The following is a 288358-nucleotide window of genomic DNA, read 5'->3' on the forward strand; positions in this document are numbered from 1 at the left end:
CTAAGGTGTGGAGGCGGGAGAGGATCTGGTGTTTTCCAGGAACAGCAAGGAGACCCGTGTGGCTTAAGCAGAGTGAGCAAAGGGCAGGACATGAGAGTCCTGCAGGGCACTGTAAGATTGTGCCTTTACTCTGATTTGGGAAGGCACTGGAGAGTGACAGAGGAGTAACATGATCTGGTTTAGGTTTTCAAAGGATCATTCTGCCTACTGTGTTAAGAATTGATAGTCAAGCTGGGTACAATGGCTCACGCCTATAATCCTAGCACTTTGGGAGGCTAAAGCTGGAGGAGCGCTTGAGCTTAGGAACAGCCTGGGCAACATAGTGAAACCCCATCTCTACAAAGAATTTAAAAATTAGCCAGGCATGAGAGGCTGAGGCAGGAGGATTGCTTGAGTGTAGGGGTTCAAGGCTGCAGTGAACTATGAGCATGCCACTGCACTCAGCCTGGGTGACAGAGTGAGACCCCATCTCTTTTAAAAAATGGAAAAAAAAATAATTGATAGTCTCTGATGCACATTAGGTATTTAATAGTTTTGAATAAATGAAGGAATTGCACATAGGAGAGTGAGAGGAAAGAAAGAAAGAAATTGCTATGGAGGAAAGATAAACCCAGAGGACACTTACAACCTTGATGCCCAGTGATCTGAGTCTAGTTATAAGGAGCTGAAAGAGGACAGATTTCTGCTGAGCAGGGTGTGAATCTTCTAGCTGTCTGTGTATCTCAGTAAATGTCCCGGGAGATCTAGACTCCTCGTCATGGGAGATGTACAAGTCAGGACTGGATGGCCTCAGGAAAACCTGTGAGCTATGGCTTTCCACAGCTAGGAACAGCCTGTATCCCTCAACCTCCCCTCCAGTCTTTTAGCTCAGATTTTATAAGTGACAGGACTCAGAGATGTTCCTGTCTCCTCCTAAAGGACCTCCACCTGACCTTCAGAATTGTGAGTCTTCTTGGTACATCATGACAGAGGAGACCCAGGAAGCAGGCCTGCAAGGACACCTTGGCTGTGGAGCATTAGGAACAATATTTGGCTGGGACCAGGAGGCTATCCAGGGTAGCGGGCACTCTGTGGCCAGAGTTCTGGATTCCAGGGAGCCAAGGCCAAGGCAGGCCAGAAATTCCTTGCCTTGATTTTTGCCTCTAATTCCTCCCAGAAATGAGGCGTGTCCATCTTTAAACACTCGGGTTTTTATGAGGTGATTATGGTGATTACCATAAATCTCCTGTGTGTTGTTTCCAAAGGGGTAATTAAGTGGAGGAACCAGGCACCATTTTCATTTCTCATTAAGTGATTAGGGTTTGTTTGGTAAATCCCGGCATCTGTGGCTAGAGGCAGGCTCTGCTGAGCTTGACTTGGACCATTCACCACCTACACACAAGCTAAGCTTCCAGCACCTCCCTTCTGCCCTGGCTTCTCCTAACCTGAAGGAATTAGAAGGAATCCTTTCATTGTGCAGATGAGGAAACTGAGGCACAAAATGGGAAACTGACTCAGCAATATTATACCACGCTAGAGCCAGGTTCTGCCTCCCAGAGCAGAACTCTAGTCAGCACACCATGCTATCTATCTAAAGAAGGAGCTTTCAATAGACTTGTTGCCACTGAGGCTTTGCTTCTGGAAATAGGGAAGGCTCCTTCTTTAGCCTTGGATCATTTTCCCACCTGACTCTTCTTTCTCCTAGAGCCACCACATCAACAAGTATGGCAGACACTGTTGGTTGTCTACCCAACAATCATTTCCCTCTTCCTTTTCCTTTGCCCATTTCTCTCTTGGTTAGGAGAGGGTATAGCCCAATTCTGGCCAATGAGATATGCAGAGATAATACTGGGGGACTTCTGGGTTAAGATTTTCGTCCCTCTTAAAGTCACTCAAGGAGAAAGCCTTTGCTCTGTACTCACTTCTGCTTTTAGATATGGTTGTTTGAAGTGCTGCTTGGAGGCCAGGTGCAGTGGCTCATGCTTGTAATCCCAGCACTTTGGGAGGCCGAGACAGGTGGATCACCTGAGGTCAGGCATTCAAGACCAGCCTGACCAACATGGTGAAACCCCATCTCCACTAAAAATACAAAATTAGCCGGGTGTGGTGGCAGGTGCCTGTAGTCCTAGCTACTTGGGAGGCTGAGATAGGAGAATCACTTGAACTTGGGAGGTGGAGTTTGCGGTGAGCTGAGATGACACCACTGCACTCCAGCCTGGGCAACAGAGTGAGACTCCGTCTCAAAAAACAAAAAAAGAAAAAAAAAAGAAATGATGCTTGGAGCTGAAGCAGTCATCTTATAACTTGAGGCAACAGGCTAGAAGAAAGCCAATTGTTTTAATTATCTATTACTGCTTTACAAATCACCCCCAAAATTTGGTACCTTAAAACAATGTATTATTATCTTTCACTATCCTCTAGGTTGACTGGGCTGAACTGAATGGGTCCTACATGAGGGCTCTCACATTCTTGCAGTCTGACCAAGACTCATTTAAAGACTACTGGACTGAATGTCCAAGATGGCTCACCCACATTGCTGGCAGTTGATGCTGCATATTCCCTGGGAATTCATCCGGAGCTCTTGACCTGGTCACTTTCTTCACCAGGGCACCTCCTTATGGCTCAGGTGTCTCACAGCATGGCAGCTGGTTTTCAAGGGCAAGTGTTTTAAGACTAAGACTTTTAAGAAGCCCAGACAGATGCTGCAAGACTTACGACCTAACCTTGAAAGTTCAAAATGTCATTTCCGGCCGGGCGCGGTGGCTCAAGCCTGTAATCCCAGCACTTTGGGAGGCCGAGACGGGCGGATCACGAGGTCAGGAGATCGAGACCATCCTGGCTAACACGGTGAAACCCCGTCTCTACTAAAAAGTACAAAAAACTAGCCGGGCGAGGTGGCGGGCGCCTGTAGTCCCAGCTACTCGGGAGGCTGAGGCAGGAGAATGGCGTAAACCCAGGAGGCGGAGCTTGCAGTGAGCCGAGATCGCGCCACTGCACTCCAGCCTGGGCGACAGAGCGGGACTCCGTCTCAAAAAAAAAAAAAAAAAAAAAAAACCAAAATGTCATTTCCTCCACATTGTACTGGTTAAGCTAGTCACTAAGGCTAGCCCAGATTCAAAGGGAAGAGAATTAGACTGTACCTGTTGATGGGGGAATGGCAAGGTCACACTGCAGAAGAGCAAGTGGTGTGGGAGATATTGTTGTGTCCAAGTATTATATTGGGTAAGTACAATCTGCCATGCCTATACCCTTGGGATAATGATATAGTAAGATGGAAAGAGTTGTGGTCCTTGTTATATCTAAGTTACTGCACCATCCCTACAAGGACTTCTTGTTAAGTAAACAAATAATGTCCTAAAAGTTTAAGCCAGCCGGGTACGGTGGCTCACGCCTGTAATCCCAGCACTTTGGGAAGCTGAGGCAAGCGGATCACGAGGTCAGGAGATCAAGACTGTCCTGGCTAACACGGTGAAACCCCATCTCTACTAAAAATACAAAAAATTAGCCGGGCGTGGCAGTGGGCACCTGTAGTCCCAGCTACTTGGGAGCCTGAGGCAGGAGAATGGTGTGAACCCGGGAGGCGGAGCTTGCAGTGAGTCGAGATCACGCCACTGCACTCCAGCCTGGGCGACAGAGTGAGACTCCACCTAAAAAAAAAAAAAAAAAAAAGAAAAAGAAAAAAAGAGTTAAGCCATTGGAGTTGGGTTTTCTGTGAAAGTTTGGTGCAGGGGGCAAACATGATTGGAGAAGGCCTTCTGGAGGAGGCGGGACTTAAACTGGACATTTCAAGACCATTTCACATTCTTAGACTTGGGCATCAGATACTCCTAGGTTTGAGCTCTATTTCTGCAATTATGACTATCTGTGTGGCTCTAAGTAAGTTAGCCTCTCTGAGCTTCAGTTTCCTCATTTGTAAAATAAGGATAATAGTACCTGCCTGTGATGTCATTCAGATGATTAAATGAGGTAATATATAGTAAAAGCTTAGCATGAGGTCTGACATATAAGTGATCTGCAAATGTCATTTATCATTATTTTATAGCATTATTAATTGAGATGAGAAAGAGGAGTCCAATGAGGTCATTGTTGGAATATTGAGGGGAGGTGTCAGGAAAGCCCTTTGTGAGGGACACAGCAACCCCAGCTCCCATTTCGGGGGCTACAGGCAGAGCTGGGGGACCGGTGAAGGAGGCTGTAGAAGGGCTTCTGCCCTGGAAGAAGCCAGACTGTCCTTTACAGCTCAGTGATGGGGAAGAGGTGGAAGTGAGCCTATAATTTGGGGGTTGGGCAGAGGGGTCTAGTTGGGACCCTGGCAAGTTAGCTTAGAGCAGCCAGCAAGGCCCCAAACCTTCCTCTATGGAAAGAGCCTGAAGTTGAAGGGAGGGAGAGGCCAGCAGAGAAGCCCTCTGCATGTAGGTTGACCAACTCATCCCCATATGCCTAGAACTTTCTGGGTTTAGCACTGAAGATCTTATGTCCTGGGAAACCCCTCAGTCCTGCACAAACCAGGCTGGTTGGTCAGATCCTGTCTGCTGGAGATCCTCTAGGTAGGGGCCTCTAGGAGGCCTGGTATCCCAGTCTTGGGGATATCACCTAGGCCCATGGGTCTGCCCCATGCAGCTACCACCAGGGCAACCAGGCTTTACATCTCATTGGTCAGGGACCGCAAAAGCCCCTCAGTGATCACAGGCTGCATGTCAGGGTCTGAGGACACAGTGTAGTGCTGAGTAGAACAGCCCCTTTCCAGAAACTGTCTCAGTCCTTTGGGAGAGTCAGTCTTGTGTTATCACCAGCGAGTAACATGATACCAATTTAGGTGCTCAAAACATATAAGGACTGCATTCATGCCTGAGATCTGTCTTCACCAAACCAAGCCTAGTACTGAAATTGCACCATTCACACTTCATTTGTTAGGTTTGAACCAATACAGACTGTGACACCTGTCATGCATCCTCAGGATAAAGGAGTCCACAGTGCTTTCCTGAGGAGGAGAGAACTTTGGGAACCCCCTAATCCTGGGGTTAAGGGAGGAAGGAGCCACAATGGGAGGCTTGAGACACTTTGAGGACCTCACAATTGGGCCGGTGTGGTACTGAGTGGCGGCAAGAGTGAGCTTGAGCTGGCATGTCATGACCGGAGATGATAAACTGATCACTTGTTTTATCCCCTTGTCTCTTAAGGGCCTTCTAAAATGACGGTTAAGGAATAAAAAAATAAATAAATAAACCCACAGCAATAAAGATAATGGGTGAGGTAACCTCAGTTGACAAGATATTTCAACAAATTTCAGGACACTAAAAAGCAAATGGGCCAGGTGTAGTGGCTCACACCTGTAATCCCAACACTTTGGGAGGCTGAGGTGGGAGGATCACTTGTGTCCGCAAGGCAGAGGCTGCAGTGAGCCAAGATTGTGCCACTAAACCCCAGCCAGACCCTATCTCAAAAAAAAAAAAAAAAAAAGCAAATGGAGGTAACAGATGCAGCAGGGCAGAGAAAACCTCAGTAGAGTGTGTGCAGAGACGACGGAGGGAGCACCTGGGCAGAACCAGCAAGACACAGAGCTTAAAGAGGGGATTGATTGGCAGTCTGTACATTGGACAGTCTCTCCCCAGCACTGTGTGCAGAGCACTGGGAAAGTTGGCATCTGTGCTCCAGGTGGGAGATCAGGGGGTTTCTGGAGAAATCGAATGTCCCCAGAAGACATGCTCTGGCACTGGGGTGGGAGTGGAGAGAAGAAGTCCTCTACTCTAGTGACTGACTGACTGGTTGCCACTGGCAACCTAAGGCATACCAGCTAGTCAATGGGCTTTTTAGTTCTTCATTCCTAAATATGAATGGACAATCAAAGATGACCACACATTTGAGGAAAGCCTCCAAACTCCGAGAAAGACAAACAAATAAAATGGGCTCAGAGGAAATAGGAATAACACAAGAAACAAAAAAGAACTAAAAAAGAGTTTTTTCCCTCTATTTACATTTTCCCAGGGATTCAAGGGGGCATTGTATCATCAAATACAACTGGATGGTATGAGGAAAAAAGAAAGAGACCGAGAGACAGCTCTTGAAAATTCAAGAAATATATATGCTTTTAAATGTAATAGAATGCTGGCTGGGCGTGGTGGCTCACGCCTATAATCCTTTGGGAGGCCAAGGCGGGCAGATCACCTGAGGTCAGGAGTTCAAGACCAGCCTGGCCAACATAGTGAAACCCAGTCTCTACTAAAAATACAAAAATTAGCCAGGCGTGGTGGCACATGCCTGTAGTCCCAGCTACTCAGGAGGCTGAGGCAGGAGAATCGCCTGAACCCGGGAGGTGGGGGTGGCGGTGAGCTGAGATCGTGCCACTGCACTCCAGCCTGGGCGACAGAGTGAGACCCTGTCCAAAAAAAAAAAAAAGAGGGAGTCCATATGTGTCACCATTGTGCAAAAAGCAAAGGAGCAATGCTCCTCTGTCTATGGAGTAGCCAAGGAGCTATGCTGCTCTGTCTATGGAGTAGCCTTTCTTTTCTCTACTTTCTTAATAAACTTGCTTTCACTTCACTCTATGGATTCATCCCAAATTCTTGCTTGTGCAAGATCCGAGAACCCTCTCTGGGGGTCTGGATTGGGACTCCTTTCCGGTAACATCTTCCTGGCAAACCATGAAGGGACTATACTGAAGAGACCCCCAATTCAAAGGAAAATTGCACGGCACCAATTGCCTGACTTTGGGACGCAGTTGGAGATTCTGGTTATTTTGTCCAGGCTTTGACTGGAATGGCATGCTTTCAAATACAAACAGACTGCTTTAAGGAATCAAAGTTGAGTTACAGAGCAATTAAAGCCCCTCAGGAGAGCTGGCCTCATACCTTGTCTACACAGTCACAGTACAGGGTTCCTAACATATCAGATTGCCACTGCCTTCCTCTTCTGTAACTAAAGACGCCGTACTCGACAGATCAGCTGGCACTACCCAGACTGATAAACTAGCTCATCTGGTCTTGTGGCTCCTGCCCAGAAACTGACTCAGGGCAAGAGGACAGCTTTGACTCCCTATGATTTTATCTCCAACTGGATCAATCAGCACTCCCCACTTTCCGACCACCTACCCATCATTTTATCCTTAAAAACTGCAGTCCCCAAGTTTTGGGGGAGACTGGTTTGAGTAATAATAAAACTCTGGTCTCCTGTAAAAAAAAAAAAAAAAAGAAAGAAAGGAAGGAAGCAGAGAGAGAGAGAGACAGAAAGAGAAAAAGAAAAGAAATAAAAAGAAAGAAGAAAGAGAAAGAAGCTATGTATATATGTATAGAATATGCTTATTTATGCATTGAGTACCTAGGGGAAAAATATACAGGAAACCTGGCATTGCTTTTTTGAGGGGGGCTTTTGAACAGAGAGAATGGGGGTCGGATGAAGACCTAATTTTCACTGTTTGAAATCTTTACCATTTATTCTGCCTACATTAAGAAAAAAAAGGCAGGAGAAGCATAATAAATATATAAAGGCAAGTCTTAGAAGAAACGGCTGAGTCTGAACTCTTTGACATCATAGAAGGTGTCAGGCAGATGGAGGCTGTTGCTTTTTAACCATGATATGCATTACTTTGATGAGACTATTTTAAAAATTGTTTTTATTGTGGTAAAATAAGCATAACACAAAATTCACCATTTAACTTTTCTTTTTTGGAGGTTTTTTTTTTTTTTTTTTTTGAGACAAAGTCTTGCTCTGTTGCCCAGGCTGGAGTGCAATGGCACCATCTCGGCTCACTGCAACCTCTGCCTCCGAGGTTCAAGTGATCCGCCTGCCTCACCCTCCTAAGTAGCTGGGATTACAAACATGTGCCACGACACCTGGATAATTTTTGTATTTAGTAGAGATGGGGTTTCACCATGTTGACCACATTGGTCTTGAGCTCCTGACATCAAGTGATCCACCTGCTTTGGCCTCTCAAAGTGTTGGGATTACAGGCGTGAGCCACCACACCCAGTCCATTTAACCATTTTTAATTGTACAATTCAATGGCATTAAGTACATTCATGTTGTTACGCAAGCATTACCACCATTCATCTCCAGAACCTTTTACATCTTCCCAAACTGAAACTCCAAACCCATTAAGCAATCCTCCCATTCCCCAATCCTCCCAGTCCCTGGCAACCACCATTCTGCTTTCTGTCTCTATGAATCTGATTACTTATATATTTGGAATCATACAGTATTTTTATTTTTGTGACTGGCTTATTTTATATAGCATAATGTCTTCAAGGTTCATCCGTGTTGTAGCATGTGTCAGAATCAGCCTTTTTATGGATGAGTAATATTCAGATGAAACTATTTTTTATTTTTTATTTCTTTTTGAGATAGAGTCTCGCTCTGTCACCCAGGCTGGAGTGCAGTGGCCGGATCTCAGCTCACTGCAAACTCCGCCTCCCGGGTTTACGCCATTCTCCTGCCTCAGCCTCCCGAGTAGCTGGGACTACAGGCGCCCGCCACCTCGCCCTTCTAGTTTTTTGCATTTTTTAGTAGAGACGGCGTTTCACCGTGTTAGCCAGGATGGTCTCGATCTCCTGACCTCGTGATCCGCCCGTCTCGGCCTCCCAAAGTGCTGAGATTATAGGCTTGAGCCAGCGCGCCCGGCCGAAATTATTTTTTAAATAGAGGAATAGGAGGAGGAGGAAAAAAGGAGGATGTAGGTAGATAATAAGAGATGTCCTTGGTCGGGCAATGATGTGCTGTTTGCCCGGCATATTAGTTTTCTATTGCTGCATAACAAATTACCACAAACAGCAGCTTAGAGCAGTCCTGTTTATTACCTCATAGTTCTGTAGCTCATATAGCTGGGTGGGTGCCACTGACTGGGATCTCTGCTCACAGTATTACAACATCTGAATCAAGATGTCAGTGGGGGCCGGGCGCAGTGGCTCACATCTGTAATCCCAGGACTTTGGGAGGCCGAGAGTGGCGTATCACTTGAGGTCAGGAGTTCAAGACCAGCCTGGCCAACATGGTGAAACCCTGTCTCTACTAAAAGTACTAAAATTAGTCAAGCCTGGTGGCATGCGCCTGTAGTCCCAGCTACTCAGGAGGCTGAGGCAGGAGAATCGCTTGAACCTGGGAGGTGGAGGTTGCAGTGAGCCAAGATTGTGCCATTGCACTCCAGCCTGGGTGACAGAGCGAGACTCCACCAAAAAAAAAAAAAAAAAAAAGATGTCAGCAGGGCTGGGCTGTCATCTATGTCATCTAGAAGCTCTTCCAGCCTCTTTCATACTGTTGGCAGAATGTTCCTTCCAGCTGTGGAACTGAGGTCCTCATTTCCTTGCTGTCGGCCGGGGGTGAGTGGAGCTCCTAGAAGCCATTCTCCCTTCCTTGCACATGCCCCCACTCCCTTCAAAGCAAGTAAAGGCAGGTCAAGTACTTCTCATGACTTGATTTTGACTTCCTTCTCTCTTACCAGCCAGAGAAAACTCACTTTTAATGAACCCATGGGATTTGATTGGGCCCACCCAGTTAATCTATCTTTTGCCACATACCATAACATAACCACAGGTTCAACACACACTCAAAGGGGAGGGCAGTTTACAAGGGTGAGGGTCACTGGTGACATCATAGAACTCGGCCTGCCCCAATGACCTTCACCCTTGGATACTTAGCTCTTCTGTGGAATATGTTATATTACATGGCAAGAATTTTGCAGATGCAATTAAGGTTACTAACCAGTTGACTTAAGATAGGGAGATTAACCAGGTAGGCCTAAGGTAATCATGTGAGCCCTTTAAAAGCAGAGTTTTGTCCAGCTGGTGACAGAAAAGAAAGTCAGAAATTCAAAGCATGAGGACTCTATCTTGAAAGTGGAAAGTGCATGTGGAACCTAGAGCAGCCTCTAGTGCCAAGGCCACCCCATGGCCAGCAGTGACCAAGGTAATGGGGACTCGCTAGGAACTGGATTCTGCCAACAATGTGAATGAGCTTGGAAGTGATTCTTTCCCAGGGCCTCTGAATGAGAGCCAGGCCCAGCTGAAGCCTTGATTTCAGACTTGCCATACTGTGGGCAGAGAACACAGTCAAGCCTGCGCAGACTTCTGACCTACAGAACTGTGAGGTAATAAATGATGGTTTTTTTGTTTTTGTTTTTTGAGATAGACTCTTGCTCTGTTGCCCAGGCTGGAGTGCAGGGTCACGATCTCGGCTCACTGCAACCTCTACCTCCTGGGTTCAAGCGATTCTCCTGCCTCAGCCTCCCAAGTAGCTGAGACTACAGGCAGGTGCCACCACGTGCTACTTTTTTTTGTATTTTCAGCAGAGACGGGGTTTCACCATGTTAGCCAGGATGGTCTTGATCTCCTGACCTTGTGATTTGCCCACCTCAGCCTCCCAACGTGCTGGGATTACAGGTGTGAGCCACCACACCTGGTGATGGATGTTGTTTTAAGTCACTAAATTTATGGTGATTTATTATGTAGCAAAAGAAAATTTATACACCTGGCTGTCCCTCTACTGGTCTGCTCCCAAAACGCTTTATTTTGTTTGTGTCCCAAGAGGTGTTTTAGACTAGACTGCAGACAGGCAGACCTGGGTTAGAACTTTTCCTCTATAAAGATTGCAGTCATGAGCACAGTAAACATTCACTAAACAGCAGGTGGAATGATTGTTTTTATACTCGTACTCCCTCTGTAATTGATCCCAATTCCCTGCCCCCACTTCTCTGGAAAGTTTACACACTCTCCCCTGCACTTTGCACTTATTCTACTACTGCATTATCAGAAGTTGCCACAGCCCCTGTCATGATGAAAGAGCTCTGAGAATGTGGAAGAACAAAGTGGAACTTTCTGGAAGTCTGAGCTATCCAGTGAAGAGGGCTGCTCAGGGAGGGGTGAGTTATCTGTTGCTAGAGTAGCTACTTGTCAGGGATGCTGGAAGGGGTTGACTTCATGACATCTTGAGTCTGCCTCTAGCTTGTGTTTTGAAGCTGGCATTTTGTGTTGGAGGGGGACATGGGGTGGGGGGGATTTTCTTTTTCTTTTTTTTTAGATAGAGTCTCTCTCTGTTACCCAGGCTGGAGTGCAGTGGCATGATCTCAGATCACTGCAACCTCCACCTCCCAGGTTCAAGAGATTATCCTTTCTCAGCCTCCCAAGTAACTGGGATTACAGCCGTGAGCCACTGCATCGAGCCTGGCATTTGTTTTTATTGAAATATACACACACACACACACACACGCCAGGAGGCAGGTGCTAGAAGGTGAGAGACCTCTCCAGCTGGGGTTAGCAGGGAAGGCAGAGTCAGGTATTCGAGTGGGACATTAATTCATTCACTGAATTACTTGAACATGTATTCTTGACTCTGGCAGCCTTGCACTGGGAGATTCTGAAATAGACTGTAATACAGGTGAGATTTTGACAGCTGCTCCTGTGGGAGAAGTTCCAGGTAGAAGTCACATCATGATCAAGACCTGACAGATCCAGTTCTCCATGGAGCAGCCACAGGACAAGCAGGGAGTTCTGAAGCATGTGTTCCGCTAGGAGGGAGGAGGGATGGGACTTGTGGTTGTTTCGGTGGTGTGGGACAGGGAAAAGATGAGAGTGAGCACAGTGGATCCTGGAAGGTTGGGGCTGGGATCAAGGAGTCTCCTAGTTCTGTGCAGGGATCCAGAACAGGGAGATGCAGGCTTGTGGGTACAGAAAAAATTGACCAGCTGGCAGAAGCCATGAAAAGTGGATGCAGGATGGATCCTGGGCGCCTCTTGGTGGCCGTACTGATAACTACACCTGGTAACACCCGGACAGCCAGTGCCCAGCTGATGGACTGCTTCATTTAACTCTGCACTGGGAGGACACACACACCTACCCAGGTCTATCTCTCACTGCAGTAAGAATGATTTGTGTAAATGCATCTGTGCCTGAGACTGTGTGTCTGTGATGTTCAAATGCGTTGGTATATACTAGTGTGTGAGTGTATGTATATTTGTGTGTCTGAGAATATGTCTATCGGTGCTGGTGACTGGGCACATGTGCAAGTTGTGCATGCTTGTATGTACTAGGTGCTAGTGTGTAAGTATGCATTTTGGCATGCACTAGTGCCAAAACATGCATCTGTATGTGTGTATGTTTGTGTATCTGTTGATATGATCTCTTGTGTGCTTGTGTCTGAGTGCATGTGTGCTAATTTAAGTGTATGGGGCTTGGCTTTCTGTTACACATTGAAATAGTTAAGCTCGATAATCTTATTGTTTGTTTAAAGTTTGCTCTTGGATGCAGGCCTGTACCAGAATAACTAGCAGATGCGAAAAGCATCCATTATGTATTTTTGCAATTAGCCGAAAACCAGAAACTTTTCTTAAATAACAGACACAATTCTGTGGGTTGCTTATTGCTGGGAGCCACCTCCTCTTGTGCCCAGCCCCAACCCTGGCCAAGCCAGAGAGGGTTTGCAAACTGTCCCTAGTGAGATGGAAAAACCATTAAGGGTTTCAGAATACAGCTCAAGGGATAGCTTACAGTGAAGAGGAGGAAGAGAAAAACGGAACAGGCTCCTAAATCTAAAAAGGCCTTGTCAAACTGACTCATCCAGCCCAGCTTTCTAGTCTGAACTCAGCTAAACACGACACTGGATAAAATTCACCTTCCTTTACCTGTTATGAAAGGTTTATCGCTTTCTTTGCATACTCCTATTTGGTGCATGGACCCTCACCCCCTCCAGCTAAGTGGGTCTCTCCTGTCCCTCATTGCCATCTTTTTGCTACTGCTGTTTCTCTCTTTTCCAATGCAAATTGGGCACCTCCTGCCCACCAACAGCATTAATGCCAGTAAACTTTGTTAAGCACCTATCCCAGGCACTGGGGAGGACACCCAGGGAGGGGGTGGGAGGCAGAAACAGAGGCTTAGGGAAACTTCTCAGCATTTGGGTTCTTATGGTAAGGCACAGATCCTCATGATGCCCCTTAGCCTTTCCTCCCCACTTGTATATACAGGGAACTCTTATGTGTCAGAGAGTATGTCGGGAATTCCAGGTGGACTTCAGACTTCGATACCTACTTGAAGATGATCCCCAAACCACAGAATCTCCAGAGTGAAAGAGTAAAGCATCCTGCCAAATAAGCATCCAGGATCTGCGTGCACACTTCCAGCGACAGTCATCATGTCCTCAGGCACTCCAATTCATTGTTGGGCAGCTCTAACCTTAGACGGTCTTCCTTATGTCGTTTCCACTGCCCTAGCTCTGCCCTCAAGCCCACGTTGAATACATCTACTCCACCTCCCTTCAGAGGATTGCAGACAGTGGTGGTAGTCCCCTGGCTTCTCCTCACCATTTTGTTTTTGTTTTTGATACGGAGTCTCACTCTGTCACCAGCCTGGAGTACAGTGGTGCAATTTTGGCTCACTGCAGCTTCCACCTCTTGGGTTCAAGCAATTCTCCGCCTCAGCCTCCTAAGTAGCTGGGACTACAGGCACGAGCCACCACGCCTGGTTAATGTTTTGTATTTTTAGTGGAGAAAGGGTTTCACCATGTTGGTCAGGTTGGTCTCGAACTCCTGACCTCAAGTGATCCACCTGCCTCGGCCTCCCAAAGTGCTGGGATTACAGACATGAGCCACCGTGCCTGGCCTCTCACCTTTAAAGACAGTGGCAGCTGCTAAGTAAGTTAATAGGAAGCCCCCTATGCCAAGCTGCCATCCATATGACAACTCCCTTAGTGGGAGAACATCTGTGATACTGTTGCAGTGCTTCCCTCTCACTCTGTGAGCTCAAGAATGGCAGCAGACTAAGGAGCAGTTTAATTTGTGACCTTTCACTATGGTTTGTCACCAACTGTCAATTCAGCAAACACTAAGTACCTCCTCTGTACTAGACACTGTGGATAAAAAGACCAAGACTTTTTTTTTTCAACTTTTATTTTAGATTCAGGGAGTACATGTGCAGGTCTGTTAATGGTTATATTGCATGATGCTGAGGTTTGGGGTACAACTGATCCTGTCACCCAGGTAGTGAGCATCATTCCCAATAGGTAGTTTTTCCTTTGCCTCTCACTCTTTTGCAGCCCCCAGTGTCTACTGTTCCCATCTTTGTGTCCATGTGTACCCAATGCTTAGCTCCCACTTTTAAGTGAGAACATGTACTTACTTTTCTGTTCCTGTATTAATTCGCTTAGGATAATGGCCTCCAGCTGTATTCATGTTGCTGCAAAGGGCATACTTTTGGGATTTTTTATGGCTGCACAGTATTCCGGGGTGTGTATGTACCACATTTTCTTTATGCAGTCAACTGCTGAAGGGCACCTGACTTGATTCCATGTCTTTGCTATTGTGTATAGTGCTGTGATGAACTTATGAGTGAATGTGTCGAAAAGACCAAGACTTGATCCCTTGCCCACAAAGATACAAGGCTGTGAGTTTTCATTATCTGCTCTGATCACTTTGTTTACTACGGTGGTTCTCAACGTATCAATATCAGTATCACTTCACACATAAAAGAAATGCAGGGCCGGAGCGTGGCTCACGCCTATAATCTCAGCACTTTAGGAGACAGAGGCAGGTGGATCACGAGGTCAAGAGATCAAGACCAACCTGGCTAACATGGTGAAACCCCATCTCTACTAAAAATACAAAAATTAGTTGGGTGTGGTGCTGCATGCCTGTAGTCCCAGCTACTCAGAAGGCCGAGGCAGGAGAATCACTTGAACCCAGGAGGCAGACGGCAGTGAGCCAAGATCGTGCCACTGCACTCCAGCCTGGCAACAGAGCGAGACCCCGTTTCAAATAAATAAATAAATAAGAGGCCAGGCGCGGTGGTTCATGCCTCCAGTCCCAGCACTTTGGGAGGCCAAGGCGGGGGGATCACTTGAAGTCAGGAGTTTGAGACCAGCCTGGCCAACATGGTGAAGCCCCATCTCTACTGAAAATACAAAATTTATCTGGGTGTGGTGGCATGTGCCTGTAGAGCCAGCTACTGGGGAGGCTGAGGCAGAATCACTTGAACCCGGGAGGCAGAGGTAGCAGTGAACCAAGACTGCACCACTGCACTCCAGCCTGAGTGACAGAGTGACTCTGTCTCAAAACTAAACTAAAATAAAATAAAATAAGGGCCGGGCGCGGTGGCTCACGCCTGTAATCCCAACACTTTGGGAGGCCGAGACGGGCGGATCACGAGGTCAGGAGATCGAGACCATCCTGGCTAACACGGTGAAACCCCGTCTCTACTAAAAATACAAAAAATTAGCCGGGCGTGTTGGTGGACGCCTGTAGTCCCAGCTACTCGGGAGGCTGAGACAGGAGAATGGCGTGAACCCGGGAGGCGGAGCTTGCAGTGAGCCGAGATCGCGCCACTGCATTCCAGCCTGGGCGACAGAGCGAGACTCTCAAAAAAATAAATAAATAAAATAAAATAAAATAAAATAAATTAGAGTTTCTGGGGGTAGGGCCTGAGGCATTGATTCTTGTTTTAAATATAGTTTAAAAGACCTTCAACAAATGCTCAGCACACTGAATGAAATCCTGTTACATAGTAACATAGTGGTTCTGGAGTATCACAGGATACTATTTTGCTTTTCCAAGTGTTTGTTAGGAATGACTGAGGTAAAAGCATGTTGGTTGCCAGGCACGGTGGCTCAGTGGCTCACACTTGTAATCCCAACATTTTGGGAGGCCAAGGCAGGCAGATCACTTGAGTTCAGGAGTTTAAGACCAGCCCGGGCAACATGTCTCTATAATTTTTTTTTAATTAGCTGGGTGTGGTGGTACATGCATGTGGTCCCACCTACTCAGAAAGCTGAGGTGGGAGGGTCGCTTGAGTCTGATCAAGGGCAGAGGTTGCAGTTGGGCAACAGAGCCACACCCTGTCCTTTTTTTTTTTTAAGGAAAAAACAAAACAAAACAAAACATGTTGGCTTTCAGGAGTAAGAGCTGGGAGAAAGGAGAATTGGGTTCTAGGCCTAGTTCTGCTCCTAACTGTCTGGAGGGCTTTGAAGCAGACACTTTCCTTCTTTCAATATACAAACATTTATTTATCTACTTTGTGCCAGGTTAGTAAGACAATAGAGAAATCCTACTAAGACTTCTGAAATCTCTTTCCCATTTTTGAATGGACTCCATTGATTAAGAACCACAACACACAGCTATAGAGGAGAAGGCAGGCTAAAAACATCTAACTTTATTCTTTTCGAATTTAATAAGCAGGTGTTAAAGTGCTTAGGATGTACCATAATCTTAAAAGACTTCAAGTAGAAATTTATATTAAGTCATTTCAAATCTGTGGCGTGAACAAAAACTGTCTAAAGCCTTCATAAAGTAGAGATTTTCCATGTCCTGACATAGTAATAGTGAAACAGGGTACAATAGATAAAAAAATCTATCAACATAGATTGAACTATGGATGGGTGGGTGAGATTTTTCGCCCATTGTTTTCTTATCCCTTTCTTTTTCCCTCTGAGATAGTCACACTTTAAGTCTTTTCATGAGTTCTGTACTGAAAAAAGAGGGAAGCTGATGGGGTCCCAGTACTTTATGATTATCAGCGCCCAATCTTCGGGGGAACGAAAATAGAATCCTAAGGAGATCAGAAGCAGACTCTACTGGGATCCAAAGTTCAGTGATATAACTTGTAGCTACAGCTACTGCCAAAATTATCTTTCCTTTTCAGTTTATTTTTTCAACAAATATTTATTGAGTGCCTACTATGTGCAGGCACTGGTCTAGGTATTGGAAAACAGGAATAAACAAGGTAAGTGCTCTTCTAGCACTTAAAATCTAGAGGGGAAATCAACAATAAGTAAAAGTAACTTCACATGGTGATATATGCAACGAGAAAATAAACAATGGTAATAGACTAGTGATGGGAAGCATGGCGGGGTATTAGAGGTCACGTTGCCTTATTACAGATAGGTAGCAGGGGCTACTAGAGAGACAGGAGGCAGATCTTTTTTTTTTTCTTTCTTTTTTTGAGACAGAGTCTCGCTCTCAGGCAGCAGTGCAGGACTACAGGCGTGAGATACCGTGCCCGGCCTGGGAGGCAGATCTTTCAGGCCCAGAGGTCTGGGTTCTAGTCCCAAACCCACCACTCTCTAGCACAAAGATTGTGTCAACTGACTTGAACTCTTTGGGCCTCAGTTTAATCATCCTTGAAACCGGAAAATCACCATTCCAACCTGCCTCAGAATTGCTGGGAAAAGAAAACAAAATCACAGAGGTAAAAAAGTTTGCCAGCATTAAAAGCACTATACAGGAACACAATCAGCTAAGAAACCACTGTATTTGAGCTTATCTAGTAAGCCTGTTGAGGGCAGTGGGTGTGTATTAACTGACTATTGTATCCCCAATGTCTCAAACATATTTTGAATGAATGGCCAGCCAATTTTTGTAATGTGATTATTTTGGTGCTATTGTCATCCCTTGGTCCGGTGACAGACGCATGGCCTAAGGAAGATGTGGACTACCTGCAACAAATCTGATTCCAGTCACAGGGGTCAGCATCTCTGAAAATTATCTTGCTAACGACCAGTTAGCTAAATTAAAATAACAGACCCTTGCATGAATGTGATTACAGACTGTGGTAATACCTTCTATGTGTACCTAGCTATTATTTCACCAACTAGCCATAATCTGTGTCGTATAAAACAATGATTTAGCTGCTGACAATAAACAGCTACTTTCTTAAGTCAAATACATAAACAAAACTCAGAAATAGCCACAAAATTACTGAAACCACAAGTTAAAGATAAATGAAGATAGTTTGTGTTAAGGAAATCACATTCCTGAACCCCATTTTCATCAACAAAATACTCATGGAGAGAAGTGCGAGTGCGGTCTGTGAACATGAAGACTTTTGAACAGATTAAGACAGTGTTTTGGGAGTGATTATTGATAGAATAAGAAAGTTCCAGCAAGAACCATCATGTTCTCTCTGGCTGGTGGCTGAGCTGTGTGTCTCCTCCGCTGCCACCATTTAAAAAAAAAAAAAAAAAAAAGAAAATAAAATAAAAAAGAAGCATCGTGTATGAAGTAGAACTGGAGCATCATGTATAAAGTAAAACTAGATGGAACAAAACCTGCTTCTCTATACAAATGGTTTTACTCTCATCCCATCACATCCCCTGCGTTTCAGAATTTCCATTTGCACACAGTAGCAGCAGCTGCCAAGTCCAGGAGTTATCCTTTCCCCAGACATCACTTATCCAGACCTAAGTAAAGGCCTTAAACAGAGAAAGGAAGGAATATAGATACAGTCACTGCTCAATCGTCTTTGATACTGAATATGACATGGGCATTCTGAGTTATTTTGGAACCAGGGGGATTTTGATGTAGCTGTTTCAACTTGTTCATTTTAATGTGGGAATATTTTGACCCAATCAAAAATTATTTATTTATTTATTTATTTATTTTGAGACAGAGTCTCAATCTGTTGCCCAAGCTGCAGCGCGGTGCATGATCTCAGCTCACTGCAACCTCCACCTCCCAGGCTCAAGTGATTCTCCTACCTCAGCCTCCTGAGTAGCTGGGACTACAGGTGCACACTACAACGCCTGGCTAATTTTATATATTTTTAGTAGAGACAGGGTTTCACCATGTTGGCCAGGCTGGTCTCAAACTCCTGACCTCAAGTGATCTGCGGGCCTCAGTGTGCTGGGATTACAGGCATGAGCCACCACACCCAGCCCCTAAAAAATGAGTCTTTAAACTTCAGCATTTTCCCCCTCCAAATCATGTAAATAATGTATCATTTGACTGTTATCCCAGTTGAGGACAGAACAATGGTAGTGCTTATTGTGCACCTGGTAATTAAAAAGAAAATTGTGACATTTTGACAAGGACATTTTGATGCAGTCTCTTCACAATCATACCTACAAGACTGGCCAAGTGTTGGCAGCTATTTTGGAGCCATTTGTGAAAATCCTTTTTGATAAAACTAACAAACAACTTAGGGTGAGCCATGCACACACTTTGTCCTTTTAAGTACCAACTAATGAACCTATTCATTTTCTTTCCCTTCTGGAAGTTCTTGGAGCCAAGCAGCTATAAGAAAGACAGTTCAACTCACAGTCCTCAAAGGGCTGCAAAGGCTTAGACACTAGCAAGGAAACTTACTCAGTTCAGGTTTTTTTTTGGAAGCTCATCTTGAGACCACATACTTTTTTTTTTTTTTTTTTTTTTTTTTAATGTCATAGAAGTAGCTACTGAGAGTACATTTCTTCCAGAAAGCCTTCAAAACAGTAGTGTAAGAACATTCCCAAAGCTCACATTCATGGCTTTTTAAAAATTTTGCTTTTTCTTTTAATATGTGGTTCTTCAATTAAATGAGGATGCATATGTGGTATGCTGCTTAACTGCTTGATTTCATTGTGTGGAAGACAATTGTTAGAGTGTATCTGTGCTTATCTAACATTAGGGCTGGGATGTGGGAAAGTGTCTGGTAACTTGTCTCTGCAGATGCTTTTACTCTGGATGGTGTCAAAGGCTAGTGTTCACAAGTTGCATACAGGTTACTTCGAAATGTATCATAAATAAAAATTATATTCTGTAGCTGAAAGAACCTCACCTACAGAAATGTTCTGATGTATTACCCTTGTCTCCCTAAATAAGACAAAATAATTAAAATCTCTTCTCTTACCCTCTTTGTTTCAGGAGGACAAAGCCTCATTGAAGAAGAGGAACCTAAGAGAAGCAGGTTCTGCTCTAAAGAACTACCATAGGCCGGGCACGGTGGCTCACGCCTGTAATCCCAGCACTTTGGGAGGCTGAGGCGGGTGGATCACAAGGTCAGGAGATTGAGACCATCCTGGCGAACACAGTGAAACCCCGTCTCTACTAAAAATACAAAAAAAATTAGCCGGGTGTGGTGGCGGGCACCTGTAGTCCCAGCTTCTAGGGAGGCTGAGGCAGGAGAATGGCGTGAACCCGGGAGGCGGAGCTTGCAGTGAGCGGAGATCGTGCCACTGCACTCCAACCTGGCGACAGAGCGAGACTCCGTCTCAAAAAACAAACAAACAAAAAAACTCCCATAAAGGCATTCCCATAAAGGTGTGAACCTGAGTGATAATCTAGATATGGTACAGTTGACATCAGGTATATGGCAGCAGCCAGAAATTCAACTTCGTCCTTCAGCTCTCTCACAACAGGAAAGATAGTGACCTTCCAGGCTTATCTGAGGTCCAAGAGTAACATCACAAACACAGTCACTACACCCAGCCAAAGAAAAGCATACCTGAATCCAAGTGAGTATTTACATTGGCCTCAGGGATGAGGAAATAAAGGAGTAAGTGATTAGGACCATTGTTTTCCTTTCTCTTTGGTACAAAATTAATGAGCTTCCTTTCTTTCATTAAAAATAAATGTTTACAATTAAGGAACACTTAATTTAGCAGAAGTATGCAGGTGGGCTAGGGAGAACTGAAATAGAATACCTAAGAATGATTAAAGTTAACCAACAGAAGACATTGGAAGGTCTATCTATATCAAATGTTTTAGAAAACAAACAAACAAACAAAAAACAAAAACAAAACCTCCTGGAAGGCAGAAAATATTTTTTGTTTGTTTGTTTATTTGAGACGGAGTCTCATTCTGTCACCCATGCTGGCGTGCAGTGGCGCAATCTTGGCTCACTGCAAGCTCCGCCTCCCGGGTTCACGCCATTCTCCTGCCTCAGCCTCCCGAGTAGCTGGGACTACAAGTGCCCGCCACCATGCCTGGCTAATTTTTTTTATTTTTAATAGAGACAAAGTTTCACCATGTTGGTCAGGCTGGTCTCAAACTCCTGACCTTGTGATCCACCTGCCTCGGCCTCCCAAAGTGCTGGGATTACAGGCGTGAGCCACCACGCCCGGCCAGAAAAAGTGTTTTTAGCACTATTTGCTTGTGCAATTAGTAGTTGTTTGAAGATGACAACCAAACCTCCAGGGAGAAGATGCTAACCTCATCTGCCCAGTACTTACAGCCACTATTATCTCCAGGGACCACTGGAATGTTTGTGAACCACTTAAATTACAAGAGTAAAGCCGAAAGTCCACAAAAAGCCCACATCCTGATATACATTGTTTACTGTCATCTTCCCCCAAAAGAGATAAGTGATTGATGCTGCTGGTAGGTAATGAAATAGGCTGCTTGTGTCTCAGTGGAGATTACTTCTTGAAGGAATGGGATAAAATCATGCTTTCTGCTTAAGCCAAAACACAAAAACAGGATGAAAACTTTTCCTGGATCCTGTAAAGCAAAAATAAAATTCTAAGCGCCCCTACAACCATCTGAATGGACCCTTCCTCTAGGCCAAGGGCATTCCAGAGTTCATCCGAAAAACTAGTTTCAGGCCATGATGGGAAGGGAGAGCCAGACATGCCTCATTATACCTCACCTCCCTTTTGAAATTACTGATAGAACAGACTCTTTTTTTTTTTTTTTTTTTTTTTTTTGAGATGGAGTCTCGCTCTGTCGCCCAGGCTGGAGTGCAGTGGCTCGATCTCGGCTCACTGCAAGCTCTGCCTCCAGGGTTTACGCCATTCTCCTGCCTCAGCCTCCCAAGTAGCTGGGACTACAGGCGCCTGCCACCTCGCCCGGCTAGTTTTTTGTATTTTTTTAGTAGAGACAGGGTTTCACCGGGTTAGCCAGGATGGTCTTGATCTCCTGACTTCGTGATCTGCCCGTCTCGGCCTCCCAAAGTGCTGGGATTACAGGCTTGAGCCACCGTGCCCGGCCTAGAACAGACTCTTAATAAGAAGCATTTACAATCTATTTTCTCTGAAGCCTGCTACCTGAAGTCTTCATTTGCATGATAAAACCTTGGTCTCCAACAAACCCTGTATCAACCTAGACATGCCTATTTACAGAAACTCTTTCAACCAATTGCCAATCAGAAAATCTTTGAATCTGCCTAAGGCTTGGAAGCTTTCCCCACTCCTGCTTCCAGTTGTCCCACCTTTCTGGACTGAACCATGTATACATCTTACCTGTATTGACTGATGTCTCATGTCTCTCTAAAATGTATAAAAACAAGCTGCACACCGACCACCATATGCACATGTTCTCAGGATCTCCTGCGGACTGTGTCACAAGCCACTCATCACTCATATTTGGCTTAGAATAAATATCTTCAAATATTTTACAGAATTTGACTCTTTGCATCGACAGTCCTGAACTCTGCTTTTGTAGTGTGAGAACCCACATATTAAATAGGATACTTCTTGATCTTCAATATGCTTAGAGAACAGAAATCTGAACCAACAAATAGCAAAGGCCACAGCACAAAATTTATTGAGATTATTTACTAAATAATTCATATACATCCAACATCACTGAATGGAAATAATTTTTAAAAATAAGCAAGGCTTAAATTGGGGTCTTTCAAAAAACTCAAAAAATTATTGGTGACTGTATCTTTAACAAATGGAATGACAAAACTAGTTAAGTCTGATTACCTCAATCAACTCCAAAACTCAATGTTGCCAACATGTTTTTCTACTTAAAAGCAAACAAAAAGCAAAGCCTCATAATTTAGTAATTACCGTGTTTCTTGGTTTCTGTTCTCAAATGCCACAGAAAGATATCTGAGGAAAGGAAGCAAAGCACCTAGTCTCAACAGTCCTTCAAAACATTAAGGTTGCTTTCACAATCTCGCTATAAATACTTAGATTCCTATCTGACAGATTTCTTGACTTATGTGAGTAGGAATGCTCTCAAAACCTTAGTCTTTACTCTTGCTTCACACTAGAGTTGTTTGATTAAACCACCTCTGTATTTGCTAGACTGCAACACTAGGTAAGAACTCATTCCTATCTCTTACAAGAAACCAAGATAATCTCAATACGAATTTTGGTGGCCAGTATGTTACAGTACTTAGCAATACTTTGTTTTCTAATGGCAAGTATGTTGAAAAATTTATCATTAATCAGTGAATTTCATAACACATAGAAATGATTCTATTAAAATATAAAAACATCCATTAACTTGTCCTATTTCCAGTGACTTTAAATATCAAATCTAATTATACAAAGACAAAATTATTTGCCCTATTTGACCCTGTGTACCAAATGACCTAAGTGCTGAAAATAAGAAACATTTTAAGATTTTAAATCTCATATTAAGAATCTTGGATACCACTTAGCATTGGTGACAGAGGAAAAAAAAAGTAAGGCGAAAACAAATTTCTCAGAGATTTTTAAAGGAAGAATTGATGTAAAAGAATATTCCTTTGGGCTCTATAGCCTTTTAAAAATCATTTATCTTTTGGTGCTTCAACATGATGCCAAACAAGAATCTACTGAATAAAAATAGCAAGGAAGGGAATCAAACATTTATAAGATATATTTATTAATTTTCTGACCAAAGTGCAATGATTTTTATATCTTTTTAAACAAATAACTATGAAAAAAGTATTCAAGAAAATAAAACACAAATGGGAAATTTAACTAGATTGCTTCTTCTAATTAATTCTAACCTTTTATTAAGTCTAGAGAACAAAGAAAAAAAACTTTTGAAGTGTTACTAAAATGCTAACTGAATCATTTTAGCATAAATCTAGCCACATGCATTTCAAGGTTCCACTGCTAGGAATTTTGTTAAGATCAGCTGAATCATGAATAATACTATATAACAGAGTATAAGGAACACAAGCATTAGATGTGATCCTTGCCCCATACCCTTAGATTATGTCAGAATAAAGCTGACAATTCTGTCAGGCTCTGAACCCCTAGTGCCCCCAGCCCAAATCTTGGAAGCAAAGAATATTCCCTGTCATACAACTTTGTACAAGTTGTAGTAAAACAAAGCTTAAGTTTTTTCACCTTTCTATAGTAAATGGTCAGTTATTTGATAAATACTAAAACGCTGCTAAGAATCCATTTTGAGCTTGTTTACCAAACACATTGTGCAAGAACTGACTACATAAAAAGTTCCTTTGAAATTTGGTCCACAAATTCACTTAAGGTTGGAAATTTAAAACTTGCAAGAAAAAGAGGAAGCGGGTATCCCTAAATCCTAACATGTTGTGATTACTAAAGGGATATATATGCGTACTAAAAAGTTTTGCTCACAGAAGGCACAAACTATAAAAGGGATATTCTTTTTGAATTAAAAAAAAACTAGCTGATACCCTTCTTTGTTTAGTGAGCACCATAACTAAGATGAAGTTAAACCTGAATTCACTGTCTACTCCTGTGACCAAAAAAAAGAACATAAAAAATTAACTTTGTTTTACCATGTACTTTCCAGCCACTAATTGAGATGTAGTTATGAAAGATTAAAATTGCCTTAAAAAGGGGTCATGATAGCAGCTATCAAAGCAATATTCAAGCATGATTTCAAGGATGCTTTCAGGTTTAGAATTAGCCTTCCTTGTCAAAAATCTGCACAACTTCATCAAAAACCTGTAAAGGAAAAAGATGATAATAATTTTAAAAGCAGGCACTGTTAAAATACCATACAGTTAAGTTCTTATTAAAAATAATCAAATTTGGCTGGGTGTGGTGGCTCACATCTGTAATCCCAGCACTTTGGGAGGTCGAGGCGGGCAGATCACTTGAGGTCAGGAGTTCAAGACAAGCCTGGCCAACATGGCGAAACCCCTCTTTACTAAAAATACAAAAATCAGCCGGGTGTGGTGGCAGGCGCCCAGCTACCCAGGGGGCTGAGGCAGGAGAACTACTTGAACCCAGGAGATGGAGGTTGCAGTGAGCCGAGATCACACCACTGCACTCCAGCCTGGGCAACAGAGCGAGACACTGTCTCAAAAATATATATATAAATAAAATAAAATAAAAAATAAAGACTCCATCTCCAAACAAGTTCACATAAAAAAAATCAAATTTACATTAATTTTCAAAATGATTCATTTTTTAAAATCACATACTTAGTTTCATCTATTTTACTTTAGACAGTAATATTATATAAATAATACATATAAAATTATGACTATATTACATTCAATTAGTGCTTTTAGGACAAAATATTCTTGATAGGCTACCAATAATTTGATAAAATATAAACTGAAGTGGCTTCTTAGTTCTGATTCTAAAGCACAGTTTTCTCATGTATTACATCACCTCTATACAAAGTGTGAATGGATTAAAAAAAGATTCCCTGAATCTTCTTCCCCTGGGCCATTCTTTTTTATCTTATGACTATAAGAGGATGAAGATCCAGGGAATCGAGGAAAGGGAGGTTAGGTTCATTAAGAGACACTAGAGCCTGTAATCCCAGCACTTTGGGAGGCCGAGACGGGCGGATCACGAGGTCAGGAGATCGAGACCATTCTGGCTAATATGGTGAAACCCCGTCTCCACTAAAAAATACAAAAAATTAGCCGGGAGCGGTGGCGGGCGCCTGTAGTCCCAGCTACTGGGGAGGCTGAGCCAGGAGAATGGCGGGAACCTGGGAGGCGGAGCTTGCAGTGAGCTGAGATCCGGCCACTGCACTCCAACCTGGGCGACAGAGCGAGACTCCGTCTCAAAAAAAAAAAAAAAAAAAAAAGAGACACTAGAAATTTTGTTGGGCTTGCAAACCACAATTCAGAGATCACTATTTATGAAAAAAGAGAGAAGTGGTAAGTCATGGAAACCTTCCACCTGTGGTGCTATTTGTTCTGTGGCAGAAGAAAGAAGCCTGGAGCTCTTGAGCTAGATGACTTGCCATTCATGTGATCCAACTCACATTTCTTAAAATACCAGTTTTCTAGTGCTTGGGAGCAAGTTCAGAATTCATAAACCACCCATTTCTCATGAAGAACAAGTTTGAAGTTGTAAACCTCATTTTAGGTTTTACTCAGATAGGAAAAAAACCCTAATTTTTCATTTAGTCCCCAGTGTCTTCTTTTCATTTTTTTTTTTTTTTAAGAGACAGAGTCCCAGTATGTTGCCCAGGCTGGTCTCGAACTCCTGTGCTGGGATTACAGGCATGAGCCACCATGCCTGGCTTCCAGTGTCTTGAAAAACTAACTAATCTGTGATAGTATTTCTTTTTCTCCTGCCTACCCCAAAACAAATAATCACGTTTTTATTTGACATATTTTTTTAAAGACAGGCTAGGAACACTTACTTCATCAACAGATTTAGAAGCATCTATTTTCTTGACTTTCCCCATTTCTTCATATAAGTCAATAATTGGCTTTGTTGACTGAAGGTATGTCTGAATTCTGCAAAAGTAAATATTGCAAGGTTCTAGGTATCTATCCTTTCTTCTATATGTCATAGAAGAGCTCACAGAACACTGGATCTGCCCCGACCGATTGACTTAACATCTTAAACAAGCCATTTTACATGTTTAAATGTGACTCTTTTTTTCCTATACCAAATAGGGCAGGTCTGGGATTGAAGTGGTTGTATGTAAAAACTGCAAAGTACCTCTTTTCCAAGCTCTCTCTGTTGTCATCACTCCTACCACTACTCTTTCCCCTCTCAAGACATCGTTCAATACAGATCTAAAAAGAGATATAAAGTTATCAAAAACATAAACATATGAATTTGCCATTCTTTTAACCTGAAAAGAAAACAAGAGTTTAAAGAGATGACCAAAAAAACCCCTGCAATAAACCCAGTGTGTCTAATTCATTAATCAACATGCAAAGTCCTTTTAAAATTAAACATGTGGTTCAATTTATATAAACTAGGTTAAATAAGTACAGAGCATAATAAGAATTCATTCATGACTCAGTTTTTCCTGTGTATTTTTTTTCAAACTGCAATAAAAAGATCTGTATGTGTATGGTCCCATCTCAGATCTATTATTAACTTATTAGGTATGAATTACATGCCTCAAATTTTGTTTCATTTTTGCCTGCTTTTTGATAATTCCATAAATTTCCAAATATTTGAGTCAACATATTTGCATTTGAATAAAGCATCCCTTGTTAATTGTGAATAAACATTCCTTAGTTATAAAGCTGTGGTAACATTCTAAAGTTAACTTTGAAGGGTAAATGAAAACATATTTTTGGGGGTTGGAAGACGAGAGTTGCGTTTTAAAACAATGCAAAAGGCCAGGCATGGTAGCTCATGCCTACAATCCCTGGGAGGCTCTGCACTCTGGGAGGCTAAGGCAGGTGGATCACCTGAGGTCAGGAGTTCGAGACAAGCCCGGCCAACATTGCAAAACGCTGTCTCTACTAAAAATACAAATATTAACTAGGCGTGGTGTGCACGCCTGTAATTCCAGCTACTTGGGAGGCTGAGGCAGGAGAACTGCTTGAACCTGGGAGGTTGCAGTGAGCCGAGATCATGCCACTGCACTCCAGCCTGGGCAAGAAAGTGAGACTCCATCTCAAATAAAATAAAATAGAAAAGAAAAGAAATAAAATAAAATAAAATAAAAATAAAATAAAATAAAATAAAATAAAATAACGCAAAGGCCGCAGCAAGTCTCTCCACCAGAGGCACATTTACAGTTCAACCTAAGAACAATCAACTTCCTTCAAGGTACTAACTACTTCAGGCTTCTTAATTAAATGATTCTGAGAAATGTATTTAGTTATTCAAAAGTATGTCTGACTTTGTTATTAGAACTACCAGAAAGAAAAGTACATTTTTTTGCTTTTTTCAAGATCATTTCACTCTTAAGACAAATCAGGCTATCCTGTACATTTCTTTTTTTTTTTTTTCTTTTTTTGAGACAGTCTTGCTCTGTTGCCCAGGCTGGAGTGCAGTGGCGCAATCTTGGCTCACTGCAACCTCTGCCTCCCAAGTTCAAGCAATTCTCCTGCCTCAGCCTCCCAAGTAGCTGGGATTATAGGCGTGTGCCACCACACCAGGCTAATTTTTGTATTTTTAGTAGAGACGGGGTTCCACCATGTTGGCCAGGCTGGTCTTAAACTCCTGACCTAAGGTGATCACCTGCCTTGGCTTCCCAAAGTGCTAGGATTACAGGCGTGAGCCACCACACCCGGCCCTGTATGTTTCTTTAAAACAGAAAGTTTTCCCAACTTCTCAGAAACGTGTTTCTCTTCCAGTAAACAACACCCTAAGGCAAGATACTCTTTGATAATAATGTCTACCTAAGAAAGTAGTTCAGCTTCTTACCTAATATTATTATGTATGTCAGTTCTTATTTTTTAAAAATCAAAACTGATTCTTGTTATTTTGAAAATAAAGGAAAATTTAGCTCCCCAAGGCTGCCAATGCCAAATAGTTTTTAATACTCCAACAGCAAGACAGTGCTATTCTGTCCATCCAATCCACCAATTCAAAAAACACTGCTGCCAATATAAAATGTAACTAAAAAATTCCTTTGTTTTTTTCCAATAGTTGACTAACAGTTGCTTAAAGCCTATGTGGGCAGATGAAGATTTTCATTACCTCATTATTACAGTCAAAAAACAGAACGAAAGATACATCTGCCTTCCCATCCATGGTCTTGTTCCAACCTTGAAGGTTGTCTTGATTTCTTGGAAACCCATCAATCAAGAATTTATTCTTCTGAGCATTGGCAGCCATTGTCTGATCCATTTCCTAAAGGAAAAAGAAGATTTAGGTTCAATACTACATTAACAAAATGAAATTTCTCAAGCATGGTAGTGTATACATGGGTGTTTGTTTTATTATTATTATTTAAACCCTAAGTAAAGGGTGGAGGGTACATAGCAAAAAAAGACTAGAAGGAAATCTATCAATGTATTAACATGGTTGCCTCAAGCTGGTGTGGTTATGGGTATGTGCTCCTCTCACAACCATCTCATTTTTACACACAATTTTTTTCTATGGTTTCCAAATTTTCTACAGTTAAGTGTATGTTACTTTCACATACACATTCACAAAGTTATAAATAAGCAATAAAAGCAGCAATAAGAGGAAAATAACCATTAACCATTATCTTTGCTTCAGCAACTAGAGACCCTGTCTTGTGTTCCCTTTGCTCTTCCCAAGTCGTTTTGCTGTAGTGGAAAGTATATTACTTCTACAGGTGCTCAACTCTGCTATTCATGTAATTCAAGTCCAACAACACAAAGCTTTGGACAAATATAAAAGACTATTAGCATTAATTATTAATGTACGATAAAATACTTTTTAATGGAAGCTAATTAAACCCAAATGTCACTGGCTGCCCCAAAACAAAGGGAACAAAAGAACACATTCAGAAAGATAGCAAGAACAACCCATTTCACCATCCTCTTCCAAAGCGTGAATTTAGGTAGAATGTGGGAATATGTAAATATGAGACAGAAATCTCTAATCTCCAAATCCTTGCCACTTCAATCACCACAGGATAAGCGCAAGTACACGACTGTAATAAACCTTAGAGGAGCCTCTATTCCAAAACGAACTGACATTCAGTACTCTCCATGTTCAAACTTCTCTGGTTCCTCAAGAACAATGGCTGTCAGGACCCATGATCCCTTTATCTGAGAATTGCTTTTAACCTATCATCTAGCTTCTTTGATATTTGCAAAACTTCAGCAGAATGCTTTTGGGCCTCTGCTATAGCCTTTCTACCACAACTATGGTAGTGGAAGATATCTGAAGAACGCACATCAATATCATACTCATTCAGCATACACTCATTCGAGGTCTACCATCAGGGAACATGAAGAGCAAGGTCATGACTCTTGTCCCTGGGGGGAGTCACAGTTGAGTGCATGACAAATATGTATACACACATGTGCTAAGTTCTATAATCAAGTATGCAAAGGATGCTATAGTAAAACAAAGAAGTCAGCACAAACTGCAAGGAAACTGCCAAAGAAAGCTTTTCCAAAGAAGTGGCAGTGGAACTGAATCCTGAATAATGAAATGGCACGTGTAGGCAGATAGGGATCAGCGTCCTCCAGATAGTGGAAACTGGAAATATAAATGAGAAAGCAAAACCGCTTAAATGAATCTATTAGCCGGCACAACTGACTCTTAGGATATGTGTGGAGGGAGAGTGGTGGGAGATATGACTGGAAAGTAAGCAAGGAGTAAGACTCATGAAGAACTTTGTATGGGACACCAAGGAGTCTGAGTGTTATTCTGGAAGCAATAGAGGAACATTTAAGAATTTTAGGCAGTAAAATAACAGGCTCATATTGCCTTTTAGAAAAAAAATCACTTTGACTGCACTGAAGAGGATTAATCAGAAGGGGACAAAGATGGATTAAAAGCAAAAAGACTAACTAGGAGTCAGTATAAAGATGGATTAAAAGCAAAAAGACTAACTAGGAGTCTCTACTGATAGTCCAGGTAAGAAAAAAAGAGGATGTGGCCGGGTGCAGTGGCTCACACCTGTAATCCCAGTACTTTGAGAGGCCAAGGTGGGTGGATCATGAGGTCAGGAGTCCAAGACCAGCCTGGCCAAGACGGTGAAACCCCATCTCTACTAAAAATACAAAAATTAGCTGGGCATGGTGGCTGGTACCTGTAATCCCAGCTACTCAAAAGGCTGAGGCAGAGAATTACTTGAACCCAGAAGGTGCAGGTTGCAGTGAGCCGAGATTGTGCCACTGCACTCCAGCCTGGGTGACAGAGCGAGACTCTGCCTCAAAAAAACAAAACAAAACAAAAAACAAAAAACAAAAGAAAAAAAGAGGATGTGAACTAAGGTGATAGTAACGATAGAGAAGAGACTAACAGAAGAGGAAAGATAATTGGAAAGATACGCTCACTGAATGGATTTGGGAAAGTAAGGAAAAGGCAGGAGATATAGATTGATTCCCAGATTTCTGCCTTGAATAGCTAGGCAGATGGTAGAATCATTAAGCAAGACAGGAAGCAAAGGAAGATCACATTTTAGACAATACACTCAGCCTCTGACATGCTGATTTTGAGACACTTGTGAGACATTCAGATAGAGGCCTAGTAGTTAGGTAATTAAAAATATATGTCTAGAATTCAAAACAAACATTTTGTTTTAGAGCTATAGACTTTAGCAACATTAGCATAGTGAAAGCTTTGGGTATGGCTAAAACCATCCAGAAAGAAACACATAAAATGAGAGCCAAAGAAGACCAAGTATAAAACCCTGAGAAGCATCATGGTTTTGGAAACTTGCAAAAGAATAACTATTAAAGAGGATTGAGAAATAGCAGTCACTCAGTAGGGAGAAGAAAAAGAGATGCTGTCATAAAGAACAAAAGAGGAATGATTTTCAAACAGACTGATCAGAGTTAAATACTACAAGAAAAATAATGACTAAAAGTATTATTTGATAGAGATCATCATTGGTAACACGCAAGAGCAGCTGCAATGGAGATGGAAACAGAATCTGACTGCAAAGGGTTAAAAAGTAGAGTGAAAAAGTAAAACCATATAGTCTGCTCTTTCACAATGCTTTCTCTGCTTTATAGAGCAGAGAAAGGACATTAGAGAGAGGGAATGGGGAGAGAGGATTTGTTTATTTTGCAACGGAAGCAGGTTACTTCAACCTCTGAGACAAGATGTAAGAAAGTGTTTATGAGCCACTTTTCATCCCCAATGTCTTTAGTTCCAACCAGATGCTTATATAGCTCTTTTCCATCAGGCTTCAGCTATTTCTTGTTGTTCCCAATATTGCACTTCTTTTTCTTCCTCACTGTTCTTATATGTGAAAATACCTGTTAATGATTATAGTTTTAGGAATCTAGAATGAAAAGTTACCTAGTAAATACAAGGTGTCTGTTTTTCAGATGTGACATACATTCATTCATTCATTCATTCATTCATTCATTCATTCATTCATTCGAGACGGAATCTCGCCCTGTTGCCCAGGCTGGAGTACAGTGGCTTGATCCCGGCTCACTGCAACCTCCACTCCTGGGTTCAAGTGATTCTCCTGCCTCAGCCTCCTGAGTAGCTGGGATTACAGATGCCTGCCACCACTCCTGGCTAAATTTTTTTTTTTTTTTTTTTTTTTTTGTATTTTTAGTAGAGATGGGGTATCACCATGTTGGCCAGGTTGGTCTTGAACTCCTGACCTCGTGATTCACCCACCTTGGCTTCCTAAAGTGCTGGGATTACAGGTGTGAGCCACCATGCCCGGACTTTTTTTTTTTTTTTTTAAGAGATGGAGTTTCACTCTGTCACCCAGCTTGGCGTGCAGTAGCATGATCTCAGCTCACCAAAACCTCTGCCTCCCAGGTTCACGCCATTCTTCTGCCTCAGCCCCCCGAGTAACTGGGATTACAGGTGTATGCCACCACACTTGGCTAATTTTTTATATTTTTTGGTAGAGACGGGGTTTCACCATGTTGGCCAGACTGGTCTCGAACTCCTGACCTCAAGTGATCCCCCTGCCTCGGCCTCCCAAAGTGCTAGGATTACAGGCATCAGCCACTGCACCAAGCCTCAGATGTGACATATTTTAGTTTTGAAAGCTATTAAGTCTTAGCATTTCACATTGAAGCTGGTGATGCACCAGAAAAGTAGACACCATGGCTGAGCGAACATCAATGATGAGAAGGACGTGGGTTAAAAAAGAGGAAGGGCCATGCGCTGTGGCTCACGCTGTAATCCCAGCACTTTGGGAGGCCGAGGAGGGTGGATCATGAGGTCAGGAGAGCGAGACCATCCTGGCTAACACAGTGAAACCTCGTCTCTACTAAAAAATTTTTAAAAAAAATTCACCAGGCATGTTGGTGGGCACCTGTAGTCCCAGCTACTCGGAAGGCTGAGGCAGGAGAATGGCGTGAACCCAGGAGACGGAGCTTGCAGTGACTCGAGTTGGTGCCACTGCACTCCAGCCTGGGCGACAGAGCGAAACTCCATCTCCAAAATACAAAAAACAAAAAACAAAAACACGAGAAAGAAGAAAGAAAGAGGTTTAGGGGCCAGGCACGGTGGCTCACGCCTGTAATCCCAGCACTTTGGGAGGCTGAGGTGGGCAGATTACCAGGTCAAGAGATCGAGATCATCCTGGCCAACATGGTGAAACCCCGTCTCTACTAAAAATACAAAAATTAGCTGGGCGTGGTAGTGCACACCTGTAATCCCAGCTACTCTGGAGGCTGAGACAGGAGAATCTCCTGAACCCGGGAGACGAAGGTTGCAGTGAGCCAAGATTGCGCCACTGTACTCCAGCCTGGCAACAGAGTGAGACTCTAACTCAAAACAAAACAAAAAAAAGAACAAAAGAAAGCAAAAAAGAAAAGGGAGCAGGGGAGGGAGGATAAAAGAAGAAACAGAAATGGAAGAGAGTAACTGTCTGAATGTTGGGAAGAAAGGACCAAGTGCACATAAATGGATGTTAAGTTGAGCTACAGGTGATCCTAAATCAAAGTAGAGAATCCTTGCCACGGTCCGATTTCTTCCCAGGTGAAAGCAAAGTTTCTAGTTCTGCCATTCTCAAGCATAACCACCTTCCACAAGCAAGAAATTCAATACTCGGAGCCACATGTGGTGGCTCTCTCCTGTAATCCCAGCACTTTGGGAGGCCGAGGTGAGAGGATCACTTGAGCCCAGGAGTTCCAGCCTAGCCTAGGCAACATAGTGAGACCCTGTCTCCACAAAAAATAGAAAAAAATTAGTTGGGTGTGGTGGCATGTACCTGTAGTCCCAGCTATTCAGGTGGCTGAGGTGGGAAGATGGCTTAAGCCTGGAGGGTTGAGGCTGCAGTGAGCTATGATCAGGACACTACACACCAGCCTGGGTGACAAAGACACTGTCTCAAAACAAAACAAAACTTTTGATATTTTTCATTACACACATGAAAGGTGGATTTATTTTTATTATTAATGTTGTTTGTTTATTTATTTTTGAGAGGAGGTCTCACTATGTTTCCCAGGCTGGACTTGAACTTCTGGGGTCAAGCAATCCTTCTGCCTCAGTCTCACAAGCAGCTGGGACTACAGGCATATGCCACCACTCCTGGCTTTTAAAAAAATTTTTTTGTAGAGATGGGGTTTCACTAGGTTGTCCAGGCTGGTCTTGAATTCCCAGCCTCAAGTGATCCTCTTGCCTTGGCTTCCCAAAGTGCTGGGATTACAAGTATGAGCAACTGCCTGGCCAAAAGGTAAATTTAATTTCTTGTTTCCTCGCTGGTTTGAACTGGTTGGCATTCATTCACACCCCTTACCCTCTTTAATAAACTGATGGTTATCTCAACTGGTACAATCTTTCCTTCTTTAATGTACTTTTCAATAAGTTCACCATACTGTGAATCTGGGTTCTTCCTTTCATCACGAAGCAGCTCTCCTGCAGAAAGGTGTGTGTAGCCATATTTCTGGAAGAAGCACACATAAGAAAAATATCAGAATTCATTCAACCCAGTGGTGGGATTATACTTTTTTCCTTTGTATCAATTTCTATATTCTAATTTTTCTATAATAAAGAAGTTTTGCTTGTATGTTAAATAATAAAGAAAAATTTAAGATATTTCACATAATCCAGTTTCTTAATGGGTATCTTTATTCTTCATAGCTATAATGTTCATGTAAATATATCCTGGCTGGGCACAGTGGCTCATACCTGTAATCCCAACATTTTGGGAGGACGAGGTGGGTGGATCATGAGGTCAGGAGTTCGAGACCAGCCTGAACAACATGGTGAAACCCTGTCTCTGTTAAAAATACAAAAAATTAGCCAAGTGTGGTTGCGGGTGCCTGTAATCCCAGCTACTCGGGAGGCTGAGGCAGAAGAATGGCTTGAATCTGGGAGGCGGAGCTTGCAGTGAGCCGAGATCGCACCACTGCACTCCAGCCTGGGTGACAGAGCAAGACCCCGTCTCAAAAAAAAAAAAAAACAGAAGAAGAAATGATCAAAAGTGTATTTTATTAAAGGTTTTTTAAAAAAACTCCCATCATTTACAGAAAATAGAAATAAGTACGAAACTGTTTAACTCCTTAAACTCAATTTAAAATTATTCCCACACCATTTATAAATGCCTACTTTAATCACTGAGTATACACAAACTTCTGAGAGTTGGGTGCAGAAAGAACTTTATAAAAAATGAGGTGTGACCTACCTTCCCACTTACTATAGACCCTTTTTGAAAAGCATTTTTCAACTACTATCCACAAAATTTTATGGCAATTTTATTTCCCAGTTTATTTTGACTCCTACTTGGAACTCTTTGCTTGCCGAATGCTCTACTCTGGTCTAGTGATTATAGCATATGGTAATATTGAATAAATGGAAAGACAAACAGTACTAAACAATGGCAAACACTCAGTGAAACACCAACAATATACAGAGCACTCTGTAATGCTCTACTGTATGAACAGATACATTTAGAAGCCCAGTTAGTAATTTAGAAATTAGAACACAGTTTGCTTCCTGACATGGGAGAGTTCAATTTTGCAAGCTTTATATTGCATTAAAATGGGTGTTGGGTCTGGTATCACTTTAGGTGATGGCTCACGCCTATAATCCCAACAGCTGGTGAGGCCAAGGAGTGAGGATCACGTGAAGCAAAGGAAGGAGGATTGCTTGAGACCAGGAGTTCAAGTCCGGCCTGGGCAACACAGGGAGACTCCATCTCTATGAATAATTTTTTTAAAATTAGCTGGGCGTGGTAGTGCATGCCTATGGTTCCAGCTACTCAGAAGGCTGAGGCAGGAGGATTGCCTGAGCCTGGGAGATTCAGGCTGCAGTGAGCCGTGATCATACCACTGCACTCCAGCCCAGGCAACAGAGTGAGACTGTGTCTCAAAAAAATAAATAAATAAATGAGAAACTAGTTGGAAATTGTAGATATATACAAATAATCTTTTAAAAAATAATTTAGCTGGCATGGTGGCTCATGCCTATAATCCTAGTGCTTTGGAAGGCCAAGGCAGAAGGACTGCTTGAGGCCAGGAGTTCAAGACCAGCCTGGGCAACACAGCAAGACCTCGTCTCTACAAAAAATTTTATTTTTTGTTGTATTTTATTACTTATTGATTGACTGAGATGGGGTCTTGCTCTTTCACTCAGAGTGGAGTGCAGCAGCACAATCACCATTCACTGCAATCTCAACCTCCTGGGCTCAAGCGATCCTCCCACTTCAGCCTCCTGAGTAGCTGGGACTACAGGAATGTGCCACCACACCCGGCTAATTTTTATTTTAATTTTTTTATAGAGATGGGGTCTCACTATGTTGCCCAGAATGGTCTCAAACTCCTGGTCTCAAGCAATCCCTTAACCTCTGCCTCCCAAAGTGCTGGAATTATAGGCAAGAGCCACAGCACACGGCCTCTACAAAAAAATTTGTTTAATTTACAAACAATAATTAGGGGCCAGGCGTGGTGGCTCATGCCTGTAATCCCAGCTACTCAGGAGGCTGAGGCAGAAGAATCACTTGAACCCAGGCAGCAGAAGTTGCAGTGAGCCAAGATCACGCCACTGTACTCCAGCCTGGGCTAAAGAATGAGACTCCATCTCAAATAATAATAATAATTATTACTATACGGTTTGTCAAAAAGAAAAAACCACCTTACTTGCAAAATCCAAGGAAACAAAGAATTCAAATGAATATAAAGATGTCAAACCTATACACAGGTGTCTCATGTTCTCAGTCACATTCCATTTTTGTAAATTATCTATTTAGCAGCTTTTTATACTATATTTTTCTTAAGGATTTTGCTAATAATGCTTTCCTCTTACCACAGTTACAGCAACAACAAAAAAGCAACTATCACTTACATATAAATTATTATGGCATTTTAATAATAGCTAGACTTTAAAGAGCATATTTTCAAAGCATTCTGCTGTCATTAAGTAATCACTGAAGCCAATTTTGAGGAAAGCAAGAATAGATATTTTCCAGCCTTAACCAAAACTTTTTCACATTCTCTGAAATTTCCTTGCAATTAAAACTTAGTGGGTAACTAACAACAGTCTTAAGAGCAACATTCAAAGCCACAGCAACTTACAAATACTGTAGCTACAATTATAAGCTACTATTGAACTAAAAATAGTAACTATTTTTGTTGTTGTTCAGACAGGGTCTTGCTCTGTCGCCTAGGCTGGAGCACCATCTCTGCTGACTGCAACCTCTGCTTCCCGGGTTCAAGCAATTCTCGTACCTCAGCCTCCCGAGTAGCTGGGATTACAGGCGCCACCATGCCTGGCTAATTTTTGTATTTTCAGTAGAGACGGGTTTTACCATGTTGGCCAGGCTGGTTTCCATCTCCTAACCTCAGGTGATCTGCCCACCTCGGCCTCCCAAAGCGCTGGGATTACAGGCATGAGCCACCATGCCCGGCCTAAAGATAGTAATTTTCTAGTGACAAATATATACACTCAATTCACTTAGAATAAGTGCCTAAAATTTTAACTGAAATTTCTCCTTTAAGAAGTTGAAAAACAATTCAATAACCTTTACGGATCATGCACTAAGATTTGGAGGGAGAAAAAAGCACCATGTTCACAACGAGTACAAAATGGCATTCTATTTTACTCCAACTAGGCAAATGTTGACAACTTTATGGGGTCAAATCTCAAACTATATCTTGTTCAATTTCTCTCACTTTTTTTTTGTTTTGTTTTTGGAGACAGGGTCTCACTCTGTTACCCAGGTTGGCGTGCAGTGGCACGATTTCAGCTCCCTATAACCTCCACATATATACATATGTGTGTGTATAGTTTGTTTGAGACTGTCGCCCAGGCTAGCGTGCAGTGTCGGCTCACTGCAAGCTCCGCCTCCCGGGTTCACGCCATTCTCCTGCCTCAGCCTCCCAAGTAGCTGGGACTACAGGTGCCCGCCACCACACCCGGCTAATTTTTTTATTTTTAGTAGAGACAGGGTTTCACTATGTTAGCCAGGATGGTCTTGATCTCCTGACCTGGTAATTCGCCCACCTCAGCCTCCCAAAGTGCTGGTATTACAGGCGTAAGCCACCACACCCAGCCATATATTTATATTTTTAATATATGATATTATAAATTTTATACTATATTACATATATTATAAATTATATACTATATTACACACACATTTTATATATTATATATCATAAGTTATATGATATAAATTGTATAATATATGAAAATGTAATTTATATATTACACATTATATTAACTTCTATGTTTTTTAGTCTTGCTGTCTCTAAATATATATAAATATATGAATATATAAAACTATATATAGGCCGGGTGCAGTGGCTCACGCCTGTAATCCCAGCACTTTGGGAGGCTGAGGCGGGAGGATCACGAGGTCAGGAGATCGAGACCACCCTGGCTAACACGGTGAAACCCCGTCTCTACTAAAAATACAAAAAATTAGCCGGGTGTGCTGGCGGGCGCCAGTAGTCCCAGCTACTCAGGAGGCTGTGGCAGGAGAATGGTGTGAACCCAGGAGGTGGAGCTTGCAGTGAGCCGAGATTGCGCCTCTGCACTCCAGTCTGGGTGACAGAGCGAGACTCCGTCCCCCCTCCCAAAAAAAAAAAAAAAAAAAAAACTATACATATACACATACATCTATAGTTTTTTATATATATTTATATAAATATATATTTTATATATATATATTTTTATATTTATTTTATATATATATATAAAACTATTAGGTGTCCTTCAGATTTACATCTGTGAAGCACTGAAGACTAAGGTTATGTTGCATTCTCCATAAGACTACTAAACCTTAAAATCTTTTTTTTTTTTTTTTTTGCCATGAACCCATATCTAAAGAGAGAGCCTTAAAATCTAAATGCTGGTTACATGCTGTCAACAATCTACCTTCACCCAAACACCCCCAAATGCTGCAGGTACTATGGCACGGCAGGGAGGCAGTCATCCAGATGCACCAGTCTGGTGCCTGCTGCAAACAACAGCTTTAGAGCCCACAATATCCCAGCAACACTTTATGTAAGTCTATTATCTGTTTCAAAACATTTCTTTTTTTTTAGACGGGATCTTGGTCCATCACCTACGCTGGAGTGCAGTGGTGCAATCTCGGCTCACTGCAACCTCTGTCTCCTGGGTTCAAGCGATTCTCCTGCCTCAGCCTCCCAAGTAGCTGGGACTATAGGCACCCGCCACCATGCCCAGCTAATATTTGTATTTTTAGTAGAGACGGGGCTTCATCAAGTTGTCCAGGCTGGTCTTGAACTCCTGACCTCATGATCTGCCAGCCTCGGCCTCCCAAAGTGTTGGGATTACAGGTGTGAGCCACCGTGCCTGACTGGTTTTTTGTTTGTTTTTCAGGTGGAGTCTCACTCTGTTGCCCAAGCTGGAGTGCAGTGGCGCAATCTCGGCTCACTGCAACCTCCGCCTCCAGGGTTCAAGCGATTCTCCTGCCTCAGCCTCCCAAGTAGCTGGTACTACAGGTGCCCACTACTGCACCCGCCACCGTGCCCAGCAAATTTTTTAATATGTTTAGTAGAGACAGAGTTTCACCATGTTGGTCAGGCTGGTCTTGAACTCCTGACCTCAAATGATCCGCCCGCCTTGGCCTCCCAAAGTGCTGGCATTACAGGCCTGAGGCACCACACCCGACCTCAAAACAGCTCTAATAGTACTTTTACCAATTACAGACAATCTCTGACTGAAGATGGTTCAATTTACAATTTTTCGACTTTACAATGGTGTGAAAGCATACACATTCAGTATGCTCCTCATTTATGATGGGGGTTACCTCCAAATCCATCGTAAACTGAAAATACTGTACTGTAAGTTTAAAACACACTTTGACTTACTACACAACCACATTTTAAGTTGAGGAACATCTGTAATGTAAATAAGACATCTGATAAGGATTTTCCAGAAAAAAATACCTGCCATCCCTGAGGAATTTACTTTCCTTTGACTATAAGAATACACTGCCCAGATATTTACTGGCCAACGTTTTAGAATTTCTTCCAGTCGCACCTATAGAGGTTAGAAAAAAGGGTTTTTCCTGTAATCACTCTTAAAGGAAGCTTATCATTAAGAAAAAAATTATGTCTAGCGGGAGAAAGCTGAGTATAACATCTGACTTAAATTGCTAGTGGATTCCTAATCTCATTTTTAGTTTGCACTCACAGTATCTGTAAATGTGTGCATTGCATTTGACCATGCATATTTCATCGCAAATCCACATATTAAAGTATGGAAGTTCTCAATGAAGCTAAATATTTTCTTAAGTAGAAAGCTTTTGCAGAAAACCTCCAAATTAGCGTGAAGCATGTTTCTTTTTCTAATTAAAGAGTTATATTTTAAATTAGCCAGGCGTGGTTGCACGCGCCTGTAATCTCAGCTACTAGGGAGGCTGAGGCAGGAGAATGGCTTGAACCCGGGAGATGGAGCTTGCAGTGAGCCGAGATCGCGCCACTGCACTCCAGCTTGAGCAACAAGAGTGAAACTCTTATCTCCAGGCCAGATGCGGTGGTTCACACCTGTAATCCCAACACTCTGGGAGGCCAAGGCGGGCGAATCACCTAAGATCAGGAGTTCAAGACCAGCCTGGACATGGTCAAACCTTGTCTCTACTAAAAATACAAAAAATTAGCCGGGCGTGGTGGTGTGTGCCTGCAATCCCAGCTACTCTGAAGGCTAAGGCGGGAGAATCGCTTGAACTGGGATGCAGAGGTTACAGTGAGCCAAGACTGAGCCACTGCACTCTAGCCTGGGCAACAAGAGAGAAACTCTGTCTCCAAAAAAAAAAAAAAAAAAAAAAAGGCGAGGTGCTGTGTCTCACACCTGTAATCCCAGCACCTTGGGAGGCCAAGGCAGGTGAATCACCTGAGGTCAGGAGTTTAAGATCAGCCTGACCAACATGGAGAAACCCTGTTTCTACTAAAAATACAAAATTAGCCGGGCATGGTGGCGCATGCCTGTAATCTCAGCCACTCAGGAGGCTGAGGCAGGAGAATGGCTTGAACCTGGGAGGCGGAGGTTGCGGTGAGCCAAGATTGCGCCATTGCACTCCAGCCTGGGCAACAAGAGCAAAATTCGGTCAAAAAAAAAAAAAAAAAAAAGTAATATTTTAAAAGCTTATATCCTGGAAAGGAGAAAAGGAAGGATATAATCCATTGAACTGCAGACAATTACAACATTTCCCTCATTTCATTTTCCTCAATGTTTTTTCCCTTGTAATCTGAAAGACCAAAATAGACATCCCTTTATCAACTAAGATGGACCCTAAGGTTAAGGAAACAAAAGTTGTTTACAGGTCCGGGATTCAGGGCCTGGCTGGCAAGGCAAATTTCTAAATGCCTACAGCTACAAGAAAAAAATCACACTCTTGCAAATTATCAGACCCCTCCTAACTCTGATTTACAACCCAGACCACTATAACTGTGACTGCACAGAGGACCAGCCTTAGAAACATTCTTTTCTGATATGCAGTTGCAGATCTTAAGCCAGTTTCAGCCACTTTACAGAGGTTGCACACAAACTTCTCTTTGTGTCCTATAGTTTGCCCTTTGACATAAAGAGCCAAATTCCACCTTATTTTATTTACGTATTTATTTATTTATTTTTTATTTTATTTTATTTTTTTTTGAGACGGAGTCTCGCTCTGTCGCCCAGGCTGGAGTGCAGTGGCCGCATCTCAGCTCACTGCAAGCTCCGCCTCCGGGTCTACGCCATTCTCCTGCCTCAGCCTCCCGAGTAGCTGGGACTACAGGCGCCCGCCACTTCGCTCGGCTAGTTTTTTGTATTTTTTAGTAGAGACGGGGTTTCACCGTATTAGCCAGGCTGGTCTCGATCTCCTGACCTTGTGATCCGCCCGTCTCGGCCTCCCAAAGTGCTGGGATTACAGGCTTGAGCCACCGCGCCCGGCCTACGTATTTATTTTTGAGACGGAGTCTCGCTCTGTCGCCCAGGCTGGAGTGCAGTGGCGCAATCTCGGCTCACTGAAACCTCCACCTCCTGGGTTCAAGCGATTCTCCTGCCTCAGCCTCCAGAGTAGCTGGGATTACAGGCATGTGCCACCATGCCCAGCTAAGTTTTGTATTTTTAGTAGAGACAGGGTCTCACCATATTGGCCTGGATGGTCTCGATCACTTGACCTCATGATCAGCCGGCCTTGGCCCCCCAAAGTGCTGGGATTACAGGTGTGAACCACCGCACCCAGCAATTCCACCTTATTTTAACGCTAAAAGCCCACCCCAAAGTAAACATGGGATGAATGCTACATATATGTTTATCCATTGCACATGTGCCCAATTCCCCTCGTAAATATGTATAGCCTTTCTCCCAAACCGGCTTCATATTTAAGACTACTATATATTAGACCACATGAAGCGTAAAACCCAACCTGCCCGTCTCCTCCTCAAAGATGGAGCACAATCTATGCCAGAGACTCTCTACCCAGTATGCAAACTGATATCACCAATAAAGCTCCTCTTTCTACTATGTAGCCATCCTGGTGGTCTTTTGGATGACAACATCCATGTAAGAAAACCTTAATTCAGGAAACACTTCAACTTACCGTAAATCCATAAGTATTTGCTGTCTACAAAGTGCCAAGCAATGTGCTGATACAGAGGATGTAAAATGGTTATATTAACAAAGAATGCAATAGTGACTTGCATCTATAAAATGACTTGAGCCTCACTACTAATTAATAAATGCAATTCTTTATATTTGCATAACTTAAAGTCTTTAATGACTTGATGACTGTCTGCTTGGGGAAGTTGCTTCTTCAGAAGCAATGGCAAGAAAATAGAATAAATAAAACTTAAGAGTGAGTTAGAAGTCACTAAAGAGATTGTTTCCTCATCTGTGTAAGGCCTGGATGTCCCTCTAACATTTTACGGATGGTTTCTCAGATAATAGAGGATTATAGTATCTGACTTACATGCCAAATGGACCCTACAGAAAAAGTACACTGGAATTTTCACCGTCTACTTTTATTCTGTAATTGGTCAATTCCAGTATTTTTATTTATTTTAATTCATCTCAGCCATTTTGAATCAATTTGCATTCCCTACAATAGAAGGAATGGAAAATGATCAAAGATGAAGACCAGGCTTAGAAACCTTCAGGAAGGGCCGGGCGCGGTGGCTCAAGCCTGTAATCCCAGCACTTTGGGAGGCCGAGACGGGCGGATCACGAGGTCAGGAGATCGAGACCATCCTGGCTGACACAGTGAAACCCCGTCTCTACTAAAAAATACAAAAAAACTAGCCGGGCGAGGTGGCGGGCGCCTGTAGTCCCAGCTACTCGGGAGGCTGAGGCAGGAGAATGGCGTGAACCCGGGAGGCGGAGCTTGCAGTGAGCCAAGATCACGCCACTGCACTCCAGCCTGGGCGGCAGAGCGAGACTCTGTCTCAAAAAAAAAAAAAAAAAAAAAGAAACCTTCAGGAAGTCCAGGAGCTCAGACACAATAATTGGAAACTTCCAGATTTAATGGATAGGCACAGAGCTCTTGTTACTCTTAGGAAATGCTCACTTAGTCTTGTTAATTAAATGATAAATTCTTAATGTCACTGTAGAACATACAAGTTACATACTCATCTTATTTCTAGGAAGAAGCAATATCTTAAGTCTCTCATGTATCACTACAACCCAGATATTGTTCCAGGTGGTCTAAAAGCCTAGGAATCAGTTAATTCAGTTCTTAAGAGAATACTTGGAGAAAGGCACACAGCAAAGGTAACATGAATCTTTGTATACATCAAATCACTCAGATGAAGCCCTAACCTCTTCTATTTCTCCTTATAAAAGAAAGGTTTCAGGCTGGGTGCGGTGGCTCATGCCTGTAATCCCAGCACTTTGGGAGGCTGAGGCGGGTGGATCACTTTAGGTCAGGAGTTCAAGACCAACCTCTCCTATTTCTCCTTCTAAAAGAAAGGTTTCAGGCTGGGTGCAGTGGCTCATGCCTATAATCCCAGCACTTTGGGAGGCTGAGGCGGGTGGATCACTTGAGGTCAGGAGTTCGAGACCAGGCTGGTCAACATGGTGAAACCCCATCCATACAAAAATACAAAAAAAATTAGCTGGGCATGGTGGCAGGCGCCTGTAATCCCAGCTACTCAGGAGGCTGAGATAGGAGAATCGCTTGAACCCAGGAGGCAGAGGTTGCAGTGAGCTGAGATCATGCCTTTGCACTCCAGCCTGGGTGATAGAGCAAGACTTCATCTCAAAAAAAAAAAAAAAAAAAAAAGGAAGAAAGGTTTCTTAACAACCACTAAACAGGCCAAACTGTACTTCTTTCTTATTTTTTATTTTTATTATTTAGAGACAGAGTCTCACTCTGTCGCCCAGGCTGGAGTGCGGTGGCGCAATCTCAGCTCACTGCAAGCTCTGCCTCCTGGGTTCACGCCATTCTCCTGCCTCAGTCTCCCAAGTAGCTGGGACTACAGGTGTCCACTACCACGCCCGGCTAATTTCTGTATTTTTAGTGGAGGCGGGGTTTCACTGTGTTAGCCAGTATGGTCTCGATCTCCTGACCTTGTGATCTGCCCACCTCAGCCTCCCAAAGTGCTGGGATTACAGGCGTGAGCCACAGCACCCAGCCTGTACTTCTTTCTTATTATAAAAAGGTAAATAACATTAAAATGAGGATATCATTCACCTAGGGAATTTCAAAAGCAAGAAAGTTGGCCAAAAAGATTCAACTGCTTGAAAATGCAACATGTAAAGAACCTCATCATGAAGTAATCACATTTTAGTATCTCAGGTGCTCTTTAGGAACTAGAATTTATTTGAATTTAAGAATCAACACCAGAAAAATGTACAAAGGAGACGAAATTCCAAATAATAGTATTAAGCAAACATAACATTTGAGCATTTGCAAAACTATCAACCAAATGGGGAAATACATTTAGGGAAACACAAAGAACTCAGCAAAGATCACAAGAACCTGAACCTTACAGGAAATCACACACTCAGAACACTGAACTAGAGTGCTTAAGACTTTATAACTAAAACTAAAGTTTTATAACTCTGTCACAACCCAGTGTGACAGTGGGTAATTTAATCTTTCTTAGATCTGTTTGTTTATAAAACAGAAATATGTATGCTACCAAAAATGACATCTACACATACTATACTATACTATACTATACCATACCATACCATACTATACTATACTAACAGCCACAGCAAAATATCATTATTAGATGTCACAACTAGAAGCATCTCTTGAAGAACACACTCCTAAAAACAGGGACTACACTACTAGATTTAAGACCTCCTAAGAGTGACTGGGCACCGTGGCTCACGCCTGTAATCTCAGCGCTTTGGAAGGTCAAGACGAGAGGGTTGCTCGAGGCCAGGAGTTTGAGATCAGCCTGGGCTAAATAGCAAGATGTCATCTCTACAAAAAATGAAAAAATTAGCCTGGCATGGTGACACGCACCTGTAGTCCTAGCTATTCGGAAGGCTCAGCCAGGTGGGTAGCTTGAGCCCCAGGAGTTTGAGGTGGCAGTAAGCTATAACTGTGCCACTGCACTCTAGCCTGGGAAACAGAATGAGACTCTGTCCCTTAAAAAAAAAAAAAAAAAGGAAACCTACTATGACAGCACTCAAGGTAGGTCAGAGAAGAGATAGACAAACTCATACAGGTTACTCCTAGACCAAAGTCCAAAATAATCAGTGGTTTAACTACAAATCACACACCAATAAAGGAACAGAAATACCAAACTGGCTCAATATCAATATTATGTGCTATGGTTTGAATGTGCCCCAAGTTCCTCCCTAATGTGGCAGTGTTGGGACGTGGGGCTTAATGAGAGGTGTTTGGATCACGGAAGCTCCACCCTCAAGAATGGATTGGCTGGCACGGTGGCTCATGCCTTTAATCCCAGCACTTTGGGAAGCTGAGGCAGGTGGATCACCTGAGGTCAGGAGTTGAAGATCAGCCTGATGAACATGGCGAAACCCTGTCTCTAATAAAAATACAAAAATCAGCCAGGCATGGCGGCAGGTGCCTGTAGTCCTAGCTATTCAGGAGACTGAGGCAGAAGAATCACTTGAACCTGGGAGGTGGAGGTTGCAGTGAGCTGAGATCACACCACTGCACTTCAGTCTCCGCGACAGAGCGAAACTCAGTCTCAAAAGAAAAACAAAGAATGCATTAATGCCATTATCATGGAGTGAGTTCCCTGTAAAAGGATGAGTTTGGCTCGGCTCCCATCACGGGATGACACAGTGAGAAGGCCCTCACCAGATGCTGGTGGTGTTTAGGAATAAATGTAAAACTAAATGTGTAAGAATTATATGAAGAAACTAAAAACACTTTAGTGTAGGACAAATAAAATCAATATTATAAAAAGAAGGCAGACCAGGCACGGTGGCTCATGCCTGTAATCCCAGCACTTTTGGAGGTGAAGGCATGCGGATCACTTGAGGCCAGGAGTTAGAGAACAGCCTGGCCAACATGGTGAAACCCCATCTCTATTAAAAATACAAGAATTAACCTGACATGGTGGCACACACCTCTAATCCCAGCTAATTAGGAGGCTGAGGCACAAGAATTGCTTGAACCTGGGAGGTGGAGGCCGCTGGGGTCCTTGATTGCACCACTGCACTTCAGTCCGGGTGACCTGTCTCAAATAAATAAATAAATAGAAGGCATTCTGTATTACTAGATAGAAAAATTCGTACTGTAATTACTCAGTTCTCCACAAATTAATCGATAAACTTATGGCAACTTCAAGCAAACTTTGATTGGGATTTGTCTTTTTGTATTAAATGAAACTTGGTAAGTTGATTCTCAAACTTTTCAGAAAGAGTAAATGTGAGTGAATGGCCAAAACTGAAATAATATTAACAACTACAAATGAGGACTTGTCCCACCAGGTGACATAAGATTATATAAAACTACAGCAAGTAGAACAGGGTGGTACTGGTATAAAAATAGACAAATAGAACAATGAAACTCAAGAGAGTCCAGAAATAGACCCAAGTATAAATAAGAATTCAACAAGTAATAAAAGCACCTAAAATAGGTGGAGAAAAATGAACTATTTAATAAATGATACTTGTGCAACTGGCTATCCATCTGGGAAAAAATAAAATTAGATCTCTGCATTACACCATAACAAAACTAAACTCCAGGTGAATTAAAGTTCTAAAACACACAGCAAGTAAAAACCCTATGACAGTACTAGAGGAAAATAAACTGAGACAGGAAAAGACATCTTGCTTGGCACTAAAAGAGAACCAAAACAGCTAGGATTTATGTTTGAACACATTAATGATAAAAACTTTTGAACAAAGAAAGGCATCACAAGTATAATCAGATAATAAGTAACAGCCTGGAGGAAAATATTTTCACTAGACAAAGGTGATGGGATACTATATATCGCATATAAACAGATTCTGGCTGGGCGCCGTGGCTCATGTCTGTAATCCCAGCACTTTAAAAGGCTGGGATTACCACTGCACTCCAGCCTGGGCAACAGAGCGAGATTCTGTCACAAAAAAAAAAAAAAAAAAAAAAGGCCGGGCACAGTGGCTCACACCTGTAATCCCAGCACTTTGGGAGGCCAAAGTGGGTGGATTACGAGGTCAGGAGTTTGAGACCAGCCTGGCCAATATGCTAAAACCCCGTCTCCACTAAAAATACAAAAATTAGCTGGGCATAGTAGCACATGCCTGTAGTCCCAGCTACTCGGGAGGCTGAGGCAGAAGAATCGCTTGAACCCGGGAGGCAGAAGTTGCGGTGAGCCGAGATCGCACCACTGACTCCAGCCTGGGTGACAGAGCGAGACTCCCTCTCAAAAAAAAAAAAATAATAATAATAATAAATTAATTAATTTTTAAAAAGGCCGGCCATGGTGGCTCATGCTCCCAACACTTTGAGCCACCGGGCATGGTGGCTCATGCTTCCAACACTTTGGGAGGCCAAGGTGGGCGGATCACCTGAGGTCAGGAGTTCAAGACCAGCCTGGCCAACATAGCAAAAACCCATCTCCACAAAAATACAAACATTAGCTGGGCATGATGGTGTGTGCCTGTAATCTCAGCTACTTGGGAGGCTGAGGCGGCAGAATCACTTGAATCTGGCAGGCGGAGGTTGCAGTGAGCCGAGATCATGCCATTGCACTCCAGCCTGGGCGACAAAGACTCCATCTCGGAAAAAAAAAAAAAGACGATGTGATTCCATTTTCCACTGGATTAAAAGTAAAAATTTTCTACAACTAATTGTTCATAAAATTAATATAAAATAAAATGTTATATTCAGCAATGGTAAGAATACGGAGAAACCAGTATCTTCATACTTCATAGAAGTAGAAATCAATCTTTCAGAGGGCAATTTATTTAAGTTCATTCAATCAAAGTTTAAGTTTGCTCAAACTCTGACTCAGTAATTCCATTTCTAGGAGTTATGCTACTGTTGCACATGTGCACAAAGACATACGTACATGAATGTTTACAGCAGTGTCATTTGCAAACAAATGTCTATGTCCACCAAAACAAATCTAAACTTCCACCAATATGGGAATGGCTAAATAAACTATTGTGTACATTATGAAGTAGAACAATCTGTATGTTCCGATATGGAATGCTCTCCAAGATATACTGTTAAGCAAAAAAAAAAAAAAAAAAAAAAAAGCAAGTCACAAAACAATAAGCAATGTGTATGTGCATACACGTGTACATTATATCTGAGTATAAACACATCCAAAAAGGACCAGAAAGGCACGCACACAAAAACCTGACAAGTGACTACAGAAGGAGAGTAGGATGAGATTAAAGAGAACTTTCATGTTTTACTTTGTGTACTTTAAAAATTGTTTGAATTTTTTTACAATATACACATATACATATAAACTTCTAACATTTTAGTTTTAAAACAGCATGCACTATCCATACATCTTTATTTATTTATTGAGGCAGGGTCTTGCTCTGCTGCCCAGGCTGGAATGCAGTGGCACAATCACAGCTCACTGCAGCTTTTACCTCCTGGGCTCAAGTGATCCTCCCGCCTCAGCCTCCCACGTAGCTGGGACTACGGGCATGCCATCATGCCTGGCTAATTTTTTTACTTTTTTATTTTTTGTAGAGATGGGGTTCACTATGTTGTCCAGGCTGGTCTCAAACTCTGGGCTCAAGCAATCCTTCCACCTTAGTCTTCCAAAGTGCTGGGACTACAAGACTGAGCCACCACGCCCAACCTATACCTCTTTAAAAGGTAAATATCAGGCCAGGCGCAGTGGCTCATGTCTGTAATCCCAGCACTTTGGGAGGCGAAGGCGAGCGAATCACTTGAGGTCAGGAATTTGAGACCAGCCTGGACAACACGGTGAAACCCCATCTCTACTAAAAATACAAAAATTAGACAGGCATGGGGGCGGGTACCTGTAATCCCAGCTACTTGGAAGGCTGAGGCAGGAGAATTGCTTGATCCTAGAGGCCGAGGTTGAAGTGAGCCAAGATCGTGCCACAGCACTCCAGCCTGGGTGACAAAGTGAGACTCCATCTCACACAAAAAAAGGTAAATATCACAAGGAGGAAAGATTGATAATTTAAATGTTTTATTAACATCAAATCCTAAGAGCACAGCAAAATAAAATTCAGTCGTCTCACATTAGGTAAGGATAAGAATCCCAATATAAAAACCACCATTTGATATTAAGAAAAAAGGGGAACAGGACCTGCATAATCAAAAACTTATTTAAAATTTAAAACTAAGTCATGATAGAGAATAGCAGCTCTGGAGACATATTGGTGAACTGCTCTAAATCCAAAAATCAATTCAAGTGTTTAGATAAAAATTTTTCTGGAAAGTGATCCACTCCTTAAACAAAGGAGAAACAAAAGTATAATACAGTAACACAGAAACACACTGCATGGGCATGAAATCAAGAGTTACAGAAGGAGACAGAAAACAGTCCAGTTTTATAGCCTAGAAACAGATGGAAATTTAGAGACATACTCAGTTGAGAGGATCCATAAGGTATAGCAGCAAAAGTTTAAAAGGAAACATATTTCAATGAAGCTCTCCTCCAGACATTAGAGTTCAAAATTATAAGCAAGATATTCTGGAAATGCCACTTCTATGGCATAGACAATATAAGCATACTACCCTTAGTCTCCAAAATAACCCATTGGAGCACTTTCAGAACTTTATTGTGCCAAGTAACCTCTCTTAATTGACTTTTTAGAAAAAAATCAGCCACTGCTTAGATAACAAAGAATCACCTTCATTGTTACTTCAATAATCTGTGCTAATAGAAGTGTGAAAAAAATCATTATTTGGCTTTAAAAAGTAGTATTTTTTTTTAATTCTGGTATAAAATTTACCTTCATAAGTATATTTTGCTCAATCTAAAATTAAAGTCAGTTTAGTGATATACATTTTTAAACAATATTGCAATCAAACCACAGCCCAGCATGGGATTTAATGATGACCATAAATAACTACCCATTTCTATAATGTAGAGCAGACTACATGAGCCTCTTGGTTCTTGATTAGGGCCTAACTTCATCAAGGAAAATGACCTAAGAAGTGATAATCTTATGGAAAAATTTTCCATATTTTCTTTTCTGTCACGACTATAGAATAGAAAAAGCACTGAAAACCATTTACAAAATAGGTGACTTTTTGCTTAATGGGCATCCTACTAATCTGATTTAATTAACTTGAACTCAATTATGCCCTGGAGCTGGTCAAAGAAGTAATGAGAACCTGTGACCCCCCCATCCCTCCCCACCTTCCTTTCCATTTACCACTACCCCCTCTTTTCCACTCCCAACTCGTGGCACTATATAGATACCAGTTACATCTTTATTTTTGTAGTTTTGGACTAGCTTATCAGCCTTTTTAATCTCTACACCATAGGCAACAGAAAGCATACTATCTGTTCTATTGTACAAGATGTAAGATCTCCTCAAAATTTAAAACATTTTAAAGGACACTACCAAGAAAATAAAAGACAACCCACAGGATGGGAGAAAATATTTGTAAATCATATATCTGGATAAGGGACTTTAAATCTTTAAAATATATAAACTCTTACAGCTTGATAAGATATATAACCCCAATTAAAAGACGATTTTTTATTTTTATTTACTTACTTTTTTGAGATGAAATATCATTCTGTTGCCCAGGCTGGAGTGCAGTGGTACAATCTCAGTTCACTGCAACCTCCACCTCCCGGGTTCAAGCGATTCTCCTGCCTCAGCCTCCCTAGTAGCTGGGATTACAGGCATGCAACACCATGCCCAGCTAATTTTTTGTATTTTTAGTAAAGAGGGGGTTTCACCACATTGGTCAGACTGGTCATCAACTCCTGACCTCAAATGATCCACCTGCCTAGGCCTTCCAAAGTGCTGGGATTACAGGTGTAAGCCACCATGCCTGGCCAAAGACAATTTTTTAAATGCACTATTCTGAGGGGAAAAAAAAAGTCCTTCACACCTACTAGAATGGCTATAATTTAAAAAACAACAACCAAAACAAAAAAATGAGCATTGACGAAGATGTGGAGAAACTGAAACCTTTGTACACTGCTGGTGGGTATGTAAAATGGTGCAGCTGTGGAAAATAATTTAGTGGTTCCTTAACAAGTTAAGCACAGAATTACCATGTGACTCAGCAATTCCATTTCTATGTACATCCCAAAGAACTGAAAACAGACTCAACCAGATACTTGTACACCAATGTTCACTGCAGCATTATTCACAGTAACCAAAGGTGGAAACAACCTAAGTGTCCGTCAGCAGTTGAATGGTTAAGCACAATGTGCTGCATACATATCATGGAACATTATTCAGCCATAAAAAGGAAGGACGTCCTGATACATGCTAACATGGAGGAAGCTTAAAAACATTATGGGCTGGGTGCAGTGGCTCACGCCTGTAATCCCAGCAGTTTGGGAGGTCGAGGCAGGTGGATCATAAGGTCAGGAGATCGAGACCACCCTGGCTAACACAGTGAAACCCCTTATCTACTAAAAATACAAAAATTTAGCCAGGCGTGGTGGCATGTGCCTGTAGTCCCAGCTACTTGGGAGGCTGAGGCAGAATCACTTGAACCTGGGAGGCGGAGGTTGCAGTGAGCTGAGACCTGTGCCACTGAACTCCAGCCTGGGCAACAAAGCGAGACTCTGTCTCAAACAAACAAACGAAAATTCATGTTATTACCTACCTAAATCATACATAATTATACAGGTAAAGCTTGTGTGTTAAATTAAACATGTAACATTTTCCAATACCAATCAATGACTAACACATTCTGGAAGCTCCAAACAGAAAATGGATACAGAAACAGACTTTTGTGTAGTCCCAAATTAGGCATATTCAATTGCTTGTTGATATAGGATACATTCCAAAGGAGAATGGAACCAGCTTATAGGTCTTCTGGAGAAGACTGATGGAAACCAGGCATGGAAGAACATGTTTCACGGGACCCAGTCCCTCAAAGTGAAGGCCTCTGAGACTAGTAAGTAACAACTGCTGCTTTTTCCTTTACCAAAGTGATGGTTTGTTAACTTTACACACCAGGCAGCATAAAACTGTCAACTAACAGTATGTCTGTCACACCTGTTCCCTATTAAAGTTCTAAATGCTCTTATCACATGTTTAGTCTGTAAAAATGTTCTTAATTTGTCAGGTTAAAGCAACTAAAATGTAAGAGCAAACACATTTTCATATAGCAATTGGGCTAAAAGTATTAGCTTTAAGGTAGTAAGAATCAGTGTGACTAGGCCAACATGACACAAAAAATAAGACATCAAAATATATGTGCTGCCTCCATACTCCCAGCAGAGTCCCCACCCTTTCTCTCTGTAACCTGGACAAAAAGTCCCACTACTAGATTGATTTCTCTAATCCTCTGAATTTCAATTCAGAAAGCTACCCGTTAAAATACTGCACTCCTATGTGACTTTTGGAGGTCTTCAGTGATTACAATCCTTTTGCATTAGCATCTAAACTGGAATGTGGTACAGCAGATTCACAATAGTGCCCTGGGTTTAATTTTTTAAGGGAAACACAGCAATAGTCAAAGTGACACTATGTGAACTACCAGCTCAAGATAGTTAATTTTCAACTTAAGATCACAGACTGGGCACGATGGCTCACACCTGTAATCCCAGCACTGTGGGAGGCTGAGACAGCCAGATCACTTGAGGTCAGGTGCTAGAGATCACCCTGGCCAACATGGTGAAACGCCGTCTCTACTAATAATCCAAAAATTAGCCAGGAATGGTGATGGCGCATGCCTGTAGTCCTAGCTACTCGGGAGGCTGAGGCAGGAGAATTGCTTGAACCTGGGAGATGGAGGTTGCAGTGAGCTGAGATTGCACCACTGCACTCCAGCCTGGATGACAGAGTAAGACTCTGTTTCAACAACAACAAAAACCAAAAACAACAACAACAACAAAAAGATCATAGTACATTCCTTTCAAAGACATCATATCTTTGTGAGGCTGATTCTTTTATGGGTTGTTGCTGTGATAAAAACAAGTACCACATGAAAATTAATGTAGGACAGGCACAGCAGCTCATGCCTGTAATCTCAGCATTTGGGGAGGCCAAGACAGGAGGACTGCTTGAGGCCAGGAGTTCAAGACCAGCCTGGGCAACATAATGAGATATCTACAGAAATTTTAAACACTCAAGAGGTATGGTGCGATGTGCCTGTAGTCCCAGCTACTCATGAGGCTGAGGTGGGAGGATTGCCTGACTCCAGGAGTTGGAGGCTGCAATGAGCTATGATTGTGCCATTGCACTCCAGCCTGGGCAATAGAGCAAATGAATGAGAGAATGAATGAATGGAACGAAGGAAAAAAGGAAAGAAGGAAGGAAGGGAGGAAGGGAAGGAGGGAGGGAAGGAAGGAAGGAGGGAGGGAAGGAGGGAGGGAGGGAGGGAAGGAGGGAGGGAGGGAGGGAAGGAGGGAGGGAGGAAGGGAGGGAGGAAGGGAAGGAGGAAAGGAAAGAAAGAAAATATAAAAATAAAATAGGCTGGGCATAGTGGCTCATGCCTATAATTCCAAGACTTTGGGAGGCTGAGGCAGGTGGATCATCTGAGGTCAGGAGTTCAAGACCAGCCTGGCCAACGTGGTGAAATCTGTCTCTACTAAAAATACAAATATTAACCGGGTATGGTGGCAGGCGCCTGTAATCCCAGTTATTTGGGAGGCTGAGGCACGAGAATCGCTTGGGGAGGGAAGGTGAAGTGAAGGGAAGGGGAGGGGAGGGGAGGGGAGGGGAAGGGAGGGGGAGGCAAACAAACAGGGGCCGGGCACGGTGGCTCAAACCTGTAATCCCAGCATTTTGAGAGACCAAGGCAGGTGGATCACCTGAGGTCTGAGGTTCGAGAGCAGCCTGGCCAACATGGTGAAACTCTGTCTCTACTAAAAATATAAAAAGTAGCTGGGCATGGTGGTGCGCACCTGTAGCACCAGTTACTTGGGAGAATGAGGCAGGAGAATCACTTGAACTCAGGAGACGGAGGTTGCAGTGAGCTGAGATAGTGCCACTGCACTCAAGCCTGGGTGCCAGAGTGAGACTCCAACTCAAAAAAAAAAAAAAAAAAAGAGAAAGAAAAGAGACAGGGAGAGAGAAAGAAAGAAAATTAGTAAGAAATGCGGGTGGAAGTGAGCAATCTGATTCCAATGTATGAGAAGCAGTGCCCAACAGGCATATACATTTCATTAGTAAGTGTGGTTACTTAAGAATGAAATTAGGCCGGACGCAGTGGCTCATACCTGTAATCCCAGCACTTTGGGAGGCCGAGGCTGGCAGATCACGAGGTCAGGAATTCCAGACCAGCCTGGCCAACATGGTGAAACCCTATCTCTACTAATAATACAAAAATTAGCCGGGCGTGGTGGTAGGCACCTGTAGTCCCAGCTACTCCGGAGGCTGAGGCACGAGAATTGCTTGAACCCAGGAAGCGGAGGTTGCAGTGAGCCAAGATGGCGCCACTGCATTCCAGCCTGGGCGACACAGTGAGACTCTGTCTCAAAAAAAAAAAAAGGCCGGGTGTGGTGGCTCACACCTCCACACCTCTAATCCCCGCACTTTGGTAGGCCAAGGTGGGCAGATCGCCTGAGGTCAGGAATTTGAGACCAGCCTGACCAACATGGTGAATCCCCATTTCTACTAAAAATACAAAATAAGCCGGCATGGTGGCACATGCCTATAAGCCCAGCTACTCAGGAGGCTGAGGCAGGAGAATTGGTTGAACCCGGGAGGTGGAGGTTGCAGTGAGCCAAGATCACGCCATTGCACTCTAGCCTGGGCAACAAGAGCAAAACTCCACCTCAAAAGAAAAAAAAAAAAAAAGAAATTAAATTGCTACTTTTTTTCTCCTAATTTCTATGTATCATTTCTTCAAACAGCTACTAACTTGTTATAAAATACTTATTAAGAATTGTTTGGGGCCGGGCGCGGTGGCTCACGCCTGTAATCCCAGCACTTTGGGAGGCCGAGACGGGTGGATCACGAGGTCAGGAGATCGAGACCATCCTGGCTAACACGGTGAAACCCCGTCTCTACTAAAAAATACAAAAAACTAGCCGAGCGAGGTGGCGGGCGCCTATAGTCCCAGCTACTCGGGAGGCTGAGGCAGGAGAATGGCGTGAACCCGGGAGGCGGAGCTTGCAGTGAGCTGAGATCCGGCCACTGCACTCCAGCCTGGGTGACAGAGCGAGACTCCGTCTCAAAAAAAAAAAAAAAAAAAAAAAAAAAAAAAAGAAAAAGAATTGTTTGGAACTCATTACTTACTTAATATAGCTGTTAGGTATTTCTTTGTGCACTAGGGTTTTCATGGAAAAAAAAAAAAACTGAGACACTAAGGGCATCATAAACTGAGAACATTTGGGAGTCTTTAAGCTAAAATCTGAAGGATGACTAGGCATTTCAAAAACCATGTAGTAGAATGAAGGCCAGGTGTGGTTGCTCACGCCTGTAATCCTAGCACTTTGGGAGGCCGAGGCGGGCAGATCACCTGAGGTCGGAGTTCAAGACCAGCCTGGGCAACACGGTGAAACCCCATCTCTGCTAAAAATACAAAAAATTAGCTGGGCATGGTGGTACACGCTTGTAATCCCAGCTACTTGGGAGGCTGAGGCAGAAGAATCGCTTGAACCCGGGAGGCAAAGGTTGCAATAAGCCGGTATCATACCACTGCACTCCAGCCTGAGCAACAGAGCCAGAGTCTGTGTAAAAAAAAAACAAATAAATAAATGAAAAACATGTAGTGAAATGAGAGGGAAAAGACAGGGTCCCCACCCTTAAAGACATTACACTCTAGTTAGGGAGGCAAAACTGAAAGATAAACAGTTTCAAAATAATTTACAGTTAGGCCGGGCATGGTGGTTCACACCTGTAATCCCAGCACTTTGGAAGGCTGAGGCGGGTAGATCACCTGAGGTCAGGAGTTTGAGACCAGACTCGCCAACATGGTAAAACCCCATCTCTACTAAAAATACAAAAATTAGCCAGGTGTGGTGGTGGGCTGTAATCTCAGCTACTTGGGAGGCTGAGGCAGGAGAATCGCTTGAACCCGGGAAGTGGAGGTTGCAGTGAGCCGTGACTGTGCCACTGCACTCCAGCCTAGATGACAGAGTGAGACTCCATCTCAAAAAAAAAGAAAAGAAAAGAAAAGAAAAAAAATAATTTACAGTTAAACTTTAATATCTGCAAAGTTCTTTCATATCTGTTTGCATTCAAGGGAGTGTTTTTTGTGTCAGCCTCACTTATGTCAGTTTACTCTCTCACACTTTACTCAGAATTAAATCCTCCAATAACCCTATACAAGGATAACTGCTTTGAGCGTTTTCCATCTCCCAGCTGCTTCTTTCCCATTGTCCTTCAAAATTGAGCTCATACACATCACCTCCTCTGGGAAGCCCTCCCTGACTCATTAAACTGAAATTTAGATGTCCCCTCCCTTACCTAAACGGTATATTTGGTATATTTATATCATAGGATTTATCATTCTATCCTGTAGTCATCACCAATTAATTTCCTTGTTTCCTCACTACATTGTAAACTTTTGGCAGCAGGGTCTTTTTTTTTTTTTTTTAAGACATGGTCATGCCCAGGCTGAAGCACAGTGGCATGATCATGACTTATTGCAGCCTTCACTTCTCATGCTCAGGTGATTCTCCCACCTAAGCCTCCCAAGTAACTGGGACCATAGGCACGCACCACCAGGACTGTTAATTTTTTGTAGAGATGGGCTGTTCATATGTTTCCCAGGCTGGTCTTGAACTCCTTGGCTCAAGTGATTCTTGCACCTTGGCTTCCCAAAGTGCTGGGATTACAGGCGTGAGCCACTGCACCTGGTCAGTCTGTGTCTTCTTACTCAGTTCAACAACCAATATCACAGTGCCTGGCTCTCAAAAAATGTTTTCTGAATAAATGACAAGTACAGAGAAGTTACATATATATATGTAACTTCTTTTTTTTTTGAGACGGAGTCTCACTGTTGCCCAGGCTGGAGTGCAATGGCGTGGCCTCAGCTCACTACAACATCCTCCTCCCAGGTTCAAGTGATTCTCCTGCCTCAGCCTCCAGAGTAGCTGGGATTACAGCCTCCTGATCCACCCTCCTTGGCCTCCCAAAGTGCTGGGATTACAGGCGTGAGCCACCATGCCAAGTCAGGAAAATATTTTTTTTAAATATACACAGGGTCGGGCATGGTGGCTCACACCTGTAATCCCGGCACTTTGGAAGGCCGAGGCAGGCGGATCACTTGAGGTCTGGAGTTCAAGACTAGCCTGGCCAACATGGTGAAACCCCATCTCTACTAAAAATACAAAAATTAACTGGCTGTGGTGGCATGCGCCTGTAATCTCAGCTACTTGGGAAGTGGAGGCACAGGAATCTTCTGAATCTGGGAGGCAGAGGTTGTAGTGGGCCGAGATCATGACATTGCACTCCAGCCTGGGTGACAGAACGAGACTCTGTCTCAAAAAAAAAAAAAAAAAAAATACACACAGCTAATTATGCCATTTCACTTTAAAAAAAAGAATTGCCAGGCACAGTGGCTCATGCCTGTAATCCTAGCACTTTGAGAGGCTCAGGCGGGTGAATCACAAAGCCAGGAGTTCGAGACCAACCTGACCAACATGGTGAACCCCTGTCTCTACTAAAAATACAAAAATTAGCTGGGCATGGTGGTGAGTGCCAGTAATCCCAGCTACTTGGGAGGCTGAGGCAGGAGAATTTCTTGAACCTGGGAGGCGGAGGCTGCAGTGAGCCGAGATGGTACCACTGCACTCCAGCCTGGGCAACACAGTGAGATCCTGTCTCGAAAAAAAAAAAAGAAAAAAAAAAAAGAAAAACAGGAAAAAAGAATTTATTCTCAAAAACCTTAGAAAACAGATTAACAAATTTGTAAAAATTAAAATAATCATCCAAGCTGATATTCATATACTTCTGATAGAAATATAGTAAGTATAATGTTTGTGATGGTTAATTTTTGGTGCCCACTGGACTGGATTAAGGGATACCCAGATAGCTGGTAAACATTATCATCTGTGAGGGTGTTTCTGGAAGAGATTAGCATTTGAAGCAGTTGAGTGAGTACCAGCCTGGGCAACACAGTGAGACCTTGTCTTTACAAAAAATAATTAGCTAGGCCAGGCTAATTGGGAGGTCGAGGCGGACAGATCACCTGAGGTCAAGAGTTCAAGACCAGCCTGGCCAACATGGTGAAACCCTGTCTCTACTAAAAATACAAAAATTAGCCAGGTGTGGTGGTGGGTGCCTATAATCCCAGCTACTTGGGAGGCTGAGACAGGAGAATCGCTTAAACCTGGGAGGCGGAGGTTGCAGTGAGCCAAGATCACACCACTGTGCTCTAGCCTGGGTGGCAGAGCAAGACTCCATCTCAAAAAAATAAAATAAAAAATAATTAGCCAGATCTGGTGGTGTCAGCCTGTAATCCCAGCTACTCTGAAGGATAAAGCAGGAAGATTGCTTGAGCCAAGTGGCTGCAGTAAGCGGTGATGGAGCCACTATACTCCAGCCTGGGGGACTGTCCCAAAAAAATAAAAATTGGCCAGGATCAGTTGTTCACGCCTGTAATCCCAGCACTTTGGGAGACTGAGGTGGGTGGATCACGAGGTCAGGAGATCGAGACCATCCTGGCTAACACGGTGAAACCCTGTCTCTACTAAAAATACAAAAAAATTAGCTGGGCATAATCCCAGCTACTCGGGAAGCTGAGGCATGAGAATCGCTTGAACCTGGGAGGCAAAGGTTGCAGTGAGCTAAGATCACACCAGTGCACTCCAACCCGGGCGACACAGCAAGGCTCTAGCCAAATAAATAAATAAATAATAATAAATAAAAATAAAAATCTTAACTGTATTGGTCCATCCTCACACTGCTATAAAGAAATACCTAATAAAACACTGTCTCTACTAAAAACACAAAAATTAGCCAGGTGTGGTAGCACACACCTGTAATCTCAGCTACTTAGGAAGCTGAGGCAGGAGAATCTCTTGAACCTGGAAGACAGAGGTTGCAGTGAGACAAGATCGTGCCAAGGTTCTCTAGCCTGGGTGACAGACTGAGTGAGCCTCCGTCTCAAAAAAACAAACAAACAAAAACACAAAGGAATTAAATCTATAGGTAAAGAACTGAAAGGATATCCATGATACAGTCGGCAAAAAATACAATAATCTCACTTGAAGGTAAAAAATATAAATATTTGCATTTTGTTCACAAGAACATTGAGAAAGAGATGGGGAAGCAGTTCATAACAAGCAGTTACTGCTGGTGACCTCGGGATTAGAAAAGATGTAACTTTTCCCAATGGGCATGTATTACTCTTATAACTTAAAATGGAAAGGCAAAAAACAAAAGTTTTCAAAATTAAGGGCAGTAAATAATCTGAAGATTTTCTCCCCTCCTCCAAGTTGTTAACAAAAATCCCATGTCACAAGCACCCTTGATGAAACAGTGGTGCTTCTGAAGAGTCAAGTATCCCGTGGACCACCTCTTTTACAGATAAACTTTCTTAAAAAAGAAAAAATTTGCTGGGCACGGTGGCTCACGCCTGTAATCCCAACACTTTGGGAGGCTGAGGAAGGCGGATCATCTGAGGTCAGGAGTTCGAGACCAGCCTGACCAACATGGAGAACCCTCGTCTCTACTAAAAATAAAAAATTAGCCAGGCATGGTGGCACATGCCTGTAACCCAAACTACTCGGGAGGCTGAGGCAGGAGAACCGCTTGAACCCAGGAGGTGGAGGTTGAGGTGAGCCAAGATCATGCCACTGCACTCTAGCCCGGGCAACAAGAGTGAGTGAAACGCCGCCTCAAAAGAAAAAAAATTATTATTCCACCAAAAGGAAAGAAGCCTATTCTTAAACACTGGACCTTAATATCCAGTGGATTTTCCTATCTACTAGTTTCTTCTAAATGCTGCTCTGTTTGAGAATTTGTAATGAGGAGCTTGGAAATCTCAGCAGATTTTCACAACCATATCATTTATTCATTCATTGAGAGTAAACAGAAGTGATACATGAGAACTACGAGGAAAACAGGCTGGGTACGGTGGCTCACGCCTGCAATCCCAGTACTTTGCAGACTGAGGTGGGAGGATCGTTTGAACCCAGGAGTTTGAGACTAGCCTGTGCAACACAGGGAGACCCCATCTCTACAAAATAAAAAAAAAAAAATTAGCTAGGCATGGTGGCATGCACCTGTAGACCTAGTAACTTGGGAGGCTGAGGTGGAAAGATCAGTTGAGCCTGGGAGGTGGAGGCTGCAGTGAGAATGAGCCGCGATTGTGCCACTGCACTGCAGCCTGGGCAACAGAGGGAGAGCTAGTCGCAAACAAGAAAGAAAGAAGGAAAGAAGGAAGGAAGGAAGGAAGGAAGGAAGGAAGGAAGGAAGGAAGGAAGGAAGGAAGGAAGGAAGGAAGGAGGGAGGGAGGGAGGGAGGGAGGGAGGGAGGGAAGGAGGGAGAGGGAGGGAGGGAAGAAGGAAGGAAGGAAGGAAGGGAGGAAGGAAGGGAGGAAGGAAGGGAGGGAGGGAGGGAGGGAGGGAGGAAGGAAGGAAGGAAGGAAGGGAGGAAGGAAGGAAATCAGCCAGGTGCGGTGGCTCACACTTGTAATCCCAGCACTTTGGGAGGCCAAGGCAGGCGGATTACCTGAGGTCAGGAGTTTGAGACCAGCCTGGCCATTATGGTGAAACCCCATCTCTACTAAAAATACAAAAATTATCCTGGCATTGTGGTGGGCGCCTGTAATTCCAGCTACTCAGGAGGCTGAGGCAGGAGAATCGCTTGAACCGGGGAGGCGGAGGTTGCAGTGAGCCAAGATCACGCCACTGCACTCCAGTCTAGGCGACAGAGTAATGCTCCGTCTAAAAAAAAAAAAAAGAAAAGAAAAAGAAAAAGGAAAGGAAGAAAGAAAAATCAGAGGAAGACATTCAAACACTTCTGGTCCTGAAAATGGGAGAGCCAACTGCCACTGGAGCGCCCTCTGGGGATCGAATTTTTAAAAATTTTACATCTTCTGGACAAAAAATACACTCTATGAATTCAACCTATTCAACTTATAATTCAATAAGTGCTTGATAGGCAGTTACTATGTGTCAGGCACAATGTTCAACACTGGGGACACAAAGATAAATGAAATCAAGTTTCTGATTTATATATGCTTAAAGTCAATTATCATCCAAAACTTTTTCTAAGTGCAGTAAGTAGGATGGCCAGGAAAAGTAAGAGTTACCCACACAGGCCTTGGAGGAAGTTGACACAGATGATAAAATGCTTTCTAGGTGAGGCCAGGCGCAACAGCTCCTGCCCGTAATCTCAGCACTTTAGGAAGCTGAGGCACGTAGATCACCTGAGGTCAGAAGATCGAGGCCAGCCTGGCTAACATGGCGAAACCCTGTCTCTACTAAAAATACAAAAATTAGCCAGGCATAGTGGCATGTGTCTGTAGTCCCAGCTACTCTGGAGGCTGAGGCAGGAGAATCTCTTGAACCTAGGAGGCAGAGGTTACAGTGAGCCGGGGTCACGCCACTGTACTTCAGTCTGGGCAACAGAGTGAGACCCTCTCTCAAAAAAAAAAAATTTTTTTTTCTGGGCGCTACAGAAAGCAATTTGGCATGGTTATAAGCTTTAGTCATAATTTGTTTATGTAAGCAAAATGTTCACAATCTTTAAAAGAGAGGTTTAAATATTTCTTCCAACTAATGCACATAAAATTGTGGTTATTTTCAAATATAAATTTAGGTTACATTGACATAATTTCATTTGGGCCAAAACAACAAATATAAATAAAGCTTAATTTTAAAAATTCAAGAATAACACAGTATTCCCATCATGATTTTATAAATAAACTACTGCACAATAATTCCACTCTGGAAACTTAACTGTAAGTATCACACTGATTTAGAAAATAGCTCATTTTCTTTTTTTTTTTTTTTTTTTTTTTGAGACGGAGTCTCGCTCTGTCGCCTGGGCTGGAGTGCAGTGGCCGGATCTCAGCTCACTGCAAGCTCCGCCTCCCGTGTTTACGCCATTCTCCTGCCTCAGCCTCCCGAGTAGCTGGGACTACAGGAGCCCGCCACCTCGCCCGGCTAGTTTTTTGTAGTTTTTAGTAGAGACGGGGTTTCACCGTGTTAGCCAGGATGGTCTCGATCTCCTGACCTCGTGATCCACCCGTCTCGGCCTCCCAAAGTGCTGGGATTACAGGCTTGAGCCACCGCGCCCGGCCGAAAATAGCTCATTTTCAAAAACAAATTAGGTATTAGAGGATACAGATTTACAAACAATTAGAAAATAAATTCTCCTTCAAATCTGGGTATTTGGTTAAAAAAAAAGAAAAAGAACGGGAGGGAGGGAGGGAGGGAGGGAAGGCAGGCAGGCAGGCAGGCAGGCAGGCAGGCAGGCAGGCAGGCAAACAAAACTGAAAAATATCAGTACAAATTAATGTGCAAAATCAGTCCCAAAACCTCCCTCCAATCTTTCCTTCCCAGTAGATACTGTATCAGACTTGCCTTTACCTTCTCTAGGTCTCCAGGAGCAATCTGCAGAGCAGAATTCACCTCCAGAGAAAAAATACCATATTCCCTCTAACAACACCCACTTCACTAATTTCAGTGCCTTAGAGAGCAAGATATCCTAAGGGTTTTTGGTTTTCTCTTTTTCTTCTCTTTCTGTTAACTGAATATCCTAAGATTCTGTAGCTAGGACTCAAATATGTACTTATGGCAGGCTGAGTTGGAAATCAACATACTAAAGTAACAATTTCAGGTGCCCTGTGAGCTACATTAGCTTCGACCAGATTAATTGGAGAATTTAACGTGGATTTATATAATTTTTTCCCTACAGGAAAAAAGCTCCAAAAATTGCATTATTTTGGAATTTAGTTTATAATTGCCTGTATAATAAAATACTGAGTCAAAACAAAGAGATTCACAAAGGAAAAAAACAACATACCGCTGACTTCACTAACAATAGATATTACAGTGTCTGTCTAGCCAGCTAGAGAATAGCAACTGCTAAATTATAAACTATTTGGAATTAGTTGATTGACAGCTTAATAAAGTTTATGGCAACTAGACTCAAGAGAAGACATTTTCATTAAAGAAGATAACGGTTGAAAACAGTTTAAGGTCATATAATTGTTGAAATCTTAATAATATAACACATTACAGAACATATCTCATCATGGAATCTTGTAACTGATAATTAACAAGTTTAAAATATTATTTGCCATTACCAAACAGAATAAAGAATAATTGTAGAATGTATAGATTATTATTATCATTATTATTATTATTATTTTGAGACAGAGTCTCACTCTTTCCCCTAGGCTGGAATGCAGCGGTGCGATCTCGGCTCACTGCAAGCTCCGCCTCCTGGGTTCAGGTCATTCTTCTGCCTCAGCCTCCTGAGTAGCTGGGACTACAGGTGCCCCCCACCACGCCAGGCTAATTTTTGTATTTTCAGTAGAGACGGGGTTTCACCTTGTTAGCCAGGATGGTCTCGATCTCCTGACCCCGTGATCCGCCTGCCTCAGCCTCCCAAAGTCCTGAGATTACAGGCGTGAGTCACCACGCCTGGCCCAGAATGTGTAGATTATTTTTTAACCGGTGTAGTAGTATGAGTATTACTCATTTAGGTATAGACATTTTAAAGGCATATTATGATTCACAAATAGCATACTGTATTTAAATGCATTCAAATATAACATGCATAAAGTAATTTAAAAGAAAAATACTACTTTGCAATAAAAAATAACCAGTCCAGGCATAGTGGCTCATGCCTATAATGCCAACACTTTGGAAGCCAAAGCAGTAGGATCCCTTGAGTCCGGGAGTTCGAGACCGGCCTGGGCAATATAGTGAGACCTCGTTTCTACAAAACCCTAAAAAAAAAAGTTAGCAGAGAGTGGTGGTGCACACCTGTCATCCCAGCTACTCGGGAGACTGAGGTGAGAGGATGGCTTGAGCCCAGAAGGCAGAGGTTGGAGTGGGTCAAGATGGTGCCACTGCACTCCAGCCTGGGTGACAGAGAGAAACTCGATCTCAAAACAAACAACAACAACAAAACCCACCAATAAAAATAACCAATATAATAAGATCAGGAAGTTTAAAGTGGAGGTAATAAGATCAGAAGTTTAATGGAGAAAAAAAAAATATTTGCATCTGTCTCTGTGTGCCAAATATTTTACCTCATTTAATATTCACAAATACCACACAAAATAGGCATTTCTATTTTTTCCCTTTTCACAGAAGAACTCAAACTAAAGGTAACAACATCTCTGGGCCTAGAGAAACAGTAAATGGCAGACTCAGGGTTTGAATCCATATCTCGTTGATGCTAAAGTCTTTGCCCCTTCCCCTATCATGCTATTTAAGAGAGATCACATATATTAAACAAAAATTTGAAATCACTCCCATTTTTCACTTATTTATTTATTTATTTCTAAGACGGAGTCTCGCTCTGTCGCCCAGGCTGGAGTGCAGTGGCCAGGCTCTTTAATTTTTAAAAGACAACTGAGAAGGCCGGGCATGGTGGCTCAAGCCTGTAATCCCAGCACTTTGGGAGACCGAGGTGGGAGGATCACCTGAGGTCAGGAGTTCGAGACCAGCCTGACCAACATGGTGAAACCTTGTCTCTACTAAAAATGCAAAAAAATATTAGCAGGGCATGGTAGCCTGTGCCTGTAATCCCAGCTACTTAGGAGGCTGAGGCAGGAAAATCGCTTGAACCTGGGAGGCGGAGGTTGCAGTGAGCCGAGATCTCACTACTGCACTCCAGCCTGGTGACAGGGTGAGACTGTCTCAAAAACAAAAACATAACAAAACAGAAAAAACAACAAAAGAAAGTAAAGAGAACCAACAAAAAAAATTTTTTAAAGAGGATGTAAATGTCACGTATTTTTTTAGTTGGACTAGTTCCACTTTGACACCTAAAAATGATCAATTTTTTTTTTTTTTTGAGACGGAGTTTCGCTTTGTCGCCCAGATTGGATTTCAGTGGCGCGATCTCTGCTTACTGCAACCTCCACCTTCCGGTTTCAAGCGATTCTCCTGCCTCAGTCTAAGGAGTAGCTGGGATTACACGCGCCCGCCACCACGCCAGGCTAATTTTTGTATTTTTAGTAGAGATGAGGTTTCGCCATGTTAGCCAGGCTGGTCTCGAACTCCTGACCTCGTGATCTGCCAGCCTCGGCCTCCCAAAGTGCTGGAATTACAGGAGGGAGTCACCGCGCCCGGCAAAATGATCAATATTTATAAATACATCTGTACAACACATAATGACTTGTTGAACTCATCTAACCTTCTCTGCATGCTATTTAGGGAATAAAATACAGGTTGCTTGTTATGAACATATAAGGAGAGAAGCAAAAGCCCAATGTTAATATTGGCCATATCCTAGAAGAGGAGAAAATTAGAAGTTCTAGGTCAAAAAAACTTTTGTTGGTTACAGAGTTTCAGGGCGATTTCACTAGAGGCCACCAATGGTCGCCTCTTCTGTTTCTAGATATCTTGTTTTCCTTCTTTCCCAAGCATTCCCCAGATTGTCCATGAAGCCTTTTTTTTTTTCACAGTGTCAGTGCAGCTAACCAACCATATACATCAGGCCCAAAATTGTTAAAAGAATTGAACTGGTAACCTGTCTTAAAGCAAAAGGAAAAAAAGTAACAGGATTTTACAGTTGGGAGGTGTTTTATATCCTGAGAAAATCTGGGTTCAGAGACTCTTTTTACTGTATTACAAGGGCTAAATGAGGCTGGGAGAGAGGAAGTGACCGAGGGCCGAGCGTGAGCTGGCAGCAGGGCCAAAGGTTTAAGCTTGATCTCAGAACTGCACTCCCGGCTTTCCCCATCCCCGTCCCGGGCCGAGCCTCAGGGCTGGCCCCGCCCTAAAGCTTGCGGGGACTGGGCTCGAGAGCGCCAGCCGCAGCCCACAGCACGCCTAAAATAACACCCCGCCGCACGGGGCTCCTTTCTACGGTAAAGACAGGTTAGGTGACAGTGCAGAGTTTAGAGAACCAGAGGGAAGGCACGGAGAAGAAAAATAGGTCTCCCCTTCCGGCAACTGCGGGCGCACACGGCCTCTAACCCAAATCCGCGCTCCTGGTGCCTTCACCCACCACACGATCAGCTACGTGCTAACCTCTGCGCGCTGGGGGACCCCCAAAGGTTGGCCTCCGGGATCCCTCTCCCAGTCCACTCTAGAGACGAATCTGGTCCCCAAAATGTAAGAAAAGAAGGGGCGCAGGAACAAAGCGACCCCAAACGGTGCCCCCCAAGGCGAGCGGGCGCGGACTACGAGTCCCGGCATGCCGCGCGCTGGCGGCCCTCGGCCACCGCCACGCGGGCGCCGCGGTGGCCGCCGGGACTCGTAGTCTGCGGCCCGGCGACTCCGGGGGGCGGACCAGGGGCGGCGGGACAGGCCGGCCCGCGTCGCGTCAAGCCCCAAGGAGCCAGCCGGCTGCCCGAGCCTCACCTCGACGATGCGGGCGCACTGGGTCCCCTTGCCGGCGCCGGGGCCGCCGAGGACGAACACTACCAGCGGCTTCATGAGACGGGGAGGGCAGAAGAGAATCGGCCGGCGGGTCTGCAGCAGGAAGCTAAGGCCCAGGACGTGGAGCAGTCGGCTGCGGCAGCGGCTCAGCATACACAGCTGCTCGGCCGGACGCTGAGGGAGCTGACAGCGGCCGGCGAGGCGCGGGGCGGGGCAGGGAGGCGGTGGGAGAAAGGGGCGGGCTGAGCCGGCGCCCGCCGCGGCCCCGCCGCCGTGGCTGCCCAGGCGTCCGCGGCGCGGTCGGAAGGGGAGGAGCTTCGCGCAGCGGCTGCGTCTCGGGGACAGTCTTGCAGTCCGCGCCAGGTTTCCTCCACCCGTTAGGTGGTTATTAGCGCTTTCTGACAGCAGATGTTTTATCCTGCGCCCCCAAGTGTCTGGTGCTGACCTGGAGGCTGGGACGTGATCCGCGGGAGAGCAAAACCCATTGTCTCTGCTCGCAAGGAGTTTCCATTCCAGCCAGTGAGGTACGCGGAGGTAGCCGGTGTGAATGAGTAAACACTAGTACATACAAACGGCAGTACGATTTTGAAGAAATAACAAGTAGGACATAAGATGGCCAGTGTCGCCAGAGAAGGCTTCAGAAGAGGTGACATTCAAGCCAAGACAAAAGGATAGAAAAGAGCGAAACCAGGCAAACACCAGGATAGAGTGTCCGACAGAGAAAAGCATGTGCAAAAAATCTAAGTTGGCTTGGCATGTTAGAGCAACTGAAGGAAGGCCTGGCTGGGCGCGGTGGCTCACTCCTGTAATCCCAGCACGTCGGGAGGCTGAGGCAGGAAGGATCGCTTGAGTCCAGGAGTTCAAGACCAGCCTGGACAAAATGACGAGACCCCCGTCTCGACCAAAAATTTAAAAGCCGGGCTCCGTGACCCGTGCCTGTGATCGCACCACTGCACTAGGTGACAGTGAGACTGCTTCAAAAAAAGAAAAAGAAAAAAGGCCAGTGACAGTGAGACCAGGGCTGAGTTAAATGAGGGGAGAATGGAAGGTGAAAAGTTGAGAAAGGTCGGTGGCAGATCAGGACTTTTGGTTATGGAAAGGAATTTGGGCTGTATTCTAACTGCAGTGGAAGCCCTTTAACTCCGTTCGCCTCCTCCCTTCATTAGGGAAAAATCTTAAGGGAGAAGGAAAGGAGAAGTTCAAGAACTGAGCCTTGATGAATACAGGCCTTTAAAAGGCCTTCTGGCCAACGTTAAGAGCTCATTTGATATTTGAGGTAATGGATTTAAAATAATTGAAGATGTTTGGCCATTTCAGGCACAGGCAGAGAAGGCAGCTTGTTGCATTTATTGAGGGTTGGGGTTTTTCCTGGCAAGTACGACAGAGAGAGAGGGCCAAGTGATGAGAGTGTTTGCAAGATAATGTTTATGATGCTGTCTGTAGAATCAAAACCGTACAGGAAAGCAAATAATGGCACATGAAGCCTGGTAGTGGAGGGGTTGGAGGGTGGTGGGGAAAGGGACCAAGGTCTTAGAGCATTGACCCAAGAAAGGTTGCGGTGGGTTATATGAGCAAGTACGCTGGCAGTATAGATGCTGCTGGTCTGAGCGGGATATTTGGAATTGAAATGTCCCAACTTGTGAGTTTCTGATGATGCCAAGGTCCAGGGTGAGACCGTGGGAATGGAAGGCTGAGGCAGAATGCATGCCCTGTTTATAGAACTAAGAGTCCAGGGTATTAGATTTGTCGTACAGGTACAAATTCAAGTCAGATAGTACTGGAGTGAACAGAGACTATGGGAAAGGAACTAAGCTATTGAGAGCAAAGTGACCAGGATGTTAGTAAATGAAAGCAAACAGGAGAGGAAGATGGTGGTATAGCCCTCTGTCTGAGCACCCCCATTCTCCTTTTTCTTTTGGTGCTCCTTTCTTAGCTCACTCAGTGGTTTCTGACTCTTCCCCATCTCCACTGTCTCTCCTTGCTTTCTTTTTGTTGTTGTTGTTTTTACTTATTCCCATCCTTCCTGCCCTTCTTTTCCCATTTATAAGTCCCTCCCTTCTCCCTGTCTCTTTTCCTGTCCTTCTCCTCACCTACTTGCCTTTGTTTGCCCTTCTTTTCCGTTCTCCCTTTAATTTTTACCTGTTTCCTCTCCACAACTTCTACCTTTTCCTTCCTACCATAGAAAGGAAAATGGGATATTTATGGGATATTTTGGATTATCACAGCTGGAAAAAAATATTTTTTTTGGGGGGATGGAGAGTCTCACTCTGTTGCCCAAGCTGGAGTGCAGTACTGTGATCTTGGCTCACTGCAACCTCCACCTCCCAGGTTCAAGTGATTCTTCTGCCTCAGCCTCCCAAGTAGCTAGGATTACAGGCACCTGCCACCACACCTGGTTAATTTTTGTATTTTTAGTAGAGACGGGGTTTTACCATGTTGTCCAGGCTTGTCTTGTACTCCTGGGCTCAAGCGATCCTCCTGCCTCAGCCTCCCTAAGTGCTGGGATTACAGGCATGAGCCACCGTGCCCAACCAGGCCTACACCACACTACAGGTGGTGGTGTGCACCTGTAGTCCCAGCTGCTCGGAAGGCTGAGATGGGAGACTGAGATGGGGGATCCCTTGAGCCCAGGAGGTGGAGGCTGAGGTGGGAGGAGCCCTTGAGCCCAGGAGGTGCAAACTCCAGTGAGCCAAGATCGTGCTACTGCATTCTAGCCTGGGCAACAGAGCCAGACCCTGTCTCAAAACAAAAACATTTTTCTATGGATACTGAAATTTGAATTTATATAATTTGCATGTGTCCCAAAATATTATTTCTTTTATTTTTAAAATCCATTTTAAAATGTGAAAATTATTTTGAGCTTGAAGGCTATACAAAAACAGGGACCCACGTTTAGATATGTGAATTTTCACATTAAAAAAACATGGCCGGGCGCTGTGGCTCATGCCTGTAATTCCAGCACTTTGGGAGGCCGAGGCGGGCAGATCACCTGAGGTTGGAAGTTCGAAACCAGCCTGGTTAACATGGTGAAACCCCGTTTCTACTAAAAATACAAAATTAGCTGGGTGTGGTGGTGTGCGCCTGTAATCCCAGCTACTTGGGGGGCCGAGGCAGGAGAGTCGCTTGAACCCAGCAGGCAGAGGTTGCAGTGAGCCGAGACCGGGAGGCAGAGGTTGCAGTGAGCTGAGATCGCACCACTGCACTCCAGCGTGGTGACAGAGCGAGACGCTGTCTCAAAAAAAAGAAGGCGGCTCCAAACCCTTCAGCTTCTGGAGAGGAGGAGCTAGGACATGGGCAGCCAAGAACAAGGACAACTGGTCATATTGGGAATGAGTAGCAGGAGTGTGAAAAAAGCCATATCAAAACAAATGTGCCTTCTTTTCCTTTGTTCACACAGTTAGAGTTAAAAGATCTTAAGGATATGGTGTCTGTGAGACACCATACTTGGCATACTTTTAGTGAAAGCCTTAGGACAGAAACAAAAGGACAATCTTTGTTGTTTCCATGACGGAACACCAGAACTATGGATTCCACACAGGGGTTTGGGTCTGAAACTTCCTTGTATGCCTACTTAAAGCAATATGTAGTGATTTTTTTTCACAGAGAAAAAAATCTTTCTGGATAATTATGACCACAGGTGGTTGGGTACTTAATGTCCTGTTCCTTGCCTGTCTCCTTCTGCCAGTTATGTTAGGCAACTAAGGAAAATATTAATGTGGAAAGATTTCTCAAAACTGAAACCCAGACACCCATCCCTGCCAAGGGTTTTCCAGGGAATCATTTCCAGGAATGACAAGGTGAGGCAAAAAAAACACTTTATGGGCTGGGCGAGGTGGTTCACACCTGTAATCTCAGCATTTTGGGAGGCTGAGGTGGGTGGATCACGAGGTCCAGAGATAAAGACCATCCTGGCTAACACGGTGAAACCCCATCTCTACTGAAAATACAAAAAAAATTAGCCGGGCGTGGTGGCACATGCCTGTAGTCCCAGCTACTCAGGAGGCTGAGGCAGGAGAATGGTGTGAGCTCGGGAGGCAGAGCTTGCAGTGAGCCAAGATTGCGCCGCTGCACTCTAGTCTGAGCTACAGAGCAAAACTCCATCTAAAAAACCAAAAAAAAAAAAAAAAACAAAAAAAAAAAACCACTTTATGACTAGTTGGCCCTTTGAGTTTGTTCCGGTTATCTGTTGCTACAAAACAGCCATTCCCAAAACAATGGCTTAAAACAAGAAACATTCTTTTGTTTGTTTATTTGTTTGTTTTGAGACAGTTTCACTCTTGTTGCCCAGGCTGGAGTGCAATGGCACAATCTCGGCTTACCACAACCTCTGCCTTCTGGGTTCAAGCAATTCTCTTGCCTTAGCCTCCCAAGTAGCTGGGATTACAGGCATACACCACCACTCCTGGCTAATTTTTTCGTATTTTTAGTAGAGACAGGGTTTCTTCATGTTAATCAGACTGGTCTCAAACTCCCGACCTCAGGTCATCCGCCTGCCTTGGCCTCACAAAGTGCTGCGATTACAGGCATGAGCCACCAAGCCCTGCCTTTTTGTTGTTGTTTTGTTGTTGTTACTGAGACGGAGTCTTGCTCTGTCTCCTGGGCTGGCATTGCAGTGGCACAATCTCAGCTCACTGCAACTTCCACCTCCCAGGTTCAAGCAATTCTCCTGTCTCAGCCTCCTGGGTAGCTGGGATTACAGGCACCTGCCACCATGCCTGTCTTATTTTTGTATTTTTAATAGAGACGGGGTTTCACCATGTTGGCCAGGCTGGTCTCAAACTCCTGACCTCAAGCAATCCGCCTGCCTCAGCCTCCCAAGTGCTGGGATTACAGGCATGAGCCACGGTGCCCGGCCAAAACAAGAAACATTTATTTTCCTTATGACCTGAAAATTGGGCTGGGCCCAGTGGGGACAGCTCATCTTCATCCCACATGGCATCAGCTGGGGCAGCTCAACTGAGGGCTGGAGAATCCATATCCAAGAAGGCTCATTCACATGGCTGACAGAGGATATTTTTTTTTCCTCTTGTGAGTGTCAATACTTAATTTTGGTGTAGAGACGGGAAGCTGGAAAATACACTATTTAAATTTTACTTGGCTCCCCCTAACATTGTGGAAACCCTCTTTCCCTAAAGACCATGGGGTTTACGACTAGTTGTTTAGGTTTCTTTTTACAGCATGATGGCTGAATGTTACTCTTCAAGAGTAAACATTCCAGGAGATGGGGAGGAGAAACTGCCAGTTTTTAAAACCTGGGTTTAGAAACTGCCACAGCACCTCTTCTTTCACCATATTCTTTCAGTCAACCACACACACAGCCCAGATTCAAGGAGAGGGTACACAAGCCCTACTTCTCAATAAGAGGAGTGTCAGAGAATTTTGGTGCCATGTTTTAAAGTTGCTACAGGGTCCAAAAGCCCTCTATGGAACCTTAGATTTAGTAAGCTGAGATGGATTTTACAGAGCTTAGAGAAAACTCTTGTATAATCAAGACAGGCCTAGATGACCTTCCTTCTCTTAGACTCCTCCCTGGCAAGCTAGACCAGATCAACAGGAGCACTCAAAAAGAGAAATAAGCCAAGGAAGTTAGGATCTCCAAGTAGCTTTGGGCCTCTTTTATCACACTGGCAGTCACATGGAGCCAAGCCGAGGACATGGAATTAATAAAAGACACAATACTACACTGATGCTTGAAAATTCAACCCTGCTGCTTGTCCACAGTGAAGGGTCTACCGCTTAGCATCTTGATCCTAATTTGTCTCCAAGGAATCCATTTTGTCTTAGCCATATATTATTGCTCCTTGGAGGTGGCAGAGAAGCACTGAATTCCACCTAGGGGTAAACCACCAGATATGCAATAATAGTATGCCCCAATAAATGTATATAGAAGTGTATGTCACCCAGTAAAGGGGCATTTCCTAACTATACCTATAGACTGAATCTGTAGGCTAAATAAATTTGATTTTATCTATTAAATGTCTACTATGGTGGCTCACACCTGTAATCCCAGCACTTTGGGAAGCCAAGATGGGTGGCTCACCTGACCTCAGGAGTTTGAGACCAGCCTGGCCAACATGATGAAACCCCATCTCTACTAAAATACAAATTAGCTAGGCATAGTGGCGGGTGCCTATAATCGCAGCTGCTTGAGAGGCTGAGGCAGGAGAATCACTTGAACCTGGGAGGTGGAGTTGCAGTGAGCCGAGATCACACCACTGCACTCCAGCCTGGGCGACAGAGCGAGACTCCATCTCAGAAAAGAAAAAAAAGTCTATGTGCCAGGCATTTTTTGGATAATCGACTTTTAAAATAAATCAATCAGAATACCTATGAAGATTTCTGTGCCACTTTTTTTTTTTTTTTTTTTTTGAGACGTACTTTCACTCTTGTTGCCCAGGCTGGAGTGCAATGCGCAATCTTGGCTCACTGCAACCTCCACCTCCTGGGTTCAAGCAATTCTCCTGCCTCAGCCTCCTGAGTAGCTGGGATTACAGGCATGCGCCACCACACCTGGCTAATTTTGCATTTTTAGTAGAGACAGGGTTTTGCCATGTTGGTCAGGCTGGTCTTGAACTCCTGACCTCAAGTGATCTGCCCTCCTTGGCCTCACAAAGTGCTGGGATTACAGGCGTGAGCTATCACACCTGGCCTCAGATATATTCTAATTGCTAGATTGTGAGGAGGTCCAGTGTGTCCCAGGGGAGAGTTAGAGGACACTGGAAGTGCTTAGGGAAGTAGCTATATGCCAACTCGTATGTAAATGTTTCAATATTTTTGTTGTTTGCTTATTTTTGAAACAGGGTCTCTGTTGCCCAGGCTAGAGTGTAGTGGCACATCACAGCTCACTTTAGCCTTGACCTCCTGAGTAGCTGGGACTACAGGTGTGTACCACCATGCCTTCCTTATTTTTCTATTCTTTGTAGAGACAGGATTTTGCCATGTTGCCCAGGCTGGTCTCAAACTCTTGGGCTCAAGTGACCCACCCAGCTCAGCCTCCTAGAGTGCTAGGATTTCAGGCATGAGCCACCGCGCCCAGCCTGTTTCAATATTTTAATCACCAATATAGCCTTTCCAGTTGGGTATTAGCTAAATATCAGCCTTGCCTTGCCTATGAAATTCTTATAATGCTGTGAAGTTAGTACTATCATTTTACAGATGGAGAAATAGAGCCAGGAAGTAGAAGTACTTTGCTCAAGACCACAAGGCAATGCTGGGCATGGTGGCTCACGCCTGTAATCCCAGCACTTTGGGAGGCTGAAGTGGGCGGATCACCTGAGGTCGGGAGTTTGAGACCAGCCTAACCAACTTGGAGAAACCTCGTCTTTACTAAAAATACAAAATTAGCCAGGTGTGGTGCTGGGTGCCTGTAATCCCAGCTACTCGGGAGGCTAAGGCAGGAGAACCACCTGAACCTGGGAGGTGGAGGTTGCGGTGAGCCAAGATCGTGCCATTACACTTCAGCCTGGGCATCAAGAGTGAAACTCTATCTCAAACAAAAACAAAACAAAACAACAACAACAAAAAACCACCAACAAAAAAAAACCCACAAGGCAAATAGATGACAAAGTCAAATTCAAATTCAGCATGTATGACTTTAAAATGTGCATTTCTATACAACACTGACTCCATGAAAAGTTCCATACTCACAAAAATCCCGTCAAAATATGTTGCATTACAGACCAGAAGACTGATCTCAGAAAGATGTATAGCAAGGGCTATCCTTAAAACCCATCCTTACCTGTAGGTGTTTATCATGGAGTACATTAGGTCTTTTCACATACATTCAGTATCTCCATACTATTCCCAGGGTAGATCTATGTTCCTAGTGCCCTTTGTAGGGGATTAGGAAATAGGCTTTGTCACCATTCATCAATCCTATTTATCATAATTGCCTCTTAGAGATAGATATCTGTTCCCATACTTTCATTTTCCCAGCCTTGACTACTCCCCTTGGCTGCCTATGTTATATTCATGTTTCAGAATTCAGCTTGAGCCTGGGCAACCTAGTGAGACCCTGTCTTTACAAAAAATTAGAAAAGTTAGACAGATGTGGTGGCCCGTGCCTGTGATCCCAGCTACTCAGGAAGCTGAAGCGGGAGGATTACTTGAGCCCGGGAGGTTGAGGCTGCAGTGAACTGTGATCATGCTGCTCCAGCATGGTTGACAGAGAGAGACCTTGTCTCAAAAAAAAAAGAAAAAAAGTTGGGCATGTTGGCTCATGTCTGTAATCCCAGCACTTTAGGAGGCCAAGGCAGGAGGATCACTTGAGCCCAGGTGTTCAAGACAAGCCTGGGCAAAATGGTGAGACCCCATCTCTTTTGAAAAATTGATTGATTGATTGATTAAGACAGAATCTGGCTCTGTTGCCCTGACTGGAGTGCAGTGGCATGATCTCGGCTCACTGCAACCTCTGCCTCCCGGGTTCAAGCAATTCTCCTGCCTCAGCCTCCTAAGTAGCTGAGATTACAGGCACATGCCACGATGCCTGGCTAATTTTTTGTATTTTTTTTGTAGAGACAGGGTTTCACCATGCTTGCCAGGCTGGTCTTGAACTCCTGACCTCGTGATCCACCCGCCTCGGCCTGCCAAAGTGCTGGGATTATAGGCGTGAGCCACCGCGCCCCACTCACATCACATCACTTTGGGAGGTGGAGGTGGTTGGATCACCTTAGGTCAGGAGTTCAAGACCAGCCTGGCCAACATGGTGAAACCCCGTCTCTACTAAAAATACAAACATTAACTGGGAGTGGTGGTACACACCTGTAATCTCAGCCACTTGGGAGGCTGAGACAGGAGAATTGCTTGAACCTGGGATGTGGAGGTTGCAGCGAGACGAGACCGTGCCACTGCTCTCCAGCCTGGGTGACAGAGTGAGACTCCATCTCTGAGCCACTGCGCCCGGCCCATCTCAAAAAAAAAAAAAAAGTGATGTGACAGATCTGGTAGCAGACAATATGACTGCTCTCCTGGGAGTGACTTTCTCAGCTGAGCTTAGCTCTATACTGCAGAACTGCAGGCAGACCAGTGAAGGGAGACTGACTGTCTTTAGCTAAATTTGCAACATCTTTGCTAACTTCGCAAGCTTAGGTAGGTTGGTTATACCTGCAATTTCTTTGTCTGCAAAATCAGGATGATGGTACATTAGCTCAGTTTAGTAAATACTTTTAGAGAATTTACCAGTATGTGATATTTGATCATTCCAGTATTCATTCCAAATAATCCAAGCTTTAAAAAATAAGTAAAATAAGTCAATGTGACTTGAGACATAAATTGTAATTGTTGCCTCTCCTAAGATTTTTAAGTGTCTAAAAGGAATTTTGCATAAGTTGACAGATTAGCAATCTTCTTTAAAAATATGTTTCTTAAGGCTGGGCGCAGTGGCTCATGCCTGTAATCCCAGCACTCCTTGGGAGGCCAAGGCAGGTAGATCTCCTGAACTCAGGAGTTTGAGACTAGCTTGGGCAACATGGTGAAACCTCATCTCTACAAAAAACACAAAAATTAGCCTGGTGTGGTGGCGCATGCCTGTAGTCCCAGCTACTTGGGGTGGAGAGGGGGCTGAAGTGAGAGGATCACTTGAGCCCAGGAGGCTGAAGCTGCAGTGAGCTGAGATCTTGCCACTGCACTCCCACCTGGGTGACAGAGACCCCGTCTTTTTAAAACAAGAGACATAAAAATATGTTTCTTAAAAGCAAACCTGTAGTTGTTTTAAAAATCAGTAGTACAATTTAGCTTAAAAGTGTAAGTTGAGAAAGGGAAAGTTGGGTGTTTGGAGAAACTTAGTACAGTAATAAGTAACAGAACCAGGAAGAGAAGAAATAACCGATTCCAACTTCCCTGTTCCTGGTGATAACAATAGTTCTTTAATCCCCACAGCCAGTCTGTTAGCAGGCACCATCAGGGTTTATAGCACTGAAAATTTACTTGGTCTAATCATAAAGACCATGTCATGTGGACAGGGACTGAAAAGGAATAAGGAAAAACAATTGATGTCTTTGGGTTGCTATAACAGAATACCATAAACAGGTAGCTTATAAACAGCAGAAATTTATTTTTCACAGCTCTCGAAGCTAGGAAGTTAGAGATCAAGGACCTGGTATCTAGGGAGGGCCTGCTATCTTGGTTCATAGACAGCCATTTTCTCCATATGACTTCACAGGGCAGAAAGGAGCAAGGGAGCTCTCTGGAGGTTTCTTTTATAAGGTACTAATCCCATTCATGAAGGCTCTGCCATCGTGACTTCATCAACTCCCAAAGGCTCCCCCTACTTACTATCATATTAGGGGTTAGGATTTCAACATATGAATTTTGTGGGGAACACAAATATTGAGTCTACAGCAGTTAGAATATAGAATTCTGGATGAATTTTTCCTTTTATAATTTTTTTCTTATTATAACATTGTTTATGCAACAAATTTATACTTTAAAAAAAAATGACACACTGGAAATGGTTATCTGTAAAGCAAACTAAAGAACTTGGAAATTTAAAAAATAAAACCAGTAGCTTTTCTCTGTAAGGACCAAAAGTAGTAGCAATTCCACAGTGTCTTGAAATGATACATAAATGGCCAGGTGCGGTGTGGCTCACGCCTGTAATCCCAGCACTTTGGGAGGCCAAGGCGGGTGGATCACCTGAGGTCAGGAGTTTGAGACCAGCCTGACCAACATGGTGAAACCCTGTCTCTACTGAAAATACAAAAATTAGCTGGGCATGGTGGTGGGTGCCTATAATCCCAGCTACTCAGGAGGCTGAGGCAGGAGAACTGCTTGAACCCGGGAGGTGAACGTTGCAGTGAGCCAAGATGACGCCAATGCATTGCCTGGGTGACAGAGCAAGACTCCATCTCAAAAAAAAAAAAAAAAAAAAGAAATGATACATAAATATATATAAACAGGGATCAAAGACTAGCATGGTATATCTTCAGTCTATTTAAACAGGCCTGTCATCTAACAATTATTCATATTTGCTTTGGATAATTACCTCTTATTACACAGCCTATAAAATTGTGCCTTCCCTGTTCTATGCTTATCATGTCCTTTCAACTCCCCATACCAGCTAGCACAAAACTTGGTGTATAGTAGGTCCTTGGTATAGCATTTGTAGATTTTATTCCATTAAACTTATTCTCTTTCTTTTTTTTGAGATGGAGTCTCGCTCTGTCGCCAGGCTGGAGTGTAGTGGCACGATCTTGGCTCACCGCAACCGCAGCCTCCTGGGTTCAAGCAATTCTTCTGCCTCAGCCTCCCGAGTAGAAATTACAGGCATGTGCCACCACGCCCAGCTAATTTTTTGTATTTTTAGTAGAAATGGGGGTTCTCCATGTTGGTCAGGCTGATCTCGAACTCCCAACCTCAGGTGATCCGCCCACCTCGGCCTCCCAAAGTGCTGCGATTACAGGCGTGAGCCACTGCGCCCAGCCTAAAGTGCCATTTTAATCACATCATATCAAGTGTACATAGTAGTCTGGGTGCTATGGCTCACGCCTGCAATCCCAGCACTTTGGAAATCCGAGCACTTTGGAGGCCCAGTACTTGAGGCTAGGAGTTCAATACCAGACTGGCCAATATAGAGAGAGTACTTCTCTACTGGAAAAAAAAAAAAAAAAAAGCTGGGCATGGTGGCACCCTCCTGTAGTCCCAGCTACTTGGAGGCTGAGGTGGGTGGATTATTTGAGACCAGGAGGTTGAGGTTGCAGTGAGCTATGATTGTGCCACTGCACTCCAGCCTGGGCAACAGAGCAAGGCACTGTCTCTAAAAAACAAAAAAAGGAAAGAAGGAAGTGTACCTACTGTCACCTTGACTATTGAGGTTGGCTTGATGACCCATCAGAAGTAGTGTTTGTCAGGTTTTCCCGTTGTAAAGTCACTTTCCTCCCTCTGCCTTTCTCCCTCAACCCAATATTATACACTTTGAAGAAATGTCATTACGTGCAGCCCACACCTAAGGAGTGGGGGTTATGTGTTATGCTCACCCCTTCCCTTTTGTCTAACTCATACTACATTTCTCTTTCTAATATCAAAGTACTTTTAAAGAAAATCATAAATCATGAGAAGCTGACACAGAATTCCTTTCTTTTACATGCTAAATTCAATCTGGAATCAAATCATATTGATTATTCCTTCAAAATATATCCAGAATACAATAACCTCTCCCCACCTCCATTGCTACCATTCTGGTCCAAGTCACCATCTATCTCCTAAGTTATTGCAGCAGTTTTTGAACTGGTCTCCTTGCATCTCTGCCCTTGCCCCATACAGTTTATTCTCAATATAGCAATCAATGGTCCTTTTAAAACCTAAAATCATAGCCTCAGCCAGGTGCAGTGGCTCACGCCTGTAATTCCAGCACTTTGGGAGGCCGCGGCAGGCGGGTTGCCTGAGGTCAGGAGTTTGAGACCAGCCAGGCCTATATGGTGAAAATCCCTCCCTACCAAAAATACAAAAATTAGCTGGGCGTGGTGGCGGGGACCTGTATTCCCAGCTGCGGGAGGCTGAGGCACAAGAAATGCTTGAACCTGGGAGGTGGAGGTTGCAGTGAGCCTAGATGGTGCCACTGCACTCCAGCCTGGGCAACAGAGCAAGACTCCATCTCAAAAAACAAAACAGGCCGGGCGCGGTGGCTCAAGCCTGTAATCCCAGCACTTTGGGAGGCCGAGACGGGCGGATCACGAGGTCAGGAGATCGAGACCATCCTGGCTAACACGGTGAAACCCCGTCTCTACTAAAAAATACAAAAAACTAGCCGGGAGAGGTGGTGGGCGCCTGTAGTCCCAGCTACTCGGGAGGCTGAGGCAGGAGAATGGCGTAAACCCGGGAGGCGGAGCTTGCAGTGAGCTGAGATCCGGCCACTGCACTCCAGCCCGGGCAACAGAGCCAGACTCCGTCTCAAAAAAAAAAAAAAAAAAAAAAACCAAACCAAACAAAAAAAAACCTAAAATTAGATTATGTCAGTCCTGTATATAAAATCTTCCAGGCCGGGGGTGGTGGCTCACGCCTGTAATCCCAGCACTTTGGGAGGCTGAGGCAGACAAATCACGAGGTCAGAAGTTCAAGACGAGCCTGGCCAACATGGTGAAACCCTGTCTCTACTAAAAATAAAAAAAATTAGCTGGGCATAGTGGCGGGCGCCTGTAATCCCAGCTACTCGGGAGGCTGAGGCAGGGTTCATCGCTTGAACCTGCTAGTCGTAGGTTGCAGTGAGCTGAGATCACACCACTGTACTCCAGGCCTGGCGCCAGAGTGAGACTCCGTCTCAAAAAAAATCATCCAAAGGCGTCCCATGTAACTCAGGGCCTTTGCACTTCATGTGCCTAATGGCAATCATTGAGATGTGTAACTTTTCTTTCCAGAAATAACTTTTCAGTCAGCTGCAAAGACTGCAGTTGCCTGACAGCCTCTCGCTGTGGCCTTTGGAATCTGCCTTAGCTTTGGTGCTTGTTCTTTCTTGGAAGCCTCAGGCAATGACTAGGCACAGCAAGTATTCTAGGGCCTAGCCATTTCTGCCTAATGTGGGACTCCTCTAATGGACAATCTTTGCTCTGGAGCTCCTCATTGGGCTGGCCAGCAGTTTGTCAGACATGCATGGCTGTCTGAGGCCCTTCCTGTTCTCACACTAGAGCTCAGGAACTGACCATCATTCCCCTTAAAATGTGTGCCATAGATGCCAAGAATTTTTTCAGGAAAGCAGAGAATGATGCTCTATAGAGCATATATTTCTTTTTTTTTTTTTTTTTCCTGGAGATGTAGTCTCACTCTGTTGCCTAGGCGGAGTGTGGTGTTGTGATTTCGGCTCACTGCAAACTCTGCCTCCCAGATTCAAGCGATTCTCCTGCCTCAGCCTCCCTAGTAGTTGGGATTACAAGTGCTCACCCCTATGCCCAGCTAATTTTTGTATTTTTAGCAGAGATGGCGTTTCACCATGTTGGGCAGGCTGGTCTTGAACTCCTGACTTCAGGTGATCCACCTGCTTTAGCCTCCCAAAGTGCTGGGATTACAGGCGTGAGCCACTGCACCTGGCCTTAGAGCACATATTTCTTTGCTAGTTTGATACATTTTTCAGAATAGTGTTTTCACTCTCTTAAAAGGGTAGATGCTTATTCTGACCAGGGCAGCCTACAAATACAGCTCAGACTTTAAGATATTTCCATATTGCTCAGGAAACTAACAAAAGTGGAGTGTTGAGCAAAGTAAGTGACATTTCAAATCCTGACTCTGCACTAACTAGCTGTGGGATCGTAACACATTTCATCTCTTGTTAAATAGGGATAACACTTCTGTACTTTGGCTGTTAGGAGAATAATATCAGATACTGGTGGAGAAAGCACTAATACCACATTAGCTGTGGAAATAATTATAAATTATCAAAGGAATATTAATACAATATATACAGTCTTCCCTCTGTATCCATGGGGGATTGGTTCCAGGAACCCCAGGGATACCAATTTGGCTCACAGATACTCAAGTCTTTTATATAAAATGCTGTAGTATTTGCATATAACCAGTGTACAGTCATCCTTATACTTTAAATTATCTTAAAACAAAAATTAGTTGGGCATGGTGGCATGTGCCTGTAGTCTCAGTTTCTGGGGAGGCTGAAGTGGAGGATCACTTCAGCCAGAAGTTGAGTCTGTGGTGACAGAGCAAGACCCTGTCTCAAAAAAAAAAAAAAAAAAAAAAAAAAAAATTAAAAATCATCTCTAGACTACTTATAATAACTAATTGTATGAACTAATTGTATAATACCTAGCACATTGTGTAATACCTAATACAGTGTACATGCTATGTAAAAAGTGGTTATAGGTTTTTGTTTTTGTTTTTTTTGAGACAGAGTTTCACTCTTGTCACCCAGGCTGGAGTGCAATGGCGCAATCTTGGCTCACTGCAACCTCCGCCTCCCAGGTTCAAGCGATTCTCCTGCCTCAGCCTCCCTAGTAGCTGGAATTACAGGCATGTGCCACCACACGTGGCTGATTTTGTGTTTTTAGTAGAGATGGGGTTTCTCCATGTTAGTCAGGCTGGTCTCGAACTCCCGACCTCAGGTGATCCGCCCACCTCAGCCTCCCAAAGTGCTGGGATTATAGGCATGAGCCACTGTGCCTGGTCAAAGTGGTTATGGTTTTAAATTAAATTATTTGCGAGATAGGGTCTCACTCTGTCACCCAGGCTGGAGTGCAGTGGTACAATCATAGCTCACTGTAGCCTCAAACTCCTGGGCACAAGCAATCCTCCCACCTAAGCCTTCCCAGTAGCTAGGGCTACAGGCCTGTACTACCACATCCCACTAATTCTTAAATTTTCTGTAGAAACAGGATGCTGCTATATTGCCCAGGCTGGTCTTGAACTGTTGGTCTCAAGCGATCCTCCCATCTCAGCCTTGCAAAGTGTTGGGATTACAGGCAGGAGCTACCGCACCCAATATGTGTGTCTTATTTGTATTATTATTTTTGAGGCAGGGTCTTGATCTGTCACCCAGGCTGGAGTGCAGTGGCACAATCTCAGTTCACTGCAACCTCTGCCTCCCCAGTTCAAGCCATCCTCCCACCTCAGCCTCCCAAGTAGTAGGACTACAGGCACATGCCACCATGCCTGGTGAATTTTTTGTATTTTTTGTAGAGATAGGGTTTTGCCATGTTGCCCAGACTGGATTTGTGTTATTTTTATTGTTGTTATTTTGTTTTTTTCCCCTCTGAATATTTCCATTTGTGGTTGGCTGAATCCGTGGATATGGAACCCACTGATAGAGGGCTGACTGTACATAAATACATAAAATATCAATACTATATATAATATCAATAGTTGTAGAGATAGGCATATATGGTTTATAAATTTAAGTCACATTCTTTTCTTCTATTCAACGAGAATTTAAAATTTTTATGTTACTTTGCTGGGGGCGGTGGCTCACTCCTGTAATCCCAGCAGTTTCAGAGGCCGAGGTGGGCAGATCACTTAAGGTCAGGAATTCCAGATCAGCCTGGCGGCCAACATGGTGAAACCTGGTCTCTACTAAAAATACAAAAACTAGCCGGCCGTTGTAGTGCTTGCCTGTAACCCCAGCTATTCCGGAGGCTGAGGCAGGAGAATTGCTTGAACCTGGAAGGCAGTGTGCAGTGAGTTGCAGTGAGCCAAGATAGTGCCACTGCACTCCAGCCTGGGCGACAGAGCAAGACACCGTCTCAATCAATCAATAAATTAATAAATAAAAATTTGGGCCCAGCGTGGTGGCTCACGCCTGTAATCCCAGCACTTTGGGAGGCCAAGGCGGGTGGATCACCTGAGGTCAAGAGTTCAAGACCAGCCTAGCCAACGTGGTAAAACCCCGTCTCTACTAAAAAACACAAAAATTAGCCGGGCGTGGTGGTGGGTGGTAGATCTCAGCTACTTGGAAGCCTGAGACAGGAGAATGGCTTGAACTCGGGAGGGGGAGGTTGCGGTGAGCCGAGATCGCGCCATCGCACTGCAGCCTGGGCGACAGAGTGAGATTCCACCTCAAAAATAAATAAATAAATAAATAAATAGTATCACTAACACAGATGGCTTCCTAGGAAATAAACTGGAAGAAATCTAGAACTTGAGGATAAGTAATCAGAAAAAGGAAAAATTAAAATGTAAATTTTAGAATAAAAATTAAAAAGTAAGAAACTGGAAGAACTCTAACTTTGTTTTTTGTGCTTTCGGGTAAATAGTTTGGAAACTGTTCTTCAGGTGTCCGCTTCCAGTATCCGACCGATGACCGTCTTATAGAGCACTTCCGGCTTCATCTGCCACTCGCTCCTCCGTCTACCTAGGTGGGCTTTCCATTGCGCTAGCGGAAAGCCTACCCCGCCCCGGAACTTAACCGTTGACGAAATGAAAGGTTTAAATCCTCCGAACCTCGATCCTGGAGCGCCGATGGCGCCCGCAGTTCTCCAAGAAGACTTGGGATTGGTCGAGCGTAGAACCAGCACGGGGCGCTGATTGGTTGGCACGCCAGTACGTAACGGCGACCGTGCGCGGCGCTCTAGCACCACCCCCGCTCCCTGACTGGCGGGGTTTCTGACCAGTCAGCAGGCGCGGCGCGGCCTTCGGTTTCGCGAGCCTGTGTTTGCCGCCGAGATTCCCGCGACCCCAACGTCCCAGAGGCGGTACCGGAGTTGGTAGTGAGGTGGTGGTGCTCCCTGGCGCCGGCTCCTGCTTCTACCCTGCAAACAGACCTCAGCTCCGCGGAAGTTGCGGTAAGTGGAGCTTTGTGCTGCTGGTTCCCCCCTGAGGGGCGGCAGCGGGGCCCGGGGAAGGTTGGTGGGACCATTCAAAGCCCTGTAGTGGGTTCCGCCCTCCAGGAGCCTGGAGCCGATGACGAGAAGGGGAGCTAGTGGGAGAAATTAAGCATTCCATGAAATCCTTGGGTATGATCTGAGCTAAGATATGCGAAAGAGGTTTGCAGTCGATAACGTGCTATTTAAAGTTGTTTTTACGGTGGGAATTTCTTGAGGCCTGAAACCTTGAATGCTCCCTCTTGCATTCCTCACAATTTCTGGCTTACACTCTGCTACGTAGTAAAGGGATCAGTTAATGTTTGAAGTTCGTGGACTACTGGAAGTAAAGTGTAAGCCGCGAAGTGCGAGAATGCTATGCGTGTGAGTACAGAGACAGTATAGTACCATCACCGGGGTGTTTGGGAGAAGGTTTCACAGAGGAAGTGACATTCGAGTTGGATTGTGAGGGATGGCGGGGGTTTACCAGGGCATTCCAAGTTAAGGGGAGCAGCCTGTGCAGATACTGAAACCGGGGCACTGCAAGTAGTTCAGTTTGACTGGAATGTAGGATGAGTGGATGGGGGTTAAGGTTGGAATAATAGAGTGGGGCTGGATTGTGAAGATCCTTTATTCTGTGTGTAAAGAAGAGCCATCGGCTTTTTAAAAAAAATTATTTTTATTTTTATTTTTGAGACGCAGTTTCACTCTTTGGCCCAGGCTGGAGTGAAGTGGCATGATCTTGGCTCACAGCAACCTCCGTCCCCCGGGTTCAAGCGATTCTCCTGCCTCAGCCTCCCTAGTAGCTGGGATTATGGGCACATGCCACCACGCTCAGCAGTTTTTTGTATTTTTACTAGAGACGGGGTTTCACCATATTGGCCAGGCTGGTCTCGAACTCCTGACTTCAGGTGATCCACCCACTTCGGCCTCCCAAAATGTTGAGATTACAGGCGTGAGCCACCGCGCCTGACATGAGCCATTGACTTTTAAAGCAGGAGAATAATTTGATCAGATTTATATCAAAATACCCTTCTAGCAGCACTGTGGGGACTTTTCCGTAAGTACCGTGAGAGTTGATGAAGTTAGCAACTGAGTTGGTGGGTATGGAAAGATTATTTGTATGGAAGAAGGGATGAGGATGATTTGAAGGTTTCTATTGTATACGATGATGCCTTCACCTGAGAATATGTTTTGCTAGGTATAGATATTGTGTGGTTTTAGTTTCATTAGCTTTAATTGCTTGTACAACACTGACAGTGAAACTACCTTATGTATATTGTTTTAAAATGAGAAATCAACATTATCCATCTTTTCACTCCAATGAATAAAGAAGACACAATAGCACATTTTAAGATACTTCTGTTTAATGAAGAAAAAATTGGCACTTTTTATACTTTGTAGAGTTATAGTTATCCACGTGAATACTGTTATCCGTGACAACCAAGTACTAAGGAAGGGTTTTAGGATTTAAAGCCTGCATTCCATGGAAGCTGCATTAAACCTTTTAAGTCCAGATATTTCTAAGAAGGACTTTTTAGTCAACTTTTTTTTTTTGAGACAGAGTCTCGCTCTGTCGCCCAGGCTAGAGTTCAGTGGTGCAATCTCCACTCACTGCAAGCTCTGCCTCCTGGGTTCACGCCATTCTCCTGCCTCAGCCTCCCGAGTAGCTGGACTACAGGTGACCGCCACCACGCCCCACTAATTTTTTGTATTTTTAGTAGAGACGGGGTTTCACCATGTTAGCCTGGATGGTCTCAATCTCCTGACCTCGTGATCTGCCTGCTTCGGCCTCCCAAAGTGTTGGAATTACAGGCATGAGCCACCGTGCCTGGCCTAGTCAACTTTATTAAGAACACATTTTTCGGCCGGGCGCGGTGGCTCAAGCCTGTAATCCCAGCACTTTGGGAGGCCGAGGCGGGTGGATCACGAGGTCAGGAGATCGAGACTATCCTGGCTAACATGGTGAAACCCCGTCTCTACTAAAAATACAAAAAAAACTAGCCGGGCGTGGTGGCGGGCGCCTGTAGTCCCAGCTACTTGGGAGGCTGAGGCGGGAGAATGGCGTGAACCCGGGAGGCGGAGCTTGCAGTGAGCCGAGATCACGCCACTGCACTCCAGCCTGGGAGACACAGCGAGACTCCGTCTCAAAAAAAAAAAAAAAAAAAAAAAGAACACATTTTTCTCTGCCTTGAACAAGGTATAAGAGCACTTTCAATAGGATTTTCAGCCTCTGACTTTATCTAAAAAGTCTCTTCTAAATAATCTCTGCACCTGGATTAATTATCCTTTTCTCCTTTATCTTGCTTCACACAGAGTGAGACAGAGACTCACTCTCTTGCCCAGGCTGGAGTGCAGTGGGACAATCTCGGCTCACTGCAACCTCTGCCTCCCAGGTTCAGACGATTCTCCTGCCCCAGCCTCCTGGCTAGCTGGGATTACAGGTGTGCACCACCATGCCCAGCTAATTTTTGTGTTTTTAGTAGAGAAGGGGTTTCACCATGTTGGCCAGGATAGTCTCAGACTCCTGACCTCAGGTGATCCACCTGCCTCAGCCTCCCAAAGTGCTGGAATTACAGGAATGAGCCACCACACCCGGCCTTAGACAGTTTCTTTTTCCTAGAATTGATACAGAATGTTCAGGACCTAAAGAACTCTAAGACTTGAAAGAATATAGGACATACTAAACTCTAAAGAAAGGACTATGAGGTCTTAGATGGAACTATCCAGTGGGCAGTTAGAAATATGGCTTTGAAACATCCAGGCATGGCGGCTCATGCCTATAATCCCAGCACTTTTCGAGGCTAAGGCGGATGGATTGCTTTAGTCCAAGAGTTCGAGACCAGCCTGGGCAACATGACAAAACCCTGTCTCTACAAAAAATACAAAAAAATTAGCCAGGTGCGGTAGTGAATGCCTGTGGTCCCAGCTATTCGGGAGGCTGAGGTGGGAGGATCACCTGAGCTCAGGTGGTGGAGGTTGCAGTGAGCTGAGATTGCATCACTGTACTACTTCAGCCTGGGCTACAGAGTGAGACCCTGTCTCAAAAGAAAAAAAAAAAAAAGAAAATGGATTTGAAACTCAGAAGAGAGGTGGAGCTAAAGGTTTGCTATAGATAGGTGAGTATAGAAGCAATAGGAATGGAGGAGAGTACCCAGAGAGAGCATCTGGAGTTAAAAAAAGAATACTGGGCTGGGTGCAGTGGCTCATGCCTATAATCCCAGCACTTTGGGAGGCCGAGGTGGGCGGATCATGAGGTCAAATCGGGACCATCCCGACCAATGTGGTGAAACCCCATCTCTGCTAAAAATACAAAAATTAGCTGGGTGTGGTGGCATGCACCTGTAGTCCCAGCTACTCAGAAGGCTGAGGCAGGAGAATCACTTGAACTCAGGAGGCAGAGGTTGCAGTGAGCTGAGATTGCGCTGCTGCATTCCAGCCTAACGACAGAACAAGACTGCGTCTCAAAAAAAAAGGAAAAAAGTACACTGATTTTTTAGTGACACAAGTCAGTTTGTGGGAATGCAGTACTTTTTTTTTTTCCACTGAAGATTCTTTAATGACTTCATTGTAGGCCCAATAAATATCTAACCCAAATCATTCTTTTCTGCTGCTTCATGGTTTTATGAGGATTGTAAGGCTTTTGGTCAAAATCTCATACATTTAATACGACCTGCCCTATCAAGCTCACTAAGTTGATACCAAGGTTTTGGGGCAGAATCTGAGCTTTTCTTAAGGGATAGGTATATTGGTAGATTTTGCTGCCTAGAATAAATATTCACAGTAATTTATTGGCAGAATGACTGTAACATATGAAAATGATTGGCAGAATATATAAGCATTTAATCTTATTAATCTATAGTCACACTTCATATAAGAAGTAATCTAATTTTGCCTGTAATTTTAATATGTGGTTAAATCATATTTTTCTTCTTTGTTTTTATCATTCATTAGTAATATTCTCTTTAATTCTTTAGGATACTGAGAATTTGAAATTAAAGAAATCATTCACCAGACATCATGGAGCCTATATATCCTCTTGCATGGCCCCAGATGAATACCAGGTATAGAAGTATTTTTACAAATATTTGTCTTACAGCTGTTCACATAACTTGGGAAGGTAGGTTGGAAGAGAAAAAAGAACATGATCTTTAGAATCAGGAAATTCTGGGTTCATATCCCAGCTCTACCACTTGTTAGGTAGGTTACCTTGATCAAGTTAATTAACTAAGCCTCAGTTCCTCATCTGTAAAATGAGGATGGTAATCTCTGTCTCACAGAAGATTATTGTGAAGGGTTAAATAAGATTACTAAACTAAAGGGTCTAGTACATAATAGGCACTCAGTAAATACTAGTTCCATCCCCTCCTTCAGTTATTTTCATAACACAGATCTTTATTGACGGGAAATAGTACCTGAACTTAAGAGGCTAAAAATTACCTCAGTGTTTGTTTACTTTCTAGACAAGTGGGAAAGTGGTTGGGTTCCTTCCCTCTTACAAATACTAATTCCTTGATGCGAATAATTTCACATTAGGTATACCAAATTTCCTCAGATGTTCCTAAGCCTTTGTCATGTGAAGTAGGAGCTTGCCACCTGTCTCCCAATTTTCTCTGTCCCTAGTTACTATGGGGACTGGGCAAATCAACTTGTATTGTTTGGCTCTTTGGATCATTTATTGCTCTTTTTTCCCCTAGGGAACAACAATTAATGCCGACATGTGCATTTTTTTTTTCTTCCAAACTAGAATTACATTCATGGGTCCCCTTTATTCTCTGTAATGTCTTTCTTTGTGCCAGATGTTCTTGATGAACATAATGGGAAACATGACCCAAGGAGGCTATCATATATTCCTTTTGCTTTAATTTTGGCTCTTGTGTTCTACCCCCCTGCCATCTCTTATTTCAAAATTTGTCGGCGCGGTGGCTCAAGCCTGTAATCCCAGCACTTTGGGAGGCCGAGATGGGCGGATCACGAGGTCAGGAGATAGAGACCATCCTAGCTAACACGGTGAAACCCCGTCTCTACTAAAAACAAATACAAAAAATTAGCCGGGCGTGGTGGCGGGCACCTGTAGTCCCAGCTACTTGGGAGGCTGAGGCAGGAGAATGGTGTGAACCCGGGAGGCGGAGCTTGCAGTGAGCCGAGATGGCGCCACTGCACTCCAGTCTGGGCAACAGAGCTAGACTCCGTCTCAAAAAAAAAAAAAAAAAAAAGAAATTTGTCAGTGGGCCAGGTGGTTCATGCCTGTAATCCCAGCACTTTGGGAGGCTGAGGTGGGCAGATTGCTTGAGCTCAGGAGTTCAAAATCAGCCTGGGCAACATGGGAAACCCCGTGTAGACAGAAAAATTTTCTTAACTTCTGTTCTTAGAAGGGTACAGTTGTGTAACAAGTTCAGTATATTTTGTTTCTAATTTTAAAAATTTAAATTTTTGTGGGTATGTGGTATATGTATTTATGGGGTATATGACATTTTTATAAGGCATGCAATGTGTAATAATCATATATGGGAAATAGGGTATCCATCCCCTTAAGCATTTATCTTTTGTGTTACAGACAATCCAACTGTACACTTAGTTACTATTTTTTTATTTTTTATTTTTTAATTTTTGGAGACAGAGTCTCACTTTGTCGCCCATGCTGGTTTCGCCCTGTTGGCCAGGCTGGTCTCGAACTCCTGGCCTCAAGTGATCCACCTCCCTTGGCCTCCCAAAATGCTGACATTATAGGTGTGAGCAACCGGGCCTGGCCCCATTAGTGGTCTTTTTCTTATTGTGGTTTTCCTGTACTATTCATTCATGTAAAATGAAAAGTTTTTTATGGTAGCCTATATGATTTAATATTGAAACCTTGCTTTACACTGCCCCTGCCATCTTTGTTGAGGAATTATTTATAATTATGTCCTTTTGATGCTTCAGTAATTAAACTTGTGCAGTATTTTGTTATTCCAAAATACCAACTTTGGAAACACTGGAAAATAATTAAGAATCTATTAAGGTTTTTTGCTTTTCATAACTATTGGGTATTGTCTAGCAATTATCTGAAATTAGTTCAGAAAGACAGATTTTAGTCCAGGAGCCATGGCTCATGCCTATAATCCCAGTGTTTTGGGAGGCCAAGGTGGGAAGATTGCTTGAAACCATGAGTTCAAGACCAGTCTGGGGAACATAGTGGGACCCTGTGTCTACAAAAAATACGAAAGTAAACCTCACGTGGTGGTGCACATTTGTGGTCCTAGCTGCTCTAGAGGCTCCCTTGAGCCCAGGAGTTTAAGGCTGCAGTGAGCTACGATTGTGCCCCTGCGCTCCAGCTTGGGCAGCAGAGCAAGGCCCTGCTCTTTAAAAAAAAAAAAACAAAGAAAAGAAAAGAAAGATTTTAGTTTAAATGTAAATGTAAATTTATGATTTATACTCGTTTTTCTGTTACTTAAAAGGGACTTTATAGGATTGTCTTGTTCTTTTTTGAGACGGAGTCTCGCTCTGTCGCTCAGGCTGGAGTGCAGTGGCGCAATCTCGGCTCACTGCAAGCTCCGCCTCCCGGGTTCACACCATTCTCCGGCCTCAGCCTCCCGAGTAGCTGGGACTACAGGCGCCCGCCACTGCGCCCGGCTAATTTTTTCTATTTTTAGTAGAGACGGGGTTTCACCATGGTCTCGATCTGCTGACCTTGTGATCCGCCCGCCTCGGCCTTCCAAAGTGCTGGGATTACAGGCGTGAGCCACCGCGCCCGGCCTTGTCTTGTTCTTTTTTAAAAGCTTGTGTATGTATAAATTTACATATGCATAGATAAAAAGGGCAAATAAGCCAAATTTTGAGTGTCTATTCTCCTGGTAGTAGAGTTACAAGTGAGTTTTCTTTTTTAAAAAATATATTTTGGGCCGGGCGCGGTGGCTCACGCCTGTAATCCCAGCACTTTGGGAGGCTGAAGCGGTGGATCATGAGGTCAGGAGTTTGAGACCAGTTTGGCCAACATGGTGAAACCCCGTCTCTACTAAAGATACAAAAAATTACCTGCATGTGGTAGTGTACCCCCGTAATCCTAGTTACTTGGGAGGCTGAGGTGGGAGGATCACTTGAACCCAGAGGCGGAGGTTGCAGTAAGCTGAGATCACGCCATTGCACTCCAGCCTGGGCAACAGGGTGAGATTCCGTCTGAAAAAAAAAAAAAGGCTGGGCATGGTGGCTCACGCCTGTAATCCCAGCACTTTGGGAGGGTGAAATGGGCAGATCATGAGGTCAGGAGATCGAGACCATCCTGACTAACATGGTGAAACCCTGTCTATACTAAAATACAAAAAATTAGCCAGGCATGATGGTATGCGCCTGTAGTCCCAGCTACTTGGGAGGCTGAGGCTGGAGAATCACTTCAACCTTGGAGGTGGAGGTTGCAGTAAGCCGAGATTGCACCACAACACTCCAGCCTGGGTGACAGAGTGAGAATCTGTTTCAAAAAAAAAAAGAGTATTTTTTGGCCGGGCACAGTGGCTAATGCCTATAATCCTAGCACTTTGGGAGGCCGAGGCAGGTGGATGACTTGAGGTCAGGAGTTCGAGACCAGCTTGGCCCACATAGCGAAACCCCGTCTCTACTAAAAATACAAAAATTAGCTGGATGTGGTGGCGCATACCTGTAATCCCAGGTACTCAGGAAGCTAAGGCAGGGGAATTGCTTGAACCCGGGAGGCAGAGGTTGCAGTGAGCTGAGATCATGCTACTGCACTCCAGCCTGGGTGATGGAGTGAGACTGCGTCTCAAAAAAAAAAAATATATATATATACTCTTTGAAGATTACAAAAGTAATCTGAAAATACCATCACCTTAAAGATAGTTAATTGTTTCCTACCAAATGCCTACCAAGTTTGCTAATCCTTGTGCTTTAATTTTAAATTGTTTTTTGAAAGGTTTCCTTCAAGCAGGATGGTACCTTTCCACTTTCCTCCATCAAAATGTGCACTTTGGAACCCAACGCCAACTGGAGATTTCATCTACTTACATCTCAGTTACTACAGGTATAACATGTTTCTTTTTTTCAAATCAAACCAGTATAAACAAGAGTAATACAAAGATGTGTAAGGCAAAGTTGATTACTATGACCAATTATTAATTTTTCTTTACTTTTCTTTTAGAAGCTCCCCTCAGGCAAAATCTTCCTTCTGCTGCTTCTTAACATCTGTTCCTTGTACTTTTGAGAGATAATCTTAATTTCCCAGTTTTTTGCAAATTCTGCATATTGTAGGAATTCAAAAGAGGTGAAATATAATAAAAACTGAAAGTGTCTTTTATCATATCAGCATGGTGTCTTTGTAGAACATTGAGAAGCTTGAACCGATTTTTGAGTGGATCAGATTAGGAGTATAAAACCTTGTGGTTACCTCCAGGACCTTGACAGAAAGACAAGAAAGAAGTTTAGGTGTAAAGTAATAGAAAATAGATCTATTGAGGTTTTGTACCTAAGATTTACTTGTTAAAAGTAGTATTCTAAGAAAGATAGATTGTGGTGGGGAGAGCCTTGAGTCAGCCTAGCTTCAAGATGCTTTTCTGTAATCACACAGATGTATACTGTAATGGTTTAAGGTTCTGTAACTGGGCTGGGCGTGGTGGCTCACACCTGTAACCCCAGCACTTTGGGAGGTTGAGGCAGGAGGATTGCTTGAAGTCAGGAGTTTGAAAGCAGCCTGGGCAACAAAGTGAGACTTTGTCTCAATAAAAAATTAAAATAAAAAGTAAAAAAAACAAAAGAAAAAAAAAAGTGCAATAACTGGAGGAAGACTGCCTAGGGAATCAAATCCTGATTCTACTGCTTATTTATGCGACCTCAGTAAAGTAGCCAAGGATCAGGTTCCTTTTTTATAAAATGACTAATAATACCAGTTTCACAGTTCTCTTCTAGGGGTTAAATAAGACTCTGTAAAGCAATTGTCACAGTGCCTGGAATAGAAAGTATTTCATAAATGGCATCTATTATATATTATAAGGACTTAGAGCAATGTAGCAGTATTCAGATCAAGAGGAAAGAATGAAACAAGGTGTTTTGAAGAAATAGTTTGTAGTATTTGATGACTGACTGACTAGAGGAATGAAGGAAAGATACAAGTCAGAAAGTATTCAGGTTCAACACTGGTTGGCAGAGAAGGGTGGTACTATTGACAAAAATAGGGAGAGTCTTATGGAAGTTCAACTAAATAATGGTTAGTCCTGTTTTTATTTTTTTTATTGTTATCTTTCTATACATTTTGAGTAGTTTCCTTTGTTTTTCAAGTCTACTTATTTTCTCTTTAGCTGTGCTTAGCTGCCATCTAACCTGTTCATTTAGGTTTGGTTGGGTGTTTTTGTTTTTGTTTTTGAGATGGAGTTTTGCTCTTGTTGTCCAGGCTGGAGTGCAATGGCATGATGTAGGCTCACTGCAACCTCCACCTCCCAGGTACAAGCAATTCTCCTGTCTCAGCCTCCCAAGTAGCTTGAATTACAGGCATGTGCCACCATGCCTGGCTAATTTTTTTATATTTAGTAGAGATGGGGTTTCACCATGTTAGTCAGGCTGGTCACGAACTCCTGACCTCAGGTGATACCTGCCTCGGCCTCCCAAAGTGCTGGGGTTACAGGCGTGTGCCACTGCGCCTGGCCCTCATTTAGGTTTTTTAAATGTGGCGGTGTACCATATATATGAAAGGATACTTATAGTATATATGCATAGTTAATAGAATAAAAATACACATTTGTGTACCTATCCCCAGTTAATTATATAACTCATTGAATTTTTGCAAATTATATTTTTTATTTCTTTAAGTTCCATATGGCTTTTTTATTCAAATTTGCCTGGTCTGTTTTCATAGTATCTTATTCCTGGCTCATATTTTGGTTTTCCTTTTACATTTTTTAAAACATTTAAATCATACTATATTTTGTATTCAATACAGTAGTTTCCCCCCTTTATACATGGTTTCACTTTCTGTGGTTTCAGTTACCCACAGTATAGTACAATAAGGTATTTTGAGAGACAGACTATATTCATACAACTTTTATTAGAGTATACTGTTAAAATTATTCTATTGTATTATTATTGTTTTTAATCACTTACTGTGCCTAATTTATAATTTAAACTTTATCATAGATATGTATGTATAGGAAAAAACATAGTGTATATAGGATTTGTTACTATCTGCGGTTTCAGACATCCACTTGGGGGTCTGGAACATGTCTCCCAGAGATAAGGGGGCACCACTGTAATGCTAATTATATCTGAAGCCCATCCACAGTATGTAAAGAAATAGATGTGATTGTTTTAACTTACAAAAACAGGAGACCTACCTGCTGAGGTTCATCAAGTTAACAAAATGCCTGGAGAACAACTGTAGTCTCAGTGTCTGTTTATTGCCATTCTAGTTTCCAGGTGGCCCTCCCTATCCCCTGCCTTTGACCCTGGGATTTCCTGACAATGATCTTTCTGTACATTTTTTAAAATGTGTGTTATAATTTAGACAGCATTTTATGGCAGGAGGTTTTTTTAAGATATGAGGTCTACCATGTTCATAAAAGACTTGTTGTTTTTCAGAAATCCAAAGCTTGTAGTGACTAAAAAGACCATCCGACTTGCTTATCGTCATGCTAAGCAGAATAAAAAAAATTCATCATGCTTTTTACTTGGTTCTCTGACAGTAGACGAAGGTAATACACTTTTAAAAATTGACCAGTGCTCACATCTGTAATCCCTGCACGTTGGGAGGCTGGAGTGGGAGGATTGCTTGAACCTGGGAGTTTAAGACCAGCTTGCATAACATAGTGAGACCCCATCAGTACAAGAAAACCTTTTTAAAAATTACTTGTATGACTGCAATAGAATTTATTGATTCGGTCAACTATTGTATTTGCTTTGTGCTAATTTTCTTTGCTGTGTACCAAGGATATGAAGATGAGTAAAACCATCAATTACAGAATTCACTATCTGGTCAGATGGATGAATGTATATAAGCAAGTAAGAGTTTAGTATACTCTTGTAAAAGTTTAGTTTACTGTAAGATTTTAGTTTAGTATTTAAGAGTTTAGTGTATTATTGATATGAACAAAGTGCTTTGCTATAATGTAGTCTTGCTGGGTTGGTTTTACGTTTTTAATCAGTATACTATATAATAGCTGTTATTTTTGTTCTACAGATGAAGAAGGTGTGACATTGACAGTAGATCGCTTTGATCCTGGTCGAGAAGTACCTGAATGTCTAGAAATAACCCCTACTGCTTCTCTTCCTGGGGACTTTTTGATTCCATGCAAAGTTCATGTTCAAGAACTTTGTTCAAGAGAAATGATAGTTCACAGTGTAGATGACTTCAGTTCAGCTTTAAAGGTGCGATTCATTGACAACTTGATAGTTAATTCAACACAAGAATCAAACTATGTTTAGTATGCTGTATTTTAGTAAAACCATATTTGAGAATTATTCACAATAATTTGATTGAATTATTGTGAACCTAAAATCCAACTAAATGTGTTTCTGAGAGCAAAACTTCTAGGTAAGCCTTTCAGAAGAAGCAGTGTAACCAAGATAAGAAAGTTCAAGATGTACTTAGGGTAGTGTTCGGGGTATACATTTTTGCTGAATTTGTGGGCAGTCAGACTGGAGTATTAATTTGGTCAGATTATAAGAGAGGCTTGCCTGGGCATGGTGGCTTGTGTCTGTAATCCCAACACTTTGGAAGGCTGAGGCAGGTGGATTGCTTGAGCCCGACACTCCAGCCTTGGTGGGAGCAAGATTCTTTCTCAAGAAAAAAGAGCCTTGTCTGCCAGCCTTAGGAATTTGAACTTTGTCATACGGGCCATGTAGTAATTGAAGGTTCTTGAGAAAAGGAAACAGTGTCAAATCAGAAATAAGTTAATCTGATAGGGTAGGCTGACTGAAGTTATAGAGAGTAGCCATTGTGGTAGTTGGGCTGGTGTGTATTACAGAGGGATGTATTAACCTATAGTACAATGGTAGCAGTGAAACTTGGAAGGACACAGTGGGCATGGGCAAATACAGAGGGAGAACTAACTTGACAGTTTGTGGTAGCAAGAAAGGAATCAAAGAGGAATGGACTTTAGATTCTCTGAGACTCAATCAGAATTATTTTATGAGGCCAGGCACGGTGGCTCACGCCTATAATCCCAGCACTTTAGGAGGCTGAGGCGGGCTGATCAAGAGGAGTTCAAGACCAACCTGGCCAACATGGTAAAACCCCATCTCTACTAAAAATACAAAAAATTAGCTGGGTGTGGTGGCACATACCTGTAATCCCAGCTACTTGGGAGGCTGAGGCAGGAGAATCGCTTGAACTGGGAGGTGGAGTTTGTGGTGAGCTGAGATTGTGCCACTGCACTCCAGCCTGAGCAAAAAAACGAGACTCCTCAAAAAAAAAAATAAGACTTATTTTATGTCCATTTTTTCCCATGTAGTAAGTATTTATTGGGGGTGACTTCCCAATATGACTGAAGTGCTGCTAGGATATTTGCATTGGAAATGTGTAGTGGAGCTTGGGACAGTGAATCTTACTTGCTTTGATATAATTATTCACATAATCTTTTGGTCACATGGAAGAAATGAGAACTGAAATGTAAGTCAGAACTCATTTAATTTTATTAGTGCAAGATATTATATATGTATATGTATCAGTATAAAATAAACTTTGCACGTTTCGAAGTTGTAAAATAATTATTTAATATTGATTTCTCAGGCTCTACAGTGCCATATATGTAGCAAAGATTCCTTGGACTGTGGTAAGCTGCTTTCCCTAAGAGCTCATATCACTTCCAGGGAGACTTTGGACAGTGTGGAATTTGACTTGCATTGGGCAGCAGTAACTCTAGCAAATAACTTCAAATGCACACCTGTGAAGCCCATCCCCATTATTCCAACAGCTCTGGCAAGAAACTTGAGCAGTAATCTGAATATTTCTCAAGTTCAAGGGACTTATAAATATGGGTAAGTAAAAGATACATTAATCTAAACATTAGTTGCATTAGTATATTTTCAGAATGTCCGTGTAATATGAAAGAATTGTGCAGTCAGTTTACATGCCAGAGATATGGTGGCTTGGTTAATAACAAGGGAAAGTAAAAAATGAAGTGGTTTATTTTTGTTGAATATAAAGTTTTCTTTAAGTTGTGCCACCACCTACAAAAAACTGGTGGTAGGGCCCGGCGCGGTGGCTCACACCTGTACTTGGGGAGGCCCAGGTGGGCGGATCACCTGAGGTCAGGAGTTCAAGATCAGTCTGGCCAACATGGCGGAACCCTGTCTGTACTAAAAATATAAAAATTAACTGAGCGTGGTGGTGCATGCCTGTAGTCCCAGCTACTCGGGAGGTTGAGGAGGGAGGATCACTTGAACCTGGGAGGTGGAGGTTGCAGTGAGCTGAGATCGCACCACTGCATTCCAGCCTGGGCAGCGGAGACTCCATTTCAAACAAAAAAGACAAAACTGAGTGGCCATAAAGTATAATGTCTGGACAACTCAGTTCCTTTTTTGAGATGATGTCTTGTTCTGTCACCCAGACTGGCATGCAATGGTGGGAACTTGGCTCACTTCCACCTCTACCTCTCTGGTTCAAGCGATCCTCCCACCTCAGCCTCCCGAGTAGCTGTGATTACAGGTGCACGCCACTATACCAGCTAATTTTTGTATTTTTAGTAGAAATAAGGTTTCATCATGTTGGCCAGGCTGGACTTGAACTCCAGACCTCAGGTGATCCTCCTGCCTCAGCCTCCCAAAGTGCTGAGATTACAGGGGTGAGCCACCATGCCCAGTCCCGGAGACCTCAGTTCTAAAAAAAAAAAAAAAGTTGGTGTTAAATATATTAAAATTGGAGGCCAAGGCGGGCAGATCACGAGGTCAGTAGTTCGAGACTAGCCTGACCAACATGGTGAAACTCCATCTCTACTAAAAATACCAAAAAAAAAAAAAGAAAAAAAAATTAACTGGGTGTGGTGGCGCATGCCTGTGTAATCCCAGCTACTCAGGAGACTGAGACAGGAGAATTGCTTGAACCTGGAAGGCGGAGGTTGCAGTGAGCTGAGATCACACCATTGCACTCCAGTGTGGGCGGCACAGCGAGACTCTATTTCAAAAAAAAAAGAACAAACAAAAAAATTGGTTGATAATTTATTATTTGAAAATGTAAGGAGAAATTATGTTCTATATTACATATTCTGTGTTATTGTTCATATTTTATTTAGGTTTTAGGCCATTTTTTTTCTTAACTATAACCTGACTAATTATGAACCCAAGGGAGGCTAGATAATTTATTTATAGTATGCAGTTTTAACTGTGAATAATGAGCATTGCAGATAGAGAAAGGAGATAATTAAATAAAAAGTTACAGTACTCTTGCTTACCAAATTGCCAACTACTTGAGGGTGGAGTTTCCTTACAGAGCTGGAGTAGAATCCTCTCCAGCTTCCTATCTCCACTCTTAATTTCTTAGGAAATATAAGCCAAAATGCATGCTTTCTAATCCTCAGCAGGGCTACTTCCCTGAATCTTCATCTATTTTCTTTATCTATTATCTACAAAACTAGGTTAGACAATATAAGCACTCTCTACTTTAAAGTTTGACCAGAGACTGCTCCAAATATTACACTTCTGGCTTCCTTTCCCAGTGACTCCACCCTAGTTCCTGTTAGGCCTTTCAATCTAAAAATGTTTGCCAAAGTACACTCAATTCCAAGTCTTATTCTCTAAAAATACCTTTTCAGAACCAGATTCTGACCAGAGCTGTGCTTTCTGGTGGCCCAAAGGAAAAATTGTTGGTATATTCCAAAATCATGGAGTGGTCAAAAGTGAGCAAAACTTGTTTGAGTTAAACGAAACATTTAATTCTCTTGAATTAATAAAGTACTTCTCAAGTGGAGCATGGGATTTTTATTTAAATTAACAAAAAAATTAATTTGTTTTCCTTAGTACCCATGCCCATTTACTTGAATAGCATGAATTTACCTTTCTTGGAATTATCCATCTGTGACTGCTGGGCATGCTGGTAATAACCAGAATGTTCAGTATTCTGTCAATCACCTATTCCCCTTGCCCCTTCCTATCTAGAATCGTCTATGGTGACATTTGCCATGCCAGGTGCATTGGCACACACCTGTAATCCTAGCTGCTTGGGAGACTGAAGCAGGAGGATGGCTTGAGCATAGGGTTTCAAGGCTGCTGTAAGCTACAATAGTGCCTGTGAATAGCCACTGCTCTCCAGCTAGGACAATATAGTGAGACCCCATCATTAAAAAAAAAAAAAAATTGACATTTGCCCTTTATATATTCTAATATTTACTGGGGCCTATTATGGAATAGGTATTATGTTAGACATTGGAAATAAATAGATTAAAAACTATACTTACTATCCATTGAATATGTTGACATCTAAACATGATGTGTTATAATGGAGGTTTATATACAGTGCTGGGAAAGTAGGGGGAGGGATATCCAAATTTCCTGGGGAAATCATAGAAAGCTTGAACTAATTTTTTTTTTTTTTTTGAGACGGAGTCTCGCTCTGTCACCAGACTGGAGTGCAGTGGCGTGATTTCAGCTCACTGCAACCTCCGCCTCCCGGGTTCAAGCGATTCTCTTGCCTTAGCCTCCCAAGTAGCTGGGATTACAGGCGCCCGCCACCACACCCGGCTAATTTTTGTATTTTTAGTAGAGATGGGGTTTCACCATCTTAGCCAGACTTGTCTTGAACTCCTGACCTCGTGATCCACCTGCCTCAGCCTTCCAAAGTGCTGGGATTACAGACGTGAGCCACCGTGCCCGGCCGCCTGAACTAATTCTTTTAAGGAGTAGAAATTTATCAGATGAGCAAGACATGAGGGAGAACTTTCAAAGCAGCTGTGTCATTGTTGATATGTAAATCTTAGGCCAACTCAGGCTTAATATTCTTGTCACAAGACCTGACAAATGTATTGTCTTTGTGTTTTAGTGTTATTAGAGCAATAAAATATATCATCAGTGGTAATACCAAGGCTTTATATCAATAATGGCATTTTGTTTTCTGTTTTTGAGATGGAGTCTCACTGTGTCGCCCAGGCTGAAATGCAGTGGTGCGATCTCAGCTCACTGCAACCTCCACTTCCTGGGTTCAAGTGATTCATTCTCCTGCCCCAGCCTCCCCAAGTAGCTGGGATTACAGGCGTGTGCCACAATGACCAGCTAATTTTTTTTTGTATTTTCAGTAGAGATGGGGGTTTTGCCATGTTGGCCATGCTGGTCTTGAACTCCTGACCTCAAGTGATCTGCCCGCCTCAGCCTCCCAAAGTGCTGGGATTACAGGCATGAGCCACCACTTCTGGCCCACTAATGGCATTGTTTTCGAAGAAAGATATAACAATAAAATAAACAATTCTATTTTGGTTTTTTTGTATTCTTATAACTTACTGTCAATAATAAATAAAATATAAATATAGTGTAATGTCCTTTTAGGGAAGACTGAGCTTTTGGGTTTTATCATGATGGTTCCAAAGTCCTTTGACAGTGGTTGGAGGAATGTGGCACATGGAGGGTTGATTATACCTCTCCTAATTCAGCCTCCTTCACTTAGAAGTCACATCTGTTGCAGTCTTGTCAAATCACTTGGATGCATGAACATTTTCCAGTAATAGGGAATTCAGTTCTTCCAAGGAAACCTATTTGGTTCTGAAATTGTCTGCCTTAATGTTAACACTCTTGATTAAAGTAAATTGTAAGTAAAGTTATAGAGCAAAACTTTTTTAAAAAGTTGTATAATCTTCAATGTCTTTTAATTGATAGATGGAAGTTTTAAGGTATTAAATCTCTTTAATCTCTTCCTCTTACCAGAGTCTTTTTACTGAGTCAGTACAAAGTTTCTGTTGTGTTTCTTTTGTGTGTGCAAGACAATGTTCATTTGAATTATCTCCACTTTCTAAAGTATGCTTCAGCATCTAGATTATGTCTTTTAGGTAAAAAGTACATAATTTCAGTTATTTTCACATGAATGTCTTCTGTTTAGATATCTTACCATGGATGAAACACGCAAATTGTTACTTTTGTTGGAATCTGATCCCAAGGTTTATTCTCTACCATTAGTGGGAATGTAAGTATTACATTATTTATGAAAACCTTATCAGCCAAATGTTCAAATGTATATGATAAGCGTGTGACTCAGTTGTACTATAACTATTTACATCATTTTATAAAGCCACAAAGATAAGTGGTTGTCAGGTTTTCTTATTTTACTATTAGAATCAGCTAAAATAAGATTTTGCCCAATCTTTTTTTTTTTGAGATGGAGTCTCACTGTGTGCCCAGACTGGAGTGCAGCGGAGAGATCTTGGCACACTGCAGTCTCCATCCCCTAGGTTCAAGTGATTCTCATGCCTCACCCTCCCAAGTAGCTGGGATTACAGGCATGCATCACTGTGCCTGGCTAATTTTTGTTCTTTTAGTAGAGATGGGGTTTTACCATGTTGGCCAGGCTGGTCTCGAACCCCTGGCCTCAAGTGATTTACCCGCCTCAGCCTCCCAAAGTGCTTGGATTACAGGCGTGAACTATCGTGCTTGGCCAGATTTTGCCCAACCCTAGGAGGAACTCTAATATATAAAACAGATAAAAGTTTAGTTCTATGGCTGGGCACAGTGGCTCATGCCTATAATCCCAGCATTTTTGGAGGCCAAGGTGGGTGGATCACCTGAGGTCAGGAGTTCAAGGCCAGCCTGGATAACATGGTGAAACCCCGTTTCTACTAAAAATACAAAAAATTAGCCGGGCATGGTGGTGTGTGCCTGTAATGCCAGCTACTCGGGAGGCTGAGGCAGGAGAATCACTTGAACCCAGGAGGTGGAGGTTGCAGTGAGCTGAGATTGTGCCATTGCACTCCAGCTTGGGCAACAAGAGTGAAACTGCATCTCAAAAAATATAAAAAATAAAAGTTGAATTCTCCTAGTTGAAGGTGAAGCCTTAGAGCCCTATTTCTTCAATATTCTCTCACTACCACTCATCCTTAAGTCACCCTAAAGAACTCACGGCTCATAATAATACCATTTAAAATCTACTGTCAGGCAATCTTGCAGAAACTCCTTTAGTGTTAATGGTCTTCTCTTTAGTAGTTAATGATATTTATGTGTTTAATTTATATATATATGTGAGTGTGTGTATATATATATAGACCCGTGTGTGTGTGTGTGTGTATATATATATATATATATATATATATATACACACACAGGCTGGAGTGCAGTGGCACAATCATGACTCACTGCAGCCTCAATCTCTGGGGTTCAGGTGATCCTCCTACTTCAGCCTCCTGAATAGCTAGGACCACAGGCACCAGCTACCACGCCTGGCTAGGTTTTGTATACTTTGTAGAGGCGGACTTTCGCCATGTTACCCAGGCTGGTCTGGAACTCCTGGGCTCAAGCCATCTGAGTTGATATCTAGACAGAATATTTAGAAATTTATATTCTTTCAGTATTGAGTACTTACTATATACAGTGTTATGCTTGATAATGTGTTGAGGTTGAAAGCTTCTTAAATAATGTAAAATCAAAGTGAGGTGATAAAACATTCAAATATTCATACACAGAAAAATAAAGAATATGATTTACTATAAAATGACCAGTATAGAAAGTGCACACTTAGTATTTGTTTTTTTTTTTTTTTTTTGAGACGGAGTCTCTCTCTGTCACCCAGGCTGGAGTGCTGTGGCCGGATCTCAGCTCACTGCAAGCTCCGCCTCCCGGGTTCACGCCATTCTCCTGCCTCAGCCTCCTGAGTAGCTGGGACTACAGGCGCCCGCCACCTCACCCGGCTAGTTTTTTTGTATTTTTTAGTAGAGACAGGGTTTCACCGTGTTAGCCAGGATGGTCTCGATCTCCTGACCTCGTGATCCTCCCGTCTCGGCCTCCCAAAGTGCTGGGATTACAGGCTTGAGCCACCGCGCCCGGCCCACACTTAGTATTTGTAAGAAAGATATGATAGGGAGCATTTTCCTAGAGAAGACAAACTTGAACTAGACTTTTAATTGTTTGGATAGTAGAAGGGAAGATTGATGGGGAAGGGAACCCATGTGAGAGAATGGCACATGCAAAGTGAATGAGAATGCACAGATGTTCTCTGGATCATGAAATCTACTTATAGTTTGCTACAGTCCTCGTATAGGCAATGGATTGTTGATGCTTAAGTAAATATTAAGAGCCTTCTCTGTTTCTGATTACCTGTATATGTTACAGCATTTAATCCTCAGCAACTCTGTGAAGTAGTTTTTTTTTTTTTGAGACAAAGTTTCACTCTTGTTGCCCAGACTAGAGTGCAATGGCAGGATCTCGGCTCACTGCAACCTCTACCTCCTGGGTTCAAGTGATTCTCCTACCTCAGCCTCCCGAGTAGCTGGGATTACAGGCATGTACCACCACACCTGGCTAATTTTGTATTTTTATTAGAGATGGGGTTTCTCCATCTTGGCCAGGCCAGTCTTGAACTCCTGACCTCAGGTGATCCCCCTGCCTCGGCCTCCCAAAGTGCTAGGATTACAGGCATGAGCCACCGCGCCCGGCCGTGAAGTAGTTTTAGGCTACAAACTAGTCTGTACTACTTCAGCCCATTCTTTCCAGTCCAAGCTAATTCATTCTAGTATACTGCTTTCATGTCTGTTAACCATTTTCTTTCCCACATCTCAGGTAGAAGATGACAGAGATACATGTGCTTGCTCTCTGTCCTTCTCTCTCTCTCAATATATATCTATATGTCTGTCTATATATATCGATATAGTTATATAGATACAGATGTCTATATATTCTTCCTCTTAATTATCGGCACGTTTTTAGATTTCTTATTAGTAAGGCTCTTTAATGTATGGCAGATAAAAGCCATACATCTACCTTATTATCTTAGGAAGAATGTAAAGTATGCTATATATGTAAGTGACTATGGTTTTTAATTTCTAGTTTTTTCTTTTAGTTGGCTGTCTGGAATTATACATATCTATAGTCCTCAGGTATGGGCTTGCTGTTTGCGATACATATTCAATTCTTCTGTTCAAGAAAGGCAAGTGATATTTTATTCTGTAGTATTTTATTTTGATCCTTTCCCCCATTCATCGTTTATGGTCCCATTTAAAATTCACGTAATGCCTTAACCTTTTACAATACTTATAAATAAACATGTACATTAAGAAAAAACAAACCTTATATTAAATGAGAATAAAACCAGATTTAAAAAAGATGAGGTTGCAGTATACCTGGAAATACGAAGGAATTCACTTGCCTAACCACAAAACACAAACCTTTTAGGGGTGGAAAAAAACCATAGAGATTGTCTACTGTAGCATCCTATTTTGTAATTAAGGAAGTTAACTTTCAGTGAAATGACTGCAAATGAGTTTGAATTTGTTACCTTACAGGTGTTTTATTAAGTTACACAGTGTTACTACTAATACACAAAGAAATACTTGAGACAAGATTTTTAATTTCTTCCTGGAACTGAAGCCTAAACATTGGAATTAATAGTTAGGGAAACTTTACTTTTAACCTCAACTCTTAATAGATAAAGAAGGTGAGAGACAAATGTCAGTATTTGTCTCTCACCTTCTTTATCTATTAAATGAGAAGGTCTGTTTTTATCTACCTTAGGTGGCTATAAAGGATTTAAAAAAACTATATTGAAAAGGCAATACAAGCACATAGTAATAAATTGACATACGTAAATATCTACAATAGAATAGATCTCTCTTCCTCCCCATTTCCCTAGACCCCCTTCTCAGAGACAGTCACTGTTAAGTGATATCTTGTGCTTCCTTCCTGAAATAGTCAGTATTTCAATATTCATCATAGACAAGTATCACCTTTTCCTGGCCTGTAAAAATTAAACCATAGCATCCTTTCTTTTCTTTATGTTGCTTTTTTCTGTATAAATTATACCTTGGAGATCACTACATCTTGGCATATACATATTTAATATACATATTTTACAACTAAAGAGTATATAGTACATACTGTATTTTAAAAACAACTGGCCCTTTTGTCTTGCAGATAGTGGTCGACTGAACATTTTATGCATACATCTTTGTGTGCATATGCTAGTATATTTGTAGGATAAATTTCTAAAAGTGTTTTTTTCTAGGCCAAAGAGTGTGTAATTTAAAATTTGGTAGATATTGCCAAATTGCCCTTCAAAAAGACTGTACCAGTTCATAATTTTTCCAGCAGTACACGAGAGTGCCTTTTTCTCTCTACCTGTGCTAACACTGTGAAAGAAATATTTATTTATTTATTTATTGAGCACCTATTATATCTATTATGTTTACGATATTGGGGATGAGAGCAAACAAAATAAAGGTCCCCAGACCAGGCATGGTGTCTCATGTCTGTAAGCCCAGTACTTTGGGACTTTGGAAGGCTGAGACAGGAGGATCGCTTGAGGCCAGGAGTTCCAGACCAGCCTGGGTACCATAGCAAGACTTTGTCTCTACCAAAAAAAAAGAAAAAAAGTTAGCTGGGTGTAATGACACATGCCTGTAGTCCCAGCAGGAGGCTGATATGGGAAGATTGCTTGAGCCCAGGAGTTCAGGCTGCAGTGAGCCATGATTGTGCCACTGTACTCCAGCCTGAACAATACAGACCCTATCTTAAAAAAATAAAATAGGCCGGGCATGGTGGCTCACACCTGTAATCCCAACACTTTGGGAGGCCAAGGTGGGTGAATCACTTGAGGACAGGAATTAGAGACCAGCTTGGCCAACATGGTGAAAACCCGTCTCTACTAAAAGTGCAAAAATTAGCCTGGTGTGGTAGAGCATGCATGTAATCCCAGCTACTTGGGAGGTTGAGGCAGGAGAATCACTTGAACCTAGGAGGCAGAGGTTACAGTGAGCTGAGATCGCACTACTACACTCCAGCCTGGGTGACCAAAAAAATAAATAAATGAATAAATATAAAATAAAATAGTCCTGCGAGACAGTTAATAAACAGAATAAGTAAAATAAATAGTATGTTAAAAGATGATGAGTACTGTGGAGAAAAATAAAGCCTGAGAGGAGGATGTTGTGTGTCTGAATGATAGTGGCAGGTAAAGAGTTGCCATTTATTTATTTTTTAATTTTTAAACTTTGTATATTTGTTTATTTTATTTTATTTATTTTTTTTGAGATGGAGTCTCGCTCTGTCGGCCAGGCTGGAGTGCAATGGCTCAATCTCAGCTCACAGAAACCTCCACCTCCCGGGTTCAAGCAATTCTCCTGCCTCAGCCTCCTGAGTAGCTGGGATTACAGGCATGTGCCACCACGCCCTTCTAATTTTGTATTTTTTCAGTAGAGACAGGGGTTTCTCCATATTGGTCAGGCTGGTCTCGAACCCCTGACCTCAGGTGATCCGCCTGCCTCGGCCTCTCAAAGTGCTGGGATTACAGGCGTGAGCCACCGCGCCCAGCCAAGAGTTGCAATTTAAATGGGTAGTCAGGGAGGCCGATTTGAGGTGAGGGAGTAAGCCTTGTGGCTGTCTGGGGCACTGTCCTAGGCAAAGGATGTGTTAAGTGTAAGGGCTCTGGGTGAAAGATCACGTTACATCTTCAAGGAACAGCAAAGAGGCCACTGTAGCTAGAGAGGAGTGAAGGAAGGGGAAAGTAGCTGGAGATGAGCTCAGAGAGGTAAGTAGAGGGCTGTCGTTAAACTTTTTACCTCTGCTAACCTGATAGATGAAAAATAATCTTTTCCAGTACCTCATCTTCCAGGAACTGCCTAGTCATGTCTTTGGCCATTTTTCTCTTAGATTGTGCATCTTTTCATATTGCTTGTGCTAGCAAGCTCTCTCTCTATATATAATATAAAATACATAGAGAAATATATATTTATAATATATAGCAACAGTTCCCCCCCAGACTGTCATTTAACAGTATTTTTCCCAAACAGGCTTACCGTTTTTTAGTCATATTTATTAATCTGTTTTCTATCATGCTTAGAAAAGATTCACCCACTCCAGGTATATTTACTGAAGTAAAAAAAATCACTCGTATTTTCTTCAGATGCTTTTGGAGTTCTACTTTTAACATTTTATTTTAACTTTTCAAGATAATTAGTTATATTTAGATAGCAGAAATTAAATGTTAGTTTTAGGTCCTTTGCTATGATTTAGTACAATTAAGTTTTATTATCAATTACTGATCATGCTTTAAGTTCATATTGACAGTAAATCCTCAATAAAATTAATTTTGAATTGCTCTTTTATTCTTTCTTTTTTTTTTTTAGTCAGAGTTTCACTCTGTCGCCCAGGCTGGAGTGCAATGGCGTGATCTTGACTCACTGAAACCTCTGCCTCCTGGGTTCAAGCAGTTCTCCCTGCCTCAGCCTCCCAAGTAGCTAGGATTACAGGTGCCCACCATCACGCCTGGCTAATTTTTGTGTTTTTAGTAGAGATGGAGTTTTGCCATGTTGGTCAGGCTGGTCTCAAACTCCTGACCTCAGGTGATCCACCCACCTTGGCCTCCCAAAGTGTTGGGATTACAGGTGTGAGCCACCTATTTTAAGTAGCCACTGGCCTACTTTGTCTTTTTATTTTTATTTTTTATTGAGACAGAGTCTCGCTGTGTCACCAGGCTGGCGTGCAGTAGCGTAATCTCGGCTCACTGCAACCTCCGCCTCCCAGGTTCAAGTGATTCTCCTGCCTCAGCTTCCCAAGTAGCTGGGACTACAGGCATGTGCCACCACACCCAGCTAATTTTTGTATTTTTAGTAGAGATGGGGTTTCACCATGTTAGCCAGGATGGTCCCCATCTCTTGACTTTGTGATCCGCCTGCTTCAGCCTCCCAAAGTGCTGGGATTATAGGCCTGAGCCACCACACCCAGCCTTTTTTTTGAGACGGAGTCTCGCTCTGTCGCCCAGGCTGTAGTGCAATGGCGCGATCTTAGCTCCCTCTAAACTCCACCTCCCAGGTTCACACCATTCTCCTGCCTCAGCCTCCCGAGTAAAAGAATTTTTTTTTTTTTTTTGTAGAGAGGAGGGGTCTTGCTATGTTGACCAGGCTGGTCTCAAACTCCTGGCCTCAAGCGATCCTCCCACCTTTTGCCTTCCTAAGTGGTGGGCCCCAGTTTTTGAACAAAAATTGGACCCTTTTAGTCATTTTGTTAACTAGATTGGGAGACTCACATGAAGTTATTTGAGTGTAATCATGTTATCATTAAATTTTAATTAAATGGCATTTTTTTGGTGCAGGGTTTTTTCAGAATCTGGAAATTTCATCATAGTTCTCTATTCTGTGACACATAAGGAGCCTGAGTTTTATGAATGCTTCCCTTGTGATGGCAAGATACCTGACTTTCGGTTTCAGTTGCTAACCAGTAAGGAAACATTACATCTTTTCAAAGTAAGTGATTTGATTACCTAGCACATTAGTGACTGTTTAGGTTTTGCTCTTTGGCAGTTTAAACCCAACAGATTTTAGCCTTTAAAATAGTAATCCAAACTATTTTGCTTTGTTTACTTACAAATAATCTTACTAAATGTTAACTTTATTCATTTATGGTTAAATGTTTTAAGTAAATCTTAGATCATATCTTCAACCAAATTACAATAGAGAACCAGAGGTTCCCCACAGAATAACTTGCCCATGTTTTTCTAAAATCTTTGAAGAATACTATCAGTTCATATATTATATCATTTTATACTTGTGAAGGTTAACTTTGTGGGATCTCAGTACTTTTCTTTGTCCTGACTGTATTTTTTTTTTTTTTTTTTTTTTTTGAGATGGAGTTTCACTCTGTTGCCCAGGCTGGAGTGCAGTGGTGTGATCTCGGCTCACTGCAACCTCCACCTCCCAGGTTCAAGTAATTCTCCTGCCTCAGCCTCCAGAATAGCTGGGATTACAGGAGCCCACCATCACGCATGGCTAATTTTTGTTTTTTCATTAGAGACGGGGTTTCACCATGTTGGCCATTCTGGTCTTGAACTCCTGACCTTAGGTGATCCACCTGCCTCAGCCTCCCAAAGTGCTGGGATTATAGGTGTGAGCCACTGCATCTGACCATGACTTTATTATTTTTAAAATGTGTGGGAATAACAAATGGTTTTTTATACTTAAAGGCTATTATTTATATTATGTATCTAAGGAATCAGAATAGGTTGTTACTATATCATCTAATAAAATACCTAGAAACACAACTAGATGATGATCGTAGAAAAAGTAGATCTTTAGGCCAGGCATGGTGGCTCACACCTCCAATCCCAGCACTTTGGGAGGCCGAGGCGGGTGGATCACCTGAGGTCAGGAGTTTGAGACCAGCCTGGATAACATGGTGAAACCCCGTCTCTACTAAAAATACAAAAATTAGCCGGGTATGGTGCCAGGTGCCTGTAATCCTAGCTACTTGGGAGACTGAGGCAGGGGAATCGCTTGAACCTGGGAGGTGGAGGTTGCAGTGAACTGAGATCGCACTGTTGCACTCTAACCTGGGCAACAAGAGCGAAACTCTGTATCAAAAAAAAAAGAGGAGGTAGATCTTTGAAACTACGTGTCATTATACGAAAATATTCAAAGGCTACTTTTCAATAAAATTATTGGTTATTTTAGGTCTCAGACTAATAAAAGTACATTCTTTATTAGAAAAATACTGAATACTTTTAAATAACCACGTGTGTCCACTCTGATCTTATTTAGTACCTTCTTTGAGATCAGGTATAGGTTATAAATCTATATATTTTATATAAATATATATTTTGATATGATATAATATATACATTATATTACATACATGTTATATATAAAAATATATAATATATCTATGTACATTTTATATATTTATAGGTTATGTAAGCTATGAAGTTTTTGCATTTTAATTATACATATAATCATTTTAATTGAGATCTAATACTTTATTTCTGTTTTAGAGACATATCATTTATCATTTTATTCTTTAGATGGTATTCTCATTTCATAGTTATATTCACTGAATCTGTGATTATAACACAAGTGATTAACTTTTTCACTTATGTAGCAGGGAACTGGACAGTTTACAAAAGAGGGTTACAGTTACAGAAATCAGAAGTCTGCCACTCCATCATCTAGTGTTTCAGAGCTACTTTTCATCTAAATAGAATTCTCTGGTGTTCTTATTTAAGTCAGATCTCAAAATATGACCTACTTCATTTCAGAATGTTGAACCTCCTGACAAAAATCCAATCCGTTGTGAACTGAGTGCTGAAAGCCAAAATGTAGAAACAGAGTTTTTCAGTAAGGCTTCCAAGAATTTTTCAACTAAGAGGTAAAAGATCTTTTTATTATTATGTGTATGTTTTTTTGAAAATTACATTTATTAGTTTTTGGCGAGTAATTAAAATAACTAAACTATTTCTGATGAAACGATTTTTAAATCTTATGTACCATAAATGTCTTTGCTTTAAATGCATTCCTTCATATTCATTAGGAAGTTGGATAGTAATTTTAATGAAATGGCAACTCTAATATGGTTTTCATTTGGGTTGATGTATTATATAGGAAAAACACAGAAGTATTTGTTAAAAATTATCTTGCTTAGAAAGAATCTGCTTCCTGTTTTGTTGAGTGCTTTCCATTTGTTCTTCCTTCCTTATAAGTTTCTTATTTTAATATTTAAATCAAAGATGGGGTCTCACTGTATTGGCCAGGTTGGTCTCGAGCTCCTAGCCTCAAGTGATCCTTCTGCCTTGGCCTCCCAAAGTGCTGGGATTACATGTGTGAACCATTGTCCCCAGCGCTTCCTTATAGTTTTAAATCTGGACCTATCAGATAAACTACTGTAAAAGTAACTACTAGCTGCTGTGTGATGGCTCACACCTATAATCCCAGCACTTTGGGAGTTCAAGGCGGGCAGATCACTTGAGGTCAGGAGTTTGAGACCAGCCTGGCCAACATGGTGAAACCCCATCTCGACTAAAAATACAAAAATTAGCCAGACACAGTGGAGCGTGCCTGTAATCCCAGCTACTCGGTAGGCTGAGGTGGGAGAATCGCTTGAACACGGGAGGTGGAGGTTGCAGTGAGCTGAGATTGCACCACTGCACTTCAGCCTCGGCAACAGAGTGAGACCCTGTCTCAAAAAAAAGTAACTCCTACCTAAAAAAAAAAAAAAAAAAAAAAAAAGGTTTTAAAACTTCTAAAATACACTTGGAGAATATTAATTAAATACTTGTGACTTCTTGGGTCAGTATATTCTACCTTTTGTGGTAAAGAAGACATTTCTGGCCGGGCCTGGTGGCTCATGCCTGTAATTCCAGCACTTTGGGAGGCAGAGGCAGGCAGATCACCTGAGGTCAGGAGTTCGAGACCAGCCTGGCCAATGTTGTGAAACCCCGTCTCTACTAAAAATACAAAAATTAGCCAGGCCTGGTGGTGCATCACTGTAATCCCAGCTACCCAGGAGGCTGAAGCAAGAGAATCACTTGAACCCAAGAGGCACAGGTTGTAGTGAGGCGAGAGCATGCCACTACACTCCATCCTGGGTGACACAGTGAGACTCCATCTCAAAAACAAACAAAAAAAAAGATACTATCTTGTATTAGGGTTCTCCACATTAACAGAAACAACAAGATATGTGTATGTAGAGATATTTGTTTTAAGGAACTGACTTCTGTATTTGTGAAGGTTTGGCATATCCAAAGTCTACAGGTGGGGGCTAAGCACAGTGGCTCACCCCTTTAATCCCAGTACTTTGGGAGGCTGAGGCGGGAGGATTGCTTGAGCTCAGGAGTTCGAGACCAGCCTGGGCAATGTGGCGAAACCCTGCCTCTACAAAAACAAAAAAGAAGTACAGAAATTAGCTGGGTGTGGTGGCACATGCCTGTAGTCCCAGCTACTTGTAGGGCTGAGGTGGGAGGATCATTTGCCCAGGAAGTCAAAGCTTCAGTGAGCCATGTTCGTGGCACTGCACTGCAGCCTGGGTGACAAAATGAGACTGTGTCTCAAAGAAAAAACAAAAACAAACAAAAAATGTCTACAGGTAGGCTGGTAGGGTGGACACCCAGGGAAGAATTGCAGTTTCAGTCTAAAGGCAGTCTGCTGGCAGAATTCCTTTTCCCTCCAGGAAGTCAGTCTTTATCTTTTTTTTTTTTTTTTTTTTTTTTTTTGAGATAGGGTCTCACTCTGTTACCCAGGCTGGAGTGCAGTGGTGTGATCTCAGCTCACTGCAGCCTCCACCTCACAGGTTCAAGGAATTCTCGTGCCTCAGCCTCCCGAGTAGCTGGGATTACAGGTGTGCATCACCACGCCCGGCTAATTTTTGTAGTTTTAGTGAAGATGGGTTTTCACCACGTTGGCCAGCCAGGCTGGCCTCAAGCTCCTGACCTCAAATGATCCACCCGCCTTGGACCCCCAAAGTGCTAGGATTACAGGCTTGAGCCACCTCACCCAGCCAGAAACATCTTTGCTGTCTTAAATTGTAAGACCTTATTCAACATTTATTGAATAATTATGGAAGAAGTAGCCAAACTAAGGAGACAATAGCACTTTCCTTAAGATTATTATTAAAAGCTACTTAGGAGTCTGAGGTGGGAGGATCACTTGGGCTCAAGAAGTCAAGGTGGGGAGCCATGATCATGCTACGCCAACTGCTCTCCAGCCTAAGTAATAGAGTGAAACCCTGCCTCAAAAAAAATAACGTTAAAAAACCTTGTTTGTTTTCCACTCTGGCCAAAGCTTTAATGAGGAACAGTCATTTAAAATTTTATCAAAATGTTTGTCTCTCCTAAAATACTGTTGTTATAACTATACAACCTGAAGTTTTTCCTTTTTGCCTTGGGTACTAAAAAAGCTAAGAAATGAGGCCAGGCACAGTGGCTCACGCTTGTAATCCCAGCGCTTTGGGAGGCAGAGTGGGTGGATCACCTGAGGTCAGGAGTTTGAGACCATCCTGACCAATGTGGTGAAACCCCGTGTCTACTAAAAATACAAAAATTAGTTGGGCATACTGGCACGTGCCTGTAGTCCGAGCTACTGGGACGCTGAGGCTCAAGAATCCTTGAACTTTGGAGGCGCAGGTTGCTGTGAGCTGAAGTCGTGGCACTGTACTCCAGCCTTGAGTGACAGAGCGAGATGGTATCCACCCCGCCCCCAATCCCCTGCAAAAAAGAAAAGCTAAGAAATGGATTTCATTGCTCAGTGTCAACAGTTTTGTGTGTGTGCTCATCTTAAGTACAAAACAGATATTAATTCCATGCCACAACTCAGGTGTACAAAAGAATGTAACTTAAAAAAATTAGTAATTGAAATTAATATCTATTTTAAGCCCCTATTTATTCTACTGGATTATAGACACCAAATTTCACCTAATTCAAGGTTTCTTTATTTCCTTGTCTCTGGGGTTATATGTAATATAGAGGGGACCAGTGGTATGCCAGTACTGGTGATATGGGGTAACATGATTCTCATCCATCTGTCTATAATCTGCTGAGGTGTTTTCATTTGCATCTGGTGTTTGTTAGATTTGTGCAAGTTCCTGCTGCAACTTTTGACCCTATTCAGGCCACTGGATTTCTTGTTTCCTGTCCATGCTGCACTGAGCGCTTTGGAATATCATTATATATCTCAAGCTGTCTTGGGTGTCAGAGAAGAGCTTTGTGGGGCTGTCGGAGACACATTTCTGCTTAGACATAATCATGTAGACATTTTGACTGCTTCATTGTAATACCTTGTACAGAAAGAACTCTGTGAAGATCTGCCTCTTCAGACAATCAGAGTTTAGGGCAAAAGGTCTCTTCTGCTGTTTGATTTTCAAATCTGCCTTGGAGTTTCTGTTGTTCTTCCTGCTAGGTAGGATTCAACTTGTATGAAACAGAATGCAGGATGCTTTTTTAGAGATCCCATTAATCCTGAGTGCTGTTAGCTTCATTCTGGCTTTTCTTTTCCCTAACGCATCCTATTGAGACTTTGTCTAGTGTAGGATGTGAAAAAGCCCGATGCATATAGTATTCCAAATCTTTAGTCTTAAACACTAATTTCAGCTTTTAAAACTCGGTACCAGCACTCAGAAACTTTTTGTTTTGCCAGGGCATGCCATCTGTGATACAATGAGTATTCCTGACTCAATGGGAGGGTAGTACATTGATTTCTGAAAGTATTTTCCCATCACAAATATAAGTACATAGGAAAATATAATTCCTTATTTGGTTTTCCTTTGTAATACAGAGGGTTTGTAATATAGTGTGTTTAATACCTTTAATACTAGATTATAAATTTTTTGACAGCAAGTACTGTGTCTTATTTGTTTCTATATTTATCAAAGTGATCAACTAGAGGGTGCCCAATGACTTGATTTATTGTGACATTAACAATACAAGGTTAAACTTGCCATGATCAGGTAAATAGGGTAGTTTATTAAGGCTGGCTGGGCCAGCTTCCCTAGTCAACTAACACTGGCCTGAAATATAAAATAATTTGTGGTTGTCAGATACTAAATTAAATGATCTGAGTACTACTGCAACTTATTAAAGGACTTTATTCAATTTTAGAAGAAGAAAGAATACTGGATTACCGAAGGCTTTTCTGGTCTCCCCTTCTATTCTTTAGGTCTTCCCAAAAGTTATCTCCTGGGAAAATGCCAATACGTGATCACAACTCTGGTGTTGAAGATGAAGATTTTTCTCCAAGACCAATTCCTAGTCCTCATCCAGTGAGTCAGAAGGTATTACTGATTTTAAAATGCATTCACTTTTGTGGTTAGAGACCTAAGTCTCTTCATGGTTAAAACACTAAATAATACTACCTGAAACCTAAGTATCATTCTTAGATATATCTAGCTATTTCTGTCTCTATGGTTATATCTATATAGAGAGATATAAGTATTTCACAGTTATATGTAATAATTCGTGTTATATGTAATGATATATACATATATACATATGTGTAATATCTATGTAATAAGCATGTATTTCTTCCTAGAGTAAACTGAGACATAGATTAGTTAAGTTGCCTACCCAAGATCACACAACTAGTAAGTAGTAAAGCTGGGATTCTAATTCAGGAGGTTTGGTTTTAGAATCTGGTGCTTTTAATAACCATATAGACTCAACATTGTATACTATCACTAGAGCTTGACGTTGGATTTTATCACTATATTCTGAGAAAACATTATACTTGATTTCAGAGGTTAATTGCTAAAATTCTTGTCATAATTTTTTGATTGCTACCAACCTGTGGGTTATTTTAGAATTGTTGTTTAATTGGTATAATTACTTACTTTAGAAGAAAAGGTAATGGGAAGGATTTTTTAAAGTTAATATCAAATTATAACCAAAATCATCACGGCGAGTATTTTGTTTACTCTTAGTTGATATCAATAGAAGGGATAACAGTGAGTGACTTCTTAGTGGAGAAATATTCTGACATATTTATTGGAAGATTTTACTATTTAAGGTACATAAACATTTGCTACTAGATCTGTGAAGACATTCTGCTGTGACAATTTTTTGTAGAGAGGATTTAAAAAGTTGTATAAAACAGTTTCTCATATTATGTTCTGTGATCTTAGCAGTGTTAGTGTTTTAATAAAAAGAGTTCCATTAAGTAAGTTTGGGAAGTGTTTAGTTTTGTTCTTTTAGGGCAAGGACCTTGTTTATTTTGCTTACAATTGTATTCCTAGTGCTTAGCACATAAAACATGCCCAGAAAAAAATTGCTGATGGTCTAAATAAAGAATGAACACTTGTTAATATGTAATTAGATATAATTTGGGAAATACTGGTCTGAGGAAAGTAAAGTATACATTTTCTCCTAAAACCTTTTTTTTCTATTTCTTTCTTATTTGTAGATTTCTAAGATCCAACCATCAGTTCCTGAACTTTCACTTGTGTTGGATGGCAATTTCGTAGAATCAAACCCTCTGCCTACTCCATTGGAAATGGTGAATAATGAAAATCCTCCTTTGATTAACCACTCGGAACACTTGAAGCCTTTGCAACCCCAGCTTTATGATGAGAAACACAGTCCAGAAGTTGAAGCTGGAAAGCCTTCCTTGAGAGGAATACCAAATCAGTTAAACCAGGATAAACCAGCTCTTTTGAGACAGTGCAAAGTAAGACAGCCACCTGCCTGTAAGAAAGGGAACCCCCATAGTAGGAACACTGTTAAACCATCTTCTCATAATGGAACATCTCCGGATATATTTGAAAAGCTCCAAACAGTTTCTGCTGGAAATGTACAAAATGAAGAGTATCCTATAAGACCCTCCAAACTTAATTCTAGGCAGTCTTCTCTTGCCCCGCAGTCCCAACCACCCAATTTTGTTTTTTCACCCCATAATTCAGGAAGACCAATGGAACTTCAGATACCTACTCCCCCACCGCCATCTTACTGTTCCACAAGCGTTTGCAGGTGTTGTCAGCATCATAGTCATATTCAATATAGCCCGCTAAATTCTTGGCAAGGAGCAAACACAGTTGGATCCATTCAAGATGTCCAGTCTGGAGCCCTTCAAAAGCATTCATTATTTCACCCAAGTGAATGTCCAGCTCTGAACTGTAATGCATTCTGTTCTTCAAGTAGTCCTATAACCTTGAGACCTCAGGGAGGTATGGACAGTTGTTCTCCCCACAGCAATATAGAACCATCGCCTGTGGTAAGACTACCTTCACATATGGACTCATGTAACCCACAGCTTTGCACAGTGTGCATGCACACACCCAAGACTGAATCAGATAATGGAATGATGGGACTATCTCCAGATGCATATCGGTTTCTCACAGAACAAGACAGACAGCTGAGACTACTTCAGGCACAGGTTTGCTTTGTGCTTTCCTAGTTCTATTAAATTCTTGGTGTTATGATTTCTTAAAAACTGGCACCTCTTCTCCATAATGACGTTTTATAGAATTATAGAATGTCAGAATTAGAAAGGACCTTGGAAACTGAATTCTAGGCTCTCTTGTTTTACAGGTAAGTAAAATGAGGATTAGAGAGAATAATTTAACCCAATGCCACATTGCTAGTTAGTAGTAGAACCATCTTATGCATATCCTAACCTACAATAGAATTGTATTTTTCTTTTATTTTTTTGCCTCTAATGAAAAGTCTCTTATAATTAAACCTTTATATACAGCTGAATATAAAGTCTGGACGGTGGCTTCTGCTTCATCTCTAGTTTGTCAACCCTATATAACGCTTAGCCAGTCTGCCCTTAAACAAATAGTTGGAACCTTTCTGTATATCTATACTGGACTTACTCTACTTCTTGTATTCTGAAACGTTCCCTTTCTTCAGAACCTCTCTTGCAGAGTTCTTAGTCTTTTTATTTTATTTTTTTTTGAGACAGAGTCTCTTCTGTTTCCCAGGCTGGAGTGCAGTGGCATGATCTCAGCTCACTGCAACCTCTGCCTCCCAGGTTCAAGCGATCCTCCTGCCTCAGCCCCACTAGGAGCTGGGATTACAGGCACACGCCACCATGCCTGGCTAGTTTTTGTATTTTTAGTAGAGATGGGGTTTTGCCATCTTGGTCAGGCTAGTCTCGATGGAGTTCTTTGTCTTAATTATATCCTTGCACAGTGTTTAGTGTGTAAGTGTTGTCTTTTTTCCTTCTTTCCTCACTGACGTCCTTCCTCCACATACCTACCCCAAAACAGTTGTTCTTTTCTTTCTCCCCAGCACCAGTGGGAACAACCTGAAATGTAGTTTTAATTTTTTTCTTGCTCCTATAACTATGCAAATACATGTATAATGTGCATATATACATATGATTTTATTTATTTATTTACTTATTTTTTGGATGAAGTCTCGTGCTGTCGCCCAGGCTGGAGTGCAGTGGCGCAATCTCGGCTCGCTGCAAGCTCCACTTCTGGGGTTCACGCCATTCTCCTGCCTCAGCCTCCCAAGTAACTGGGACTACAGGGGCCTGCTACCACGCCCGGCTAATGTTTTATATTTTTAGTAAAGAGGGGGTTTCACCATGTTAGCCAGGATGGTCTCGATCATCTGACCTCATGACCCACCTGCCTTGGCCTCCCAAAGTGCTGGGATTACAGGCGTGAACCACTGCGCCCGGCCATACATGATTTTAAAAAAAATCTTTGTTTCATAAAATTTGATAAAATTGCATTTTATCAAAAAAAAAGACAATGACATTTTTCAAATCAGTGAAAACGCTTTGGATAGGAACACCTGAGAAGAATTTAGCTCTGCTGTTTTTTTAAATGTAGGTAAATTTGAAATTGTAAAGTATAATTTTTTTTTAATTTTAATTTTTTTTTTAGTGAAGAGGTCTTACTATATTACCCAGACTGGTCTTGAACTCCTTGGCTCAAGCGATCTTTCTGCTTTGACCTCCCAGAGTGCTGGGATTATAGGTGTGAGTCACCACTCCCAGATAATGTAAAATATAAATTGGATTTTAACATTATAAACACTTAGCAAAAATTTGAATATACCTAAATATTTTTACGTTGAAAATAATTATTGGTCACTTATTTCCTGTCGTGTCCAAAAAAAGGCTAATCAGAGGCTAAAAGGACCCATTATGCTATTTAGAAATCTTAGTTACTTGGAATTTGTATACTTAAAATGTAATATTACAGATCACAGGCCCTGGTCTAGACTATCTGAATCATTATATTTAGAAAATATGAAATATATGGAAAATGCTTCTGTGTGTAAATACACATAGTATTTTCCTTATATATATATATATGAACTTACATTTTTTTTAGGTACTGCTTTTTTAAAAGTATCTTATACATTTTCTGTATAAGTATATATCAAACTCCCTTACCCTGCATGGGTTTCTATTATAATGATATATAATACATTTTCTAATTGTTCTCCTATTATTTCAGCCATTTAAAGCTTCTGCTATTGCAAACAGTTCAGCACTGAACATTCCTATATTTGCATCTTACTACCTATGTGCAAGTATCTAGAAGTAAAACTGTGAAGCCAAAGGGCATAAACATTTTAAATGTTCAAAGATACCCAAATTTGTTCCTGTTCTAGTATTGCAAATCTCATTTTGGTATAAGGGTTAAGAGAGTGGGCTGTGGTACCAGACTCCTTGGATTCTAATCTAGTTTGTGGGTAGTGTAAGTTATATGATCTTGGACAAGTTACCTTACCTCATTGACTTCAGTTTTCTCACATACAAAATAGGGATATACATAAGTTGTATCGAGTTCTTTTTTTTTTTTAATTTATTTTTTTCAGTTGTTTAACATATATGGCAAAGTTGTATGGAGTTCTAAGGATTTGAATGAGTAACCAGATAAAGGTGTAAAGTATTGCTGACATATAGTTAGTACTCAATATATGTTAACTATTACTATTATTACATTATTATTATCTTAGTTAATGGTATCACCTCTCATCTCGTCACTCAGGGAAAATTCTCAGGAGTCACAAACCCAGCTCTACTTTGTGGATATATCCTGAACTTAACTACTCTTTACTATCTTTCCCACTACTAACCTAATTCAAACCACTGTCTGATGACACCCTTACATACCACTTCCATCCAGTACTATCCCCTCATGTTCTCTATACTTGGAAACACCACACTATCTTTGTTTGTTTTTCCCACACCATCTTTAAAGCCCAGGTAAGATTGTAGCACTCTTGCTTAAAATCCTCCAGTGGATTTCCGTTGCAATTTGAATAAAATCCAGATGCTTTACTTTGGCCCTTAAAGCCCTTTGTGACTTGGCTTGTCTTTCTCTGCAAACTCATCTCTTATCACTGTCTTCTGTGTTCACTACCCTTTAGCTATGCACTAGTGCTTTTTTCTTTAACTTTTTATTCTTTAAAAATGCCAGAACATGTTTATACTTTAGGTTCTTCAGCTTTTGGTTCCCTTTGCCTGAAATAATCCTCCTGGGGCCCTTCTAATGGCTATTTCCTTCTCATCATTCAGGTCCTTAATCACGTTTTTCCTTTCTATTTGTGATAGAAAGTCAGCTCCAGGGAAGGAGCTCACATTCATCACTGTTTTCTTAGCACCTTGAATAGTACTTGATGTGTAATTGTTGCTTAATACATAGTTTGTTACCTGAATGAGTGAAAATGGCTGCTGGAAAGGCTATATCTATTTATTTATTTATTTTTCTAGATGAGATGAATGATGCCAGATTATACCAATCTAATATACCCAAACCATTTTTCCACATCCACATCTCCAACATTAGGCAAACTTAAATTATTACCAGTCTTAGAAGGTGGTTTTTTTTTTGTTTTTTTGTTTTTGAGGTAGAGTTTCACTCTTTCACCCAGGCTGGAGTGATATGGCGCAGTCTGCACTCACTGCAGCCACCACCTGCCCCCCGGGATTCAAGTGATTCTCCTGCCTCAGCCTCCCCAGTAGCTGGGATTATGGGCATCCACCACCACACTTGGTTAATTTTTGTATTTTTAATAGAGACAGGGGTTTCACCATGTTGTCCAAGCTGGTCTCGAACTCCTGACCTCAGGTGATCCACCTGCCTTGGCCTCCCAGAGTGCTATGATTACAGGTGTGAGCCACCATACCTGGCCTAGAAGTTGTTTTAATTTACATTATATTAACATATGTGGCCGGGCACGGTGGCTCAAGCCTGTAATCCTAGCACTTTGGCAGGCCGAGACGGGCGGATCACGAGGTCAGGAGATCGAGATCATCCTGGCTAACGCGGTAAAACCCCGTCTCTACTAAATAAACACAAAAAACTAACCGGGCGAGGTGGCGGGCGCCTGTAGTGCCAGCTACTCGGGAGGCTGAGGCAGGAGAATGGCGTAAACCCGGGAGGCGGAGCTTGCAGCGAGCTGAGATCCGGCCACTGCACTCCAGCCTGGGCGACAGAGCGAGACTCCGTCTCAAAAAAAAGAAAAAAAGAATATGTAATTGATTATTTTATTATTTATAAGAGTTCATTGTATATGAAGGAAATTGGTCCTTTATCATATATATGTATATGTATGTGATATTTCTTAGTCTTAAGTGTTTTGCATTTTAACCATTTGTTTTGTATAGAATATTGCAGTTTAGATACAGTTAAATAATGTAGGCCAGGTGCTGTGGCTCACACCTGTAGTCTCAGCACTTTGGGAGGCTGAGGCGGTTGGATCACCTGAGGTCAGGAGTTTGAGAGCAGCCTGGTCAAAATGGTGAAACCCTGTCTCTACTAAAAATGCAAAATTTACCTGGGCGTAGTAGCGAGTGCCTATAATCCCACTACTCAGGAGGCTGAGGCAGGAGAATCGCTTGAACCTGGGAGGCGGAAGTTGCAGTGAGCCGAGATTGCACCACTACACTCCAGCCTGGGCGACAGAGCGAGACTCTGTCTTAAAAAAAAAAAAAGTATCAGTCATTCTCTTTCTGGGTTTTATGTTTAGAAAAGCCTTCTTCCTTTCAAGATTATAAAAAATTTATTCTTGGCTGGGCACAGTGGCTCATGCCTGTAATCCCAGAACTTTGGAAGGCCAAGGTGGTTGGATCACTTGAGCCCAGGAATATGAGACCAGCCAGGGCAACATAGTGAGACTCCATCTCTACAAAAAATTAAAAATAAAAAAATAACTGACCATGGTGTTGTGCACCTGTAATCCCAGCTCCTTGGGAGACTGAAGCAGGAGGATTGCTTGAGCCCAGGAAGCTGAGGCTGCAGTGAGCCAAGACCGTGCCACTGTACTCTGGCCTAGGCAACAGAGTGAGATCCTGTCTCAAAAAATATATATATTTTATTTATTTATTTATTTTTGAGATGGAGTCTCGCTGTGTTGCCCAGGCTGGAGTGCAATGGTGCAATCTCAGCTAACTGCAAGCTCCACCTCCCGGGTTCACTCCATTCTCCTGCCTCAGCCTTCCCAGTAGCTGGGACCACAGGCGCCCGCCACCTCGCCTGGCTAATTTTTTGTATTTTTAGTAGAGACGGGGTTTCACCGTGTTGGCCAGGATGGTCTCAATCTCCTGACCTCGTGATCCGCCCGCTTCAGCCTCCCAAAGTGCTGGGATTACAGGCGTGAGCCACCACACCTGGCAAAAAAATCTTTTTAAGAAATTCTCCCTCTCCCTCCAGGATTATATTTGTTGCTTCTTTTTTATTTAGTAAGTTGTTTTTTTTTTTTTAATCAGATGACTGGCCTCATATATTTATTTAGTAAATACATATCTTTTTATGAATGATTTAGAGATGCTTTTTGTTGTTGTTGTTGAGACAGGGTCTTGCTCTGTCGCCCAGGCTGGAGGGCACTGGTGTGATCTCGGTTCACTGCAACCTCCGCCTCCTGGGTGCAAGTGCTTCTCTTGCCTTTACCACCTGAGTAGCTGGGATTGCAGCCGTGCGCCCCCACGCTCAGCTAATTTTTGTGTTTTTAGTAGAGACAGGGTTTCACCATGTTGGCTAGACTGGTCTTGAACTCCTGACCTCAGGTAGTCCACCTGCCTTGGCCTCCCAAAGTGCTGAGATTACAGGCATGAGCCACCGCACCCAGCGAGAGATGCATTTTTTATTGTATGATGAAAGTATCATATGTTTGCATCTATTTCTGAACTATATTCTGCTCCACTGATGTGCCTGCCCCACCACTACTAGTTACCATTTGATTTAATCACCCACAGCTTTATATTTTAATATTCCAACTTCAGTGGCTTTTTTTTTTTTTTTTCTAATGGAGAAGATGCAGCTTGAGGAGAGAAACTTTGAAAAATAACACTGAAGTCCTGCCAGATGATCCTTAAAAGTTCTGAGAAAGAGGCCAGGCGTGGTGGCTCACGCCTGTAATCCAGCACTTTCGGAGGCCAAGGTGGGCGGATCACCAGGTCAGGAGATCGAGACCATCCTGGCTAACATGGTGAAACCCGGTCTTTACTAAAAAAATAGAAAAAATTAGCCGGGCGTGATGGCTGGTGCCTGTAGTCCCAGCTACTTGGGAGGCTGAGGCAGGAGAATGGCGTGAACCTGGGAGGCGGAGCTTACAGTGAGCCGAGATGTGCCACTGCACTCCAGCCTGGGCGACAGGGTGAGACTCCATCTCAAAAAAACAAAAAAGAAAAGGTTTGAGAAAGAAAGAATATTAGCTATTTCAAATGTTAAAATGTACTACAGAATTCTAGTGATTAATTTTAAAAACACTGGGTGATCAATTTTAGGACCTGAGTGTGTGTAATGTCTTTTATTGTGCATTTCCTATGTGATTTCTCTACACCTCACTTTTCTCATCTATGAAATAGGAAAAATTATCAGTATTATCTGCAGATTTAAGGGTTAAATGAGTGTGTGTGTATGTATGTATGTAAAGTGCTTAGTATGGGATCTAGCTATAGTAAGTACACAACAAATTATAACTGTTTCATTTATCTCTTTTAACAACCTTAGTTTTAGGTGATATTGAAGCTCATAGTGGTTAACTTTTCCAAAAGGTAGCAGGGTAGGATTTAAACTTATAACCATATGATACCAAAGCCCGTACTCCAAACCACTGTAAATACACATGCCATTTTATACTATTAGCGCAGTTTATATTTCTACTGACCTTAATAATTGATTGATGATACTGATTTTCCTATATTAATAAGGTTAATCCACTAAAATTAATTATATTGAGCACAGTAGTGCCATTTGTAGAGAAGCAGAAAATCATAGTGTTTACAAAGGGAGGCTCTTCCACTCCTAGTTACATAACCAACAGAAGTGAAAAAAATATGTCCTCACAAAAAGCTGTATACAAATGTCCATAGTAGCGTTATTCCTAATAGCCCAAAATGAAAACAACCTAAATGTCTGTCAACTGATGAGTGGAAAAGCACAATGTGACATATCCATATGAGGGAATGTTATTCAGCAATCAGAAGCAATAAAGTGTTAGTAAATGCTACAACATGGTTGAACCTTCAAAACATTATGCCAAGTGGTGAAAGAAGCCAGATACAAGGCCACAGTATGGTACTGTTTATATAAAATATCCAGAACAGGCAAATTCAGAGATAGAAATCATGTTAGACCATCAGGGGCTGGGAAGAAGGGCAATAGGGAGTGGCTGCTAATGGGTACAGAGTTTTGGGGGTTTGATGAAAGTGTTCTGGAATCAGATAGTGGTGATTGTTGCACACTGTGAGTATACCAAAAACCACTGAATTGTACACTTTAAAGCAGCTAATTTCATAGTATGTGAATTATATCTCAATTTAAAAAGGAAGAGGGGAGGCTTTTGGTGTTTGAACCTCAGCTTTCAGATTTGCTACTTGTTACATGACCTGTACAAGTAACTTAACTTTTTCCTTGCCTCAGATTTTCTTACTTGTAAAGAAAGGTTTAATTGTAGTATACTCTTCAGAGGATTGTTGTAAAAAATCATACATAAATGCCTGTAGTAATAGGGTCTTGCAAACAACAGGCGCTCAGTAACTGTTAGCCATTGTTATTAATATATCCAATTTCAACATGGCCAAACCTGGGCAATTCTGATTTACCTTTATAATAATCTTGTGTGATATGTTCAGTATTTGGTATATGGAATCAGAGTATACCTCCAATCTAACTTTTGATTTATAAGTGAAATAGGAATAGAATGTTAGTTTGAAATATTAACGATTCACACTTTTTTACATGAGTATCAACTTATGAATACTAAGCTAAACACCTTTATGTTTTGCTTTTAAATGTATACTTAAAAGGCTGAGGTGGACGGATTGCTTGAGGCCAGGTGTTCGAAACCAGCCTGGGCAACATGGCAAAACTCCGTCTCTACAAAACATGCGAAAATTAGCCAGGCATGGTGGTGCATGCCTGTAGTCCCAGCTACCCAGGAGGCTGAGGTGGGAGGATTGATTGAGCCCGGGAGGTTAAGGCTGCAGTAAGTCATGATTGCAGCATGGCTGGGTGACAGAGCAAGACCCTGTCTCAAAAAAAAAAAAAAGTATACTTAAAGTGCTTCTTAATTACTAGTGATAATGGCTTTCTATATTGAATAGGTTTCATGGTATGGTCTAGTTGAAATATGAGAAAATAGACTTGAAAGTCAGTCAGTTTCTTATAACTAGGGCGCTTTGTAATTCATTATTAAACTGCAGCCAGTTTTGTTGATTACTTCCCTGTCAGTTTAAAGTATGTTTTTAATTGATACAGATTCAGCGTTTGTTGGAAGCACAGTCTCTGACGCCCTGTTCCCCTAAAACAACCACAGTTGAAGACACAGTGCAAGCTGGAAGACAAATGGAGTTGGTTTCCCTGGAAGCACAGTCTTCCCCTGGCTTGCACATGAGAAAAAGTGTAAGCATTGCTGTGAGCACAGGTGATTTCAGTTTTTTTTAATTTGTAAGGAAATTTTAAAAAATGCTTTTCATATCCGGTTTTTGAATTTTATGTTCAAATTGGTGCACAGTGCAATAAGACCAAAACCAAGGTGATGAGCGTATGACTTAAGTTTTTGTGTAATTTTAGTTTTTGTGAAATAAAACTACACCTGCAAACATGCAAACATGATATATTGTTTGGTTTTGCTACTTTTCTAGACTGGACCGAATTCTTTTTCTTTTTTGAGACAGAGTCTCCCTCTGTTCTCCAAGTGAGAGTGCAGTGTGGTGCACTCTCAGCTCACTGCAACCTCCACATCCTAGGTTCAAGCAGTCCTCCTGTCTCAGCCTCCCAAAGTGTTGGGATTACAGGCGTGAGCCACTGTGTCCAGCCAGTCTTGGTTGTATTAATTTATTTTCATAAAATCACCCAAGTATATCCTCAGCGTAGAAACCATTTTGACTAGGATTTACTTTTTTTTTTTTTTTTTTTTTTTTGAGACGGAGTCTTACTCCGTCACACAGGCTGGAGTGCAATAGCATAGTCTTGGCTCACTGCAGCCTCCGCCTCCTGGGTTCAAGTGATTCTCCTGAGTAGCTGGGACTACAGTTGCGTGCCACCACACCCAGCTAATTTTTGTATTTTTAGTAGGGATGGGGTTTCACTATGTTGGCCAGGCTGGTCTCCACTTCCTGACCTCGTGATCCGCCCGCCTCAGCCTCCCAAAGTGCTGGGATTATAGGCGTGAGCCACTGCGCCCAGGCTACTTTTTGGTTTTAACCATGTATTTAAACCCTTATGTATTAGCAATATTCCTCAAATTATAGAATGCCTATGGCTCGTGGTACAAAAGATGATTTAGGGTGTTGTACACATTAATATTTATATTTTGTAAATACATCTTTTCCAGTACTTATAGGTATAAATACAATAAGCATATCAAATCTGTGATTTTACAGAAATAATGAGGCTCAGTAAAAAAAACGAGTTAATTTAAAGAAAGAGAGTAAGTAAACAATATTACGTGCAAGTAGCTCTGAAGATAGGTGTAAGTGGTTCATAAAGATTGAGAAATAGGCTGGGCAAAGTGGCTCACGCCTATAATGTCTGCACTTGGGGAGGTCAAGGCAGGTGGACTGCTTGATGCCAGGAGTTTGAGACCAGCCTGGTCAACATGATGAAGCCCCATCTTTAAAAAAAATACAAAAATTAGCCACATATGGTGGTGCACACCTGTAGTCCCAGCTACTCAGGAAGCTGAGGTGGGAGGATCACCTGAGCCCAGGGACGTTGAGGCTGCAGTGAGCCATGATTGTGTCACTGTACTCCAGCCTGTGCAACAAAATGACACTCTGTCTCAAAAGAAAAAAAAAGATTGGGAAATATTTGATTTTTTTTTAAATACCTGCCTGATATTATAGATATTAAACATGTCTGATGCATCACCAATATAGTCTCTTAAATATTGCATTTAAGTATCAAAATCAGAGAACCTAGGGATTTGTATTTTATATATTATCTCATATTATTCAGAGCAGCAGTTTTCAACATACACACCCCACCCCACAGATCATATTCAGAACCTTAATATGTAAAACAAATCATTTCAGAGCCACCCTCCTTGAAAAAGCAGAACCCAGAATGTGCCCTTCCATCCCACCCATCCCCCAGTTTTTTGTCTTTCTGTCTTCCACCTACCTCTTCCTGGCATTTCTGAAGAAATATAATCTAAAAACTTAGTTCTAAGTAATTGTGTGTGTATGTGTGTGTGTGTATATATATATACATTTTTTTTTTTGAAGCAAAGTCTCACTGTGTTGCCCAGGCTGGAATGCAGTAGCACAATCACAGCTCATTGCAGCATCGACCTCCTAGGCTCAAGTGATCTTCCACCTCTGCCTCCAAGTAGATGGGACTATAGGCACACCACCACACCTGGCTAATTTTTTTGTTATTTTTTTTTTGTAGAGACAGGATTTCTCCATGTTGCCCAGGCTGGTCTGGAACTCCTGAGCTCAAGTGATCCTCCCGCCTCTGCCTCTCAAAGTGTTGAAATTGCAGGCATGAGCCATTGCACCTGGCCAATATGGCTATTCTTAACAAAGGTTTGGCAGAGTATTATTTTTAAAGTTGAATGTTTGTTTCAGTATCTTAAATTATTTAACCTCCAGGTGCTAGCTTGTTTTGGAATGCAGCTGGTGAGGATCAAGAGCCTGACTCTCAACTGAAGCAAGATGATACCAAAATTTCCAGTGAGGACATGAATTTTTCTGTTGATATTAATAATGAAGTCACAAGTCTTCCAGGTAGTGCATCTTCATTAAAAGCAGTTGATATTCCCAGTTTTGAAGAGAGCAACATTGCTGTGGAAGAAGAATTTAACCAGCCACTTTCTGTATCCAAGTAAGGTCTCTTTGATTTAGTCTTTCATCCTACTTTGAAAAAAAAAATTTTAATAGACAAATAATAATTGTATATATTTGTGGGGCACAATGTTTAGATGCATGTTTACAGTGTGGAATGATTAAATCAGACCAACAAATCTGTCACTTCACATACTTAACTGTTTCTGTGGTAAAAACATTTAAAATCTACTATTAGCAATTTTGAAATATACAATGCATTATTATTCATTACAGCTGCCGTTCTGTTCAGGTTTTTTTTTTGTTTTTAATTCTAATTTCTTTGAAGTCTTCTAACTCAGAAATGATTTATTTTCTAACTGATGTTTTCATTTATGTCTTTACTTGATATGATTTCTATGTAACTGTCAACTGTGAGCCTTCTAGAACCATTTCCAGATGTCAGTCATTGGCTATATTAACAGTCTGGATCAATCAGAAATCGGAAGAAAACTTCAAAAATACACAAAATTGGACTCCAGCCTGGGTGACAGAGCGAGACTCCGTCTCAAAAAAAAAAAAAAAAAACACAAGCTCAGGCCTCACCCTAGAGTTTCTGATAATATTAGGTTCCAGATAGAGATGGAGAAATTTTTTTTTTTTGATGGAGGCTCTCTCTGTCACCCAGGCTGGAGTGCAGTGGCGCGATCTTGGCTCACTGCAAGCTCCGCCTCCCGGGTTCACACCATTCTCCTGCCTCAGCCTCCCGAGTAGCTGGGACTACAGGTGCCCGCCACCAAGCCCAGCTAATTTTGTTTTTGTATTTTTAGTAGATACGGGGTTTCACTGTGTTAGCCAGTATGGTCTCGATCTCCTGACCTGGTGATCTGCCCACCTCAGCCTCCCAAAGTGCTGGGATTACAGGCGTGAGCCACCACACCCAGCCAAGAAATTTCTTTTCTTTATTTTATTTTATTTATGTATTTATTTTTGAGATGGAGTTTCGCTCTTGTTGCTCAGGCTGGAGTGCAATGGTGCGATCTTGGCTCACTGCAATCCCCGCCTCCTGGGTTCACGTGATTTTCCTGCCTCAACCTCCTGAGTAGCTGGGATTACAGGTGCCTGCCACCACACTGGGCTAATTTTGTTTGTATTTTTAGTAGAGATGGAGTTTCCCATGTTGGCCAGGCTGGTCGTGAACTCCTGACATCAGGTGATCCACTAACCTTGGCCTCCTAAAGTGCTGGGATTACAGGCATGAGCCACTGTGCCCGGCCTATTTTATTTTATTTATTTTTTGAGACAGAGTCACCCAAGCTGGAGTGCAATGGCACCGTCTTGGCTCACTGCAACCTCTGCCTCCCAGGTTCAAGCCATTCTTGAGCCTCAGCCTCCCAAACAGCTGGGATTACAGGCGTATGCCACCACACCCAGCTAGTTTTTGTATTTTTGGTAGAGATGGGGCTTCCCATATTGGCCAGGCTGATCTCGAACTCCTGACCTCAGGTGATCCACCTGCCTCAGCCTTCCAAAGTGCTGGGATTACAGGCATGAGCCACTGTGAGATGGGGAAATTTCTAAAGATTCTCCATATTGCAATTATATATAAAAGAGTCTATTTTTGAGAGATAGAACCTGAATATTTGTATATGAAATGTTATCTGAGATTTACTTCAAATTAATTCTGTGAGAGAACGAAATGGCTAGGAGTATAAATGAAATAAGATAGACTATTTGTTGGTAATTTTTGAAGTTGATTGTATGTGGTGATTTGTAAAATAATTCTCTCGTGTTTGAAATTTTTCATTATGAAATTTTCCATTAAATAAGTATTCTAGACCAGGCTCAATGACTCATGCTTGTAATCCCAGCACTTTGGGAAGCTGAGGCAGGCGGATCACCTGAGGTCAGGAGTTTGAGACCAGCCTGGCCAACATGGGAAACCCCATCTCTACTAAAAACACAAACATTAACTGGGCATGGTGGTGCACGCATGTAGTCCCAAGTACTTGGCAGGCTGAGGCAGGAGAATCGCTGGAACCCAGGAGGTGGAGGTTGCAGTGAACCGAGATTGCACCACTGCACTCCAGCCTGGGTGACAGAGCAATACTAAGTCTCAAAACAAAACAAAAAACGGATTCTAAAGTAATTTTTTGTTTTTTTAAATACTCTGTCTGTCTCCCAGGCTAGAATACAGTGGCGCAATCTCAGCTCACTGCAACCTCAGCCTCCCAAGTAGCTGGGACTACAGACGCAGGCCACTACACCTGGCTAATTTCTGTATTTTTAGTAGAGACAGGGTTTCGCCACGTTAGCCAGGGTGGTCTTGAACTCCTGACCTCAGGTAATCCACCTGCCTTAGCCTTTCAAATTGTTGGGATTACTGGTGTGAGCCACCGCACTCGGCCTAAAGTGGTTTATATCCTCAGCAAATTTGGAAACAAACTCAGCAAATATTATTTGAGTTTCTGGTATGTGCTACCACAAAACTAGACACTAAATATCAAATACTAGGTTGGGCAAAGCTCCTCACTTTATGGAATTTAACCACATGAGCTGCAAATAACATAATTTCATATAGTGACAACTGCTCTGACAAAGTAAACTGGAACGATCAAGTGCAGTGTAACTGGGATGGTAGCCTGGGTACAAGGTGCTATATTAAGTAGAGTGCTGAAAGAAACCATCTCTGAGGGGGTGACATTTGAGTAGTGACCTGAATGATGAGAAGGGGCCAGTCATGATAATATCTGGGGATGAATATTCCAGGTGGACGAAACAGCAAGTGTAATGGCAAGTGTGAGCTTAAAAGTTACAGAAATAAGCATGAAAGCCAGTGTGGCTGGACATAGTGATTGAGAGGGAGAGTACAGGAAATGAAGTCTGAGATACAGGTAGAAGCCAAATTATGTGGGGCTTTGTAGGATATAGAAAAGAATTTTGAATTTTTTCCATGCTCATTAAAGCCAGTGGAGGATTTTAGATAATGGAGTGTTATGATCTGATTTTCATTTTCGAAGGCCATTCTAATTGTTTCTTGGAGAACCGAAGGATGTTAAGAGTGGAAGCGAGGATACTAACTGGTTAATAGACTAAAGACAAAGTGAGATGAAGGTGCCTTGGACTTGTGGAATTCGTGGAAGGGATCAGGTGTAGGATAAATTTTGAAGGTAAAAGAAAAATGTAGGTATAAAACATCCCAGGATAATAGCACATGAAACAGTTTAAAGAGATTAATTTGGAATTTGAGACCAGGCTAGGCAAAATAGTGAGACCCTGTCTCTATAAAAAAATATTTTAACTTAGCTGGGTGTGGTGGTATGTGCCTATAGTAGTTCCATCTACTCAGGAGGCTGAAACAGGAGGGTTTGAGGCCAGAAGTTTGAGGTTGCAGTGATCTATGATAAGTGCCATTGTACTCCGGCTTAAATAACAGAGTGAGACTCCATTTCTAAAAAAAAATGGTGAACTGGTGAGGTGGCATGGGGTGGGCAGTAGATTACTTTTTAGAGATTATAAGCCTTGTGATATTTGACATTTTAAATCATTGTGATTACAATCATGGTTAAAACAGTAAACATGTCCCTTCAGAAAACTACAGAGAAACATCTCCTTTTAGTATAGTATATGTTTTAATTATAAGATTCAATTAAGCACTCATTGTATGTGCCACAGTATACAGAAAAGCTCTTTTGTGTATGTTAGATTGAGTTCCTACAGGGTAAGGATCATAGTAATTTCCATATTTTTAGAATTTGCTGGGCTTGGTGGCTCATGCCTGTAATCTTAGCACTTTAGGAGGCCAAAGTGAACCAATTGCTTGAGCTAAGATATTTGAGACCAGCCTGGGTAACATGGCAAAACCCTGTCTCTACCAAGATTACGAAAATTAGCCCTTGGCCCCAGCTATTCCGGAGGCTAAAGTGGGAGGATTGCTGGAGCCTGGGAAGTTGAATCTGCAGTGAGCTGTGATCACACCACTGTACTCCAGCCTGGGTGACAGAGAGAGACTGTTTTTGTTTTTTTTTTTTTGAAACAGAGTCTTGCTCTGTCATCCAGGCTGGAGTGCCGTGGTGCAATCTCGACTCACTGCACCCTCCGCCTCCTGGGTACAAGCGATTCTCCTGCCTCAGCCTGCCAAGTAGCTAGGATTACAGACACCTGCCACCACGCCCGACTAATTTTTGTATTTTTAGTAGAGACAGGGTTTCTCCATGTTGGCCAGGCTGGTTTCCAACTCCTGACCCCAAATGATCCGCCAGCCTCAGCCTCCCAAAGTGCTGGGATTAAAGGTGTGAGCCACCATGCCCGGCCAACTCTGTTTCAAAAAAAATAATTAATTAAAAAAAACTACAGTTTGACCCAGTGTCTGGTTCCCCATGCGGTGAGCCCCAAACTAGGTCTGCAGTTTATTTAGAATAATTATAGAAACTGAGGACAAAGAGGAACAAACCATGGGATCTTTACTTATTCTCCTTGACTTAACTCTGTAAACTCAGACTACTTCCTAGAATAATGGGGGTTTTCGGATTGGAATTTTTAAAAATATCCAATCTGTTGCGGCGTTTTGTTTTGTTTTTGAGATAGAGTGTTGCTCTGTCACTCAGGCTGGAGTGCCGTGGTGTGATCTTGGTTCACTGCAACCTCCACCTCCTGGGTTCCAGAGATCCTTCTGCCTCAGCCTCTCAAGGAGCTGGGATTACAAGTGTATGCCACCACACCCAGCTAATTTTTGTATTTTTAGTGAACACGGTGTTTCACCATGTTGACCAGGCTGGTCTCGAACTCCTGACCTCAAGTTATCCACTTGCCTCGGCCTCCCAAAGTGCTGGAATTACAGGTGTGAGCCACCATGCCCTTGTTCTGCCCTTTTTTTTTTTTTTTAACTTTAGAAACAGATCTGAGTTAATGGATAGAATGAAGTTAATTGCTTTTTCAGAGCAATTAATTAACTGATCCCACCACATAACTAGATGTAAATCTAATCTTTGTTCAGCATCGATTTGGGTTGTTGATTTGGAATAAATACCTTCTCCAGTGTTATCTATGGTGGTTTTGGTGCTTCTCTGGGATCCTTCTCGCACATTTGGTCTGATTCGTGCTCTGGTTCCCACTGCTGAGTATTCACAGATGAAACCCAACTCTGGGGCTTCCAGTCCCCCTTAGATGTCTTGTTGGATCAGTGTTTCTGATGTTGAAGCAGTCTGTGAAAGATAAATTTATTTGCCTTGCAGCTTAATTGGTTATTGATTACCTTTTCCCAGCAGTGAGTAGTGGTATGTAGTATTTATAGAGACTTTCTTTTAAAATGATCCATGTTTTTCTTTAGAAGTTGTGCTTTGGACATACCTAATAATACTTGGCATATTAGAAGCATTTTAGATTTTTTTATTTAATCTTTTGTTGAGATTTGGCATTTTTATTTATTTCTTTTTCTTCCCCCTAAAGAGTGTAGACATTTATTTATTTATTTCGACTTACAAACAACAGAAATTTATTTCTCATTGTTCTGAGGGCTGGAAACTCCAAGATTGAGACACCAGCAGATGTAATGTCTTGTAAGGGCCCATTTCCTGGTTCATAGTTGATGCCTCTTCGTTGTGTACTCACATGGTGAAAGGAGCTATCTAGCGCTTGGTGTTATTTTATTAAGGACCCTTGTAATCTTTAATGTTTTGGATTTGTTCTTTTTCAATTTTGGTTTTCGCTTCCTAGGTTAGACACCAAGACAGATATTTTTAAATCCTTGAGGCCAGGTGCAGTGGCTCACGCCTGTAATCCCAGCACTTGGGGAGGTCAAGGCAGGCAGATCACCTGAGGTCAGGAGTTTGAGACCAGCCTGTCCAACATGGTGAAACCCCATCTCTACTAAAAATACAAAAACTAGCCAGCCATGGTGGCACACGCCTGTAATCCCAGCTACTCAGGAGGCTGAGGCAGGAGAATCGCCTGAACCTGGGAGGCGGAGGTTACGGTGAGCCGAGATCACGCCACTACACTCTAGCCTGGTTGACACGGTGAGACTCCGTCTCAAAAAAAATAAAAATAAAAATAAAAAACTTGAAATGAACAAATAACATATCTAAAATATTTAAATGCTCTAAAAATTTCCATTGCCATCAAGTTCAGGAGAAGTCAACAGCTTGTTTTCCAGGCTTCAAAGAAAGTTGTCTTAAATATAAGTAACACAAGTTAAAAGGTACCATGGTTTCGTTTATATGCAGTCTGTTAAAATGGAGTGTTTTCATTTTTGTTTCTTATAGAAACAGGACCTTGCTCTGATGCATAGGCTGAGTACATGGTACAATCATAGCTCACTGCAGCCTCGAATTCCTGGACTAAGTGATTCTCTTGCTCAGCCTCCTGAGCAGCTAGGATTACAGGTGCATGGTGCCACACTCAGCTAATTAAAACAAATTTTTTGTGAAAGTGGGGTCTTCATGTGTTCCCCAGTCTGATCTTGAACTTCTCACCTCAGACTTCTCTTGCCTTGCTCTCCCAAAACACAGATTACAGGCATGAGCCACTGCACCTGGCTAAGATGGGATGTTTATGTAGCATCACTAAGAGCTAAAAATACAAACCAGATGCTGCTTGAGTCTTAACCCTTTCTTGTAAAGTTACTACATTTCAATTATATGTTAAAGGTACCTCAGTGACTAACACATTATATATCCTTCCCAGCAGCTCTTCTCTAGTTGTGAGAAAAGAACCTGATGTACCTGTGTTCTTTCCAAATGGCCAGCTGGCAGAAAGTATAAGCATGTGTTTACAGACTGGACCAACAGGGGGTGCCAGTAACAATTCTGAAACATCAGAGGAACCAAAAATTGAGCAAGTAATGCAACCCTTGCCTCATCAACCATCAGATAACCAGAAAATTTACCAGGATTTATTGGTAAGAAAATGTAGATCATTTCATCTTTTTGAGAAGGTTATTTAGTATAGGATATACTAGTTAAGCTTTTCCTAGGTTTAAACTGATGGAGACCTTAACATAAAAAGATTTTTGCCTAATTAACAATGTAGCATTTCTTTTAGCTTTTCATAAATTATAACTTAAATTCAGTAATTTACTGTAAATATACTTAAGTACTTAGAAAAACACAGCTTTATTTTTAAAGTATAAATATTGATATGCCTAATTCAAACCAAAATTAGTATTAGAAAATAAGCAAGTTTCTTGGAAATTTGAAAATTGGAAAGTAGTGGGATATTTATGATAATATTTACTGATTTTAGTTTAGGTAAGCCGATGTTTATTAAATACTTAGCTTAGTCTAAGACAGTAGGCTCAGTGAAATCGATAATATAAAGGTGAATATGACACTCTGTGCCCTTGAGAGCCTAGGGGAAACAACAGCACATGCAGACTAGTAAACAATTATAAGACAGGCTGTTGAGGAGTAGTAGTGAAAAGCAAAGAGAACACAGAATAAAAGGGATAATTCTGATTGGAGGAACTAGTCTTATAAAACTTAAAATGTGATCTGGGACTTAAAAGATAGAGAAACCCTGACTGTTACTTTCATCCAAATTGTAGAACATTTGATTTGTCCATTTGTGAGAAGGCTAATTAAACATACTTCACAGGGCCCTATGTATTCATCAATGAAAACTTATTTGTTAATTGCTTGCTAGGTCCTAGACTGGTGCTAGCAGCTTGTATGCTCAGGGAATGAAATATGCAGAAATAGTATCACAGGTCGTTCTTACTTTTAGAAGGTGAGAAGAAAAGGAGCCTAATTCTGTGAATATCATAAAGGCCTAATTTATAACTGAAACATATTATCACTTTTCAAATGAAAGCATTATTTAAAAGTTCTTTATAAAAAATTTAGCATAAATCTTCAAAAATACTTGGAGAATTACTCAAAAGAGGTTTGTTTGTTTTTGTTTGTTTGTTTGTTTTTGAGACAGGGTCTTGCTGTGTCGCCCAGGCTGGAGTGCAGTGACATGATCTCAGCTCACTGTAACCTCTGCCTCCCGGGTTCAAGCGATTCTCGTGCCTTCCAGGTAGCTGGAACTAACAGTCACCTGCTACCACACCTGGCTTTTTTTTTTTTTTCTTTTCTTTTGAGACAGAGTCTCACTCTGTTGCCCAGGCTGGAGTGCAGTGACATGATCTCAGCTCACTGCAGCTTATCCCTCCCAGGTTCAAGTGATTCTCCTGCCTCGGCCTTTCAAGAGGCTGCGACCACAGGTGCACGCCACCACACCCGGCTAATTTTTGTATTTTTAGCAGAGACAGGGTTTCACTATGTTGGTCAGGCTGGTCTTGAACTCCTGGCCCGCCTTGGCCTCCCAAAGTGCTGGGATTACAGGTTTGAGCCATGCGCCTGTACTCAAATGATTTTTAAATATGATCGTTTTTATTTTTTTTTATTTATTTTATTTATTTATTTATTTTTTTTTTTAGACAGAGTCTGTCTGTCACCCAGGCTGGAGTACAGTGGCAGTGGCGCCATCTCAGCTCTCTGCAACCTGGGCCTTCTGAGTTCAAGTGATTCCCACGCCTCAGCCTCCCGAAGAGCTGGGACCACAGGCACGTGCCACCACACCTGGCTAATTTTTGTATTTTTGTTAGAGACAGGGTTTCACCATGTTGGCTAGGCTGGTCTTGAACTCCTGACCTAAAGTGATCTGCCCACCTTGGCCTCCCAAAGGACTGGGATTACAGGTGTGAGCCACCGTGCCCAGCCTATGTTGGTTTTTGAGTGAATGAAGTCTGAACAAACATTCTGTTTTCTCTAGGGTCTGATGAAATTGTTCATTAGGATGTGCTTCTGTAAAAACTCCATAATACCTGCAAATGATACGTAATACCTGCCTACTTGATACTTTGTGGAATTTGACAAGATACTGATTTTCCCTGGCCTTATTGTATCATTAAGGTCTTATTGTAAAATTGTTTTTTAACTTTTTTAAAATTTTTCTTTTTTTAGAGACAGAGTCTTACTTTGTCATGCAGCATATAGTGGCACAATCACGGCTAACTGCAGCCTCAGCCTTGTGACTCAAGTGGTCCTCCTACTTCAACCTCCTTAGTAGCTGGAACTACAGGCGTGTGCCAGCATGCCCAGCTAATTTTTAGTTTTTTGTAGAGACAGGATCTCACTGTGTTGCCCAGGGTCTTGAACTCCTGGGCTCAAGCGATCCTCCTGCCTCGGCTTCCCAAAGTGCTGGGATTATAGGCATGAACTACCACACCCAGCCCTAACATTGTTAATAGTGATTTTTCAAAAAAAATTTTTTTTTCTTTTTGTCAGGGTCAAGTAAACCACCTATTGAGTAGTTCCTCCAAGGAAACTGAGCAGCCATCTACCAAAGCAGTAATTATCAGTCATGAATGCACCAGAACCCAAAACGTTTACCATACAAAGAAAAACACACATCATTCAAGACTGGTGGACAAAGATTGTGTTCTTAATGCAACTCTTAAGCAACTAAGAAGCCTTGGAGTAAAAATTGATTCTCCCACTAAAGTGAAGAAAAATGCACATAACGTGGATCACGCCAGGTAACTTTTACAATTTTGTTTTAAAGGGAGAATAAATTTTATTTTTAAAAAATGTTTGTTTATTTTTGCCCATCATTGGCTAGATGTATTGTGGCAATCTCATCAGAAAAGTTATGTTTGTGCCTCAATTCAGTTGATTCACCATTTATTCAGGGCCTACCATATGCATGATGAATAAGAGATTCTTCATTTTTGTGGGAGAGAGGGTTACATACATAAGTAATTTGAGAGATATTATGGGATGACTCCTGGCTGGATAGGCCAACAAAATAGGAGACTTGAGGAAAGAGAAAGGAGTTTCGCTTGGTAGCATCTGAAAAGTCTTTCTGGAGGTGATAAGGTCTGTGCCAGCTACTGGATGTACAGTTACACAATCGTGCCATCTAAAAAACAAAACCATTTCTTTTTTCTAGGAATGTGCCCAACTGGTCATGTCCTTCTGTTCAGATTCCTTTCTACCAAAGATGACCTCAGCACATAACTTATTAAAAAAAAAAAAAAAAGTCTGGAGATTACATTACTAAGGCTAGCATATTTTCTGTTAATTATTTTTTGTTTTCTAATTTAAAAAGTAATAAAAATTGATGGTTTTGGCCGGGCGCGGTGGCTCAAGCCTGTAATCCCAGCACTTTGGGAGGCCGAGACGGGCGGATCACGAGGCCAGGAGATCGAGACCATCCTGGCTAACACAGTGAAACCCCGTCTCTACTAAAAAAATACAAAAAAAACTAGCCGGGCGAGGTGGCGGGCGCCTGTAGTCCCAGCTACTCGGGAGGCTGAGGCAGGAGAATGACGTAAACCCGGGAGGCGGAGCTTGCAGTGAGCTGAGATCCGGCCACTGTACTCCAGCCCGGGCGACAGAGTGAGACCCCCGTCTCAAAAAAAAAAAAAAAGAAAAATTGATGGTTTTAAAAAACAAACAATACAGAAGAGAGTGTAAGATAAAATGCAAAAGCCACAACTCCCCACATTCCTGCCTGACTATTCCAAAGTTACTTCTCTTAGGCCAGGCTGGTGGATCACGAGGTCAGGAGTTTGAGACCAGCCTGGCCAAAAGATGGTGAAACCCTGTCTCTACTAAAAATACAAAAATTAGCTGGGCGCGGTGGCAGGAGCCTGTGATCCCAGCTACTCAGGAGACTGAGGCAGGAGAATTGCCTAAACCCGGGAGTTGGAGGTTGCAGTGAGCCGAGATCGCGCCACTGTACTCTAGTCTGGACCACAGAGCAAGACTCAGTCTCAAAAAAAAAAAAAAAAAAAAAAGGCCGGGCTCAGTGGCTCACACCTGTAATCCCCAGCACTTTGGGAGGCCGAAGTGGGCAGATCACGAGGTCAGGAGATCGAGACCATCCTGGCTAACACAGTGAAACCCTGTCTCTACTAAAAACACATAGCCAAGCTGGGTGCCAGGCACCTGTAGTCCCAGCTACTTGGGAGGCTGAGGCAGGAGAATGGCATGAACCCTGGAGGCGGAGCTTGCAGTGAGTCGAGACTGCGCCACTGCACTCCAGCCTGGGCGACAGAGCAAGACTGTCTCACAAAAATTTTTAAAAAGTTACTTCTCTTAACCATTTCTTTTGTATTGTAGAAATGTTCCATGCATGTTCACGTATATGTGTATGTGATAAACTTTGTGATTTGATTTTTTTGTTTTAATTTTGAGACAGTCTCGCTGTGTCACCCAGACTGGAGTGCAGTGGCGTGATCACAGCTCACTTCAGCCTCAACCTCGTGGACTCAAGTGATCCTCCCATCTCAGCCTTTTGAGTAGCTGGCACTACAGGCATGCACCACTACTTGGCTAATTTTTTATTTTTTGCAGAGATGGGGTCTTGCTGTTTTGCCCAGTCTGGTCTCAAACAAACTCCTAGACTCAAGCAATCTTCCCACCTTGGCCTCCCAAAGTGCTAGGATTACAGCCGTGAGCCACTGCACCTGGTCTGTTTTTTTGTTTTTGTTTTTTTTTAAACATGGTATTATAATATCTTGGATACTTTTCCTTATAGGGATATACAGTTCTTTCTCATGTATTTAAACAGCTGCATAATATTCTTTTGTACCCTTGTACTAGAATATATTGAATCCCAGTGCTCTATTAATGGACCTTTAAGCCAAATCTCTTATTTTTTATTTCAAATAATCCTAAGTGAACATCATTCTACAGGTACAAGTATCTTTGTAAGATAAATTCCTGAATAGTCTTAGTAGATACTACTACCATTGCTCACCAAATAGTTGTACCAGTTTATATTCCTGCCAATAGTGTAGAAGAGCGAGGCTAGCATTTTTGGAGTTTTTTATCCATGTTGTAAGATAGAGGCTATGTATCCTAACCCTTCCCCTCTTGTCAGAACTGAGAACGAACTTGTCACGTTAGTTGCAGTTTCTTACTATTTTAAATGTTGCTATGATGATCTTTTGCAAATATTGCTTTTCAGTTTTAGAATAGAATCTTGGAAATGGAAAGACTAAGGTAAAATGATACAAAAATTTTAAAGCCGTTGCTAAGTTGCTTTCTGAAAGAGTATTATTACCAGCTACATGTATACATGTATGCCAGCTACCATTTCACCAATACATTAACTTCAACAAATGCATACTGAGTTTCTACTGTGAGCCAGCTTATAAGAGATATCATAATACACAAAATAACCTGGTAAAGAAAGACATCTTTGTTCTCATAGAGTTTACAGTTCAGTGGGGAAGACACAGATAGTCAATATCTTTTATACCTGCTGTGAAATGGAAGGATAGAGAATGCCATGGAATCACATAGGAGAGGTAGCTAACTTTAAGAGTATTTTCATACTGTGTTGTAATTACATCAAAATGGTCCCTTTTAAAGATCTGTACTAATTAAGACCAAAAATACCTTAAAGTTTTAAAAGTTATATTTTATTATTGATGCAATTTCTGTATATTTAAATTTTTTTTTTAGTTTTTAAAAATAGGATCTTGCTCTGTCACCCAGGCCTGTCACCCTGGAATACAATGGAATACAATGATACAATCATAATTTAGGTAACCTCAAACTCCTGGGCTCAAGCCAATCCTCCTGCCTCAGCTTTTTGAGTAGCTGGGACCAGAGGCATGTGCCATCATCTCTATGTCATTTTGATTAAATATGAAACTGTACTGCAATAGTTTCTCCAACATAAGAGTCAAATTTTGTTTCCCAGTTTTCTTAGGCTTACGTCTGGAATGTCCTCCCAGCCTATCTGAGGCCTACCTGATTAATTCGCATTGTTTCAGTTTGACTTAAACTTAGTTTTTGAGTATAATGGCCTACCACTCTCTACCAAGTTCCAGCCTACTTGCCATTGGCACTTGCAAGACTCCTTGATGTTACTTTTATCTGAGATGCTCTTTTTTACCTTTCTCCTTGCCAAAATCCTTCTTATCCTTCAAAGCTGAACTCAGATGTCACCTCTTTGGACCTCTCAGAGTGTATTGATGTTTTGTACTCTTTTTTTTTTTTTTTGAGATGGAGTTTCTTTTGTATTGCCCAGGCTGGAGTGAAATGGCGTGATCTCGGCTCACCACAACCTTCGCCTCCCGGGTTCAAGCGATTCTTCTGCCTCAGCCTTCCTGAGTAGCTGAGATTACAGGCATGCGCCACCATGCCCGGCTAATTTTGTACTTTTAGTCGAGACCGGGTTTCTCCATGTTGGTCAGGCTGGTCTTGAACTCCCAACCTCAGATGATCCACCTGCCTCGGCCTCCGAAAGTGCTGGGATTACGTGTGTGAGCCACTGCGCCTGGCCGATGTTTTGTACTCTTAAATTACCTTGTTCTCAGTAAATTGTAGCATGTACTTGTGACAGCATTTTCAGCAAGTTTTTTTTTTTTTTTTTTTTTTGAGACAGAGTCTCACTCTGTCGCCCAGGCTGGAGTGCAGTGGCATGATCCTGGCTCACTGCAACCTCTGCCTCCCAGGTTCAAGCAATTCTTCTGCCTTAGCCTTCCTCCTGAGTAGCTGGGACTACAGGTGCGCACCACCACACCCAGCTAATTTTTGTATTTTTAGTAGAGATGGGATTTCACTATATTGGCCAGGCTGGTCTCGAACTCCTGACCTTGTGATCTGCCAGCCTCAGCCTCCCAAAGTGCTGGGATTACAGGTATGAGCCACCACATCCAGCGAAGATTTTGCATAGTTCTAAATCCTCATTGCCTCTACCACTAACTTAGTGGGCCTTCAATGAGTCATTTGCTGAACAAACAACATTCCTCCTACTCAGGTCATCACTGAAGCGTACAGTGAAGGTTCATTTTTAGTGTCTTTGTAGTATTTACTGTCAGTATTTAAGACCTTATATTGTTATCTTTTTAACGTGTGTAGGTATAATATAACTGGTACACTAAAAGTTTATAAGGCAGTTGTTTAGAATTTAAGACACATTTTTCTATAGAAACTATTACAAATTATAGGTTAAATATTCTAGGAAACTAATCCTTATAATCCATACTGTTCCTCTAGCTCTGTAAACCAGACATCTTTCATCATTGTATTGTGAAAACTCATTTCATGTTCCAATTCTGGACTCCAGGAGCACATCATTCCACCAGAAGAGTGGCTAAGGCAGGGGAAGGAAGACCTGCTTTCTATTTTCCTGTTAATAGAATCCCGCAGAGATTAAGAGAGTCTAAAGGCAGGAAGGCAGGGAAAGAGGGTGCCAGACAAACCTAGAAATTGTGCAGGAAATGGAGATTGTGGGTTCGAGGTCTAGAAGCAACCTCTACACATAGGTTCCCAATTGGAGCGACTTTTTGAATTCAAAACCTGTCTCAAGCAGTCTCTCTAGTTGCTTCTTTACCTTGCTTCCTGGCTATCTGGTTAGTAGTTGAAAAACTCTGTTTAGGATAAGTAGTAGATAACTAATCTGGATTCAAATAGGATCATGAATCAAAGTTGATTTTTTTTTTTTTTTTTTTTTTGAGAGACAGGGTCTCGCTCTATTGCCCAGGCTGGAGTGCAGTGGCACAATCATGGCTCACTGCAGCCTCAATCTCCTGGGCTCAAGTGATCCTCCCACCTTAGCTTCCTGAGTAACTGGGACTACAGGTGTGCAGCAGCACACCCGGCTTATTTTTATTTGTAGAGATGGCAGTCTTGATTTTCATTGGAGTTGGAATAATTTTAGAGCTTCCCATAAATGGTTGGCATATGGCTCTCTTACTCAGATTTGTTCATGGACTTTCATCATTCCTTGTAGCTGCACATCTAATGAGATTTTAACATAGGCATATATTTGTGCTTAGGCTTTTAGGATTTGATTAGTGGAGCGGATTCCTTTTTGCTTTTCCTCTTAATTACCCTAGTGTTTATATGCTTTGGTTCTGAGTATTATTGATTTGTTTTTTTAGCGATGTGGTCTCTATTTTGCCTAGGCTGGCCCCTTGAACTCCTGGGCTCAAGCAATCCTCCTGCCTCAGGCTCCTGAGAAGCTAGGACTACAGGTGTGCATACCACTGTGCCTGTCTTGATTTGTTTTGCTATTAAAGTAATGATATCTCATTGCCCCTGCCCCACCCTCCAAATTGAAATTGGCTAGCTTGTGTCAGGCATTGAAACTTGAATAGCCTTCTAAACTGATATTAACTACTTTATGGATCTTTTAACCATTCTATAAAAGAAGCTCTACTTAAAATTAGAGGCTGGGCATGGTGGCTCACGCCTGTAATCCCAGCACTTCGGGAGGATCACTGGAGCTCAGGAGTTCAAGACCAGCCTGAACAACATAGTGAGACCCCATCTTTACAAAAAGAAAAATTTTTGATTAGCTGGGCATGGTGGTATGCACCTGTAGTCCCAGCTACTTGCGAGGCTTTAGTAGGAGGGTCACTTGAGTCTGGGAGGTCGATGCCACAGTGAGCCATTATTGCAACACTGCACTCCAGTCTTAGTGGCAGAGTGAGACCTTGTCTCAAAAAAAAAAAAGTTAATTAATTTAAAAAAAAACACCCAAATTAGATCTGCTTTCTTTAAATATTTAACATTTTGAATTAGAAGTTTTCTTTGCTTTTATCACATTATTTACATTAATATTATCTATAGACTGAGGAAATAGGCAAAGTAGAAAAAGACTTCCAAAAGTATTGTCACTATGAATGAAAGAATAATGTCTGGATAAATTAGTAGTATCTCTTTAATCTTATTAAAATAGTCTTCAAAGCATTAAATGCCAAGAAGGTTAAGGAAGAATTTCAAGGTTATAAAGACCAGCATTATTGAGCACACTGTTCCATTGTTTGGTGATGGCATCACTGGTTTCAGGGAATTTTTTTTTTTTTTTTTTTTTTTTGAGACAGAGTCTCACTGTCGCCTAGGCTGGAGTGCAGTGGCGCAGTCTCGGCTCACTGCAGCCTCCACCTCCTGGCTTCAAACGATTCTCCTGTCTCAGGCTACAGAGTAGCTGGATTACAGCGCCCGCCACCACGCCTGGCTAATTTTTTTTGTATTTTTGGTAGAATGGGGTTTCGCCATGTTGGCCAAGCTGGTCTCGAACTCCTGACCTCAGGTGATCTGCCCACCTCGGCCTCCCAAAGTGTTGGGATTACAGGCATAAGCCACCATGCCTAGCCTGGTTTCAGGGATTATTAATGGTTGGAAACAGTTTTTTGCAAATTTCAGGTGCTTATAAGAATGAAAATACATAATGGTTGTTTGATTTTTGTGGGTCTGTGAATGCAAGCAGTGGCTAGCACATATAAAACAGCTGAATTTCTTCATGGGATGATGTAGAAAGCCATAGCATATTTGACTAGAATATAATGTTCACCACAACAAATAGTGCACAAAGGACTCTGATGGAAAAAATCCAAGTTACTGAATATAGTACAGTAAAACAGTGGTTACAGAGCCCTAGAGAGTAAGGCAGTCATGGTTTATCTCAGCTTGCTATGTACTATTTAGCTTGAGAAAATTAGCTCAAATCTCTATTCCTCAGCTTTCTCAACTGAGAATAAATATAACAATAGTACCTACTTCTTTTATTCATTCAACAAGTACTTACTGAGTGCCTACTACGTGTCCCAGGCATCAAAGATACTGCAGTGGGGGCCGGGGGAGCAGACAAAACTCTGCCCTCATTGGCTTTCATGAGGGTGCTAGACAGTAAATAAGAATCAAGCATTGATTGAATATGTAGATATGTGTATTCAATGTATAGACCGCGATAAGTGCCAAAAAGAAAACAGAAAAGTAGTGGAAAGGGAATGTAAGGTGTTGAAATGGAGAATAAAATAGAAATATTCAATAGGGAATACCTCCCTGAGAAAGGTTACTGTGAAGAATGTATATGAATAATGCATGTAAAGCATTTAGCAGAGTACCTGGCATATATAAGGACTCAATAATTAGCAGGCTGGGTGCAGTGGCTCACGCCTGTAATCCCATCACTTTTGGGAGTTCGAGGAGGGAGGCTCACTTGACCTCAGGAGTTTGAGACCAGCCTGAGTCTGTAATTGTGCCAGCATTAGCAAATGACATGCAGTTGCCACTGCACTCCAGACTGGGCAACAGAGCAAGACCCTGTCTCAAAAAACAAAAAAAAATAGCAGCTATTTATTATATATGTGATACTAAGGAAAAGGTAAGTCAGTTGACTTAACACTAATCAAAGTAAGTTGAAGATTATGACTAATGAAAAAAGTATTCGTGTGTGTGTGTGTATAAGCCCATATCCAGAGACTGGTTGATGTTTTTTATTCATTGCAAATGGAATCTCCTCAACTATGAACAATTTAATTTTCTGAGCTACTTACCAAAGCTTGTACTGTTATATAATCAAATGTGTTTTGTGTTTGATTTTATTTTTATGTTTTACTTTACATTAAACATTAGCTGATCTCTTGTGCTATTTGGGTTAATAGTCATAAATTAAATGACTCATAGCTATGTTGAATGACTTTTACATTTGAGGCCTTGTATTTGTTGTTAAAACCATGACTGATATACAGATTTAGGAAAATTAATTTGTATTCCACTTTCAACCTGTAAATCATGGATTACCTTCTAGGCTATTATTTTTATCCCTTTTTAAATTTTTTATTTATTTTTTATTTTTTAAGAGACAGAGTCTTGTTCGGTTGCCCAGGCTAGAGTACAGTGGCATGATCATGGCTCTCTGTAACTTTGAACTCTTGAGCTCACACAATCCTCCAGCTTCTTGAGTAGTTGGGACTATAAATGTGTACCACCATGACTGGCCAATTTTTAAATTTTTTTGTAGAGACAAGATCTGGCTATATTGCCTAGGCTGATCTTGAACTCCTGGCTTTAAGCAATCCTCCCACCTCAGTGTCCCAGTCTGCTGGGATTACAGGCTTGGGCCACTGTACCCAGCCCATATCTATCCTTTGTGTATCTGGATCATCAAGACTTAGATGTCTGAGTACTTAGATAAAAGGACCATGAACTTAAAGCTGAAGATCTTTTGTTGCTTGTATAGAATGGAACGCATTGAGAACTAGGTATTAGTTAGAATATGGTAAATGATGGTTTACTGCTTTGTGTCTTTCAGTGTGTTGGCATGCATCAGCCCAGAAGCAGTGATCTCTGGATTAAACTGCATGTCATTTGCTAATGTTGGCATGAGTGGCTTAAGCCCCAATGGTGTGGATTTGAGCATGGAGGCAAATGCTATAGCTCTGAAATATTTAAATGAAAATCAGCTGTCACAACTGTCTGTCACTCGATCAAACCAAAATAATTGTGACCCATTCAGCCTTCTCCATATTAATACAGACAGAAGCACAGTAGGGCTTAGTTTAATTTCACCAAACAACATGTCATTTGCAACCAAAAAATATATGAAGAGATATGGACTCCTACAAAGCAGTGACAATAGTGAAGATGAAGAGGAGCCTCCCGACAATGCAAATAGCAAGAGTGAACATTTATTGAATCAGAACCATACGTCCATACCTGAACAGCTTGGTGGTCAGAAAGAGCCTTCTAAGAATGACCATGAAATAATTAATTGTTCTAACTGTGAATCTGTGGGCACCAACGCAGATATGCCAGTATTAAGAAATATTACAAATGAAGTTTTGCAGACAAAAGCAAAACAGCAGTTGACTGAAAAGCCAGCTTTCTTATTAAAGAACCTTAAACCAAGTCCTGCAGTGAACCTTCGAACCGGGAAAGCGGAGTTCACTCAACATCTTGAGAAAGAAAATGAAAGGGACATTGCAATTTTTCCTGAAAGTCTGCAACCTTCTGAAACTCTAAAGCAGATGAATAGCATGAATTCAGTAGGCACCTTCTTAGATGTAAAACATCTCAGACAGTTACCAAAATTATTTTAACCTTTTAACTCCCTGCTCTTTTAATACAGGGACAGGGTGTCTCCTGAAGATACTTAGGGAAGCCAGAGAGCCTTGTGGTAGTTTTGGGATTTCCTGATCATTCTGGAGTCAGTCTGTTTCTTGGTAGCAGCCAACTGGGAAGAGTGACTTTTTCTGTGAGATGGCTGACTAGTGATAGGACTAAGTTCTCATTGTTCAAATAGAGTTGTTCAACATCACTGAAACCTTTAAGAAAAACAAACCCTGAGATCAGTTATTCCTACAAATTTAAGTAGATAAATACTATCCAGCTCTGAGTCTCAACTGCTCTTTTATACTGTACTTTTTTTACTTTTTTTTTTTTTTTTTGAGATGGAGTTTTGCTCTTGTAGCCCAGGTTGGAGTGCAGTGGCACGATCTCGGCTCACTGCAACCTCTGCCTCCTAGGTTCAAGTGATTTTCCTGCCTCAGCTTCCCAAGTAGCTGGGATTATAGGCATGTGCCACAACGCCTGGGTAATTTTGTATTTTTAGTAGAGACAGATTTTCTCCATGTTGGTCAGGCTGGTCTCAAACTCTCGACCTCAGGTGATCCGCCCGCCTCGGCCTCCCAGAGTGCTGGGATTACAGGCATGAGCTACTGCGCCCAGCTATACTGTACATTTTAAGAAGTTCTAGCATGTTTCATCTCTGCATTTATCCCATATCACTACAAGAACATAAGTTATCATGGTATTGGGTAAATTAGCGAAATCAGCCCTTTCTGAGTTTAAGGGAAAAGTTATTTTTGAAAATAATAAAAATAACACTCTTTTAGACAAGAGTATTTCCTCTGAATTAGGATGCATGTTTAGTAAACTCTGGAGATACAACTTTTTGCAGTGTGGTGGGTTGGTTTTAGTGTAACATCTTCAACATGTCACGCTGGCTATCAAAGAATAAGAAAATTATTGAGTATGAGTATGTTTTATAAACTTTCTGAGTTTTTCAAATGTCTTAATATTTTTTAATAGAACTTAATAAAAATGTATAGATTGACTATTTTCCTTTGTTCTCTGTTTTAGTTTATTCCCCACTTTTTAAAAAACTCTTAGCCTGCCCCCAAATTACAAAAATAATACAGAGTTCCCATATACTCTTCTTCCAGTGTCCTCCAGTGATAATATCGTGCATAAGCATAGTAAATGAACAAAAGCAAGCAATTGACATTGGCTATAATGCTAATAACTGAACCACAGACCTCTCAGGTTTCACAAGTGTTTACACGCACTCATTTATTTACTTTTTGGTGTATAGCCGTATGAAATTTTACCTTTTTTTTTCTTCAAGATGGAGTCTTGCTCTGTTTCCCAGGATGCAGTACAGTGGCGTGATCTCGGCTCACGGCAGCCTCTGTCTCCTGGGTTCAAGTGATTCTTCTGCCTCAGCCTCCCGAGTAGCCTGGATTACAGGCATACACCACCACGCCTGGCTAATTTTTGTAGTTTTAGTAGAGACGGGGTTTCACCTTGTTGGCCAGACTGGTCTCTAACTCCTGACCTCGTGATCTGCCCACCTCAGCCTCCCAAAGTGCTGGTTATAGGCGTGAGCCACTGCGCCTGGCTGAAATTTTGTCTTTTATAGAATCACATAACTACTACCATAGTCAGCATACAGAACTATTCCATCACCACAAACTCCCTAGTGGTAGTCTTTTGAAACATGGTCTCTCCAACCCTAACCTCCAACAGCCAGTGATCTGTTCTCCACCACTAGAATGTTGGCATTTTAAGAATCTTTTATATAAAAGGAATCATACAGTGTGTACCTTTTTAAAATTGGCTGTTTTCACTTGGCATGATGTCCTAAGATACATCCAAGTCGTTGAGTGTATCAGTTCTTTCCTGGCACATCCCCCACAACCTTTTTTAAAAGGTCTTAAATTGTTATATTTGAATATAGATGAAAGAGTCTTCATTGACTTGAAAGATAAAGCTTTTCTGATGAAGTTAAATTGAGATGTCGTTTCACATCAAAGTTGATATGTAAACTGGAAATACATAGACTTTGGATCCATTTTCAACCCAGCTGTGGCTTTCCAAGACAACCTGATACCGCTTTATAGTAGCAAGCCCAAGTATAGCAACATGGTGGCTCCCTACTGTTCCCCTCTGAAGCCACGGACCAGTTAGTGCATCTTTCCCTACATCATTGCTCTTTCAAGTTAAAATTAAGACATGTAAATGGCAATGATGATTAAAATTAAGACATGTAAATGGCAATGTCTTGCCCTGTGTTTCCATGCACATTGTTTGGGGCTTTAGTTATTTTAATAAATAGCATAAAAATTCGCTTACATGTTTTATTGGGGTAAGTTTACATAATGGAATTGTCAATGCCACTTCAAGTGTCTTCTGTTTAGCCCTCAGTTTCACTCAGTGAATGTAGGTACGATTTATATTGCACACTATTGAAACAGAGAAAGTGAATCAACTGACAGCCTCATCAAGTACCTTTATCACTGGGAGTCCTGTAATGTTTATACCAAACAAGAAGCTATCTTAATAGTAAAAATGGAGCCTAAGCTTTTTAGGCAAAGTCTAATTTGATCACTTATTACCACATCTAATTTAAGGCCATATCTAATTTTTTTTGAGACAGAGTCTTACTTTTTCACCCTGGCTGGAATGCAGTGGCATGATCTCGGCTCACTGTGATCTCCACCTCCCAGGTTCAAGTGATTCTCCTGCCTCAGCCTCCTGAGTAGCTGGGACTACAGGGGTGTGGCACCACGCCCAGCTAATTTTTGTATTTTTAGTAGAGACACGGTTTCACTGTGTTGGCCAGGCTGGTCTCGAACTCCTGACCTCAGGTGATCCACCAACCTTGACCTCCCAAAGTGCTGGGATTACAGGCGTGAGCCACTGCACCTGGCCAAGGCCACATCTAATTAAAATGTCTAAGGAGTTTTGGAGCCTGAATTTAGACTGCAGATTAATTCAACAAAACAATGTCTCTTTCTACTAAACATGTGCCAAGAGAAGAGGAACCATTACTAAAGCCTACTCTAGAAGGTGTTCTACTATGAGAAGGTTGATAGAGTTTGGATGTTTGTTCCCACCCAAATCTCATGTTGAATTGTAATCCCTAATGCTGGAGGTGGGGCCTGGTAGGAGGTGTTTGGGTCACAGGGGCGGGTCCCTCATGGTTTGGTGTTATCTTCAAGATAGTGAGTTCAGGTGAGATCTAGTCATTTAAAAGCTTAAAAAGTGTATGGCGCCTACCCCCCTCCCCACCACTTCAAACCTCCTTTCTTTATAAATTACCCAGTCTCAGATGTTTCTTTAGAGCAATGCAAAAATGGCCTAACACAAGTTATTTGGTAAATTAGTTGCTATGATAACTTTTAGGCATCTTTAGAGAAAGCATTAGTACTGCGAAAATTGGATTTTAAAATTTTAGGCTGGGCGCGGTGGCTCACGCCTGTAATACCAACACTTTGGGAGGCCAAGGTGGGTGGATCACCCCAGGTCAGGAGTTCGAGACCTGCCTGGCCAACATGGTGAAACCCTGCCTCTACTAAAAATACAAAAATTAGCTAGGTGTGGTGCCGCACCCCTATAGTCCCAGCTACTTGGGAGGCTGAGGCAGGAGAATCACTAGAACCTGGGAGGCAGATTGCAGTGAGTCGAGATTGTGCCAGTGCACTCCAGCCTGGGCAACAGAGTTAGACTCTGTTCTCAAAAAAGAAAAAAGAAAAAAAAAAAAAAACTTTGGAGATACTTGCCTCTCAAGTGACATATCTCTGATTTTCTTTCCTCCAGTCCTGCAACATACTGTTTATAAGATAACATGGATGCTACTTCAAAATGGCATAGGAAAATGATGGAACTTATATTACCTAACTTCTGGGTAACAAACCCGTTAGTGCGAGTCCTGGCCAGTTGGCAACCACTCTTATCCCACTTCGCCAAAAGTCTCACTCAACCTCTAATCCCCTTGCCGATTAGTTTAAATCAATAACTACTCCATGCTCCACTTTTGTCCTCTGCCTTATCCTGCCCTGTGCTAAGCCCCCCAGAAGTGGATGTAGAAATTTTAAACAGTATCCTTTAAAATGTAGACATTTTAAACAGTAACAGCAAGGATACTGTTTAAATCTTTACCTTTACCAGCTGTAAAGATTCCACGGAAAACAGATATAACGAGGAAATAGTCACAAGAGTTATGAGAGTGTGACGAAAAGCCAACATGAGTGATCTAGACTCTAAGGAGCCACAACAATGTACTGGTGATCATGTCCGTCTTTTTAAGACTTACTGTGTGCTCATGGGTTATTGTGCAGAGCACTTCACATGCATTAGTTCATTTAAGCCTCCTGGCTGACCCCAGTTGGTGATAGCTATGGTTTGAATATCTGTCCCCTCCAAACCTCATGTTGAAACTTAATCTTCAATGTGGCAGTGTTGAGATGTGGGGACTTTAAGAGGCGATTGGGTGATGAGCCTTCTGCCCTCTTAAATGGGTTAATCCGTTCATAGATTCATGGATTAATGGTGGCTTTATAAGAAAAGGAAGGCCAGGCCTGGTGGCTCATGCCTGTAATCCCAGCACTTTAGGAGGCTGAGGCGGGCGGATCACGAGGTCAAGAGATTGAAACCATCCTGGCCAACATGGTGAATGGGCGTGGTGGTGCGTACCTATAGTCCCAGCAACTCGGGAAACTGAGGCAGGAGAATCACTTGAACCTCGGAGGCGGAGGTTGCAGTGAGTCCAGATTGCGCCACTGCACTGCAGCCTGGCAACAGAGTGAGACCCTGTCTCACAAAAAAAAAAAAAAAAAAGAAAAGGTAGAGAGACCCGAGCTAGCATGCTCTTGGATGCATCCCTCACCTTGGATGCCCTGTGCCACGTCGGGATTCTGCAGAGTCCCCACCAGCAAGAAGACCCTCACAAGATGCAGCCCCTCAGCTTTCAACTTCTCAGCCTCCATCACTGTAAGAATAAATTCCTTTTTATAAATTACTCAGTTTCAGATATTTTTGTTATAGGCAATAAAAATAGACTAAGACAGTGATTGTTATCTTCATAGTTGAGGGAAGAGCTTCAGGGAAGTAATTTACCCAAGTAAGTTGCTACCAGAGATTCAAGTTTCAGTATAACTCTAGAGCTCAAGGTCTTACTAAGCCATTGAGAAATACAACCTCTCAGGCCTGAGGAATTCAGGAAGAGCTTTCTGCAAGAAATAGATCTTGAGCTGAATAAATTATTTCAAATACTACAGCCAATGCTGTCTTTAAATACTGTGCTGTCCTCCAAGCTGCCCCACTTTCATTTTCTTCAGGAAGGAGTCTCTTGCCTGTTAGCCAAGACCAGAGACAATCATTTTTTACTCATGTGTTCTAAAGTAAGCAACCCCAGCTCTGTTAATGTTAAAGTGTTCACTTCCATTGATTTTACAATGTGATAAACTAGTACTGAGTCTGTACTATAAGGGCTCTAGGAAATTGAAGGAACAAAAAGTTCCTTCTGTGCCCTTGTTTTCTAGGCATTGCTCATGAAGGCAGAACCTTTCCTAGCCTCCTAGATCAACTGAGAGGCCCTTATACCAGCAATATAAATTTCCTGATAATGTCTGGCGTTTGTAGATTCCTTCACACTTTGCAAAGTGCTTTTCCACATATTTTTTACACAGAATTCTCACAACAAAACCCTACTGAAATATGTATGACAGGCAAAATGGATCCCTTTTTACCAATGATGAGACAGACACAAAGTATAACAGGGTAAAATCATACACTTATAGTTAACAACCAGGACACCAGCCTAGTGTCCCTCCACAGCATCTAGCCCAATGCAGCCACTCCCTCCACCTTTCCTCTCCACGCAAGTATCATTTTTGCACCTAGTCACTCAACAGATAAATAATGTTGATCCTGCTGGACAGTGAGCTAAAAGCTGAGCATAAGATGATGAACAAAATGTGCCCTATAGTAATTCAGTCTAATGAGGGAGAGACATGCAAACATTCGCAATACCATTAGATAAGTGCTTATAATGAAACTACACAATATGTGAGAATATGAGAGAAGCTGGGAGGTTATTTTGAGAATATTCTAGAGGGGCAGTGACATTTTCCTAGAATCAGGAGCAATAGGAAAGAAAAGAGGAGTCAGGGATATTTCTGATGGAGGGAACCACTTCTGCAAAAGCAGGGAGCTATAAATAGGTATAGCATTTGGAACAGGGGATCTGGGGAAGGGAACCAAACATAGGAAAGAAAAGACACACAAGTAGATAGAACACCAAATTAGGAGTCAGCAACAATTGGGTTCCTGTTGCTCTGCCCCAAACTCTGTAACATTGGACAAGTCACTGGTTATTAGTTTCCCAGTTTTTGAGATGAAGCGGTTAACCCTAAGTGTCTCTGATATGCTGTAATTGTATGAAATGATGGTGTGGAAATCGTATGTGAGCAGTTATTTGAAAATCCAGAGGAGAGAAAGGCTTCCTGCAAGAGAAAGCACTGGGGTTGGTCTTTGAAAGATTTTGAAGGATTTCCACAGGTAGAAGTGAGATTTCCTCACTTTTTATTTAATATAGTGTTTAATATATTTCATAATTTAAAAGGAAATTCTGTCATTCCCCACAACAATGTTAAGTAATATCTGTTCGAAGTACCAACATGTCTTTCTTCAGCTCTGAATTAAGCATTCAGTTTCTAAGGAGCTCAAAACATAAAGCCCATGAAAAGGTGCTTCAAGGTTTGGAATCCTGGACGATGCTCCCTATCTCTTCCTCCCCACTCCCCATACCGGAACTGTCTGGGTCACAGAGAACATCCTCAGAGGAAATCCTGTTTTCCCACTTCCTGGTCAGAGGCTGAACTCCAGGAAAAGGATGGATTTGGGGAGAGCTCTGTGTCCTGCCTCTTCATGGGAGGTCTGGGGCCACAAAGGGGTGAGGGAGGGGCTAATCACAAACACAATGGAAAGATGACATCAGGTATCCAAGAGTGTGAGAGCCTGAGGGCCTTAAGCAATCACTTAGTCCTCCTATGCGTGAGGACCCCGGGGTCCAAAGAAGAGATGGGACCTGCTCAACTTCACACGGTGTTGTAAGCAAGAGCTGGGGCTGGAATTCAGGACTCCAGCCTTCCAGGTTTTACTACCATATACCATGGCATGTAAGTCAGAAAGTTAGGTACTGGGCAATCAAACCCAGGCCTCTCTGTTCTCCTGGACATAGCACAAAGGACAGAAAAGGAAGGCATCCCCCACGCACACAGACACTCTTCAGCTTTCTTACCTTTGCTTACATTTCTCCTATGCCTCCAAACTCTCTACAGGTTCAAAGTCCTGTGGACCCCTGAAAATCTCTGCCTCCCCTCCCATCCTAAAAGAATCTTCCTGTAATCCTCATGTGGAAGTGATATTATCCCTCTTTGAGATTTCATAGCAGGCCGGGCACGGTGGCTCATGCCTTATAATCCCAACATTCTGAGAGGGAGGGTCACTTAAGCTCAGGAGTTTGAGACCATCCTGGGCACCATAGGGAGGCTCCGTCTCTACAAAAAAATAAAAACAAAATAATTAGCTGAGTATGATGCCACGTGCACCTGTAGCCCCAGCTACTCGAGAGACTGAGGCACTTGAGTCCAGGAGATCAAGGCTGGAAAAAAAAAAAAAAAAAAAAAAAAAGAAAAGAAAGAAAGAAAGAAAAGAAAAGAAATTCCATAGCCCTTTCTCTGGTCCTTTTCTTGTCCTCTCACAAAATTCATTACAACCAGCTTGGAAGCTCCTCAAGAGCAGGGACTGTATGTGATTCCCTTGTCCAAGGAAGAGCTACATGGAAAAGATCTGCCAAATGCTCCTGCTATGTCAGGGGCCTTGTGCTAGACTCTGGGGAGCGTAACAAAGAAAGAGAAGGTGCTGTTAGATCCTACTGTTGTAGGTGTGCATGTATGCATGCTCAGACACATATATGCAGAATCACCTTCGTCTAACACTGATCAGAGTCCTACTCAGTATCTCATTTAGACCTCACAATAGCCTTTCCTGATAAGAGGAAGCAGACATGCAGCTTCACATGCAGACATCAGAAGTATTCAGAATTACCAAGAATTGGGACAAATCAGAAGAAACCACCTGCAACAAGAGACAAACTCCTGGTTCAGGATGGTGGAATAAGAATGAGATTGAGGGAAGGAAAATGAAACTATTCTTAGAGATCTTTTTAAAGACCAGAAACTGCCTGCTACGGAACCAATACTATTTGCTTGCCACATTGGGGATCAGTAGGGTTTAAAGGAAAGCATTATTACACATATTCCTTCATCTAATCATCACAATTTGGTGCAGTAATAACAGTATTTAACCTTTACTGAACACATCTGCTATGTCTTAAGTCTGTTACATTTGTTAACTCATTTATTCCTTACAACTGCATGAAGTCGATACTATTCTAATCTCCCATTTAGCAGGCTAGAAATAGGAACAGACAGGTTAAGTAATGTGGCCCAAGTTCACACAGCCAATATAAGGATTCAAATCTTGGCAGTCTGGTTCCAGATCTCATGCTCTTTTTTTTTTGATAGAGACGGGGTTTCGCCATGTTGCCCAGGTTGGTCTTGAACTACTGGGTTCAAGTGATCTGCCCACCTCAGACTCCCAAAGTGCTAGGATTACAGGTGTGGGCCCCCACACCCGGCCCAGATCTCATGCTCTTAACCTGACCATCAGATTGGGATTATCCCTTTGAGGAAATGGAGACTCAAACGTAAAATGACGTGCCCAAGCCACACAGATGAAGTAAGTGGTGAAGTCAGGATTTGAACTCTGGTCTGTATGGCTTCAGAGCCTATGTTCTCCTTCTTTTTCTCCTCCTTATCCCTTGGGAGCAGCAGGTTGAAATAAGCATGTGCTTCAGTTCCCTAAAACCATTGGTCCTACCTTGATAAAGTGACACTAGGTCTTAGATGTTGGTTGGAAGGGGAGCAGGTTCATGTTTCATAGCTGAGTCACTCCTGTGAGTGACTTGCTCCAAACCCCCAAAATCACCATGGAGGGCCCTGTGTTGTGACTCTCCAAGACCTCTGCTTGCCCTCACCTCCCCACCCAGCACAGAGACCCTCTGTGGAGATACGGAGAGTCTACCCATCCCCAAACCCCCATTAAGGCCTGCATTTCCTGGGCTGTCCCAGGAAGGGGTTGGGACTCACAGTTCATGCAATCATGGAAATATTTATCTCTCCTCACAAGGACATACAGGATGTACTTTCACATTTCCCTGTGGCTGGTTTCTAGGGCCAGGAGGGCTAGCCAGTCCCGCTTCCTTCAAGTTCATGGCCCAGGTTCCTGCTGGGTGATTTCCCTTTCTCTCAATTTCTTTCTCCAGCTCTGTCTCTGCTCCTCTTATTTTTAAAACATACATATATTTGCTCCTACTCTGCCTCCATGATATGCTGGGGTATAGACAAACCATAGACGTGGTCCCAGTTTTTGAGGGTCTTGGTGGGGTACACAGACACCCAGATAAGTGTGATTGGTACCACGCTGTGAGCATGTTTAAGGGACACAGGAGAAGGAGCTGGAGGAAGGGACACAGGAGCAGAGGACGGACCTTCAGCTCCACTGGGAGTCCCAGGGCAACCAAACACCTTGGCTCTCTCTGCCTCGAGGAGGTTCACTTGGTGTTCACCCTTCCCCCTCCTCCTGCCACCCAGTTCAGCAGGGCCCAATTCCCCAAGGGTGTGGGGAAACAAGACAATGTGGGAGCCGGGCGCGGTGGCTCATGCCTGTAATCCCAGCACTTTGGGAGGCCAAGGTGGGCAGATCACAAGGTCAGGAGATCAAGACCATCCTGGCTAACATGGTGAAACCCTGTCTGTACTAAAAATACAAAAATTAGCCGGGCGTGGTGGTGGGCGCCTGTAGTCCCAGCTACTCGGGAGGCTGAGGCAGGAGAATGGCGTGAACCCGGGAGGGGGAGCTTGCAGTGAGCTGAGATCATACCACTGCACTGCAGCCTGGGCGAGAGAGCGAGAGTCCACCTCAAAAAAAAAAAAAAAAAAAAAAAAAAAAAAAAAAAAGACAATGTGGGAATAACCTGGGAGAAGCAAGATTCCCACCTGTGTGCCACAAAAGAACTGAGCTTATGTACACAATTTAATTCTATTCCTCTCAATTTTTGTAAGCCTGTAGTAGGCACACACCTTAGTCTCCTGAGGCAGTGCAAATGGACTCTTGGGTTCCCTCACATCCCCAGCAGACAGTACAGGGCCCAGCACTACTGCTCAAAAAGTGTTTGTTTAAAATAAACAAAGAAGCAAGGGCCGTGCCCACTGTATAGACTATGAAACTGAGTTCCAGAGAGGGTGAATGACTGCCCTCCTCACAGGTTGCAGTGAGCCAAGATCGCACTACTTCACTCCAGCCTGGGTGACAAAGTGAGACTCCGTCTCAAAAAAGAAAAAAAAGATACTTAGTAAATGTGGAATAAAATGAATAAATGAGGCTAGGCATGGTGGCTCACACCTGTAACCCAACACTTTGGGAAGCCAAGGCAGGCGGATCATTGAGGTTAGGGGTTCAAGACCAGCCTGGCCAACATGATGAAACCCTGTCTACTAAAAACACAAAAATTAGCCTGGCGTGGTGGCTGGTGCCGTAATCTCAGCTACTCGGAAGGCTGAGGCAGGAGAACTCCTTGAACCTGGGAGGTGGGGTTCAAGGGATTCTCCTGCCTCAGCCTGCTGGTAGCTGGGATTACAGGTGCATGCCACCATGCCCGGCTAATTTTTTTTTTATTTTTAGTAGAGACGGGGTTACATCATGTTGGTCAGGCTGGTCTCAAACACCTGACCTCAGGTGATCCACCTGCCTCGGCCTCCCAAAGTGCTGGGATTACAGGCGTGAACCACCGCGCCTAGCCTCATGTGTTATTTTTACCTCTATTTTAGAGATGAGGAAACTGAGGCACAGAGAAGTGATGCAACTTGCTTAGGGTTATCAGCTGCTAAGTTGTTGAGGAGGCATTCTAGTCCAAGGTGGCCTGAGAGTCAACCATGTGCTTTTAATCAGCTACAGGCTGTGTCCTGTGGCATGCGTTCTGGACTGGGCACACAGGCCGTGTGGAGGAGAGGGCCTCCTGCCACAGCTTTTCTTGGGAACTCAGAGCTTCTGCCAGAGTCCAGCAGGCCTAATCCCCTGCATCCAGTGTGCCAAGCCTGTGTGCCTCCTGAACGGTGCCTTTCCAAGTCTCTCCCCTTCCCTTTCCACCCTCCTTTTCATTTTCCCGTCTCCCCAATCCCATACAACTGACAGACCAGCTTATGACTTTCTAACAGGTCCAGCCTGTCAGGAATGTGACAAGCGAATCGGCATGCCTTGCTTCTATAGGGTACCCGTGCACAGCTGGAGTTCTTTTTGAGAGCCTGAACAGAGACCAAAAAAGAGGAAGGAAGCAATGATGAGAAGCAGATTAAAGACAGAGATGGAGAGACAGGGCAGGGGTAGGAAAGAGGAGCAGACTTAGAGACAGAGAGAATGCACATGCGCTTAAAATAGAGATGGCATAGATGAGAAGCAGAGTGAAAGAGATGATAAGAGATAAAAGGGAGAGAGAGATCCTGTGGTTGCCCCACCCCATTCCTATTACAGATAGGGAAACTGAGGGTCACAGGAAGACATAATCCTACTTCCTGGCAGATGTCTCTGTCACTTTTTCAAATACCATTAACTCTGTTCCTCCCTTATCTCCAGATCCTTTTTCATGCCCTGTGTGCCTGGCCCTGAGCAGCATGAGTTAGACTGTAACGGAGGGCTCCAGGGTATGCTAATCAGGAGAGCAAGTGGTGAGAGGAGGAGATATCAATGCAGCTGAGGACAGTATTGATCAGAAAAGTTTTCCTGGACGATGTAAGATTGATGTGGGGCCACAAAGAATGTTTATAGTCAATTTTTTAGGCATAATTTACATACAATAAGATGGACTCATTTTAGTATATGGTTTGTTGACTTTTGACAAATGCATACACTCATATAACCACCACCACAATCAAGATATAGAATATTTCTTTTACGCAGAAAGTTCCCTGTGCCTCTTTGCAGTCATACGTCCTCTTCCATCACCCCTGATCTGAGCTTTGCCATTAGAAATTAACTTTGCTGACCGGGCACGGTGGTTCATACCTGTAATCCCAGCACTTTGGGAGGCCAAGGTGGGCGGATCATCTGAGGTCAACATGGTGAAACCCCAAATCTACTAAAAATACAAAAATTAGCCGGGCGTGGTGACGGGCACCTGTAATTCCAGCTACTTGGGAGGCTGAGGCAGGAGAATCACTTGAACCCAGGATGCGGAGGTTGCGGTGAACCGAGATGGCACCTTTGCACTCCAGCCTGGGTGATAAGAGTGAAACTCTGTCTCAAAAAAAAAAAAAAAAAAAGCAACTTTGCTTTTTCTAGAGTTTCATATAATGGAATCATACGCTAATTAGTCTTTTGTGTCTGGCTTCTTTCACTGAGCCTGTTGTTGAGAGGTCTATATTCTGGCATGTGTCAGTTTGTTTCTGGCATTTGTAATTTGTTCCTTTTTTGTTGCTGAGTAGTGTTCTATTACATGAATGTACCACAATTTGTTTACCATTCACCTGTTGATGGATAGTTGAATTGTTTATTGTTTTTTGCTTTTCAAATAAAAGTTCTATGAATATTAATGTACAGGTGTTCTTGTGGATATATATTTTTCAGCTATCTCAGTAAATGTATGTTTATAAACTGCACATTCATAGGAAGTGCAAAAGAGTTCTCCAAAGTGGTTGAGTAATTTTTGCATTTCCTTCAACAATGTTGCTGGAGAACTCCGGTTGCTCCTTCACATCCTCAGCAATACTTGGTATTGTCAGTCTTTTAAATTTTAACCATTTTAGTGGATGTGTCATGGCATCTCATTGTGGTTTTAATTTATATTTCCTTAATACAAGTTGAAGAATCTTTTCATGATAATTGTGGCTATTTATCTTCTTTAAGGTCAAAGGATTGAAACCAGGGGATATCACAGTGCTATCCAAAGTGTTCAAGATTTTGAAATAGTTCTCCCAAAGTAATACATTCTAACCAGCAGGAATGGAGAAGGCACTGGGGCTAAGCTGACTTGGATGTATACCAACTGAGTGACTGGGTGAGATGAGCCTGTTTCCTCATTTTTAAAGTGGGGATCACACAAGCAGCCCGGCAGATTATAGTGGAGGATCAAAAGACAGAACAGAGGCAGAAGTAGGAAGCAGTGCAGGCACACATGGCAGTCTCCAGGACATACAGTCCCCTTCAGGGGCCCAGGGGTCTTGTCCACATGTATTAATGTGTACTCCTGGGCCAGGGCTCTGTCTCAGTAAGTATCAACAACTACTTGCTAGCCAGAGAACTGGTGGCTGTGCACATGTTCTGTCCTTTTCTAACAGCTCTGGGAATAAAATCATTGATGGCAGAGCTATTGGGGTTCTCTGCTCATAAGGACAGTTAAGCTTAGACACTATCTCTTCTGTAAGTTTGGAAAGCAGCTTCAGTCTTCTGCATGCTTCTGCATGCTTTGGTCTTCCGCATGGGTTAGGGAAAGGAAAATGGCTTCGAAACATTAAAAAGCACAGGCCAGGTGCGGTGGCTCATGCCTGTAATCCCAGCACTTTGGGAGGCTGAGATCGGCAGATCACCTGAGGTCAGGAGTTCGAGACCAGTCTGGTTAACATGGTGAAACTTCATCTCTGTTAAAAATACAAAAAAGGCCAGGCACAGTGCCTCATGCCTGTAATCCCAGCACTTTGGGAGGCCGAGGCAGGCAGATCACCTGAAGTCAGGAGTTCAAGACCAGCCTGGACAACATGGTGAAACCCTGTCTCTACTAAAAATACAAATAATTAGCTGAGCGTGGTGGTGCACGCCTGTAGTCCCAGCTTCTTGGGAGGCTGAGGTGCAAGAATTGCTTGAACTCATGAGGCAGAGGTTGTGATGAGCCAAAATTGTGCCACTGCACTCCAGCCTGGGTGACAAAGGGAGACTCTGTCTAAAAAAAAAAAAAAAAAAATTAGCTGGGCGTGGTGGCGCTCACCTGTTGTCCCAGCTACTCAGGAGAACTCAGGAGACTAAGGCAGGAGAATCACTTAAACCCGGGAGGAGGAGGTTGCAGTGAGCTGAGATCACACCACTGTACTCCAGCCTGGGAGACAGGGCGAAATTCTGTCTCAAAAAAACAAAAAGCACGGTGTTTTCTTAACACAATTTTACTTTGGCCTTTGCTACAGATGTGGGTGGTTGTAAACTAGAGAAGTGGTTCTCAAATTTTGTGTGTGTGTCAGAAATCACCAGAAAGGCTTGGGAAAACAGATTGCTGAGCCTCACCCTCAGAGCAGTAGTAGTAGGCCTGGGGTGAGGCCTGAGAATTTGCTTTTCTAACAAGTTCCTAGGTGATGCTGACCATCCACTTCGAGAGCCACTGAGAGTGGAGTTCCTTCCATCCCTGAGAATTCTGACAGCAGTCCTGGGGTTTGGAAGCACAGACCTGACTCTCAAGCTCGGAATTCTTGAGGCCTGCTTACTGATGGGATAGGGGTTCTTCCAGGGCAAGGGACAAGGGCAAAAATGGAGAGAATAGTCCTTTGAAAGTGGAAGAGGGAAATAATGACATTTCCTCAAATTGAAATTTTCCTCATTAAAAATAATCCTTATATAAACAGTATTATGTATGGAAAATGATCACCTCTCTTCTACAAATGAGGAAAGTGAAACTCAGAGATTAAGTAATTTGCCTGGTATCAAACAGCTGGCAACTAAGGGAGCAGGGATAGGAGCTCAGGTCTGCCTGATCATTGTGCTTGCTTTGCTGCCTTCGAAGCACTGTGGCCTGAAGCCACACTGCCCCAGGTGTGAATTTTGCCTCCACCACTTACCTGCTGGGTGTTCTCTGCAAGTTGCTCAACCTCTCTGTGCTACCTACAAAATGGAGTAGTCCCTACCTCATTAGGTTCTTGCAAGGTTTAACTGAATTAATACTTATGACGTACCTAGGACAGTATTTGTCACACAGTAAATGCAATGTAATTTGTTAAAAATAAACTTGGCTGCTTATCAGAGTGCATGCACGGCATCTTTCTGGAGAACAAACTCAGGGGAGAAGCTCAGAGATAGTCCAGTACTCAGAGAGGGCAGGCAGAAACACTTGAAAAATGGTAAGAGGCTCAGTTTTGGGGTTTAGGGAGAACCCAACCTTTGGTGGTGGTGGTGGTGGTGGTGGTGGTGGTGGGGAACAACGGCCTCAGAGCCAGAGCCTAGCTAGCCTGTTCTTGTCCCCTGTTCTTGCTGCCCCAGTTCCAGACTCCAGACTTACCAGTCTGGGTCTCAACCTCCCCTCCCTCCTCTCCACCCCCACCCCAGGCGCTCCGGGTTTCCTGCCCGACTGGGGCCTCCGTTTGGGGCGGGTGGAGGAGGGGTGGCATTTCCTGGCTGGGTCCCGGCCTGTCACTCTCTCGTGGACGCTCGGACATCTCGCTGACCGAAAGGCACCAGATGCTATTTTGGGCAGAGCCCCGCTTAGCGCGCAGTTTCCTTTTTTCCACTGACCATCGGAAACAGGGGAGGGGGCGGGTGTAGACGTCATGAGCCCCCAGCCCCTGGCGGGGGTTTGGGGGATGAGGTTGGGAGTGGCTGCCTGACTGTCAGAATCTGGAGCTTGGCAGAGAACAAATGAGTGGAATTGGGGAGTTAGTGAACGTCACTTCCTTGCCCCACAGACAGAGGCCTGGGCACACCCTCTGCCATAGGGCTGACAAATGCCTTTCCACCTGTCCATATTCCTTCACTACAGGAAAGGACACCTTCCTTGGAGGTGCTGGCTGGGGACATTTAATGCACTGTAAAATAATCCAACAGTCTGCAGGTACCTCAAAGGCATCTAAACTTAAGGAGTTCAAAACCAAATGTATAAGCCCTCCCCTCATCCCTTTGGCCTCCACGTTCCCCATCTCCAGGAATAACCACCACTAGCTCTGCAGGAGAGCCAGAAACCCAGGGGCTTTCCCAGATTCCTTCCTCTCCCTCATCCCCCCCAAACCCAATTCTTTTTTGTTTGTTTGTTTGTTTGAGATGGAGTCTCGCTCTGTCGCCAGGCTGGAGTGCAGTGGCATGATCTCGGCTCACTGCAACCTCTGCCTCCCGGGTTCAAGTGATTCTCCTGCCTCAGCCTCCTGAGTAGCTGAGACTGCAGGCATGCGCCACCACACCCAGCTAATATTTGTATTTTTAGTGGAGACAGGGTTTCACCATGTTGGCCAGGATGGTCTCGATCTCTTGACCTTGTGACCCGCCTGCCTGGGCCTCCCAAAGTGCTGGGATTACAGGCGTGAGCCACCATGCCTGGCCCAAATTCAATTCTTATAAACCCAGTTTTATACCCCAAATACATGTCATCTTCACTTGCCTCTTGTTATCTCTTCTGCCAACACAGTGGTCCAAGCTCTAATCCCCTTCCCCTAACCACTGCACTGGCTCCAGAACTGGCCTCCCAAAGTCTTTCCCCCTCCACACTTCAGCCAAAGAACTTTCTAGAAATGCAAATCTTATTCTATACAGGGTACCACCCCCACCTTCAAACCAAACGAACAAAAAAATGCCAAAAAATCCTGTAACTTGTCCACAAGCATGCTCCAGCCATACTGGACACTTTTCTATTTCTTTTCATGAACCTACCGCCCTTCTGTTCTAGCCCTTGGTCCAGCTGTTTCCTCAGCCCACCTGGAAGGTTCTGGATACTCACCCTTCTTCGCACCCCCAAATTTCACTCTTCGATCGCAGTCCAGGCCTCATTTTCTCAGAGAAGCAGTCCCCACCTGGGCTCTTCTAGATGGGAATGGCTAGCCTGTTTTCACAGTGGCTCAGAGACATGAAATCACTTGTCCAAGGGTCCCACAGCCCCGGAATGGCAGAGTTGTGTTTCAGACTCAGAATTATATGACTCTCATTTTCTATTAAGTGGTGGAGCCAAGCAAAAGCAAAGGCCTTATGGCAGGGAGGAACTAGAGTTTTTATTAGGACGTGGGATTCTGTGAGAGTTATCTGTATCCCCATGACAGCCTGACCCTTCAGAGAGCACAGGAGGAACAGAGGGGACAGGCGGCACTGATTTACTGTATCTTCTCAGGGAATCATCCTGATGACCAAGAAGAAGTTAGATCCCAGACTGGGGCCATGCTCTCAGCTCAATCTTTGACTGGGACTCAGTTTGTTACCAGAGAAGGGGCTTCTCCCCAGTTCTCAGGCTCCAAAAAAAGCTCAAAAGCAGAGATACTAGAAGGACAAATCAGCCTGGCATGGAGGGTAGAGTTGTGGACTGGGAATTGGACACCAAAGTTTGGGTGCTGGCTTTTCCTTTGGGTTACTGTAAGTTTTGGCTAAGTCACATCTCTCTGTGTCTTAATTTCTTTCTCTATGATGGTAACCAGAACTCCCATGCAAGTGCATATGCTGTTTTCCTGGGCTACGGACTTTCCGTACATTATTACCCTCACCACCACCTTTTAAAGGTCATATAAGTTAGTTCTCACAATTTTGTGACGTCGACATTATCTCCCCATTTTACAAATGAGAAAACTGAGGTTCAGAGATCAGTGGCTAAAATTCGAACATGTGTTCTTTCCACTCCACCATGAAAGAATGAACCCAGAGACCCTCCGTGGGCTGAGCGCATCATCCAGCTGGCACTGAACTCAGATTCCTACCCCACAGTAAAGACCTTGGTCCCCGCAATGAGTTGATCCCAGGTCCCTGTCCCTGGCTAGGTTTTGACTGCCCCTTTTCATCAACTGAGTTGCAGAGAAGACTCCGTGCCAAATTTTCTTCTAAGGCAGACTCCATCAAGCACTAGCTATGTATCATTCGAAAAGTTACTTGACTTTATGTGCCTCAGTTTTCTCTTCTGTAAATTGAGGATCCAACTTCTCTGGATTGTTTATGAAGAGCAGATTAGTTAGTATTTGTAAAATGCCTAGAATAGTGTTTCAGTCGCTAGACTAAACTTTTTTTTTTTTTTTTTTGAGACGGAGTCTCGCTCTGTCGCCCAGGCTAGAGTGCAGTGGCGGGATCTCAGCTCACTACAAGCTCCGCCTCCCGGGTTTATGCCATTCTCCTGCCTCAGCCTCCCAAGCAGCTGGGACTACAGGCTCCCGCCACCTTGCCCGGCTAGTTTTTTTTTTGTATTTTTTAGTAGAGACGGGGTTTCACCGTGTTAGCCAGGATAGTCTCGATCTCTTGACCTCGTGATCCGCCCCTCTCGGCCTCCCAAAGTGCTGGGATTACAGGCTTGAGCCACCGCGCCCGGCCGACTTTTTTTTTTTTTTTTTTTTTTTTTTTTTTTTTTAAACACCATGTGGGGAGCAGTGTTCCTGGGCTCTGGGCTCAGCCTGAAACCTAGCAGAATGGGCATTTTAATATCCCTGTTGACAGGAGTTCTGCCAGGCCGCCGTAGAGCCCATGAATTTGAGTTACCGGCTCTATTTTAGAAGGGGGTGAAGAGGTAGGGAAGGGCTGGGGAGTTTTCTGGGATAGGGAGGCTGCCCATTGAAATCTGGGTGTCTGGGACACTGGAGGAAGAATAAGAAAGAAGCGCTGGGAGGTGACGATTTTGATATCATGGTGGTCTTCAGAGGTAGGGACAGAGTGTTGGGGTGAGAGTCGCTGAAGAAAGGTGTCTGGAAGGTCAAGGGACTGAGGTTGTGGGGAGCTGGGGTTCCTGAGAGGTCTTGGGATCCGAGATGGGGGCTGGATCTGCTGGGTCCTAGACAGCGCGTCCAAATTAAAATGAATCATTTGGCCCATAATGGCCGAGGCGCTTATCGGGGGCGGGCGGACCCGCGGCACTGCCTTATCTCCGCAGCGCACACGGCCCCGGCGCGCCTCGGCCCATGCTAACGAGGCCTGGAACGTGAGTGGGATTAGAGCGCGTCGGTGGAGGGGCCGGGCGGGCGCGGCGCGGGCGGGGGAGCGGGGGCCGCGGGAGGGGCCGGGCCGCCGCCGCTCAGGACCGGGCCTCAAAATGGCCACACACCTACCCCCGTAGCGGAAAGACGTGAGCATTCTGGCCTTTTTCTAGGGGAAAAGCAACCCGAGGCCTCCCACCGAATTCCTCATCAATTTCCTCCTCTTTTTCCCCACGTCCGCAAAAGAGGTCTTCGCTCCCTTTCCCTCGGTTCCTTTCGATGGGGGGGGGGGCATTTTCCACGGACGCCACCGCCCGGGCTGCCGCCGCCCCTCCCGCCTCGGAGACTCTCTTCCTTCCTTCCCCCTTTTCCTTACGCAATATACAGAAATGCGCGAGGCGGTGGTTGGTTTTCATTTCTTCTTCGTGGTTGTGTGCATGCGGTGGGATTGTGAGAGTGCGTTCATGAGAGCTGTGGGCGGCGTTGGCTGCTTCTGAGTGTGGTCTTCTTGGCGACAGGCTGTGTGTCCCAGTGTGGTGTGCCTGCGCGGTTGGGGTGTGTAGATGTGAACCCTTTGAGGCCCTTCTGTGTTTTCTTCGTTGCGCACGATTGTGCTCCGTTGGCGTTCTCAGCAGGGATCTGGTTCTGTGGGGGGGGGGGGGTGTGTGGCCTCTGCGACTGTGTTTGGGTGGTGTCTTCGTTATGTCGGGCGAGTGTGATTCCGACTGTGTTGGATTGTGTGTCCGTGAGCCGATACGTTTAACCGATTTCGTTGTGTCCTGTTGGGCAGTGTGCGGGGCTGACCAAGTCGGCTTCTGGAGCAGTGCTGAGTGGTGCTTGTTTGTTGCCCTTCTGTGGGGCTGGACCCTGTGTGGTCCTGTCCGCACTGACTTGTGTGCCTGTGTGCCTGTGTCCTTTAGAGGTGCGTTTGCAAATCGCTGGGGGCGGGAGTGGGGGGAGGGCGAGCGAGAGATCGAGGCGCTGGTGGGGGCGGCGGCATGGGGGCGGGGAGCGGGATTTCACATTTTATTCCAAATTATGATGTATTCGGGAGCCAGTTGTTGGCTTGGATGGGCGGACAGAGCCGGGCCGGCGGCTGCTCTGCCCAGAGGCCCGCCTGTGCCTCGGTGTTTGAGGGGTTCGTTGGTGAATGGGAGGATCCTCCAGGCTTGAAGCTGAGCAGCGCTCACCGAGGCCGGCGCCTTCGAGCCGGTCGCTGCGGGCTTCGGTTCCCGCTGCACTCCGGCTTCGTCCATTTCTGGTCAGTTTCGTGGGTGCGGCCGCCGGGGTCCGAGGGAGAGGCCCCGAAAGGACAATGGGCATATTAACCAGGCCTCGCGCCTCGGGTGGGGACATTCGGGATCACCTCCAGGGAAGATTTTCCCGCCCCCTCTTCGGGTGAGCGACGTTGCCGCTTGGGTCTGGTACCCGTGGCATCCGAGACCGAGGCCGAATCCGGGCTCTTGAGGGGACCGGGTTAGTGGGGCCCTAGCTCGGGTTGAAAGGATTTTGTTTAGTCAATTATTATAATTGCCAATGCCATCGCCATCACAATCGTCATCATTAACATCCTATTTTAATTAAAATAATCATCGTAGAGCGCAGCAGTTTGTCCCTTTTGGCTCCTTTGGCGGGAGAACAAAGCAGCGGGTTTTTTCCCCCGCTACCGCCGTTTTCTAAGTTGCTGGGTTTGAGGTAGGAAGAGAAAATGGAGAGAGGCACGGACACAGAGACTTGGTCATAAGGCAAACATTAACCCCCAGCGAACACGCAAACATTAACCCCCCGATAACACGCCGGGAATGGATGGATTCCCCTCTGCTTTCCTCCCCTCCCCTCTTTTGGATTAGAAGCGGAGAAAGAAAATCTTCCGCATTGTATTGCAATCCAGGGAAGAATTATTCCTATATTTCCACCAAAGCCGCGGCAAACAGAAGGAGTGCTTCGCAGTTAATCCAAGACTTCGATGTGTGATCATAAGCCTGACGATTTAGGCAAAACAAATTAAACAAAATCCACCAGGAAAAAATAAAAGCAAGCTAAATCCTGCTACATCCTTGAAAGTAGTATCGGGTTTGTTTTTGCGTTCCTTTCCTTTCACCTTGTTTATTGCTGTAAGACATCATTAGAATTCTCCCTTACTCTGTCTAAACCCTGAAAAATCGAAAATCGTTTTGTAGGGGTGGTGGAGGGGAAGATGGGGGACTTTTCCCCTTTCTTCTTTCCCTCTTTGTTGGTCTTTATTTCCTTTTCTTTTTCTGTCTCTCTCTTCCTCTCTCTTTCTTTTTTCTTTCTCTCAGTCAGTAGGCGGACGAGAAAGGACCTGAACATATCAGATATCTCTCCCCAAACCCCCTTCCCAACTCCATTTCTGTAGGAAAGTACAACCCCTGGAATTGGGTTCTGGTTTCGCTTTGGGCTGGAGGTGGGTGGATGCGCATCAGGGAGAGAATGAGGTGGGGTGGACTCCAAGGTTCTGTCCCACCGACCAGAGTCTGAGGACTATTCGCCTTTCCCAACACAGACCTCTGCCCATCCAGGCCCGGGACTACCCCTTCCCGGTGTAGCGGCAGTCGGAGATCTGGCTGCGGAGGCAACCGGGTAGACACCTCCCTGCTTAGAAAACAAACACTGAACCAGACCGATCCCAGTTGGAGGGTTCGAAAATGTTCCAGACAGCCTGTCGGGAGGGGTTGCTGTTGTTGTTGTTGGACTAAATAGCTATTCCGGATTGGTCGTGTATAGGGTTTTTTAAGGCGGGTGGGGGGAGGAGGGGGTAGAGGGAAGGCTCCAAACACCTGCAGGTTGGGGGCGGAAAGCTGTTTGCGATTCCCTGGACTGGTTGGTCGGGGACAGGAGGTAATTCCCAGCTATTGACCCCCATTTCTCTCTCTCCCTCCCTCTTGCCCTGCCTCTTTCTCTCCACCCCTATCTTTCCTGGAAACTCGCTTTGGGCGCGGCAGATCGCCCAGGACTACACCGCAGCGTAACTGCAGGCCTCTCAGCGCAAAAGGGGGAAAGCAAAGACCCGGGTCTGCATCCTCTACCTCGGCTTCCGCCCCTCTCCGGCGGAGTGGAGATCCTATTCAGAGGGGCCGGTCTCTCTAAATATGCCCCAGGTGAGTTTTCAGGGGAATGGTGCCGGTGGAAACAGTGTCCAGGAAGGCCTCGGGTTCCGGCCTGGGGTGAGGAAGGCTCAGGACAGAGGAGAGCCCAGTCTCAGATTGGGGGTGGGGGGAGGGGAGGACCAGCCAGAGCTTGGAATCAGGATCTGATTGCTGCTAGCTGCTTCTGTGGCCTCCAGCGGCTCTTTCCCTTTTCCGCCCTGGGTAAAACCAGTTATTTGGACTTAGTCGTCCAGGCCGTTCCCGTTGGTCCCGGTTCTGTGGACGTTTTGCAAGGCCGGTAACTTTGGGGCGGCTGTATCCGGGTGGTGCAGACTCTGCCTGGAGCTCCCGCAGGAAGAAGGCGACAGCCTTCCTGGCTAGTGCAGTCCCAGCTCGAGTGGGCCCTGACCCCGGGCCTGAGGCCTAGGGTGGGGCTGCAGGAACACCCCTCTACTCTGGTAGAGGCGAGGATGGCGGTGCTGTTCCCTGGTGGGTTTGGTACTTGTGCAGGCTTGGGGCTTCTCCAGGGTGTTGTGCTGGTGTGGGCCCAGAAGAGAGACCAGAGGCTGGGTCTAAGGGCTGAGACTGTTTTCATCTAAGAAATTCTCTGTATGGGAGATTGGGTCTGCTTGAGACCTGTCCCTAGGAAGAATCTCCTGGGGTCTTCTGTCTTGTTCTGGCACAGGTGGAAATATTCTGGCTGTCTGGCAACTGCAGATGAGGATTTTGCATTGGGGGCTATAAGCAGGGTCTCCGCAGTACAAAGAGAGAGGAGCTGTAGTTGCCAAATAGTCTAGAACTCTAAAATCTCCCTCCTCCTTCATTCTCCCCAAATAAAAACAAATAAAATCACTCAGGCGTTCCTTTCTGTAATCAAACCAAGTGATGCAGCTTAGTCGCCAACAACCGTCAGTGTGTGTGAGTGGCTTCTTTGGGGCATAGACCTCTGGCTGGTGATCCTGGTTGCAGAAGAACAGGCAGGATTTTCCTAAAATGTGGGGAGAAGCCGGGAGAGGTCCTCCACAGACCCTGGGAGCCAATCATATATTTCTCACAAGGAGCCTTGGAGATGGGATATTTATAGGCGTCTGGAGAAGACATTTGGGGCCAGGGTCAATTCATCTGGAATATGTACTCCCATTGCCTCTCAGGAACCCGCTGCTAGAGTCAAATAATTAATCGGAGAGTAAAAACGTGTCATAACAGAGCTTGAGCTAAGTCTGCAACTGCAGTGCACACTGTCACTCGGTTAGAAGCTGGGGCTTAAGGACGGGTCCCTGGGCTCACACCGGTGTGTCAGGACAGTGAGCAGTGAGATAGGGAACCAACACCTTGAAGCTTGTATGTTTCCCAAGGGTTGGTATATTTCTGGCACATTTCGCTGCTGCTGGGAGCAAGAGGACCTGGGTGATATACTTCTGGTGTATTTCCAGTGGCCTTGGTGTCTTGGTGGTTGCATTCTATAGATAGAGACCTATTGTCTCCACCAAAATCATAAACTCACTTCCAATGAAGCATCAGGGACCTACTGCCTTTACAGCTTGTATACACCAGGACTTAGGGAATTTTGTGGTTTCTGTGCCAGACCTGGGGGGCTGGCATTCTCAGAGCAGGTGTACAGCAGTCTGAATCTTGTCTGTCTGTCGTCCTGGGTGTCTGGTGGCAATTGAGCTAAGCTCCAGAGGAGGCTACAGATGGTCCCTTCTCCCTTCTGGGGTGGGAGGGATGGTTCCTAGGATGAATCCTGTCCAGAGCATTGCAGTGGCAGTATGGGAGCTCAATGGCTGCTATGTATGATTAGATAGACTCTGCATGGGGCTAAATTGATTTTTTTGTATTTGTTTGCTTCTTTTAAATGCCCAATTATATAATTCAGAGAACAGAAAGCTTATTTTAAACAACTTATGTGGAGTTGATCATATATGTACAACTCACAAGCATCCCCAAACTCTGGCCCTTGAGTCTCCCGATTTTTCTGTTTTGATTCTTGCTGGGCCCGGCTCTATCTGGATGAAGCCAGGGGATGGAAGAGCCCTAGCACACCTGTGGGAAGTAGAGTGGCTGTGGTCATCCTGGAGTATGCTTGTGGGAGCACAAGGTGGTTTCACTGCTCTGGGAATATGGGAGGGTAGAGCAAAGTGAGATTATTGTTCTGGTCTGGCTCTCTCACAGATAGACTGTGAGTGACTTTGGGCCAGGCAGTTTTCTCGCTGGCCCATTCCCCTTGTCAATAATGTTTCCTTGAGCATTTGCACAGTACTTTCAAATGCATAAAGGAGGTATTCCTCCCATTTCCCAAAGAACACCAAGGCAGGAGATGACGGTGAGGGGGGCTGGAAGAGTTCAAGAGCTTCATGACATCTGTCCTGCTCTTGGATGGGAGTCCAGACCTCATTGCCTGCAGGGAACCCTTCAAATGCCCACCTCCATTTCACCTCAGCCAGGCCTCTCTTTGAGACCTGACCTCTCTTCCAAGTCCAGCTGACCAGAAAGGGGTGGACTGCCTAGGGAGGTCCGGCCAGCACCATCTTCTTCCCTTGGCGACCTCTCATCTCTGTCTGAGCGGGAGTAAAGGCCTGCAGGGCGGACACAGGACTCACAGTGGATTTGCTCAGTGTAGACAGACACTCCCTCACTCCCCATGGGGACGAGTGTGTGTGTGTGTGTGTGTGTGTGTGTGTGTGTGTGTGTGTGTGTGTGGAGGGAGCTGGTTCCTCAGGATTATTCCCTGCCAGCTCTAGTGGAGTGGACCCCAGTCCCCTTAGCCTCCACTTTCTAATTCCCTACTTCCACCCGCACCGTGTTTCTGAGCGTGTGCCTGTAGGTGAGCTGGGGGTATTGCTGAGAGGCCAAGGGAGGTTCCCAAAGCAACGAATCCCTGCCTGACAGATTCCCCGCTAAAACCAAAGAGGACGATCGGGAATTTGTTCCCTCCTCTTCCCTTTCGGCCTGAGGAGGGGGACGGGGTAATCTCTTTCTTGCCTCCTTGTACATTTCCTTCCTCCTGATTTCCCCTTCTGTGTTTCTTTCGCTGGCTGTATTCCTTTTCTTCCAGTGTCTCTGTCGTCTTCCTCCATCTGTGTCCTTTTGGCCCCCAGTCTCTGTGTCTCCCAGGCACCCCTCCCTTCTCCAAATCCAGAGATCCCCTTTCCCTCCCACCCTAACCCTACCCGGCCTCCCGCCCTAGCCCCACGTGGCGCTAACTTTGTCTGCCTCTTCTGTCTCTGTGTGTGAGTTCCTCTCTCTGCCCTTCACCCCTTTACCCCAGCCCACGTCGGTGGGTCAGGGGCGGTCGTCAGAGCGGGCATCCGCTTGTCTGTCTGTCTGCCCGCAGGATGACCGAGCGGCCGCCGACCGAGGCGGCTCACAGTGACCCCCAGCTAGAGGGACGGGACGCGGCCGAGGCCCGCATGGCCCCCCCGCACCTGGTCCTGCTGAACGGCGTCGCCAAGGAGACGAGCCGCGCGGCCCCCGCGGAGCCCCCAGTCATCGAGCTGGGCGCGCGCGGAGGCCCGGGGGGCGGCCCTGCCAGTGGGGGCGGTGCCGCGAGAGACTTAAAGGGCCGCGACGCGCCGGCGGCCGAAGCGCGCCATCGGGTCCCCACCACCGAGCTGTGCAGACCTCCCGGGCCCGCCCCAGCCCCCGCGCCCGCCTCGGCCCCAGCGGAGCTGCCCGGCGACGGCCGCATGGTGCAGCTGAGTCCTCCCGCGCTGGCTGCCCCCGCCGCCCCCGGCCGCGCGCTGCTCTACAGTCTCAGCCAGCCGCTGGCCTCGCTTGGCAGGTCAGGGACCAGGGACCAGGGACCAGGGACCAGGGGCCAGGGGCTGGGCGGGAGGGGCGGGTGGGCAGGGCGACCACCCCCACCGGGGTTTCCCTTCTGCACAGCGGAGGCGGCCTGCCCTCCTGCCCCGGGGGCCGAGCGGGTGGAGCGCAGGCAGAGGAGGTCATTTTAAACCCAAGGGCTCTAGAGTCTTAAGCTGGAGCCCCCCGTGAGTGCCAGTGAGGGAGGGGCCTTCTGTGAGAGAGAGTGTGCGTGTGGTTGCCGGGTGCATGGCTGTGTGGAAGCCGACAGGAGGGCGTGGACACCTTCGGGGGTGCAAGCGTGTGGCTGGTGTGCTGGGTGGTGGTGTTGTGGGGGACGGAGAGGAGGGAGTCCCCTGAGCGTGGGTAGCAGGAAAGAATGTGCCTGCATGTGCTTTGCTGTGAGCAGAGGTAGATGTTTGTGGCTGAGGGTGTGAAATTCATTCGGAAGCGCAGCGCTAGCTGGACAGGCAAGAGATAAGGATATGAGGATGGTGGCAGAGGCACCCTCCCCCGAATCTCTGCTGGAGGGCCCGCCTGAGGTCTGATCTGCCCCTCCACTCCCAGCCCCTCTGCTGCTAGCTGTGGTCTCTGGCCCCAGCCTGTACTCCAGTTGCTGTAAGGGCATCCGTTTCCCCGCTGGGGCCACTGTGATGATGACGGAGAGAAGCGGTAGGGTTGGAATAGAATCCGGAAGATGGGGCTAGGATAGAGTGTGGGACAGTCAGTGAGTCTGGCGGGCACCCAAGAGACAGAGCTACGGAGAGCTTAGAGTGGGTGAGGGCAGAGAGCTAGGGGGAGAATTTCAGCGAAGGGGAGTCAGGGTTTCCTGTCTGTTGTGTATCCACAGCCCCTTATGGGTGGGGTGAGGTGGAGGGGGGGAGAGGACAGTGTGCCCCTTTGTGGTGACAGAGATGCACACCATCAGGTGTGAAGGTTACCTTTGCCTGAGTGGGCACGTGTTTGGGAGTGGAGGTGTGTGTGGATTGTGTGCTTGTTTCCAAGGCAGGAGAATGGAGAGTGTTTCTATCTGTGAAGTGTGTGTGTGTGTGTTTGTTCCATGTGTTATTCACCTCTGCTTCTGCATGTGTGCCTGTGTGTTTGTGTGGGGGGATGCGTGGTTAAGGTGTCTCCTCCTCCCTTTGCTTGTTTCATGACAGAGTGAGGGCATTCTGTGTGTGCGTGTGCGTGCGTGTGTGTGTATCTGTGTGCAGCATATTCACTGCTCAGGTGTGAAGGGAGCAGGGTTGCCCAGAGGTGGGGGACTCAACACATGTGGGGAGGATCCCTAAGTAGCCTCTTTCTCCCCTCCCCGCAACACGGGATCTTGTGATCTGCCTGGTCCATCTGACAGCGGGTTTTTTGGGGAGCCGGATGCCTTCCCTATGTTCACCACCAACAACCGAGTGAAGAGGAGACCTTCCCCCTATGAGATGGAGATTACTGATGGTGAGTCTGCCCCACCCCACCGCTGTATCTGCCCCTCACGCTGGTTAGAGCCCTTTGCAGGAGGGAACATCTGAGGCTACTCTGTAGGTGTCACAAAGGTGGGTGGGCCACTTTCGAAACCCAAACTGCCGAAGCCCTTCACTCTGCAGCTGAGCTGGGGCTAGGTAAAGTCCTGCGTGGGGCTAGCAGGACCACACTCACAGTCCCGTGAAGAGGAGACATGGAAGAGAGACACATAATGTGCTTAGCCCAAACCTCTGGAGTTAGTTCCAGTCCCCAATCCAGGCTCCATTCCTACACTTTGGCAAGGATCCCAAGTGAGCGCAGAAACACACAGTGTCCCCAAACCCCCCATTGTAGGCACTGACCCTCAGGGATTCCCTGCACTTCCTCCCAAGTCTTCCTTAGAGTCTGGAGTCTGCTTCCTCCCTGCAATGAAGTCATCAAGGGTTTCCTCCAAGGACCCTACACAGTAGGCTCCCCTTGTCTCCCATTAACACATTCTGGGCTAAGACCTGGAGTTCCCTTCCTGACATCATGGATTCTACCTTGCCCCCTGGATTCCCTGAGAAGGGCCTTGGCACTGCTCCTTTAAGGTACTTGAATGTTCCCTGAACTTGCAGGGATGGTTTGGACAAATGGGAGATTTGGAAGACCCTCACTGTCTTCCCAAGGTTGACCTTGTATAGTAGATTGGTCCCAGCACCAGGGGTAGGAGAGCAGGTACTTCAGAGCTGAGGGACTTTGAGCCAGACCCAGAAGCTCCCAGAACTTCAGCTTGGCTATGGCCTGGGGCTCCTGTAGGAAGGCTCCCCAAGGCCTCAGAGCCAGGCTGAGATTTATGCTGCAAACTGGTGGGAGGGATATGGGTATGGAGCTGGAGGTGGAGCCCTCTGTGGTGTTCTGGAAAGGAGAGGGGCTGGCGTCTGGACAACAGAAAAGACTTCAAAAGACCCAAGCAGCCTGGGGCACAGGTGTGCAGGGCTGAGAGGCATGGGTGCCTTGCTCTAGATTAGAGGGGAGTTCTCTAGTGTAGGAGAGGTGGGTGTACCAAACAAGAAGTAGACAGGACCAGCCCTGAAGTTCCCCAGGGATGAGGCATTTTCTACAATAGGCAGAGGAGGCAGAGCACAGGGGTGAGGGTTTGTGGGGTGTGCAGGAGTGTAAGGCAGTCATTACCCATAAGTGTTGGCAATATTTACCAAGCATCTACTCAGTGCTGGCCAGAGAGAGAGGCAGAGGACACCAGGAGAGGTAGACAGATTCAGGAAAGAGGAAGGTGGGGAGACGGGGGGGTTCTCTGGAAAAAACCACAGAGGAATAGGCAGACATGTAGGTAAAGGGTGTGTCTAGGGGACACTGAAATTAGAGACTGAACCCAAAAGAGTCCATAGAAGTAGAAATAATGCAAGATCTAGAGTTAGGACTTGATGTGGATTCCTGTTGCTGAATTGCTACCACCATGTATTGGTTACCTACTATGTGCCATGGACTATGTGTGCTTGGTTTCTGTTTATTCCTTACCACAAACTCATGAGGGCAAAATTACTGTTTTCATTTCACAGATAAGGAAATTGAGGCTGAGAGAGGTTAAGCAGCTTGATCAAGGTCACACAGCTAAGTCCTGGGTCACACAGCTAAGTCCTGGACCACCCTCATAACACTGGTCTTAAGCTTTGGAATAAGTCCTGACTACTTCCCCACCACCTCCCCTTCTGGATGTAGTCTAGCTCCAGCTGTGACAGCAGTCATAAGCACCCCCTCCGCAATTAGGAGCTCCCTCAAGATCACCAGCATTAGCCATGGTGGAGGGACTGTCCTCCCTATATCACTGCTGAGGGATGCTCTTTGTCTGGCCTGGAGGCCTGAAAGCAACAAGTATTTTCCTCAGAGGTATCCCAGGGTAGAACTGCCCTGCAGTTGTGCTGTGTTTTTCCCAGGCTGGGTCTGGCCTTTGGCAAAGAGTCAGCTGGGCTGGGGCCTGCTAGGGTTTGGAAAGGCAGCTTCAGAGGTGCCGTGGGTAGGAGATGGTGATCCTTCCCAGGAAAAGTGTGTGTGTGTGTGTGCACGCACATGCATGTGCATGCCTGTGTGAGTGTAGGAGAGAGAAAGATGATCAGGCAGCAAGTGCAGGATGGATGAGCTGATTCATAGACTGACCACTGAGGTGAGGTCTGCTTCCATCCCAGCTTCAGTCTTCTTAGCTATAAAATGAGCAGTGGGACTTAGATGAGGCCTTTGCCCTTCTCCTCTACCCCGGTTTTCACACTCCAAGGTCTGGTTCCAGGGGTTACTAGAAGAGGGCAAATAAATATCCCAGGACTGTCAGTTCCTTCAGTGCACAGAGCTTCCTGGACTATGTGACCCTGGCTTGTGCCTCAATGTTAGGGAGAGAAGCAGTTTCCTCAGCCCAGAAGTTCAAGAGCACTAGCAGGACCCTTCACTGTCTTCCCCTGACTTTACAAATCCCAAGTCAGGCTTGAACACAGCACAGTGCTTTGCACGCCATAAGTGCCCTAGACATGTGTGCTGATGTCTACCACTGCTCCATAAGTCTTCATACATGGAATGTTAGTGACTATTGGGCCAAACCATAATCAGTGCATTGTAGACACGGGGAGACTGAGGCAGGCTTCAGAAGCCTGCCTAGAGCTATAGGCCATGGCTGTGCATAGCTGTGTCTTCACTTCTCTCCTGAGTATGAGAGCCTTTCTGCATTGATCTCTACTTTCCCCTCCATTCCCCACCTGCCACCATGATGGGTCAGTCAGCAGACTTTTTTTTTTTTTTTTTTTTTTTTTTGAGACGGAGTCTTGCTCTGTCCCCCAGGCTGGAGCGCAGTGGCCGGATCTCAGCTCACTGCAAGCTCCGCCTCCCGGGTTCAGGCCATTCTCCTGCCTCAGCCTCCCGAGTAGCTGGGACTATAGGCGCCCGCCGCCTCACCTGGCTAGTTTTTTGTATTTTTTAGTAGAGACGGGGTTTCACCGTTTTAGCCAGGATGGTCTCGATCTCCTGACCTCGTGATCTGCCCGTCTCGGCCTCCCAAAGTGCTAGGATTACAGGCTTGAGCCACCACGCCCGGCCATTTTCTAAGCCCCTACTCTGTGCTTTCCATCACCCTTAGGATAAAGTCCCCCCACCTTACTGCAGGGCCCTGTGGAGTCTGGACCCTGCCTACTCTGATCTTGTGCACAGAACTCCAGCCAGCCTGGCTTCAAGCCTTGTTTAGTGCAGGGCCTGTACATTCCCTCAGCTTGGATACTCTTCTTCCTCTCCCCTTCCTGTTCCTGGCTAGTTCTTCACAGCCTCAGAACAGCCTTCCCAGCCACTGGAGCTAAACATGGAGCTTCTTTTCATTACAATTCAGCCCTTGTTTTTTTGTTTGTTTGTTTGTTTTGTTTTGTTTTTAAATATTTGTTTCCCCATTAAAACGTAAGCTCCATGAGGGCAGGCACTCTATTTAGTTCACCATTGTTCCTCAGTGCCTAGCACAGTGCCTGGTTGTTAGCAAAAAACTGATACATGGATAATAATAGCTAACATTTATTGACTGCTAAGCTGAGGCAGGCATTGTCTTAAGTTCTTTACCTGTGTTAGGTATTAGACCCGTGTAACAGCTCATGACTTAGTAGTATTACTTTCATTTTGCAGGTGGTGAAGTCAAGGCACTTCACAAGTTTTTTTGTTTTGCTTTGTTTTTTTGTTTTTTGTTTTGTTTGTTTGTTTGTTTGCTTTTTGAGACGGAGTCTCGCTCTCTCGCCCAGGCTGGAGTGCAGTGGTGTGATCTCCACTCACTGCAAGCTCCGCCTCCCGGATTCACGCCATTCTCCTGCCTCAGCCTCCTGTGTAGCTGGGACTACAGGCGCCCACCACCTCATCTGGCTAATTTTTTTGTATTTTTAGTAGAGACGGAGTTTCACCGTGTTAGCCAGGATGATCTCGATCTCCTGACCTCGTGATCCACCCGTCTCGGCCTCCCAAAGTGCTGGGATTACAGGCGTGAGCCACCGCGCCCGGCCCACTTCACAAGTTTTTATGTCACTTGCCCAGAGTCATTAATTTAGGCAGGGATAGTCAAATAGGAATGGAGTCTGTCTCCTTAGACATAACTGTGAGGCCTCTTGGCACAAGTGAATGGATGAATGAATAACATAAGGTCCCTGTCCTCAAATATCTCACAGCCCAGGGAGGGAGACAAGCACAGAAACGTAAGTAATGATCAAGAGTGATGGAGTTCCAGGGATTGCAGTATGGGGTGGTTGGTTAGATCTGTCTGGAGGGGTTGAGGAAGTTCCCATAGAGGAGGAAGCACAGGAACTTGAATTTGAAGGGTGGATGTTTTCTAAGTGAAAGGAAAGTAGGCATTCTAGGTTTCTCAAGTTTCCCAATGGATGGAGATGCCTTTGGGGAAGGAATCTCAAGCCCATTCTCCTAACCCTTGTCTTCCTAATCTCCAGGTCCCCACACCAAAGTTGTGCGGCGTATCTTCACCAACAGCCGGGAGCGATGGCGGCAGCAGAATGTGAACGGGGCCTTTGCCGAGCTCCGCAAGCTGATCCCCACACATCCCCCGGACAAGAAGCTCAGCAAGAATGAGATCCTCCGCCTGGCCATGAAGTATATCAACTTCTTGGCCAAGCTGCTCAATGACCAGGAGGAGGAGGGCACCCAGCGGGCCAAGCCTGGCAAGGACCCTGTGGTGGGAGCTGGTGGGGGTGGAGGTGGGGGAGGGGGCGGCGCGCCCCCAGATGACCTCCTGCAGGACGTGCTTTCCCCCAACTCCAGCTGTGGCAGCTCCCTGGACGGGGCAGCGAGCCCGGACAGCTACACAGAGGAGCCTGCGCCCAAGCACACGGCCCGCAGCCTTCATCCTGCCATGCTGCCCGCCGCCGATGGAGCCGGCCCTCGGTGATGGGTCTGGGCCAGCAGGATCAGCCAGGAGGGCGTCCTTAGGCTGCTGGGATGGTGGGCTTCAGGGCAGGTGGGATGAGAACTGGGCCGTTCTGAAGCAAGGCGGTGGACTTGAACTTTCCTGGATGTCTGAACTTTGGGAAGCCTTTACTGACCCTGGGGCTGGTTTTCTGTTTCCTGTACCAGTAGGAGATCAGAAAAATGGAGCAAAGTGGTAGGTACTTTTTGTGAAGACGGCACGGTCTTCCCTCTTCCCTCAGTCCCTAATCCTTCCCAAGTAAGAGGCTGGAGTTGTCACTGCTTTTGGCCTGGAGTTTGGGATCCCTGTCTTTCCTGAGATGTGGGGTTGTCAGCTCTCATCTGAGGCATCCAACAGTCTCTGCCTTGCCTTTAGCCCCTCCCAAGCTGGCTGGGGTGGCCTGTGTGGCCACTTCCGTCCATATTTATAGGTACCCAATAGCTGCCCATTTCGTGAGCCCCATCTTCACCCAGGCCTATGTTGATCCATCCAGCTTGCCAGATGCTGCAGAGTCACAAGCCTCGAGGTGCCTTCTTCAGGGCCTGGTTGAAGATGATCAGTGGACAGTCTGCTCTAGATGAGCTGGGCCAGAGGGTCAGGAAACCCAGTCGCCCTTACTTCTTGCCCTGGGCATCAAAGTTCTGCTTTCTCCCCACTGAGACTTGCCTTCCTAAGCCTGGGGCTGTGGAGACCGTGTCTGCAGCCCTGAGAGAGCCCTGTTGGGCTTTGTGTGAAGGCAGAGAAAGGGACAATGATATTAGAGTGATATGGAGCAAGAGATATTTTGGGCATGTGGACTTCAACTCCTCCACATCACTGTTCATGCTGGCGAGTGAATGCCAGTGTGCTGATGGGCGTATGCGGGTGCTGAGTAGATGCGCAGCCCCATCTGTGCATTCTCCTAGATGCTTAGAGGGATTTCTTTGCTGTAAGATGTCTGTTTGCTGATGTTCTGGTCTGTGTTCCGAATTGAGCACAAACTCTGTCCTATGAATGCTTTGCATTTGGAATTTTTGCTTGACTTCAGTTATTGGTGGAATCTTTAGCTCTCAATAGGACCAGGATCCAGCCTCACTTCTAGGGTATGGGAAATCCAGTCAGAGACCAGGCCCTGGCTAAGACCCACACATATGCACATTCACTTAGCAGAACCTTAAACACCCCTCAGTTGTGCAGCTGTCATCAAGGGTGTGTCTGGGAGGTTGGTTTAATGCAATAGAAGTGCTCCCCTCTGAAAGTTGTACATGAAATTTTTGTAAATCACATCCTTATTCTTCATCTTTTAAAGAAATAACCACTGCAAGTCCTTTTGTAAAGTGAAGAATCCTTTTGTAGAATGAACCACTGCCCCTTCATTGATTTCCTGTGTCAATCCAGATGGTGGGATGTGGTTTTCTTAAGGTGAGGCCTGTCTGTGACCTGCATCTAAGCCCAGGGGACAAACTGCACAGAAGTCCTCCTCTATGTCTGTCATTGTACCCTTAAGTCACCCCAGCCCTCTCCCTCTAGGTTCTGCCTTCGAGGTCAGAGGAAAGATAGGCTATGGTCCCGTCCTGTCATGCAATAACTCATTACTGTGGCTGTCTGGAAAGCCCCTCTTATAGTTTGGGCTTCAACCCAGTGGCTTGCCCTCACCATGATGGGGCCCTAATTCAGCCATGTGCAGACAGATAATATGTCTGCTCCCCTCCCCTTCCTTTTAAGGAAGGTCCAATTCTTGAGCTTGGGGCAACATTGTTCACCTTTGTAGCACTCTGGCTCCCCATTTAATTTCAGGCTCCCCAGATCATGTTTTGGTGAGCATTAGGGTTGCTCCTTTCCAATGTTTGGAAGATCCTGTGAGGAACCCCATCTGTCTAAAGATAGAGTCATTGTTGTAGGATCTAAAGCTTTGCTTCACAGTGGATTCGCTTGACTTAGGAATGAGAAGTAGCCACAGTGTGGATGGGTGGACGGGTTTCATGAGATGGATCAGATATTTTATCAAGAACTCAAACTTCTGGCTCCCTCTTCTTTCAGACTTGCCATGTGACTCTGCCTTGGCCTATCTCCTGGGGCTATGGTGTGGACTGAATGGGATCATGAAAGTAGACAGTTTTGAGAGCATAAAGAGCTTTTTTTCCCCCTCAATCTCAATCCTGCAGTGGGGTTTTGCAGCCTGAGTCCACGACCTAGGCAGTGGGCTGGTGTGCCTGACTGCCCAGCATTTGGGTAATTTCGATTGTAAACCACTTTGGCCTGAGTTATCGAGATTGTCCTCATTTCTCCAGATTATCTATTTTTTTGGTTGTTTTTTGTGAGAGACAGTGTCTTGTTCTGTCACTCAGGCTGGAGTGCAGTGGTGCCATCATTGCTCTCTGCAGCCTTGAACTCTGGGCTCAAGCAATCCTCCCACCTCAGCCTCCCGAGTAGGGAGGACCACAGGTGTGAGCCACCACACCTGGCTATTTTTTACATTTTTTTTTCTTTTTTGGTAGAGATGGAGTCTTGCTATATTGCCCAGGCTGGTCTTGAAGTCCTGGCTTCAAGCAATTCTCCTGCCTCTGCCTCTAGAAGCACTGGGATCACAGGTGTGAGCCATTGCACCCAGCCCAGATTGTCTTAATTTCTGTCTTGTTCCAAGGCCAGAGACAGTAATGAGAATGGAAAAGAGATATGGGAATACTGGCAGACTGTGTAAAATGTAATGCAACTACCCAAAACAAGCCTGGTAGGAAAGGGCAAGGCTTTAGGTCTTTGTAAGAACTAAAGAAGATCCGTAATTTTTATTTTCACCCTCTGTACCCCATGACCTTATCCTTCCTCTCCTTCCTTGTTACCCATGAAAAACTGGCAACATTCCAAGAATAGCATCTGTACAAAGGGGAAAGAACATAAAGGTAAAACAAAACAAAACACAACATTTTGAGAACAAAGATGACTGTAACCACTGAAGGGAATCACATCTTTTAAGACAAATTCATATTCTTTTATTTGTTATGGCAAATGACAAGATGGTACAACCTTTATTCTCTTCCAAAATAAAACAAAGGGCACAGCATCTATAGTCAGCTGACAACTATTTCTGCCTTTTGGGGGTGGGTCTGGCCGTACTTGTGATTTCGATGGTACGTGACCCTCTGCTGAAGACTTGCCCCCTGCCCATGTACATAGTGCATTGTTTCTGTGGGCGGGCCCAGCACTTTCCGTCAATGTTGTACTGTATGTGATGAATTGCGTTGGTCTCTGCATTTTTCTGCAGAAGAGGAGTAACCGCTCTAGGTACCTTGATCTTTGTACAGCCCAGAGGCCAACACTGTGGGTGTGTGACTCTTTAGCAAAAAAAACCCATGTGGTGATGATGTGTGTATATATATAAGGATATATCGGGAAGATTTCTAAATAAAAGTTTTACAAAGGGGCCTTAGGACTCTGTGCTTGCCTTGCACCCCTAGGCCTCAGACTCGGGACATTGAAAGAAAAGGCATGGCAAGAAACTGTTTCTCCTGACATGGGGAGCCTCCAGGACTCAGCTGTAGTCTTAGGAAGTGGGATTCCACCCTCGACTCTGAAGGCAGGCCTGTTGGGGAGGAGACAGCCTTCCTCTATAGGGTTTCCATTCTTTCCCTCCGCAAGCCTCATAGAGGGGGCCTGTCCCCTCAGCTTCATGCACCCATGCTTGTAGCTCAGGAAGCCTCAGCAGACATCCCCTCTTTGTGTTGGGATCAGCTTCCATGGCTGGGACAGTTGTATATATCCTAGGTTCAGGACAGATTAAGGCCATACCATAGGAGGGCCCCAGGTTCCCTGATGACTCAACAGTGGCGGCTGCAGCTCTTATGCCTGGTTCTTGAGGACTGGGGACTCAGTGACGAAGTCTGAAGGCACTGGAAGTCGAGAGTGGAGGTTCTGTAGCAGGCTCCATATCATCCGGGAGGACTTCCCTGGAGGCTCAGGAATGGGAATGTGGTTTAGATGATACAACCTTTATTCTTTTCCAAAAATAAAACAAAGGGCACAGCATTTGGGGCTGGGGGAAGCCACTGCATGTGGACCATTTGATCCTCAGGGATTTCAGTAGGTCACACAGGCACTTCTAATGAAGTATCATGCCTTCCTTTCTTTCTTTCGTTTATTTAAATATTTTTTCAAGATATGAGATCTTGCTTCTTCTAGCCTTTTGCCCCAGCTGATCTTGAACTGAGCTCAGGAGTTCAAGGGTCATCAAGGTGAAAAAGAAACAAAAGGTGCAAAAACTGGAAGGTTTTTGTCTCAGCCCCTTGAGCAGTTGGGACTACAGCATGTGCCACTGGCACCCTGTTTCATTTAACAAATATTTATTGAGCATCTAGTGTGGGCCTGGTATTGTTCTAGGTACTGGGGATCCCACACTAAATAAAACAAAGATCCCTGTTCTTGTTCTGGTGGAGCTTAACTTCTAGCAGGGGAGACGGTAAACACACAGACACACACATCTGTAATAAATATGTTGATTCTATAGTAAGTTACAACATGATTAGTATTAAGATAAAAGTTGTGCCAGGAGGTGAATTCAAGGACCTCACGGATAACTCTGGCTCCTTTGGGGGGTGAACCTTGTTCATCCTGCCAGGCTCTGACTTGGCTGTTCTTGTCCTCAAGGTGCTTCCAACCATAGATAGGAGGGCAGAAGCAAGGCAGTGCTTGGGGACCATGCTCTGACCTACAGAGAAGCTCCTTGGTTTTTGGAAGCTCCCAGGTGTGCTTCTCCCTGGTACAGGACAAGGAGGTACCTGGGATGATAGGACGGTGAGATTTAGCCTTGGGGTGAGCTGGCTGTGGGTCTCAGCAGTGGTGGTGTTGGCCTGGTCTGTGCTCACAGGCGGGAGGAACAGTGTGAGGAAGGGACCTATTGTTAAGGGCTTGAGGCAGAGAAATGGGAAAGAGCGATCAAAGAGGCAGGAGAAACAGAGAGTGCTGTTTTAGAGACTGTGGTGTTCCAGAGGAAAAGGGCCTTTAGGGTGAAGGAAGTGGTTAGCCAAGTCCAAAGCGGCTGAGTGGTCAGGCAAGAAAGGCCTGCAAGTGTTGATTGGATTTAGCAATATGGAGGTCGCTGATGACTTGGATGACAGTGACACAAGGGGAGGAACAGAGGCAGAAGCCTCACTGTCCTGGACTAAAGAATGGGAAGAGAGGCGCACCATTTCCAGAAGGACTTTTCCCAGGAGAGGGCAAAGCATTCCACGTTGAGGTCTGGAAGGGCCCGTGAACTCTGTGGCCAGCAAGGCAAAAGCGATGAGGTGATAGAATGTCCAGGCTGCCCTGACCCTGGGGGGCCACCTGGGTCTCCAGAAGAGGAGACAGGCCCAGAGAAGAAAAGAGTCTTTCCAGGGCCACATGTCCCATAGTGGTCGGCAGGGGAGGACCAGGCTTCCCACCTCCCAAGACAGCTCAGTCCCGGAGGCACTGGGGGCCCCTCTGTCCTCCAGGGGAAAGGGCAGCAACCGGGGCCTTGCCTGAAATGGCCCTGCTGACCCGGTCAGCCTCAACCCTCACCACTTTTTTATTCTCTTTGCTCCGACTGTACCACCATTTCTATTCCAGATCACATTCTTTTATTTTTTTATGACCTTCTGGTTTTTGCACCTTTTGTTTCTTTTTCCCAGGACAATCTACCCATCCTCTCTTTCCGCCCTCCTTTCATTTGGTTAACTTGTCCTCAACATCCAGGCAACTGCCCTGACTATGGGGTCAGCTGCCTCCTTGGTGCCCGCCACGGGCCTTCCTTTCCTTGTCTGCTTTCCCACTAAAACATGAGCTCTTTGAGGCAATACCACGTGCGATCTATCTCTTCACCTCCGGTGCCCTGTGATAGACCTGGCACAGGTGCTTTCATCATTTGCTGAATGAGAAGATTCCCCTCTCTGGAATCTCCTAGCTCCGTTCTGAGGCCGGCATGGAATGAAAGAGTGGAGATGGGTGGGAGGCAGAATCATTGCTACAGAGATGCAGCTCCAGGGCCTTCTGCGAAAGCCATGGTCCTGAGCTAGTCAGGGGCAGATGTACAGCTCCACCCCTAGCACTGCTTTTGTTGCTGTGGGCAGAGGGAGGACGGGTGTGGGCTTTCTTGGGCTGGGCCGCAGCTGCCTGGTTATCATACTGGACCTGGGTGGGGTGAGGTGGGGAGATAGGAAGATTGGGAGGCCGTTGATCTGGTCTGCTCATGGCAGCCCAGCCTCCTCATGCCTGCCCGCTACCTCCTCTATGTGCAAAACAGCTAACTGTTCCCTAGAAGCTAGCACTCCCCCTCTGGCCCCACTGCCCTTGTGAACCAGTAAAGTGCCACTGACCAGCCTGTGGGGACACAGGCCATGGTGCTGGGCACGGTGTCCAGCAACAGAGGTTCTGCCACTGTGAGTCAGAGTAAGGAAGGGAGTAAGTCTGGATCACCCAAGCCATCCTCTCCATTGTGCGGAGGAGGAAATGAGGCCTGGAGGGGAAGTGGCTCGACTAAGGTTACCTAGGATTGGAGTCAGATCTGAGTCCAGAGCCGTGCTCACTACCTCTCAGGAAAGGAAGACAAAATAGTCGACAGGTAGTTGGTGTCCTTAGAGCGAATAGGCCTGGGCTGTGCAGGAACACAGCAGCTCAGCCTGCCCCAGCAATCTGTTAGGACTGAGCAATCAGTGTGGGTGCTGGACAGCTTGCTTCAAGCAGTGGGCCCGGCTTGAGGACAAGCCCAGTGGGTAGTCAGGGCAGTCAATTTGGTATCAGTTCAAGAAGAGAAAGGCCGGGGCGCAGAAGGCAGTGAATGGGAAGGGCAATTGGGCCAACAGAAAGAGGCTGATCTTTGGAGTCAGACCACTGGGTTGAAGTTCCAGCTGTGGGACTTTGGGTAAATCACTTTACCTCTCTGAGGTTCAGTTTCTTGGTCTGTTAAATGAAGATATTAACACCCATCTTACAGAGCTATAAGGGTGGGATTTCAAAATCATGTGTGTGAAGTGCTTATGTTTTGTAGAAAACAGCCATTATTGTTCATGGAAATGGGATTGGGATGGGGGTATGCTTGGGAACGGCAGAAGAGAGAACGAAGAGGAAGCTGTGGGAACCCTCCTCATTCACAGCAACAGGAATTCCTGCTGAGCAGTGCTGGGGAGCCAGCAAGGGACCACCCTGGCCCTGTCTGCAGGGGCTCACAGGCTGGGTGAAAGTGGGGTGAAGGGAATGGATACAGAGCCCTCCACCCTGGAGGCAAGTGCTGTGTGAGAGAGGCCTGGTGGCCACGGGAGACCCAGCTCTGGCAGTAGAGACCCGGGGTGAACATTAGCTAAATAGAAGGAGCCTGAGGAAGAGGCTTGGGGAAAGCCTCCTGGAGGGGCTGCCATTTTCTGTCTTGGGCCCCAGCATCTCTCAATGGCAGATGCTGGCCGCCCTGGGGATGCTCATCCTCCTGAGTCCCCTCCTCCTGTCCAGGCCACCTGGCTCAGGGCTGGGCTGCTGGAGCTCCCTGCTGCCCACTGTCCTGTTCCTCTGGCTCCTCCTTTCTCTTCCTACCTCTCCCCACTTGCTTGGTCCGAGCCCTGCCTCCCTCCCCAGCTCCCGGCCTTTTCTGTCCACACAATAACAGGATGTGATCCGTTCGAAGAGAGGAAGTGGGGAGGACGGGCAGTGCTGATAGCGCGTTTCTGACTCTCCACTCTCCACTCCTCCCCTCCCCTTTGGACCAGCCCCTGCAGCTGCCTCCTCCCCTAGGCTCTGTGTGGGTCTCCCTCTGGGTTCAGAAGGGATGAGTTTGGGATTGTCAGGCCAAGCCTATGGAGAGATGCACACTAGCCATGCTCTCTGCAGAGCCTGCCTTCCTAGGAGATTCACTGGGTTAGCTTTGGACCCTGGGTTATTCTGAGCTGCTGGAGCCTGAGGGTGGCAGGTGGGTCCCTCACCTCTAGGCAGCAGGGTGCTACCTGCCCATGTGCTTCCCGAAGTCCACATGTGTCTGATCCAAGCAGAGGGATGATAGAATCAGTGGAATGTCGTTATCAGGTACTGTCTATGCTTGGCCTTGCACAGCATGTGGGATGGGCTGCACAAGGAGGAAACAGTCTCCGAGAGGCAAAGCAGGAACTAGGAACTAAGCTGGAGCTAGAACCTGGATCTGCTGGTGTCCTATCACCTCTCTTAGGTCAGCATTGTCAAATAGAACTTTCTGTGATGATGGCAGTGTCCTGTGTCTGTCCTGTCCAATGTTATAGCCACTAACCACATGTGGCTCTTGAGCACTTGAAGTGCAGCTAGTGCAAGTCATTGCATTTTTATTCATTTAACACAGTGATTTATTTATTTATTTGTTTATTTGTTTATTTTATTATTATTATTTTTTCGAGACAGAATTTTGCTCTTTCCCCCAGGCTGGAGTGCAGTGGCACAACGTCAGCTCACTGCAACCTCTGCCTTCCAGTTTCAAGCAATTCTCCTGCCCCAGCCTCCCAAGTAGCTGGGATTACAGGTGCCCGCCACCACACCCAGCTAATTTTTGTATTTTTAGTAGAGTGGGGGTTTCACCATGTTGGCCAGGCTGGTATCGAACTCCTGACCTCGTGATCTGCCCGCCTCAGCCTCCCAACGTGCTGGGATTACAGGTGTGAGTCACTGTGTCTGGCCAACAACATGAATTTTAAGTTGAATTATTCTGAATGTAAGGGCCATGTGTGGCTAGTGGTTGCCATGCTGGACAACGCAGTTTTAGCCTTTCTAATTCATTAAGTCATTGTACACTTACTGTCATCTTTGCTGAACAGGGCAGTTCTAGGAATGCAGACCAATCAGGTAGTTGCAGGCATGTGGAGTGCTGCCCTAGAAGTCAGCCAGGGCAGGAGTTTGACTCACCTGGGGGTCATGCAAGGCTTCCAGAAGAAGTTGGTTCTTGAAGGATGAATAGGAATTTGTCGGGTGTGCAAAGAGAGGAATGGCATTCAGGGTAGCAGGAACAGCAGGACAGAGGTACAGCCTTGGGAAAGAGTGGGCTGTGCTTTGGAAGCTGCAGCCTGGCAGCTGGTAAGGCACCTGTGGTGGAGAGTGTTAGGGCTGAAGAAGTCTCAGGGCCTTGAATGCTGCGAAGCAATGGGAAGTCACAGGGGGTTGTGAGCAGGTAGGAGGACATCAGATCTTTTTTTTAGGGACTCTCTGGGTAATCAATGTGGAAAGGCCACACTGAAGGCAGGGAGACCACTGAGGTGTCAGAGCTGCAGGCCCCCACAGCATGGCACAGCGAGGCTGCTTAGAGAGAGGCAGGAAAGCTTGTCTTCCTGCTTCCACAGAGTCAGACAGCAGGATATGTTTGAGAAAAGCAAGACTGCAGTGCTATGGTCCTAGGACTTGAAGACCTGGAGCTCAGGAGAGCCCGGAATCCTCCTGCAGCCAAGCCTCAGTGAGCTCTTTCTTTTCCCAGCACACTTCCACAACCTCTCCACCTATTCCACCTTCCTACTTCATTCCTATTATGATGCCAGTACCCAGAGAAGAGCAGAGATGAGGCTCTGATGTGTCAGAGTAAAAATGCTTTATGCAAATCCTCTGTGAAGATCAAGTGTTGGTAGGAGGCCGGGGGCCTCCACATCCCAGACCTGGGAAGCTCAGAAAGAGGATGTGAGTCACCAAAGTTTAGCCTCAGCTGCTCTAAGCCTTGTGCTGTTTATGTCCAAGGGCTGTGCTTTCACTTCTGTTGTCCTGCTGATCCCTCCCTAGAATCCAGTGTAGAGGGGACAGTTACTCCTGTTTTACAGATGAGGAATACTGAGGTCACAGAAGTGATTTGCCCAAGGTGAAGTGGCTAAGAGAGAAGCTTAACTGAGATTCCATCCTGGGCTGTTTGGAGAGCCAGTCCCCATACTCTACATCAGGTGAGCTACGAATACTGCCATGATCACTACAGACAGGCACTGCACAGTTCCAGACAGTTAGGACAGGACTCCTCTGAGGGGAAATCAGGGGAGGGCCCCATATGTAGGGGGAGGGGTAGTTTGGCTCTGCGTTATTTCATGAGTTCCCTGATTTAGGGGAGGTACAATGTCTCCTGACTCAGTCTCACTCATGCAGATGGTGGTCTGATGATAACATCACCTGCCCCTGCCTGCCTCCCACACCCCTGCCAACCCGTGACAAGAGTCCCCCAAGACCCCTGCCTTTCCAAGACCGAGTAGAGCTACGGGACCAAGTTGGAAAACCCTTTCCCACCCTATGCGTGGTGACAGCTCAGCCAGCTGAGCCACAGGAGCCCAGGGCCCTCAGCCCTTCCCAGCTAACCCTCTGCGGCTTGGGACCTGTGGTGTTCCTGTGTCCCAGGCTCTGCGGGATCTCGGAGGGGGCTGGGCCTTCTGCCCTCTGGCAGTTCCCACACGGGCTGGCTGAGGCTCCTACTCTCTGCACTCCGCCCCTCTCTCCAGCAATCCCCTGGGAGCCACTGTATTCAATGGGCTATCAGGCTTCCCCATCACTCTCACGCCCCCCTCCATTACCCCTGAATAGGTGGGATCCAGACCCACACAAGCACTCCCAGCCCCAAGTCCCCAGCCAATCTTTCCCAGGATCGCCTGGGACCTCACAGTTCTGATGCACTACCTGCCTAGCCCTGCTCAAGACTCAAGGTCCTGGGAGGCTGGCACTCCAAGAGACTGCCATTCAATTGTTTGGCAGCAGCATATTCTAAAGCAGCAGTGTAAACTCAGCGCCAGTACCCTCAGATTGTAAGATTCTGCTCAGTGAGCCTCAGATGCCAAGATTCTGCTCAGTGAGCCTAGTCCCAGGTAAAAGTTGGGATCTCTAAGATCTCCGTTTCCATCACCCTAAGCACTGCCCTTCAGGGATTCTATGTGTCTCCAGCATCCTTTGGGTTTTTGGCGGCTGCAGCAGCTTCTGGCCACAATACAAGGAGAGACCTACACGGGGTGGGGCAGGCAGGACAGGCGGTGGTTGCCTGGCTTGTTTTTTTGAGGGGAGGTGGGAGGCTGTTGGCCATGGGCCCCTTTAGGGTCCACATCTGCTGGGTTGGGGCTCAGCCAAAGCCGGGCTGTCCAGTCCAGTTGCCGGGGCTGCGGAGGCGAGGCACGGAGCCCGGCTGGCAGGCTGTGTGATGCTAATGAGGCAGGGAGGTGCGGCTTTTGTCCTGCACTTGTCCTTGCTGGAGGGTCCTCAGAGAGAGAAACAGGTCCCTCCTCAGAACCAAGTGGCTGTGATTAGCCTTCCATCACTCACTTTGATGGTTCCCAGTGCTCTGAGGGGTGTGGACAGGGACTGGGGAGGGGAGCCAAGCAAGCCTGGTCCCGTGCCCATCCCTGTGCTTTCCAGGGAGCGTCCAAAAAAAAAAAAAAAAAAAAAAAACCACCACACTGAGTCAAGACCAGAGTGACAACACTGCTCCATCCTCTTCTCCCTGAAGGGCCCTCGAGCTCCCCAAGGGATCCAGCGCATCCTTTCTGACTTTCCAGCTCTGAGCCTTTGCCACACCTGAGATGCCCTTTCTGTAGACTCCCACGCCAGGAGCAGGTTTTGGGTCAGACTCAATCTCAGGTGCTGCCGCTGCTGCTTCCCTCCACCCTGGGAACTGGGGCCTCTCCTATTTCTGAATGAACAGAGCCCCTGAGCTGTGTCTAGGTGCTGCTCAACATCGCCTGCGTTCGAGTCCTGACCTCATCACCTTGTTTGTTCATGAGCTGCTCAGTCCTGAGGCAATGTGTCACTGGTTGGTCGCTAATGGTCCCATCCTGCCCAGTGTGTGTGAGGCCCACCCACAGGAGGTGCTTAGTGAATATTTACTGAGTGATCTCATCAGACTCCAGGGTGGGCGAGCACAAATGAATCATTAAAGTTTGTAATGATTCATTGTACAGATGGGGAGGGATGTGACCTGTACAGGGCCACGCAGGGTGGTGAGTGACTTAGCTCCCCAGCGTCAGCTCTAGATCTCTTCTAGAGCAGGGCATCTCCAAGGTGAGTCCAGGGACACCCAAGAACTCCGAGGAGAAAGTTCAATGGGACATAAACCTGAATGGGAAAAATGTTACATCTTTATTTTCATCACCCCGTGACTGAAACTTAGTTTTTCCATCCATTGTTAACGTAGGCAGCAAATCACAGCACTAGCAAACAGTGTCTGCGACTTTTGATACCAACAGAAATTACATCCCAGGTGATAGATTACCTTGAGATATTGTTCCCAATCATTATCTTTTTGAAATTATGGTTGATATTAGATGTGTTGCTAGATCTTTTCATTTAATCCACGAGTAGGGAGGCACACATACAATTACATCATAAAAATTTAAAATATCTTGACAATCGTATTTCAATGCCTTTGATTTTCATTATTCTATGTATTTTATTTTTAAGGCATTAATTTTTAAGGGGATCATAGACTCTACCACACTGCCCCAGAGGTCCACGGTGCACAAGGCCAAAGCCTCTGCACAAAGCAGTGTCCTCGCTGACCCTCCAGCCCAGAGCTTGCATCTTTCCCGGCTCCATCTCTAGTCGGGAAGGGTTTGCATCATGCACTGGCGTCCTGATTTTGTAGGAAAGTTGCAGGAGAGGTAGGCACCTGCTTGTGTGATTGAAGGCGGCTTGAATGCTCCAATGTAGCCCCTTGGCCTGTCACTTTTAAAATCAGTATTTGTTGAGCACACCACACATGCCAGGTCCTGTTCTTAAAGCAATGACCAGAAGAGAGCAATGAAAAAAAAACATTTTCTTTAGTGAAGTTTATATTCTGAGTGGAGAGACAGATGATAAATAAGAAAAATAAGTTAAATAAATAGTGGATAGGATGGGGATAAATGCCAAGGAGAATGAAACTGGGAAAGGAAATGGGGAGCGTGTGTGTGTATGTGTGTGTGTTTTAGGGGGTTTTCAGTGAAGGGAGTGCCTTTTTTGGAAGTCAGCAGGAGGATCTCACAGAAGAGGGGTCACTGGAGTCAAGACCTGAAGGAGATAAGGCAACAAGCCATGCAGATGTTTGGGGAAAGAGTGTAATGGAGGGGAACAGCTAGTGCAAGGGCCCTGAGGCTGCAGTGTACCTGGCGTGGACTGGTCCAGGGCAGCAAGGAAGCAGGAATGGCTGGAATGAGGAGGAGAGGAGTGAGAGATGGGTTGCAGAGGCCCCACATGGAGCCTGTAGTCCACATAGGGACTTTGGCTTTTACTTTGGATGGGATGCAATACCATTAGATGATTTGTTTTATTATTCTTTTATTTATATTTATTTATTTATTTTTGAGACACCGTCTCTGTTGCTTAGGTTGGAGTGCACTGGTGTAATTATAGCTCACAGCAGCCTTGATCTCCCAGGCTCAAGCAATCCCCCTACCTCAGCCCACTGAGTAGCTGGAACCACAGGCAGGCACCACCATGCCTTTGTTTTTTTTTTTTTGTTTTGTTTTGTTTTGTTTTGTTTTGTTTTTTGAGATGGATTCTCGCTCTGTCGCCCAGGCTGGAGTGCAGTGGCACGATCTCAGCTCACTGCAAGCTCCGCCTCCCAGGTTCACGCCATTCTCCCGCCTCAGCCTCCCGAGTAGCTGGGACTACAGGTGCCCGCCACCATGCCTGGCTAACTTTTTATATTTTTAGTAGAGACGGGGTTTCACCGAGTTAGCCAGGATGGTCTCGATCTCCTGACCTTGTGATCCGCCCACCTTGGCCTCCCAAAGTGCTGGGATTACAGGCGTGAGCCACTGCGCCCGGCCGCCTTTGGTTTTTAGTAGAGATGAGGTCTCACTATGTTGCCCAGGCTGGTCTCGAACTCCAGAACTCACGCAGTCCTCCGGCCTCGGCCTCTCAGAGTGCTGGGATTATAGGTGTGAGCCACTGTGCCCGGCCTCATCGGAGAATATTGAATAGGCAAGGGACTAAATTTTCAAAAGAATCTCTATGGCTGTCATGGTGAGAGCAGAAAGAATGGAGCATAGTAAAATTGGGGAGATCTGTTAGGACACTATTGTGATAAGGCTAATGAGAGATAAGGGGCTTGGATGTTGTAGCAATGGAGGTGGTAATAAGTATTACTCTAGAAGTCTAGATACATTTAGAAAGAGCCAAGAGGAACTACTGATGGATCCAGTGTGGAGAGCGTCATAAAGTCAAAATCAACTATGAGATCCTTCCTGTGAATTGCTGGGGGGCTGGAACAGCACATACTAAGCGGGAAGGCTGTGGGAGGAGCTGGTTTTCAGTGGGGCGAGCTCAGGAGCTCAGTTCAGGACATCTTATGTTTGAGACACCTGTCAGCGGAGTGGTCTGGGCTGGAAATGTGACTTTGGAAGAGATTTGCATTTGAATGGTATATGATGCAGCCAGGGCTGGGTCATCTGCCGCCATTCAGCTAGCACTGTGCCAAGTGCTTTCTAGCACCTTCTCACCTCACTCCCCCAACAAACCCAAGAGGAGGCTGCTATTATCACCCCCTTTATATAGATGGATAGACTAAAACCCAAGGGGGCAAGGGACTCACTAAAGTCACACCACCAGGAAAAGGCAGAAGCGGATTCCAACTTATATGTGTCCCATTTCAGAACTCAAGCTCTTTAACCCATATGTACTATTGTAATTTCTTCTTTTTTATTTTATTTTTATTGATACATAATATTTGTACATATTTATGGGGTACATGTGATTTTTGTTACATGCATAGGATGTATAATGATCAAGGCAGGGTATTTAGGAAATCCATCAGCTTGAGTATTTGTCATTTCTTTGTGTTGGGAGCATTTCAAATCCTCCTCTTTTCTAGCTTTTTTTTTTTTTTTTTGAATCAGAGTTTCACTCTTGTCACCCAGGCTGGGGTGCAATGGCGCGATCTTGGCTCACTGCACCCTCCCCTCCCCAGGTTCAGGTTCAAGCGATTCTCCTCCTCAGCCTCCCAGGTTGCTGGGATTACAGGCACCTACCACCATGTTCAGCTAATTTTTGTATTTTAAGTAGAGATGGGGTTTCACCATATTGACAAGGTTGGTCTTGAACTCCTGACTTCAGGTGATCCGCCAGCCTCAGCCTCCCAAGGATGGTGCCAATTTTTCTAATTTGAGCAACCGGTTATATGGTGGTGCCATTTACTGAGGAGCATAGAAGGACAGGGGGTACAAGGAGAGGAGCAGGCTTAGGGGAAAAAGTAAATTCACTCTGGGCACGCCGAGCTTGAGATGTCTGTGAAATCAGGTGGAAATGCTGACAACATAGTTGGATATGCAGACTTGAAGCTGCAGAAATACCAAGCCTTTAAATATAGATTTGGAAGTTATCAACATAGAGGTGGTAATTTACATCATGGGATTCACCCACCAAGAGGGTGTGGAATGAGAAGTGTAACAAGATCTGTGAGGAATGCAGCATCTCAAGCTAGTCAAGGGGAGAGAAACAACTGGAGGAGACAGAAGAAGCAACCAGAGAAGCAGGAGAAGAATGGGGAGATGTGGAGTGTTGGATAATGGGGAAGACAGGGGTTCAAGGTGCTAGGAAGTGCTGGGATTATAGGCTTGAACAATCACGCCCGGCTGCTATTTTGAAATATGCAATACACCGTTGTTAGCTGTAGTCACCCTATTCTGCTGTTGAACAGTGGAACTTATTCCTTCTATCTCACTGGATGTTTGTACCCATTAACCAACCTCTCTTCATCCCACACACCTTTCTCAGCCTCTGGTAACTATAATTCTACTCTACCTCCATGAGATCAATTTTTTTTTAAGTTTCCAAATATGAATAAGAACATGAAATAATCTGTTTTCCTGTGTCTGGCTTATTTTACTTAACATAATGACCTCCAGTTCCATTTATGTTCCTGCAGATGACAGGATTTCACCCTTTTTTATGGATGAATAGTATTCCATTGTGTATATGCACCATATTTTCTTTATCCATACTTTCATTGATGGACACAAGTTGATTCCATGTCTTCGCTATTGTGAATAGTGCTGCAATAAACATGAGGATACATGTATTTCTTTGATATACTGATTTTTTTCCCTTTGGATAAACACCCAATAGTGGGGTTGCTGGATGATATGGTAGTTCTGTTTTTAGTTTTTTGAGAAATCTCCATAGTGTTTTCCATAAACACTGTTCTAATTTACGTTCTTACCAGTAGTGTATAAGAGTTCTCTTTTCTCTGCATCCTTGCCAGCATCTGTTATTTTCTGCCTTTTTGATAATAGTCATTCTAACTGGGGTAAGATGATATCTTATTGTGGTTTTGATTTGCATTTCCTTGATGATTAGTGATGTTGAACATTTTTTTTCATATGCCTGTTGGCCGTTAGTGTATCTTCTTTTGAGAAATGCTATTCAGATCCTTTGCCCATTTTTTAATGATATTGTTTCTTGTTTTGCTCCTGAGTTTCTTGTATATTCTGGATATAGTTCCTTGTTAAATGAATAGTTTGCAAATATTTTCTCCCATTCTGTAGGTTGTCTCTTCACTCTTTTATCCCTGTGGATAAACTTTCAAGTTTAATATAGTCCCATTTGCCTATTTTTGTTTTAGTTGCCTGTTCTTTTGGAGTCTTAGCCATAAAGTCTTTGCCTAGATCAATCATCCTGAAGTGTTTCTCCTATGTTTTCTTCTAGTAGTTTTGCAGTTCTAGGCCTTACATTTCAGTCTTTAATCCATCTTGAGTTGATTTTTGTATATGGTGAGAGATAGGTGTACAATCTCATTCTTCTGAATGTAGATGTCCAAGTTTCCCAGCAACATTTATTGAACAGGGTATCCTTTTCCCAATGTAGATTCCTGGCCTCTTTGTTGAAAGTCAGGTGAGTGTAAATATATGAATTTATTTCTGGGTTCTCTGTTCTGTTCCATTGGTCTATGTATGTATTTTTATACCAATACCACATTGTTTTGGTTGCCATAGCTTTGTAATATATTTTAAAGCCAAATAGAGTAATGCCTCCAGCTTTGTTCTTTTGGCATAGGATTGCTGTGGCTGTTTGGGCTCTTTTTTGGTTCCATACGAATTTTAGATTTTTTTATTTCTGTGAAAAATAGCTTGGTATTTTGATAGGGATTGGATTGAACGTATAAATTACTTTCAGTTAGTATTGTCATTTTAACAATATTAATTCTTCCAATCCATGAGCATAAGATATCTTTCCATATGTTTATGTCCTCTTCAATTTCTTTGATCAGTATTTTGTAGTTTTCCTTGTAGAGGTCTTTTACTTCCTTGGTTAACCTTATTTCTAGGTATTTTATTTTAATTTTTGTAGCTATTATAAATGGGATTGCCTTATTGATACAATTTCTTCTTTTGTGCTCCTCCATACTACCTCCCTCCTTTCCTTCCCTTCACTTCCTCCCTTCCTCCTCCCTTCCATTTTTTGTTTGTTTGTTTTCAAGATACTTACCTTTAGCTTTCAAGTATTTTTGGAAGTATAGTTGGAGTGAACACTCAGCATCTTTTTTTTTTTTTTTTTTATGGAGTCTCCCTCTGTTGCCTAGGCTGGAGTGCAGTGGTGTGATCTCTGCTCACAACCTTTGCCTCCCAGGTTCAAGCGATCCTCCTGTTTCAGCCTCCCGAGTAGCTGGGATTACAGACGTGCGCCACCATCCCCGGTTAATTTTTGTATTTTTAGTAGAGATGGGGTTTCACTGTGTTGGCCAGGCTGGTCTCGAACTCCTGACCTCAGGTGATCCACCTGCCTTGGCCTCCCAAAGTGCTGGGATTACAGGCCTGAGCCACCGCTCCCGGCCAACACTAAGCATCTTTTAAAATTGTCTTAAATTTTGTATTATGGACATTTTCAAACATGTATGAAAGTAGAGAATAATAAATGGCATGAATCCAATTTCAGCAATTGTCAACATGTGAGTAATCTTGTTTTGCCTATACCTCTATCTGTCCCCATGCTCCCTCTCCCCACAATGGCTTATTATAAAGCAAATCTCAAACTTCATATTATTTCATCTGTAAATGTTACTATCTTTATTAGTTGATTTAATTAAAAGTTACTGAACATCTGCTCTGTCAGGTTATATGCTATGTTCTGATAAATTCTTAATCATCTTTCAAAGCTCAAATGTCACCTCTTCCTGGAAGCTTTCCCTGATTTTCCCTTCTCCCAAAAGAACTTAATGACTCCTTTCCTGGCATTCAGATTATATGCCTCCTTCACAGCGCTCACTGTTTAACAGCAATTATTTTAAATGTGAGGAGATAGTATAATATAATGCTTAAGAGCTTTGCAAACAAATAGACTTGGGTTAAAATTTCAATTTTTGCTTCAGAATCAAATAGACTTGGGTTAAAATTCTGCTTTCTGAGCTTAATTCCTCTGAACCTCAGTGTTCTTATCAGTAAAATGGGATATAGCACTCACCTTATATTGTGGGGAATAAATGGGTTATGAATCCAAAGTACCTTGCACAGTGCCTGGCACATAGTGAGCATTCCTTCAAGAAGTTACATGCTTCTCTTGCCACACTGTGCTGGAGGCAGGACCACAACTGTCTCTTGTGTGTGTGCTGGCACCTGGAAGCCTCTGTAGAAGAGTGTGGGAGGGGCAGCCTCCAATTACAGAAAGCAGGCAGACTGGGCCCTAGCAGCCCTGCCTGGCCGTAAACAGATTATCTGGCAAAGAGGGCTTCTGGTTCAACTTTTGGCTATTTAAGGGCATTAGTAAAAATCTGGAAAAATGATTTGATTTTGTCTTTTAATGTACACTTATTTTGTTTACTTGGAAACTACAAATTTGTCCCTCCCCTCAACTAAATAGTCTTTATTATAAACTCTGGAAAGAACAGAAAGAGAAGAAAAAATCACAGACTGAGCCCAGATCACCCATTTATGTACTATTGTATTTTCTTCTTCTTTTAAAAAAAATTTGTTTATGTTCCATCTATGAAATTATAATTGCATTTTGTTTACTTTTTGGTCCAGCTGCAGCTTTTTAAAGCCATCTTCATTTTGAGGGTTGACGTCTGACCTTTGAAACAAACACTCCAACTGTGAAAGGGTTCGAGGGTTTGGATGTGGCTTCTTGACTGAGCAAGGGGTATCCAATGTGTGGCGGGCTAAACATGCCTGTAGCACCTCTCACTGTCCTGCTGGGGCTTCTGTTCTGAAAAGAGATTGGTTTGGGACAGGGCAGTATGGCCTAAACACTTGATACCCTGTTTAGACCAGGGTGATTCCACCAGTTTGCACCTAACTATCCATTGCTGTAAGGCATTTAGATGCATTATCCTCTGACCAATCCAGTGGAGTATTACTGGAATACAAAGGCTCAGAGAAGGAAAGAGACTTGCTCAGGTCACACAGCTAGAGGTGCGTGAGGATCCCAATTCCCAGCTCACCTTCCTGGGCCTCAGAGACTCCAGCATTGAGTCCATTCACCCCTTTTCTGCCTCTTGCTGAGTTCTACCTCCTTCTGGAAGCTCAAGGTTTCTACTCACATACCTCTGGGAATGGGAAGCTCACCACCTTTCAGAGTCATCTCTGTCATCACTAGACAGCTTTCTCTCGCTGAACCAAATCCAGCCTCCCAGTGACTCTTTTCATCATCCTCAGCTCCATGCTCAGAGGGCACAGAGCAGTTTCTCTCCCTCTTCTGGTGCAGCCCTGCAGATATCTGGAGATAGAGGCCTCTGAGACTGCTACTCTTCAGGCTGGAAATTTCAGCTCCTCCAAGTATTTAACAGACTAAAGGCAAAATTAGTAACAAGAGAAGAAAACAGTTTTAATTAATTAAAATGTTAAATGAAATCAGTTCCATGACTCCACATGCCCTGAAATGTGAGGCATGGCCAATGCTTGTAGTCTTACCCTAAGTAGTCTAGAAGACAATGTATATTGCTTCTTTATTTTCTCCTCAGTTCAGATACATAACCCCTCCCCATCCATTTAAGCAGGTGTTGCTTAGGGCGGGTGTTAGCCTAGCTTCTCATCCCCCCATCCTGGACTGTGTCATCCCTGCCGGAGGCACAGATCCCCTCCAGGAATGCCAGACCAAAAACATGGAGCTGCGTCCTGAGATGTCCTCCGGGTGCTGCAAACAGCCTGTCCACACCGGGACTCATCGTCATCGGTGCATTGCTCTTTGCTCACTGCACCCACTAATGTGTGTGAGCTCCCTTTGGCAGGGCTGTGGAGCTATGGTGCTTTAGAACAGTGCTTGGCACAGGAAGACACTTATGAAAGGTGTGTGAAATGAATACATACATGCCCTCTCCTCACTCCCAGCTTGCTGCTCTTCTAGTTTCCTCTAGTTTAAAAAATAGTACCAGCCAGGCATGGTGACCCACTCCTGTAATCCCAGCACTTTGGGAGGCCAAGGCAGGCGGATCACCTGAGGTCAGGAGTTTGAGACCAGCCTGACCAACATGGTGAAACCCCGTCTCTACTAAAAATACAAAAATTAGGCATGGGGGCGGGTGCCTGTAATCCCAGCTACTCGGGAGGCTGAGGCAGGAGAATCGCTTGAACCCAGGAGGTGGAGGTTGCAGTGAGCCGAGATTGCGCCACTGCACTCCGGCCTGGGGGACAAGCATGAGATTTCGTCTCAAAAAAAAAATAGCACCAAGTTCCAAGCACTGTCTGAGTCAGAGGATGAAGCGCCTCCTTGATTGTACTCTTTTGAATATCTCACTTCTGCATCTATGCAGCTAGCTTGTCCTGCCACTTGTACTCCTTAAATTGCTCTTCCATCCTCCAATACTCTCTGTGCACTGTTTTAAGCCAAGGCATCACCATCCTTCTCCTGGATCCCTTCCACAGCCTGCTCACTGCCCACTGCCCACCGCCCCGTTTGGCCCATTCTTCCAGCTGTGGTTGGAGAGAGCTTGCCGAAATGCAAGACTTTCCCACATCGCATCTTTGCCTAAAACCCTACGTTGGGTCTGTATTATCTGTAAGGTGAAGACCGCACCTCTTAAGTCCTGCAAGCTCTCGAGACCTCTTTCCTGACCACCGCCTGCTCTCCAGCCAGGCCCATCTCCCATCAGCTCTGTGCGGTGTGACTTTCCCTCCCTGCTCCTCCCAGCCTGGAGGTGCTCTCTTCCACACCACTCCCCAGCCCCAGTTGTTGCAGACTTTCTCCCTCTAGGTCCTAGAGGAGTGCCTCCACAGTGGCACCCACGTGTCCCAAATATACATCTCCAGCCTGGACCTCAGTTCTGACCTCCAGACTCACATTCCTGTCTCCACACCAAACTGGTGAATCCTGCCCCTCCTTCAGAAAAAAAGCCTCCTCCTCCTGTCATCCTCCCCACCTCAGTCTGCTCCAGCTGAGCGGATTAAAAACCTCAGAACCATTCTTGGCTTCTCTCTTCCTCTCACATTCCAGACCAGGTTGGGTTTACCCTCAGAATACATCTAGACTCAGAGCACGCATCCTCAGCTCCACGGCTGCTCCACATCCCAGTTGCCTTGAGTTGCCCTGGCCTCTCGTCTGGAGCACTGCAGAAGCCTCCTTGCCGGCCTCCCCATTCTCTCTTCTTGCTCCCACTGTCTCTTCTCCACATGGCAGTCAAACCATGTCTCCTGTGCTCAGATTCCTCTAGCAGCTCTTTGGTCTTGTTGGAGTAAAAGCCAGAGTCCTTACAACCACTCACAACACGCCAGATGAGGGGGCCACGCCCTTGCTTTCCAACCTCCTCTCCTCCGCTCCCTGCACTCACTTCCCTCAGCCACACTGACTCCCTCCAGCCTCCTTCCTCAGGGCCTTTGCACTTGCCTGTCTCCTTGCCTGGGGTCTTCTCCCATCCACGGCTGAACGTCTTACTTCCTCACGTTCAACTCTTGGCTCAAATGTCACTTCTTAGAGGTGCCTTCCCTGAGAATCTGTATAAAATAGCACAGCCTCTTCTTGCAGCCCCCACCATTTTCCTGATCCTGGACTTTTCCATATTGCCATTGGAACTGTTTTATCTGTCTGTTTCCTGGCTGACCCCTCTAGAATGTCATTTCTATAAAGGCAGGGGCTTTGTTTTGCTCATTCCTGTATCCCTAGCATCTTGAACAGTGCCTGGTCCACAGGAGGCTCTCAATAATTAATTGCTCAATGAATGAATCTTAGGCTTCATACTACATTTTTCTGACTTCCTAGACTGGATGGTAAACTCATTTATGTACTTTTAGCACCTGTACCTTCCCTTCAAAACATTTACTGCAACTGTAATTACAAAACTGTATAATGTAATCTTGATCTTATTCTCTACAGGTTGGGCATCCTTCATCCAAAAATCTGAAATCTGAAATGCTTCACAATCCGAAACTTTTTGAGCATCAGCATGATGCCACCAGTGGAAAATTTCACATGTGATCTCATGTGATGGGTCAAAGACAAAACACAATCAAGGCCGGGCACAGTGGCTCATGCCTGTAATCCCAGCACTTTGGGAGGCCAAGGTGGATGGATCACCAGAGGTTGGGAGCTCAAGACCAGCCTGACCAACATGGAGAAACTCTGTCTGTACTAAAAAATACAAAATTAGACAGGTGTGGTGGTGCACGCCTGTGCGCCTAATCCCAGCTACTCAAGAGGCTGAGGCAGGAGAATCGCTTGAACCCGAGAGGCAGAGGTTGCAGTGAGCCGAGATCTCAGGAGTCTGAGACCAGCCTGGGCAGCAAGAGTGAAACTCTGAGTCAAAAAACAAAAAACAAAAAAACCAAAACCAAAACCAACCAAACAAAAACCACACAGTCAAAACTTTGTTTCATACACAAAATTAGTTAAAATATTCTAAAAATTACCTTTAGGCTATGTGTATAAGATGTATAGGAAACAAAGGAATTTTATGCTCAGACTTGGGTCCCATCCCCAAGATATTTCACTATGTGTATACAAATATTTCCAAATCAGAAAAAAAATCAAAAATCGGAAACACTTCTGGTCCCAAATATTTCAAATAAGGGCTACTGTATTTCCAGTCTCATAGTAGCCACTAAACACGTGTTGAGTGAATGAATGAAAGAAAGCTAGGATATTATTTGAGAAACTGACCAATAGCAGGTGCTTGACAGAGGGACTGGACCCTGGGCTGGACATAGGGACCCCTGGGGTTTAGCCCCATCTCTCCCATTGACTTGCTCTGTGACTTTTAGTTGATGACTGTCCATTTCTGGGTCACAGTTTCCCCAGTTGAAAAATAAGGAGCAAGATTACATCATTTAGAATGAGCTTTCAGGCTTGAAGAGATAGTGACTCTAGAACCCAGTACTCCCAGCTTGCTTCCACTGCTGGCCTGGAGCCCTGGGTAGGGAAAAGCTGTGCTTGGACCCAGCAGGGTAAGATTTGGCTTTGGGACCTCTGCTGGCGGGCTGGGCTTCTGGCAGGGGGCCAACCCTTGAACTTCTTGGCTGGATGAGTGGGCGGCAGGATGGGTTGATTGATCTTTCCCCATTGTGGGGTCCTGGCCATAAATCTCCCCAGCCTAGTGGGGTCGCCCAGGACCCAGGAGTCATAGCCAGTGCATTCCTTGGCTTAGCTGGCTCTGGGCTGCTCCTTTCTGCCCCTTACAGCTCCCAGACACTGGAGGCCCTGTGGGAGTAAGCACCCATTCAATCTGATCATAGAGCCTAGCTCTGTGCTCCAGAAAGCGTCTGTCCAGAGAGCTGCCAATCTTTCTCCAGATCCGATCTTAAGATCACATGGCATTGTTTTGAGCAGATATGCCTTAGGTTCCTGGTGAGCCAGGACGTAACCCTCTTTGTGCCATGGAACCCTTGGGCAGTCTGATGAAGCCTAAGGACCCCTTCTCACAGTAATATTTTTATTTATTGACAAATTAAATTAAATTAACATATTTTTTGAGACCGAGTCTCACTCTGTTACCCAGGCCGGGGTGCAATGGCACGATCTCAGCTCACTGTAACCTCCGCCTTCCAGGTTCAAGCAATTCTCCTGCCTCAGTCTCCTGAGTAGCTGGGACCATAGGCATGTGCCACCACTCCCGGCTAATTTTTGTTATTTTTAGTAGAGATGGGGTTTCGCCATGTTGCCCAGGCTGGTCTCAGACTCCTGACCTCAGATGATCCGCCTTCTTCCACCTCCCAAAGTACTGTGATTACAGGTGTGAGCCACCATGCCCGGCCTCTCACAATAATGTTTTTAAGTGCATAAAATAAAATGCATAGCATTGCAAAGGAAGTCAGTTACCTTGAGATGTACTTATCAAAATATTAAAAATATAAGTTTGTAATATAGTGATTTACGTGTCCATTTATAATGTATTCAACAACAAGATCTTGTGGAAGGTCCAATGACTATTGTACTTCTATAGTGGTGAGCATAAGATATATCCAGATATCTGCAATAATTATATGGTGATATGAAAATATCATAGACAGTCTGTGGTTTGTTGCCTTCATCCCATGGAAAAAAATGGTAAATTTTATTTATTTTTATTTTTTTTTGAGGTGGAGTTTCACTCTTGGCGCCCAGGCGGGGGTGAAATAGTGTGATCTCGGCTCACTGCAACCTCTGCCTCCTGGGTTCAGGCGATTCTCCTGTCTCAACCTCCCCAGTAGCTGGGACTACAGGCACCCACCACCATGCCTGGCTAATTTTTGTATTTTTAGTAGAGACGTAGTTTCACCATGTTGGCCACACTGGTCTTGAACTCCTGACCTCAGGTGATCCACCCGCCTCAGCCTCTCAAAGTGCTGGGATTACAGGCGTGAGCCACCACACCCAGCTGAAAGTGGTATAAATTTAGTTAGAGGTTAGTGAAATACAAATGTAATGTTTCCCTGTCCATGTTCATAAGCTAGAGTTCTGTCCATGGCCCTCTGGGAAGGGAGTGTTACATGAAGGGGAGCCAGGTGAATGAAATTTTAAGTCTGAGAGGAGAGGGGCTCACCACAGTCCTAACCAGCTGCTTCCTTGGGACCTTATTAATATATGAAAAGATCTCATAGTCTGTTAACGGAGTCACAGGATCACAGGCTCCAGAACTGGAAGGGCTAGAACCCTGCTACAGTTTCAGTGTATGTCCCTCTAAAATTCATATGTTAAAACTTAAACCCCAATTAGCTGAGCATGGTGGTGGGGGCCTGTAATCCCATCTACTCAGGAGGTGGAGGCAGGAGAATCACTTGAACCTAGGAGGGGGAGGTTGCAGTGAGCTGAGATTACGCCATTGCACTTCAGCCTGGGCAAGGAGAGCAAAAACTCCATCTCAAAGAGAACCAAAACAAAACACAAAAATAACCCTTAAACCCCAAGGGTTTATTAAAAGCTGGGACCTCTTGGAAAGAGGTTAAGTCAGGAGGGCTTCACCCCTGTGAATGGATTAGTGTTCTCAAAAACGGGGTTGAAGGGAGTGTCCTGGTCCCTTTCACCCTTCCATCCCTCCCACCGTGTGAGGGCACAGTAAGATGTGTCATCTTGGAAGCAGAGGGCAGCTCTCACCAGATGCCAAGCCTACTGGTGCCTTGATCTGGGACTTCCCATTCTTCAGAACTGTCAAAAAGTAAATTTCTGTTCTTTATAAATTACCCAGTCTAGGATATTTTGTTAAAGTGGTACAAAGAGACTAAGACAAACCCCTTTTGCAGACACCTCATTGGGTGACCTGGTCCATGGCCTCTGCTCTTACTTGTCTAGGGATGGAGAGCTCACCCTCCAGCTCATCCTCATTGCAGGCTGAACAGCTCCAACTGTCAGAGGAATGGTGGCCATGTCTTCTCCTTCACATACAGAGATGAATCAGACACAGTCCGTGCCCCACAGCTAGAGAGTGGAGAGAGACAAGGACTCAACTACAGATCAAATGTTTTATTCATTGAACAACCTTTCTCTGAGCTTCTGCTCTTTGTCAGGCCGGTGGTAGGCACTGCATATACTGACATTTAATTTCATAAAATGTGTGTCCAGTGTGTACTCAGGCACTGTGCTCAGTACTGGGTGGTAAGGGAGAGATAGACATGATACCTTCCCTCCATGGAGACAATTAATAAATGAGTAAGCATACAAATCAGTGTGTAATTGCAACTCGTGATCATGGTTGTGAGGAGATGAGCAAAGGAGACTCGTAGAAGGGAGTGACTTCAGATGGAAGAGAATGGAAGTGAAGAAGTGTTCTTGGAGAAAGGGATGTAAAGGAAGATCAGCTTGCTGGGCAAATAGGAGTGGAAGAGTGTTCCAGGCAGAGAAAAGAGCAAGTGGAGAGGAGTTTCTGATGTCGGAAAGAGCTTGGCTTTTGTTAGGAAGTGACAGGAGGCTCCAGGGCCAGACCCGGCTGGAGAGGTGGGTAAGGGAAGATTGCCTGGGCCCTCAAACCCATGCAAAGAAGTTTGCATATTATTTTAAGGGCCGATGAATGCCATAAAAGGGCTTAAGCAAGATATGTTTGAAAGAATAAAACAAGGTCTCCAGGAGCTCTCCAGCTTACAGCAATGATATTAACAAGATGAAGTATTATAAGAATGAGTAAAGAGCTGGGCACGGTGGCTCACGCCTGTTATCCTAGCACTTTGTGAGACCGAGGTGGGTGGATCACCTGAGGTCAGGAGTTTGAGGCCACCCTGGCCAACATAGTGAAACCTCATCTCTACTAAAATACAAAAATGAGCTTGGTGTGGTGGCGGGTGCCTGTGATCCCAGCTACTCAGGAAGCTGAGGCAGGAGAATCGCTTGAACCCAGGAGGCGGAGGTTGCAGTGAGCCAAGATTGAACCACTGCGCTCCAGCCTGGGTGACAGAGAGAGACACCGTCAAAAAATAAAATAAAATAAAATAAATAAATAAAATAAAAAATAGTAAAGAAAGCTTTTATATTTGTGTTCTAAACACGCTTCTTGAATGTTCTCTGTACTTTTTCTCAGGCTAAGCTCTTTGCCTGGATTCCTCTCCCCAGGCTGTCTGCCCAGTACAACACTCTGGCTAACTTTGCCAGCATCACCTCCTCCAGGATGCCTTCCTTAACAATGTAGTCCACCAATGTAGTCCACCAACGTAGTCCACCGTCAGAGCCCTGAGCACGCCCTGTATGCTGTTCCCAGACTATTTACATGTCACTGTGCACCGTCCCTTTCTTCAGACCACCCCTGGAGGCGGGCAAAAGTCGGGGCTGGAGGGAGGGGAGGTTGCAGAATCTTCAGCAGCAAACTGGCTCCCTGCACGCCTCAGTCTGGGATTGGAACTAGACACTGCCACCTGCTGGCAGTGAGTGGAATGGCTGACAAGATGGGGTTGGGAGGAAGGAGACTCCTGGAAACAGTCCAGGCCCACTTTGGCTTTTCTGAAGGGCAATCGCATAAGATCTAGCTGGATGGAGGGCTTGTCTAAGGGGCCTGATGGTTCTGGGTGACAGCTGGGCTGGAACAGGAAGGAGGAACTGAACGTTGATGGACACACGGTGCAGCCCTGTGGGACTGCTGAGACCTTAGTCTAGTCCCTGGGCCCAAGCCAGACCAGTAGGGGGTCCCACCTTGTTACCATGGAGATCAGGGCTGTGTTCATACAGCTGGAGAGATGACCCTCCACCCGTGTGAAGACCTCCAGGGAGGAGGGGCCAGCCTCAAAGCCAAGTGTCCACCCATGCCCCCTCTTTTCTGGAACAACTTGTTTTGCTCTAAAGCTTGGGACTTTGACCCAGGAGGTATGTTTTCCTCCTGTTGGTCACCTGATGTCCTTCCTGCTCATCCCCTTCCCCCACCACTGCTGAAGCACAGCCCAGGGGATCCTTTCCTTTCCCTGGGTTTTTCAGGGAAGTGGAGGATACTGGGGTGAGGAAGGCAGAACCTGGGACTCGAGTGCTGATGGCACTGGTTGGAGGGAGTGGCACAGCTGTGACCCCCACCCTCCTTTTCTTAAGTCTCTCCTTGCTAGGCTCCTGGGACACCCCACTTTTCTGGGGTTGCTTCCTCCTGTTTCCTCCTGCCCCTTCTTCCTTTGAAAGACCTTTACGTGTTGGGGCCATGTCTCTTTCTTTCTATGCTCTCCTCTTGACACCCCTACCCCCACTACACACAATGGGGAGACCATGAGCTCCCAGGCCTCAGTTACCATCCCTGTGCCGCAGACGGCTCCCAGATGCCCCACTCCAGACCCAGGGATTCTGCAGCCTTCCAGACGTCTCCCTCTGGAAAGTCCACAGGCACTGCAAGCATAATACCTCAAAATCTATAGCTCGTCAATCCTCCCATCCCGCAAACTTGCTCTGGCCCCTACTGAGGCACCAGCATCTACCCAGCTGCCTACGCCAGAAACCTGGGAGTCACCTGCACCCCTGCCTCCCGCCTGTACCCACTCCCAGTTCAGCACTGTGTTCCAGCAGCCACCCCCCGGCTTCTCTACCTCCTCAACAGGGCTCAGATCGGTTCCCACAGCCACTCCCTGCCCAGGTCCAGGCACTGGTGTTGTGGCCACTATAGCAGATCCCCGGACTCCTCTTCTCCAGCCTTTGCATGCCCCTTTCCCTCTCCACACTACATGGAGAGGTGTTTTCCCAAACGCAAAACTGACCACGTGACTCCCCTTAAAATTCTTGGAGAAGTCACCAGTAGCTGTTTGCTAAATTCAGCCCCATTCCTTACGTTCCAATCAGTGATTCTCTGGCTGTTCATTAACATGCACAGTGCTTACTCCAGTCCGTGCTAGAAGATTCTGAGGGCACCAAGTTGGGGGTGGGAGGGAGGACAGCATATACATATTTGGCAGGCATCACTCAACTCCAAGCAAAGTTCCCCCAGATCACCTTGAGATACTCCATCTTTGGATGGCAGTGGGCCCAACTGCACACGCATGTGAACACACATCCCCCCACCACACACACCCCACACACACACACACACCCCACACACACACAGGAAGCAGGCCCGAGGCACGATGTCTGAGTGCTCCCGCTGAAACATGAAGGCAGAATCATCCTGCCATGGGAAGGGCTGCCAAGGAGGCCTGATGAATAGGAGTTTGGTGGCTTCAGGAAAGACAGGCTGTGGAGGGGCCTTCAATTCAGGCGCTGGCTCCTAGGGACCTTCCGTCTCTGATGAGATTTTGTTCCAGTCGGCCCGCTCGTTTCTAGGGAGTCAGCATCTCAGCTTCCCATACTTCTGGGGTGGGGCTGGGGCAAGGAGACCAGCATGACCCTTGGTCAGGGGTCTGCACAGGAACTCTGGCCACTCTCAGTCCCTGAGTTGGAGGGCCAGGTGGACACCACATGATCCTGGGGAGACTTTTGCCTTTTTGGAGGGCTCTGGCTCCAGGGCCTCCCTGTTCCAGGGGCTAGGTGTGCCTCCCTCAATGCTGCTTTTGGCTATGAGGGTGGTGGGCCCAGGGCTTCTGGGCTCCAGATCGCACCTTGCCACCTGGGGTGTCCGTCCTTTGTCCCCCACAGCAGGCTGTGTTTGCCCATTTTGTCCTCTGCCATGGGTGGAGATGGATCTGAAGTTGGGTGTTGAAGCCTCTGACCAAGCCGGTATCTTGTTTTGAGGCCCTGCCCGGTTTCCAGGGACCACATCTGGGGCCAAGCCAAGAGGAAGAACCGAACTGGGCCTAGGTCAGCTGGGCTGGGTCAGGGCTTTGGCATGGGCTGTGAAAGCTGGGGACTGGGACCTTCAGGTTCTCTTTGGAGATCTTTGCAGGAAGGGGTGGATTTAGGAAGCTACTGGGCTGGGCCAGGGCGTGGAAGGCACTGAAGCCATGGTGTGTCCCAGCATTAGAGTCCCAGGGTTTGGCTTGGTGGGGTAGGGGCAGGTGAGGGGGAGAACAGGAAATAGGCTAGGCTCACAGGGGAGTCTGGCAGCTTTGAGCCTTCTCTGGGCTTCTGGGGTTTTCCCCAGGCTCCTGAGCCAGCCAGCACATTTCTTAATCCCACTGTCAGCCTTCCAAGAAGCCCCGCCCACTGGGCTCAGTCAAGGCAGGAGCGACTATGGTCACCCCTTTCCCTAGAATCCAGCCCCACTGCCAGGAAAAGGGAGCTCAGGGCATGGAGGTGAGGCTGGGGCTCTCCCACATCTGCTTGGTCCTCATACCCACCTCCTTAGCTGGCCCCGGTAAGATGACCTCGAATGCCAGCACAAGTGAGCTGGGCACCGGCCAGGGGAGGCCAGGCCTGGCAGCTCATTACCATGGGAGGGAGGGCAGGTTCTCTCCAACGCCCCGTCTTCATTTCTCCTCCCTCCCTCGCCTTCCTCCTTCCTAGCTCCTCTCCTCCAGGGCCAGACTGAGCCCAGGTTGATTTCAGGCAGACACCAACAGACGCCACAGCAGCTCCAGGAGCCCAGACACCGGCGGCCAGAAGCAAGGCTACGAGCTGCTGCAGCCATGTTGGCCCTCAGCCTGCTCATTCTGGGCCTGCTCACGGCAGTGCCACCTGCCAGCTGTCAGCAAGGTAGCTCAGGAGGAGAGGGTTGGGCACCGGAGCCCGAGGGGCGGATGGGTGGTGTTCTGGCTCCCCTCCCCAGGGCCTTGATACTTAGAGTTTGGAGGGGGAGCAGGGACTGGGCTAGCTGAAAGAATGTCCCAAGACAGAGACCTCTGAACCAAGTCTCTGCCTGTCACTTGTTTTCAACGAGTGAAAAGTGGCAGCAGCAGGGAAATGTTGGTTCTAGGATCTTGGGGAGGAACAGAGCAGGAGCAGGCATTGCCCAAGGGGTGGCTGGGTCCTGAGTACAGGGGGCCCGGGGATACAAGGCGGGTGAGAATGGGGCCCAAGCTACCCCTCAAAGGCTTGGGCTTTGTCTCAGCCTCTTGGGCTTGGGTAGAGAACGGTGTCCAGTGTGACTCCCCCAAATATCTGAGCTCTTCGTCCTGCTCTGCCTGAATTGATGTGTGACCTTGAGCAAATCACTGCCCCTTTCTGAGACTCAGTTTTCTCACCCATAAAATGAGAACAATAAGCCCCACCCTGCCCACCTCCTGGGGCTGCTGCCAGGTCAGGGGTGTAGAAGGGCTTTGCACCTGGTGAAGCAACACAGCCAAGGTCTGGCTTTCATTCTACACTGTCAGGCTGCACCTGCAGCCAGAGTCTGGGGACTCTGCAGGTGGGACTTGGTCCAGAGGGGACTGGCAAAGATGCTTCCAGAGCTCCCCTCCCACCCCCACCCCAAGCTCTCATGTGTGTCCGCTTCAACTCTGTCTCCCGGGTCTTGGGAGCCCTCTGGGGAACTGCAGACCAGAGAGGTTGAGTCACACAGCAGGGCAAGAAAGGACAGGGCTCAGACCACCTTTCTCCTGCCCCAGGCACTGCCCTTTGCTGTATGTGCTAACCCCACATGGGAGGAGGAGCAGGGACTGTGGTCCCTGGGGTGACTGGAGGGAATTGGCTGCGGGATCTAGGAGGAAACAGGGAGAGGCCTCCAAGGGTTGAGCCCTAACTCCCCATGCTTGAGCAACCGCTGACCTGAGGGAGCAGTCTGAGCCCCTAGGGAAGCAATGACTCCAAACACTGCTTTTGGCAGGTGTGGAACCGAGGATAATCACACTGTGTGTCTTCTGCTTCCCCTGGAGATAAGTGAGGTCTGACCTCACTACAGGCCAGAGAGTGCCTAGCTTCCTTCCTCCTTCCCAATATTTGCCAGGCTCGGAGAAGAGGTCAGGCCTCCACTGCAGCAGGACAGCTTTTGGTAGACTCAAAGGAGGACATTTGAGCAGGAGTGAGCCAGAGGAAGGTTTTCTGATGTCCAGCCTGGGTCCCTCAAAATACAGGGATGCAGGTATTCTGCCCTGGAGGCAGGACCCCTCCGAAGCCTCCCGCTGACCTGTGTTTTGTCCTGGGACCTCTCCCTGCTGACGGTCTTTTCTCTGCAGGGCTGAGCTCCTGCAGGCTCATGGAGTGCAGTGATGCTGGGGAGGAGGAAAGTCCTTTGGGGAAGCAGGGGCCTGAAGGCAGGGACTTCAGGGAAGTCTTGAGGGACTGTGTTGGTGTCAAGGATCAAAAAGCAGAGAAGGGACCTGGTGCTCATGCCTGTAATCCCAGCACTTGGAAGGCCAAGGCCGGATCGCCCGAGCCCAGGAGTTTGAGACCAGCCTGGGCAAAATAGTAAGACCCTGTCTCTATTAAAAAATAAAAAAAATAGAGAAGGGTGCATGGTTGGGGCCTCAACTTAATCTCTGACCCTAGTCCCTGGGCACCCAGCTGGAGGAACCAAAAGCAGCTCAGGTTTTGAGGCTTCTTTCCTGGTCCCCAAGACCCAGAGAAGAGCTCACCCCTCCTTTCATCTAAAGATGTCCTGGTCCACTCCTCTCTCTGGGTACCCCAGGCACCGCAGATCTCCCCAGCTGAGCAGCCCTGAGAGTCTCCCACTCTCATACACTTCTTACCATCAGAGAAACCTCTCGCTACAGAACAGGATCTTCTAGATCCCAGACCAGTCTTGTCAGCTCTGGGTCCTCCTCAGCCTTCTGGGAGCCACTCCCAGCTGCAAGGCCTAGGTTGGCTGTCCAGGGGGCTGCCTTTTGGTCCCTGGGGCCCAGGTGCTCCCTGAGCCCTGCATGTGACCCCCCTTGGGGAGGGAAAGAGGCTCTGGGATGCCTAGATCTCAGATACAGCACTCTGAGGCTCTTCCCTCCTTGGCTTCTCACTCCTTCCAACTCCTTTCTCTCTGAGCCTCTGTCGTTCCTCCAACTCCCTCCTTTTCCTAAGCTCAGTGGAGCTTAAGATGCTTGAGTGGGTCAGATGGGCCATATCCCACCCCTGCCTCGCCAGAATGTCTCCTTCGTTCCTGGCAGCTGGCTGAGGGCCTTCAGCACAGGTGGGGTCCTTGGGGAGTGAGGCCCCCTCGCTCTCCTGCACATGCAGCCCCGCTGTGGCCCCGTCTGCTACAGCCCCTCTCCCTTTTTTAGGCCTGGGGAACCTTCAGCCCTGGATGCAGGGCCTCATCGCGGTGGCCGTGTTCCTGGTCCTCGTGGCAATCGCCTTTGCAGTCAACCACTTCTGGTGCCAGGAGGAACCGTGAGTGCTGCCCAAGGGCCCCTGAGCAGGCAGGGTGGGCCCAGGACCACTGCTCTTGCTCTAGTAGCAGTGAGAAGGCCCTCAGAAACCCTGTGTCCAAACCTCTCCGTGTGTGGAAGGGAAACTGAGGCTCAAGGTCATAGGGTGGGTTGGTGACAGTCGGAATGAGAGCCTAGGCTTGCTGGCTCCCAGACCTGGGCTCTGTGGGCCCCACCGCTCTGGTGCCCGCTCCCTGTGAGCTTTGGAGAAACGGCTTCTCTTCTTGGAGTCTTTGTGTTTCTGCAGAGCCAGGATAGCAGCCCAGCCTGTGATGGGAGCTGTAAGGACCTCTAGAGGGGGTGGTCCCTCCTGGTGGGTCAGCTGTGGTACAGAGAGGGCATGGGACAGACACACCTCCTGCCCTCATAGGCTCAGACTACAGTGAGCTGTCAGAAGTTCAAGAGTTGCTGCTGAGGGAGAGTGCAGAGGACACTGCAGGGCCTGACCCGGTCTGGGGTGGTCAGAGAAGGCTTCCCCATTGCACGTTTATCCTGAAACTTGAAGAACGAGGAGGAGTCACTACCAGGACAGAGTGGCGTGGGAAGAGCACTGCGGTTGAGGGAAGGGTACATCCAGGTCCTGAGTTAGGGGTATGGCACCAGGGCTGCTGGGGACAGACACACACAGGTGAAGAGCGGGTGGGCTGAAATCCAACTCAGTCTGCACTCACTAGGTCAGGACCCTCAGGCAAGGCTGCCTCTGTCCCAAGGGCATTTCTTCCCAGATCTCACAAAGGTGGCCTGGTGGCTTGAGTGCTAGCCCCATGCAGGGTTGCTGAGGAAACACCAGTGGCTCAGTGGGTGGAGAAAGGGATGGAGACACCTGAGATGAGGCTGGTGAGGTGGGCAGGCCAGGCCAACCAGGCTCTTGCACACGAATGACCTGAGCTTTGGGCTTTACCTAAGTGAGTAGGAATCCAGTGACAAGTTGTTTTTTTGTTATTTTTTGTGTTTGTTTTTGTTTTTTTTTTGGAGCTGGAGTTTTGCTCTTGTTGCCCAGGCTGGAGTGCAATGGCTTGAGGCTTGATTTCAGCTCACTGTAACCTCCGCCTCCTGGGTTCAAGTGGTTCTCCTGCCCCAGCCTCCTGAGCAGCTGGGATTACAGGCTCCTGACACCACTATCAGCTAATTTTCGTATTTTTAGTAGAGATGGGGTTTCACCATGTTGGCCAGGCTGGTCTCCAACTCCTGACCTCGTGATCCGCCTGCCTCGGCTTCCCAAAGTGCTGGGATTACAGGCATAAGCCACCGTGCCCTGCCTCCGTGACAAGTTTTTAAGCCAGTTTCGGGATGAGACACGGCCTTAGCAGAATGACCCTGGCTGCCTTACGGCATATGCACGGTGGCGGTGGGGCAGTCTCCAGTCTGCAGGCCTGGAGAGCAGTGAGGGGGCCGGCATGAGGTCAGGAGGGGGTCTGGACTGTAGCGGTGGCCAAGAGGATGAAGTGAAGAGCGCTGTCTAGGAGGTAGGCACCCTGGGAGTTGGTGGTCACAGGCAGCAGTGGACCCGACGGGAGGAAGGCAGGTATGGCATCGAGGTTTCTCATGGGGGATCACTCACCAAGGCCCAGAACACAGGAGGACGAGCAAATGTAGGGGCAACTGTTTAATTGGAGACGTATGAAGTCTGGGGTGCCTGTGGGATGTCTAAGGAAATGAGCAGGTGTTCGGTTCCCTGTGACCCTCGTGAGAGCAGCTTCTGGGAGGTTTCAGGGAGAGCCCACATTGCAGGGGGTTTAAACTTGAGTAAGAGGTGAGGAGCTTTTCATTGGATGCTCTTCAGGTAGGCTTTCTCCACCTGCCCCAGCTCTGCCTGAAGGTCCACCAACCACATCTGTGCCCACTGCCCAAGGCACGACCGGGGGAAATTTGAGGCAGACACTGCATCCTGCAGGGCCTGCTGTGGAGGCTGAACTGAGGGCTTTGGACTCAGGATAAGTCTTTTGCAATTAGTTGGCCTCCCACCATGGAGTGGGGAGAAAGTGTGAGACCCCATGGGTGGGGCCAGAAGCCGTGACTGACAGGCCCCGCTGCACACAGCTCTGGGAAGGGCAGTTGCTGGCCTTCGGGCTTGTGAGAACCAGGACCCAGAATAGGGTCTGCTTGGATGAGGAGGGCCCCACTGAGGAGCCCCACTGATGAGTCCCGTCCCCAGGGAGCCTGCGCACATGATCCTGACCGTCGGAAACAAGGCAGATGGAGTCCTGGTGGGAACGGATGGAAGGTACTCTTCAATGGCGGCCAGTTTCAGGTGAGGTGCAGTGCATGGCTGCCCTGTGTGTGCTCCCAGGGCCTAAGGAGAACCTGCTAGGGGGAGGTGGCTGGGGAGGACCGGGACTCATGTGGGCAAAAGTTAGTGAGGCAATGCGGGCTTTGTGAGAATCGCAGGGCTCTGTGGGGGAAACGCAGCCTCTGTGTGGGGCGAGGGCTCCGAAAGGGGACAGAGACTTGGGAGGGTAGGGTTCAGCGCAGGGGAGGGGACTCATAGGGCAGTGGGTACCATGGGCACAAGGGGTTCAATGGAGGAAGGGACAAATGAGTGAGGGACTCAGTGAGGGGAAAGCTCAGTAGATGATACAGCTCAGTGGGGGATGGGCTCACTGGGGGATGGACTCAGTGGGGGATGGACTCAGTGAGGAATGGGTTCAGTAGGGGATGGAGCTCAGTGGGGGATGGGTTCAGTGGGGGATGGACTCAGTGGGGGATGGACTAAGTGGGGGATGGACTCAGTAGGGGATGGGTTCAGTGGGGGATGGACTCAGTGGGGGATGGACTCAGTGAGGAATGGGTTCAGTAGGGGATGGAGCTCAGTGGGGGATGGGTTCAGTGAGGGATGGACTCAGTGGGGGATGGACTCAGTGGGGGATGGACTATGTGGGGGATGGACTCAGTAGGGGATGGGTTCAGTGGGGGATGGAGCTTGGTGGAGGATGGAGCTTCAGATGGAGGATGGAGTTTGCTGGGAGATAGGTTTAGTGGGGATGGAACTCAGTGGGGGATGGAGCTCAGTGGGGGATGGGTTCAGTGGAGGATGGGTTCAGTGGGGGATGGGTTCAGTGGGGGATGGCCTCAGTGGGGGAAAGACTAAGTGGGGGATGGACTCAGTAGGGGATGGGTTCAGTGGGGGATGGAGCTTGGTGGAGGATGGAGCTTCAGATGGAGGATGGAGCTTGCTGGGAGATAGGTTTAGTGGGGATGGAACTCAGTGGGGGATGGAGCTCAGGGGGGATGGGTTCAGTGGGGGATGGGTTCAGTGGGGGATGGCCTCAGTGGGGGAAAGACTAAGTGGGGGATGGACTCAGTAGGGGATGGGTTTAGTGGGGGATGGATTCAGTGGGGGATGGGTTCAGTGGGGGGATGGGTTCAGTGGGGGGATGGGTTCAGTGGGGTATGGACTCAGCGGAGATGGGTTCAGTGGAGGATGGAGCTCAGAGGGGGATGGGTTTAGTGGGGAATGGAGCTTGGTGGAGGATGGAGCTTGTTGGGAGATAGGTTTAGTGGGGGATGGGTTCAGTGGGGGATGGGCTCAGTGGGGGATGGACTCAGTGGGGGATGGGCTCAGTGGGAGATGGGCTCAGTGTGAGATGGGCTCAGTGTGGGATGGAGCTCAGTGGGGGATGGACTCAGTGGGGGATGGACTCAGCGGGGGATGGGCTCAGTGGGGGATGGGTTCAATGGAGGATGGGTTCAGTGGGGGGATGGACTCTGTGGGGGATGGACTCAGTGGGGGATGGGTTCAGTGGGGGATGGGTTCAGTGGGGGATGGGCTCAGTGGGAGATGGAGCTCATTGGGGAATGGGCTTAGTGGAGCATGGGATCTGTGGGGGATGGGCTCCATGGGGGATGGGCTCAGTAGGACCCACTGGTGGAGCAGTCCACAGGAGGAGGGAGATAGGTGTCAGGGAGGGGATGCTGAGAGGCCTCCAGACTCAGATGCATAAGCCCAGATGTAGTCAGGTGGATCCCCTTCTGGGAGTCAAGCATTTATTCTGGAAGCTATTGCTGTCACAAGTGCAGGATGGGGCACGGAGAAGGGGATAGAATGGGAGGAGTGATGACCCACCAGGCCCATGCCTTCTTCTTTCAGGTCCAGTGAGCATGAGAATGCCTATGAGAATGTCCCCGAGGAGGAAGGCAAGGTCCGCAGCACCCCGATGTAACCTTGTCTGTGGCTCCAACCCCAAGACTCCCAGGCACCTGGGATGGATGTCCAGTGCTACTACCCAAGCCCCCTCCTTCTTTGTGTGGAATCTGCAATAGTGGGCCGACTCCCTCCAGCCCGACGCCGGCCCTCCCCTCCCCTGAAGTATAGCCAGCCAAGGTTGGAGCTCAGACTGTGTCTAGGTTGGGGATCAGCTGTGGCCCTGGGGTCTCCCGCTCAGCTCAGAAGAGCCTTCTGGAGAGGACAGTCAGCTCAGCACCTCCCATCCTGCTCGCACGTCCTTCCCCATAACTGCGGAAGCGGCCCCAAATCCTGTGAAATAAAGACTTTTTGTATTTCTGAGGCTGAGGCCTACCAACAGCCCCTCAGGCTTCCAGTGAGTCCCCATCTTGCTTTCTGAATCACGACAATCGTCTTCCGACTTGTCATAGTGGCTTTAGGGGATTATCCAGGAAGCCCCTGTACCCACAGGGCAGCTGGGACCGAGGGGGCCCAGGCTGGGGAGGGGCTGAGAGTGTGTGGCCAGGGTGAGGGTAAGAGAGGGTTGGTGCCTTTTCTGGTGTTTGAGAGTGAAGCACCCTCAAATGGGAGTGTCTGATGACACGTGGGAGAATTGGGAGGCAGGAAGACCAGGACAGGTGAGCCCATTTCTGCCAGTGGGGTGTTTCTTGCCCCCTCAGGCCAAACCCTTTCTTCAACCAGAGCCGCCGGGCATGGCTTCCCAGGGCAGGGCAGGGCAGGGCAGACCCTGATATGAGCTAGGTGCCCCCAGTGCTGATCAGTTTCATGTATGCAGGGAAGGAAGAGGATGTCAGGGGCCCATGGGCCGGGGAGCTCACCCACTCTACCCTTGCTCCAGTCCCCGCCCCCAAAGCACCCTTCATCCCTGAGGCTCTGGGCTTTTCCTTGCACAGTGCCGTTCACCCTTTGCCTCTGTGCTGGAGGTGTCACGGTGGGTTCCCACAGATCTAGTCTGTCTCCCTCTGGTGGCCCCTCTGTGCTGGCTCTGGCATAGGAAGTGTCAGGAAGGAGTCTTGGGTTGAGACTCAGGAAGCCCAGATGTGAGTCCTGGGTCCTCTGCCAACTTGTGTGTGAGCTTGGGAAAGCTGCTGTCCTCTCTGAGCTGAGCTTTCTCTCCATGGAAGATTTGGCCAGTCTCACGGCAGAGCTGGAGGACAGCCCAGTCCTTGCCTATGCCTGCCTCGCCCAACGCCCAGTCCTGGAGTGGGAGTCGGGGTAGGGACGGGAGGATCAGGAAACTGGGTCCTAGTAGGAGCAGGGCAGAGGGGAGGCACGCCTTGCCTGGCTGGCGGAACCTGGAGGCCCCTCACCTCTGTGACTGTTGGCCTTATGGGAACAGCTTCTGTGTCTGTCCTGGGTGATAATCTGAGATGGACTCACCCAGGATAATTCCCAGATCCAGAGAAGTGGGGCCAGAAGGTAGGAGGCCATCCACCTTGTCCCAAAGGTCTCCCTTTGCCACTTGCCTCAACCTGTCACAGCCCCCTTGTTCCATGTTATGGCCATTCTTTTGCTATTCTAAGGCTTCACCAAGTACCACTGGGGAAGACTCATCTTAAATGGAAAGAATCTCTTCTCACCTCATTGGGTTTAGGATGCAGACAGCAGCAGAGGGAAGAGGCCTGGGGGTGGGGGAGCAGCAGCTTTGCTACAGGCCTATCCCTGCCTTTCTGTGTGTCTTGAGACAAGTCACCTCCCCTCTCAGGGCTTCAACTTAATGAACTACAGCTTGTGATTTCTACTCTAGGCTTTTGCTTACGTGGCTTTCTGTGACTCATGCCTTTTCACCCCACCTCTGCCCGTTTAAACTCTGCCCATTGTTTTTTCTTGACCCAGCCAAGGTTCCTCCTCTTCTGGGAAGTCTTCCTTGATTAGACCAGAGGGCAAAGCCAGGCCAGCAGCCAGCCCCGCTTCTCCACTCACTGAAGGAGAGACAGAGGTTCCTAGAGGGTCAGGCCTCTGCTAGGGCACACACAGCCCCCTCTTCCTTTCCTGCCTCCTGGTGGGAAGCTTCTGGCTGCCGGATCTGATTCTCCTTTCACGAGGCCACATTTCCTCCCAGCTCTGCCGTCAGTTGTCCCTGAGGGATGGGAGTGGGTTCGAGTCAGGTCACCCCACCAGCCTGCCAGGGCCAGAAGGCAGAGCCACCCTCCCTGTCTCCCTGTGGCAAGTGAATCCCAGCTCCTCACACCTGTGAGGTTTTGCCAGGAGAAGCCTGCTTCTGCCCGGGCTTACCTTGCTCCCCAGCAGCTGTCTAGGGCCTCTCTAAGAGCCTCCTTGTCCCCCTTCTCATTCTGTCTTGCTCAATATGGGCAGATCTAAGAGAGTGGGTACCCACGGGGCTCCTGCAGGGGCTGGGCCGGCACTAACCTTACAGCCCCTCACCCTCACCTCATGTTCCTGCCCCGATCGGGGGCTGGGAGCAGGAAGCTGCTGGCCCCAGAACCGCTGAGACCCCCAATCCTTATCGCTCATTCCCACCTGCCAGCCTGGCCAGATCGGGGAGGGAAAGGAGGCTGGTCCCAGGCCAGGGTGGCGCTTAATGACCCTCCGGGGGCCTAATCTCAGACTGGCAGCCACGGAGTGGCTCAGGCGCGCTCCTGGAGAAGGCTGATAACGCACCAGCTGGGCCCCCACCATCTATCGCTGCACAGCCAGTCTCAGGGACGGCCTCCGAGGGCCTGGGGAGGGGGAGCCTCTGGACTAGGGTGGGGCTGGAGGCGAGCTCTCCGCCCTCAGCACTGAGGGAGAGGATCCTGAGCTCTGTAAGTGGCAGACAAGGGAGAGACCCAGCCTGCAGGAGGGGTGGGCTGGGTCCAGTGGGAACCCCCAAACCCCTGTGCTCCTTCTCTCTTTCCTGCTCTCTTCCCAACCTTTTCTCCACACATAGGACCTCTCCTGCCCAGGCCTTTCTCCTCTTTGTCTTTCCCAGCCTCCATCCATCTCTGTCTCCCTGTTTCTCGGTCTCTCCACCTCTGTTTTTGTCTCAACGTCTGCCTCTCTCCGTCCTGTCTCCCTTCCTCCTCCTCCACCTGAGCTCAGCACCCACCTCCTCTTTCTCCCTTGCATCCCTTTTCAGTTTCCAGCTGGTTCTGTTGATTGTTCCCTTCCCAGCTGTCCCCTGACTCCCAAGCTTCCTTGATGTCAGCCCTTGGCCGGGCAGTTCCCACGATCTCATTGGTCTCACTTCTGTGTGTGGCATCATCTCTCCGTGGTCCCTTCCACCAGCTCTCTGCCAGCACCACAGGCTGCCCCAAGCCCTGGCTCTCAGACCAGGATGTCTTACTGTTGAAGACATTTTTGCTCTTCCTGGAACAGGGCTCGCACCTTGTTTTCCCCCTCCCACCTAAAACGTGTAAGTTTCATAGGGTTACATTAGAGATAATACCCAAACTCAGACAGGAAAGAAAAGCCTCCACCCAGCAACTGCACAGTTGAAGGGAGACTGCAGCACTGCTTACTTCTGTTAGACTTGAAGAGGAGCTGCCAACCAGGACCTGGCTTTGAAAACAGGCTGCGGAGTTCCATCTCCAGAGTGCCAGGTGGTCAAGGGGAGTTTCAAGATTACTGCCCTCATACTCAGAGTGACATGTGCAGAAATACTATCTGTTTATTGTGCTTCAAGCAGCCATCAGATCAGGACTATTGCTGGGCAAAGCCTCTTCCCGCAGCCTAGGGGTAGTAAAGGTGGGGGTAGAAGTGCTGGGGGTGGGGCCAGAATCACACACAGTCTGCTCTGGCCTCTTTGCCCAACTTCACAGGCAAGTCAGGTGGCTGAAGCCAGCAGAACTTGCTCTGGGACCAGGGTGGAGGCACCTACCTCCCATCCAGACCTGGCTGGGAGGTCCTGACTCCCCAGCTTGGCTTGGCTCTCCTCCCAGGTTTTTTTTTCTGTCCCTGGCAGTGCGGACGGTGGCCAAAAGCTTGAGCTTGGGAATCATGCCGATTGGTTCAAATTCCAGACCTGCTCCTCACTGCCTGTGGGATCCCCTAGCCTTTCAGATCCTCCATTCCTCCTTTGCCAGTAAAATTGGCTCTGTAGTACATTCCTTGCACAGCTGCTGGGAGGAAACAGAGATGACATCCGTGTTGTTATTGCTCCTGAGACTTGCCAGAAAGCCCTCCATGATCAACGTAGATGCCATTTCTTCCCAGACGCTCCTTTCCCCACTCCTGGGTTCAGCACTTCCTCTGGGCAACTTCAGCCCCTGCTCCTCCCTCTTTTTGCACCCGCCCCACCTGCTCCACTCACTCCACTCACCCCAGGGTGCTGTCTAGTTGTCTGCATCCCGCTCCTGCCCCGGGTCTGGGAGCTCCTCAAGGGCAGGAATGGAGTGACTTCCTCTCTGTGCACCCAGGACAGGGCTGGGCAGGAGAAGGGAAGCCGAAGGAGTGGTGGAGAGTCCCGAAGGAAGGGACTAAACTCCAGCCATCCGTCCAGCAGTGTCTGTTCACACCCCTCCTCCCTGCACGGGCGCAGACATACACATGCGCATATGCTCACTCTCTCTCTCTTTCTGGTTGAAGGTCCTGGGAGCCCTTCGGAACGCTGCTGCCTGGCAGGCCTACCGTTTAGAGCGCTGTTCTGCCTGCCCGTGGCCTCGGCTGCCACCTGGTGGCTGCGCGCTCTAAAGGAAGGGTAGATTCAGCAGAGCCTCGGAAGTTGAGCTTCAGGCGCCGCTCTTCCCCCTCACACTGGGACTAGACGCCTTTCCATGGCGTGGTCCCAGAAACCTCTCAGGTCATGCTAACAACTGGGTCTTCCCGTGGAATGCAAGGGCAGTGGGACCTCCGAGCCCCTTCCTTGTGGCCCCAGTAGCCGAGTCTGCGAACACCTCAACCACCCTGCACTTTTGGTGGGGTCAGCTTGGGCGCTTCGCCATCCTAGTCCTGACATTACACCTCTTCTTTCAGCAGGGGTCTGGGAGTCCAGTGGCTTCTGTCCTGGGCCATGTTTTTTCCAGAGGGTGAGAGATGGCATCATTTCTGGGACCTTGTTCCCTGGAGACTCTGGCCCCCTGAAGAAACAGGATAGAGAGAGCTTGAGAGAGAGAGAGAGAGAGAGAGAGAGAGAGAGAGAAAGAGAGAGAGAGAGAGAGAGAGAGAGAGAGAGAGAGAGAGAGGGAAAGTATTAAGGATGAATATCAGTGTCTGCCCCGAGTAAATTGGAAGACGATGGCATCAGGGGCACTGCTCTGGGCTGTATAGACTGTGCCTTCACTAACAGGTCCCTGAGACCAGGTGTGGGCCCGTATCCCTGGAGGGAGGGGTGCCTTCCTCTGATTCGAAGGTATCATTTAGGCTAGTGAATGGCATTGAGAATGGCAGATGCCAGGGACAAGCAGGAGCACATATGTGTGGGATGAGGATGCGGCGCGGCTGTGTGACATTTCGGAGCCTGCAACACATCCATAGAGAAGCCCTGGAGGAGCAGTTGGGTGCATGGTGGAGTTCTGAAACTCAGCTGGGCAGTCGGCACTTGAGCCAGAGATTCTGCTTTCGACCTGGATGCCCACTGAGAGGTTAAGAGCTCAGGTCTGGGTCGGGCAGCTTGGAAGTAGCACAGCTTGGACACTTGGCAGCCTGAGACTGTGGATAAATCAACTTAATTCTCAGAGCTCCAGTTCACTGTAAATTGGGGCAGTAAATGATGTCTGCATGATAAGTGGTGTTATGAATGTTAAACATTCACATGAAATGCATAGAATAGTGCTTAGCATACAGTACACAATAAATGTTAGCTATTTAAAAATTACTATAGTTATTCTAATTATTTATTACAGAGTGAACTGAATTGGATGCAAGATCATGGTGCTTCAGAGCTAGCAAGGTCCTTAGGATCATTTAGCCCAGTTTACTAATATTACACTATGGAATTTAAGCCCAAGGAAGGGACAGTACCTGACCAGGGTCATGTAAGGAGTCGAGTGAGAAGTAGGCTGGAGGCTCTGCGTGGCTGGCAGGTACAGAATGTGCCAAACCCATCTGCCAGCTTGGATCTCTTGAGGCATCAACACAATGGAGCTGGCCACACTGATTTGTTCCACACCGCTGAGGCTGGTACAGTTCTGGACATGGACTTTGTAAATGAATAACTGGGCCTTTGGTCAGTTCTCGCTGTGAGTTTGGAGGTATGGGGTGGGATGGTGAGGACAGTTGGGGGCAAAGTGAGGAAAGGGGCAGGGAGGAGAGGGGAGAGAGAAAAAGGGGAATGAGACAGGCTGAGCTAGTGAACTGGAATTGGAGGTTGGGAAGAGGCTTTCCTTGATGGTGGTGGGGCTGTTTTCTTTTTAATTTTAATTTAATTTAATTTTAAGTTCCAGGCTACATGTGCAGGATGTGCAGGTTTGTTACATAAGTAAAAACATGGTGGTTTGCTGCACCTGTCAACTCATCACCTAGATGTTAAGCCCAGCACGCATTAGCTATTTATCCTGATGCTCTCCCCACTCTCATTCCCAACAGGCCCCAGTGTATGTTGTTCCCCATGTGTGCTTATTGTTCAGATCCCACTTATAAGTGAGAATATGCGGTATTTGGTTTTGTGTTCCTGTGTTAGTTTGCTGAGGATAATGGCCTCCACCTCCATACATGTCCCTGCAAAGTACATGATCTTGTTCCTTTTTATGTCTGCATCGTATTCAATGGTATATGTGTACCATCTTTTCCTTATCTAGTTTATCATTTATGGGCATTTCGGTTGATTCCATGTCTTTGCTATTGTGAATAGTGCTGCAATGAATGTACGCTTGCATGTATCATTTTATTTTTATTTTTATTTTTGAGATGGAGTCTTATTCCATCACCCAGGCTGGAGCAGGTGCAATGGTACAATCTCTGCTCACTGCAACCTCCTCCTCCTGGGTTCAAGCAATTCTCGTGCCTCAGCTTCCCGAGTAGCTGGGACTACAGGTGCATGCCACCATGCCTGGCTAATTTTTATTTTTATTTTTGTATTTTTAGTAGAAACGGGGCGTTACCATATTGTTCAGGCTGGTCTCGAATTCCTATCCTCAGGTGATCCACCCGCCTGGGCCTCCCAAAGTGCTGGGATTACAGGTGTGAGCCACCACACCTGGCCGCATGTATCTTTATAATAAAATGATTTATTCCTTTGGATAGACACTCAGTAATGGGATTGCTGGGTCAAGTGGTATTTCTGGCTCTAGGTCTTTGAGGAATCACCACACTGTCTTCCACAATGGTTGAACTAATTTACATTTGCCGGTGCTGTTTTCTACATTGAATCTGAGGGCTACCGTATGATGTGTAGGACACTTTCTGATTGGAGCCTCACAATGATCCTACCAGGTGGTTACAACTGAGCCCAAGTTTTAGAGGAAAAAAATGCAGACTCAGAGAGAGAAAAGTGATTTGCCCAAGGTCTCATAGCCAGCTAGTGACATTGAACCCTGGCCTTTTGACTTTAAATCTATGGCTAATTCTACCCCAGCATAGGGTTGTCTTTGGGGTGTGTGTGTGTGTGTGTGTGTGTGTGTGTGTGTGTGTGCATGAAATGAGGAGACAAAGAAGGAAACAGTGTTTGCCTTTGCAGAGCATGCAGTCCATTTGGAAGCATGCATGTGGGAAACTGGGGAGGGACCCTGTCAAGCATCTAAGAGGAGTGGTTGGCATTTGCTGTGTCCACCTCCATCCTTCTTACTCACTACTCAGTGCCTGTAGCCTCGCCTCTCTCCCCAACACTGTGCTGGGATTGCTCTCACCAAAGACACTATTGTCCAGCTCCCTGTTGAAAGGTAAGATAGTCTATCTGATTCTTCTGCTCTCAGTATAATAGGATAATTACCATTTTCTCTGGGAAGCTGTTCCTGACCATCTGCCCACAGCTCATCAAGCTCCTATGAGCCTGCAAACTCACCCTGGTCATGCTGCCCATCTCTCTGAACAAGACTGTGAACTCTGAACTCTGAAGTGGACCACATACACCTCTTTATTGCAATGTGCAAGTGTGTTGCATGGGCCTGGAATATAGGAGGTCTCAGAGAGCTATGTGTTGCCATGGAGACCTCATCCCTTGCACTCACTTATACTGCTTCCAGTAAAGTATCAACTTCCAGATCAGCACCTTCAGCTCCATTCCCTCCTGCACAGCTCCACAGGCACCTCAGGTCCAAAATGGAATTCTTGATCTTTCACCAACCTGAGTTCTCTGTTCCTGTAAGTGGCACCCATTCACCCAGACCAGAGATCAGGGAGTCACCCAGAATCCCCCTCTCCCTCAGCCCCTGAGTTTCACTTTCCAACACCTCTCCCTCCACTGCCACTCCCAGTTCCCCGGCTTCAAGCCTCGATCTTGCCTGATGTTTGCAGCTGCCTGCCCCCTTGTTTTCATTTTCACCCCCAAATTTTCCTCTGCACTGCAGCTAGGGAGACCTTTCCTGCTAGAATCCAGCCATTCACACCTGCGAGAGGAATCTAAACTCCTCGAGGCAGGTGTAGCCTAGTGGCTATGTGCGTGAGCTTGAAGCCAAATTTCCCTGAGCAAATCTCATCCTGCCAATTTTATATTAGCGGGATGTACCCTAACAAGGGTATATCAGGGACTGAATATGCACATTAGGGATAAAATGAGGCCCATCTTATGAGGTTGTGGTGAAGAGTGAATGAGTTAATAGATGTAAAGAAAGCATATAGTATGCTCAGCGAATGACAGCCATCGTGATTTTTCTTTCCTTGCCTGCAATATCTCGAGCAGCCACTAGATGACTCCACCTCCTTCTCCTTTTCCAGTGCTGTCAACACACTACTGCTGGAACTTCTCCTGCCTCCCCTCCCCTCCCTCACCACACGTCTCCTTGCCTGTGTTGTTCATGTTTTTCCTTCTGCTAGCCTCACCTTCCTTGGGGTGTGTCCCTGACATCTTTTACTACATCTCAGCCTCAGCTCTTGGAGGGCGGGATGTCCCCAGGAAAACTGGCATAGTGCCTGCATCGAACAAATACTCAATGTTTGCTGAATGAATGAATGCGAGTTAGCCAATACCAGCTCAGCTACTTACATCACTTAGCCTCCCCAGGTCTCAGGATCTCCTTTTATCTGTGGTGACCATCCAGTGCAAAGCCCTAGCACAAGACCTAGCATGCTTTAGACCCATGGTTGCCATGCACAGCCAGCTGTCTGTCAGTCATTGCCCATTCCCATTGCTCACCAGCTATTGTGCACTCTATGTTCACCCCTGTTACCTCACCAAGCTGAGGGTCTTAAACGTAGTTTTACCTCTTCCCAAAAGTCATTCTTTACTTGGTAGGGTAGGGTCTAGAAATAGTCTGCAATTTGGTTAGAGTCTAGATTTAGTTTGCAACCCAGCTGGGCTGGGTAAGCCCAGGCTTGGCTGATGGTTCAGCTGAGCCCAGAGGTTTCCCATCTGCCTGGAAAGCATAGGCTCAGCCTCCCACTTCCCTGAACCCCAACCAAGCATCCTGGCTGGCTGTGCTCCTGGTCCTCTTTTTCTCTACTCCAGTTCCTGTCCTGGCTTGGGCTGGTTCCTGGCCACTCCTCATGGATCTCTGGTCTCTGCCTCTGTCTTTACCTGCTTGACCCTGGTCCTTGTGCCACTTACAGTAAAGCCCTGAAGCAATGACCGTTTTTTATAGGACTAACTCTCAGGAGATGGAGATTCAATCACTCCATCCAAGAATATGAGCATTTCTGAGGCTCTTGTAAGGTACGTACTTTCTATTGTTTTTCTTAAGGGTTGAATCTATCTACACTTAATCAATTCCACCACAGTGTACAGTGTGTGTGGAGGGGCGTAGGGGTGGTGGTGGACTGTCAGAGGCTGAACGCTTTCCAAAAACTTGTTGACAAAGTTTGTTGCTTTCTGCATACGTAATATCAGTTCCTGCTCTCTGTATTGGTTGCAATATCTTTTTTTTTTTGAGATGGAGTCTTTCTCTGTCGCTCAGGCTGGAGTGTAGTGGTGCGATCTCTGCTCACTGCAACCTCTGCCTCCCGGGTTCAAGCAATTCTCCTGCCTCAGCTCCCCGAGTAGCTGGGATTACAGGCGCACGACATTATGCCCGGCTAATTTTTGCATTTTTGGTAGAGACGGGGTTTCACTATGTTGGCCAGGCTCATCTGGTACTCCTGACCTCATGATCCTCCCGCCTTCGCCTCCCAAAATGCTGGGATTACAGATGTGAACCATTGCGCCTGGCCTGCTTGTAATATATTGAACAGCCACAAGATGGCAGAACTTACACAGTTACTGGTTCAGCATTGCTCTTCCTATCAATGTGAAGTTTACTTTTTGTCCTTCACCTGTTCACTTGGGCACTGCCCTGGTGTTATGGACTGAAAGTGAAAATTGATGAGAAGATCAATGCTGGACCAGGAACTCCCCCATTACCAGTGCATATAGGGGAGTCTGCCCAGGCTGCGGGTCTGAGTGGAGTGGCCACTGATGGATGCTTGGGGAGATGTGAGAGCAGATAGAACCCTGGCTAGAAGTCAGGTGTTCGGGATTCTAGAACTGGCCTTGCCCTGCCTCAAGTTTAGCTACCATTTATTTCTTGAGGACTATCTCTATGCTGTATTTTGCCCAACCACCACAATGAAAGCACCCATCACCAGGGTTTGTGTCTTAGGCAACTGGTTGTTTTATAGAGGTCTCAGGCAATGCAAAGCCCAAGACAAACCTGTGTGGTCATGGTGACCTGGCAATCTTTATTAAAATGGAAGCTCTGGCCGGGTGCGGTGGCTCAAGCCTGTAATCCCAGCACTTTGGGAGGCCGAGATGGGCGGATCACGAGGTCAGGAGATCGAGACCATCCTGGCTAACACGGTGAAACCCCGTCTCTACTAAAAAATCCAAAAAAAAAAAAAAAAAAAAAAAACTAGCCAGGCGAGGTGGCGGGCGCCTGTAGTCCCAGCTACTCGGGGGCTGAGGCAGGAGAATGGCCTAAACCCGGGAGGCGGAGCTTGCAGTGAGCTGAGATTCGGTCACTGCACTCCAGCCCCGGCGACAGCGAGACTCCGTCTCAAAAAAAAAAAAAAAAAAAAAAAGTAAATAAATAAATAAAATGGAAGCTCTGATGGCTGAATTTGTAAACCAGGTCGTTGTGATGCAGGAAAGTATTCTGGCAAAGGTGGATGAGTTTGGTAATATTAGACACCACTTCTGGGCAGGAGTCTGAGGCTTCTGGAAGAGAAGAGGTGGAGCAGCATACTAATGGATGAAATGACTGGTGGCAAATGAGTTTACTTCTTGTCCTTTACTCATGACCTGTTCACTTGGGCACTGCCCTGGTGTTATGGTCTGAATGTATGTGTCCCCCTCAAATTCATGTGTTTAAATCTTAGCCCCCAGTGTGATGTTATTAGAAGGTGGGGCCTTTTGGAAAAAATTAGGTCATGAGGATGGAGCCCTCATGAATGAGATTAGTGCCCTTATAAAAGGGACCCCGGAGAGCTGTCTTGCTCTCTTTCTGCCATGTGAGGACATGGCAAGAGGACAGCGGTCTGTAGCCCTGAAGAGAGCCCTCACCAGCACCTGACCATGCTGCACCCTCATCTCAAATGTCCAGCCTCCAGAACTGTGAATACTATGCTGAAGAAAGCCCTTACCAGAACCTGACCACGCTGCACCCTCATCTCAGACATCCAGCCTCCAGAACTGTGAGTACTACGTTTCTGTTGCTTATAAGCGATCCAGTCTATGGTATTTTGTGAGAGCAGCCCTAATGACTATCTTGTGACTGAAAGTATACTCATAATAGTGTTCGGGGTCACTGGGAAATGTGTTCAGAAGATTTCAGATGTGCATCAGCAATGGTCTTCTTCCATTTGTCCTGGAAAGAGAGATGAAAATCACATCACAAAAATGCTCATCTGTGTCTATTGACCCTTTTCCTTACATATGCCTGAAACTCCAACCTTTATGGGTGCATTTTGTGCTTATTTTGGCTCTGACATAGAGAGAACTGGAACAAAATAAATGTACAGTGTAATTACAACTACTGTAAAGCAAAGCAATTTGCAAACGTCAAAAGGAAATCCTGTGTCCAAATTGCCTACGTCCTATGGACCACACTGTGGGGTTCTGCCAGTATTCTGTGTGTCTTCCAGAAGATAACTTGACCCTCTTTAGCTAAAGGTAACACCAACCAGAGTCTCTATGATCTCTCATACACAGTGCTCAGCATTTAATAAGAAATCGGTAGGCACAATGACCCATTCACCAAGCCAAAGCAAAACCAAAGCAGACAACAGAAATAATCTCTTAGGAGAAACAGATATTGAGTATTCAGACAGAAACATTAAAATAGCCATGAGTAATGTGTTTTAGAAAATAGAAAGACAGAGCATCTCATCAAAGAGTTCCATCTATAAAAAGAGTGAAATGGGAATTCTATAATTTTTATCTTATTTTTATTTTTATATTTTGTATTTTATTTTATTTATTTATTTTTTATTTTATTTTATTTTATTTATTTTTTTTTGAGACGGAGTCTCGCTTTGTCACCCAGGCTGGAGTGCAGTGGCCGGATCTCAGCTCACTGCAAGCTCCACCTCCCGGGTTTACACCATTCTCCTGCCTCAGCCTCCCGAGTAGCTGGGACTACAGGCGCCCGCCACCTCGCCCGGCTAGTTTTTTTTTGTATTTTTTGGTAGAGATGGGGTTTCACCGGGTTAGCCAGGATGGTCTCGATCTCCTGACCTTGTGATCCGCCCGTCTCGGCCTCCCAAAGTGCTGGGATTACAGGCTTGAGCCACCGCGCCCGGCCCTGTATTTTATTTTTAATGGAGAAACAGAGTCTTACTCTGTCACCTAGGCTGGAGTGTTGTGGTACAATCTTGGCTCACTTGAGCCTCCTCCTCTTGGGTTTAAGTGATTCTCATGTCTCAGCCTCCCAAGTAGTTGGGATTACCAGCATACACCACTATGCATGGCTAATTTTTGTGTTTTTAGTAGAGATGGGGTTTCAACATATTGGCCAGGCTGGTCTCGAACTCCTGGCCTCAAGTGATCCACCTGCCTCAGCTTCCCAAAGTGCTGGAATTGATTACAGGCATGAACTACCATACCTGGCCAAAATCTGGAATTATTTAGCAATGCTTTGTACTTTGGCTTTGTCTATAGGCTTTGAATATATTTTTATAACATTTATTCCTACATATTTTGTACTTTTGGCTGCTATTGTAAATGGAATTATGTCTTTAATATCATTTTCTAGCTGTTCATTACTATTACAAACAAATACAATTGATTTTTGTATATTAATCTTAGTGTTGGAGGTCCTCAAGATCACTCTAAGGTTTGAAGATTCCCTGGAAGGACTCAGAGAATTCAGAAAACCTATTATACTCATGGTTACAGTTTATTAGAGTGAAAAGATACAGACTAAAATCAGCAAAGGAAAAAAGTGTATAGGGGGTGTCCAGGAGAGACCAGAAGTGAGATTCCAGTAGTCTTTACCCAGTGGAGTTTTACGAACAACACTTAATTCTCCCAGAAATGATGCGTGACAACACATATAAAATACGACCAACTAGGGATGCTCATCCCAGCCTTGGTACCCAGGGTTTTAAAATTTTCATGTACTTATTTATTTATTCATTTTTTACTGGAAGCCAGTCATGTAAGCTTGTAGCATCTATGGACTGACTTCAGTTACTCAGTGTCCAGCCATTCCTGAGGCGAACTGATGAGCATGGCCCAAGGCCTCCCTATAAATCACATGATTTGCACAGACTGTCTAGTGTGGCCCAGGCAGGCAGACACTCTTTTCTGGCAAGATGGGGCTCAGAGGTTGTCTCCCAGGAGCCAGTCAAAAGCCATTCTAATCTTTTTAAAATTTATTTTATTATTATACTTTAAGTTCTAGGGTACATGTGCACAACGTGCAGGTTTGTTACATAAGTATACATGTGCCATGTTGGTTTGCTGCACCCATCAACTCGTCATTTACATTAGGTATTTCTCGTAATGTTATCCCTCCCCCAGCCCCCTACCCCCCGAGAGGCCTGGTGTGTGATGTTCCCCACCCTGTGTATAAGTGTTCTCACTCTTCAGTTCCCACCTATGAGTGAGAACATGCGGTGTTTAGTTTTCTGTTCTTGTGATAGTTTGCTGGGAATGATGGTTTCCAGCTTCATCCATGACCCTGCAAAGACATAAACTCATCCTTTTCTTGGCTGCACAGTATTCCATAGTGTATATGTGCCACATTTTCTTAATCCAGTCTATTATTGATGGACATTTGAGTTGGTCCCAAGTCTTTGCTATTGTGAATAGTGCCACAATAAACTTACGTGTGCATGTGTCTTTATAGTAGCATGATTTTATAATCCTTTGGGTATATACCCAGTAATGGGATCACTGAGTCAAATGGTATTTCTAGTTTTAGATTCTTGAGGCATCGCCACACTGTCTTCCACAATGGTTGAACTATTTTACAGTCCCACCAACAGTGTAAAAGCATTCCTATTTCTCCACATCCTCTCCAACATCTATTGTTTTCTGACTTTTGAATGATTGCCTAACCGGTGTGAGATGGTATCTCATTGTGGTTTTGATTTGCATTTCTCTGATGACCAGTGATGATGAGCATTTTTTCATGTGTCTGTTGGCTGTATGAATGTCTTCTTTTGAGAAGTGTCTGTTCATATCCTTTGCCCACTTTTTGATAGGGTTGTTTGATTTTTTCTTGTAAATTTGTTTAAGTTCTTTGTGGATTCTGGATATTAGCCTTTTGTCAGATGGGTAGATTGTAAAAATTTTCTCCCATTCTGTAGGTTGACTGTTCACTCTGATGGTAGTTTCTTTTGCTGTGCAGAAGCTCTTTAGTCTAATTAGATCCCATTTGTCTATTTTGACTTTTGTTGCCATTGCTTTTGATGTCTTAGTCATGAAGTCCTTGCCCATGCCTATGTCCTGAATGGTATTGCCTAGGTTTTCTTTTAGGGTTTTTATGGCTTTAGGTCTAACATTTAAATCTTTAATCCATCTTGAATTAATTTTTGTATAAGGTTTAAGGAAGGGATCCAGTTTCAGCTTTCTACATATGGCTAGCCAGTTTTCCCAGCACCATTTATTAAATAGGGAATCCTTTCCACATTTCTTGTTTTTGTCAGGTTTGTCAAAGATCAGATGGTTGTAGATGTGTGGTGTTATTTCTTAGGGCTGTGTTCTGTTCCATTGGTCTATATATCTTTTTTGGTACCAGTACCATGCTGTTTTGGTTACTGTAGCCTTGTAGTATAGTTTGAAGTCAGGTAGCATGATACCTCCAGCATTGTTCTTTTTTCTTAGTATTGTCTTGGCAATGCGGGCTCTTTTTGGTTCCATATGAACTTTAAAGTAGTTTTTTCCAATTCTGTGAAGAAAGTCATTGGTAGCTTGATGGGGATGGCATTGAATCTATAAATTACCGTGGGCAGTATGGCCATTTTCATGATATTGATTCTTCCTATCCATGAGCATGGAATGTTCTTCCATTGTTTGTATCCTCTTTTATTTCATTAGCAGTGGTTTGTAGTTCTCCTTGAAAAGGTCCTTCACATCCCTTGTAAGTTGGATTCCTAGGTATTTCATTATCTTTGAAGCAATTGTGAATGGGAGTTCATTCATGATTTGGCTCTCTGTCTGTTATTGGTGCATAGGAAAGCTTGTGATTTTTGCACATTGATTTTGTATCCTGAGACTTGGCTGAAGTTGCTTATCAGCTTAAGGAGATTTTGGTCTGATACCATGGGGTTTTCTAAATATACAATCATGTCATCTGCAAACAGGGATAGTTTGACTTCCTCTTTTCCTAATTGAATACCTTTTATTTCTTTCTCTTGCCTGATTGCCCTAGCCAGAACTTTCAACACTATGTTGAATAGAAGTGGTGAGAGAGGGCATCCTTGTCTTGTACTGGTTTTCAAAGGAAATGCTTCCAGTTTTTGCCCATTCAATATGATATTGACTGTGAGTTTGTCATAAACAGCTTTTATTATTTTGAGATACATTCCATCAATACCTAGTTTATTGAGGGTTTTTTGTTTGTTTGTTTGTTTTTTTTTTTTTTAGCATGAAGTGCTGTTGAATTTTGTTGAAGGCCTTTTCTGCATCTATTGAGATAATCTTGTGGTTTTTGTCATTGGTTCTGTTTATGTGATGGATTATATTTATTGATTCATGTATGTTGAACCAGCCTTGCATCCTAGGGATGAAGCCAACTTGATTATAGTGGACAAGCTTTTCGATGTGCTGCTGGATTCGGTTTGGCAGTATTTTATTGAGGATTTTTGCATCAATGTTCATCACGAATATTGGTGTAAAATTCTCTTTTTTGTTATTGTGTCTCTGCCAGGCTTTGGTATTAGGATGATGCTGGCCTCATAAAATGAGTTAGAGAGGATTCCCTCTTTTTCTATTGATTGGAATAGTTTCAGAAGGAATGACATCAGCTCCTCTTTGTCTTCTGCTAGCTTTTGAATGTGTTTGCTCTTGCTTCTCTAGCTCTGTTAATTGTGATGTTAGGGTGTCGATTTTAGATCTTTCCTGCTTTCTGTTGTGGGCATTTAGTGCTATAAATTTCCCTCTGCTTTAAATGTGCCCCAGAGATTCTGGTAGGTTGTGTCTTTGTTCTCATTGGTTTCAAAGAACATCATTATTTCTGCCTTCATTTCGTTATTTACCCAGTAGTCGTTCAGGAGCAGGTTGTTCAGTTTCCACATAGTTGTGCAGTTTTGAGTGAGTTTCTTAATCCTGAGTTCTAACTTGATTGCACTGTGGTCTGATAGACAGTTTGTTGCAATTTCCGATTTTTTACATTTGCTGAGGAGTGCTTTACTTCCAAATATGTGGTCAATTTTAGAACAAGTGTGATGTGGTGCTGAGAAGAATATATATTCTGTGGATTTGGGGTGGAGAGTTTTGTATATGTCTATTAGGTCTGCTAGGTGCAGAGCTGAGTTCAATTCCTGGGTATCATTGTTAACCTTCTGTCTCGTTGATCTAATATCAACAGTGGGGTGTTAAAGTCTCCCATTATTATTGTGTGGGAGTCTAAGTCTCTTTGTAGGTCTCTAAGGACTTGCTTTATGAATCTGGGTACTCCTGTATTGGGTGAATATATATTAGGATAGTTAGCTCTTCTTGTTGAATTGATCCCCTTACCATTATGTAATGGCCTTCTTTGTCTCTATTGATCTTTGTTGGTTTAAAGTCTGTTTTATCAGAGACTAGGATTGCAACCCCTGCCTTTTTTTGTTTTCCATTTGCTTGGTAGATCTTCCTTCATCCCTTTATTTTGGGCCTATGTATGTTTCTGGATGTGAGATAGGTCTCCTGAATACAGCACACTGATGGGTCTTGACTCTTTATCCAATTTGCCCATCTGTGTCTTTTAATTGGGACATTTAGCCCATTTACATTTAAGGTTAATATTGTTATATATAAATTGGATCCTGTGATTATGATGTTAGCTGGTAATTTTGCTCATTAATTGATGCAGTTTCTTCCTAGCATTGATGGTCTTTACAATTTGGCATGTTTTTGCAGTGGCTGGTACTGGTTGTTCCTTTCCATGTTTAGTGCTTCCTTCAGGAGCTCTTGTAAGGCAGGCCTGGTAGTGACAAAATCTCTCAGCATTTGCTTATCTGTAAAGGATTTTATTTCTCCTTCACTTATGAAGCTTAGTTTGGCTGGATGCGAAATTCTGGGTTGAAAATTCTTTTCTTTAAGAATATTGCATATTGGCCCCCACTCTCTTCTGGGTTGTTAGGGTTTCTGCTGAGAGAGCCACTGTTAGTCTGATGGGCTTCCCTTTGTGGGTAACCTGACCTTTCTCTCTGGCTGCCCTTAACATTTTTTCCTTCATTTCAACTGTTGTGAATCTGACAGTTATATGTCTTGGGGTTGCTCTTCTTGAGGAATATCTTTATGGTGTTCTCTGTGTTTCCTGAATTTGAATGTTGGCCTGCCTTGCTAGGTTGGGGAAGTTCTCCTGGATAATATCCTGCAGAGTGTTTTCCAATTTGGTTCCATTCTCCCCATCACTTTCAGGTACACCAATCACACGTAGATTTGGTCTTTTCACATAGTCCCATATTTCTCGGAGGCTTTGTTCGTTTCTTTTTGCTCTTTTTTCTCTAAACTTGTCCTCTCACTTTATTTCATTAATTTGATCTTCAATCAGTGCTAGCCTTTCTTCCACTTGATCGAGTCGGCTATTGAAGCTTGTGCATGCATCATGAAGTTCTTGTGCCATGGTTTTCAGCTCCATCAGGTCATTTAAAATCTTCTCTACACTGTTTATTCTACTTAGCCATTCGTCTAACCTTTTTTCAAGGTTTTTAGCTTCCTTATGATGGGTTAGAGCATGCTTCTTTAGCTTGGAGAAGTTTGTTATTACCGAGCTTCTGGAGCCTACTTCTGTCAACTCGTCAAAGTCATTCTCTGTCCAGCTTTGTTCCATTGTTGGTGAGGAGCTGTGATCCTTTGGAGGAGAAGAGGCACTCTGGTTTTTAGAATTTTCAGCTTTTCTGCTCTGGTTTCTCCCATCTTTGTGGTTTTATCTACCTTTGGTCTTTGATGTTGGTGACCTATAGATGGGTTTTTGGTGTGGATGTCATTTTTGTTGATACTGATGCTATTCCTTTCTGTTTGTTAGTTTTCCTTCTAACAGTCAGGTCTCTCAGCTGCAGGTCTGTTGGAGTTTGCTGGAGGTACACTCTAGACCCTGTTTGCCGGGGTATCACCAGCAGAGGCTTCAGAACAGCAAATACTGCAGAATAGCAAATATTTCTGCCTGATCCTTCCTCTGGAAACTTTGTCCCAGAGGGGCACCTGCCTGTATGAGGTATCTGTCGGCCCCTACTGGGAAGTGTCTCCCAGTTAGGCTAAATGGGGGTCAGGGACCCACTTGTTGAGGCAGTCCGTCTGTTCTCAGAGCACAAACCCTGTGCTGGGAGAACCACTGCTCTCTTCAGAGCTGTCAGACAGAGATGTTTAAGTCTGCAGAAGTTTCTGCTGCCTTTTGTTCAGCTGTGCCTTGCCCACAGAGTTGGAGTATATGGAAGCAGCAGGCCTTCCTGAGCTGTGGTGTGCTCCACTCAGTTTGAGCTTCCTGGCCACTTTGTTTACCTACTGAAGCCACAGCAATGGCAGATGTCCCTCCCCCACCAGGCTGCTGCCTCACAGGATGATCTCAGACTGCTGCGCTAGCAGTGAGCAAGGCTCCGTGGGTGTGGGACCACTGAGCCAGGCATGGGATAGAATCTCCTGGTCTGCCACTTGCTAAGATTGTTGGAAAAGTGCAGTATTTGGAAAGGAGTGTCCTGTTTTTCCAGGTACAGTCTGTCATGGCTTCCCTTGGCTAGGAAAGGGAAATCCCCCGACTCCTTGTGCTTCCTGGGTGAGGCAATTCCTTGCCCTGCTTTGGCTAGCTGTCTGTGGGCTGCACCCACTGTCCAACCAGACCCAGTGAGATGAATGAGGTATGTCAGTTGGAAATGCAGAAATCACCCATCTTCTGTGTCAATCAAGCTGGGAGCTGCAGACCAGAGCTGTTCCTATTCAGCCATCTTGGAATGGAATAAGCCAGTCTAATTTTTGGAATGTGCAGTGTTTGAATATCCCAATCCTGCTGAGTGAATGTTTTACTTCACGACTTTCTTCTCTCCTGAAGCCTTCTTGACTCATTTATTAGTTTTTATAGCTGCTGTTGCTGCTGCTGCTGCTGCTTCTTCTTCTTCTTCTCCTTCTTCTTCTTCTTCTTCTTCTTCTTCTTCTTCTTCTTCTTCTTCTTCTTCTTCTTCTTCTTCTTCTTCTTCTTCTTCTTCTTCTTCTTCTTCTCCTTCTCCTTCTCCTTCTCCTTCTCCTCCTTCTCCTTCTCCTTCTCCTTCTCCTTCTCCTTCTCCTTCTCCTTCTCCTTCTCCTTCTCCTTCTCCTTCTCCTTCTCCTTCTCCTTCTCCTTCTCCTTCTCCTTCTTCTTCTTCTTCTTCTTCTTCTTCTTCTTCTTCTTCTTCTTCTTCTTTTGGAATCCTTAGGATTTTAAAATGAACTTTATTTTCAGAACAGTTTTATTTATTTATTTACATTTTTTTGAGACAGGGTCTCACTGCGTTGCTGAAGCTGGAGTGTAGTGGAGCAATCATGGCTCACTGCAGCCTCGACTTCCTGGGCTCAAGCAATTCTCCCACCTCAGCCTGCTGAGTAGCTGGGACTACAGGCGTGTGCACCATACTCAGCTAATTTTTTGGAAGAGACTGGGTTTTACCATGTTGCCCAGGCTGGTCTTCAACTCCTAGGCTCAAGCAATCTGCCTGCCTTAGCATCCCAAAGTGCTGGGATTACAAGTGTGAGCCATGGCACCTGGCCATGAACAGTTTTAGATACATAGAAAAATTGAGAGGATAGTACAGAGTTCTTGTGCACTCTGCATCCAGTTTCCCCTGTTATTGATGTCTTATATTAATATGGTACATTTGTTACAATTTATGAACCAGTATTGATACTTTATTCACTAAAGTGGGTAGTTTTTCAGATTTCCTTAACTTTTACTTAATGTTGTTTTCTGCTCTAAGATTCCATTCAGGATATCATGTTACATTTAGTTGTCTTCTAATTTCCTTAGGCTCCTCTTGGCTGTGGCGGTTTCTCAGACTTCCCTTGTTTTTGATGACTTTGACGGTTTTGAGTGGTGCTGGTATTTTGTAGAATGCCCACTATTGCAATTTGATGTTTTTTTCTCATCAGACTAGGGTTATGGGTTATTGGGAGGATGACTACAGAGATATCAGGCATACTTACCATCAGTGTGACTTATGGTTGTTAATGTTCACCTTGATTGCCTTGCTGAGGTATTCTTTTTCAGGTTTCTCCACTGTAAAGTTACTCTGCTTCTCTCTTTTCTTATTCTTGTTTTTCTTTTTAGATGGAGTCTCACTCTGTCCCCAGGCTTGAGTGCAGTGGCGTGATCTCAGCTCACTGCAACCTCTGCATCTCGGGTTCAAGTGATTCTCCCTCCTCCACCTCCTGAGTAGTTGGGACTACAGGACTGCGCCACAATGCCTGGCTCATTTTTGTATTTTTAGTAGAGATGGGGTTTCACCATGTTGGCCAGGATGGTCTTGATCTCTTGACCTCGTGATCAGCCCACCTCAGCCACCAAAAGTGCTGGGATTACAGGTGTGAGCCACTGCTCCCAGCTCCCTCTTTTCATATTGTATTTTTTTGTGAGGAAGTCACAATGCACAAGCCACACCTAAAGTGGGGGAGTTATACTTCTTTCCTTGAGGGCAGAGTGTCTACACAAATTATTTGGAATTCTTCTGCATGGGGGAATCTGTTCCTTTCCCTCCATTTATTAATATATTCGATCATTTATTTATATCCATATGGATTAATGGATATTTACTTTATACTCTGGGTTATAGTCCAGTACTGCCTTATTTATTATATTCAAATTGTTCTGACTTTGGTTATTGGGAGATATTTTGTTGACTCTTGCTTCTTTGATCTGCATCCATCAGTGTGGTGAGTTTTGTCTGTTTTGTTTTGCTTTTTAGCCACTACTTTCTGGCACTACAAAATACTCCAGGTTCATTCTGTGTATTTCCTGACCCAGTCTTGGATCAGCCTTTTCTCCAGGGAGACTTACTTTCTTTTATTGGAGAAGGGTATTAGAAACCAAGATCTGAGGGTTAGGTGTGGTCATTGCTGCTGGGGTATAGTTTCTTTTAGCCTGTCTTAGCTAACAGAGCAAAGAAACATAAATGTGTACACTAACCTGAGCATATATACATATCTATAAATATCTCTATATGTAAAAGTATCTGTGTCTCTATGAAACACAAGTTCATACTGATGTTTCCACTTCTAATCCATGATTACATGGATCAATCTATAGCTTTCTCTCCCTGCTTGTCTATAAATTACCACTCTAACAGTGAGAAATCTGGCACCTACCGTTTGCCATCCACTTATTTAATTGTTTAATTTCAATGTATATGTGTAGCCATATCAGATTTGTTAAGCCATGCCCCCATGAAAAAAAGCTTTACCAACTAGTGTACAGTGGTATGTGCAACTTTAGTCTTACCGACTCCACTCATTTCCAAAGGTAGTTAGGTCAGCTCTTTCTCCCTCACCTCCTTCAGTGAGGTTGGTTCATACCCTTATGATTAAAAAAAAATGTTTAATTCTGGGCCTGGTGCGGTGGCTCACACCTGTAATCCCAGCACTTTGGGAAGCCGAGGTGGGCAGATCGCGAGGTCAGGAGATCAAGACCATCCTGGCAAACATGGTGAAACCCCGTCTCTACTAAAAATACAAAAAAATTAGCTGGGTGTGGTGGCAGGCACCTGTAGTCCCAGCTACTTGGGAGACTGAGGCAGGAGAATCATTTGAACCGGGGAGGTGGGGCTTGCAGTGAGCCGAGATCACGCCACTGCACTCCAGCCTGGGTGACAGAGCGAGACTCCGTCTCAAAAAAAAAAAGAAAAAGAAAAAGAAAAAAATGTTTAATTCTGGTAAAAACTACATAACAAAAAATATACCATCTTAACTTTTTTTTTTTTTTTTTTAAAGACAGAGTTTCACTCTTGTCTCCAGACTGGAGTGCAGTGGTGTGATCTTGGCTCACTGCAACCTCCCAGGTTCATGCAGTTCTCCTGCCTCAGCCTTTCCAGTAGCTGGGACTACAGGCACCTGCCACCATACCCGGCTAATTTTTTTTTTGTATTTTTAGTAGAGACGGGGTTTCACCATGTCAGCCAGGATGGTCTCAATCTCCTGACCTGGTGATCTGCCCACCTTGGCCTCCCAAAGTGCTGGGATTACAGGTGTGAGCCATCACGCCCGGCCCATTTTAACTATTTTTAAGTGCACAAGTCAGTAGTGTTAAACGAATTTCCATTGTTGAGTGACAGATCTCCAGAACTTTTTCACCTTGCAAAACTGAAACTCTATTCCCATTAACCACTCCTCACTTCCTTCTTCCCTAGGCTGCTGGCAACCACCTTTCTACTTTGTTTCTATGAATTTTGGTTACTTTAGGTATTTCATATAAGTGAAATCATACTGTGTTTGTCTTTTTGTGACTGGCTTATTTCACTTAGCATAATGCCCTCGAGATTCATCCATGTTGCAGCATGTAACAGGGTTTCCTTCATTTTAAAGACTGAATAACGTTCCCTTGTATGCATATACCACATTTTGTTTATTCATGCATCTGTCAATGGATATTTGGGTTACTTCCACCTCTTAGATATTGTGAATGATGCTTCCATGAATACGGGTGTGCAAATAGCTTTTTGAGATCATGCTTCCAACTCTTTTGCTTATTTGTTTATTTTAGAAACTTTGCAGCATACAAAATCAACACACCAAAATCAGTTGTATTTCTGTACACTAGCAATGAACAGTCTGAAAAGAAAGTTTAAAAAACTCTATTTGCAATAATATCAAAACATAAAATACTTAAGAATAAATTTAACAAACGAAACAAAAGACTTGTATACTGAAAACTAAAAAACACTGCTGAAAGAAATTAAAGAAAATGTACATAAGTAAAAATACATCCATGTTAATAAATTGAAAGACAATACTGTGCAGATGACAATACTCTCCAAGTTGATCTGCAGATTCAATGGAATCCCTGTGAAAATCACATTGGCTTTCTTTGCAGAAATGGAAAAAGCCAATTCTAACATTTGTATCATATTTCAAGGGAAACAAAACAGTCAAAACCACCTTGAAAAAGAACAACAAAGCTGGAGAACTCATACATCTTGATGCATGTATGAGTGACTTTACTGCAAAGCTATAGTCACCAAAACAATGTGGTACTGGCCTTAAGTGTAGCTATCAGAGTCCAAAAAAGCCCATACATCTGTTGTCAATTCATTTTCAACAAGGATGCAAAGATTGTGATTCTCACAGAGTGACCTGTGACATGAGAGAGCCATGGGCTGCTTGAAATTTTGCAGAAGCATGAAGAGAGGTGTGGAGGCATTTTATAACTGAGTGAGCCATTTAGGTAGCTGGGAGAGTGAGGCAAAGGTTAGCCTTATATGCCAACAGGCAGTTGAGGAAAGCCCAGTGGGGGAATCCTACACACATCTTGCCACGGCCAAGAAGCAGCTCTGCAATTCCATGGAATTCCCACACTAGGGATCTGATGGAGAACTGGTGTCCACTTGCCAGAGCCTCCACCTGGCACTGGCCATTCCCAGAGGACAGGCATCATTAGTGGGCAAAGCATCTATGGTGAACACCACCTCTGTGCAACACTGGCATTAAGCCAATTGTAAGCAAACCACCTCTGCATCGCCAACCCATGTTACGTTTACAGTTAAGTGGTAATCCTGGGGATTTGAGGTAAGGAAATGTGATGGAAGCATCAGAAAAAATTTGCAATGTAGGGAGAGAAGATTGCTTGGAAATGGATCACAGAATCCTCTACAACAGCCCTCGATAGAGTCAATGTTCACAGTGGTGGTAAGTGGTACTGGCATTAAGTGTAGATATGAGAGTCCAAAAATAAACCCATACGTCTGTTGTAAATTCATTTTCAACAAGGATGCAAATACCATTCAATGGGGAAAATGGTCCCTTCAACAAATGGTGTTGGGAAAACCAAATGCCTAGGGGCACAATAATTAAGTGTACCTTTATCTCACACTATATACAAAAATTAACTGAAAACGTACCAAAGAAAAAAAAACCAATGAAATCACATCATTGCAGCAACATGGATGCAGGTGCAGGACATTATCCTAAGTGAATTAATGTAGGAACAGAAAACCAAATTCTGCATGATCTCACTTATGAGTAGGAGTTAAACATTGGGTACTCATGGACATAAAGATGGCAACAACAGACACTCTGGACTACTGGGGTTGGGGAGGAAGGAAAGGGGGCAAGGACTGAAAAACTAATTGTTGGGTACTGTGTTCATTACCTGGGTGATGGCATAATTTATACTCCAAACTTTACAGTATCATGCAGTATACCCAGGTAACAAGCCTGCACATGTACCCCTGGAATCTAAAATAAAAGATAAATAACTAAACAAATGCCCCTACTTTAGGCTTCTTTCACCCAAAAAAAGGACTAAAGACCTATATATAAGAGTCAAAACTACAAAACTCTTAGAAGAAAAAATAGGGGAGGGTCTTCACGAATTTGGACAGGGAAATGCTTTCTTAAAAATGATAGTAAAAGCACAGGCAGCAAAAGGAAAAATAAAGAAGTTAGATTTCATAAAAATGAAAAGCTTTTGTGTATCAAGGGTCACTAAAAGGGTAAAAAGACAAACCACAGAATAATAGAAAATGTTGGCAAATCATATATCTGATTTAAAAAACTTGTGTACTATACATATTTAAAAACTACTACAACTGAACAATAAAAAGACAGCCCAATTAATCATGGGCAAAGTACTTGAATAGACATCTCCAAAGATAAACAATGGGCCAGCAAACAAATAAGATGATATTCAATATCAACGGCCAGCAAACAGGGAGATGATATTCAACCATTAGGGAAATGCAAACCAAAATAAAATTGGTCTTGGCCTGGTGCATTGACTCATTCCTGTTATCTCAGCAATTTGGGAGGCTGAGGTGGGTGGATTACTTGTCAGTAGTTTGAGACCTGCCTGGCCAACATTATGAAACCCTGTCTCTACTAAAAATACACAATTAGTCAGGTGTGGTAGTGCATGCCTGTAGTCCCAGCTACCTGGGAGACTGAGGCAGGAGAATCACTTGAACCTGGGAGGCACAGGTTGCTTTTAGTGGCCCTTGGCATACAAAAGTTTTTCGTTTTTTTGAAATCAGCATTATTCATAATAGCCAAAAGTTGAAACAATTCAAAGGTCTATTAACAAATGAATGGATAAACAAAATGTTATATATTCATATGGTAGAATATAATTCATGAAAAGAAACAATGCTACGAAATATATGAATCTTGAAAACATTATGCTAAGTGAAAGAGGCAAAATGCAAAGGGTCACATATTGTGTGACTCCATTTATATGAAAAATCCAGAATAAGTAAATTCATAGAGACAAAAATGCAGATTAGTTGTTGTCCGTGACTGGGGCAAGGGAGGAATGGGGAAAAAATGCTTAAGATGGGTATGAGGTTTCTGTTTGGAGTGATGAAAAATTCTGAAACTAGACAGAGATGATAGGTGGATAGCACTGTGAATATACTTAATGTCACTGAATTGGATTTTTAAAATGGTTAAATGGCAAACTTTATGTGTATTTTGCCACACACACATAAAATACAATGTCTATTTCTAGGGGTGAGGAAGAGCATTTTTGGCAATAGCCCCTATATATGGTTAGGATCTTGTAGTGTCAGAATTCCTCAAATGTAATACAGACCCTGGTGCGCATGGTACTAACCTGAGTTGCTCTGCGTTGCACCTATGGGACCTAGGGAGTTAGTGGAGCTGATGTTAATGTGAAGCTCATGATACCTATTATGCCATGAGTAATAAACAGTCTAAATCCATTCAGGCCCGCTGGCTTTTTGCTGACTGAATTTATGAATGTGCAGTGAACGAGCTAAGCAGCTTAGGGACTGCTTGACAGCTTGACACCACCATGTCAAAAATATTGGCACATTCATTAGTATCTCTTGAATTCACACAATTATTTCCATCTCCACCCCTTTACCTTTGTCCAGGCCTCCATCATCTGTCCCTTGGACAGGGCAGCAGGATAAGGCGGATTCCTTGTCTCCAGCCTTGATTCCTTCCAGTCAGTCATCACACAGCTGTCTGAGTGATGTTTCAAAACACACAGATATTCACAGTACTTCTCTCCTTTTATGCTCACCATTGCTCCGCCTACAAAGTTCTGAATGACTGGGCCCATGTCTACCAGCCTCTTCTCTTGCTTTGTCTCCTTCTCCACATCTGGGACAATTTGGCCATTGAAAAAGATAACGATGGTAACGAAATTCAATACACTGTTTTCTTAACAATCCATGAATCCATACTGATACGCAGAAAGACAGAAAGAGAGAGAAACAGAGAGACAGAAGGTGAGACAGTGAGAGAAAGGCGGATGGGGGTGGGGAGAGGAGGAAAGTTCCTCATTATAGATAGGGAAAGCTGAAAAATGTAGAAGAAATAGAAAATCACTATTTTTTAACCTCTATTAACTCAGACAAAAATGAATAAAAGGTTATTTGGCTCCATCTATCTATCTATCTATCTATCTATCTATCTATCTATCTATCATCTAACAATCTGTGAACAAATGCAGACCTTACACCATATAAAAAATTAACACTAAATGAATCAAAGAACTGAATGTGAGAGCTACAACTATAAAACTCTTAGAAGAAAACTTAAGGAAAACTTCTTGCCACAGGAGTTGGCAACAATTATTTTGGATATGATGCCAAAAGCACAGGCAGCAAAAGAATAAATAGATAAACTGGACCTGATAACACAAAAAACTTTTGCTCATGAAAGGACATTATCAACAGAGTAAAAAGGACATCAATGGAATGGGAGAAGAAATTTACAAATCATATATCTGATAGGGATGAATATCCAGAAGATATAAAGAACTGCTGCAACTCAACAACAAATAAACCAAAGAACAAATGAAAAAGGTGCAGCAAACTTGAATAGACATTTCCCCGAAGATGATATATAAGTGGCCAGTAAGCATATGAAAAGATGTTCAACATAGTTAATCACTGGAGAAACGCAAATAAAAACTACCATAAGATACCATTTCACATCCATTAATATAGCCATTATTATTATTTTAAATAATACAATGTATTTTTACTTTTTATTTTTCTTGAGACAAAGTCTCGCTCTGTTGCCCAGGCTGGAGTGCAGTGGTGCTATGTCAGCTCATTGCAACCTCTGCCTCTCAGATTCAAGCAATTCTCCTGCCTCGGCCTCCAAAGTAGTTGGGATTACAGGCCTGTGTCACCATGCCTGGCTAATTTTTGTATTTTTTTTTTTTTTAGTAGAGATAGGATTTCACTATGTTGGCCAGGCTGGTCTTGCACTCCTGACCTCAAGTAATCACCTGACTCGGCTTCCCAAAGTGCTAGGATTACAGGCCTGAGCCGCTGCACCTGGTCTATTTTTTTTTTTTTAATAGAGGTGAGATTTTGCCATGTTGCCCAGGTCTTGAACTCCTGGGCTCAAGCGATCTGCCTGCCTTGGCCTCCCAAAATGCTGGGATTACAGGTGTGAGTCATTGCACCCAGCTGGGGTAGCTATTATTATTATTATTATTATTATTATTTTAAGTCCCCGGAAATAACAAATGTTGGTGAGAATGTGAAGAAATTGGAACTCTTGTGCATTGCTGGTGGCTATGTGAAATGGTGCAGCCACTGTGGAAAATGGTATCACAGTTCTTCAAAAAATTATATGTAGAATTATCATGTGACTCAGTAATTCCACTTTTTGGTATCTACTTGAAATAATTGAAACGACCCAAAGAGATATTTGTACATGCACATTCATGACAGTATAATTCACAAAAGCCAACTGATGGAAGTTATCCAGGTGTCCATTGTCAGAGGAATGGATAAACAAAAGGTTGTATATACATACAACGGAAATTCAACCTTAAAAAGAAAGGACGTTTTGATACATGCTACAACATGAATGACCCTTGAGGACATTGTGCTACATGAAATAAGCCAGTTACAAAAGGGCAATATTGTATGATTCTACTTATGGAGGTTCCTAGAATAGGGAAATTTAAAATGACAGAAAGTAGAATGGTTGTTGCCTGAGGCTGGGGGTAGGGGAAAATGGGGAGTTAGGTTTAATATGTACAGAGTTTCAGTTTGGGAAGATGAAAAAGTTCTGAAGATAGATGGAGGTGATAGTTGCACAACAATGTAAATGTATTTAATGCCATTAAACTTTATACTTAAAAGTGATTTATAAAGGTAAATTTTAGGTTATATATATTTTACCACAATAAAATGAATGTAATTAAAAGAAAAGCAAATATGGGAACATGATATCAATTAATGACACTAGAGAAGGGTACAATGGGTGTTCAAAATTTCTCCTGTAAGGTTGAAAATTTTCTTCTTTTTTTTTTTCTGTGTGTGTGTGTGTGTGTGTGTGTGTGTGTATGCTAGTTATTGCAGACTGGGCAAATTCTCTAAACCAAAACCCATTCTCCCCACTCTCCTTACTAACAGAACATGCTCAGTTCAAAGATCGCCTTTCCCTTGAGATGGGGTGTGACTGTGTGGCCAGGCTCTGGCTGACTAGATTTGTTTTGTGGGACTTACAGGAAGGCTTCTTAAAAGGGAGGGAGGAGGCTTTTGCCCTGAATCCTTTCCTTTTCCTCCTGGCTAGAAAGAAAGCTGATAGGAAGCTAATGCCCTCTTTAGCCATCCTGGACTCTGAGGTGGATTCGAAGATAGGCTGTGCGTGTCAGTGGCTAGAGCAGAAAGACAGAAGGTCTCAGTCCTTGGACACTCTGCTGTGCCACTGCACAGCCCTCATCTGCCTACCTTAAAATGCATTTCTATGTGAGAGAAAATACCTTTGCGTGTTTGAGCCACAATTTTGGGGTCCTCTGTAGCCAAATACAATTTCTTTTTTTTTTCTTCTTCTTTTTTTTAATTATTATTATACTTTAAGTTCTCGGGTACATGTGCATAACGTGCAGGTTTGTTACATATGTATACTTGTGCCATGTTGGTGAGCTGTACCCATCAACTTGTCAGCACCCATCAACTCGTCATTTACATCAGGTGTAACTCCCAATGCAATCCCTCCCTACCCCCCATGATAGGCCCCAGTGTGTGATGTTCCCCTTCCCGAGTCCAAGTGATCTCATTGTTCAGTTCCCACCTATGAGTGAGAACATGCGGTGTTTGGTTTTCTGTTCTTGCGATAGTTTGCTGAGAATGATGGCTTCCAGCTGCATCCATGTCCCTACAAAGGACATGAACTCATCATTTTTTATGGCTGCATAGTATTCCATGGTGTATATGTGCCACATTTTCTTAATCCAGTCTGTCACTGATGGACATTTGGGTTGATTCCAAGTCTTTGCTATTGTGAATAGTGCCGCAATATACATACGTGTGCATATGTCTTTATAGCAGCATGATTTATAATCCTTTGGGTATATACCCAGTAATGGGATGGCTGGGTCATATGGTACTTCTAGTTCTAGATCCTTGAGGAATCGCCATACTGTTTTCCATAATGGTTGAACTAGTTTACAATCCCACCAACAGTGTAAAAGTGTTCCTATTTCTCCACATCCTCTCTAGCACCTGTTGTTTCCTGACTTTTTAATGATTGCCATTCTAACTGGTGTGAGATGGTATCTCATTGTGGTTTTGATTTGCGTTTCTCTGATGGCCAGTGATGATGAGCATTTTTTCATATGTCTGTTGGCTGTATGAATGTCTTCTTTTGAGAAATGTCTGTTCATATCCTTTGCCCACTTTTTGATGGGGTTATTTGTTTTTTTCTTGTAAATTTGTTTGAGTTTTTTGTAGGTTCTGGATATTAGCCCTTTGTCAGATGAGTAGATTGCAAAACTTTTCTCCCATTCTGTAGGTTGCCTTTTCACTCTGATGGTAGTTTCTTTTGCTGCGCAGAAGCTCTTTAGTTTAATTAGATCCCATTTGTCAATTTTGGCTTTTGTTACCATTGCTTTTGGTGTTTTAGACATGCAGGGTTGAAAATTTTCAAAATAAAAAGCAGGGGATAAGATGATCTGGGTGGGTCTGGCCAGAAACAATAAGAACAGGATTCTCAGCTCTCCTTTTTTGGCCACTGTGCTTCTGCAGTGGGACTGAAAAAGAAGTACGGATGTGTGGCAGGTAAATAACTTGACATCCCATACTCTGCATATTATTCTGCTCTTTTCTCATGTAACTGTACAGTTATCATACTTCAAAGCATAAAATTATCCTTTTCTCTGAGGAGGAGACTATTTTTAGGCTCCAGCAGGGAATACAAACCAAAGGAAAAGAGAACAAAAGAGTAAGAGAAAAAAAGCAAGAGTGGGAGAGAAATTCATGGCTTCTCTGGGAAGGAACTAAGGTTGTGAGTTGAAGACAATGGGGACTGAAGAAAATATGAGCAGGAAGGATGGCTTTCCTTGTGTGGCCTGCCCATATGCCCTCACAACCAACCAACTACAAAAAAAAAAAAAAAAAAAAAAAGGAAAAAGAAAGAAAGAAGAAAAATAGCCAGAAACAAAGGCTCCCTCCTCACGGAATTGAACACACTGAAGACAGAATCTGTAGATAAAGAAGAGAAAATAACTCCAAAGGAGAAACAATCACGTTCCTCTTTCATCCCTTTTGGGCAAAGGCCCAAAAGTGAGAGCAGAATATAAAGGCGAGCAGAGTAAAGTTTGAAACTGGATACCCAGACATTTCTTGCACCTTCATTACCAGGAAGAAAGATGAGATGTTGATTCTGGCAGAGTGCCCTGTGACACGAGAGAGCCACAGGCTGCTTGAAATTTTGCAGAAGCACAAAGAGAGATATGGAGGCATTTTATAACTGAGTGACCCATCTAGGTAGCTGGGGCAGAGTGAGGCAAAGGCCAGCCTTACATGCCAAGAGGCAGTTGAGGAAAGCCCAGTGGGGGAATCCTACACACATCTTGCCACGGCCAAGAAGCAGCTCTGCAATTCCATGGATTTTCCACACTAGGGACCTGACGGAGAACTGGTGTCCACTTGCCAGAGCCTCCACCTGGCACTGGCCATTCCCAGAGGACAGGCATCATTGGTGGGCAAAGCATCTATGGGGAACACTCATCTTTGTGTAACACTGGCGTTAAGCCAATTGTAAGCAAACCACCTCTGCATCGCCAACCTACCGTATGTTCACAGTGTACCGGTAAGTGGTAGTCCTGGGGGTCTGAGGTAAGTAAATGTGATGGAAGCATCAGAAAAAGTTTGCGATGTAGGGAGAGACGGTTGCTTGGAAATGGATCAGAGAATTCTCTACAACAGCCCTCAATAGAGTCCTGACTATGATGTCAAGGAGGATGTGGTATCTTCCCTTCAACATATCAAATGATGGATTTCCCTTAAAAATGCTTCAACCTGTCCTTCCCTAATGCAATAGACACCCTGAGACTCTCTTTGTTGCTACTCTGTACTGTCAGCCCCTCTTGGTTTTTATCTTTTAAAGACAAGGAGAATCTTGGCATAGTCTGGATCATGGACACTGAAGAACATCGTAAAGGGTCCAACCCACAAGGGAGGGGCACATGGGTATTTTTCCATCAGCTCATGATACACCTCAAACTCCTTTACTGGGTAAACTGTCATAAGTCATGACTGGTTAGTAAAGGTTGTCACCCTAGGAGAACCCCTTTCTCTCAGATGGGCCATGTGCTAAGTTGAGGGCCTGTGGACATCACCCCATCAGACATGTTCACATCTGCTGAAGGCAAGTTTTCTTCTCCATGTGTCTCCAGCACCTCCACAGAATCTTCTTGGCACAGGGCAAGGGCTCAGGACCTGTTGCTGAGTGATTGGTCTTCTCACTCCCATGTCAACTTTGGAGATTTAAGTTCAAATCCCAATCTGACACTTATTCATTATCTAGGTCATCAGGGCCATGATTTCCTCACGTGTATAATAGGAAGACCAAATATGTTTCACAAAGCTGCCATGAAAATTAAGTGAGATTATAAACATAAAATTCCTGGTACAAGGTAAATCCTTAGTAACCACTGATTCCCTACCTCGTCTTTGCTCTGGATATGCCCACTCGTGCTTTATCTGCCTCCAAAGCAGCAAAGTCCCACATGCCTTTTACTCCTTTGTGGTTGCTGCTCATCTTTCTACTTTCCTTTCTAATTTGTTATATGTTTTCCTATTTCCAGCTTCATTAGAAGCTGTAGCATCTTTGTATATTTCCTGTTAACAATTGGCTTGGTCTATTTCTCTGTAGAACACCCAGAGTCCTGAAAGTAGTAAAGACCTTGGCCTTCAATCAGAAGGTCAGGGTTCAAGTTTCATTTCTGTCATTTATGAGGTGGGTAGCACAGGAAAGTTGCATCTCTGTTTTAGGTTTCAGTTTTCTTACCTATAAAATAAGAATAACAATATCTGTCCTCCCCATATCATAGAATTTTTGTAAAAATCAAAGTGAGATTGGTGTGAAAGCATATTGCATACTACATAATGCCCCACCAGTCTGTGCTGTTTTTTTTAAATACCTCATCTTTCTGTTCCTTAGCCTCCCCAACTAATTTTCTCCTCTTACCTCCTTGTGGCCATAGAACCAGTGGGCAGGGGGTGCAGGAAACGGGTGCAGGGATCTGAGCATCCATCTCATCCTCTGGTACAACCTGATTACCTGAAAGAGCAGCAGAGACATGCAGAGGAGGAACAGCAGCAAGAAGGGGTGAGCCATGTGTTCCTGAAGCCAGGAGGGCTCCATTCTTCCCAGAGGTCCTGAGCTCTGGAGTGCCTCAGTGAACTGAGCCAGGGAGAATGCAGGTCTCTCATAAACACAAAGGAGATGGGCAACACTGGGTTTTCAAAATGCCATATTCAGGGAGGGGACATAAGGAAGAGGAGGCCTAATTAAGCCTGCAGGGTGAAAACTGCTGAGATGTTGACCAGCGGTCCGGATTCCAGAAGAACTATATTATCAGATAGGAGCCGTGTGCATGACATCTCATACCTATATGAAAGCCTTGCGGCATTGCTGTGCCCTTCCAGAATCTAAAAGTTCCCATCTGGTCATCCTTTGTAGCACCTCTATACATTCTTGAAAAAAATCTCCCTCTCTCTCATTCTCTGTTCTTTTTTGTTTATGTTTTTATAGAATTTATCTTTTTAGAGAAGTTTCAGGTTCGCAGAAAAATTAAGCAGAAAGTTCAAGGAGTTCCCATGTATCACCCCTCCCTTCCAGCTTCCCTGATTATCAACATCTTCCACCAGAGTATAACACTTTTACATTTAACGAACCGACAATGACACATCATTGCCACCCAAAATCTGTAGTTTACATTATGGATCACTCTTTGGTGTTTTACATTCTATGGGTTTTGTCAAATATATAATGACATGTATCCACCGTTGTGGTACCATATCGTTTCCCTTTTCTAAAAAATCCTCTGTGCTCTGACTATTCATGCCGTTCTTCCTCCATCCCCTGGCAACCACTGATCTTTGTACTGTCTCCATAGTTTTGCCTTTTCTAGAATGTCATATAATTTGAATCATATAGTGTGCCGCTTTCTCACATTGACTTCTAGAAATCTCTTTTGAGCAAGCATGAAGGGCCAGCTTGAAGGGTTGAGAAAAGGGTATCTTAAGCTTAAAAGTTTTTTAAAAATGAAAAGGCTGGGGAAAAGCTTTCTATTGATCTTGGGAAAAAATCTATCAAAAAACCATCAAACAATTTCTATTGGCTGCATGTGGTGGCTCACGCCTGTAATCTTAGCACTTTGGGAGGGTGAGTAAGGAAGACTGCTTGAGAAACATGACAAGCTTTTGTCTCTACAAAAAAGAAAAAAATTAGCTGGGCACATTGGCACATACCTGTGGCCCCAGCTCAACGGGAGGCTGAGATGGCAGGCTCACTTGAGCCCAGGAGGTTGAGGATTTCAGTAAGCTGTGTTTGTGCCACTGCACTCCAGCCTGGGCAACAGAGGGAGACCTTGTCTCAAAACAAAAACAAAAACAACAAGAACAAAAACAACAAAAATATGTATGAAATAGAAGGCACATACAATTATTACCTGTCAACTAAAAATAAAAGAAAAAAGTAGAGAGGCCGGGCGCAGTGTCTCACGCCTGTAATCCCAGCACTTTGGGAGGCCGAGGCAGGCAGATCACCTGAGATCAGGAGTTCAAGACTAGCCTGACCAATATGGATAAAATTTTTCTCCACTAAAAATAAAATACAAAATTAAGTCGGCATGGTGGCTTATGCCTGTACTCCCAGATACTCAGGAGGCTGAGGCAGGAGAATCGCTTGAACCTGGGAGGCTTAGGTTGTGGTGAGCCGAGATCACACCATTGCACTCCAGCCTGGGCAACAAGAGTGAAATTCCATCTCAAAAAGAAAAAAAGTAAAGAAAAAAAGAGAAAAGGTGCAGTCCTGGGACAGAGCAATACTGAGGAAAAGCCCTGGTCTTGAAGTCAGGAACTTCAGGCTCTGATGTTTATATTCAGAACCCAACAGAGTATTCTAGTGTCTTCCTGAGGTTGTTGGAATGGGAGACTTTTTACACCATCATCTTTAACAATGTCCTTGCATATGTATCTGACCTGTGTCTTAAAGGGTAGGAACTGATCTTTTCAAACAAGACCCAAAGTGTCCTTTTTGTTTTTAAAAAGGAAATGTTATTATTATTTTTAGATTGGTAGATGTTACTTGGGAATTATAAACAATTGTTAAAAATATAGAAAAAAATGAAAAATTAAAAATCACCTGGAACATCTATTACCTTATTCACACTTCCACGAACCTGAGTGGCAGTGCTTTGTTAAATTTTACACCCTAGGTGTTTTAGTGGCCCTAATATGTAATGCTTATAGTTTTTACCATTCAAAATAAAGGGAAAATGTACCCTAATTAGCATTTTATGCGGATTGTCTGATATTCAGGAAGACTGCTGATATCAAGCAGAAAATACTTGTGGTATTTTGATATGGGATAGAGCACAATCTTTTTCTGTTGCTCCTGTTCAAGAGACAGGATTTTCTTGAACTTTTTGGGGGAGTTTACTATGCAGGGGACTGGGAGTTTGTCAGGATAGTTTACCTAGCTTCAGGGCTCAAAGACTCTCTCTTCTTTTTTGACTCAGGACTTTTCAAAATTATGGCCTCGTAGTGATTTTTGAAATCTGTTTCCTGTCTCTTCCTTTCTCACTATTACAGGACTCATGTACTTCCTTCACCCCTCTTCTTTTTTGGATTTTATTGCTCACGATTGTTCCCAATGTGGGACTCTGTCCTGGAAAGGAAATTTTCCTGATTAGTTTTCAGGGTTCTTAGGCCCAAGAAAATCTTACAATCACTAATCTTTCCCTTCCCACTTGTCATCCACCTTTGTTGAATTGTCCGTAGCTCTTTTTTATTTCTATCCTAGTTGCTCTGTTTGTTTTGTGAAGGGATCAGGATTTTAAAATAGTGTACTTTAAATGTATCATCCCATTTTTTTTGGCCTCTTTGGTTTCTGATGAGAAACTAGTTATTAATCTCAATGAGGATTCCTTGTGATGCAGGACAGGTGAGCTCCAAAGTGGAGCTTAGCTTACTAGGGTTCTTGGTTTTGCCCAGGAAAGAATTCAATGACAATTCAGAGGCAGAAGAAAGCAGTTTTACTGAGGAGGCAGTGTTATAATTCTGGCAGTGTTACAGCTCCATGACTGCTCCTGCAGAGCAGGGCTACCCCATAGGCCGAGAGTAGCAGCTTAGGGCAGTTTTGCAGTCATATCTACACCCACTTTAATTGCATGCAGATTAAGGAGTGGTTATGCAGACATAGCTAGGGAAAGGGTAGTAACTTTTGGGTCATTGGGTTATTACCATAGAATTGGGCAGTAGCTCCTGGGTGTTGCCATGGCAATGGTACATTGATGTGGTACACTGGTGGGTGTGTCTAATTGAAAGCTGTTTCCTTCCCAGCTCCATTTTAGCTAGTCCTCAATCTGGTCTGGTGTCTGAGCCGCACCACCTACCACATTTGTATGTGCCCAATCACTTCTTTCTTGCTGCTTGCAAAATTATTTCTTTTAACAGTTTAATTGTAATATGTCTTGGTGTGAGTCTCTGAGTTCATCCTTCTTGGATGTCATTGAGCTTCTTGGGCACTGAATTTCTTAAGTCTGTATATTTGTGTCTTTCCTCAAATTTGGGAAGTTTTCATTCATTATTTCTTTAAATATTTTTGCATCCTTCCCCCAATCCTCTTCTCATACTGTGACTCTTGTAATGTGTATATTGCTATGCTTGGTGACATCCCATGTGACAAGTATTCCTTATCATATATGTGATCACTGATGTGTCTGTTTTTTTATCTCTGTAGTCAGCCAGGGACTTGAAAAAAATTTCCTTAAATATCTGGATAAAAAATTAAAAAAAAGAGAAAAGAAAAAAGGACAGTTTATTTCTTTAAATTCTTTTAAAGGTTCCACCTTGGTGGCAGGTGCCACCAGGGAAGCCATTCCTGCCTGAGGGTGTTGAAACAATATGAAGCTTCTGTGCCAGTCCTTCAGTGAGCTACTAGACAGATCAAAACACACGATCTCGGTTTTTGGAGGACAAAGTCCTTATTGCCAACCCTGTACAAGTAAGCCATAACAAAAATGTGGATCACCATCCTTATGGCTACCATGGGACAAGGGAATAAGAGATGACAGCTGCTATGCAAAATGACAAAATTTACCAGCCTCATTTTTCATTAAACATTCCCCTGTTTGCTGTAAGTGTTTGGTTGGATTCCAGAGTTACAAAATAATTGATTTTGATGGTTTTTGATAGCTGAATAGTAACTTTGATGGAGGGAATGATTCTTGGAAATTCCTAGTCTACCATTTCCCACGAGGTCATGAAAACTTTATGCTAAGGAAAACAAAGTTGGACAATATTGTATAATTTCATTTATATGAAAAAAATCCAGAAGGTAAATCCATACACACAGTAAGAAAATTTGTGGTTGCAGGAATTTTGGGGAGAAGGGAATGGGAAGAGATGGATAGAGGGTGTTTTTTGAGGGTGACAAAAAAAATTAAAACTACAGAGGTGGTGGTCGCACAACATTGTGAACGCACTAAGTGCCACCGAAATGTACACTTAAAATGTAATTGTATATTATAATAATTTCATTTCACTTAAAAAATGATGTTGCTATCTTGCAAAATAGAACCTAGTTGGCAGTTACTTTTTTCAGCACTTTGGTGACATCACTCCATTGTCTTCTAGCTAATACTGTTTCTATTGACATGTCTGTTAGTTAGTCCTTTATTGGTCTTTTAAAATAAATTTGTTATTTTTTCTTTGGATATTCCGATTCTGTAGATTGTCTGTTTACTCTGTTGATAGTTTCTTTTGCTGTGCAGAAGCTCTTTAGTTTAATTAGGTCCTATTTGTCAAGTTTTTACTTTTGCTGAGATTGCTTTTGGCACTTTCATCATAAAATATTTGCCTGTTTCTATGTCCAGGATGGTATTGCCTAGGTTGTCTTCCAGGGTTTTTGTAGTTTTGGGTTTTTACATTTCAGTCTTTAATCCATTTTGAGTTGATTTTTGTATATGATATACGGATCTTCTGCATGTTGTATGTGATATATGCAATCTTCTGCATATGGCTATCCAGTTATTCCAGCACCATTTATTGAATAGGAAGTCTTTTTCCAATTGCTGTTTTTTGTCAGCTTTCTGAAGATCAGATGATTTTAGGTGTGCAGCCTTATTTCTGGGTTCTCTATTCTGTTCCATTCATCTATGTGTCTGTTTTTGTACCAGCACCATGCTGTTTGGTTTTTGTAGCCTTGTAGTATAGTTTGAAATTGGGTAACATGATGTTTTTACCTTTGATCTTTTTGCTTAGAATTGTGTTGGCTATTCAGGCTCTTTTTTGGTTCCATATGAATTTTAAAATAGTTTTTTTCTGGTTTTGTGAAGAATGTCTTTGGTTGTTTGATAGGAATAGCATTAAATCTGTAAATTGCTTTGGGCAGTAGGGGTGTTATAATGATATTGATTCTTCCTATCCATGACCAATAAATGTTATTCCATTTGTTTGTGTCACCTCTGATTTATTTGAGCAGTGTTATATAGTTCTCATTGTAGATATCATTCACTTCCCTGGTTAACCGTATTTTTAGGTATTTTATTCTTTTTTTGTGTTAATTGTAAATGGGACTGGGTTCCTGATTTGGCTTTTGGCTTGGCATTTGTTGGTGTATAGGAACACTAGTGATTTTTGTTCATTTATTTTGTATTCTGAAACTTTACTGACATGGTTTATCAGCTGAAGGAGTTTTTGGGCTGAGACTATGGGAATTTCTAGACATAGAATCATGTTGCATGCAAACAGGAATAGTTTGACTTCCTCTCTTCTTATTCGGATGCTATATTAGTCAGGGTTCTCTAGAGGGACAGAATTAGTGGGATAGATGTATACATAAAGGGGAATTTATTAAGGAGTATTGATGCACATGATCACAGGATGAAGTCTCACATTATACCATCTGCAAGCGGAGGCACTAGGAAGCTAGTCTGAGTCCCAAAGCTGAAGAACTTAGAGTCCCATATTTGAGGGCAGGAAGTGTCCAGCATAGGAGAAAGACATAGGCTAGGAAGCTAAGTCAATCTAGTCTTTTCACGTTCTTCTGCCTGCTTTTATTCTGGCCATGCTGGCAGCTGATTAGATTGTGCCCACCCAGATTGAGAATGGGTCTACCTTTCCCAGTCCACCAACTCAAATGTTAATCTTTTTTGGCAACACCCTTACAGACACACCCATGAACAATAGTTTGCATCCTTCAATCCAATCAAGTTGACACTCAGTGTTAATCATCACAGATGCCTTTTATTTCTTAATAAAACTTTTTTTTATTTCAATAGGATTTTGGGGGAACAGGTGGTGTTTGGCTATATGAATAAATTATTTAGTGGTGATTTCTGAGATTTTGGTGCACCCACCACCCAAGCAGTGTGCACTATACCCAGTGTGTAGTGTTTTATCCCTTGCCACCCCCCATCTTTTCCCCCAAGTCCCCAAAGTCCAGTGTATAATTATTGTGCCTTTTTACATCTTCATAGCTCAGCTCCCACACATGAGTGAGAATGTATGATGTTTGATTTTCCATTCCTGAGTTCCTTCACTTAGAATAATAGTCTCCAATTCCATCCAGGTTGCTGCAAATGCCATTATTGTGTGTGTGTGTGTGTGTGTGTGTGTGTGTGTATAATCTATCCTATTAATATATGTGTGTGCATAAATATATCACATGGTATATACACACATATATTATATATACACATATATATCACATGGCATATGCACATGCACTCATACACACACCACATTTTCTTTATCCACTTGTTGACTGATGGGCATTTGGTTGGTTCCATATTTTTGCAATTGCAAATTGTACTGCTATAAACATACATGTGCAAGTATCTTTTTTGTATCATGACTTCTTTTCCTCTGGGTGCATACTTAGTAGTGGGATTGCAGGATCAAATGGTAGATCTACTGTTAGTTCTTTAAGGAATCTCCACAGTTTTCCATAGCGGTTGTGCTAGTTTACATTCCCACCAACAGTGCAAAAGTGTTCCCTTTTCACCAAATCCACGCCAACATTTACTATTTTTTGATTTTTTTGATTATGTTCATTCTTGCAGGAGTGAGATGGTATGGCATTGTGCACTTGATATTTGCATTTCCTTGATAATTAGTGATGTTGAGCATTTTTCCATATGCTTGTTGACCATTTGTATATCTTCTTTGGAGAACTGTCTGTTCATTCCTTATCTCACTTTTTGATGGTCTTGGATTTAAGTCTTTGATCCATCTTGAGTTGATTTTTGTTTAAGGTGAGAGATGAGGATCCAGTTTCTTTCGTCTGCATGTGGCTTGCGAATTATCCCAGCATCATTTGTAGACCAGGGTATCCTTTTCCCACTTTATGTTTTTGTTTGCTTTGTTGAAGATCAGTTGGCTGTAAGTATTTGGTTTTTTTTTCTGGGTTCTTTATTCTGTTCCATTGGTCTATGTGCCTATTTTTATACCAGTACCATGGTGTTTTGGTGACTATGGCCTTATAGTATAGTATAGTTTGAAGTTGGTAATGTGATGCCTCTAGATTTGTTCTTTTTACTTAGTCTTGCTTTGGTTATGTGGGGTTCTTTTGTTCCATATGAATTTTAGGATTATTTTTCTGGTTCTGTGAAGAATGATGGTGGTATTTTGATGGGAATCGCATTGAATTTGTAGATTGCTTTTGGCAGTATGGTCATTTTTGCAACATTGGTTCTACCCATCCATGAACATGGGATGTGTTTCCACTTATTGTGTCATCTATTATTTCTTTCAGTAGTGTTTTATAGTTTTCCTTGTAGTTGTCTTTCATGTCCTTGGATAGGTATATACCTAAGGTTTTTTGTATGTTTGTTTGTTTTCTATTTTGAAAGGGCTTGAGTTCTTGATTTGATTCTCAGCTTGGTTGCTGCTGGTGTACAGCAGAGCTACTTATTTGTGTACATTAATTTTGCATCCTGAAACTTTGCTGAATTTAATTACCAGTTCTAGGAGCTTTTTAGATGAATCTTTAGGGCTTTCTAGGAATACGATGATATCATCAGCAAACAGTGACAGTTTGACCTCCTTTTTACCTATTTGAATGCCCTTTATTTCTTCCTCTTGTCTGATTGCTCTGGCTAGGACTTCCAGTACTATGTTGAATAGAAGTGGTGAAAGTGGGCATCCTTCTCTTGTTCTAGTTCTCAAGGAGAATGCTTTCTGCTTTTCCCCTTTCAGTATAATGTTGCTGTGGGTTTGTTGTATGTGACTTTTATTACCTTAAGGTATGTCAATTTTGTTGATGGGAGTTTTAATCATAAAGGGATGCTGAATTTTGTTAAATGCTTTTTCTGCAGCTATTGAGATGATCATGTGATTTTGTTTTTAATTCTGTTTATGTGGTGTATCACATTTATTGACTTGGGTATGTTAAACCATCCTTGTATCCCACTTGATTATGGTGGATTATCTTTTCGATAACCAGCAGTTGGATTTAGTTCACTAGTATTTGATTGAGGATTTTTGCATCTATGTTCATCAGAGATGTCAGTCTGTAGTTCTCTTTTTTTGTTATGTCATTCCCTGGTTTTGGTATTATGATGATATTGGCTTCACAGAGTGATTTAGGGAGGATGCCCTCTTTCTCTATCTTGTGGAATAGTGTCTATAGAATTGGTACCACTTCTTCTTTGAATGTGTGATAGAATTCAACTGTAAATCCATCTGGTCTTGGACTTTCCTTTGTTGGCATTAAAAAAATTACAGTTTCAATCTCGCTGCTTTTTATTGGTCTGTTCAGAGATTCTATATCTTCCTGGTTTAGCCTAGGAGGGTGGCATATTTTCAGCAATTTATCCATCTCCTCTAGGTTTTCTAGTTTGTGCATGTAAAGACGTTCATGGAAGTCTTGAATAATCATTTGTATTTCACTGGTATCAGTTGTAATAGCTCCTATTTCATTTCTAATTGAGCTTATTTGGATCTTCTCTCTTGTTTTCTTGGTTAATCTCCCTAATGATTCATCAATTTTATTTATTTCTTTGAAGAACTAGGCCTGTCATTTCATTTATTTTTTGTATTTTTTTGTTTTGATTTCATTTAGGTTTGCCCTGATCTTTGTTATTTCTTTTCTTCTGCTGGGTTTGAGTTTTGATTGTTCTTTCTCCAGTTCTGTGAGGTGTGACCTTAGATTGTCTATTTTTGCTCTTTCAGACTTTTTGATGTAGTTATTTAATGCTATAAACTTTCCTCCTAGCACTGCTTTTGCTCTATCTTAGGGGTTTTGATAGGTTCTGTCACTATTATTGTTCAGTTTAAAGAGATTTTAAATTTCCATCTGGATTTCATTGTTGACCCCAAAATTATTCAGGAGTAGGTAGTGATTATTTTCGCTTTTCTGGGTCTAGCCACCCCGCGGAGCTACCAGGCTCTAGGCTGGTACTGGGGAGTGTCTGTAAAGAGTCTTATTATGTGATCCATCTTCAGGTCTCTTAGCTGTGGATACCAGTGCTTGCTCCAGTGGAGGTAACAGAGGGGTGAAGTGGACTTTGTGAGGGTCCTTGGTTGTGTTTTTGTTTAGTGCACCGGTTTTGTGTTGGTTGGCCTCCAGCCAGGAAATGGAACTTTCAAGAGTGCATAAGCTGTGGTCCTATAGGGAAGATACAAACTTGCAGTGGAGACACCTAGATATGTATTCAGGTTTCTTAGGTAGTAGGCAGGGCCGTAGTGCTTCCAAGTGATTATGACTTTTTTCTGTGGCTACCAGGGCGGGTAGAGAAAGACCACCAGGTGGAGTCAGGATAGGCATGTTTAAGCTCAACCTTTCCTTGGGCAGGGCTTGTGGCAGCTGTTGTGGGGAATGGGGGTGTAGTTCCCAGTCCAATGGAGCTATATTCCCAGGGGGATTATGGCTGTCTCTGGTAAGTCATATAGGTTACCAGGGAAGTGAGGAAAAGCTGGTAGTCAGAGGGCTCACCCTGTTCCTATGCAGTCTGGAGTCCTAAAGGCCAGTCTCACTCCTACTGTGCCCTCCACAACTGCAGTGAGTCTATTTCCAGGCAGCCAGTGATCAGGGCTGAGAACTTGCTCCAGACCACAAGACTCCTCATTGAGAAAGGAAGCAGACTCACAGTTTCTGGCTTCTCAGGGAGCCTGCGGCAGTAATCCAGTTTCTTCAAAGGATCTGTAGATTCTCTTAGCTTTCCCGGTATGTTCCTGCAGTGCTTCTTGGAGTAAAAGTTCATGATGTGAGTTTTCACACACTGTTCTGTCTGAGTGGGAGCTGCAAGCTAGTTCTGCCGGCTATTTGTCACCTTCAAGCTATGTCCTCCTCTTGCCTGATTGCTTTGGCCAGGACTTCCAATACTATGTTGAATAGGAGTGGTGAGATAGGGCATCCTTGTCTTGTGCTGGTTTTCAAGGGGAATGCTTCCATCTTTTCCCCATTTATTATGATGTTAATATGGCTTTGTCATAGATGGTTTTTATTATTTTGAGGTATGTTCCTCAACACATAGTTTATTTAGAGTTTTTAACATGAAGTGATGTCCAATTTTATCAAAAGCCTTTTCTGCATCTATTGAGATAATCATGTGATTTTTCTATTTAGTTCTATTTATGTGATAATCCATATTTATTGATTTGGGTATGTTGAACCAACCTTGCACCCTAGGGATGAAGCCTACTTGAGCATCATGGATTAGATTTTTGATGTGCTGCTGAAATTGGTTTGCAAGTATTTTGTTGAGGATTTTTGTATTAATGTTCATCAGAATATTGGTCTGAAATTTTCTTGTTTTGTTTACTCGTTGCCAGGTTTTGTTATCAGGATGATGGTGGTCTCATAGAATGAGCTAGAGCAGAGTCCCTCCTCCTCAACTATTTTGAATAGTTTCAGTAGGAATGCTACCAGTTCTTCTTTGTACATCTGGTAGAATATGGCTATGAGTTAATTTGGTTCTGGGCTTTCTTGGGTTGGTAGGCTATTTATTACTGATTCAATTTTGAAGTTCATTATTGGTTGGTTTAGGGATTTGATTTCTTCCTGGTTTAGTCTAGGGAGGGTGTATGTGTCCAGAAATTTATTCTGCTCTTCTATATTTTCTAGTTTGTTTATATAGAGATGTTCATCATACTTTCTGATGGTTATTTTTATTTCTGGTCATAAATGGTCAGTGGTAGCATCCTCTTTGTTATTTCTAATTGTGTCTATTTGGATCTTCTCTCTTTTCTTCTCTATTAGTGTAGCTAATGTCCTATCTTATTAATTTTTTCAGAAGGCAAACATTGAATAGTTTTCCATGTTTGACCTCCTTCAGCTCAGCTCTGATTTTGAATATTTCTTGTCTTCTGCTAGCTTTGGGTTTGATTTGCTCTTGCTTCTCTAATTTTTTCAGTTGTGCTGTTAGATTGGTAATTTGAGGTCTTTTTAGCTTTTTGATGTGGGCATTTAGTGCTATGAATTTCCCTCTTAACACTGTTAGCTCTGTCCCAGAGATTCTGGCATGTTCTACCTTTGTTGTTATTCATTTCAAAGAACTTCTTGATTGCTTCCCTAACTTCATTGTTTACTCAGAAGTCATTCAGGAGCATGTTGTTTAATTTCCATGTAACTATATGGTTTTGAATGATTGCTTTAATTTTGACTTCTATTTTTGTTGCACTGTGGTCTGACAGTGTGTTTTGTATGATTTTGGTTCTTTTGCATTTGCTGAGAATTGTTTTATGTTCTATTATGTGGTCGATTTAAAAGTATGTGCCATGTGGCAATGAGAAGAATATATGTTCTGTAGTTTTGGGATGGAGAGTCCTGTAGAGGTCTATCAGATCTATTTAGTCCTGTTGAGTTCAGGTCCTGAATATTTTTGTGAATTATCTTCCTTGATAATCTGTCTAATACTGGCAGTGGAGTGTTGAAGTTTCCCGCTATTATTGTGTGTGAGTTTAAATCTCTTTGTAGGTCTCTAAGAACTTGCTTTATGAATCCAGGTGCTTCTGTATTAGGTTCATGTATATTTAGGATAGCTAGGTCTTCTTGTTGAATTGAACCCTTTACCATGATGTGATGCCCTTCTTTATCTTTTTTGATCTTTGTTGGCTTAAAGTCTGTTTTGTCTGAAATTAGGATTGCAGTTCCTGCTTTTATTTTAATTTCCATTTGCTTGTTAGATTTTCCTCCGTCACTTTGTTTCAAACCTATGAATCTCGTTACGTGTGAGATGGGTGTTTGAAGACAGCATACCATTGGGTCTTGTTCTTTTATCCAACTTGCCACTCTGTGCCTTTTAAGTGGGACATTTAGCCCACTTACATTCAATAGTCTATTAATTTTTTGAAAAGTATATGAAAAGATTTTACAAGAAGTTTTGAGCAAACATTGGAAAGGGATTGTAGAAATGAAGTGAATGTGTCTAACAAATATTTTAAAATGTAAGTGAATTTCTGCTTATCAGATAAATAAATCTGTTAAATGAATCCAAGACAAAACTAGGATATTTCCCAATACATGGTGCAAGCGTAACTTGGCCATACTTGATATTGATTCATAAAATAAATTTTCAAGGAGAAAAGAGTGGTATCATATTTAGGTCTGCAGAGTTCCCTGGACTTCACATAAAGAGCAAGTATAAGTCTTGGGGAGAGAAGAATAGGGTGGGAGCAGAATTTTCTAAAACTCAGTCAGGCTGAAGGTGCATGATCAGATAAATGCTTGCTTAAAACAAAGTGCCCCCATAGGGGACCATCAGCCTCTGTCCCAGGGGATGTTTATGAAAAAGCCCAGGTTTCTTTGCTACCTAACTTAGGGAAGCTAAATGTTCTTTCATCAGGTTCTTCTCATAGGCAGTATGAAAACCTTTCGGGTTTTCCTACATGTAAGCAGGTGATGTTTAGACATGAAAATTGAGAAGTACAGCAGGTATGCCAAAATCAGACATGATATTTATGTAGCCAAATTCCAGGAGATCACATGGGCAGAGTTAGGAAATTATTGGCTAGCCTGTTATAAATTATTGTTTTCACATGGGTCCAACTGGAAATGAATAGCTGATCTCACATTTAGATTTTATAAAACTATCTCCCAAATTTGGATAGGCTCTAAGTGACTTCAGGATACAAAGAAAGTAACTTTGTGTTTCATTTTGCCTTGATTATATATTCAACCACAGAACACAAATGAACTGTTTGTTTTTCATTTAACTATCTGGCTATCTGTATGGTAACCTTCTATAGCTGCAAGTTATTTTGCTTTATGTAAAATGTTAACCTCAGGGTTTAGGCAAAAATGTCTGAGAATTAATTATGAAGGCATTGGGACATATAAAAATATTATGTAAATATAAAATTGTTAATAAAATCTATTGACCAAAATATGCTAGTATCTTTTATTACTTTGTTCTCATGAATCTCAGGCAATGTTTCAAAAATATATACTCACAAATTGTTCTATTTAAAGTTTAGATTAATTTGTAAATATTTCTCATGATTTAAATTATATTATATTATATTAGCTTTTATCCTTCACTAGCTTTTATAAGTTGGGCAAATACAATACTATGAAGATGTATATCTGTATTCAATTAAATAACTGCCAAAATCAGACGACCACAGTGAATCTACTTGTCATGAAAGATAAACAATGATATTTCTACCAAATATAGTTAAATAATATTCATAGACCCCTGTCTCTGCCTGTCCCTGCCAGGGTTGTGGAGGTAAAGAGTGCTAGTCTATCACTCCAGAAAGGACTCCACATGGGTCTGGGTAGGGTAGGGACAAGAAGTAGCACTAAATACTGCAACCACTTATGTGGTTCTGGTGGAGGGCAAAAATATTGGTAGTAGTCGGGAATATTCATGTGTGTACAGGTGTGATGTATGAAAGAGAGAAACAAAAGGAGAGAGAAGAAATGTGAGTCCACATTCCAGTGCTCTGGAAACAGAATTAGAATTGTGTTAGGGATAAGGATTGCCCGTATGTCCTCTGGGGTGGCACTGAATAAGCAGTAAAAGCAGGAGAGCATGCCATGCAGGGGATACTTAGCACCTGAAATTTATAAAATACAATTCTAAGAACTAATTGAAAAACACTCACAACGTGAGGTGGTGATCAAGAATATCCTAAGTGCAACACTTGGCTTAGCCAGAGTGTAGGGGAACCAGAAAATGTTTCTGAGTCTGGAATCATACCAGCAAACTACCTCAGCCTGAAGGTCTTTATTGGAGCAAGGACACCATTTTAAAAGTGAAAAATTTTAATTATAATAAAAATAATTATCTGCAAATTCAAATAACTTTATTCAACAGTGAAAACAACTTTGTAGTACAAGTCAAAATATTAGAGGAAATGAAATGCTTTGACTTAATTTATTTCATAGAGAAAAAATATGATGCCCTGATTCAGGAGATGAAAAGCTTTTGACGTCACAGATATGTGATCTCACCCAGTAAGTTAATTTGATTCAGAACCAAGTAAAGTTTTTTTTGATAAATACTTTTTTTGTAACAGAATTTGCACAAGCAAAATGTAAAACCAAAGTTGCACAAGTTCTTGATGATCAACCAGTAGTTGAACTGCCTTCTAAGATAAGAATTAATACTCTTCAGAAAACTAGAATCCAAAGTATTTTTATTATTCACCATGTCCAGTATTCAATTAAAACCCACTTAGCCATACAAAGAAACAGGAAAAAAATGATCCATAGCCAAGAAAAATAAAGTGTTAATATAAACCAATCTGGAGCTGGTCTACACATAAGGCTAAGCCGACAAAGATTTTCAGTGATTATAAATATTTACAAATGATTTTTAAAAAGACTTAAAGGAAAATATCATCTTAATGAGTAAATAGACAGGAAATCTCAGCAGTTAAATAGAAACTACAAGAAAAAATCAAATGAATATACTATACTATAGAAGTATAGTAACGAAAAGTCCAATATCTGAAATTTAGAAACTCACTGGCTGAGCAAAAGAAAAATTCAGTGACTTCAAAGACATACAGTTGGAAGTTATGCAATTTAAAGAACAAAATGAAAAAGAAAACTAAAAAAAAAAAAAAAATTAACTGAGTCATAGGATCCTGTGGGACAATATCAGTAATCCGACATACATGTAGTTGAAGTCTCCAAAAGAGAAGAGAGTAATACTGAAGCAGAATATGTATATATATATATATATATTTTTTTTTTTTTCTTAAGAAGTAATGGCTAAATGTTTCACAAAAATGTGATAAAAATATAACAATGAGTCATAGTTCAAGAAACTCAGTAAATATAAATACAACCACACTCAGTAACTATATAGTCAAAGTGTAGAAAACAAAAGATAAAAATTTTTTAAAGTAGAAAAATGAAAACATAAAATTTAAGAGAATAAGTGTAAAAATGTTGCTGGCTTTTTTTTTTTAGTATACTCTAAGATCTGGGGTAAATATGCAGAACGTGGAGGTTTGTTACATAGGTACTGGTAGTTTGCTGCACCCATCAAACCATCATCTACATTTGGTATTTCTCTTAATGCTATCCCTCCCCTAGCCACTCACCCCTTGTCCCAGTGTGTGATGTTTCCCTCCCTATGTTTATGTATTCTCATTGTTAAACTCCCATTTATGAGTGAGAATGTGTGGCATTTGGTTTTCTGTTCCTGTGTTAGTTTGCTGAGAATGATGGTTTCCAGCTTCATCCATGTCCCTGCAAAGGACATAAACTCATCCTTTTTTATGGCTGGATAGTATTCCATGGTGTATATGTGACACATTTTCTTTATCCAGTCTATTATTGATGGGCACGTGGGTTGGTTCCAAGTCTTTGCTATTGTGAACAGTGCCACAATAAACATATGTGTGCATGTGTCTTTATAGTAGAATGATTTATAATCCTTTGGATATATATCCAGTAATGGGATTGCTGGGTCAAAGGATTTTTCTAGTTCTAGATCCTTGAGGAATCGCCACATTGTCTTCCTATTCAACATAGTATTGGAAGCTCTGGCCAGGGCAATCAGGCAAGAGAAAGAAATAAAGGGTATTGAAATAAGAAGAGAGGAAATCAAATTATCTCTGTTTGCAGATGACATGATTGTACTTTTAGAAAACTCCATTGTCTCAGCCCAAAATCTCCTTAAGCTGACAAACAACTTTAGCAAAATCTCAGGATTAAAAATCAGTGTGCAAAAATCACAAGCATTCCTATACACCAATAATAGAGAGCCAAATCATGAGTGAACTCTCATTCACAATTGCTACAAAGAGAATAAAATACTTAGGAATAGAATTTAAAAAGGATGTAAAGGACCTCATCAAGGAGAATTACAAATGACTACTCAAGGAACTAAGAGGACACAAACAAATTGAAAAACATTTTGTGCTCATGGATAGGAAGAATCAATATCATGAAAATGGACATACTGTCCAAAGTAATTTATACATTCAGTGCTCTCCCCATCAAGCTAGCATTGACTTTCTTCACAGAATTAGAAAAAAACTACTTTAAGTTTCATATGAAATCAAAAGAAAAGAGCCTATATAGCCAAGACAATCCTAAGCAAAAAGAACAAAGCTGGAGACATCATGCTACCTGAGTTCAAACTATACTACAAGGCTACAGTAACCAAAACAGCATGACACTTGTACCGAAACAGATATATAGACCAATGGAACAGAATAGAGGCCTCAGAAATAACACCACACATCTACAATGTGATCTTTGACAAACCTAACAAAAACAAGCAATGGGGAAAGGATTCCCTATTTAATAAATGGTTTTGGGAATACTGGCTAGCCATATGCAGTAAACTGAAACTGGACCTCTTTCCTTACACCTTATACAAAAATTAAATCAAGATGGGATTAAAGACTTAAATCTAAGACCTAAAACCATAAAAACTCTGGAAGAGAACCTAGGCAATACTATTCAGAACAGAGGCATGGGCAAATACTTCATGGCTGAAATACCAAAAGCAATTGCAATGAAAGCCAAAATTGACAAATGGGATCTAATTAAAGAGCTTCTGCAGAGCAAAAGAAACTATCATTGGAGTGAACAGGCAACCTACAGAATGGGAGAAAATTTTTGCAATCTATCCATCTGACAAAGGGCTAAAATCCAGAATCTACAAAAAATTTAAACAAATACAAACAAAAACAAAAACAAAAAACCAACAACCCCATCAAAAAGTGGGAAAAGGATATGAACAGACACTTCAAACTTGGTGAATCTGACAATTATGTGTCTTGGGGTTGCTCTTCTCGAAGAGTATCTTTGTGGTATTCTCTGTATTTCCTGAATTTGAATGTTGGTCTGCCTTGCCAGGTTGGGGAAGTTCTCCTGGATGATATCCTGAAGAGTGTTTTCCAACTTGTTTCCATTCTCCCCATCACTTTAAGGTACACCAATCAGACATAGATTTTGTCTTTTCACATAGTCCCATATTTCTTGGAGGATTTGTTCATTTCTTTTTACTCTTTTTTTCTCTAAACTTCTCTTCTCACTTCATTTCATTCATTTGATCTTCAATCACTGATACCCTTTCTTCCACTTGCTACTTTCTTCCACAAGCTACTGAAGCTTGTGCCATGATTTTCAGCTCCATCAGGTCATTTAAGGTGTTCTCTACACTGTTCATTCTAGTTAGCCATTCATCTAATATTTTTTCAAGGTTTTTAGCTTCTTTGCGATGGGTTCAAACATCCTCCTTTAGCTCAGAGAAGTATTTATTACCGACTTTCTGAAGCCCACTTCTGTCAACTCTTCAAAGTCATTCTCTGTCCAGCTTTGTTCTGTTGCTGGCAAGGAGCTGCATTCCTTTGGAGGAGAAGAGGAGCTCTGATTTTTAGAATTTTCAGCTTTTCTTCTCTGGTTTCTCCCCATCTTTGTGGTTTTATCTACGTTTGGGCTTTGATGATGGTGACCCACAGATGGGGCTTTGGTGTTGATGTCTTTTTGTTGATGTTGATGCTATTCCTTTCTGTTTGTTAGTTTTCCTTCTAACAGTCAGGACCCTCTGTTTCAGATCTGTTGGAGTTTGCTGGAGGTCCACTCCAGACCCGGTTTGCCTGGGTATCACCAGTGGAAGCTGCGGAACAGCAAATATTGCAGAACAGCAAATGGTGCTGCCTGACACTTCCTCTGGAAGCTTCATCTCAGAGGGGCACCTGGCTGTACAAGGTGTCAGTCAGCCCCTCCTGGGAGGTGTCTTCCAGTTAGGCTACCCAGGGGTCAGGGAGCCACTTGAGGAGGCAGTCTGTCCGTTCTAAGATCTCAAATTCCACGCTGGGAGAACCACTACTCTCGTTAAAGCTGTCAGACAGGGAAGTTTAAGTCTGTAGAAGTTTCTGCTGCCTTTTGTTCAGCTATGCCCTGCCCCCAGAGGTGGAGCCTACAGAGGCAGGCAGGCGTCCTTTAGCTGCGGTGGGCTTCACCCAGTTCAAGCTTCCCAGCTGCTTTGTTTACCTACTCAAGCCTCAGCAATGGCGGATGCCCCTACCCTAGCCTTGCTGCCACCTTGCAGTTTGGTCTTGGACTGCTTTGCTAGCAGGGAGCAAGGCTCCATGAGTGTGGGACCCTCCAAGCCAGGCATGGGATATAATCCCCTGGAGTGCCATTTGCTAAGACCGTTGGTAAAGTGCAGTTTTAGGATGGGAGTGTCCAGAGTTTCCAGGTACCATCTGTCATGGCGTCCATTGGTTAAGAAAGGGAATTCCACAATCCCTTGCACTTCTGGGGTGAGGCAATGCCCCGTCCTTCTTTGGTTACACTCCATGGGCTGTACCCACTGTCCAACAAGTCCCAGTGAGATGAACTGGGTACCTCAGTTGGAAATGCAAAAATCACCCATCTTCTGTTTCGCTCATGCCTGGAGCTGTAGTGTCGAGCTGTTCCTATTTGGCCATCTTGGATCAACCCATTCCTGATCAAATATTCTTTATCCCTGGGATTCAAAGTTAGTTCAACATATGCAAATCAGTAAATGTGATTCATCACATAAACAAAAACAAAAGACAAAAATCACATGATCATCTCAACAGATGCAGAAAAGGCTTTGATAAAATTCCACATCCCTTCATGTTAAAAACTCTCAACAAATTAGGCATTGAAGAAACATACCTCAAAATAATAATAACCATATGTGAAAATCCCACAGCCAACATCATACTGAATGGGCAAACTGGAAACCTTCCCCCTGAAAATCGCCACGAGACAAGGATACCCTCTCTCACCACTCCTATTTAACATAGAATTGGAAGTCCTAGCCATAGTAATCAAGCAAGAGAAAAAAATAGAAGGCATCCAGGTAGGAAGAGAGGAAGTCAAACTATCCCTCTTTGCACATAATATGATTCTATAAATAGAAAACCCCACAGTCTTGGCCCAAAAACTCCTTCAGCTGATAAACAACTTCAGCAAAATTTCAGAATACAAAATTAATGTACAAAAATCAGTAGCATTCTTGTACACCAACAACATCCAAGCCAAAAGCCAAATTAGGAATGTAATCTCATTCATAATTGCACAAAAAGAATAAAATATGTAGAAATGCAGCTAACCAGTAAGGTGAAAGACCGGACCTCTACAATGTTCAAAGACATCAGAGATGACGCAGACAAATGAAATAACATTCCATGCTCACAGATAGGAAAAGTCAATATGTTAAAATGGCTATACTGCCCAAAGCAATTTACAGATTCAGTGTTACTCCTGTCAAAAGTACCAATGACATTCTTCACAGAACTAGAAAAACTATTTTAAAATTCATATGGAACAAAAAAGATCCTGAATAGCCAAAACAATTCTAGGTAAAATGAACAAAGCTAAAAACATCATGTTACCCAACTTCAAACTATATTACAAGGCTACAAAAACCAAAACAACATGGTGCTGGTACAAAAACAGATGCATAGACCAATGGAACAGAATAGAGAGCACAGAAATAAGGCTATACACCTACAACCATCTGATCTTCGACAAAACTGACTAAAACAAGCAATGGGGAAAGAACGTCCTATTCAATAAATGGTGCTGGGATAACTGGCTAGCCATATGCAGAAGATTGAAACTGGACCCCTTCCTTATATCAGGTACAAAAATCAACTCCAGATGGGTTAAAGACTTAAATATAAAATGAAAAACTATAAAAACCCTGGAAGATAACCTAGGCAATAGCATCCTGGACATACAATCAGGCAAAGATTTTATGGTGAAGACACCAAAAGCAATTTCAACAAAAGTGGAAATTGACAAATGGGATCTAATTAAACTAAAGAGCTTCTGACAGCCAAAGAAACTATCTACAGAGTAAACAGACAATCTACAGCATGGGAGAAAATGTTAACAAATTATGCATCTGACAAGTCTAACATCCAGAATCTATAAGGAACTTAAACAAATTTACAAGTGAAAAACAAACAATCTCATTAGAAAGTGGACAAAGCTTATATACTGCTGGTGGGAGTGTAAATTAGTTCATCCATTGTTGAAAGAAGTGTGGTGATTCATCAAAGAACTAAAAACAGAATTACCATTTTACCTAGGAATCTCATTATTGGATATATGCTGAAAGGAATATGAATCATTCTACCATAAAGACACATGCATATGTTATGTCCATCACAGCACTTTTCGCAATAGCAAAGACATGGAAACAACCTAAATGTCCTTCAGTGGTAGACTGGATAAAAACTGTGGTACATATATGCCATGGAATACTATGTGGCCATACAAAAGAATGAGGTCATGTCCTTTGCAACAACATGGATAGAGCTGGAGGCCATTATCCTAAGCAGACTAACACATGAACAGAGAACCAAGTACTGCATGTTCTCACTTATAAGTGGGAGCTAAATATTGAGTATATATAGAAAAAAGGGAACAACAGACACCAGGGTCTATTTTACGGTGGAGAGTGGGAGGACAGAGAGGATTAAAAAAAGACCTATTGAGTATAATGCTTACTAGCTGGGTGACAAAATAATGTGTACACTAAACCCCTGCAACATGATATATAACAAGCCTGCACATGTACCCTTGATCCTTTAATAATTTCTTTATATTAGTATGAATTTATATATTCTTTTTTTAACTTTTAAGATATAATCTATTACATTTATTTTGATGCTCAAATTTTCCAGATTGGCCAGATGGAGCCCTTTCAAGCTAATTCCCATTTTTTAAAAAATTGGCTGAGATCAAATATTTAATTTTTCTATTTACTTTTTATTTTTTTTTGTGATGGAGTCTCACTCTGTCACTCAGGCTGCAGTGCAGTGGCACGATCTCGGCTCACTGCAACCTCTGTCTCCCAGGTTCAAGCAATTCTCCTGCCTAAGCCTCCTGAGCAGCTGATTACAGGCATGTGCCAGCATGACCAGCTAATTTTTGTATTTTTAGTAGAGAAGGAATTTCACCATGTTAATTAGGCTGGTCTCAAGTTCCTGACCTCGTGATCTGCTTGCCTCAGCCTCCCAAAGTGCTGGAATTACAGGCATGAACCACTGCACCCGACCTTTATTTACTTCTTAAAATAATTTCTATTGTAGTAAAATATGTATATATGTAGCATAAAACTTACCATTTTAACCATTTTTAAGTGTATAGTAGATTGGCATTAAGCACATTCACAGTATTGTACAATCATCACTACTATCATTTCTAAAGTTTTATGTAATTCCAAGCAGAAACTCTATAGCCATTAATCAATAATTTTCATACTCCTCCTTTCCCCATTCCCTGGTAACCTCTATTCTAACTCTCTGTCTCTATGAATTTGCCTTTTCTAGATATCTCATAGAAATAGAGTCATACAAGTTTTGTTCTTTTGTAACTAGCTTATTTCATTTTATCATGTTTTTAAAAAGTTTTTCCATATTATAGTATGTGCCAGAATTTCATTCCTTTTCTGGATTGAGTAATATTCTGTTATAAGTGTACATCACATTTCTGAGTAAAGAATATTACTTTCTAACAGGCCCAGGAACCCTATGTCATTGGTACCTCAAGAAGAGAGGTGTTTACTCAACTCATAGGTATTTGAGGGTAAAAACTCACAGCTGGGCTAGGCTTTAAAAGGTCTTCTCTAAGATTCCTTGTGGAACACAGTTCCATCAAAGCCAATTTAAGAGCCTATGGGAAGGATAATTATTCTTACTACACTTTATGCAAACAATCAGGCCAAGTATAAAACTCAAGTTGATTCTACAAATGACATGGTCCATTCATAATTCATTTTTACCAAGAATGAGGACTGGAAAGAGAAAAATTATGCTCCAAAACTTATCATACATTTGTCATTAAATTCTAGTCTCATTGGTTGTTTTTAAGTGCTTTTGCTTACCTTTTAGACTAACCCTGCTTATTCCTGTGAATCAAGTAGTAATCTCCTGTGGCTCAGAAGAAGCAAAAAAGGATTGGTGGCCAGGCATGGTGGCTCATGTCTGTATTCCCAGCACTTTGGGAGGCTGAGGCGGGTAGATCACAAGGTCAGGAGCTCAAAACCAGCCTGGCAAACAAGGTGAAACCCCATTTCTACTAAAGATACAAAAAATTAGCCAGACATGGTGGTGCATGCCTCTAATCCCAGCTACTCAGGGGACTGAGGCAGAAGAATCACTTGAACCCAGGAGGTGGAGGTTGCAGTGAGCTGAGATTACACCATTGCACCCCAGCCTGGGCAACAGGATGAGACTCCATCTCAAAAAAAGAAAAGGGGGGAGTGGGAAATGTAAACATCTGGACCACTAGCTTTGGACAGTTACACTGCAAATCTTGCTGGGTAATGAAAGTAAATAGGATGCCCATAACCTGGAGTGTTTTTTTTCATTCAGGAAAATAAAACCAAGGAATTTCATAGACCCCCAAAGGGAAATTCTGTTTTGGCAGGTAAAATTTTAGATGGAAATAATTTACTATGCCATCCTTGCAGGAAATGCTATACTCACTCTACTATTTGCAGTAGGGCTACACACGGTAGCACCTTATAACTGAAATATTGAACAGAGAGTTTCCTTTGCTGTAGTATTTTGCTTAATTATTATCCTTATAGCAGGAATAATCATTACCAACAGGAAGCAAACATGAAGATTTTACTATTGCTGAGTCTGCTAAGACTTTTTATTGGGTTTGGTAATATGTCACACCCTAGCTATGCAAAGATGTTACAAATAAAGTGAATTTTGCATCAGAAATGATCTTGCATGGTAAATCCATGTCCTAAAGAGAATAACTGGTTGTATAACTAGAGGGATGTTTAGGACAAGTCAGAAAGTTTAAGCACATCATAGATGGTCTGTGGAAGTCATCATCTGTGGTCTGTGGAAAGGATTAATAATTGCAGGGAAGATTTAGCCAAGGTTAACACTAAAGTTGTTCTAGCCACCCAAATTCAATGCTACTTATCCTCAAAAGATTACTTTTATGTTAATCTTTCTGGTAAAGTACAGCAACATCTGGTGGAGGGAAACCAGTATTACAACTCATCAGAATGGCTAACAGGTGTCAAACAAACTCTACCATCATGATTGTGGCCTGTAGTATTCCCACTAACAGTGGTAATCTTAATACTCATATTCAAATGAAAATTTATCTCTTTTTTTCCTAGAAACAATCAAATTCCAAATGGTGCTGCAGATAGAATAACGCATAGACACACCTTTCTTTCGAAGACCCTTAAATCAACCCCAAGAGGAGCCCTAGCTGCTGTTCCCCACAAGACACCCCTTTTCAGCAGGAAGTAGACAGAAAGAGCCATTTTCCAACACTTTCTAACAATAGTTAGTGTTGCCACTCCTGAGGCAGAAATGATATAGGCGTTAAAAAGAAATTATTTAGGCAGATAGTGAGGGTAAGGAAGGCCTTGGTAAAATTTTCCTTTGAATACAAAGAGGCCCCCAAATTATTTCTTTGCTAGCAAAAATCAGCCTGTAAACATCAAACTGCAGGCATAGATAAGCAAGCTGGAAGCTTGGGTGAATGCCAGCAGCTATGCCAGCAGGAAAAGTCTACCTGGGGCTAGGCATGTTCAACATGGTGGCTCCATCTTCCGTTTGTCAACCACATGCAGAGTAAGGAGAAAGCAACATGGTTCCAGCCAGGTACCCATTTGCACAATAAAAGATTAGGGTGGGGTAGCCAGCTTTTTCACATGCTATGTAAACATCACACCTGATCCAACCAATCTTTGAACCATATGTAAATTAGACACCACCTCCTCGAGTCAGTCTAGAAAACCCTGCGCACTTCACTGCAGAACTGGAAGACCCACTTGGGTGCCCCTCTCTCTCTGCAGGATAGAGAGCTATTCTCTATTCTCTTTCTTTTGCCTAATAAACCTCTGCTGTTAAACTAAAAAAACATGATTACCACAGTTTGTTTATCCATTCTTCTGCTGATGGACACAAGATTAACTTCCACTTTTTAGCTATCATCAACAATGCTCCTGTAAACACTGGTGTACAAGTATCTGCTCAATTCCCTGCTTTCAATTCTTTGGTTAGATACCTTGAAATGGAATGGTGAACCACATGTTATGTTTAACTTTAGAGGAACCACCAAAATATTTTTCCCAGTGCTGCATAATTTTACATTCCCATCAGTAATTGCATGAGGGTTCCAATTTTTCCATATCCTCACCAGCACTTGTTATTTTCCATTTTTTGATGATAGTCATCCTAAAGGGTGTAAAGTGGTATCTCATTGTGGTATCTCATTTTGATTTGCATATCCTTAATGACTAATTAACCTGAGTATCTTTTCATTTGCATATTAGCTATTTGTATATCTTCTTTGGAGAAATGCCTATTAAAGTCCTTTATTCATTTAAAAACTGTTGTTGTTGTCGAGTTATCAGAGTTCGTTGTATATTTTGGGTATTAATCCCATATCAGATAGATGATTTGCAAATATTTTCTCCTATTTTGTTGTTTGTCTTTTCACTCTCGCAATAGTAGCTTTTGATGCATAGGGTTTTTTTTGATGAAGTCCAACATATCTATTTTTTCTTTTATTGCTTACGTTTTTGATGTCATCCTTAAGAAACTATTGCCAAATTCAAGAACACAAAGATTTGCTCCTATGTTTTCTTTTAAAAGTTGTTTAATTTTACCCCTTACCTTTAGGTTTTTGATCCATTTTGAGTTACTTTTTGTGTATAGTCTGGATTAAGAATCCAACTTTATTATTTTGCATACCCATTTGTCCCAGCATCATTTGTTGAAAAGACTGTTTTTCCTTATCAAATAGTGTTATCACGCTTGTGAAATACCAATATATATTATATGCAACAGTTTGTTTCTGGGCTTCCTTTCTATTCCATTGTCCCTATGACTGTCCTTATAATAGCATCACACTGTTTTAATTACTATAGCCCTGCAGTAAGTTTTTAAATCAGGAAGTGTGAGTCCTCCAACTTTATTCTTCTTTTTCAAGATTGTTTTGACTCTCCAAGATACTTTGAGATTCTTTGTGAATTTTGATAGATTTTCTTATTTCTGCAAAAAGTATTATTGGGATTTTGGTAGGAATTGCATTTAATGCTTTGGGGAGTGATAATTTAACTACCCAAAGTGTTTTTTCATTTATTTGTGCCTTATTTAATTCTATCTACAGTATTTTGTCATATGAAAAAAAAAAACTACTAAGTTGCAGAAAAATATAAAAAATACTTTCCTGCATTACTAGCTAAAAAAAGGCTGTACTCTAGCCTGGGTAACAGGGGGAAACTTTGTCTCAAATCAAAAAAAAAAAAAAAAAAAAAAAAAGAAAAGAAAAGAAAAGAAAGAAGAAGAAAGGAAAAAGAAATTTGTCATTGACAGATAAAATTTTGGAATTTCAGTCACATAGAGAAACTGTCTCAACTTAACTTTTTTAAAAAAATATTCTACTTAAATTCTGGGATACAGGTGCAGGACATGCAGGTTTGTTACAAAGGCATACACACGCCATAGTGGTTTGCTGCACCCAACACCTCATCATTACATTAGGTATTTCTCCTAATGCTAGCCCTCCCCTAGCCTCCCACCCCCCGACAGGCCCCAGTGTGTGATGTTCCTCTTCCTGTGTCCATGTGTTCTCATTGTTTGACTCCCACTTATGAGTGAGAATCTGTGATATTTGGTTTTCTGTTCCTGTGTTAGTTTGCTGAAAATGATGGTTTCCAGCTTCATCAATGTCCCTGAAAAGGACATGAACTCATCATCTTTTATGGCTGCATAGTATTCCACGATGTATATGTGCCACATTTTCTTTATCCAGTCTACCATTGATGGGCATTTGGGTTGGTTCCAAGTCTTTGCTGTTGTGAACAGTGCTGCAATAAACATATGTGTGCATGTGTCTTTATAGTAGAATGATTTATAATCCTTTCGGTGTATACCAGTAATGGGACTGCTGGGTCAAATGGTATTTCGGGTGCTAGATGCTTGAGGAATTGCCATGTTGTCTTCTACAATGGTTGAACTAATTTACACTCCCAACAGTGTAAAAGCATTCCTATTTCTCCACATCCTCTCCAGCATCTGTTGTTTCCTGACTTCTTAATGATTGCCATTCTAACTGGCGTGAGATGGTATCTCATTGTGGTTTTGATTTACATTTCTCTAATGACCAGTGATAATGAGCTTTTTTTCTTTTTTTGTATGATTGTTGGCTGCATAATGTCTTCTTTTGAGAAGTGTCTGTTCATATCCTTTGCCCACTTTTTGATGGGCTTGTTGGTTTTTTCTTGTAAATTTGTTTAAGTTCTTTGTAGATTCTGGATATTAGCCTTTCATCAGATGGGAAGATTGCAGAAATTTTTTTCCATTCTCTAGGTTGCCTGTTCACTCTGATGATAGCTTCTTCTGCTGTGCAGAAGCTCTTTAATTTAATTAGATCCCATTTGTCAATTTTGGCTTTTGTTGCCATTGCTTTTTGTGTTTTAGTCATTAAGTCTTTGCCCATGCCTATGTCCTGAATGGTATTGCCTAGGTTTTCTTCTAGTGTTTTTATGGTGTTAGGTCTTATGTTTAAGTCTTTAATCCATCTTGAGCTAATTTTTGTGTAAGATGTACGGAAAGGGTCCGGTTTCAGTTTTCTGCATATGGCTTTCCAAATAGCATTTATTAAATAGGGAATCCTTTCCCCATTGCTTGTTTTTATTAGGTTTTTCAAAGATCAGATAGTTATAGATGTGTGGCACTATTTCTGAGGCCTGTGTTCTGTTCCATTGGTCTATATACCTGTTTTCACACCAGTACCATACTGTTTTGGTTATCGTAACCTTGTAGTATAGTTTGAAGTCAGGTAACATGATACCTCCAGCTTTGTTCTTTTGACTTAGGCTTGTCTTGGCTATATAGGCTCTTTTTTGCTTCCATATACAATTTAAAGTAGTTTTTTTCTACTTTTGTGGAGTAAGTCAATGGTAACTTGATGGCGATAGCATCGAATCTATAAATTACTTTGGGCAGTGTGTCCATTTTCATGGTATTGATTCTTCCTGTCCATAAGCATGGAATATTTTTCCATTTGTTTGTGTCCTCTCTTATTTCCTTGAGCAGTGGTTTGTAGTTCTCCTTGAAGAGGTCCTTCATATCCCTTGTAAGTTGGATTCCTAAGTATTTTATTCTCTTTGTAACAGTTGTGAATGGGAGTTCACTTATGATTTGGCTCTCTGTTTGTCTGTTATTGGTGCATAGGAATGCTTGTGATTTTTGCACATTGATTTCGTATCCTGAAACTTTGCTGAAGTTGCTTATTAGCTAAAGGAGATTTTGGGCTGAGTTGGTGGGGTTTTCTAAATATAAAATCATGTCATCTGCAGACAGAGACAATTTTGACTTGAGGGAAACCATTTCTATAGTGATATTAAAACCTGCCTTTAGAGATCTACTAGCATTTGCCTACTTAAAGTGTCCCTTAAAGGCAAGTGCATAGAGGGTCATTCTCTGGCCACCTGGAGTCAATGTCAACAGAATTAAAAATTCTCCATCTCATAATCCTTTATGTCTGTTTTATCAATAATTTTGGATTAGTAGAGATGAGTACTTACTAACGTGAAGCTGTCCACAAATTTATTTTCCTAATTGTAAGTAATGCTGTTGCTTGACATTTTCATAAAGAGCCAGCCAGGTAATAAGGGGCTACAAAAGCATTTCCTACCTGACTTACATTTACAGTCACCATATGGCTGATTTAACGGTCACTTTTCAATGCTCTCATTGTGCCTGGGCCATGGCTGTATTATAGCAATTCTCACAATACAGTATATTATAAATATCATTTTACTTATCTTCTCCATTATGTTGAAAATTTCTCTCAATCTAGAACCATGGCTTTTTATATCCTCAATTTCTAACATGATTCCTAGCCCACAGTAAAGAACCAATAAATAAATAAATGAAAGAGTGTACTGATAATTAAAGTAGAAAAAAGAGGTTGAATTTGATTACTGACTAAGTGTGGTTGGTGAGGATGGGGGAAAGTAGAAGACCCTTCTGGCTGGGATTACAGGCACTTCTCTGAATATCTCATAGAAATATTCACTTGTTCACATATTTATTTATTCAAAACAAACGTGTTCTTTAACCTCACCCTTTAATAGCTAAAGGAAGAAAAATAAATTATTGTGTTAGAACATTATAGAGGGTGTACTGAAGGAATAAATTGTGGGCTTGGGCCATTCAGAGAAAGAGAAAATAAACAAGTAAAGAGGTCTTTAAGGACGAATAGGAGTTTAACAGTTGGTAAATACTAGAAAGAGGAAAAAGCACTGACAGATTCATGGAGATCATACACGAAAGAGCAGAAATGGGACAAGCTCATCTTCAAATTACCACTACTCTCACTTTTCTCATAATTATCTCCACAAGGTCATACCAAAGGTCATCAATTCAGAACATAAATCAAAATAGATTTCAGAAAGAATTCCTTGGAAGTCAGCTCTCCCAGTGGCCCCATTTCCTCCTGCTCCCTAATCCATGTAAACTCTTATGCCCAACACCTTCCTCCTTTGCCCCACTCATGGCAGGTGATTGATTACAGAACTCAGAGAGTCAGAGTTCTTTTCTTTCTGCCTCAAATCCTGGGCTCCTATCCAAACCAAAGATTAGGGACATGTAACCATTTACAGTTCATTCCACCCAACCTCCCCTAGTTCTGTGACTATTTTCCACCACCCATCACTGCCTCCCTAACCCCCACTGGGGACCCTTGGACCCTGACTCTTTCCCTACTTGGCTCAGCACCTGTTTTTCTCTGATGGCATGAGCAACAGTAGCTCTGAAGTCAGAGATTTTGGCTTTGAATTCTTGTTGTGCTTTTTTTTTCCCCTCCCTAGATTCTCAGTTTCTTTAGAGTTGGGCTCACAATGTGGTAATGGCCAACATTTAGTGAGCACTTGTTATGTTCTGGCCATGAAGCCAAAACTTTACATGTTTTCTTCACATAAACTCTACAAAAGAGATTTTTAAAAAAGCCTTCATATTATAGATGGGAAAGCTAAGGTGCAGTCAGGGTAGCTCCCATCCAGAATCCCCCATTTGGTAAGAGGTACCGTCAGGATTGTAACCCAGGTAGTCAGGCTCCAGAGACTTTGCTGTCAACCATTCATTTAAATGAGATCATGATTAATTTGAGCCTCCAGTCCAGATGGCAGCCTGTAAACTTTACAGAGGACATTTCATGTTTGCTGTGTTTTATTCAGTGTTTCCAAATAACAGGAGATGTGTCAGATTATGAACACCACATTTGGCATAAATGCAAGTCTCACTATCCAGGGCAGCTCCTGTGAGAAAGTGAATGGCAAACCTGGGGCTAGGAATAGCACAGACATTGAAGATAATGTTTGTGGAGAAAGTTTAATGATATGAATAAAGTGTATAAGAAAGTATAAATAAGAAATATAAACCTATGTGAAAGTACAAGTGTAACTCTTAGAAAAGTGTACTTGTGATTGTTAAGATTTATTAAAACGTATTTTTCCCACTCATCTGCTACTTAGACATCTCCAGCAAAGACTCCTGAAAGGTGGTATCTCAGTTGCTATGTCCTTTGCCTCCCATGGCATGAAGCAGAGGACTGTGCCAGTTGATGCCCAATAAATACCCACTGATTGGATCAATGAGTGAGAGTGGGAATGAGTCAGACTTTGACTGGTTACATCACCATTTTGAAGAGACTCAGTTCAGTTTTGGGTGCCACATAGTAAAATGCAAATTCATGTTTTGCTGCTGGATGTTTCCTGGTTCAGTGTTTAGGACAAGAAAGGCAGAGGAGGAGCAGTCCATTCCTGTGGTAGTAGCTTGAAGCAGCTACTCCTGTGGGTAGATCAGCCCAGGCACTTCTTTCCTGGGCTTTGATAAAGTTGGGTTTAATGTTGATGCAATTTTACATATCTTATTTACCTTTACTCTTTTACTAAAACTGAATAGCCCATACCGAACACTTTTGTTAAAAAAAAAATAGGCTTTCATAAAATATAATTTGCACACCAGAAAATCTAACACTTAAAATTCAGTGATCTTAGTGTATGTTAATTGTTAAAAAATAGCATAGCATACGAAACCTATAATTGGACACTCTAACCCATTTTAATTGTACAGTTCAATGGCATTAATAACATTCACTATTTCCCCCCTTTTATTTTAGCTTATTTGCATTCTGAGGACTTAGTTTAGAGAGGTACATAGAAAATATAATATAAACCCAAGGAGACAGGGATCAATTCTAGTTGAGTTCTAACTATAGAAATATCTAAAAATCTTTGAGGGATGTTTGTAGAATCTCTTTTCTTTTTCTTTCTTTCTTTTTCTTAACGTTAAGTTCTGGGATACATGTGTTGAATGTGCAGGTTTGTTACATAGGTACACATGTGCCATAGTGGTTTGCTGCACCTATCAACCAGTCATCTAGGTTTCAAGCCCAGCATGCATTAGATATTTGTCCTAATGCTCTCTCTCCCCTTTCCCCCCACACCCTGACAGTCCGTGGTGTGTGATGTTCCCCTCCCTGTGTCCATGTGCTCTCATTGTTCAACTCCCACTTATAAGTGAGAACATGCAGGGTTTGGTTTCCTCTTCCTGTGTTAGTTTGCTGAGGATGATGGTTTTCAGTTTCATCCATGTCCCTGCAAAGGACAAGAACTCATCCTTTTTAATGGCTGCATAGTATTCCATGGTGTATATGTGCCACATTTTCCTTATCCAGTCTATCATTGATGGGCATTTGGGCTGGTTCCAAGTCTTTGCTATTTTGAATAGTGCTGCAATAAACATATGTGTGCTTGTGTCTTTACAGTAGAATGATTTATAATCCTTTGGATATATACCCAGTAATGGGATGGCTGGGTCAAATGGTATTTCTGGTTCTAGATCATTGAGGAATCACCACACTGTTTTCCACAATGGTTGAACTAATTTACACTCCCACCAACAGTATAAAAGCATTCCTATTTCTCCACATCCTCTCCAGCATCTGTTGTTTCCTGACTTTTTAATGATCGCCATTCTAACTGGTGTGAGATGGTATCTCATGGTGGTTTTGATTTGCATTTCTGTAATGACCAGTGATAGTGAGCTTTTTTCCCCTATGTTTGTTTACCGCACAAATGTCTTCTTTTGAGAAGTGTCTGTTCATATCCTTCACCAACTTTTTGATGGGGTTGTTTTTTTCTTGTGAATTTAAGTTCGTTGTAGATTCTGGATATTAAACCTTTGTCAGATGGATAGATTGCAAAAATTTTCTCCCATTCTGTAGGTTGCCTGTTCATTTTGATGATAGTTTCTTTTACTGAGCAGAAGTTCTTTAGTTTAATTAGATCCCATTTATCAATTTTGGCTTTTGTTGAAATTGCTTTTGGTGTTTTATTCATGAAGTCTTTGCCCATGCCTATGTCTTGAATGATATTACCTAGATTTTCTTCTAGGGTTTTGATAGTTTTACATTTTACATTTAATCCATCTTGAGTTAATTTTTGTATACAGTGTAAGGGAGGGTCCAGTTTCAGTTTTCTGCATATGGCTAGCTAGTTTCCCAACACGATGTATTAAATAGGGAATCCTTTCCCCATTGCTTGTTTTTGTCAAGTTTGTTGAAGATCAGATTGTTGTAGATCAGATTGTGTGGTGGTATTTCTGAGGTCTTTGTTCTGTTCCATTGGTCTATATATCTGTTTTGGTACCAGTACCATGTTGTTTTGGTTACTGTAGCCTTGTAGTATAGTTTGAAGTAAGGTAGTGTGATGTCTCCAGCTTTATTCTTTTTGCTTAGGATTGTCTTGACTATACAGGGCCTGTTTTTGTTCCATATGAAATTTAAAGTAGGTTTTTCTAATTCTGTAAATAAAGTCAATGGTAGCTTGATGGGAGTAGCATTGGATCTATAAATTACTTTGGGCAGTATGGCCATTTTTACTGTATTGATTCTCCCTATCCATGAGCATGGAATTTTTTTCCATTTGTTTGTGTCTTCTTTTATTTCGTTGAGCAGTGATTTGTAGTTCTCCTTGAAGAGGTCCTCTACATCACTTTTATTCCTAAGTATTTTATTTTCTTTGTAGCAATTATGAATGGGAGTTCATTTATGATTTGGCTCTCTGCTTGTCTATTATTTGTGTATAGGGATATTTGTGATGTTTGCACAATGATTTTGTATCCTGAGACTTTGCTGAAGTTGTTTATCAGCTTAAGGAATTTTTGGGCTGAGATGGTGGGGTTTTCTAAATATACAATGATGTCATCTGCAAACAGAGACAGTTTGACTTCCTCTCTTCCTAATCGAGTACCCTTTATTTCTTTCTCTTACCTGATTGCCCTGGCCAGAACTTCCAATACTACGTTGAATAGGAGTGGTGAGAGAGGGCATCTTTGTCTTGTACCAGTTTTCAAAGGGAATGCTTCCAGCTTTTGCCCATTCAGTATGGTATTGGCTATGGGTTTGTCGTAAATAGCTTGTATTATTTTGAGATATGTTCCATCAATGCCTAGTTTATTGAGATGTTTTAGCATGAAGGGATGTTGAATTTTATCAAAGGCCTTTTCTGCATCTATTGAGATAATCATATGGTTTTTTTCATTGGTTCTGTTTATGTGATGGATTACATTTACTGATTTGCATATATTGAACCAGCCTTTCATCCCAGGGATGAAGCCGACTTGATCGTAGTGGATAAGCTTTTTGATGTGCTGCTGGATTCAGTTTGTCAGTATTTTATTGAGGATTTTTACATAAATGTTCATCGGGAATATTGTTCTGAAATTTTTTTGTTATTGTTGTGTTTCTTCTAGGTTTTGGAATCAGGATGATGCTGGCCTCATAAAATGAGTTAAGGATGAGTCCCTGTTTTTCTGTTGTTTGGAATAGTTTCATAAGGAGTGGTACCAGCTCTGCTTTGTATCTCTGGTAGAATTGGGCTGTGAATCCATCTGGTCCTGAGCTTTTTAAAGTCTGACTAGTGGTGTATCTATTTAGTGAATCTTTTCGAAAAACCAGCTCCTGGATTCATTGATTTTTGAAGGGTTTTTCATGTCTCTATCTCCTTCAGGTCTGCTCTGATATTAGCTATTTCTTGTCTTCCACTAGCTTTTGAATTTGTTTGCTCTTGCTTCTCTAGTTCTTTTAATTGTGATGTTAGGGTGTTGATTTTAGATCTTTGTTTCTTTCTCTAGTGGGCATTTAGTGCTATACATTTCCCTCTAGACACTGCTTTAGCTGTGTCCCAGAGATTCTGGTACATTGTCCCTTTGTTCTTATTGGTTTTAAAGAACTTAGTTACTTCTGCCTTAATTTCGTTATTTACCCAGTAGTCATTCAGGAGCAGGCTGTTCTCTTTCCATATAGTTGTGTGGTTTTGAGTGAGTTTCTTAATCCTGAGTTCTAATTTGATTGCTCTGTGGTTTGAGAGGCTGTTTGTTATTACTTCCATTCTTCTGCATTTGCTGAGGAGTGTTTTACTTCCAGTTATGTGGTCAATTGTAGAATAAGTGCTATGTGTTGCTGAGCAGAATGTACCTTCTGTTGATTTGGGGTGGAGAGTTCAGTAGATATCTATTAGGTCCACTTGCTCCAGAGCTGAGCTCAAGTCCTGAATATCCCTGTTAATTTTCTGTCTCATTGATATGTCTAATATTGACAGCGGGGTGTTAAAATCTCTCACTATTATTGTGTGGGAGTCTAAGTCTCTTTGTAGGTCTCTAAGAACTTGTTTTATGAATCTGGGTGATCCTGTATTGAGTGCATGTGTATTTAGGATAGTTAGCTCTTTTCATTGCATTCATCCCTTTGCCATTGTGTAATGCCCTTCTTTGTCTTTTTAAAAAATCTTTGTTGGCTTAAAGTCTGTTTTATCAGAGACTAGGATTGCAACCTCTGTTTTTTTTTTTTTCTTTCCATTTGCTTGGTAAATATTCCTCCATCCCTTTATTTTGAGCCTTTATGTGTCTTTGGACATGAGATGGGTCTCCTGAATACAGCACACTGATGGGTCTTGACTCATTATCCAATTTGCCAGTCTGTATCTTTTAATTGGGGCATTTAGCCCATTTTCATTTAAGGTTAATGATGTTATGTGTGAATTTGATCCTGTCATCATGTTGCTAACTGGTTATTTTGCAGTTTGGTTGATGCATTATCTCCATAGTGTCATTGGTCTTTATATTTTGGTGTGTTTTTGCAGTGGCTGGTACTGAGTTTTTCCTTCCCATAATTAGTGCTTCCTTCAGGAGCTCTTGTAAGGCAAGCCTGGTGGTGACAAAATCCCTCAGTATTTGCTTGTTTGTAAAGGATTTTATTCCTACTTAACTTATGAAACTTAGTTTGGCTGTATATAAAATTCTGGGTCGAAAATTATTTTCTTTAAGAATGTTGAATATTAGTATCCGCTCTCTTCTGGCTTATAGGGTTTCTGTAGAGAGATTCACTGTTAGTCTGATGGGCTTCCCTTTGTAGATAACCTGGCTTTTCTCTCTGGCTGCCCTTAATATTTTTTCCTTCATTTCAACCTTGGAAATCTGATGATTTTGTGTCTTGGAATGGCTATTTTTGAGGAGTATCTTTGTGGTGTTCTCTGTATTTCCTGAATTTGAACGTTGGCCTGTCTTGCTAGTTTGGGGAAGTTCTCCTGGATAATATCCTGAAGTGTGTTTTCCAGCTTGGCTCTATTCTCCCCATCAGTTTCAGGGACCCTAATCAATCATAAGTTTGGTCTTTGTACATAGTCCCATATTTCTTGGAGGCTTGCTTTGTTCCTTTTCAATCTTTTTCTTTCTCAAATCTTGTCTTCATGCTTTATTTCATTAAGTTAATCTTCAATCTGTGATATCCTTTCTTTCGCTTGATTAATTCAGCTACTGATACTTGTATATCCTTCACAAAGTGCTTGTGGTGTGTTATTTGACTCTAGCAGGTCATTTATGTTCTTCTCTTAACTGATTATTCTAGTTAGCAGTTCCTGTAACCCTTTTTCAAGGTTCTTAGCTTCCTTGCATTGGGTTAGAACATGCTCTGTTAATTCAGAGGAGTTTGTTATTACCCACCTTCTGATGTCTACTTCTGTCAATCCATCAAATTCATTCTCTGTCCAATTTTGTGTTCTTGCTGGAGAGGAGTTGCAAACATTTGGAGGAGAAGAGCCATTCTGTTTTTTTGAATTTTTGGCATTTTTGCACTGGTTTTTCCTCATCTTCATGGATTTATCTAACTTTGATCTTTGAGTCTGATGACCTTTGGATTGGGTTTCTGTGTGAAGGTTGTTTATGTTGATGTTGATGTTACTGCTTTCTGTTTGTTAGTTGTTCTTCTAACAGCCAGGCCCCTTTTCTGTAGGTCTGCTGCAATTTGTTGGCAGTCCACTCTGGACCCTCTTTGCCTGAGTATCACCAGTGGAGGCTGCAAAACAGCAAAGATTGCTGCCTGCTCCTTCCTCTGGAAGCTTCATCCCCTCATACAAAGCTCTTCGTGCTTTATTTGTCTTCATGCTTTATTTCATTAAGTTGATCTTCAATCTCTGATATCCTTTCTTTCACTTGATTACTGTTGCATTGGGTTAGAACATGCTCTGTTAGTTCAGAAGAGTTCGTTATTGCCCACCTTCTGATGCCTACTTCATACAGAGCTCTCCTCTATGAGGTGTCAGTCAACCCCTGTCGGGACGTCTCTGGCAGTCAGGAGGCATGGGGATCAGGGACCCACCTGAGGAGGCAGTCTGTCCCTTAGCAGAGCTCAAGCACTGTGTTGGCAGAACCCTCCTTGTCAGGATCCACTGCTGTCTTCAGAGCCAGCAGGCAGAAATGTTTAAGTCCACTGAAGCTATGCCCACAGTGAGATGGGAATTTTATCTATAAGCCCCTGGCTGGGGTTGCTGCCTTTCTTTCAGAGATGCCCTGCCCAGTGAAGAGGACTCCAGAGAGGCAGACTGGCCACAGCCACTTTGCCTCACTGTGTTGAGTTTTCCCAGTCTGAACTTTCAGGCCTTTTTAGCACTGTCAGGGGAAAACTGCCTACTCAAGCCTCAGTAATGGCAGATGCCCCTCCCTCCACCAAGCTCAATCATCACAGGTTGACTTCAGACTGCTGTGCTATCAGTGAAAATTTCAAGCCAGTGGTTCTTAGCTTGCTGGGCCTTGTGGGAATGGAACCCACTGAGTGAGACCACTTGGTTCCCTGGCTTCAGCCCCCTTTCCAGGGGAATGAACAGTTCTGTCTCTCTGGGGTCCCAGTCACCACTAGGGTATGAAAAAAAAATCCTCCTGCAGCTAGTGTAGTGTCTGCCTGAACAGCTGCACAGTATTTCACTTGAAACCCAGGGCCCTGGTGGTGTAGGCACATGAGGGAATCTCCTGGTCTGCAGATTGCAAAACCATGGGAAAAATGTAGTATTTGGGCTGGTAGCACAGTCTCTCATGGCTTCCCTTGGTTGGGAAAGGGAGGCCCCCACACTCCTTGCATTTCCTTGGTGAGGCTATGCCCCACCCTGCTTCTGCTTGCCCTCTGTGGCCTGCACTGACTACCTAACCAGTCCCAAAGAGATGAACAGTCTACCTCAATTGGAAATGCAGAAATCACCTGCCTTCTGTGTTGGTCTTGCTGGGAGCTGCAGACCAGAGCTGTTCCTATTTGGCCATCTTGGCAGCAGATCCTACAGTGTTTTACAACCATCATCACTACCTATTTCCAAAAGCTTTTCATTACTCTAAAGAAACTCTGTAATCATTACATGATAACTCTGCCTTCTCCCAGTCCTCATTATCCTCTACTACTTTGTCTAATCTATGAATTTGCTTAATCTACTACTTAGGAGTGGAATCATATATTTTTCCTTTGATGTCTGTCAAATTTTATTTAGCATGCTGTTATCACTATCATTCCTGCTGTAGTGTGTATCAGAACTTCATTCTTTCTATGACTGAATGATATTTCATTGTCCGTATACCACATTTTGTGAACCCATTCTTCTGTTGATGGACACTTGGGCTCTTCAACCTGATAATTACTGTGAATAATGTTGCTGTGAATATTGGTTTACAAGGATCTGTTCAAATCCCTGCTTTCAAATCCATTGGGTATACATCTAAAAGTGGAATTGCTGGGTCCCAGGGAAATTGTGATTTTGTTTTTCTGAGGAACCACAAATTGGTTTTGCAAATTGGCTATGCCAATTTACACTCACCAGCAATTCATAAGAGTTTCAATTTCTCCATATTCTGTCCAGCATTTCGTATTTTCCATTAAAAAATAATTATAGCCTTTCTAAAGGATATGAAGTGGTATCTCACTGTGGTTTTGATTTGCATTTCTCCAATGACTAATGAAGTTGAGCGTCTTTCCAGGTGTGCTTATGGATCACTTGCATATCTTCTTTGCAGAAGTTTCTATTGAAGTCCTTTGAATTTTTGAATGGGATTGTGGTATTTTGTTGTTGTGGGGAAGAGAAAGAGAGATCACACTGTTACGGTGTCTCTGTAGAAAGAAGTAGACATAAGAAATTCCATTTTGTTCTGTACTAAGAGAAATTCTTCTGCCTTGAGACGCTCTTAATCTGTAACCCTAGCCCCAACCCTGTGCTTGCAGAGACATACGCTGTGTTGACTCAAGGTTTAATGGATTTAGGGCTGTGCAGGATGTGCTTTGTTAAAAAAGTGTTTGAAGGCAGTATGCTTGGTAAAAGTCATTGCCATTCTCTAATCTCGAGTACCCAGGGAAACAATACACTGTGGAAGGCTGCAGGGACCTCTGCCCAGGAAAGCCAGGTATTGTCCAAGATTTCTCCCCCCGTGATAGCCTGAGATATGGCCTCATGGGAAGGGAAAGACCTGACTGTCCCCCAGCCCAACACCCATAAAGGGTCTGTGCTGAGGAGGATTAGTGAAAGAGGAAGGCCTCTTTGCAGTTGAGATAAGAGGAAGGCATCTATCTCCTGCTTGTCCCTGGGAATGGAATGTCTCTGTGTAAAACCCGATTGTATGTTCTATTTACTGAGATAGGAGAAAACCACCTTAGTGCTGGAGGTGAGACATGCTGGTGACAACACTGCTCTTTATTGCACTGAGATGTTTGTGTATGTGCACATCAAGGCACTGCACCTTTCCTTAAACTTATTTATGACACAGAGTCCTTTGCTCACATGTTTTCCTGCTGACCCTCTCCCCACCATTACCCTATAGTCCTGCCACATCCCCCTCACCGAGATGGTAGAGATAGTGATCAACAATACTGAGGGAACTCAGAGACCAGTGCTGGTGCGGGTCCTTTGTATGCTGAGTGCCGGTCCCCTGGGCCCACTGTTTTTTCTCTATACTTTGTCTCTGTGTCTTATTTCTTTTCTCAGTCTCTTGTCCCATCTGATGAGAAACACCCACAGGTGTGGAGGGACTGGCCCTCTTCAGTTGTTGTGTGTTGGAGTGCTTTATATGTTCTCATTTGATTTGTGAATATATTCTGCCATTCTGTGGGCTATCTTTCAACCCTTCTATCCATTTTTTTTTTTTACTTTGTATATGGTGTATGTAAAAGTTCAACATCATTCTTTTACATAGAAATATTCAGATTCGCCTTCCTTGTGCACCTTCCCTATCTCTTTGATCACTCTGAGGTCTCCATCTCTCCAATTGCAATGAGACTTTCATTTACATGATTCACTTCCTCTTCCTCTTTTCAACCAGGTATTAGGGGTAGTAATGGGAGTGAGTGCCCACTATCCTGTGGTCTTTGAGCATGGCCAACATGAGCCCTTGTAAATCTCCTGATGCCAGGGGACTGGCTGGCCATTCTATCCATGATGTTCCCAGGTCACTCTTCTCTCCCAGTTTTTCCATCTCCCTCCACTTCTGGCTGATCACCTGCTGTCCAGCCCTCCCCTTTCCTGCCCATTCTCAGAGCAGGACTGAATTAATCCAATGACCTGGGAACTCAGGGGACTTCGAGGGAGGTCCTAGTTGTAGGCACAAACTAGAAGAGAAGCCCTTTCAGGGTCACAGAATGAGCTTTCAGACCTCAGGCAGAGGAAGTTCTCTGTATGGCATCCAAGGTCCTGGGCTAGGAATGGGCAATAGGTGGGAGGAACACCTGGGTTCAGATATAGGAAGGGAAGCACAGTCTGCATTGCGAGAGGCTGGGACAATCAGTGACACTAGCCCAGGGGTAGTACATGGGGCCTGGGTGCTGGAACAGGGCCCAGGGTCAGCAGTACCAGCACCCAGGCAGTCACCAAGTGCGGGCAGGGTTGAGGATGCCCCTGCCCCGTCACGGTGGCCAGCCAGAGAGGCAGAAGACAA

General features: G+C 43.8%; 4 protein-coding genes and 5 long non-coding RNA genes across 38 annotated transcripts; 4 read left to right on the plus strand and 5 right to left on the minus strand.

The window, feature by feature from the left end:
* Positions 1–10961: 10961 nt before the first annotated feature.
* Positions 10962–17928, minus strand: LOC144333532 (uncharacterized). Its single transcript, XR_013402245.1, has 2 exons — positions 15568–17928; positions 10962–13551 (listed from the first exon to the last, which is right to left on the minus strand). It is a non-coding gene; the product is annotated as an uncharacterized LOC144333532 (long non-coding RNA).
* Positions 17929–22157: 4229 nt separating this feature from the next.
* On the minus strand, positions 22158–66745 carry CMPK1 (cytidine/uridine monophosphate kinase 1). 2 transcript variants are annotated; one of them, NM_001193618.1, is made up of 6 exons: positions 66537–66741; positions 33878–34024; positions 28213–28365; positions 26266–26342; positions 25961–26057; positions 23384–24294 (listed from the first exon to the last, which is right to left on the minus strand). In NM_001193618.1, exons 1-6 carry the CDS (start codon positions 66705–66707, stop codon positions 24253–24255), a joined length of 687 nt encoding a protein of 228 aa, NP_001180547.1. In that variant the 5' UTR covers positions 66708–66741; the 3' UTR covers positions 23384–24252. The 2 variants fall into 2 exon arrangements, with proteins under 2 accessions (XP_077847205.1, NP_001180547.1); XM_077991079.1 differs by lacking the exon at positions 33878–34024 and having other exon boundaries at positions 22158–24294; positions 66537–66745.
* A 118-nt stretch (positions 66746–66863) lies between these two features.
* On the plus strand, positions 66864–147150 carry STIL (STIL centriolar assembly protein). 10 transcript variants are annotated; one of them, XM_077957922.1, is made up of 19 exons: positions 66864–67078; positions 83237–83764; positions 87760–87846; positions 91683–91790; positions 94334–94446; positions 94932–95119; positions 96483–96525; positions 96667–96730; positions 100773–100856; positions 103719–103805; positions 107964–108114; positions 109899–110008; positions 114286–114400; positions 115525–116493; positions 124790–124955; positions 127129–127360; positions 133984–134197; positions 136569–136819; positions 145345–147150. In XM_077957922.1, the coding sequence occupies exons 3-19, from the start codon at positions 87803–87805 to the stop codon at positions 146129–146131; spliced, it is 3726 nt and encodes a 1241-aa protein (XP_077814048.1). In that variant the 5' UTR covers positions 66864–67078; positions 83237–83764; positions 87760–87802; the 3' UTR covers positions 146132–147150. The 10 variants fall into 10 exon arrangements, with proteins under 10 accessions (XP_077814048.1, XP_028689833.2, XP_014994460.3 ...); XM_077957926.1 differs by lacking the exon at positions 66864–67078 and adding an exon at positions 84643–84851 and having other exon boundaries at positions 83647–83764; XM_028834000.2 differs by having other exon boundaries at positions 96483–96730.
* On the minus strand, positions 78655–81244 carry LOC144333529 (uncharacterized). The gene is made up of 2 exons (XR_013402243.1): positions 80567–81244; positions 78655–78863 (listed from the first exon to the last, which is right to left on the minus strand). It is a non-coding gene; the product is annotated as an uncharacterized LOC144333529 (long non-coding RNA).
* LOC144333536 (uncharacterized) lies at positions 125431–126522 on the plus strand. Its single transcript, XR_013402252.1, has 2 exons — positions 125431–125487; positions 126260–126522. It is a non-coding gene; the product is annotated as an uncharacterized LOC144333536 (long non-coding RNA).
* A 17755-nt stretch (positions 147151–164905) lies between the features above and the next one.
* Positions 164906–201154, plus strand: TAL1 (TAL bHLH transcription factor 1, erythroid differentiation factor). Of its 18 annotated transcripts, none has more exons than XM_077958027.1 (6): positions 165053–165201; positions 167593–167710; positions 168016–168171; positions 171494–171940; positions 173315–173409; positions 177867–181739. In XM_077958027.1, exons 4-6 carry the CDS (start codon positions 171495–171497, stop codon positions 178319–178321), a joined length of 996 nt encoding a protein of 331 aa, XP_077814153.1. In that variant the 5' UTR covers positions 165053–165201; positions 167593–167710; positions 168016–168171; position 171494; the 3' UTR covers positions 178322–181739. The 18 variants fall into 18 exon arrangements, 16 of the variants coding, with proteins under 16 accessions (XP_077814141.1, XP_077814153.1, XP_077814109.1 ...); XM_077958022.1 differs by lacking the exons at positions 165053–165201; positions 167593–167710 and adding exons at positions 165467–165508; positions 166319–166450; XM_077958015.1 differs by lacking the exon at positions 167593–167710 and having other exon boundaries at positions 164906–165057.
* On the minus strand, positions 197117–206713 carry LOC106998444 (uncharacterized). The gene is made up of 3 exons (XR_001444903.3): positions 206578–206713; positions 203877–204010; positions 197117–197979 (listed from the first exon to the last, which is right to left on the minus strand). It is a non-coding gene; the product is annotated as an uncharacterized LOC106998444 (long non-coding RNA).
* A 1226-nt stretch (positions 206714–207939) lies between these two features.
* Positions 207940–215750, plus strand: PDZK1IP1 (PDZK1 interacting protein 1). Of its 3 annotated transcripts, none has more exons than XM_015138492.3 (5): positions 207940–208213; positions 208424–208612; positions 211066–211174; positions 213368–213463; positions 215300–215750. In XM_015138492.3, the coding sequence occupies exons 2-5, from the start codon at positions 208546–208548 to the stop codon at positions 215370–215372; spliced, it is 345 nt and encodes a 114-aa protein (XP_014993978.1). In that variant the 5' UTR covers positions 207940–208213; positions 208424–208545; the 3' UTR covers positions 215373–215750. The 3 variants fall into 3 exon arrangements, with proteins under 3 accessions (XP_014993978.1, XP_028699727.2, NP_001245020.1); XM_028843894.2 differs by having other exon boundaries at positions 208128–208274; NM_001258091.1 differs by lacking the exon at positions 207940–208213 and having other exon boundaries at positions 208536–208612; positions 215300–215464.
* LOC106998357 (uncharacterized) lies at positions 215169–219871 on the minus strand. The gene is made up of 3 exons (XR_003722788.2): positions 219657–219871; positions 219216–219453; positions 215169–217475 (listed from the first exon to the last, which is right to left on the minus strand). It is a non-coding gene; the product is annotated as an uncharacterized LOC106998357 (long non-coding RNA).
* Between the last annotated feature and the right edge of the window lie 68487 nt (positions 219872–288358).

The sequence above is a fragment of the Macaca mulatta genome, chromosome 1, assembly GCF_049350105.2.
Source record: "Macaca mulatta isolate MMU2019108-1 chromosome 1, T2T-MMU8v2.0, whole genome shotgun sequence".
NCBI classification, from domain to species: Eukaryota; Metazoa; Chordata; class Mammalia; order Primates; family Cercopithecidae; genus Macaca; species Macaca mulatta.

Excerpts from the sequence above, each read along its gene's own strand:
- TAL1 (XM_077958015.1), top strand. The coding sequence starts at position 171,495 with ATGACCGAGCGGCCGCCGACCGAGGCGGCTCACAGTGACCCCCAGCTA. Across the intron at positions 171,941-173,314 it reads CCGCTGGCCTCGCTTGGCAG|CGGGTTTTTTGGGGAGCCGG; the intron begins GTCAGGGACCAG and ends TCCATCTGACAG. Across the intron at positions 173,410-177,866 it reads TGAGATGGAGATTACTGATG|GTCCCCACACCAAAGTTGTG; the intron begins GTGAGTCTGCCC and ends CCTAATCTCCAG.
- STIL (XM_028834000.2), top strand. The coding sequence starts at position 87,803 with ATGGAGCCTATATATCCTCTTGCATGGCCCCAGATGAATACCAG. Across the intron at positions 94,447-94,931 it reads TTCTCTGACAGTAGACGAAG|ATGAAGAAGGTGTGACATTG; the intron begins GTAATACACTTT and ends TTTGTTCTACAG. Across the intron at positions 116,494-124,789 it reads TGAGACTACTTCAGGCACAG|ATTCAGCGTTTGTTGGAAGC; the intron begins GTTTGCTTTGTG and ends TAATTGATACAG.
- PDZK1IP1 (XM_028843894.2), top strand. The coding sequence starts at position 208,151 with ATGGTCACCCCTTTCCCTAGAATCCAGCCCCACTGCCAGGAAAAGGGA. Across the intron at positions 208,275-208,423 it reads CACCTCCTTAGCTGGCCCCG|CTCCTCTCCTCCAGGGCCAG; the intron begins GTAAGATGACCT and ends CCTCCTTCCTAG. Across the intron at positions 208,613-211,065 it reads ACCTGCCAGCTGTCAGCAAG|GCCTGGGGAACCTTCAGCCC; the intron begins GTAGCTCAGGAG and ends TCCCTTTTTTAG.
- CMPK1 (NM_001193618.1), bottom strand. The coding sequence starts at position 66,707 with ATGCTGAGCCGCTGCCGCAGCCGACTGCTCCACGTCCTGGGCCTTAGC. Across the intron at positions 26,058-26,265 it reads AGAGAGAGCTTGGAAAAGAG|AATTCAGACATACCTTCAGT; the intron begins GTACTTTGCAGT and ends TTACTTTTGCAG. Across the intron at positions 24,295-25,960 it reads CTTCTAAATCTGTTGATGAA|GTTTTTGATGAAGTTGTGCA; the intron begins GTAAGTGTTCCT and ends TTTCCTTTACAG.